The sequence below is a fragment of the Salvelinus sp. IW2-2015 genome, linkage group LG7 (assembly GCF_002910315.2).
Source record: "Salvelinus sp. IW2-2015 linkage group LG7, ASM291031v2, whole genome shotgun sequence".
In the NCBI taxonomy this organism is placed as follows: domain Eukaryota; kingdom Metazoa; phylum Chordata; class Actinopteri; order Salmoniformes; family Salmonidae; genus Salvelinus; species Salvelinus sp. IW2-2015.
The window spans coordinates 11,005,465-11,245,780 of NC_036847.1; the positions used below are offsets into that span (position 1 = coordinate 11,005,465).

Here is a 240,316-nt window from a genome sequence, read left to right on the forward strand (position 1 = left end):
GGAGCAGTGGCTTCTTCCTTGCCGAGTGGCCTTTCAGGTTATTTCGATATAGGACTTGTTTTACTGTGGACATAGATACTTTTGTACCTGTTTCCTTCAGCAGGTCCTTTGCTGTTGTTCAGGGATTGATTTGCACTTTTTGCACCAAAGTACGTTCATCTCTAGGAGACAGAACACGTCTGCTTCCTGAGCGGTATGATGGCTGTGTGGTCCCATGGTGTTTATACTTGCGTACTATTGTTTGTACAGATGAACGTGGCACCTTCAGGCGTGTGTAAATTGCTCCCAAGGATGAACCAGACTTGTGGAGGTCTACAATTTGTTTTCTGAGGTCTTGGCTGATTTCTTTTGATTTTCTCATGATGTCAAGCAAAGAGGCACTGAGTTTGAAGGTAGGCCTTGAAATACATCCACAGGTACACCTCCCATTGACTCAAATTATGTCAATTAGCCTATCAGAAGCTTCTAAAGCCATGACATCATTTTCTGGAATTTTCCAAGCTGTTTAAAGGCACAGTCAACTTAGTGTATGTAAACTTCTGACCCACTGGAATTGTGATACAGTGAATGATAAGTGAAATAATCTTTCTGTTAACAATTGTTGGAAAAATTACTTGTGTCATGCACAAAGTAGATGTCCTAACCGACTTGCCAAAATTATAGTTTGTTAACAAGAATTTTGTAGAGTGGTTGAAAAACTAGTTTTAATGACTCCAACCTAAGGGTATGTAAACTTCAGAATTTAACTGTATATGCCTCTATGTGACCTCTATCTGGCTACATTTTCTCTCATTGTCCAATAGCATCTGGTCGTCGCGGTGGTGGCACAGGGCTGCTCATTTCTCCTAAATATAGATTTTTTATTTTCTCTCTCACTCATCTGTCCATTTTCTCATTTGAATTTCATGGTGTCACTTTCACATGTCCACTAAAGCTTAACATTGTGGTCATCTATCGCCCACAAGGTGCCCTTAGAGAGATCCTCAATAACCTTGACACCTTAATAAGATCAGTTCCTGACAATGGCTCATCGCTCTTCGTACATCTCAACTTCAACCTCCCAATATCTACCTTCGATTCATTTCTTGCCAACTCTTTCTTTCCACTCCTTGCCTCTTCTGACCTAATCCTTTCCAAGTCCCCTCACCCTCACAAGGCAGGTAATATGTGTGACCTCAACTTTACTAGAGGCTGTTCATCTACTAATATCACGGCAACCCCCTCCAGGTCTTTGATCACTACTTTGTTTCCTATTCTGTCTCCCTCTCCTCCAACCCTAGCCATTCAGCCCCTACCCAGATGGTCATGCGCCATCTCAATCTTTGTTCTCTCTCTCCCACTACTCTCTCCTCTTCTATCCTATCATCTCTTCATTCTGCTAAATCCTTCTCCCTCCTGTCTCATGATTCTGCCTCTTTGACCCTACTATCCTCCCTTTCCGCATTCTATGACTCGCACTGTCCCCTTTCCTCCCGGCTGGCTCGAACCTCCCCTCCTGCTCTGTGGCTGAGTGACTCATTGCAAGCTTACAGAGCAGGGCTGCAGGCAGCTGAGCAAAAATGTATCCGCTGCTAAAGCCACTTTTTATCACTCTACATTTCAAGATTCTGCCCTAGGAAACTCTTTTCCACCTTCTCCTCCTTCCTTAATCCTCCACCCCCTCCCTCCTACTTCTCTGCGGATGACTTCATCAACCACTTTGAAAAGAAAGTTAACAATATCCGCTCCTCATTCACTCAGCCTATTGAATCCACTGGTCCCGCTCACAAATAACTACCCTACGCCTTGACCTCTTTCTCACCTCCCTCTCCAGGTGAAATCCTGCGACTAGTGAGGTCTGGCCGCCTGACTACATGCCCGCTCGACCCCATCCCCTCCTCCCTTCTCCAGACCAACTCTGGAGACCTTCTCCCATTCCTAACTTCCCTCATCAACTCATCCCTGACCATTGACTTCAAAATTGCCCGAGTCGCTCCCCTCTTCAAGAAAGCAACACTTGACCCTCTGTTGTCAAAAACTACAGACCGCTATCCCTTCTTTCTTTCTTTCCAAAACACTTGAGCGTGCTGTCTCGCTATCTCTCTCAGAACTCAGAATGATCTTCTTGACCCTAATCAGTCAGGCTTCAAGACGGGTCACTCAAACGAAGACTGCTCTTCTCTGTGTCATGGAGGCTCTCCGCACTGCCAAAGCTGACTCTCTCTCCTCTGTTCTCATCCTCCTAGATCTTTCCGCTGTATTTGACACCGTGAACCATCAGATCCTACTCTCCACCCATGGCTGGGTGTTTTAGGTTCTACACGCTCTCGGATTGCATGCTACCTGGCAGGCCGCTCCTACCAGGTGACGTGGAGAAGATCTGTGTCTGCATCACATACTCTCACTACTGGTGTCCCGCAGCGCTCGGTCCTAGGTCCTCTGCTCTTCTCTCTATACTAGGCTCTGTCATATCCTCACATGGTCTCTCCTATCATTGCTATGCGGATGAAACGCAAGTACTTTTCTCCTTCCCCCCTTCTTACACCCAGGTGGCGACACACATCTCTGCATGCCTGACAGATATCTCAGCTTGGATGTCGGTCCACCACCTCAAGCTCAACCTCGACAAGACAGAGCTGCTCTTCCTACCGGGGTAGGCCGACCCTACCTCACACAGGAAGCGGCACAGGTCTTAATCTAGCCACTTGTCATCTCCCGTCTGGACTACTGCAACAAACTGTTGCAACTTAACTAGAACGCTGCAGCCCGCCTCCCATATCTGAAACCCTACCTCTTAAAAGAGTATCTTCAATAAACCTGCACAACCCCCCCCCCCCAATAAAAAAAATGAAGCCGTTTCTGAACTAAGATTTGCACTTGACTCGTTTCTCGCACTTTACTCTTTCCCTCTTACTAGCTCTGACTTTGCTGAAAATTATGATGAAAAATGTATTTACTATGTATTTACTATGACTGTGATATGTGGTTGTCCCACATAGCTATCTTATGATGATTAATACTTTTTTTTACCCCCCGCTACAGATGGCTATATCGGTCTGCTAATAAAGGACTAGTAAAGGCCCAGTGCAATTATTATAACTTTTTTATATATCTTTTTTTTTTTTACAAAATCTGATTTTTTTCAGCACCACTATTGCTCGTGGCTATGCACATACACGCGCAAACATACTCTACTATTTCTTTGCAATATCACTATTTCTCTTCACTCCCATATGGTAAAAAATACATTTAAAATATATTTTTAGATACATTTTTTAGGATACATGTGAAGTATTTCAAATTGGCCAAATAATGTATATATATACAGCAGCAGTCAAAAGTTTGGACACACCTACTCATTCAAGGGTTTTTCCTTATTTGTACTATTTTCTGCATTGTAGAATAAAAGTGAAGACATCAAAACTTTGAAATAACATATGGAATCATGTGGTAACCAAAAAAGTGTTAAACAAATCAAAATATATTTTATATTTACAGTTCCTCAAAGTAGCCACACTTTACCTTGATGACAGCTTTGCACACTCTTGGCATTCTCTCAACCAGCTTCATGAGGTAGTCACCTGGAATGCATTTCAATTAACAAGTGTGCCTTGTTAACCTCTTGACGCTAGGGGTCAGATTTTTTTATTTTATTTTAAATAACGTTCCCAAGGTAAACGGACTATTTCTCAGGTCCAGATCGTAGAATATGCATATAATTTACAGATTAGGATAGGAAACACTCCAAAGTTTCCAAAACGGTCAAAATATTGTCTGTGAGTATAACAAAACTGATTCTGCAGGCAAAAACCTGAGAAAATCTAACCCGGAAGTGATTTTTTATATTTTTTATCTGTGTATCCTGGCCCGTCTTCCTTCCATTTAAAGGGGTATCAACCAGATTCCTTTTCCAATGGCTTCCCCAGGCTGTGACCAGGCTTTAGACATAGTTTCAGGCTTTTATTTTGAAAAATGAGCGAGATCTTTCAAAAGTAGTCAGGTATCCTCGGATTAGTTCCTGCGCGCGAGAGGGTAGCTCTCCATTTTCCTTTTCTCTCTTATTGAGTAGGTTACGGTCCGGTTGAAATATTATCGATTATGTTTGTTAAAAACAACCTGAGGATTGATTATAAAAAAACATTTGACATGTTTCTACGACCATTACGGATACTTTTTGGAATTTTCGTCGAACGGAACGAGGCTTTGGTTTTCTGAACATAACGCGCAACCCAAATAGCGTTTTTTTGTTATAAAAGTAATATTTATCGAACAAAAATAACATTTGTTGTGTAACTGGGAGTCTCGTGAGTGCAAACATCCGAAGATTATCAAAGGTAAGCGATTCATTTGATTGCTTTTCTGACTTTCGTGACCAAGCTATCCAAGCTAATATAAGGCTAACTGTTCTAGCATTGATTGATACACTCACAAAAGCTTAGATTGCTTTCGTTGCAAAGCATATTTTCGAAATCTGACACGATAGGTGGATTAACAACAAGCTAAGCTGTGTTTTGGTATATTTCACTTGTGATTGCATGATTATAAATATTTTTTGAAATATTTGGCGCCCTGCAATTCAGCGGTTGTTTAGGAAAATGATCCCCTAAAAGGGATCCGTAGCGCAGAGAAGTTAAAAATTCATTTGTGGAATTTCTTTCCTTCTTAATGTGTTTGAGCCAATCAGTTGTGTTGTGACAAGGTAGGGGTGGGAAGACCCAGAGTTACCTCTGCTGCAGAGGGTAAGTTCATTAGAGTTACCAGCCTCAGAAATTGCAGCCCAAATAAATGCTTCACAGAGTTCAAGTAACATTGCGGAAAAGTGTGAGTTCCATCACTCCACCATTCCCTTTCTGGGCTACATCATCTCTGCTGGGAGTGTCCAGATGGATCCCGAGAAAGTGAGAGTGGTGGTGGATTGGCCTCAGCCTACGTCCAGGGTGCAGCTGCAACACTTCCTGGGGTTCGACAACTTTTATCGGCACTTTATCCGGGGTTACAGCACCCTGGCCTCCCCCCTGTCTGCACTCACATCTACCAAGGATCCGTTCACGTGGTCCTCTGCCTCTGACTGGGCTGCATCCCTGCGCCTTCTTCTCCCACCGCCACAACGTCACGGAGAGGAACTACAATGTGGATAATTGGGAGCTTCTCGCTGTGAAGATAGCGTTGGAGGAATGGAGGCACTGGCTAGAAGGGGCAGAACATCCGTTCATTGTGTGGGCCAACCACAAAACCTGGAGTCTCTGCACTGTCAAGCGCCTCAACTCCAGGCAAGCGAGATGGGCCCTGCTGTTTACCCGGTTCAACTTTTCCCTCTCCTACCAGCCGGGGTCCAAGAACGTCAAGCCGGATGCCCTGTCTCGCAGCTATAACCCCACGGTTACCACCCTGGAGCCCGAGACCATCCTTCCCACCTTGTGGCTGATGCAGAGGACCCAGCCGAACCCTGGGGGGAGGCCCAGATAACCGGATGTTTGTGCATGGCCAGATGTTTTTGCCTGGCGCTGTTTGCTCCGCGGTCCTGTTGTGGGCCCATTCCTCCAGGCTTGCCTGTCACCCGGGCTCTAGTTGGACCCTGGCCTTCGTGCGACAACGTTTTTGGTGACCTACTATGGTTCCTGATGTTGCCGCGTTTGTTGCCGCCAGCACGGTCTGCACACAGAACAAGAGTCCTTGGCAAGCTCCGGCTGGTCTTCTCCAACCACTGCCTGTCCCTCATCGTCCCTGGTCCCATATATCCCTGGATTTAGTCACGTGTCTCCCCCCGTCTGAGGGCAACACTGCCATCCTGACTGTGGTCGACCCGTTTTCCAAAGCCGCCCACTTCATTCCTCTCCCCAAACTACCCTCGGCCAAGGAGACGGCCCAGCTTATGGTGCAGCACGTCTTCTGAATCCACGGACTCCCGGTGGACATGGTGTCCGACCGGGGTCTGCAATTCTTGTCCCGGTTCTGGAAGGCTTTCTGCATGCTCATTGAGTCATCAGCCAACCTGTCCTCTGGATTCCACCCCCAGTCCAACGGCCAGTCGGAGCGAGCCAACCAGGACTTAGAGATGACTCTTCGCTGCCTAGTCTCCGCCAACCCTACCACCTGGAGTCAGCAACTGGTATGGGTTGAGTATGCACGCAACACCCTTCCTTGCTCTGCCAGGTGTCTCTCGCCCTTCGAGTGTTCCTTGGGGTATCAGCCTCTGCTCTTCCCTGAGCAAGAGGAGGAAGTCAGCAATCCCTCTGCCCAGATGTCCATCCACCGCTGTCGCCGTACCTGGAAGAGAGCCTGGGCCGCTCTGTTGAAGACCACTTCCAGGTATAGGCGACAAGCGGATCGCCACCGGACCCCTGCTCCATGCTATCAGCTCGGGCAGGGTAAGGCTCTCCACCCGGGACCTGCCCCTCCGGGTGGAGTCCCGAAAACTTTCCCCCCTGTTTCAATGGCCTGTTCCCCATCTCTAGAGTCATTAGCCCCACTGCTGTTCGTCTTTTGTTACCACATACCCTCCATATTCACTCTACTTTCCATGTGTCTAGAATTAAGCCCGTATCTCACTGCCCTTTGTCTTCTGTTTCCAGGCCCACACCTCCCCCGCCGTGTCATTAATGGCCATCCGGCATACACGGTGAGACTCCTCACCTGGGTTTCCAGTACCTGGTTGACTGGGAGGGTTATGGCCTGGAGGAGAGGTGCTCGGTCCCCGCTAAAGACATCCTGGACCCAGCCCTCATCGCCGACTTCCACCACTGGCACCCCGGTCAACCAGGTATGCGCCCAGGTAGGAAGCCAGGTGGTGCCCCTAGAAGGGGGGTGGGGTACTGTCACACCCTGATTTGTTTCACCTGTCTTTGTGATTGTTTCACCCCCCTCCAGGTGTTGCCCATCTTCCCCATTATCCCCTGAGTATTTATACCTGTGTTCTCTGTTTGTCTGTTGCCAGTTCATCTTGTTTGTCAAGTCAGCCAGCGATTTTGCCTCAGCTCCTGCTTTCCCAGTCTAACTTTTTCTCCCCCTCCTGCTTTTGACCCTTACCTTTCCTGACTCTGAGCCCACCTGCCTGAATTCTCTGCCTGCCCCTGACCCTGAGCCTGCCTGCCGACCTGTACCTTTGCCCCACCTCTGGATTATAACTGACCCCTGCCTGCCTTGATCTGTCTATTGTCTGCCGCTGTTGGATTATTAAACCATTGTTAATTCGATGTTGTCTGCATCTGGGTCTTACCTTCATACCTGATACACATCTCACCATCAACTGTTCAGAGGAGACTGCGTGAATCAGGCCTTCGTGGTCGAATTTCTGCAAAGAAACCACTACTAAAGGACACCAATAAGAAGAAGATACTTGCTTTGGCCAGGAAACATGAGCAATGGACATTAGACCGGTGGAAATCTGTCCTTTGGTCTGATGAGTCCAAATTTTGATTTTTGGTTCCAACCGCAGTGTCTTTGTGAGACGCAGAGTAAGTGAAAGGATGATCTCTGCATGTCATTTACATTAACATTAACAATGTCTACACTGTATTTCTGATCAATTTGATGTTATTTTAATGGACCAAAAATTTGCTTTTCTTTCAAAAACAAGGACATTTCTAAGTGACCCCAAACTTTTGAACGGTAGTGTATATTTATAATCATCACTGTAGAATGCAATGGCTATAGTTCAATCTTATATGTTCTATGTTTGAGCTGCTTTTGAATGGAAAAGTGTAATTGGTTAGAGAAACGAGCAAGTCTGTTTGTTTGGTTACCTAGGCAACTACTGTAACTATCTAGTAAACACATTTAACTGCTCACGAACACATTGCTCGCGGCAATTGTGTTAATTTATAGCCATGGTATAAAAGGGATAATCAACTCGGGGCTCTGCATTCTCTGGGAAAATAGTGCAACTCAGTGAAGGGTTATAGTTCCACTTCTCTAGCGCATCATGGAACACACCTTCCATGTCGTTCATTATTTTCTATGGAACGCATAGCCCCTCACTAAATATCCCTTACAGAACTAGTATGTTAATAACATAGTTATTACTGTGTTTGTTACATAGTAATAGGGGCAATTTAAATGTAAAGTGTTAACCAGTTGGCTACTGTAAAAACGTAGCACAGTGTTGTATTCCATGTCTGCCTAATGCAACATTGTACAAGATTACCTTTTCTGAAACAGTATCGCCTGTCTCTCTGCTTGAAATTGATCAGCTTAAAGTGTATCAATGAAATTCAGATAATGGGTGGAATATATTGTTATATACAACCCAGGTATTTCACCACTGCATTGTACACTACACCATAATTTCAAATAGTAGCACACACTGACTCTTTCCACTTTGTCCTATTGAAGCACACTGGCTGATGGAGAATGATGTGTATTTACTGCCACATCCACATAGTATTTGGTATAGTTGTTAACCTTCCAAAGTAAACTGATGTCAGTAGTTTTATGCATGATTTAAAAATATTGAATTTACAGTATTCAGCATTTTTCAAACTTTATACAGTACGTAAACTAAACACAATACAATTTTGGTTCAGTAGTCATCAGTTTTGAGCAGTTTTATTAAGGGATAGTTAAATGTATTGTTAACAAATAGCAAGAAAGTCATATTAAAAGTAATGTGAATATTTCATTTTGAAAAGCAGATACTTACTTCTTATGGCTGCAATCCCGTTAACGGGATGATATGACAACAGCCAGTGAAAGTGCAGGGCGCCAAATTCAAACAACAGAAATCTCATAATTAAAATTCCTCAAACATACATGTATCTTATACCATTTTAAAGGTAATCTTGTTGTTAATCCCACCAAAGTGTCCGATTTCAAATAGGCTTTTCAGCGAAAGCACCACAAATGATTATGTTAGGTCACCGCAAAATCACAGACTAACACAGTCATTTTTCCAGCCAAAGACAGGAGTCACAAAAAGCAGAAATAGAGATAAAATTAATCACTAACCTTTGATGATCTTCATCAGATGACACTCATAGGACTTCATGTTAGACAATACATATATGTTTTGTTCGGTAAAGTTAATATTTATATCCAAAAACCTCAGTTTACATTGGCGCCATGTTCAGAAATGCCTCCAAAATATCCGGAGAAATTGTAGAGAGCTACGTCAAATAACATAAATACTCATCATAAACTTTGATGAAAGATACATGTTTTACATAGAATTAAAGATAAACTTGTTCTTAATGCAACCGCTGTGTCAGATTTCAAAAAGCTTTACGGCAAAAGCACAATATTCAATAATCTGAGAACAGCATTCAGCCACCAAAGCAAGCCATACAGTTACCCGCCAAAATGTGCAGTCAACAAAACTCATAAAAAGCATTATAAATCTTCACTTACCTTTGCTGATCTCCTCGTCAGAATGGACTCCCAGGACTCCCACTTCCACAAGAAATGTTTGTTTTGTTCGGTAATGTCCATAATTTATGTCCAAATAGCTATTTTTGTTAGCGTGTTTGGTAAACAAATCCAACGTCAGGAAGCGCATTCACTAAAAGCAGACGAAATGTCCAAAAGTTCCGTAACAGTCAGTAGAAACATGTCAAACGATGTATTGAATCAATCTTTAGAATGTTTTTAACATAAATCTTGAATAACGTTCCAACCGGAGAATTACATTGACTTCAGATGTGCGATGGAACATAGCTCCCTCTCATGTGAACGCACATGGTCAGAGCATGGCCAGGTCATGGTAGACCTGACTATTTCCTGTCTCCTTCAGCCCCACTTCACAGTAGAGGCATCAGATAAGGTTCTACAGACTGTTGACATCTAGTGGAAGCCGTAGGAAGTGCAAACTCATCCATATCCCACTGTTTGTTCAATAGGGGCTTGGTTGAAAATCTACCAACCTCAGAATTCCCACTTCCTGTTTGGATTTTTTCTCAGGTTTTTGCCTGCAATATGAGTTCTGTTATACTCACAGACATCATTCAAACCGTTTTAGAAACTTCAGAGTGTTTTCTATCCAATACGAATAATATGCATATATTAGCAACTGGGACAGAGGAGTAGGCAGTTTACTATGGGCACCTTTCATCCAAGCTACTCAATACTGCCCCTGCAGCCATTAGCAGTTCAAATGAAAATGTATGCAAATTGAAAGAGTGATTTGGTGCAGTGAACAAGTGACTTTGTTTGTTGTACTCAGTCAATTGAAAATGTACTTAGCTTGATTATAGAAAATATTTGTACTACCAGTTCTAAAAATGTACCACATACTAGTGAAAAATGCACCAAAGAGATAAAATAAATAAATAATGTAACTAATGCTATCTGGCGTGTTAACCTACCTAAGGTTAATCCACTCTATGCCTCATTAACACTGACATCTGAGTACAAATCTCGGGCCAACCTGAAACCACAGAGCAAGGGAATCACAACACGAGTCCTTTGCCCTACAGTGACGTGTCCATTCACACTTTATCTGATGGCGAGTCAAAAAACCCCGGTGTGACGTTCGTCTGTCACCAAAAAGGTCCTGCATGGAGAGAAGAAAGGGGAGTAGATTGTTTGTAAGAAGGATTAGCACAATTTAATTAACTGGCTTGTGTTATGAGTAAAATAAAAAAAATATTGATGTTTTATCGTCACATACAGCTACAGATGTAGGATCTTTATTTGAGCCAGTTTTCTACAGCAGGAAAATAATCCTGCAGCAATAGGAAATGTGAATTATTATGTGGATTATAATTAATGAAGAATTTTTTATGGGTTGAAATATTTTTCGTAAGGGAAAATCAATTCTGACATTTCAAAGTGGAAATTACAAACTTCAGAAGCCTTTTCAAACCTCAAATACACTACAACTTGTAAATGTCCTGCATTGCAGGAAAGATCTGCAAAAGGGTGATCAAATTAAAATCCTACATCTGAAGCTCCTCCTAATCCTTAGCCCAGAGGACGCTAATCGCCTGGCCAATGTAGACCAGAGGAGGTAGACCAGTCAGCGCCTTAGTCAAGATAAGATACTATAGGATAGGGCCTGTCCAGTGCACTGGACTCTCACCATTGGAAGAAATGAGAACACTGAAAGGGATCAGGGCTCTATAATTGGGGTCAAGGGAAGGAGAGCACATTTCATTTCAATGACTTGAATGGTTTAAAGAACATAACTTTAGTGAGCGAAACAGAAAAATAGGAGTCTTAAACTCAAGGCCTGGGAACCATATCAGGTCCAAAAGCAGTTTTTTTGTGGCCCCTAGACTGATTTTTATACTATTTGGAATCAAGCCATGTACACAAACAGGTTTATTTAGTACTATGGCATATTACAGGCCATATTTAAGCAACCACAAACCACATTGTCACGTGTGCTCCCTCTCCAGCCTCTAGGTCACCAGGCTACTCGTTATAGCGCACACCTGTCACCATCTTTACGCGCACCTGCGCGTCATCAGACTCATCTGGACACCATCACTTCCCTGATTACCTTCCCTATATATGTCACTCCCTTTGGTTCCTTCCCCAGGCATTATTGTTTCTGTTTCAGTTCCATGTCTGTGCATTGTTCCTGTTTCGTATTATGTTTTCATTTATTTATTCAAACACTCACTCCCTGAACTTGCTTCCCGACTCTCAGCGCACATCGTTAAAGAATAACGCCTCACCTAAGAGAAGCATCAGGGAGTTTTTTTTTGTTTCAGTGGGAATGACGTTGGGTCCGGGAGCCGCTATAGGCTCTCATGCCTCAGCCAGATCGCCAGGCTTCCCTGCCTCAGCCGGCGACAGGTTCCCGTGCATCAGCAGGGGTGACCGGTCCGCTCCTGATCCCCGGGATCGTCCCTTTGGTTGGTGTCCTGCAGCTGGAGCCGAACACGCCGGAGAGGGGGTACCGTCACGTATGCTTCTTTCTCCAGCGCTCTAGGTCTCCATGCTCCTGCGTCTCAGCCGGATTGACAGGTTTCCCGTGTATTGTCACGTGTGCTCCCTCTCCGGCTTCTAGGTCACCAGGCTGCTCATTATGGCGCACACCTGTCACCATCGTTACGCGCACCTGCACGTCATCAGACTCACCTGGACTTCATCACTTCCCTGATTACCTTCCCTATGTATGTCACTCCCTTTGGTTCCTTCCCCAGGTGTCATTGTTTCTGTTCCTGGGTCATGTCTGTGCGTTGTTCTTGTTTTGTATTACGATTTCATTTATTAAAACACTCACTCCCTGAACTTGCTTCCCAACTCTCAGCGCACATCGTTACACACGTAAACCGGCACAACAATCACAATAACTTGTGCAACAACTCCAATCACTAACAGGGAATGTTAATGAGCCCCCGACATCACAGTATATGATACGATTTTGCGCAATGCTGGCGATACTGGAAATGGCCCCTATGCGAACAGTAAATAGAACTATCACATTGGCCACCAAGTAATTTGAGTTTGAGACCCCTGCAGTAAAAACAGGAAGAGGGATTGGCAGCACCTTCAAACATGCCTGCAAAAAGAAGGCCTGACCTTTTAGTTTCTAATTGCCGGACCACTAATTACAGCCCCTGTGTGTCCTCCAATCAATTCACCGGCTGCCCCTTAGAGCAATTAACTTCAAGGGCTATGTTAGATTACTGGAGTCTAAAATGAATATGCCTAGTGCCAAAATAAAAGTGCAATTATCTCCCAGTTATCGTTAACCTGTCTACTTAATAAGAGACCTGGAGGTTTGAGCATCGCCGTGTACTGTTCAATAGGTTTGTTATATAACCTAACCCCCACCCTGGACCGCAAACAGGGTTTATTCACAACAGACAAAGACAGGGATGACCTTGCCATGTAAATACAGTTGAGTGGGCGTCTTTTAGTCTGCCTTCCCTTACAGCTCCAGTTGGTCTATCTAATCTCTGAGTTAGCTGCCAGTGGCTCAAAAGACAAGGACTCTCCAAACACATCGCCCACATCGAAGCCGACGGACAGATGCGTAATAGAGAACCAAAGTGTGTTTTGTCCTTGTTTTCTCATGACTCGGACCTTGGCATGGATTATCACTGTAAGGTTGCTGCTCCATGGTGTAGGAGGATGGACAAAACATAGTTTTGTGGCATCAAAGGAGGACTATGGTGAAGAATAGGCCTATGCAGCAGCTATATTGCCAAAAGATAAACCATCTGTCTCTCAAGTGGACTACAAAGAGAGTGTCCTTCAGCTGATTTAATGAGTGCTAGCCAGCATTGTTTTTTTTCAATCGTTTTTTTTACACAATCTTTTCTTAGGAAAGTGCATGGATCATTCGTCAACATAAATAATAGTGCCTCCTATTGTTGAAATGAGAAGCTATTCATTGAAACATAGCTTCCTGAATCAGTGTCAGCTTAGAAGTGGAGTTTGGCACTGTTTGTGTATTTCATGCCGTCCCTATAGCATTTTGACAATTGTGTTATTTACATTTTTTATTAAAGAGCAACATCTTCAGAAAACGATTGAAAATGTTCTCCTGTCACCAAGTTCTTCGCATTAGAACTTGCATATGTACTGTATGCATAGGGAACTTCACACCTTGAACATTTTATTTCATTCCACAGGTTGAAGGGTGATGATCAAACCTCGCTCACACATAATTGACTTAGGTTGTGACAAATATAATTAAATTGTCTCATAATGTGTTGCAATCGCATAGAAACAAGAGACCACATTCATTATGTTCAATAGCAATATGGGGTATTGAAATCTAAGGAGTGTGAAATGTAGATTAATAGTGAGCCCTGATTTGAATGTTAGATACTATGACAGTATTATCACCTTCTTGTCAGGTAGGAACACATACAGATCCATTACCTACAAACTGCCAAATCAAGCATGGCCCCCAATGCAGTGGAATTCAATTCTATGTCCCCCCAAAAAAGAGGAAAAAATGACATGTAATATGTAGAGATGACATAGTGTCTTATTTATACATGACTGAGAATCGGGTTCTGACTTTCTGAATACAGCAACCCCTGAGTGCCAGGAATACAGTTCAAGACTTTATGAAAGGCTGGAACCTCTACACCAGGGATCATAAACTAGATTCAGCCATGAGCCGATTTTTTTCTTGAGCGGACGGTCAGGGGGATGGAACATAATTACAAAACATTTTAGACTGCAAATTGACCACAAAAAGGCCAAACAGATATAATATTTGACTAAATATAATCATTTCAAACCTTGATTACATTTATATACGATAATGTGTCTCTCTATTATGCGTGGGAATACTTGGGAATGTATATATATTTTTTCTCAGAAAACTTGGGAGACCAAATAAAACCACCCGTGGCCAAAATTCGGACTGTGGGCCGCCAGTTGGGGAACCATGCTCTACACTACCCACTGCTGTACAAGGTTATTGGGTTTGCCATATAATTAGATAAATAGTTCCCCCTAGTGGCTATCAGATGATCCTAAGCTCGACTTTCTTTTTAACACTGACCAAGCTGTATGTTTATAATATAGTTATTGTTGTATTATTTATAAGTGTCTGGTAATCTCTATAGGCTATTCTATAACCTACTAATATATCATCTTCACCCAAACTGCACCAACCTAAAGAACTAATTATATTATTTGAAGTTCTTTTACATGTGTGAGACAGAGACAGACCGAGACTGAGACCAAGCTTTCACAGAGCAGCACCATGAATAGGTCATTATATAAATTCACAGATATGTCATATTGGCTCAGACATTAGTATTAATGTTTTATGAGACCATTCATTCATGAGATCTTGAGTCTGGAAGGGTTCTGCACAACACAACACTTTATAGGCTGTATTTATAGAGACTAGATGGAGTTGTCGAATCGAGAGGCTTATTTTTATAGTTGTGTATAAATATGCCGGAGCTGAGTTTGCCTTAATCCTGTAGGAGTATTGTCTTTCCTCTCCAGTGCAAATGAAAAGCCTGTTTAGGTTTGTCTAGAGAAATTATGAGCCTGTTTGATTTAGTATATGGCAGGTTCCTCCAAAGCCATACTGATGCTTGCTACTGGACCGGATCTCCATTAATCCTGGGGGTCCGGGGATTAATACCACCAAATAATATTGTATAAACTGAAGTTGTTTGGTTCAGAGTTTAGAAATTACCCACAGCAAATTGCTTCATGTTGAGTTCACAATTCGGCCCAAAACAACTCTGACATTCAACAAAACAATGCAACAAATTGAGCGATGATTGGGGGATACTTTTTGGGGTGGATACACATTTGTTTTCAGTGACAGCTTGCAGTGTTCAGAATCAATCTTATTTTTACAACCATGCTTTACCCATGTTCTATGTCTTGCACTCAATACACAATTTTTCGAGTTGCATTAATGGATTCCCCATGGGACAATGGCTCTCTATATGATCCCATACCCCTGATTCTATCACTAACTTCAGCATCTAAATGTCAACACTGTGTGTATCTATATCAGACCTGGGTTCAAACACTATTTGAAATAATTTTAGATACTCTAGCTGGGATTAGTTGAGTCTGCCTAGCGCAATGAACCAATAGAATAGCAGCAAAACTGCAAATCCTGCCCACCTGGCACTCCAGGCAGGCTAAAACAAATGCTAAAAGTATTTGAAAGATTTTAAATAATATTTGAACTCAGGTCTGGCCTGTATTCCTCTCTTTGGGAAAGGGTGGAGGGTGGAGTATTTTTTAGTGCTGGACACAAAGGAGTAGAAGAGGCTAGCAGAGACTAATAACACAGCCTTTACAGATCAATGCCGCAACAACAGCAATCTGGCTGGCTTATAAACCAGAGAGCCCTTTAAGCTTTTCAACTATAAGTTTTTGTGTAAATTATGTCAGTGGCCTGTATTGCTCCGTATGATATTAATTGCACACACACCCAGCCTGCCACATTTTGTGACAGTTGTTTTTCAGTGCATTAACTGTTGTGACAGTTTAATTCACATGGAAGGCAACTATTGGTCCCTGCGGTCCCGTCCCTGGCGTCGAGTTCTCAATTATGACCACGGACTGACAACACGACACAATTCTTTGTTCCTAATGAGTTCCTCACCCAAAGATACGGGTGTCTTTGCTAATTAACGCATGCAAAGTTATCAATGGCATTGAGGGCTGCAACCCCATGGGCCATTGGCTGATGGCTACTGTACATGAGAGGGTTCTGTTGATCGCTAGATGAGAAAAGGAGACCAAGTGTTGCAACGTTGAAAGGATGTTTGAAAGACGTTGAGCAAGACGTTGACGTCACCAATGACTGTTCATGAGTAGGCTTCGTATGTTGAGGAGAAAAACATAGGTCACAAGGCAACAATTCTAACCATTCATAAAAGTTTTACTTGACTGAAATGACCATATAAACATATAAAAACTCAAGCACAGTTATGACCATGGCACACACTTGACTGAGGCTGAAGTTAATGTGTTCCTGTACCAATGGCGCATACACTTTTATAGGCCTAACTCAACATTAGTGCCCATGACATTTGCCATCTCAGCAGGCATTCAATATAACATTCAGTTTAATATCCAAGATAAACTAACCCTATCATTTATTCAGCGAGACCTGTGGAGACTATGCATTAGATGTTCCAAAACATTGATGGTCACAGGCTCGCTAGACTATGCTGTACTTGTTCAAGCACGCAATCACTGGGATTTTATGACCCTACTCAATAGAATGGGGCGCCCCTGACACATCATTTCATGGTAGGAAATCCTCTGCATTTTGGCCTCTATTGAAAATTACTTCATATTTTATTAATGGTAGCTCCGAAGATCTAGTAATGAAGTTGAATGACAAATCGGTATAATTACATACATACATTCAAGTGTGTACCCACTGGGCACAGATGTCAATTCAACATCTATTCCACGTTGGTCCAACGTAATTTTATTGAAATGACGTGGAAACAACATTGATTCATCCAGTGTGTGCCCAGTGGGAAGAGAGCGATAAACCTTTGAATAATGTGCTTTCAGACACTCAACAGAAAAAGCCAATGGAGAACGTAGAGTACTTCTTTCAAGCTGCACTCTAAAAAGAAAAGGTTCCTGGTGGCACCTTTCGCGGATTCTCAGATGGCAACACTGGTGGAGCGCCTAAAGTTACTTCCAGAAACCTTTTCCTTGAGGAACCTTTTAAAAAGGTCCCTCAAAGAACCTTTCAGGGTGTTAATTAAGGTAGGAACCTTTTATGTCCCATTTTGTAAAGCGTCTGTGTGTAGCTGGTGAGATGAGTCAGGCGCAGGACAGCAGATATGAGTAATGAAAGCAATTTTACTCAAATATATCACAATACACGTCGTATAAATACAAGGCCACAAATACAGACCGCAWTACAATAAACAATTACTCACAAACAAACATGGGGGAACAGAGGGTTAAATAATGAACAAGTAATTGGGGGATTGAAACCAGGTGTGTAAGACAAAGACAAAACAAATGGTCCCTCTCCCGAACAAGGAGAGGGACCGACTTCGGTGGAAGTCGTGACACATTTATTCTATTCTGAATAATAATAAAATTAACAATAAGAGAAATTACATTGAGTGGCAAACTTGTAAATTCACAAATTAATTTTATTGACTTTAAACGTCACAGAAATCTCTGTTCTCCCTTATCCCTCTCTACAGCAAAAACTTTGTCATTCGTACAACAGTTGTTGGTAATTTGCCCCCGTCATCAATGCCCAGAACACGTTTCTGAATGAACAACATAGTGCTTTTCACTGATGCTCCATACTAAATATTTTTGAGTGTCATCTATTGCCACTCCCAATCCCATGGAGATGTCCTCCGGCTCTTCAATGAGTAGCTCCTCTCCATCCAGGAAGAGTTGGATGTGGCTCTCATCCGCAAAGGGATTCCCCTCTATTCTTATGGTCGGTGATTGGAACTTTACACACTAAATAAAAAAATGTCAAAGGAAGGTTACTCAAGACATATTTCAAACAGTAAGTTGACAACTGAGCACAGTACACCTTACACAGTACTACTAACTTTACATTTATTTATTTTTCTACTGGGAAATATATACCCTGTGTGTGACGTACAGATAGGGGAGGAGCAAAATGGCTGCAGCTATCTTCAGACCTTAAATTGGAGGGTGTGTAATAAAAAGGCTGGATTAGAATGAATAGATTTAGAACGGCTCCATTCTGTTAAAGGTACATTTTACATGCAGTGCAGTAACATAGATTTTTTTTTTTTTACTTTGTGAGCCTCCTCCGTGTGTGAGAGAAGTGCTGTCTTGTAGAGCTTAGCAACTCCACGGCCACACCCCTCCTCTCCGTTTCTGCAATGATTTTGCCAGCCATTGTGCCAAATTAGGACAGAATATTTCTGTCCACATCCATACAGAATTTGCTTCTCATCTCTGAGAAAATCTGAATGTCAATTTGTTTATAATGGATCATCAATATATCTTGGATATACTGTCAAATGACAGTACTTGGCTATGTTACATTAGTTGTGCTTTTTTGTCACGATCGTCGTTAGGAGAAAGAGAGGAGGACCAAGATGCAGCGTGGTGAGTATTCATTTTAATCAAATACTTGAACAAAACAAAAACAAAAAACCAACAACAACGAAACAGTCGCGTAACGTGAACACAGAAACACAGTAACAGGAACAATCACCCACAACCCCACAATACAAAACAGGCTACCTAAATATGGTTCCCAATCAGAGACAACGACTAACACCTGCCTCTGATTGAGAACCATATCAGGCCAACACATAGAAATAGACAAACTAGACATACAACATAAAATGCCCACTCAGATCACACCCTGACCAAACAAAACATATAAACATACAAAGCAAACTATGGTCAGGGCGTGACATTTTTACCATTTCTTTCTATCAGACTTTTTGTCTACTTACAATGGCTGACAAACGGAGTGCTGGGTACTGTTTTAATATGTCATTGGTGCCTTGTTGTTTCATAAAAAGTTATATTTTTCAGTCCTTTTCATTTGGTCTTGTAGAGAACTTACGTTCGGCCTCTTCTTTTGGCACTTTTCAACATGCAACCTCTGACTGAAGGAATCCTCACAAGTCTCAATCTGAAAATGAAATATAAATATAATCAAATATTGATACATACAGCATCAAACAAGATCAAAGTATAGAAAAAGGCTAAATGTCCCGTATTCACAAAACATCTCAGAGTGCTGATCTAGGACCAGGTCCTCACCGTTACATACAATCTTATTTATGATCTTAAAAACTAATCCGGGATCAGCGGTTCGACTTTGAAACACTGAATATCGGTCATTATTTGTATGCAGTTACCTTGGCTATTTTAGTCGGGTCTTCAGTTTTGGGTGTCATCTGGGTTTATTTCGTTCCCTTGCCTCCCAAGGCTCTGCATTTCCTGCACTTGTGCAACGTGAGCAAGTGGCTGCCTTTCTTATTTGTATTTATTGCTTATCATGCCTTGCCATGACTCCTTAAAAAATGTTATATGGAGAGGAGAAATGTCATGACGGATTATTGGGACTGAGGTCAGAGGAGCAGACTAGAGATGGTCTTCTTATGATGCTGGAAATGTGATGGTTTAACAATGTGAGAAGAAAATATTCAAGTCAGCAAATGATGGTTTGGGTAGGCACAATGGTGTAAAAAGGTTATTAGTGTGAATTAATATGAGTAGGAAAACGGAAGAATCTCCTACATTGTATTGCGCGTTGTTTACTGCAATGCACTTTGTCTTGGTGACACATTTTGCTCTGATGGCTTCTTCAAATCTGGCACTTAATACTGCACGGGCAGAGTTTGCATGCAGTGGAATGTCTTGTGTCCACACTGTGTTGCTGTGTTGCCAAGGCAGCTGTTGTTGGTTTGCTCCCAGAATTGTCTGTGCTGATGTCTTTTTGTTATATATTTTTTAAAGTTTCCAACAACTGCTGAGAGCCTTTTGAAATATTGATGTTTCGCTTCAAATCGCATGGTGGACTGGTGGATCAAAGGTCCATAGGCAAATAGCAGGCTAGGGTAGTAGACGAGGTAGTGCATCTTTGGGATTGTCTTCCCTGGAAACAGCTCCTGGAAGAGAGCTTGAAATTCAGTGTTTTTTTCTGTCATATATGGGATCCAGGATCTTCTTTAAACTGGGGCCAAAATGATGTCAGATATCTCTCAAAGCAGGAGGTAGAGATCCCAAGCACTGCCATTTTGTATTTGACTACCAATCATTCCGGGGAGTAAATGGAAAAGTCAAAATGTTTCTGATGCACTTCCGGATAGATGGCCATTCTTCCTTAGGACTGTCGGATAGTGGCACAGGTTTAGAAGACACATCTCGTTTGCTGTAGACAAGTTCTCAATCGCATAGGCAAGAGTAATTTGCCTCTCTTGAACCAGTTGTTACAGTACTAGTCTAAGCACTGTGGGTATGATGCCCTCATGAAGGTCATGCATGACATCTGGTGGAAACAGACAGGTAATTGGAGACGGCACATGATTCAGCTGAGAGAAGCAACAGGCTTTTTTGATGCTATACGTCGATGCATTGTCCGGATTGTCTTCCACAGCCTGCAGATGGTACTTGTAGTTTTCTGGGTCACACATGGGGAATTCCTCTTCAGTGATTTGAGAAAATGTCCCCCTTGGTCCCTTGGTAGCCAAGCAGAAGTGACAAATGCGACCAGAGAAAAAGTTTTTGCTCAACCCTGCAAATGCATGTGCAGAGAGATTATCTGCTGAGATCGTTGTGATTGTGCCTCAGAAGGTTTTGTTTTCACCATTGCATGATAACTTCACACCCTGTGTTTCCAATTCTCGGATGTCACGTATCAAAGGCTTGAATACTTTTTCGTAAGTGGTGACTTGTTTTTGAACGAGGCAGTGATGAACCAGTGTGGAGAGGTATATATTTTGGAGTTGGGAAGTATCCTTGTGGTCAAGATTTCCTAATCTAAAGTACACTGTGGTCAATTTGTGTTTGCCTTTTTTAGAACTCAGTGGATAGACAACTTCAAATGAATCTATATAGAACTGCAGACGGATGCTCTCCTTTGTTAGGTTGGGATTTGATTTGAACAATTCATCGTCAGTAAAGTCTTCTAGAATGTCATCATTACGTGGCTTTTGGTCTTGATTCAAGGTGGCCCAGACCTCTTCATTACTTGCTATTTTTTGCAGTATGCTGACCAATGGGATGTACTGAAATGACCTTGTTTTATAACCTTCTTTGTTGCTCAGGGGTACTTCAATTGGCCTGACCATGCCCAATTCCTTCATACAGTAACGCTCCAGCATCCACTCAGAGCTTATGCATCTAATGTATTCCTCAAATACTGCAGAGTTGTTAAGAAAGTCCCTGAGATCATTGTCTTCATCCACATTTATTTGCTTATTTTTAAGGTGAAACCTGAGGGCACCACTGTAGCGTGTCATAAATGCATAAAAAATGGTTCTGAGGTCCTCAAAAATTCTATTCTCTACCGTACCTGGGATGCAGTGTTCTTCCCTGATTTTGAAAATAAAAACACATTCTTTTTGAGACCTTCAATTAGCTGCTCAGTGTTGATCTCTGTGGCTTGAACATGTTCAGGCTCTGGCAGACTCTACATCACTCACGTCATCGTCAGTGGGATCAGTCCCGGTCTCAAATTCATCATGAGGGCAATTTTCATCGAAGTTGGAGCTTAAAAGCTCTCTGTGGTTTCAGTAGATGTGTGACCAATAGGAGCTGAAACATATACGTATTTGTTTTCCCACAACCATTAAGTCCACAGGTAATTAGAAAATGTGGTTTATGCTGGTGATAGAGGCCAATATGTATGAGTCGTCTGGACACATAGAATGTATGTTTGTTGCAAAGTGGACAACTGAATAGAGTTGGCATTCTTCAGACAGATTGTGAACTTTGGAATGATGGGATGGAATCATGGAGATCATTGGTACTCAGCCACTTGCAGACATCAATGGACCAGTCTTCCACACCCACACTCAAATTCAAGTTGACACTAAAGGCAAAAGTGAAATTTATTAGTGTTGAGGATAAAACAAAACCTATAACACTCCTTCCAGACAACCACCTGTCCTCCTGTTTTGTATTCATGGTTGTTCCACAAAGAAGCAGAGCTTGTCAGGAAAGATGTTATTTATCTGACGCCATATTTCTTAGCATGGGACATTATGAGATTCTGCAGTCCCACATTTAAGTGCTGACTCAGATAATATGATGCTCCAAATGGGGCATTAAGTTCTTCTTCCAAGTCAACCCAAATTGGCCTATTAGCGTTCTCAATTAAGAGAGCCTATTTGGGCAGTTATAAAGGCTTCTTGTTATAATTACATGTTAGGGAGCTTTAATCCTCCCTTCTAAGTCTTTGCCTGTAATCTAGCTAGGTTAGTCCTTGCCATTTTAGTACTCCAAATAAACGGAGTAATAATTTTGTCTATGGTGTGTGGTGGTTAATTTCTTTACTATCAAATGAGGAGAGAAACTATTCACACAAGTCAGAGTTATACTTAAACTAAATCTTTATTCACTTATTAATAAGGGAGCAGGTCAATACAACACACACATATAAAGTGAATCGACTGAGTGCTGTACGATAATGATGGCTGGTCTACGAATCACCCTCAGATGATTCATTGAGAGCTACGAGACAAAGGTACAAAAGGTCTTTTATAGCCAAGATACACCCCCTTCAGTCTACATGACAAACAACAGATGTATGGAATGGGTCACAAGGTTAAGATTTGTATGAAAGATACTTATAATTCACAGCAGACAGTATCTGCTGTAAAAACTGTTCTCATTGTGTAGAAACCAGGGTCTGGCCCCGAGCCATCTCTCCCTGGTACCTTATAGAATAGAAACATTAACTCATGCTCTGGAATGCGATCTTGTCAGGCTTATCACCCAAAGACATCGTAAATATCCTGTCAATGTTAAATCTCCCAGAGGCCCACTTTCAGTTCACACAGACACAATAGAGTTATAAGAACACTCTATTCTGTTGAATAAAACAACCATTTGATACAATTACAGTATTATAACATAATCTTGCAATTTTGCTCTTACAGGTGTAGGCAGGTATGGACAGTGGAAACATGCTGATGACATAATTCAGTTTAAGAGCTTTAACCATCTTTATAACATGTGGCCTACCCCACAATGGGATGTGTAGCTTATCTCAGTTCTTAAACTGGAGTTGAATTTTTTCAAATATACAGAATCAAAAAGAAACATTTCCCTTACCCTAAGAAACAACTTCTCTTCTCACATACAAAAAGACACCAGACATTCACCATTCAGTTAGTATTGGAAAAGACAAAGGAATTACACAAAACACACAATCACACTGTATTTGATTGATTGATTGTAAATACATTAATTCACTATTCAGTTGGTATTTTAAAAGACAAAGACAACGGACTTACAGAACAAACAATAATCACACTGTAAATACATTCATTTACCATTCAGTTCATATTGAAAAAGACAAAGAAATAACAGAGAACACACTATAACCACACAGCAAATACATCCGAAGACTTTATAGAAGCTTACCTGGTTGTCGATCCATAGTGAGCTTTAAACATTGTCTTGCTTTGAACAGGCCGCCCCAATACACCAACCCGAAAGACATCAATTAGACACAAGCACAACATAAACAACATGAATATTCAATATCAAATGCATCTAACTAATATGATCAGTTTTATGTTTTCTTCTTTTTGTCAAGTTTAACATAACCTACATTGGGTTGTGTGTGTGTCTTACCTGTTAGTAGAGGTTGATACATTTCTCTATCAGAGCTCACAAACTCTCCACCACTTAACTGGACAGGGAGGGGCTGGATGAACCAGGTACTAAAGGGAGGGACTAAAGGGAGGAGCATGGAAGGAGATGGGGAGAGAGTGTATCATGGGTATAAATGAGGACAAAAATGTCTCAATATTTAATCTAACGTTACAGTAACTTTAACTAGGTAATTTACTGTAACGCTAACTGGCTAATGTTAGCTAAAACGTATCAACACTTATACAACAATTACCAACTAACATTACAGGTTATGTAGCTTGACTAGCTGATGAAAAATGAAGAGTACATTACATTATGTATTGTTTATTCGTTATTTGACAGTAGTTTGATAAATTAAATTATTAAGGTTCACTCACCTTTCACGTCGATCCGTTGCAAGTCATCTCTTATCTGTCCCGTCTCTTTCCAGTCGTATTTAGACCATATTTCTCAATTTGAATTATACGCACGAGAGCCCTTTACACACGAGCGCACTGCTGGTTCCAAAACGAACCCCTCTTTTGAAAAGGGTTCTTCAAAGCATCCCTTAAGTCTACAAAGGTTGAAAAACGAATTGATGGCAGATCATACAGTGGCAAGAAAAAGTATGTGAACCTGTCACGTGTGCTCCCTCTCCGGCCTCTAGGTCACCAGGTTGCTCGTTATAGCACACACCTGTCACCAGCGGTACGCGCATAATGACATTCACCTGGACTCCATCACCTCCTTGATTACCTGCCCTTTATATGTCACTCCCTTTGGTGTCTTTCCCAGTCGTCATTGTTCCTGTTTCATGTCGGTGCGCTGTTCGTGGTTTGTTCTTTTATTAATTAAATGTATTCACTCTATGAACTTGCTTCCCGACTCTCAGCGTACATCGTTACAGTACCCTTCGGAATTACCTGGATTTCTGCATGAATTTGATCTGATCTTCATCTAAATCACAACAATAGACAAACACAGTGTCCTTAAACTAATAACACACAAATTAACAAATTATTGTATTTTTCTTGTCTATATTGAATACACCATTAAAACATTCACAGTGTAGGTTGGAAAAAGTATGTACCCCTAGGCTAATGACTTCTCCAAAAGCAATTTGGAGTCAGGAGTCTAAGATTAAGAATTGTTGCCTTGCATAAAGCTGAAAATGGTTACAAAAGTATCTCTAAAAGTCAGTCCACGGTAAGACAAATTGTCTATAAATGGACAAATTTCAGCACTGCTGCTACTCTCCCTAGGAGTGGCTGTCCTGTAAAGATGACTGCAAGAGCACAGCTCAGAATGCTCAATGAGGTTAAGAAGAATCCTAGAGTGTCAGCTAAAAACTTACAGAAATGTCAATGCTAACATCTCTGTTGACGAGTCTACAATACGTAAAACACTAAACAAGAATGGTGTTCATGGGAGGACACCATGGTAGAAGCCACTGCTGTCCAAAAAAAACATTGCGCGTCTGAAGTTTGAAAAAGAGCACCTGGATGTTCGACAGCGCTACTGACAAAATATTCTGTGGACAGATGAAACTAAAGTTGTGGTGTTTGGAAGGAACACACAACACTATGTGTGGAGAAAAAAAGGCACAGCACACCAACATCAAAATCTCATCCCAACTGGAAAGTATGATGAAGGGAGAATCATGGTTTCAATTTATGATAAGGCTGTGTGCGAGGATGGCTAAATCGTAATGAAGTCGATGTGGTACTACATCTGATGTTATTTCTACCTTTTGAATGCTCTATATGTATGCGGATGACTCAACACTACAAGTCAGCTACTACAGCGACTGAAACGACTGCAACACTCAACAAAGAGCTGCAGTTAGTTTCAGATTGGGTGGCAAGGAATAAGTTAGTCCTAAATATTTCTAAAACAAACATTTGGGACAAATCATTCACTAAACCCTAAACCTCAATTAAATCTTGTAATAAATAATGTGGAAATTGAGCAAGTTGAGGTGACTAAACTGCTTGGAGTTACCCTGGATTGTAAACTGTCATGGTCAAAACATATTGATACAACAGTAGCTGATGGGGGGAAGTATGTCCATGATAAGGCGCTGCTCTACCTTCTAGACAGCACTGTCAACAAGGCAGGTCCTACAGGCCCTAGTTTTGTTGCACCTGGACTACTGTTCAGTCGTGTGATCAGGTGCAACAAAAAAGGACTTAGGAAAATTGCAATTGGTTCAGAACAGGGCAGCACGGCTGGCCCTTGGATGTACACAGAGCGCTAATCAATAATATGCATGTCAATCTTTCCTGGCTCAGAATGAGGGAGAGATTGACTTCATCACTGCTTGTATTTATGAGAGGTATTGACATGTTGAAGGCACTGAGCTGTCTGTTTGAACTAATTGTGCACAGCTCGGACACGCATGCATACCCCACAAGACATGCCACAAGAGGCAGAACAGACTATGGAAGGTGCACAGTACTAAATAGAGCCATGACTACATGGAACTCTATTCCACATCAAGTAACTAATGCAAGCAGTAAAATTGTATTTTAAAAAACAGATACAAAAAACACCTTATGGAACAGTGGGCACTGTGAAGCAACACAAACATAGGCACAGACACATGCACACACACACACACACGATAGCATACGCACTATACACACACATACACATGGATTGTGTACTGTATATATGTGGTAGTGGTGGAGGAGGGGCCTGAGGGCACACTGTCTGTGAATGTATTGTAATGTTTTTAAAATTGCATAAACTGCCTTAATTTTGCTGGACCCCAGGAAGAGTAGCCTTGGCAGCAGCTAATGGGGATCCATAATAAATACAAATATATTTGAGGATGTTTTTGTGTATTTCAATCACTGAAATATACCTTTACAATGTGTTTTGTAATGTGCTCGTGGTAGGCCAGGGGTGGGCAATCCTTATTTATTTCGGTTTACATCATATTTAAAGGGACATTACACCTTCAAACCAAAGTTTGTCATAAGTTTTCAGACCTCAAAAGTAGGCTAATGTCAAGATGAATTCATGTCCCATGACATTAGTTGTGTAGATCCTGCTCATATGCCTCAATCCTAAATTAACTGAAAAGATAAACTCAGAATAAAACCAGGAAATCAAACGGTGCTCATCTTTTCCATTCATTTGGGTTGGAGGAATAGCTGAATCTACACAACAGAGATGGCCTGGGATGTGGACATATCTCAACATTATTCTACTTTTGAAATCTGAAAACATCTGACAAACTTGTATTTTATTTCTCCTAAAATGGAGATAACATATTGATGTAGAACTGTAGTAGTAGTAGTAGTAGTGGTGGTGGTGGCTGCCTGGTTTCAACAGCTGTGCATCAGCAGACAGCTTAAATGATGGATGTGTCGATAAGTGAACAGCAGCAGCTTGCCTCTGTCCAGTCAAATGGAACTAGCCGGTGGGTTATGACGAGATGAGCGCAAGCCATGATGATTGTAAATCAACGCTCTGCTCACCCCCAATGCGGCCTGCAGACAAACACCCACCAGCCATAGTCTGGTTGTTATAGCACAAACCTCCTCGCTCTCATAAGGGATAGATTTGTGCGTGTGTGTATGAGCAACTGGGCTACAAATAATTGCAGTCCAGAGGTTTTACTTTCATCCTATAATGTCCTAACTGATTTGTGTATCTTAGCAAGCACAGTTTAAGTGTCATTCCCTTTGTCATGGCAATCAGCTTGTTTATTCTCACTTGTACATGAACAATGTGGAATTCAGCTTTAAAACCCAGAACAATCATTGTTTTTAACTAAGAGGTCAGTGGGAGGATGATTCAGCATTAATTGCTGAATAAGTGCTAACGTTTAAGAGTATTGCATGAATTCTGTGTTGATTGTGTAATACTTGAATATTGGTTTGAACAGATTGGTTGATTGCTCAATTGGCTTGTTGACATTTACACTTTTGTTTAGAGTAGCTATATTCCCTATATCTCCCATAACTTTTCATGTGGAACATGGAGACTTTCTCATGGTCTGGGATTTAATTTACTAATCATTTGGTGTTATGTGTATGCCACTTAGTACTAGGTTAAGGCCATACAAACTGGCTTATCAGATTTTTTTTACAATGTGACGTGAGGGAGCAAGTAAAATAGAGAAATACAAGTGGACCACCTTGTTAAAAATACTATATCGACCTAAGGGACCTTAATACTATAGCGAACTTATAGTTTACAGTTTTTCCAAGGTGCAGGACTTTCTTCAACGGTTTCAATTATGCTTAAAATATATTGATCTCTTTTTCCTTAAGTCAGATCACCACAAATGGTAGTTGGCTGAGGAACGCTCAACTGCATTCTCTTATATCGAGGTGGAGTTGAGTTTTGATAACTAACTGGTCGTGGTATTTGCTAGCGCCAAAATGTAGTTTAAAAAAAAAATCTTATTTTAAAGTTAGGGTAAGGTAGATAGGGTTAGCAGTGTGGTTTGGGTTAGGTAAAGAAATCAGATTTTATGACTTTATTGCGATGCCAGCTACTGTCCACTCTGCAGAGCTTTCTCATGAGTCATCGCAATAAATGCCAACCTGCGTATGGCACTGTCAATTGTCTTTGACAAACACTGCCACCTGCTGGATAGAAAAGTGCATGCAGCTCATTCCCTCTCCACATGGATGAAAAGTAGTCCCGCCTCCTGTGTTTTGGTGCGCCAAGGAATCACGTGACATGCCTATATTCTTGTTTTGCTCATCTCATTTCCTACACGATCTCCGAAATTCTCAATATCGCCGTAAATATGGTGACACCGGAGAACTTGTCCGGTGAGACAGGTGCTCAAAGGGAGCCCAAATTTGACCGGGATGCGTCCACGACGGCCGTGGACACAGCAATCGTGCTTCTCGGAGCCGGGGTGACAGCGATCACACACCCGCTGCTGTACGTCAAACTGCTAATTCAGGTAGCTAGCTAAACTTGCAAACTCAATTTATCTAACTAAATCCACATAATTCGTTTGCGTTATAAATTATTTAGCTAGCAAGCGCGAAAGCTATCACTTTGAAGTGCCACCTCATTGGGGCGTTTGAGTTTGCTTGACGCCGGTGTTGTGCCGAAAATCCTCTCCCCCTTCTACGACTTGTTTGCTAGTTGAGATTTCTGCTCTTCACTCCGTTGTCAGTTTAGCATACATTTCACTGATCTTAGTAGCAGAAAGCATTTTTGTCTGCAGTTTTCGGTTTGGCTATTTGTTTCAAATGTATGTGGCGGTTCTAGCTTGTATGTCGCCCCGCCCATGTGTCCCGTACCTAAATCCTCTACTGATTTGTATTAGTCTATAAATACATCTCTGCCAAAATTCGTAATCTGTCCCATATCTTATTCGACTGTTATTTTTGAAAGTGTAAGGATAATAATTCAGCCATAGTTGTTCTGAAATGTTTATTGCTTGCCAACATTTTACTCCCTCTTCTATGTTTAATATAACACACATACATTACTTATTAATTTCGGTTGCCTATCCTGACGTGAAGTTTGGTCTATAGAAAGTATTTGACTCTAATGTGTGCCACAGAAAGTATTGGACTCTAGCCACAAAATTTAAGAAAATTAGAAGGGGGGGGGGGGGGGGGGTCTGGCGGGGGGGAGATTTTCGGCATAACACCGGCTAGCTGGGTGTCATAGGGCATCATCTCTCCTTTGCCTAACCTCAAATAAACCGCAATGCTATCTCACATAAGTAAGTGTGTCTGGGAAAGACAGAAAGCAATATTTTCATATATTATTTACATTAAATGTTAATGTTAATCATCATCCCTTCAAGTTCCTGTCACAATTAGATGTATTTGTTAGTTTGTTTATTGGTATACACAATTCAGCTTTTAGCTGCCATGTATACACAAAATAAAATGAAAAAATGAAAAAAATTGGGGCGTGGATCAGAAATCTAGTCATTATCTGGTGTGACCACCATTTGCCTCATGCAGCGTGACACATCTCATTCGCATAGAATTGATCAGGCTGTTGCTTGTGAAATGTTGTCCCACTCCTCTTCAATGGCTGTGCGAAGTTGCTGGATAGTGGTGGAAACTGGAACACGCTGTCATAAACATAGATCCAGAGCATCCCAAACATGTCTGGTGAGTATGCAGGCCATGGAAGAACTGGAACATTTTCAGCTTCCAGGAATTGTGTACAGATCCTTGCAACATGCATTATAATGCTGAAACATGGGGTGATGGCTGTGGATGAATGGTACAACAATGGGCCTCAGGATCTCGTCACGATATCTCTGTGCATTCAAATTGTCATTGATAAAATGCTATTGTGTTCGTTGTCTGTAGTTTATGCCTGTTCATACCATAACCCCACCGCCACCATGGGACACTCTGTTCACAATGTTGACATGAGCAAACCGCTCACCCACACAAAGCCATACATATGGTCTGTGGTTGTGAAGCCAGTTGGACGTACTGCCAAATTCTCTAAAATGACGCTGGAGGCGGCTTATGGTAGAGAAATGAACATTCAATTATCTGGCAACAGCTCTTGTAGACATTCCTCCACTCAGCATGCCAATTGTATGCTCCCTCAACTTGAGACATCAGTGGCAATGTGTTGTGTGACAAAACTGCACATTTTAGAGTGGCCTTTTATTGTCCCCAGCACAAGGTGCACCTGGGTAATGATCATGCTGTTTAATCAGCTTCTTGATATGGCATACCTGTCAGGTGGATGGATTATCTTGGCAAAGGAGAAATGCTCACTAACAGTGATGTAAACACATTTCTAGGATCTTTTCATTCAGTATGCCAGCTTGATTGCAGTAAGTTGTATGCTTTAAAAAGAAAATACACCCTTGCCTTTCGTGAACTAACACTCGCACTTTTTTCTTCTTACTAGCAGTGACTTTGCTGATGTACTTACTATGACTGAGATACTGTATGTGGTTGTCCCACCAACCTATCTTAAGATGAATGCACTAACTGTAAGTGGCTCTGGATAAGAGCGTCTGCTAAAAATGACTCAAATGTAAATGTAGATTGGACATGAGCCCCTCATCCCAACTGTCGGAACCACCATGTTTGGGAGGAAAGTGTTGTACCTCCCTGGATTCTTCTCCTATGGTGAGTGGGTCTTAATGGCTTATCATCCTAATGCATCACCCTGAATGGGGAAGAAGAGGTGACAGGAATCTGATGTCTATCTGTCCACAGCACAGCACATCATAAGGGTGGATGGAAAGAGGGGACTCTTCCGAGGTCTGTCCCCTCGTATTATGTCCAGTGCCATCTCTACCATGGTCCGGAGTAAAGTCAAACAGGTAAGGGGATCCTAGACCCAGAGGAGAGGTAGTTCATACTCAGTAGTAACATATTGCAACTGCTCTCAATCGGTCTTTGAAATGCGCAACTCTGGCCACAAAAGCTTATAATCCGACCAATCATTGGCGCTTGCTAACGTACAGTCAGAGTATCCTTATCAAATGAGAGAGACGGATGTAATTAAATAATACCTTTGTGACAGAATGCTGGAAGTACTTAATTTATGTCGTTATTGAAGGCCTGACATCTTTTTTCTCTACAGGCCATTCCAGCAGAGCAGGTAGAGAATGTATCAAACAGAGATGACTTGAAGACCTCCCTCAGGAAAGTGGTCAAAGAGGTGAGAGGTCAAAGTGCGATAGAGCACATAAAATGAATGTATCAAATGTCAGGTGGGTCTATGTAAAGCCAGTTGAGTTTAGTAAATTGGGAGGAATAGTTTTGTGAATCATTCCATTCTCCCAAATTCTTAATTTGCTGGTCTTATCTTCATCTTTGTGTTTGCACTAGCTTCCAGTATAGCCTACATTGGTGATTTCTGAACAGATTAGATGTAGCAGTTTTGCATAACTATGCCCACTGCACTGTTTGATTTTCTCTCAAGACCTCACATGAGATGGTCATCCAGTGCCTGTCCAGGATAGCCACTCATCCCTTCCATGGTAAGTCCTAAGGCTATTGCTGTTTTTTTTCTCTGTTGGCAAGGAGTTCATAGCTTTGTATTTTAATGGACACTGCAGATTGGCCTTATTTATTTGTTAGCTCTAAGGTTTCGTTTCCTTGTGATGTTCTGCAGATCCAGTCACTAGTGAAAGCCTACACACCCCTTGCAAAGTCTTCACATTTTGCTGCCTTAAAATTGGATCTAAAAAGGAGTATATTCGTTTTTTTCCTCCTACCGATCTACACAACCTACTCCACATTTTCAAAGTGAAAGAAAAATGTCAAACTTTTGAAATTGATAATAATAATAAAAAATAAAAATATATATATATATTTGTCTTGATTGTGTCTGTCTTCAAGCCCAGAGTTAATACTTGGTGGAAGCACCTTTGGCAGCCATTACAGCTGTGAATAAGATTTTACCAACTTTGCACAGCTCAAGCTCAGTAAATTTGGTTGGGAATCATTGATGGACAACAATATAAAAATATTGTCTCTGATTTTCAAGTAATGATTGAGACTGGACCACTCAATACCTCTTGGAGAGCCTTTCTGGTGTGTCTTTGGCGTTAACATTTGTGTAACTGTCTAGCTGAAAAAATGAAACTATTGTAGGTTAGGTTTTCAGAAGACAGGGGTGTTTTCCTCTAATCTTTTACCTGGGCTTTGTCCATGTTATATTTATTTTGATCCTGGCAAACTCCCAAGTCCCTGCAGGTGACAAGAATACCCATAACTTGATGCTGCCATCACAATATTTTAAAATACAAAGGATCAACAACATTGCATTCACGCCACATTACTGGCCTGTATGACAAAGTGAAAAGATGAAAGCCTGTGTTAAAGAAATCCACTCCAAATCATCCATTCTGTTTTTTTTATTGTATATATTTTTTATTTAACCTTTACTCAACAAGACCGTTAAAGCCAGACTCAGTAAGTCTCAATTACATCATTTGTGATTATGAAATATCAAACTTTAGGGGCGACAAAACAAACCCAGGCAAGACGTCATAACGTGCTCTATCTGAGAGTTTTCAAGCGGCCGCTGGGCCAGCCACCCTTTGATCGGTCAGTATCAGACAACTGGTGTTCTCGTTTGCTTGTAGCCTACAAAAGTTATATTTTGCAGCGGGACAATTACACAAATGATAATGCCAAAGACACACCAGAATGGCTTTCCAATAGGTGTTGAGTGTTCCTGAATGGGCCAGTCCCCCCCCCCCCCCCCCCCCCCCCCAAAATACAAATTTACTGAACTTGAGCAATTTTTATAAAAACAATGGATATACTGTACACTACCGGTCAAAATCAAATGGTTTTTTTGTTTAATTTTAAGGCAGCAAAATGGGAAGACTGTGTAAGGGGTGTGTAGACTTTCACTAGGCACTGTAACAATGTTTGCTCCCCTGATGTTCAGTTGTCCTGTTTTTAGTGATCTCAGTGCGCTGCATGGCCCAGTTTGTGGGGAGAGAGATCAAGTACAGGTAAGGTGTGACACATGCAGCATACCTCAGATATTGTATGCAAATTTACAAAAGGAGTAGTTGACTCATACAGCGAGGAGGTGAGGGCTCTGGGAGTGTGGTGCCTGGAAAACAACCTCTCACTCAGTCAACAAAACAAAGGAGATGATCGTGGACTTCAGGAAACAGCAGAGGGTGCACTCCCCCGATCTACATCGGCGGGACCGCGGTGGACAAGGTGGAAAGCTTCAAGTTCCTTGGGGTACACATCACTGACAAACTGAAATGGACCACCCACACAGACAGTGTGGTGAAGAAGGCACAACAGAGCCTCTTCAACCTCAGGAGGCTAAAGAAATTTGGCTTGTCACCTAAAACCCTCACAAACTTTTACAGATGCAGGCTCTCCAGAGGGTGGTGCGGTCTGCCCAACGCATTACCGGGGGCAAACTACCCGCCCTCCAGGACACCTACAGCACCCGATGTCACAGGAAGGCCAAACAGATCAAGGACATCAACCATCCGAGCCACTGCCTCTATCATCCAGAAGGCGAGGTGCATCAAAGCTGGGACCGAGAGACTTAAAAACAGCTTCTATCTCAAGGCCATCAGACTGTTAAACAGCCATCACTAGCACATTAGAGGCCGCTGCCTATAGGCATAGACTGGAAATCACTGGCCACTTTAAGGAATGGAACACTAGTCATTTTAATAATGTTTACATATCTGGCATTACTCATCTCATATGTATATACTGTATTCTATACTATTCTACGGTATCTTAGTCACTTAATGTTTACATATCTTGCATTACTCACCTCATATGTATATACTGTATTCTATACTATTCTACTGTATCTTAGTCCGTTCCGCTCTGACATCGCTCGTCCAAATGTATATAGTCTTCATTCATTCCTACTTAGATTTGTGTGTATTGCGTATATGTAGTGTATTTTTTTTATATTACTGCACTGTCGGAGCTAGAAGTACAAGAATTTCCCTACACCCGCAATAACATCTGCTAATCACGTGTATGTGACAAATAAAATTTGAATTTGACTTATCTGAATTCATCAAACATTTGGGAAGAATGTCATTACTGCAACTTAATGATTCCACTGACAGTGACATGGTGCAATACAGAATGTTTACTTATTATGCAAAAATGCTATATTAGAGGTCTACATAGGTTGAAGTAGTAGAATTGATAGCTTAGTTGCATTAGAGGCACTCAGAGGTTTTAAACGCGTTGTAAATTATTAACACTTGGCTGAAACTTTTCATCTTTATTTCCTCTGGGATTGACTCTGGAAGGGGGTTGTTCAGCTGCATAGCCAACATCTTCAAGGAGGAGGGCGTTGGGGGATTCTTTGCGTAAGTCATGCTTTTTCATACCACTTTGTAAAGTAATTTCATTTCTTAGCAGTCAGACAAGTGGGAGAAGTGAGACACATTTACTCTTTGGAATTAACCATCATTCTCACTGACTACATGACCGCAATGTTTGTGTGGGTGTTCTAGTTTGTGTAGCACTATAGGTTAAAGGACATCATTATCCTTTATGTATACTACCTCAGCGAACCAAATTCAAATCATGGTATGACTCAATATTACTGGTTCAAAACCTTTGAAATTGTTTTGGCCTGTACTATATTTACGGCCTTGTCTATTATTGGTGTGTTTGCAGGGGGGTTGTGCCCCATGTCCTGGGTGAGGTCATCTTCCTGTGGTGTTGTAACCTCCTGGCCCATTTCATCAACACCTACGCAGTGGACAACAATGTAAGCACAGTACAGACACCTCTAAGCACTGGTCTAAGATCAGCTGTCACTAAAATAACCTGTTGTAAACCCCAGTGAGAAATTGTTGAAATTGTAGATACTTTACGAGGCCATAAGGGTAGGAAGAAGACAATAACCTACTTGACTTGTTACCCACTCTTGAATAACATAAAGAGAATTTTAAAAACATATTCTACTTCATACTTTGTCCAGTAACGGACATGAGTTTTCATCAGATGCAATCAGGGGTTGGAACCAAATGTATTTTATAGGCTTTTTATTCTGAACAGAAACACTTTTTTTTTTGTTCCGTTCCACTGTTCCGACCAGCAAAATACAGTTCTGAACCGGTTCGAACCAAAGAAAAGTACTGGTTTATATCATTCCTTCCTGTAGCTTTTTAACCTGTGAAGTCAACAGTTTTTAGCTCATTTAATTACTTTACCAATCAGTGTGGATAGAGCAGGCAAACTAGTTGTTTACATGCGTGATGGACAGACAAGTGTAGCCTATGGCGCAAGATGCGACTGAAATTTTGCAGGTGGTGAGAGAGGGTTGATGAGGGGTCTTGACCTGCTGGACATGTTGTTATGGCATGCATTATCTGAATTAGGTCCACAGAATTATACCTAGGAGGAGCGGCTTCAATTAAGTAACTTAAGTAGCAAGCTAGCTAAAAAGCTTGTGTGTATGCACAGTGGCACCAGAATTAAAAACGCGTCCTACCTTTTTTGTAGTTAATAAATCCAACGTGAAACGTTCATCCATTAATCTCAAACTAATAAAAAATCTCTCCCTATCTGCTGAATCACACTCGTAACGTCAGTATAGTAGCCTATGCTTCGGATGGGGGAGGGACAGGTAGACTAAACACGCACACACACACAGGCAAATATTTTCAGCTGGCACTGGAATAGTGACAGAGTAAGGGCTTTGCATAGGCGCTTTGTGTTTTTTTGTGGGACAAAAAAAATGTCTGAAACGTAAATTAACGTTATTAACTTGTTCTCATGGTTTTAAAATAAAGTTTCTGTTCCGGACCAGTATGGATCACTTTTGTTCCGTTTCTATTCCTTTAAAAAGTATGTTGTTTTCGGGTTCTGTTCCTGAATCAGTTCCATCCCCTGTCTGGATGCAATGTATTCTTTCTACTTTTTAATGATATCAAATGGATAGGAATAGTAAAATATCATCATCATGCTATTCTGTTTAAAGTGAATGTGCACAGAGGGTGATGGTCCAGGGTTCAAGGCCTTCCTTGAATCTGTCTGTGGCAGGGTCTGGTAATCCAGTGACAATGGGGTACAGGGTAGGGGTTGATACCTTGCAGCTGAACATTGGGCTGGAGGGTCTGATCAATCCAGCAATGACTGGGTAGCCAGTTGACATCTGGCCCGCTCAACACTGGTTCAAGATCTCAGATGCCCCAGAGTCAGGGATGATAAAAGAGATCATGACATCATGTGTTGGAATACAGTATGTTCATGACGGCGCACAGTAGAAAACCAACATGATGAAGATAAAGAGGAACATTTTCTGTCCACAAAATATCCCTTGCATCATGCAAAAGGTGACGACAAGAGTATGGAATACTGCATCTAGTGATTGCATCGCATGCAATACATTTTCACTGAGTTTAAATCCTCTTAAATAATCACAGCTTGCTCGTGGACACCGTAAAATAAACAACAAGATACATTCTCACTAGAAATGTGAATAATACAGTATTGTTTTGCATATTTCCAAGCTGTTTTGTGCGCAGAAAATGCCTAACACCATTATTTTATAAATGCTTCCCTCTCACACCTTTTTGCAGTTCAGCCAAGCCCCAGCAGTGAGAAGCTACACTAAGTTTGTGATGGGGGTAAGTTCAGCTGCACAACCTCTGCATGTCATTGTACTATATTTGTATGAATGAACTGTGGCGGTGGGGCTATTTTGAGTATCTGTTTCCCTTGTTTATCTCAGTTCTAAAAGCCTCCTTGTTTTACAATGCTAATCAGATGGTGTAGCACCTATGACAGATGTGTTCACCTTGTTGTCCCATGTTTGATCTCCCTACCTTTGTCTCCAGATTGCAGTGAGTGTGTTGACATACCCATTTATGCTGGTGGCAGACCTGATGGCAGTCAACAACTGTGGGTAAGTGATTAGTAAGGCTGGGAATCACACCTCAGTTTTTCTGTCTGTTTAAAAAAGTTGAAACGTTTTTAACTCAAGATGGCCAGAGCACTCACAATACAGTGCAAAAACGTGCACGCTTCTCGTTGAAAAAATAGAGCTTTGATTGTCTGCTTAAAATATTCTGTTGGTAGGTATGATGAAGATCAAAATGCTGCTGCTCTTGTTGAAAAGATTGTGCTGAAATGTTGATTTGGGGTGTTTTCATGGTCATCAAGATTAGTTGTGATGAAGCACAGTTGAGATCGAAATGATGCTCCTGTTGGGAAGTGCTTGCGATCTCATCGAAAAGAGAACTTTGTCTGGCTCAGTAAAGCCTCTTCTTCCTTTTGTTTAGTTTACTTATGTGAATTCTCAATTTACTGTATGTTTGCCAGTCTACTGTGTTGTCAGACTTCTTTGCTATTCCCTTTGCCTTATGCCGCTCAGCAATTCATCATCTATCAATGGGGATTTGGCAGTTCTAACAGTCTGTTTCGTGATGGGCGCAGTTTCATACATGATACAGACCAACAAATATTTTCTCACATCTTCAACATACAAGAGGTTTTGCAATGACTTCTATGATTGCTTATACACAATTTTAGGCCGTCTTTGGAACTTTGTTTTTTCTAGATATGACTGTTATACTATGATCACTACATCGAATGGGTGTAGATACTGTTTTAGAACAGATTTCAGAAGCATTAGTAAAGATGTAATCAATACACGTGGATGATTTTGTTCCTGTTTTGTTTGTAAATACCTTGATAGGTTGACTGATAACCTGAACCAGATTGCAGGCGTCGGTTACAGTTTAAAGCTTATTTTTGAGTGGGAAGCTTGATGACAACGAGTCAATATTTAGGTTACCCAGAAAATATACCTCTCTGTTGATATCACATAGTGCTTTCGGAAAGTATTCAGACCCCTTGACTTTTTCCACATTTTGATACATTACAGCCTTATTCTAAAATAGATTAAATTGTTTTTTCCCATCAATCTACACTCAATACCTCATAATGACAAAGCAAAAACAGGTTTTTAGAAAACGTATTCAGACCCTTTACTCAGTACTTTATTGAAGAACCTTTGGTAGCGATTACAGCCTCGAGTCTTCTTGAGTATGATGCTGCAAGCTTGGCACACCTGTATTTGGGGAGTTTCTTCCATTCTTCTCTGCAAATCCTCTCAAGCTCTGTCCGAAGCGCTTCTGCACAGCTATTTTCAGGTCTCTCCAGAGATGTTCATGTCTGCGTTCTGGCTGGGCCACTCAAGGACATTCATAGACTTGCCCCGAAGCCACTCCGGCATTGTCTTGGCTGTGTGCTTAGGGTCGTTGTCCTGAGCGCTCTGGAGTAGTTTTACATCTAGGTATGGTACTTTGAATAGTATAGTCAGGAAAGGACTAAGGTACTTCAACGAGCGTATAAGTATAAAACGAACTAAGGTTTCCAATTGGTAACAGTGGTAGTTTTAAACAAGACAAATAGTCTATGAGTTCAGAACTCCAGGTTGTGACCCTCTTCTCTCCTTTTAGCACAGTATATATACCCTTTCTCAGTAGTTAGACCTTGAGTACTCAGCTCTTTGTGGTCACTACTTAGACAACTCTAACTCCCTCATCAGAGTCATCCACACTTCCTCTTCGTTAGATTGTTGTGTTTCTAACAGAGGTGTCACTAACGGAAGCAGTTTCACCAAAGCCATTTTTGGTGCTATTGCGTCAACCCCCAAGCCATAAGACTGCTGAACAATTAATAAAATCACCACCGGACAATTTACATCGACCCCCACCCCCCCCTCCCTCTCTTTTGCTGCTACTCGCTGTTTATTATCTATGCGTAGTCACTTCACCCCTACCTACATGTACAAATGACCTCAACTAACCTATATCCCCGCACACTGACTCAGTACCGGTGCCCCCTGTATATAGCCTCATTATTGTTATTGTGTTACTTTTTATTTTAGTCTACTTGGTAAATATTTTCTTAACCAACAGTGCACTTCAAGAAGAGTTCAGGGCTTGTAAGTAAACATTTCACAGTAAAGTCTACACTTGTATTCGGCGCATGTGACAAATGAAGTTTGATTTGATTTTAAGTTTAGTCACAATTTCTGAGCAGCCGGAATTGTTTGCCACCTTTTTTGCATAATTTATTTTAACCATACGATTTTTCAATTCCTCATCGATCCAATGGGCTCTAACAGTTCTCACAGTTAGTTTCTTAACAGGTGCACGCTTGTCAAAAATTGGCAAGAATAATTTTACAAATACTCTCAGGTGCTGCATCTGGATTATCCTCCTTATACACATCAGACCAACATAAATGTTTTACACCTTCAACAAAAGAGTCCTGAGAAAACATTTTATATGATCTCTTAAAAACTTTAGGCCCTGCCTTTGTTACTTTGGCTCTCCTTGTTATTGCTACACTGTTATGGTCAATACAGCCAATGAGGACTGATATTGCTTTGTAGCAAAGCTCTGCAGCATTAGTGAAAATATGGATATCACAGAACCAACACTATTGGTATACACTGTAGTTGGTTGAGTGATAACCTGTCATGTTACAGGCATTAGTCACAGTAAAAAGTTTCCTCTTGAGAGGTCACCAAGAAAATACATTTCTCTGTTAGCATCAGAGACCGTATCTAACATCACACACACATTCACCAGATTTTGACAGTTTGCACTTGGTGGCCTATAGCAGCACCCTAAAAGAAGACGCTTCAGATGAGGCAGGTGAACCTGCAGCCACAGCCCTTCTACTTCATTTGTCATGAGATCCTCTGAGCTTAACAGGAATGTCTCTGAATATATACAGCAACCCATCCCCCGTTGACATTCCTGTCTTCTCTATAGATGTTATATCCTTGTATTCCTACTGCTGTTTCATTAAAGGTGCTGTCTAAATGAGTCTCAGAAATGGCTGATATATTCATATCTGAAATGAGCAAATTTCTAATCATGAACTTTGTTTCTGAAGCTACATATATTTATATGAGAAAATGTGAAACCTTTCCTGGGTAGCTTATCTAAAACTGAACCCGTAATAATATTATAGGTTGTGTTTCTAATTCTATTTCTGATAATAACAGATGGAATTAATGGATTTTTGGCAGATTCTTCAGCAGATGCCTTATCTGGTTTAGCTCGGCTGCAGCAGGGTTCTCTATTCTTCGTGCCACTTCAGCATAGCTGTCTTGCTGGAAAGTTATTCAAAATCGTGCAGGGGGGTACTGTCCTGTCGGCATGGGGCGGTAGTGGCGGGGGTGTATGAGGTGCTCTCCTGTCGGCATGAGGGGTAGTGGTGTGAGGGGCTGCTGTCATGTAAGCATGGGAGGTAATGGGGTGTGGCGATGCTGTCATGTCAGCATGAGGGGTAGTGGGGTGGGGTATTGAGTGGGGGCCAATGGAGTGGGGGGTTTCTGGCCTCTCTGGCCGAATTAGTGTCTGGGTTTTATCATATAGTTCATTGGTTGGGGTTGGTAAAACTCAACCATTGCTCGAGTGGATATATTTAGCTGAACATTTTTAAATGCAGGCAATAAGAATAATAAATTGATTAGTTATCACTGTTCAATTCCCAACTGTCTGTGTACAACATCTGTCACAAAGTGTCCTAGTATTATTTGCTGGAGGACAAGATTACTGTACATCATACATCATTTGTTATTACATAGGTAATTATTCAATTCAGTTTGTAAGGGTTCCAAGCATGCCCGAGTCAGTGATCTCTCACTGAAGCAAGCCCATCTTCTTTAAGTCAAGAGCACAACAACAGTAGAAAGTACCACTGATTATGCCCTTGTTACGGTCCGTTTCCTGTACTTAACTGTACTATAGCTGGTGCCAGTTGAAAATAGTAATAATGTTGTATCTGTCTCAACTTTCATATGAAGTCAATACATAGACTTGATGGGATATGGTTTCTATTGATTTGTTTGACGTCCATTAGATCAATCCTTTAGCTTGTGGGTTCAGCTTTTAATGGATCTCTGCCTTGTGTGTTCACAGCTTAGTGGCTGGTGTTCCCCCTAACTCTCCCATCTTCAAGTCCTGGGTGCGCTGTTGGGCTCACCTGAGCCATGAGGTACAGTCCACTTATGTGGAGCAAATGGAACCCACTCATACTGGTTGTATTTGTGTGTGAGTATATTTTTGTTTTCTCTGGTAGCGCATGTCTGAAACCTGTCTTTTTGTGCCTCACCGATCAGGGCCATCTCTTCCGAGGATCCAGCTTCTTCTTCCGCCGCGTACCTGTGAAAGCAATGGCCTTGACTGAGGAGTGATGTCATCAACCACCGCACAACCTGTGCCACTGTTCTCCCTCCTAACTGGTACCTCAGTGAGACCAACGTGCAGCCCACCAAGTCAAACCTTCCCCTCACCGTAAACACGTAAACACCCTGGTGGGTACAGCAAGATATCAATGGGCTTGGTGATCTACTGATCTTTTTTTGCTGAATCAAAGTTACTTACAAAAGACGTTGTTTTGTTAATTTTGTTTTTAATCTTAAGTATTAGTGTAGCCACTCAAAAGTAAGAGGTTGGAGAATTAATGTGAGCAAATCAAAATGCTATCCAATAGATGTCCTCTTGGTTGAATGCTGAGAGTATAATCTCCTTTTACTATCCCAGCCTAAAGTTGCAAATGTTTTATTTCTTTATTCAAATCTATCTTCATTTTGCAATTTATTTATTTTTATATACAGTTTAATTAAGTTCTATATAGGCTTTGGAATTGGATAGTTGATAACGTCATCTATTGAAATATGCCAAATGTTTATTTTTCAAATGATCTTCCCAGTAGCATGATAAGTGTGGTTGCATTCAAAGGGGATCCTTTGCCTCGCCAATTCAAAGGGGATCCTTTGTCTCGCCAATTCTTACAAATTGCAGCTCCAGTGTTCGCCTGCCATGAGAGGAGTAAGAAACGGGAGGAATTCAGAGCGCAACCAGTGGTTTTCAGTGATGTCTAAAAACTTAGCCTGCCATCCAAAAAAGGTTTTCTCTGTGGCCATAACTGTCCTTGATGTATAATATATCAAATAAGTGATATATCTAACTAGTGCAAAATAATGGGTATGTTTGTGTTACCAATGACAAAGAAATGCTAAATTATGTGATGACAATGGCTGAGCATTTTATGCATATTATGATACATTTTGCATTCAGGCTAAGGGTGTGTGCCTGATCTTTGAACCAACCATTTCTTTGAGTTCCTTTTTGACTGCAGTTGAAGATCCCAATTAACCTGATAGTTTACAGTTAACCACTTGTAGTAGCATATAAATAAAAGGAATCACCTTACCTCCTCGTTAACATTATCATATTGTGTCTCCCCCTGCCCCCGTGATCAGTGTTAACCACAAAATGATCTTGACCGGGTTTGGTATGGGCTGTTTGTGTCCTTATTTATTCCAGATTTTTTTGCAATGGATTGCTCTAATCATGTCTACTTGAAATAATGTGTGGGGAAAAGCTTGCAGAAGAGACATGCTTTGCCAAGTGTGTGAGTGGGTTTATTATGTGTGCATCTTTATACCATGTAATTGAGAATATGGTGTCCAATGCTGTAATCTTTCTGTATGTTTTTTTTCTCTCAAAATGTCATGAGTATTCACTCTCGTGTGTGTGTGTTCCAGTCAAACATTCCCTGTAAACTGTGATCCCCCGAAAGAGGGAGAAGCAATGGCGAGGCAGTTGCTTTGCAACCTTGCATTTCCGATGTCTTATTTTCCTGAAATAATATGAAACCTGGCATTCTTGTCTATTCCACAGTATCTGTGTTTGTTTTTAACCTATCCTTTGATCTGGTTTTATATTTAAAAAATGAAATGACATGGATGATGTGATGGTCTACAAGTAGTCATTTCTCTGGGACCAACTGGGCAGACACACACACACACACACACACACATTATTTTTGTGCCAGGCAGCAGCTTGAATGAGAGGGTCAGAGTGGTCATTTCCTGTAAATGTATTAGTTGGGACACACACATACTTTTTGTTCCCTGTATAGTTAATCATTCATCAGCTTTTCATTAAACCCATTTGTAATATAACATCTATCTGACCAGTTAAAATCCATTGTGCATGCCAGGAGATGTTTTACATGTCCAGTCTGCACAAAGCAGTCTTTCTTTTACCCAGTGGGTCACAGAGGTGACCTGTCTTGCCATGAATGAAAACCCCAAAAGAACTGGTTGTCCCTGTTGATGAAATAACATAACTTGAACAAGGCACTCACCTTGCAACAAATCTAAAAAGGTTGCGTGTTTCTGATCCTAGCACAGAAAAAAAGTAAAATGAGCATGTTGAACTTACAATTTATAGCCAGACCAACAGAGCTCTTGCAAGGATTTAATAGAAGATGGATTGAAGACCCCCTGGGCAACATGTTAGCAACCTGCCAGACTGTTGGCCTAATGATGACACTAGGGCGAAATCTCTGGGCAGCTCCATCTCTAGGATTTTGTATATTTTACATGAGTAACAACTATAATATAGTTGATACATACTATATATCATTTAACAATGTGTTTATCCAAGCAGTTATCCAAAATTCGTATATGTACAAATTTGAAAGGGTAGAGGGACTATACTTTATTGTTACACTGGGGTTATTAATAATTGTTTATAACTTGTGTTTATTCCTGGATTAGGAAAAAATATATAAACTCAAATACATTGATATGAACCTATGGCAATATAGATACAAATGTATTGACAAACACGTTCAATGCCGCATTCAGGTTCTTGCGCAGCTGAGGCTAGAAGACTTCCCCTTATGACAGGCGCAGTATTCTGGCCATCATTGGTTCAGTTTGTACAGTACAAGGAAAGAACCTAAATGGAGCATATTTGAGTCATTACTTGAAACCTCATGAGGTGGCACCATGGCACATTTGAAATACTGAACCGAAGACCGGAGCACCGAGGGCATGAAACTGGCGTAAGTTTTTATATTTTAGATACAGTAGTCTATGCAACATGTAGCAACTTGTCGCGGTAGTCCAAGTGACTATGCAATATTTGTATTTTCTCAGAGTAAGCAACGAAGCTAATGTATCAATGATTTGACTAACGAATGTCTGGACGAAGAGACGAAAGCAGAAAGATAGCTGACTGACCGTTTTTAAACTAGTTATCTGAATTAGGGCTTTCCTTCAGGACAATTATGTGCCTATCGACTAATGTAGACCTATTTATGAATGATGACCAGGGACAATGCGACTATTTTACAAGACTTCAATGTAAAAGTCACATGGTGTTCTCACAATAAAGGTTCCACATCACGTTCTAGAACTCCGGCGATACTGTAGATTGTAACACACATAGATATCCTATTTAATTACTAGAGCGGTCTTGTCATAAACCCTAAACGTTCCAGAATGGTCCAAAAATGGCAGCCATTGTGGTCAGGGAGAAATCCAACCCAGTCTAGTTGCAATGAATGGCAGTAGAGTCATAGGTGATTCATTTCCTGATTTTACTTATGCAGGAAAATAAAAGTAAGGCAGACATCAGAAATTGTGTAATATTATTGTCAACGTAAAATATTGTCATATAAATCTATTTTTTTGGTACACATTTTCTGTATAAATAGCCTCTAAAATATATGTAAACTGACCATACATTTCGGTGGATTCCAGCCAGTGTATGGCTATGGATTGACTGCATTGCTTGAATGGAATGTTGGAATATTGGCAGTTATTTTGCAAATTTATGGAATCATTCCTCTAAAACTGTTAGGCTACCTAGCTAACAAACATACAGTGCAGATAATCTTCTTTACACTATCTTATCACAGCAATGGCTGACCACGGTTGACCAACTCCCTTACCAAAATGGCTGACTTTTTATACCACCATAAGAAGGTTTATGTTCATTCTAGTATTCTAATTCGTAATTCTATGGTAACACATTTGATATGACATATATATTTATGGTAATTATTAAACAAATAATTATTTTATGAGAGTCTAGGCTATTTAACTTTCAATTATATTTTAGACAGCTAGACTCCTTTGATGATTCAGAGGACAGTAATGTAGACTTGTCTAGCAGAACAGGAATGTACAAGTTGGTTCTGGTTGGTAAAGGGGCCGGGACAAACTCAATATTTATGCTGTTCACAAAATATGTTTCATAATTGTAATGGGCATGTTTCATTTTTACAGTGCCTTTAAAAAGTATTCACACCCTTTGACTTAAAAAAAATGGTGTTACAGCCTGAACTACAAATGGATTACATTTATATTTTTGGGTCACTGCCATACCCCATAATGTCAAAGTGGAATTATGTTTTTCAAAATGTTAAAAAAATTAAAGCTGAAATGTCTTAAGTCAGTAAGTATTCAACCCCTTTGTTATGGCAAGCCTAAATATGTTCAGCAGTAAAAATGTGCTTAACAAGTCACAATAAGTTGCATGGACTCTGTGTGCAATAATAGTGTTTAACATGATTTTTGAATGACTACCTCATCTCTGTAACCTACACATACAGATAATTGTACGGTCCCTCAGTCGAGCAGTGAATTTCAAACACAGATGCCCAGGGCGGTTTTCCAATGAATTGCAAAGAGGGGGGGGGGGGGGCATTAACTTCACCATGCTCAAAGGGATAGTCATTAATTACACTTTGGATGGTGTATCAAAACACCCAGTAACTACAAAAATACAGGAGTCCTTCCTAACTCAGTTGCCATAGAGCATTTCACTACACCCGTACAAGCATTTCGCTACACCCGCAATATCATCTGTTAAAACATGTGTGTAACCAATATAATTTGATTTGATTTAGAGTAAGGAAATAGCTCCGGAATTTCACCATGAGGCCAACGGTGACTTTAAAACAGTTACAGAGCTGAATGGTATTGATTTGACAAAACTGAGGATTGATCAACAACATTGTATTTACTCCACAATAATAACCTAATTTACAGAGGGAATTACAGAATGTCCATATTTTCAAGCATAGTGGTGGCTGCATCATGTTATGGGTATGCTTGTTATCGTTAAGGACTAGGGAGTTTTTCAGAATAAAAACATTTATGGAATGGAGCTAAGCACAGGCAAAATCCTAGAACAAAACCTGTCTCAGTCTGCTTTCCACCAGACACTGGGAGATTAATTCATTTTTCAGCAGGAAAATAACCTAAAACACAAGGGCAAATCTACACTGGATTTGCTTACCAAGAAGACAGTGAATGTTCCTGAGTGGCCGAGTTACAGTTTTGACTTAAATATACTTGAAAATCTATGGCAAGACCTGAAAATGGTTGTCTAGCAATGATCAACAACCAATTTGACAGAGCTTGAAGAATTTTGTAAAGAATAATGGGCAAATGTTGCACAATCCAGACATACAGACTTACTCAGAAAGACTCACAGCTGTAATCGCTGGCAAAGGTGCTTCAACAAAGTATTGACTCAGGGGTGTTAATACTTATGTAAATTAGATATTTCTGTATTTGATTTTCAAAATGTTTTCTAAAATGTTTAAAAACATGTTCACTTTGTCATTATGGGGTATTGTGTGTAGACGGGTGAGAAAAATCTATATAATCCATTTTTAATTCAGGCTGTAGCACAACAAAATGTGGAATAAGTCAAGGCGGTATGAATACTTTCTGAAGGCACTGTATGCTGCTCATTGTAACAGCAGTGCCATGTGAATAGGCTACTGTAATGTAGCCTTGATTAACTCATTCTTGAAATCACATACAGTCAATAGGCCTAAAGTCAATTTAAATGTAGAATAGCTAGTTTCTCGTACAACAGAACTTTGTCTAATGTTGGTTTAAACTCTAGGGATTTAGTGAACGATGTATTACATTTTATAAGGTTTTTTGGGTGATGACTACCACTGTCATTATTTTTAAGGGGAATCTTGACAGTCAGGTGAATTTTGACAGTCTGGATTCTAAAGCATTTTCATGCTAATATCGTTGCAGCCCATCTTATATTCTCTCGAAATCATCAGAATCCTGTTGATTTTGGAACAGACCTCAGAGCAGCTCCCAATTGCATCCTCCACAGTAATTTTATTTTTACAGATCTTAAAAACAGCCAATCCTACAGTGATCTATCTCCAAGTGGCCAGGTCCACCCACAGTAGAGGGAGAGACGGCTAGAGGTAAAGAGACGCAGAAAGATGAGTGGATTGAAAGAGGGAAGAACGGACCCGGGTACCGTTCACCGTGAGAGGGTCACTCTGGTTGTGGATGGAAGCCATTTTGTGGTGGACCCCACCACCTTCACTGCACACCCCAACACCATGCTAGGAAGGTACAGTGGGAAATTAACTTAAATAATTATATATTTTTTCACTTACTTATGAATGTACAGTACATACAGACATGAAAATGTTACTTAGAGAAAACATAGTTGGTTAAGGTATCAGGGTTTGGGATTACATTTTTTCACGTTGTCATTGCAGAATGTTTGGCCCAGCGCGACAGCACAACTTCACCAGGCCCAATGGGAAGGGCGAGTATGAACTGACAGAGGGCATCAGTGCCAGCATCTTTCAGGTCATACTGGTGAGTTGGCACAACTTGAATATAAGAACACTGTCCTAATGTTGAGTGGAACCCAACCTTTTGCAGGACACTGTTGAGCATGAAAACCCCAGCAGCGCTGCGGTACTTGACACAGACCTGTGCACCTGGCACCTACTACGTACCCTGTTCAAAGGCACTTAAATATATTGTCTTGCCCATTCATTCACTGAATGGCACACATACACAATCCATGTCTCAATTTTCTCAAGGCTTAAAAATCATTTTTTAACCCGTCTCTTCCCCTTCATCTAAACTGATTGAAGTGGATTTAACAAGTGACATCAATAAGGGATCATAGCTTTCACCCGGATTCAACCTGGTCAGTCTATGTCATGGAAAGAGCAAGTGTTGTTATAGTTTTGTATACTCAGTGTATACTTTATAGCCTCGACTCAACTAACTTCTGGAGACCTTAAGTGCAAAACTTAAAAGCTCTCTTCCAGTACTTGTGATGGGGCTGGCATTTTTAAGGCCGGTCTCTCATCTCAGTGAAATGACAGATATTGCCACAGCTGTAGAGGTACCAAAAACAGTCAGTTCATTCATTCCACTGTGTATTTTTCTGTTAGAACTTTTATCAGACAGGTGTTATGAGGTGTCCCGATGGCATATCAGTGTCGGAGCTGAGAGAGGCTTGTGATTACCTCTGTATCAACTTCAGTGCCAGCACAGTCAAGTGTCGGGACCTCAGTGAGTATAACCACCCATTATGTGTACTCTATGTGTAAACTGACCAGATTAGGGGATTGCCCAAGTTGGGGTAGTGGCAGGCAAAAGAAATGGGATATGCAGTACAGCAGCCATTACAAATATATATTTACCAGTATGAGCAACTCTTATGACAGCACAACATGTCACAAGGATACCCATATCTATGAATCTTAACAAGAACAAGTTGAGGTACTAAATGTTTTTGGAGTGAATATTTTGTTTGAGAATGATTGCGAAATGACTTCATAGCATTCAAACCTCCTTGCAGTCTCAACAAATACATATCCTTCACTTGATTATCATGATAGCCACTTGGCCAAATTCACTGTCTCTTTCTGTTCCCAGGTGCCCTGCTTCATGAGCTGTCCAACGATGGGGCACGGAGGCAGTTTGAGGGCTTCCTGGAGGAGCTGGTGGTGCCTGCCATGGTGTCATGTGCCCAGGGAGGGGAGAGGGAGTGCCACATCGTGGTTTTGGCCGACGATGACATTGTGGACTGGGATGAGGAACACCCTCCACCCATGGGAGAGGAGTATTCCCAAAGTAAGGCACCAGTCACAACACACACATCACAAATCCTAAAGTACTCTGAAAAATTACCAACTTCCAAAATCCATGCCAATTCAAAATTGGTCACATTTAAAAGGTTACGCAACAGGAGACACCTCGTCATTTTTGGAAGCATGTTTTTGACGCAGCAGTGTTAGGGTTTCTATCAAGAGTGTATGTAGGAGTGGTTGCTTATTAACTTTTAACTTTAGGTAGCTAGCTAACCATCTCGCCTAACTGTGCGCCGGAACAACTTCAATGTTGAGTGAATGAATATGTTTCTCTCTCTTCTGTCCAGTTTTGTACAGCTCCAAACTCTACCGCTTCTTCAAGTACATCGAGAACAGAGACGTTGCCAAAACCCTGCTGAAGGAGAGAGGTTTGAAGAACATCCGGATAGGCATTGAGGGTGAGTTGGGCTTGTTCTACCCAAGCTACCCCCGGTAAAATTTGAATTGATATACATTACACATGGATTTCCACTGATCTGTTACTGTGTCCCAGGGTACCCAACCTATAAGGAGAAAGTGAAGCGGCGCCCGGGAGGAAGGTCAGAGGTCATCTACAACTACGTGCAGCGGCCCTTCATTCAGCTGTCCTGGGAGAAGGAGGAAGGGAAGAGCCGCCACGTGGACTTCCAGTGCGTCCGCAGCAAGAGCGTGCCCAACCTTGCGGTGCCAGGGGAGGGGGGCGGAGGTGGGGCGGCCTGGGGGGGCACCATGCCCTCCCCGCAGGTGGATGAGCTGGACAGGCTCAACGGGCCAGCGTTCTCTCAACTCCCCCAACTCTCCCAGACTGCAACCAATGAAAGCTGAGACTCTCGAACCACACCCCCACCTCCAATCTGCTGCTACCCATCTCATCCCGAGGCTCTTGGACTATTTCCTTCAAACCAGTGGAAGTCGTTATTCCCTTGGAAGCAAGCATATTGGCAAGAGCACAGTGCTTGTCTTCAACAGGGTGCACATTAAAAGTTAAGGTATTGTTGGCTATGTTGGATATATTGCACCTCTGATAACTGCAAGACTGTCCCCCCATACAGAGGGCTATGTTACTGTTCTAACTAGGCACTTTTATTGTTTGGAATGCGAAATCGTCATTTTGGTGGATAGCTTTGAATGTCAGACTATTTCAGAGATAGCTTTTATACACATACATGTGCAATATATGCACATTTTATGACGTTATGTGTCGTCTGTGATGGTATGCATTTAAAATACCTGCTGTTTTAGTCACTGTTGTAGGCATGCAAATGAGATGTAGGCCTTTGAATGAAGCCAATTTGTTTTACATTCCATTCCAAATTACATGTTCCCATGGCAACATGACCTTATGAATATGTGCCACGTTCAACATGTTGATGCGTCTGCCATGTTACACTGTCTCCCTGAGCCTGTAGATCCTATAATCAGTTGTAGGCTAGATGAATGTGTGCCTTGAGTAATTAAAGAGCATTATACATATTTTTCATGACAAGCGTGATGTGACATGGGAAGTAGCTATGCTGCAGTTCTTTCTTTAGCCCCTTTTATACCTGGTGCTAACATGTGTCCTGATCTTGTCCACATATTTAAACAGGTGGTGTAGATCTGAATGTGATCAGATCTTCATGACCATCACCAGAGGTAGTCTGGGATTAATTGATTGGTTGCATGAAAGCTCAGTGGGCAGAGCTTAGTGACAGGTTAGTGGGTGGAGTTTCCAAGTGAGAGTCAAATAAAGAAATTGGCTCGCAGGGAGGTAGGTTGGAAATGGATGAAGGGTGTTAAAAAGAGTGTTGTGAGGTTGCCAGTTCAAATCCCAATGCAGCTTTTATTTTCCAACCTTTGTCAGTAGATTAGAATATTGGCTTTCTAAATGACGGACTGACTGAACAGCTTTATATACACAGCGTCTTCGGAAAGAATTCAAACCCCTTGACTTTTTCCACATTTTGTTGTTACAGCTGTATTCTAAAACAGATTAAATAAAACAAAATCCTCAGCAATACACACACAAACTACCCCATAATGACAAAGTGAATACAGGTTTAGATGTTTTTGCAAATGTATAAAACCTTATTTACATAAGTATTCAGACCCTTTGCTATGAGACTCAAAATTGAGCTCAGGTGCATCCTGTTTCCATTGATCATCCTTGAGATATTTCTACAACTTGGAGTCCACCTGTGGTAAACTCAATTGATTAGATATGATTTGGAAAGACACACACACACACAGGTGTGTGTGTAAGGTCCCGCAGTTGACAGTGCATGTCAGAGCAAAAAACCAAGCCATTAGGTAGAAGGAATTGTCCGTAGAGCTCAGAGACAGGATTGTGTCGAGGCACAGATCTGGGCAAGGGTACCAAAAGAAAAAATGGTCTACAGCATTGAAGGCCACCAAGAACACAGTGGCCTCAATCATTCTTAAATGGAAGAAGTTTAGGAAGAGTCTTGGTGGTTCCAGAGCTGGCCACCCAGCCAAACTGAGCAATCGGGGGAGAAGGGCCTGGGTCAGAGAGGTGACCAAGAACCCGATGGTCACTCTGACAGAGCTCTAGAGTTCCTATGTGGAGAAACTTCCAGAAGGTCAACCATCTCTACAGCACTCAACCAATCAGGCCTTTATGGTAGAGTGGCCAGACGGAAGATACTCCTCAGTAAAATAAACATAACAGCCCGCTTGGAGTTTGCCAAAAGGCACCTGAAGACTCTCAAACCATGAGAAACAATATTCTCTGGTCTGATGAAACTAAGATTGAACTCTTTGGCCTGAATGCCAAGTGTCATGTCTGGAGGAAACCTTGCACCATCCCTACGGTGAAGAATGGTGGCGGTAGCATCATGCTGTGGGGATGTTTTTCAGCGGCAGGGACTGGGAGACTAGTCAGGATCGAGGGAAAGATGAACGGTGCAAAGTACAGAGAGATCCTTGATGAAAACCTGCTCCAGAGCACTCAGGACCTCAGACTGTGGCGAATGTTCACCTTCCAACAGGACAATGACCCTAAGCACACAGCCAAGACAACGCAGGAGTGGCTTTGGAACAAGTCTCTGAATGTCCTTGAGTGGACCAGCCAGAGCCTAGATTTGAACCCGATCGAACATCTCTGGAGAGACCTGAAAAATAGTTGTGCCAGCAATGCACCCCATCCAACCTGACAGAGCTTGAGAGGATCTGCAGAGAGGAATGGGAGCAACTTCCCTAATACAGGTGTGCGAAGCTTGTAGCTTCTTACCCAAGAAGACTCGAGGCTATAGTCACTGCCAAAGGTGCTTCAACAAAGTATAGTAAAGGGTCTGAATACTTATGTAAAATGTGATCTTTTTTTCCCATTTCTAATACATTTGCAAGCATTTCTAAAAACCTGTCTTTGCTTTGTCATTATGGGGTATTGAGTCGATTGATGAGGTTAAAAACAATTTAATCAATTTTAGAATAAGGCTGTAATGTAACAATGTTGAAAAAGTGAAGGGGCCTGAATACTTTCCGAATGCACATCACCCCCTCCCTTTTGAAACCTTCAGAGGGACGGAAACTAGGAGAGGAAATGTGGGAACAAATGCACTTGTTTCTTACAACTCCTTCTCCATAGTGTATCAGACAAATTACAGTTAGACGGGTGGAATCCAAAAATACATGGGTAAAGTCGTAACAATACATTTAACTAGATGTGTTAGACATTCTATAGAGAAAAGGTGGCACAATTTTTATTTTTTAATGTGTACATACTTTGATGAATACGAGCTGTTTCAGAGAAGTTATGGCTGATTTCAAAACGGTAGGATACACCGGAGCATCCTTCGCGAGGAAAGGAGGAATCTCTTTACACTGCAGTTATTCTGCAATTACTGCATCAAATACCAGTCGACTGCAGTTACAAAACTGCAATCTAGGGGGAAACCCTAAAACTGAAATTTCTTCACTAATCTAAACCAACTGTACCCCTACAGACAAGGAATGAAAAAAAATAAGTTCAACATAGGGGTTTTATTTAATGCTGTTCAAATCTACCACCATAGTGCAGGTCAGTATTGCTACCATCAGTGAAACAAGCGGACTGCCATTGACTGGCTAAATGTGCTCTTTGAAGGGAGAAACAATACAACTAAAAGCCAATTTAAGCCTGATTCGAAAACGTGGTCGGAGGCGCGGTATGGATGGTGTGACGCAATTGCGGATCCTCCGGAGGCATGCAGAGGCCAAATTGAGCGCCGTACTGCATCGCCTTGTGCCTCCCAAATTTTGTAACAATGCAGAGGGCTCCGTATAGCTCCACATTTACATGATTGGTTGACGGTAGGTGAGGGCGGGAGGTTCTGTATAAACAAACTCACTTCCTTAACAAAAGCTTTGCATTGCTCGGCGAAGTATGAATTCCCTGACTTCTGCAGAGACCATATCCCCGTAAATGCTGCACGGCCAATGCAGACGTCAGATTGGGTTAAAAGTTGCTGTATGATCAATGTTAAGTGGCTACCATATTCAAAAGGCTGCATGGTGTGTGAATCAAATTAACAGAACACCCTGCACATCTCGAACATGTAGCGTTGTCGGTTCCTCAGCCTCTATGGTACAAGTAGGCTATTACTAGCTTAGGGATACTGCCTAGTGCCTTTGTGGAACATTGGTAAGGAATTCTCTGAAAACCCTGGTGGAATTGAGGACTACAGTTTCCACAGCTGGAAGGTAAATTCTATTACAAGACTAGTTTCTGCTGTTTAAACTAGCATACATGACAACTCAGCCCTGTAAGAAATTCTTCAGAATATTGAGTGATGACAGAGCAATGACTGGGTGACTTCATGATGGGGCTTGAGAAACTGGTTGGTCCTGCTAACTTTCCCCCTAGCCTCCTTTGTTGTGGAGGTTAGCCTTGCACAAAAGCCAAAAATGGATAACCTCACCCTTCTGTTTGGATGGGGAAAAAATTAAAATGCTTCCACTTAAGAGTCTGAATCGGTTGAGTAGCAAAATGTGAAATCCAAATTAGGAATAATTCATATTCAAGCCTTTTGTTCACAGCGTTTCCATTATTCCACCTCATAGAACTACAGAAAAGTGCCAATTTAAGTTGTGGTTATTTTGTAGTCAAAACAATTTCCAGAAGAAAATGTATAAGTCCTGCACATGGCTAGCTTGCTTGTTCAACCAGTGAAATTGCATTAATTCCACTGGTCCATCAAAACAAACACTGTAGAAATGCTCACTACAAAACTCTAAAGACGAAAGATTTAAGAGGTGCCCATTCCTTTGCTGTACAAATCAGACAGGCATTAAGTGCAGGGTTAGTTATTCATTGTCAAATATACACACACATTAAATACAACCCCCTACTTTTGATTAAATGGTCACACACACCAAAAGTTGACACCTACTCATTCAAGAGTTTACTTTGACTATTTTCTACATTGTAGCATAATAGTGAAGACATCAAAACTATGAAATAACACATATGGAATCATGTAGTATTCAAAAGAAAGTGGTAAACAAATCAAAACATTTTAAATCCTTCAAAAGTAGCCACCCTTTGCCTTGATGACAGCTTTGCGCACTCTTGGCATTCTCTCAAACAGCTTCACCTGGAATGCTTTTCAATTAACAGGTGTGCCTTGTTAAGTTAATTTGTGGGATTTCTTTCCTTAATGTGTTTGAACCAATCAGTTGTTGTGACAAGGTAGGGGTGGTATTGAGAAGATAGCCCTATTTGGTCTTTAACCAAGTCCATATTATGGCAAGAACAGCTCAAATAAGCAAGGAGAAATTACAGTCCATCCTTACTTTAAGACATGAAAGTCAGTGAATACGGAACACCAAGAACTTTGAAAGTTTCTTCAAGTGCAGCCGAGAAAAAAACAAAACAAGCGCTGTGATGAAACTGGCTCTGAGGTCCGCCACAGGAAAGGAAGACCCAGAGTTACCCCTGCTGCAGAGGATACGTTCATTAGTTACCAGCTTCACCACTCACTGATTGCAGCCCAAATAAATGCTTCAGATTAAGTAACAGACATCTCAACGTCAACTGCGTGAATCAGGCCTTCATGGTCAAATTACTGTAAAGAAACCACTACTAAAAGGACACCAAAAAGAAGACTTGCTTGGGACAAGAAACACGAGCAATAGACATTAGACCGGTGGAAGTCTGTCCTTCAGTCTGAGTCCAAATGTGAGATTTTTGGTTCCAACCGCAGTGTCTTTGTGAGACGCAGAGTAGGTGAACGGATGATCTCCACGTGTGGTTCCCACCGTGAAGCATGGAGGTGTGATGGTGCTTTGCTGGTGATACTAATTTATTTAGAATTCAAGGCACACTTAACCAGCATGACTACCACAGCATTCTGCAGCAATACACCATCCCATCTGGTTTGGGCTTAGTGGAACTATAATTGTTTTTTTTCAACAGGACAATGGACCTCCAGGCTGTGTAAGGGCTATTTGACCAAGGAGTGTGATGAGTGCTGTGTCAGATGACCTGGCCTCCACAATCAGCTGAATTCAACCCAATTGAGATGGTTTGGGATGAGTTGGAACGCAGTGAAGGAAAAGCAGCTCAGCATGTGGGAACTCCTTCAAGACTGTTGGAAAAGCATTACCGTTGAAGCTGGTTGAGAATGCCAAGCTGTCGTCAAGGCAAAGAATGTCTACTTTTAAGAATCTCAAATATTTTTTGGTTACTACATAATTCCATGTGTTATTTCATAGTTTTGATGCCGTCACTACTATTCTACAATGTAGAAAATTGTAAAAAATAAAGAAACCCTTGAATGAGTAGGTGTGTCCAAACTTTTGACTGGCACGCACACACAATGTATGCCTTCGAGAAAAAGAACAGCATACACACCGTTGGGTGACATCTACAAAATAACTTGAGGTTAGCAGTGTGGGATAATCAAACATCATTTTTACTGAGCATATCAACCATTCCTCTGAAGACAAGCAAATCACACACACACACCAAGCAGCATAAATTAATACAATTATTTAAAAACTCATATGCACTTTCCCACCTCATCCGCCCAAATAGTTTTTAAACCCGGCATTACAGAATCATTTGGACATCAAGCATCAGTAAAATGTTAGAGACCAGTCTCAAACCAGCTGTCGCTCAGTTGTAAAAAATAAATTATCTGGCTATTCAATTTCAGCAAGTACTCTAAACTACCCAGAACACCATACAGGGATTTAAGAAAAGACCAGATGACATCTTCCCTGTGTGACAGAAACCTACCACTAATGGTAGCTTTGGCTACATTCCATTCAGCATTTTGGAATTAACATGGCATGAAATTAATCTGCCACTACACCTTGGGATTACATTCAATTCAAAATGACACAGCATTTGGGATTTTGTTTTAAGGACAGTCACATATAGCCCTGGGTAGAGTTAAGGTCAGAGTTTCTCCCTCACACCTCTTGAAAAGTAAGGAACTTCCAGGTGACATATCCTTGACAACACTTCAGACAAATGCAATGTTTAAAATGTTACTCAAAGCTCAGTTGCTAAGAAAAAAAAACAAGCGACAGCAAGAGGAAACTATAGACAAGACAGGAAGTGAAAGGTGACGTGAATGATCTGAACCTGGGGTCAGAGTACACAGACCCTGAGTGTCACTCAATCTAAAAAGGTGCTCCTTTTCTATTCCCCGTTCCTTCCAGCTCCACTGAACCAACTTGCGCTGCCTGCCACCTCACCTACCAAGCCCCTACAGACCAATGGTCAGGAAGTAAAAAAATATATTTAAAAAATGAAAGAGAGAACAAACAGAAGCACTATACTGATTGTCTTGGCCTTACTTCTAGCTCCCCTACCACAAAAGGTCCATTGAAAAGTAAACCAAAGAAATGGTCGGTAGGCGCAAATTTTTGCATTTGACTGTGCGCTCTAGCTAAAGGACATGCAATTCCAGAAAAAGTTAGAGCTATAACAGATTATTGGCAAATAATAAACTCAGGACAGCATGAATGCTACCCTTCAAAAGTGGATGATTGTCAAATCAAGAATGAATCTAAACAAGTGGGCTTCTGGGAGGTGTAGTTCCATTTCAAATGGAATCATATTCCAGAGGTGATTCTATTGCTATAAACACTTGCATAAATCCATGTATAAAAACAGCTCTACCATTGATGGTATTGAAGTGACAATTACATGGGGACAAAGCAATTACATTGAAACCCTAAAATAATAATCTCAGTGTCTTTGGTTAAGAGTTGTCTTGTTGCAACAGGCAGCCTGTCGGAAGCACAAGCACCCAAGATGCTTCAGAGAGCTCACTAAAAAGTCATTAGTTCCCATCAAATGACACTCCATTTCTAATGATTTTAATAGGGGGAACTCATTTCTAAAGATGGAGAATTCAATTGTGTGTGGAGCAACATTTTTCTCTTGTTGAAAAAGGACTGAAGAGAGTAAAGCTAGCCCTTTGACAGAAAAGCGAGACATATTGGATCCCAGTCCCTTGATAATTGGCCGCTCCGCTAAGACTTCAAAGCCCGTTTATGACGGGGGGAGGGGGTGAAGGAATGCGGGTATAGCCAGTTGAGTGTGGTCCGCTGGTGTGACAACGGGCTCTGGCCCCTAGGGTGACCGGTTATGCTGGTATCTTGGTTCGTTCCTGTGGAATAATGAAGCATAGAGAATCAGTCTTGGCCGAGTTGGACCGATGCTAGTGGAGATCTATGAGAGATGTTCCCCAAACTAAGGCAATAACATCTCCAAGACTGCTCTTCGGTGGATCCCACTTTTAAGAAAGCTATGGGAAATTAAATACTGGGGTGGAACAGCATTTGAGTTTCCATGTAGAAAAACAATTATTCCATGAAGAATTGAGCCTGCAGACAGTGTAATGGGAACACCATCCATATCTTCCAGCACTATACTGGCAATTTTTTTTTGATCGACACAGACTAGAGTTGGAGTAGGCCACACTTCTCTACACAGAGCCCTTCAACAAGTCCCATGCAAGGGAAGGAGGAACGTCCCTTCAGCAGGAAGGGCCCAAAACAAGGCTAATTTAGTTTCTTTTGGAGTTTGGAGCTAGAGGAGTGGTCGCTGGGCTCCATGGTGTATTCCTTTTGAATGCCAGTCTGAGGGGCAGGTAGAGTGAGTGAACAAAGAAATTATTCATCTCTTCCCTGTCTTCATGTAGGAGGGGATGGTCCCTCGGGCTGTGAGGCCCTCGAAGCGCTTGTAGGTGTAGTTGATGAAGACCCAGTCCTTGTTCTTCAGGTCTGCCTCAGAATGGTTAGACACCACAGGGGCAGCTGAGGAGGAAAAGTAAAGGGATTATTTCACACAGGGCAATGGAGGAAAACAAAAGGATACATTTTTTTTTTTAAAGACAGCCTTGTTTCAAGGTGGTTGACCAGGGCTGTGTTTATTAGGTACCAAATGAAAGAAAACTGACAACCTGGGAGGGACTACCAGGGGTGTATTCATTAGTCGCAGACTATTGCAAAACATTTTGCAAGGGAAAATGTTTACCGTTTACTCTAGGAACCAAACAGAACAGAAGGAACCAAAAAACGGGGAGGGACCTAATGAACATGATACTGTCGATCTATGACTACTGACAGCCACTGGTGTTGTGACAATAAGCAACGTACCTGTTGGCTGGAGGATATCGGAGTCTGGGAACTCGTCAAAGTTGGACGTGTCGTCGATGCTTTTGATCTGGATGGGAATGGCAGCGGGCCTCTCTCTGTAGGGACAACACGGGACTCTGGTTTTACAACGGGACTGTTCTCACCAGTTTTTAAAAGTTTTTTTTATGCACCGCTACATTGTCAGAAAATGCTAGCCAGGAGATTATGGAGGTTGGTAAATAACCAGCTAATAAACTTTTTTTTATTTTTAAAAAAAAATGGTTTGGATGAAAATACACAGACCTGCCAACCTTGAATCATTTTTAAGAGTACCACTTCACAGCACACGCAACTACAATGCTCAAATAATAGGAGCAGGCTAATTCATGTTTTGCCTAATAATGATGTTGGCAGAAGACTGTCTCCATAGGAATAGTAGGCTATACAGATAGACTTATGGGTACTTGGCTGCTCTTCAGTAGCTAGCTAGATATACTTTTTTACATACAATCAGGGCTTTTTTTTGACGGGATATGGGGGAGGTCCGGAGGGGGGCAGTCAACTTAAAGTTGGAGAATTTTGCATTTGAAAAACATGTAACTGCCATTTCCTGAAACATACAGTCTTAAATGATATCAAAAACTGTAGCCAACACAGAAGTTTTGGGTTTGATCCTAAATTAAAATTGAGGTGGTCTTAATGACACTTTCATATTTTTCTAGGTAACATTTAGGGGTAATGATTATTCTAATTAAATAGGTGTCTTTGTGGTTAGCCTCTAGACATTTAATTACTGGATGCAATGTAGTAGTCTAGTTTACAGTAGGCTATTTGGAATATGAAACAACTGAACTAGACCTATATGAGCTTGTTTCAGATCTCCATGTTCTCGCCCAAGTCCTGACTCCACTACAACTTCAGACGGTTGAGTCAAAAAACACAACATGCCAATTGCTACATAATATAGAGTAGTTTTTTGTACCATGGTACTTTGACCTCAAATTGCATGCATGGTATACAAAATGCATGCACTTTGGCAGATCTGCACACACCAACAAAAAAAAAAAAGTAGTGAACTATTCTTTTAAGCCCTCCTACCTGATGTGGTCGTAGTCCACCCCTTCGAAGAATGCGTTGCCCTTGATGTCCTCCACCCCCGTCGCTCCAATCCTGTGCTCCTCTTCGCAGCAAAACCTGAGGATGAGGTCCTTGGCCTTCTCGGAGATGGGCACTTCCGGGGGAAAGGTCAGTGTTTCCCGCCAGTTCATCACCTTCCTGTAGGTCTCCTGGGGGGTCTCCGAGCAGAACGGGGGATAGCCTGGAGCATAATACACACAAGGAATCAACACATTAGCCAGGCATGGCCAAATGCATAGGAATGGCATCATTTTGTGATGGCACTATATTAGACACACAAAAGTATGTGGACACCCCTTCGGCTGTTTCAGCCACACCTGTTGCTGACAGGTGTATAAAATCAAGCACACAGCCATGCAATCTCCATAGACAATCATTGGCAGTAGAATGGAATTACTGAAGTGCTCAGTGACTTTCAACGTGGCATCGTCATAGGATGCCACCTTTCCAACAAGTCAGTTGGTCAAATTTCTGCTGCGCTAGAGCTGCTCCGGGTTAACTGTAAGTGCTGTTATTGTGAAGTAGAAACATCAAGGAGCAACAACAGCTCAGCCGCAAAGTGGTAGGCCACACAAGCCCACAGAACGGGACCGCCAAGTGCTGAAGCGTGCGAAAATAGCCTGTCCTCGGTTGCAACACTCACTACTGAGTTCCAAACTGCCTCGAAGCAACGTCAGCACAATAAGTGTTCGTCGGGAGCATCATGAAGTGGCTTTCCATGGCCGAGTAACCGAACACAAGCCTAAGCTCATCACGCGCAATGCCAAGCGGCAGCTGGAGTAGTGTAACGCTCGCCGCCACTGGACTCTGGAGCAGTGAAAACACATGTTCAGGAGTGATGAATCAAACTTCACCATCTGGCAGTCTGACGGACGAATCGGGGTTTGGCGGATGTGAGGAGAACGCTACCTGCCACAATGGAGAGTGCCAACTGTAAAGTTTGGTGGAGGAATAATGGTCTGGAGCAGTTTTTCATGGTTCAGGCTAGGCCCCTTAGTTTCAGTGAAGGGAAATCTTAATGCTACAATTACATTCTGTGCTTCCAACTTTGTGGCAACAGTTTGGGGAAGGCCCTTTCCTGTTACAGCATGACAATGCACCCGTTCAGCAAGCGAGGTCCATATAGAAATTATAGCAGCAAAGGGGGGGGACCGACTCCATATGAATGCCCATGATTTTGGAATGAGATGTTCGACGAGCAGGTGTACACAGATTTTTGGTCATGTAGTGTATGTTTGAAAGAATTTCCAAAAACTACCATCAATGGCTTTGAGGAGGCTCCAAGTAGAACATGTCAATGAGATCTCACCTATCAGCATCTCATACATGATGACTCCCAGGCTCCACCAATCACAGAGCTTGTTGTATCCGTTCTGCATGAAGACTTCTGGGGCGATGTAGTCAGGGGTGCCCACAGTAGAGAAGGCCTAAAGGGAGAGCAAAGACAGTATCAATTTATTTATTTATTTTTTAAACTTGATTCAAGGCTTCATAGTATTGTATAAATGTGACTACAAGACCACGCCAATACAAGTGTGAGTGTGTAGAATATGCTGCCTTCCTATCTAGCTTTATTTTCTCACCAGCTGTCTCCTGTTCCTCTTCCATGTCTCTGCTTTCCTCTTTGAGTTCATGTTATTGAATGCTGTAAAGAAGAATGAACAGTTCTATAAAATGATGCAACTTACATACTGGTTAAACCGGTTTAACTCACCTGCAGGTTAAGATACAGTGCATACGGAAAGTATTCAGACGCCTACACTTTACGCATTTCGTTACGTTAGTCTTTTTCTAAAATGGATAACTTTTTTTTTTTTTTTATAAACATTCTCAATCTACACAATACCCCATAATGACACAGCGAACAGTTTTTTTATATATAAAAAATTCAAAACAGAAATACCTTATGTAAATAAGTATTCAGACCCTTTTCCTTGAGACTTGAAATTAAGCTCAGGTGCATCCTGTTTCCATTGATCATCCAAAACTGAGCAATCAAGGGAGAAGGGCATTAGTCAGGGAGGTGACCAAGAACCCAATGGTCACTGACCGAGCTCCAGAGTTTGTCTGTGGTAGAGTGGCCAAACGGTAGCCATGACAGCCCGCTTGGAGTTTGCCAAAAAGCACCAAAAGGATTCTCAGACCATGAAAAACAAGATTCTCTGGTCTGATGAAACCAAGATTGAACTCTTTGGCTTGAATGCCAGGTGTCATGTCTGGAGGAAACCTGGTGCTAGCATCATGCTGAGGGGATATTTTTCAGCGGCAGGGACTGGGAGACTAGTCAGGATCGAAGCAAAGATGAACGGAGCAAAGTACAGAGCGATCCATGATGAAAACCTACTTCAGAGCGCTCAGGACCTTAGACTGGGGTGAAGGGTCACCTTCCAACAGGACGACAACCCGAAGCACAGCCAAGACAAAGTAGGAGTGGCTTCGGGACAAGTCTCTGAATGGCCTTGAGTGGCCCAGCCAGAGACTGGACTTGAACCCGATTGAACATCTCTGGAGAGACCTGAAAATAGCTGTGCATTAACACTCCCCATCCAACCTGAAAGATCTTGAGAGGCTCTGCAAAGAGGAATGGGAGAAACTCCCCAAATACAGGTGCCAAGCTTGTAGCGCAATTCCAAAGTCTCGAGGTTGTAATCGCTGCAAAAGGTGCTTCAACAAAATACTGAGTAAAGGGTCTGAATACTTACGTAAAATGTGATATTTAAGATTTTTTTATACATTTGCAAACATTTCTAAAAACCTGTTTTTGCCTTGTCATTTATCAGCTCTAATCCAGTGATTTACAGTCAGGATATATTCAATGAATTTGTTAGTAAGGATTGTAACATGCAACAACAAAAATATGTACACACTGGTAAAACACCTTTATATAATATAAAACATACCTAAAAACAAATCTAAGTTCTTACCTTAAAAAAAAAAAAGCACATTTGAAATCAGAACCAGGTTTGTAGAGAATCATTAAAAAGGCTCAATCTGGGACATTTCCTACTGTTCAAATACATTTCCAATTAATAGAATTTATAAATTCCTTTTGAGCTTAGTGCATCCGTTTTACTCTATCATAACCCAAATATTACGTCATTGTCATTTGAATGTTTGCAAACAAAGTGTAGCTCCAAAATATGCTTCCAAATATCATGTCAATCTCAACAACTATAAGGGCTCAGACACAAACTCCAGATTGTGGCTTTAACATTGATACAGGGTGTTAGTATGTAAAGTAATGGATTGATTGGAGATGCCTGACTTTGCTTACTGAAGTCACTGGGGAGGCTGTGGTTGAGGTTCTTGTAGAACTCCGTACGATGGGCCCTCTTCAGACCCGTGCATAAACCAAAGTCAGACAGCTTCACATGGCCCTGGAACAATCAAAAAGCACAACAATCAAGGCACCTTCAGTACAGGATCATATTCATTACTGCACACCAAAGCAAAACCTTCTGCACCACAAAATGAAAACAAGCATTTCTTATTGGACAAGTTCAGTCCGTTTTCTTCAGTTTGTTCCCTTGTGAATTCGACCCAGTTGTGCACTTTAACCAAACCACCAATCTGAGCTCATATTTATGTGTCTCCAAGTCTGCTCAAACGCACCCTGGAGTCTAGTAGCAGGTTGTCAGGTTTGATGTCTCTGTGGATGAAGCCTAGTTGGTGGATGGAGTCGATGGCTATCACTGTCTCAGCGATGTAGAACTGAGTGGCCTCCTCAGTCAGAGTATCCTTCTTCATGAGCAGGGTCATCATGTCACCTGTAGGGGGCAGCGGCATGTTAAAAATTACCACATTGCAACTGGACTTTGAGGCGTATTCAGTGAGGCAGTTTGTTTTGGTGGAATTACAGATAAATGTGCTGCACAGAATTGTTTATTTTGGACGATGGCAGGTTGCTTGTTCTATACAAAACGGGTTTTTCTGCAACATTGCTTCTCATTACTGGGATCGTATTCACAAAGTGTCTCAGATTAGGAGTGCCGAGTTTGGATCAGTTTTGGCTGAGTCGAGTGGAGTAGGCACTCCTACTCTGAAACACTATGAATACAAGCCCCAAGGTCTTACACATGCAAGACTCGCATGGGGGGGGGGTCGTACCGCCAGGCAGGAACTCCATGATGAGGTAGAGGTTCATCTTGTCCTGGAAGCTATAGAACATCTTGACCACCCACAGGCTGTCTGCCTCCACCAGAATGTCTCGCTCGGCACGGATGTGACCCACCTAAGAATACACGCACGGCACCATACATTTTCTTTCTCAATTGCATGACAGGCACTCATGTTTGTATCAAAGACACTGCTTTGGACATTTGAGAGAAATTACTGGCCATCAATGTATACCTCCCCTACTCCTTCCTCCTCACCTGTTCCTTCTCCAGCATGTCAGCCTTACGGAGGATCTTCATAGCGTACACATGGCCTGTGTCCTTTTTCTGCACCAGACGCACCTGGGGACAAAGAGGACCAGAACGTGCGAATAATGTAATGAATAATAAGCTGAAACTCTGAAAGGCTACATAAAAGACGTTTATACTAAAGGGATGATGCCTACCTCTCCAAAAGCTCCTCGGCCAATCACCTTGAGGGACTCAAAGTCTTCCAGGCCCAGGCGGGTTCGTTTGAGACGCAGGAAGTCTGTCTCTTTCCTGGCGTGCTGAGAACGCCGGATACACTTCTGCACAGGTAGAGGGGGAAATGGTTAGTGTGAACATGTCAAAAGTTTGTGTGTGTCTGTCAGGGTTTCCGTTAGCCGGTAATAGCTGGCTTTTGTCAGAAAAATATATTGAAAAGCAGATAAATAAAATTGGCACCGGCCAATTGCCCAGGAGAAGGAAAAGAAATCCCATTGTGAAATAATGCTTTTTAGCCTATTCATTGATGGAAATACATTTGACTGGTGATGCTTAAAAGTCTATAGGTTATTTGCATAATGTAGTGGAATTAAACTGGCGCGTGTACAGCATATTCGTTACCTTATCACATGCGTACAGAATAGAGAGCCTTTGAGTGGGAAATCTGTCAGACAGCGTAAGCGCAGCATCTTGTGGTGCTTTCAAGACAACTGGGAACTCAAAAACACGTGGTCAAATCATGATGTCAGTGATCTTCAGGTCGGAAAATCTGAGCGCTAGAAAGAGGCCCGATTCCAGAGTTGGAATTACGAGTTGAAGACTATTCATAACGATTTCCACCCCAGTCGGAACTTGTTTTATTCCCAGTTGTCTTGAATGCACTGAAGCCTGAGATTTGAGTTGTTTTGAACGCTGCATCAAATGGCAATGGAAGGCAGGCTTCATCAGCACGTCACACACCACTTTGCAATGAGATGGAGGCAGTATGCATTTTGAAAACATATACTTCATTGTTTTCCCGCTAATTGCATTATGGAACTACCATTAGACTGGAGTCTACTGCCTTGTCCACATTGCTGCGCTTATGTGAAGAAATAGTTATTCAACATTAAGCTAAATGTTCTGATCTGTTGCATCAGACTCATAGCTTTTTAAGTTATTTATTTTTTATGTAGCCTAGGTCTACTTGTTGTATGAATTTAGGATCCATCGTCCCAGTGTTTTTGGAATAAACCATTTCTCGATAAGCTGACCAATACAATAGGTAGCTTAAACTTTTCTACTATAGTAGATTAACAGCAAAATCGCTAGCCAATGTCAGTTACTCATCTTGTTGGCTGAGGAAAAGTAAATTCTAACATGTTCAAAGTGCACATCAGAATTCAGTAAGGACAGCTCACCGTTCCAATCTAGACTTGCATGTTCTGTTAATATGAATTCCCACATGCTAAATATGATTTGTCATTCAGGGCACTGTGGGTGGACGCCCTAATAAAATTATGCACTCAATGCATAAGGGTCCAGGAAATGTTTTAAATGTACGGTAAATTTTTAAATGTTGCCGGTCAAATCTCCAGCAAAACATTTTCATTACGGAAACCCGGGTGTGTGCCCGAGTACACAACCTCACCTCTTCATCAACCAAGCCCTCTTGGTCCATCACCTTTTCCAACTTCTGCTGCCTGGAACAGAAATGCAAAAATAATTCACTTTCATTCAACTAATGTGTATGGTGTTGTGTCTGTTCTTGAACAAAGTATCAACCCTGCTTTGAGTGGCGAATGGTTCCAGCTGAGCCACATACGTATTCTCCTTTAACACCAATTAAGTGCACCATATAAACACAGCCACACATCTCTACCTTGAGAGAAAGAGTAACCTTCACTGGCTTATCGAGCAAAATGTGTAAGGGACTAAGAGTTTTATTGCGTCATTGAGCAGTATCCTTCCAGAAAAACACAGACCGGTGTCGTTCGGTCCTTATGCCCACATGCTTTCTATGGATCAACACCATCACCACAACATCAGGGTCGTATTCACTAGGAACAACACAGAACATAAGAATTGCTTGTTTTCGTGTTCCGTTGCAAAATTATTTGCTACAGTGTGCACTAATGAATGCGACCCAGGGACTTACATATTAGTAGTGTCATTTCCTTCTCTGCTCTGAAGCCGCTGAGATAAGAGACCACCGAGTAACCTTTGGTTGCCAGTGATATTAATAGGGCTATCTGCTAGTAGGGGTTGGATTGGTGCCACTGTGTGTCATGTTCACTGTTTATCAGTTTCCTCTTGAAGTCGACACAAACAAGGTCCTCCTGTGGCCATGAGGGCGAAACCGACTCAGACCGCTACTTGACAATAGCCAACTGCCATGTCTTCACCATCAGCTGCTTGTTTGATCATTACTCAGGTAACAGTGTTTGAACAGAAATGGTCATTTACTAATTATATATATATATTCTTGACATGATTTCAAAGTATATGTGTGTGTGTGTATATATCTTGACATGAATATATATATTACACACACACATATACTTTGAAATCATGTCAAGAATTTGTGAAACATTCTGGTTTATTGCACTCAACCTCTGCCTACTTTTTCCAAGATCACAAGTTTTAAAAAAGCCCCCAGTCAGTGCCACACATTCTTCACACATCAGTTGTTTTTATCTCGAAACTGAAATGATCTCAGTGTGCTAGAGCGCACACAGACAGGGTGTGGTTTCCATCAAAGAGAGCCAGGGAGGTAACATGAAAGACCGCAGACAATTTGCATTTAGAAAGAGCAAAGAGGCCTACCAAGCAAGACAGACAAGTGTCATCAGCCCAATATAAAAAGAAAAACGGGAGGGAAAAGCTACTGTTAAAATGTAAATATCTTCTACAGAAATAATGCAGTGGCCACCATTTCTTAGTCTAAATCGTCAGCTAACACATTCATAAAGCACAAATACCAAAGTTAGCAACCGCCACCTTGAATGTCATAACGCATACGAAGAATGTAGCAATAGAGAAATTGGAAAAGATGGCTGTCGGTGGAAAGCATTGGTAGAACGCTGCCCATTGGCTCAGCCCAGACGGGTGCATGCGTGTGCAGTCGGAGGCCTACCTCATCTCTCTCTCCTCGTGTTGGGCGATAAGGTTGCTGTAGAAGTTCTCCAGGGTTACTTTGGCCATGGTCACACGCTCCTTGGTGTGGTTACTCATCGAGGAGCAGGAACTCTGGCCCATCATTGCCATGGTTACCTAAGGGATGCACAGGAAAGGAGGGACTTTACCCCTACCCACATGTATTACCTCAACTAACCTGTACCCCCGCACATTGACTCGGTACCGGTACCCCTTGTATATAGCCTCGTTATTGTATTGTTGCTCTTTTATTTTTTCCTTTAGTTTATTTAGTCAAAAAAAATTTTTAACTGCATTGTTGGTTAAGGGCTTGCAAGTAAGCATTTCACAGTAAGGTTTACACCTGTTGTATTCGGCGCATGTGACATAACTTGATTTGTTTTGCAATTAAGCAGCCTTTATCAATTAAGCAGCCTTTATCCTGCAGACCACTTGTTCTCAATCCTGGTCCTGGAGCCCCAAAGGGGTGCAAATGTTTGTTTTTGCGTTAACACTACACAGTTGATTCAAATGATCAACTCCTCGTCAAGCTTTGATGATTTTAGTGCAAAGGCAAAAACTGGTTCCCAGGACCAGGATTTAGAACCACTGTTCTAGACCAGGAGTAGGCAATTAGATTCAGCCACGGGCCTATTTTTGTCGAAATGGATGGTCAGGGGGCCAGAACATAATTATAATAATTAGTACATTGCAAATTGACCTAAAAGAGCTTAAAAAGAGACTATTTGATAGGGTTGGGAATTGCCAGGTACCTCACGATACGATATTGTCACAATACTAAATGTATCGCGATTCTATATCTATTGCGATTTGATACTGTGATTCGATATTCCAAACATATTGATCACCATATGTCTGCTGCAGAAGTATGAGAGAACATGAGAAAATGAATTTTGATCAGTCAGGGAAATAAGTGCTGAAAACAAAGTGGCTCCCTACTTAAAAAAAGATTGCGAACAAGCCATGAAGAAGAAAAAAAGACTGGAGTTTTAGTGCAGGTACAGTCAACTAACGCATAAACAATACTGTGATATTGTCAAAACTATATCTATATCTTCAAAAATAATATCCTGATGTCTTTTTTTGATTACATTTTACATTGAGACACTATTTTATTTGTGATAATATTTGGTGAAAGAAATGCTAAATTAGTAATTTTTGCTGAATTCCTGGTGATTTTACAGTGTTTTTTAACCAATAAGGCTCACTCGCAGGCCGGTTTTAGCCCGTCAGCCACCTGTTGCCAACCATGATAGACAGAAAGAACTGCAAATAGGCGTACACTGGCATGATTAACTTCAAGTCCAAAGGAAGTTGTATTCTTCATAGTCCTTGTAATTGTGCTGGTTTTCATTCACACATACCAGCCTATAGGCATACCCTTACAAACACTTTCACTGGGTCATAACTTTGCATTTAAACTTTCACTACAACATTTTCAAAGTGCTGAGATCAGCTCTTTCTAAAACAAGGTGCCAAAAAGAGTTAAAGACAATTGGTCTCTTTCAGTCGTTGTACTGTAACTCAATGTCCAATCAGCGCGTTCTACATGGCTGCGCTACAGGGACACTGTACCCTTGAGGTTGAGGTAGCATGAGGATGGGCACGTGGAAAGAGTCTGCCATTTGCCTATGAGCTCCAAGCATATACAAAGCCCTTGATTGGTGTCTTGCCGATGCTAGAAGGTCAGAGTAATTCAGTTATCTGTCAGACATTCTGTTGGCACTGAATAAGGTCATTAAAAGGATTAAAAGGAATGACTGGTGTCCTATAAAACGAGAATTAAAGTCGCCATGTGTATAGTCCTACAATAAAGCCTGGTCACTAATATTGTGACAGCAGTTAAAATGATGGTGTAAATCAACTTCGTGCACCCAATTCTGGTGCGCATTACTGTGAATCAGAGAGGGGTAGGCTGTGTGCACAATCATGGAGTGTAAACTGTGCAGAAAGGATACGTCACCTTGTCTGTCCAAGCTGTTTAGAAACCCCTACAACACATGCAAACAACTCAAGCATGCCTTACTCACAAATAGCTACTTAATATATACAAATAAAATAGGCTAGCTAGCTGCAAATCTGTCATGTAGTTAGCTAAGCCAGAAATGGCTATAGCTAGCTAGCACATTCAGTCTGGTTTAGGTTGACTGTCTGCGCTGAAGATGCATTCGTTAACTTCAGCTGCATGTAAATAGCTTGCTAGGTAACAGCAAGCCGCTTAGAGTTATTGGCTAGCTCACTGACAAGTACAAAGTGGAGAGCTTCATCACATATGAATGACAATTGGCTAAATAGCTAAAGTAAAATACCATCCAAGTTAACCAACACTATCAAACTTGTCACAACAAGGCAAGCGTGTCTAGCTAGGTAGCTAGCTAAGAGACCAGCCTACAACCAGTCCATCCGGCTAGCTATCAGTATCTTTGACCAAGCCATCAAATCCCATATATTTGACTTTGCACACGTTTGTATGTCTATTGATGTGATGTAGCCATCTACATCGTGGAGTTGAGGGAACACACTTGGATAGTTAGCGGTATATAACAACTAGTGTTGTTGTGGCATTAAAGACAGCTTGCTAACTAGCCTCGCTGTTTACTGCTGCCAGGTAATGTTAACTAGTTCCGCAAACCCAATCAGAACGTAACATACCTAGTAATGTTAGCTAGCAAGCAAACGTACTAAATTCAACAACAAAGTACATTGTATATGTATTTCAAAACTGTCTAACCACAGCCAGGTAGCTAGCTTAATCTAGCTAAGGTTAGATTGCATAGCTTCAACAAAGGTAGATAGCTAGCTAAAAATAGCACAGTTAGCTTAAAAGTGGGAAAATATCACTTAGCTAAATGGCTACACTACTACTGATAGTTAGTCATTGATGCCTGGCTGGCACTACTGTAACTAGCCCAAGAGACAACTAGAAGACGGGAGGGGGCATATTGACCATAACATTTCATGTCACAAAACTAGTAGACGTGTTATCGTATAAAAATTATAATCGGTTTCTCAGCAAGTTTGTCTTCTGTTATCTTACCTTCGCAGGAATGACTCTCTCTCTCTCTCTCTCTCTCTCTCTCTCTCTCTGCTTGGCTGTGTGTGGCTCAACCCTGTGTTTCCCTTTCGCTTTAAACTCATCATGACGCTTGGTGGCCAACAAGGCGAAGCGCAACGATTTGAGATTTGCCACACCGCTTCTTCTTCCGGTCACTCTCTCTTTTAGTCTCTGCCTACTCACAGTGAATCCTCACCCTGTACCCATCTTCCTCTACCTCTCTCTACACTGCTTCAGCATACGACACTTTCTGTACTACCTGACCCTAGCAACCTCAACATGCCTTTCTTTCACCGGACACCTTTGATCTCCAGCCCCATGGGCACCCCCACAACTAAGACACAACTTTCTCCACCGAAACTACACATTCCTTCGTATCATGCTCACATCTTGGACTCTTCCCCGTATACATACTGCTGCAAACATGCCGATAAACTTGACACCTACAACGCTGAAGTATTTTAGGAACAAACGATCTCAAGGGATAACTTACACACCTACTTAACCTTATATGACAAACACTATACATCAAAACTCAACAGAACAGACATCTTCGTTTCCCCAAGCACTCCAACTAATCTGCGTCGCACAAAACAGCGACTGTCACAGACAACGGGAATCTGTTAAACTGTTGCTGTGTGCGTCAACGTTGAAATGCCTGAGTTAGATGACCTGGTGAAAATATAATTTAGAATTTTCTTTATTAAGAAGGAAACTCGGTACTAATAACCATATTATTGTTTTGCCCCTACTTTTTAATAATATGGTTATTATGTTCTAAAAGAGAAGTATTTCCCATCAATATACTGATCTAATACACTCGTTCAAACAGGCGTTACTGCGCACTCACGTTTATCAATCGAATAATCTAATAACTGGCAATTTCAGACTATACGCATACACTATTCTAACCTTCATGGTGCGTTAAGAGAACAAACAAAAAACGTTCTTGGAACTGTCACTGAATGCTAAGAAAACGGGGGTTCGGTCCCTGTCAGTCTGCCCTCCGAATTCAAATTCAAATTCAAGCTGCTTTATTGGCATGAAAAACATTGTGTCAATATTGCCAAAGCAACAATGTATACAATATACATTGTAATACAATTAAAACAATGACAAATTCGCTACAACGTTCTGCTGTGTAGCCTAGGCCAACACCTTGCATAATGGCAACTATGAACGATCTTGTCCATGGTGCTTTACTGACATTAGTATTTCCCCCTTATGGAAACTATCCTTCTAACAACTATAGGCTAGTAGGCTACGTGAGCACACCAAATAAAACACGATCCTGGAAACCGTGTGTATGTTCCATGTCAAGCTGCTCTCCAAATTCGCTACAACACCACTATTTTGCAGCGCATTATAAAATTATAGTGGCCCACTAGATTCAGTACCTTAACCTGTAGGCTAATCGTAAATTACAGTGGGAAAGTGAAAGTAAATTATAGGCCTATCTAACGGCTGCAGGATAAATTAACAATTAAGCAGGGGTTTTACGCATGTGTCTGTGGGAGGAGAGGCAACTCAACGACCACTCCGTCATGCGCAAATCAGATAATACGAGGCGCTGTTTGAATGTTTCATTACAATATATTCATGGATGCATTCTCCCTTTTTTGAAATAATCATTGATCTAAATATACTGCAAATTACTGCCCTGTAAGAGCTGCCCTGCTCAACTGTAAGTGGTGTTATTGTGAAGTGGAAATGTCTAAGAGCAACAACGGCTCAGCCGCAAAGTAGTAGGCCACACAAGCTCACAGAAAATGAGCCACCAGGTGCTGAAGCACGTAGCACGTAAAAATTGTCTGTCCTCGGTTGCAACACTCACTACGAGTTCCAAACTGCCTCTGGAAGCAACGTCAGCAAAATAACTGTTCATTGGAAGCTTCATGAAATGGGTTTCCATGGCCGAGCAGCAGCACACAAGCCTAAGATCACTATGCACAATGCCAAGCATCGGCTGGAGTGGTGTAATGCTCGCTGCCATTGGACTCTGGAGCAGTGGAAACGCGTTCTCTGGAGTGATGAATCACGCTTCACCATCTGTCAGTCCAACTGACGAATCTGGGTTTGGCGGATGACAGGAGAACACTACCTGCACCAATGCATAGTGCCAACTGTAAAGTTTGGTGGATGAGGAATAATGGTCTGGGGCTGTTTTTCATGGTTCGTTTTTTTTCTATTATTATTATATATTTTTCACCTTTATTTAACCAGGTAGGCCAGTTCAGAACAAGTTCTCATTTACAACTGCAACCTGGCCAAGATAAAGCAAAGCTGTGCGACAAAAACAACAACACAGAGTAACACATAAACAAACGTACAGTCAATAACGGAATAGACAAATCTATGTACAGTGTGTGCAAATGTAGAAGAGTAGATAGGTAAGGAAATAAATAGGCCATAGAGGCGAAATAATTACTATTTAGTATTAACACTGGATGTGCAGATGATGTAGAGATACTGGGGTGCAAAAGAGCTAGAGGGTAAGTAATAATATGGGGATGAGGTAGTTGGGTGTGCTATTTACAAATTGTCTGTGTACAGTGATCAGTAAGCTGCTCTGACAGCTGATGCTTAAATTTAGAGAGGGAGATATAAGACTCCAGCTCCAGTGATTTTTGGAATTCGTTTCAGTCATTGGCAGCAGAGAACTGGAAGGAAAGGCAGCCAAAGGAAGTGTTGGCTTTGGGGATGACCAGTGAAATGCTGGAGCGCGTGCTACGGGTGGGTGTTTCTATGGTGACCAGTGAGCTGAGATAAGGCAGGGCTTTACCTAGCAAAGACTTATAGATGACCTGGAGCAAGTGGGTTTGGCGACAAATATGAAGTGAGGGCCAGCCAACGAGAGCATACAGGTCGCAGTGGTGGGTAGTATATGGGGCTTTGGTGACAAAACGGATGGCACTGTGATAGACTACATCCAGTTTGCTGAGTAGAGTGTTGGAGGCTATTTTGTAAATGACATCGCCAAAGTCAGGGATTGGTAGAATAGTCAGTTTTACAAGGGTATGTTTGGCAGCATGAGTGAAGGAGGCTTTGTTGCGAAATAGGAAGCTGATTCTAGATTTAATTTGGGATTGGAGATGCTTAATGTGAGTCTGGAAGGAGAGTTTACATTCTAATCAGACACCTAGGCATTTGTAGTTGTCCACATATTCTAAGTCAGAACTGTCCAGAGTAGTGATGCTTGTTGGGCGGGAGGGTGCGGGAAGCAATCGGTTGAAGAGCATGCATTTCGTTTTACTAGCATTTAAAAGCAGTTGGAGGCCACGGAAGGAGTGTTGTATGGCGTTGAAGTTTGTTTGGATGTTTGTTAGCACAGTGTCCAAAGAAGGGGTAGGCCCCTATGAAGGGAAATCTTAACGCTATAGCATAAAATTACATTCTAGACGATTCTGTGCTTCCAAATTTGTGGTAACAGTTTGGGGAAGGCCCTTTCCTGTTTTAGCATGACAATGCATCCGTGCAGCAAGCGAGGTCCATACAGAAATTATTTGTCGAGATCGGTGTGGAAGAACTTGACTGGCCTGCACAGAGCCCTGACCTCAACCCCATCGAACACCTTTGGGATTAATTGGAACGGCGACTGATAGCCAGGCCTAATCCCCCAACATCAGTGCCCGACCTCACTAATGCTTTTGTGGCTGAATGGAAGTAAGTCCCCGCAGCAATGTTCCAACATCTAGTGGAAAGCCTTCCCAGAAGAGTGGAGGCTGTTATAGCAGTAAAGGTGGGACCAACTCCATATTAATAACCATGATTTTGGAATGAGATGTTTGACAAGCAGGTGTCCACATACTTTTGGTCGTGTAGTGTATCTACACAAAGATGTTGTGTCTCAATCCAAAAGCAAAAGCAATTTAGATTATGGTACAAAGTAGTTGACTTTGGGTATTTCAAAATAAGAGTCCATATTACCACAAGGCCTTCATTTGTCATACCACTGTTCATTCCATTTACAGTTCATTTAAGTTATTTTGATATTAAACTAATGCACTGGTTTATTAATATATTATTTTAATATATTGTATGTCATAATAAATTATCATAAAAAGCTATTGAATGCAGTCAAGGAGCCGGTCTTTTTAAATTGTGCGACGGAAGTGGGAAATCCCTACGCCTGCCTGTCAAAAATCTTTCCGCTCTTTCTCAAAGCCGCGGTCGAGTTTCGCGATATTCACCTGCATCAGTTGATTCTAGTCTTCCCGAAAACGGTTCTAACTCGTTGGGAACTAGACTGCTGTCGCTGCTCGATGCACTTGTTTGCTTGTTAGCTACATATAAGCTGACAGAAGAGGCCGTAGTGTAGTAAGCACTAGCTGTTAGCCAGACAACGATAGAGGCCACCGCTTCCGTATAACGGAATCAAGCTAGGTAAGAGATTTCCGAAGGACAACTGCATGTCAACTCAGCTCTTCATAATCATGACATTATTGTGTTGAGAACCTATTTTACATTTTATACGTATGGTAATATGAAAAAAATATGTTGTGACAGTTACCTTTAGTTAGCTACAGCTGATATTGATAGATAGCTAGCTTAGCAAGGTAACGTTAGCTAGCTTAGCCAGTTGATTTTGTTGGTAGCTAACTAACGACGTTACCTAACAGGTACTGTAGGGCAACATGACATGAACCTTCTAACTAATTATTCAACATTGTTTTTTAAATGTATTTTTCGTAGACATGATTTGGTTATTATTCACTATGGGTAGGTATACAAATGTCTACCCAACGTATATACCCTTGTAATTCAATGCTTTAACTATGCAAGTCTTGCATTTATTTATTTATATTGTCTCACTGATTGCTGTTTGCAGTATTAGCAGAATGTATCAGGAAACATATGATAAGCATGTATGGTTGAAGAGTTCCTGTTTTACCAGCCCTCCCGCTGCAGCTTGTGCTCAGTGTACTGCCACAGTCAAATTATGCTTAACTTTACAGTCAAATAAAATATAAATCTTTCTTTCTCCTCATTAGGCTTCAACCAAGTAAAACGGTTGTGGCCCCACTGTGGATTCCCTGAATTGGACCGGGGCGGAGGCAGTCGTAGGCAGAGCAGGCGCCACGTGAAGTGCGGTTTCGACTTCCCCTATGAGTAGCAGCACCGGTCAGAGAGCACCACGGACCCGGGCGGCGAAGGCAGGCCAGGGGGCAGGGGGGACAACGACATGGACCCCTCAGGACCAGAGTGTGGACCCTTCATACAGGCCTACTACCACTGCAGGTCCAACTACAGCCTGCAGTGGTGGGGGGAGTTCCTGTGTCCTGAGTAAGCTAATCCAACTGCCGGCTCCGCCGCTGTCGCGCCACCAGCTGAAGAAGTTAGAGGAGCACAGATACAGCAGTGCAGGCCGCTCACTTCTGGAGCCCTTCATGCAGCACTACTGGGAGTGGCTAGTGGCATGTGTGCCGGCATGGATAGCCCCCAACCTCATCACTATTGTGGGCCTGGCCATCAACATTCTCACCACATTGGTGCTGGTGTACTACTGCCCCACTGCCACTGAACAGGTAGGTCCATGCAGGGGCATCACTGGGAATTCTAGGCCCTGGAAAGAATTTGATGTTGGATCCCTTTCACACACTGTCACTCATATGGCCCTCCCTCCCACTGAGTATGCATATTTAAATGAATTAATCAGCAGGTATTCCTACTAAGTAATAACCATGGATTATTAGGTCAATGTTTGTTTTAACGGCTGTAATAATATACACTACTGACAGGACATAGAGAGAAGATGAGGCTGTCAGTATTTCTTTCAGAATTTCTTGATTGAAAAGTATTGATTGGGTAATTGTCATATATAGCCTACCCTTTCCAAGTGAAGGTTTATCAAAATGTCTGTCTCTGTTTTGTCAATGTTGGATGCAATTTGTTGTAGGTAAGAATGCTACACTATACCTACTGTCCTTGTTGTCTCTGTGAGAATCAAGCTATTCTAAACCATCTTACAGTAACAGTATTTGATGAACATGGTGTTATGGTAAAACACCAGAATGCCACTAACAGTGACTTTTTACATTTACAGTTTAGTAATTTAGCAGATGCTCTTATCCAGATTGACTTACAGTAGTGAGTGCATACATTTTCTTACTGGCCCCCTGTGGGAATTGAAACAACAACCCTGGCATTGCAAGCGCCATGCTCCAACAGAGCTACACAGGACCAACTCACTGAATTTGAATGTCACTTCCGTGGCTATCTGAAAATGTTACCTGCTGTCAAATCTTCCCTCCCGCCATCCTAGTTTCCGCAATTCCTCTCAAAGCTCATTGGAGGAGGTCGACAGGAGGGACCCTGGATCCTCTCCTCTAAATGCGCTTTGAGAGGAATTGTAGAAACCAGGATGCAAGGATTTGACAGCAGCTAAGGTTTTCAGACACAGAGCAGTTGTAGGTGTTTTGGCCACCATGCAGTCTTTTACCTGTGACCTTCCATGTGGAGGTCTAATGTCAACAGTACCCATGTTGTATAACTAAGACGAAAGTGTGTGAGTTGGTACTGGTGACATGTTTTTGGAATCTGACCTGTCGAAGAGTTATGACTCTTTTTCTGGGGTTTTGCACGTTGTAATGCGGGCAATTGCACGGTATCAGAGTGATGCTAAGGCTATGATTTTTCACTTCATTTTTTTTTCTCAAACTCATGTACTTGAACAGTGCAGAGGCAAGTGTTGGTAACAGAATGATGGCACCAACAGCACAAACTGTCATTCTGTTACCAAACTTAGCATTTGCACTGTTCTTCAATAAATGTGTTTTTGTAAAATTTCTGTGGTTATTGTTCAAATTAGTCATTGTGCATAGAGTTATGGTTTGTTTAGCTTGCCAATCATTGGTTTTTGTTTGACATTTTCAAGTGAAAAATCTGAGTTTCAGCATCACTCTGTTACTGTGGAATTGCCCCTACGTAACATGTTGTTGTCATGAATGTCTAAAGATTGACATTTCAACTACGAGTGATTGTAGATTATCAATCGGTTCATGAAAGGATGTGTGTTTTATGAATGTACAAAAGCTGAAAAACAGGCACACATTCAGGTACTTTCCGTAGATGCTGGAGTTGTAGGCAAACTCAAGGAAAACAGAAAGGAAAGCGCCGAACACTGCTGCTCGTGCTCCCAGGTGATATTTATTTATGACAACGTTTCGACCCTAAGGTCTTCATCAGGCATCCATATCCCAGGTGGCGGTGGAAGGTCCTATATATAGGGGCAGTACTCCGTGACATCTCTTCCTGAAACAGGAGGTAAAAAATGTATAACATAAGTTCACAATATTAACATTCAATGTATCAAAATATATGATCATACACAAGGAATGTGATCAATATTTACAGTAATATACATACAATATTCAATTAGGATTAAAAAAACACAATCTAGACATATTGAAACTAGCAGCAGTGTGCTGCGTTTTCCTTTCTGTTTAGGAATGTTGCCTGTCAATGCGAAACCAGTTAGCTTGCCTTAATGCTTTTGCTTAGAAGATGTGATACAGCAGGATGTGTGTGTCACCACAAAAGTGTTGTGCTTAAAAATTATTTAAGCAACATTATAGAATAAAAACAATCAAGGGAATTTTAAGGCTGTCAATTTTAACAAAGTAGATATGACTAGGCTATGACTTTGAATGGAGAAAGGTTGACCAATTATTGTTAGTTTATCAATATTTAACATTAGACACGTTTTGCTTTTCCTTTCTCTTGGTCACTGGGGCCAGGCTTGCGCAATGCTCCATGTCATGTGTGCTTGTTTTGCTGAGGTGCGTGGGGGATGCCTTACAGGGCTCTTGGGGACAGGCACCCCATGTCCCCGTCCTCTCAGGTTACACATCTATCCTCAGGCCCCTTCTCCCACCTCCCGAGCCGTAGAGGGTAGGAATAGGCATTTAGAATGTTCTCCCTCAGACTACTTATTCAAGCTGGCTTAATTGTGAATCGATTAGAATCGGATGTGGGTTATGTATTTTTAGCTACACAGTCGCATGGTCTTTAGTATTTGAGTCCTCTTAAGTATGAGTCATATACATACATATAGTACATTCAGAAATTATTCAGACCCCTTGACCTTTTCCACATTATGTTACATTACAGCCTTATTCTAAAATGGATTCAATCTACACACAATACCCCATAATGACAAAGCAAAAACGGGTTAAAATACATTTTTGCTAATTTATAATAAACTGAAATATCACATTTTCGTAAGTATTCAGACCCTTTACTCAGTAATTTGTTGAAGCACCTTTGGCAGCGATTATAGCCTCGAGTCTTCTCGGGTATGATGCTACAAGCTTGGCACGTGTATTTTGGGAGTTTCTCCCATTCTTCTCTGCAGATCCTCTCAAGCTCTGTTATGCTGGATGGGGAGTGTTGCTGCACAGCTATTTTCAGGTCTCTCCAGAGATGTTAGATCAGGTTCAAGTCCAGGCTCTGGCTGGGCCACTCAAGGACATTCAGACACTTGTCCCGAAGTCACTCCTGCGTTGTCTTGGCTGTGTGCTTAGGGTCGTTGAACCTTCCTCAGTCCCGCTCTGGAGCAGGTTTTCATCAAAGATCTCTGTACTTTGCTCCATTCATCTTTCCCTCGATCCTGACTAGTCTCCCAGTCCCTGCCACTGAAAAACATCCCCTCAGCATGATGCTAGCACCACCATGCTAGAGATAGTGCCACGTCCGACGTGACGCTTGGCATTCAGGCCAAAGAGTTCAATCTTGGTTTCATCAGACCAGAGAATATTGTTTCTCATGGTCTGAGAGTCCTTTAGGTGCCTGTTGGCAAACTCCAAGTGGGCTGTCATGTGCTCTTTACTGAGGAGTTGCTTCCGTCTAGCCACTCTACCATAAAGGCCTGATTGGTTGAGTGCTGCAGAGATGGTTGTCCTTCTGGAAGATTCTCCACAGAGGAACTCTAGAGCTCTGTCAGAGTGACCATCGGGTTCTTGACCACTTTCCTGACCAAGGCCCTTCTCCCCCAATTGCTGTTTGGCTGGGCGGCCAGCTCTAGGAAGAGTCTTGGTGGTTCTAAACTTCTTCCATTTAAGAATGATGGAGGCCACCGTGTTCTTGGGGACCTTCAATGCTGCAGAAATATTTTGGTAGCCTTCCCCAGATCTGTGCCTCAACACAATCCTGTCTCGGCGCTCTACAGACAATTCCTTCGACTTCATGGCTTGTTTTTAGTTCTGACACACACTGTCAACTGTGGGACCATTTATATAGACAGGTATGTGCCTTTCCAAATCATGTCCAATAAATTGAATTTACCACAGGTGGACTCCAAGTTGTAGAAACATCTCAAGGATGATCAATGGAAACAGGATGCACCTGAGCTCAATTTTGAGTCTCATAGCAAAGGGTCTGAATACTTACATAAATAAGGTATTTGTTTTTTATTAATGTGAAACATTTCTAAAAACCTGTTTTTGCTTTGTCATTATGGGGTATTGTGTGTAGATTGCTGAGGATACATTATTTATTTTTTTTAGAATAGAGCTGTAACAAAATGTGTGAAAAAGTCAAGGGGTCTGAATACTTTCAGAAGGCACTGTATGCCATTTATCAGACACTTTCATCCAAAGCGACTTAGTCATGAGTGGACATTTTTCATATGGGTGGCCCCATTGGGAATCGAACCCAAAACACTTTCTCTACTGACTGAGCCACACAGGATCAGTGGAGAAATCAAGTTCATGGGTTTGTTTTGATCGTCTAAAGCTTTGGAGCTGGAGGCTTGACTGTAATATAGGCAAGGTTGTTAAGTTATCTTGTGTCTGAAAATGAGATCACTTGAGGATATTGTTTAATCTGCAATTGACCCAACCTCCCTTCCATAGTGTTACATTTCTTAGTCTACTGTATGTTGCGTTCAAATATTATTTGTTATCAGGGAAGCTTGCACAACGGTAACTAGATCCCACCATGTATTCCTCCTCCCACGGCTAGTTTAAGGGGCAGCTGTTCAAACAAACTGGCCCTCTTAATCTGATATTAAACGCACTTTAGATCAATACTGTATGCTGACACATGGGAAGGTTTCGGTTACTTTCAACCCAATCAGTTGAAATATAATCTGTTGTTGCCCGGGATTTAATTGGGCCGGGTCAAATGAAAGCCTAGTGGCTTTCAAATTGTTGTCATCTAATTTTCCTCAGCCAACACAAATATGCAACAGCAAAATCAGACGACCCCATATTAGAATAGTTTACCTATTCAATTGGCCAGCTTGTCACATTCTATGCGAGGAGTTTCTCTCCGGTGCTTTCAAACAGTGAGAGCTGCACAGCGCATAGGGAGAGAAACATGCATGCCCAGTCATTGCACAACATTGTTAATGCAGTCATAAGAGAACACACCTTCTGATAGCAGTTTTGATGGCCACTGTAGGACCTGAGAGCTTTCTAGTGTTACTACACTTTTCTTTCTCAAATCCCCAACATTTGTGAACTGCAGCTTTTCAGAACTAGAGTTTTAACAGCGTTAGCGCTTGCCAATGTCATTTTAACGCGTAGGGTAGACCGGGGCTAAATGTAACACGAGTCAGGTGCAACTGGTAGGCCTAGATTAAATTAACTGTCCAGGAAAAATGTCATTCTGTTAACTCCTACCCAGGTAATGTTGTTAACTCATCCTATACTTGTATTTGTGGCCAAAGCATACATTGGAGAAAAAACACACAAAAAACCCCAACTCAAACAGACCGGGACACACTCTTCACAGCATTTCACCTGGTTGGAGGTACTATACATCACGGTGGGCTTAGATTTCAGTGCGCGTACGGGTGCACACAGTATTGAGTCCGAACAGAGTACTCGCTCATGTCCAGATCGTGGAATTTATTCACAACATTGCGCTTAGTCAAATATTTTCACTGAAGATTTACCTCAGTGTTTTGGCTTCTTGCGGTCAATTTGCAGTCTAAAAATGATTTGTAATTATGTTCTATATCGTGGAGCTTCGCCCCATAGGGGAGCTCTGCTCCTAGTGGTTTACCCCACTGCCTAGGCAGCGAATAGCCTGAGAGAACTATGCACACACCTGCAGCCAATGGGAGTACAGGTGTCCCTATATAAGGGGATGCTTCCCCTCAGTCAGCCTCCCATTATTTTCAGCGACTTGGACTAGACTGAAGAAGCCGAGAAGGGAAGATAAGTCTCAGGACGAACCTGCTGTCGATATCCAAGTCTCGACATCGTCCCTCTAGAATGAGCACTCCAGGTTTTCCACCTAACTCAAAAGCTCTTAAGAGCTCAGTGTCGCTGCTCCACCATGGCGGCTGTGGACTCACACGACTTATGTTTCATGTGTCTAGGATCACAGCACTCTAGGGGCGGCCTCACAGACCCCCGGAATGCCCAAGCTGCGCCCTCCTATCTTTAAAGGAGAGGAAACGGTGATGGGCGTTCTTTAGGGAGGATATCCCTCGAGGACGCCATGTCTGTGCTAGCCTCAGGTTCTGAGGCATCATATGATGATGCCGCCTCTAGAGAAGACGAGGATATTGGGAAGTGTGTGGATGTTTCTCCGGAACAGTCTTAACCCACTGACCGATTTAGATTTTTAAAAACTCCCTATAGAGAGTGCAAGGATGAGACGGGCTCTGAATTTTCAGCAGCCCCCTCCTATGCAACCGCCTCTTTGCGCTCTGATTTTCCAGGGCTTGTTGAGCGGGCTGCGAGTCAGCTTGAGATCATGCTGCCCCCCATTGCCTCCAACCCGGAAGTGGACATGATGGAGGGCGGCCCCTACTCTCGACCAAGAAGGGCGGCGGTGCCACTGGCACCAGCCATGCACTCGCTCTGAAAATATGTGGAAGGTTCATGGGGGTCACCTTTGAGGGAGAGAGTGCCGGTAAAAGCTTACACCCCATTCACCAGAGGAACTGCAGACGGCCCCAGGGGATCCCCAGGCTCGAGCATGCCATGGCTGCGTACCTCATCCAGGTTTGAGCTCCTGGCAGTCACCCAAAAAGCCCACTCTACCTATGACAAAGGACAGGCTCACAGCTCAGCTGGTAGAGAAGTCCTTTGCATTAGGTGTCCAGGCTGTAGCAGCAGTGAACAATATTGCCAACAATATCCTGGCAGCCTCTCTATCCCGTCTCACCACGGGCAAGACTGAGCTGCCGTGAGAGGCGATAGAAAAGGCGTCGAATTTCTGGCGCCGTACTTCATCTCACCCAGGAGTCGGCTGTGTGCGGGGAGGTCGTGGAACGACATTTTTGGATGTCTCTGACGGCCATGAAGGAATCCGACAAAGCCACCCTGTTGAACGCCCCCATCTGTCAGCGGCCTCTTTGGAGTCGCCGTCAGAGGCAACGGCGCGTTTCGAAAAGCTGGAGGAGGGGAGGAAACAACTATCTAGACACCTGCCATTGGCAGGAGGATCTAGATCGCTTTCAAGAGCCACCCAGTTTCACCGTCTCCAGTAGACCCGGGTCTACGGCCAGACGGATAGCCCGAGGAACGGCAGCATCCAGCTCACTCCCGCAGTGCCAGAGAGAGCAGCCACTCCACCGGCGAGAGAGGTGGTCATGACGTCACCCTGGCGACAACCTAAGGGCAGCCAGAAGCGACGATGACAGGACGAGGGGGAGAGGAGAGGGAAGAGCGCAACGCCCTGTGCAACAGTGCCTACTATTCCCCCCGCTCCCCTACGAAGAGATGGGGGAGCCAACATGATGTTTGTTGAATAAAGACTGGATTCCAATTGTATTTGTCACGAGAACCTCTTTTCCATAACAAACCAGAGATCGTTCAGGTTCTCTCTGTAGCTGAACACACACATGAGGATGCTATATATGGCAATGATAAGAGGGCAGCAAAGCGGACGCTTTTGATGAGCCGCCATGCTATACCTCATAAACACCCTACACCCCAGACTCCTAGGAGTAATGTGGCTCAGGGTTTAAAGAACAGCCTGCGTACACAACCCCATGTTGGGTCGATGACGCAATCGCTGTTGGGAGACTGCGCACTAACTCAGGCAATAGCCTCAGTGCAGTTCAGACCTGTGCTGCGTTCAGGTTACGAGTATGACCGTGTTGTCGCCCCCGTTTCTCACAGAACGTGCTAATATTTCCTCCCCCTTTCGAGGGGGGCCCACCCTGGGCTGTGCCACCACTGCTATGTCGGAGGACAGCGGTGGCATGGGCCATAGAGGAATACAGGTCCTTCCTACTGAATGCACCACAACTTCACGCTCTCCCGCTCTCAGAGCATTATTGGGAGTGGCAGTGAAGTTGCACCCTCTCCCACTGGCTAAGCCGGATGCTGGAGAAGGGTTACCGGACTCCTCCCCCGTTTTCGACCGTGGTAGAAACGTGATGAAATCGCCAGAGAAAGTAGCCGCTCTTGTGAAAGAGATTACAGAACTTTTGGCGAAGGATGCGGTCACAGTATTTCCCCGAGAGCAACGGAACAGCAGGCTATATTCGCCCTAACTAGTGCCAAAAAAGACGGGGTGTATGAGGCCATTATTGGATCTACGCATTCTCAACGAGAGCGTAGCCAAACGGCCCTTTCGAATGCTTACGAATGTGGAATGTGTCCACAACAAAGACTTTTGTATAAGCAAAGACCTAAAGGACGCGTTCTTCCATGTGCCGGTTCATCCGCGTCACAGGAAGTCTCTGCATTTTGCCTTCCAAGGGGTGGCGTACGAGTATGCGAGAATACCATTCGGGTACACCCTGGCACCTCGCACCTTTTCCAAATGCGTGGAGGCGGCAATGGAACCGTTGCGTCGTCAAGGGATAAGGGTCTTGGCCTACCTAGACGACCTACTGGTTCTCGCTGGCAATTGCACACACAACACAGACAGTGATTAATCTCAGGCTTCTGTGAATAGGGAAAAGAGCGGACCCTGGCCCAGTCATCGGATTGTCTACATGGGACTGCAGCTAGACACTGACTATGAAGGCTTGAATTTCGGATCCTCGACGGGCTGCCCTGTTGCTAGCCCTACGAAGGTTTCATCCGAATTACACGTTGACGGCGCATTCCTTCATGACACTCTTGGGTCTCATGTCGTCTGCCCACTCTGTGGTTCCGCTGCACATGCGCAGAACACTGCGATGGTTCGCCCAACTACGACTAGACCCAGTGCGGCATCGTAAACGGTTGTTGGTGGTTCCCCTCTCGCTCAGAGCGGACTTGAACTATTGGAGAGGCCCGTGCATTCAGATGCAAGGTGTCCCAATAGGCAGTGTCCTCCTATATTCCAGTGTTTACGCTTGTCTGACTGGATGGGGAGGGAAATGTCAGGCTCAAGCGATCGGAGGTGTGTGGCCTCCCTCGGGACACCACATCAACCTCCTGGAGTTGGAGACAGTTCTACTGGTTCTGACCCACTTTGTGTCTACCCTACGGGGTCGCGACGTGTTGGTCTGGTAAAACAACCGAACCACAGTAGCCTACTTAAATCGCCAAGGAGGAGTTAGGTCTCCTGCACTCCACCGGCTAGCAGAGGAATTGTGGCTGTGGGCTCACGAGCACCTTCGCTCGTTGACAGCAGCACACATTCCAGGCTATCAGAACGTCAGAGCAGACCTCATGTCTCGAGGGGGTCCCCGAGACAACGAGTGGCATCTGCACCCCGACATTGTTCTCCAAATATGGGAACGGTTTGGGAGAGCCGAGGTAGACCTGTTCGCGTCACGTATGAACGCACAGTGTACCCTATGGTTCTCTCTACGAGCCCAGGACGAACTGCCACTAGGGATAGACACTTTTGCACACCAGTCATGGCCGGATGTCTCCTGTACGCATTTCCACCGCTGTTCTGCATTCTCTCACTGTTAGCCCGCGTGAGAACAGGAGGTCTGTCAATCATATTGATAACCCCTGATCGCCCAGGGTCTTCATGGTTCGCGGGGATGACTCAGATGCTGGTTGCGCCACCCTGGCCCGTTCCACATCGAGAGGACGCAATGTCTCAGGCGGGAGGCATGATAAGGCAATTGCCTTTTAATCGGCCAACCACTGATGGTCTGGCTCCTGAAAGGGACAGGTTAGAGCGCCATGGGTTATCTGATTTAGTAATCAGAACCATACAAGGCTCACGTGCCAGTTCCACATCCAGGACGTATGCCAGCAGATGGAATGTGTTTTCACAATGGTGTGCCACAGAGAATGTGGACCCTGTGTGCTGTCAGGTTGAGAGTATGCTTTCATTCCTACAATTCATGTTTGATAAGCAGCGCTCACCCGCCACCATCAAGGTGTTTGCGGCAGCGATCTCCGCTTGTCATGAGGGGTTTGGCAGAGACAGTCTTCAGCCACCCTCTGATGAAACGGTTCCTATTGGGAACGCGGCGGCTTAAATTATATTTAAATTAATATTTTTTTAACTAGGCATGTCAGTCGGCTTAGGCAGATGCCTAGAGCCACGCTTCCTCGGTGGGATTTGGCCTTGGTACTCGAGGCACTCTGCAAGACGCCGTTCGAACCATTGAATCAATACCCCTCAAGATATTATCTCTGAAGACGGCAATGTTGCTCGCTTTGACTACGGCTAAGTGTGTCAGTGATTTGAGTGCTCTTTCGACGAGACCCGACTGCCTGGCCATTAATGGCGATCTGAGCAGGGCGGTGTTACGTCCTAACCTGGCATTTATGCCAAAGGTTATTAAGAGCTCATATAGGTCACAGACCATTGAGCTGTGGGCCTTCTCCCCCCTTCCCATGCGGAGAGGCTTCATCGCCTGTGCCCGGTGCGCGCTTTGGCGTGCTACTTGGAGCGCACGGCGATGATTAGGTCAGTTGATTGTGTATCACAGTGCTAGTACACTTGGTAGAACACTATATAAGCAGCGGCTGTCTCACTGGCTTTGTGACGGCATTGATGATGAGGCGGCAGGGAGGCCACTGCCTCTGGGTGTAAGAGCCCACTCCACTCGTGGAGTAGTGGCGTCTACGGCCCTTTTCAGAGGAACAGTGGTAGAGGATATTTGTGCAGCGGCGTCGTGGTCGTCACAGTCTCCTTTTATCCGGTTCTACCTTCTAGACATGTCTTCTAGCTCGTTCTGTACTCAGCGTGGCTGATGGGAGAACTTGAGTTAAAGGGAAAGAGGTGTAGGACTGTTGGGCTTGGTTCCCATTAGATCCACTCTTTTTCCAAGAGAGAGACGTGTGATATGACTCCTGTCTGATATTGTTAGTACAGTAGAGAACATGTCCTTTGACTGCCCACCAGTGTATCACTGTGTTTCGCATTAACATATGCTAACCATGTGTATGTGACAAATACAATTTGATTTGATTAGGGCGGGGTGATGAGGGAAAGCGTTCTGTAACTGGTAGTACATAACTATTAGACCGGTCACAAAATGTTTATGGAATATTGAGGTATCATCTATCTGCTGAGCCAGGTTAGTATGGCCCATATTCTGTTATCTGCCCACGAATCATTGGCTTTGGCTAATGGATTGAGTGTGGCGGGTTATACTGAGGAATCAGCGAGTATGTCTTCTAACTTGGTTCAGCCTGCACTCAGCCTGATGGGAGGACTAGAACTAAAGGGAGAGGACCAATGGACGGGGTTCCATCAGGTCTGCTTTTTCCTGTTAGAATGACTACATAGTATGACTCCTGGCTGAAGGTGTAGTACAGTAGAGTCATGTATTCTAACCTGCCCACAAGTCTATGACTGTGTTTGGGCGGAAGGATGAGGGATAGTTTCTGTAACTGGTATTACAGTACTATTAGACCAATTGTTTAATATTGACAGAATATTGAAGTATCATCTATCTGCTTGTACAGATTAGTATGGCTCATATTGTGTTTTATCTGCCCACTAGTCATTGAAAAAAACTCATACTTTTCTGTGGAAGTCGAGGAGCACTAGTAGACCCGTCTATTGTAAATGTCGAATGTTTGTTCCCTTTACCTTTCAGGCACCGCTGTGGGTGTACCTGTCTTGTGCAGTGGGCCTCTTCATCTACCAATCACTGGACGCCATCGATGGGAAACAGGCACGGCGCACCAATAGCAGCACCCCACTGGGAGAGCTCTTTGACCATGGCTGTGACTCCCTTTCAACAGGTGTGTGTGCTGGAGCGTGTGTATACCGTCTCAAACTACCATAAACAACACACTCACAGACTACAAATTACATGGAAGATGGACACAACAAATATGCACTTAAAGACAGACACAATATACCCATAAATGTACACAACACACTTACAGATGTAAACAACATAATGATTTAAGACTGAGAAACATCATGTTGTGTAATTCTCTCTATCACTCTCTGTCGCCCTCTCTCTCCCTCTCTCTGCATGCATTGATGTCACTGGTACTAATATTTTTTTCATTTCAAATGTATTTATTTAAATGTATTTATTTATATAGCCCTTCTTACATCAGCTGATATATCAAAGTGCTGTACAGAAACCCAGCCTAAAACCCCAAACAGCAAGCAATGCAGGTGTAGAAGCGCGGTGGCTAGGAAAAACTCCCTAGAAAGGCCAAAACCTAGGAAGAAATCTAGAGAGGAACCAGGCTATGAGGGGTGGCCAGTCCTCTTCTGGCTGTGCCGGGTGGAGATTATAACAGAACATGGCCAAGATGTTCATAAATGACCAGCATGGTCAAATAATAGTAATTTCCACACACAATTAAGACAAAGTGAGGAATCAGAATATACCTGCCTCTTTGACTCTTACTTTCTATCACCCACCCTTGCTCTCTATCTCTCTCTCTCTCTCTCTCTCTCATTCTCTGTCTCTGACTACTTTCTCTCCCCTCTCTTAGTGTTTGTGGTCTTGGGGACCTGTATCGCCGTCCAACTTGGAACTAACCCAGACTGGATGTTCTTCTGCTGCTTCGCCGGCATGTTCATGTTCTACTGTGCTCACTGGCAGACCTACGTGTCAGGAACCCTGCGCTTTGGCATGTGAGTGGGTGGGCACCCCGTCTGAGGTTTCCTTTAAACTACAGTCTAGTCAAGAGTTTGGACACACCTACTCATTCAAGGGTTTTTCTTTATTTTTTAAAAACTTTTTTCTACATTGTAGAATAATAGTGAAGACATCAAAACTATGAAATAACACATGGAATCATGTAGTAACCAATTTTGTTTTTAACAAATCAAAATATATTTTAGATTCTTCAAAGTAGGCCTTTGCCTTGATGACAGCTTTGCACACTCTTGGTATTCTCTCAACCGGCTTCACCTGGAATGTTTTTCCAACAGTCTTGAAGGACTTCCCACATATGCTGAGCACTTGTTGGCTGCCTTTCCTTCACTCTGTGGTTCAACTCATCCCATTCCATCTCAATTGGGTTGAGGTCGGGTGATTGTGGAGGCCAGGTCATCTGATGCAGCACTCCATCACTCTCCTTCTTGGTCAAATAGCCCTTACACAGCCTGGAGGTCATTGTCCTGTTGAAAAACAAATGATAGTCCCACTAAGCGCAAACCAGATGGGATTGCATATCGCTGCAGAGTGCTGGTTAAGTGTGCCTTGAATTATAAATAAATCAGACCGTGTCACCAGCAAAGCACCCCCACACCATCACTCCTCCTCCATGCTTCACGGTGGGAACCACACATGCAGAGATCATCCATCCGTTCACCTGTTCTGCATCTCACATAGACATGCCGGTTGGAACCAAAAATCTCACATTTGGAGTCATCAGACCAAAGGACAGATTTCCCCCGGTCTAATGTCCATTGCTTGTGTTTCTTGGCCCAAGCAAGTCTCTTCTTATAATTGGTGTCCTTTTAGTAGGTGTTTCTTTGTAGCAATTCAACCATGAAGGCCTGATTCACGCAGTCTCCTCTGAACAGTTGATGTTGAGATGTCTGTTGCTTGAAGAATTTATTTGAGCTGCAATTTCTGAGGCTGGTAACTAATAAACGTATCCTCTGCAGCAGAGGTAACTCTGGGTCTTCCTTTCCTGTGGCGGTCATCATGAGAGCCTGTTTCGTCATAGCGCTTGATGGTTTTTGCGACTGCACTTGAAGAAACTTTCAAGACAAGTTCTTGACATTTTCTCGATTGACTGACTTCATGTCTTAAAGTAAGGATGGACTGTCATTTCTCTTTGCTTATTTGAGCTGTTCTTGTTATAATATGGACTTGGTCTTTTACCAAATAGGGCTATCTTCTGTATATCACCCCTACCTTGTCACAACAACTGATTGGCTCAAACGCATTAAGAAGGAAAGAAATTCCACAAATTAACTTTTAACAAGGACACCTGTTAATTGAAATGCATTCCAGATGACTACCTCATGAAGCTGGTTGAGAGGATTCCATGAGTGTGCAATGCTGTCATCAAGGCAAAGGGTGGCTACTTTGAAGAGTCTCAAATATGAAATATATATATTTTTTGGGGTTACTACATTTTGTTTTGATGTCTTCACAATTATTCTACAATGTAAAAAAATAAAGAAAGAAAAACCCTTGAATGAGTAGGTGTTCTAAAACTTTTGACCGGTAGTGTATCAACATTTGCTTATCTGTTTGGCTTTCGGGAACAGCCACAACAAGGACAAGGGACGAATGTCCTGGGAGTATGGTTGATTTGATTTATCAATATGATTTGATATGATGTAAGCCCTTGACAGAGTAAGTAAGAGTTAAATAGGTTGTCCGCCAGAAAAAATTGAACCTTATCAGATCAGGTTCCTCTCAGCCTTTCGAGGGACATGTTCTCTACATCCCCCCACACACTCACAACTAACCCACAACCCAGAGGAATGGATGGCGTTTGTGCAGGACCTGCTAGGGGGTGCTATGTGCATGTTGATTTTGATAATACTGTGTGAAATGTGAAATCACTTAACCGTTTGCATATGATTCCTCTGTCTCTCTGCCTGTGCAGCATTGATGTGACTGAAGTGCAATTCTTCATTATAATCATGTATTTGCTGGCTGCCATCGGAGGACCAGCTTTTTGGCAGTTCTTGGTAATTCATTTAACCCATTTGATTCAGCAAATTATGGCCTGTTCCTACTGCTTGGAAATGAAAGAAATTACCTTAATGCTAATTGTTACATGCATTGTAGTTGTAGTTTGATGCATTTTCTATCCTTTTTTTGTCCTTGTATTGAATCTAGTGTAATACACTGTTATACATGCAATTAAACATCTATAGCCTCAAGAATGTCAAGACTTATGAAAGTAATGTAGGGAATGTAGGGAAGTTATGGCATGTTGGCGATTTTGCTGAGTGCATCCTTTCCTTGTTTCCTGGAGGTAAGCACAGATCTATAAGGTATTGGATAGGTGAAAGCCCAGTTGCCGCCCTATTACTTCCACCAATCCAACCAATTCAGATCTGTGTTTACTTTAAGGAAGGTAGGAAAGATGGATGTGTTTCTAAAATATTGAAACAGGGCTCTGCTATTACTAATCCCCCAAACACACAGATCCCTGTGGTGAACATCCAGATTAAGCTCATTCCAGCCATCCTCACTGTGGCGGGAGCCATCTTCTCCTGCACCAACTACTTCCGGGTCATATTCACGGGAGGAGTGGGAAAGAACGGATCCACCATAGCGGTAAGGATGACGTGATCCGTCCTGGCTAACGAGGATCCAATTGAATTGTATGGCTGACAAAAGATGACTTGGTGTGTGGAAGTATACGGTGTGTGGGAATTTGACGCAAACCGTACGATTTACTGCGGCTCGTTGCATTGGTTATTTCAACTTTGGTAGTAATATGATCCATATTACAATTACTATATATAGCTATGATACAGAGTATATCAAGCTTAATTTAAAAACGTCAACAGAATTTGTTTTGGGTGAAGTAGCCAGTTTTTTCTAATGCTTAAATACCACAACACTTGGCATGCTTCATTTCTAGGCCTCCATAAAATAGTGACATGGATGACTATCATGCCCTTTTCATTGATATCAGCCAAGCTACTAGTCAGAACTTTATCTTGCGGTTTATTTATCACTTTAGAGACGGATAAGGATAGTGGAATTTTCAGCTGTACAGTGATTGTGACAGCCATGTCCCTTCTTCCTCAGGGAACGAGTGTCCTGTCGCCGTTCTTCCACATAGGGTCGGTCATCATTCTGGCCGTCATGATCTACAAGAAGTCTGCGTCCCAGCTGTTTGAGAAGCACCCCTGTCTCTATGTCCTGGCCTTTGGGTTTGTGTCGGCCAAGATCACCAACAAGCTAGTGGTGAGGAACCAGGTGACCTGGATCGTGTCCGTTAGGGCACACTGTAGCGAAGTGTTGTGTAACGGAACACAAGCGTTTTTTGATTGGACAAGTTCAGATAGTACCTCTGTTTCGCATAGATTTCTTCCATTCTGTACCTACTGAACATGACCGTGAAACATGAAATGCTGAAAAAGCCAGTCTACATTCCAATATCCACACCCGCCACTAGTTTTGGTATAACTGTCGGCTCAAGGGTAAATTACTTTTAAGTCTGTTATAGTGCGCTGCGCTATAACGTACCTTGCATTGAATTTCAGCCCTAGTCCAAGTTTTTAATTAGACTCAATATAGTTATTTGGTCTTTACTCTATTTACTCTATTATACGTTGCCGAATCTCTTGTTTTTTGTTTGTTTGTTTTACAGGTAGCTCATATGACAAAAAGTGAGATGTATCTCCATGACTTGGCTTACCTGGGGCCAGGGCTGCTCTTCTTGGACCAGTATTTTAACAGCTTCATAGACGAGTACTTGGTCCTCTGGGTGGCACTGGTAAGTCACCATAGCCCTTCATAGCTTCATCCATGTGCATGTATAGTACCAGTCAAAGGTTTGGACACCTACTCATTCAATGTTTTTTTTATTTATTTGTACTATTTTCTACATTGTAGAATAATAGTGAAGACTACCTCGTGAAGCTGGTTGAGAGAATGCCAAGAGTGTGCAAAGCTGTCATCAAGGCAAAGGGTGGCTGCTTTGAAGAATCTCAAATATTTTGTTTAACTTTTTTTGGTTACTACACGATTCCATATGTGTAATTTCATAGTTTTGATGTCTTCACTATTATTCTACAATGTAGAAAATAGTAAAAAATAAAGAAAAACCCTTGAATGAGTAGGCGTGTCCAAACTTTTGACTGGCACTGTACGTTCCAAGTAGGGGTGTGAATGTTTAAACGTTTAAACAACATTTTATTGTTAATGTTAAGGAAAAAAACTCTAACCTTAAAACTGTTTTCGCCACAGAATTTAAACCACAGTGCAGTTATCACAAAACTAACACTAACAGGTCCCGATCATCATCAAGGGAAAAATTTAACAAATAGGCCTACCTAACGCATCAATGCTGTAACTTTATTAAGGGGGATATGCATCTTTCAAATTATTTGTCACGGATATGAAGTTCTCCGCACGTCATCGTTGTTAACAGTTAGGGTATAGAAAACACAAAATACAGAAATTGCTGCAGTTGATATGCAGTCATTGTCAATGGCCTACTTGAGTTGTGAGGTAATTTCCTAAATGAAAGACTGCAAGCGCCAGTTGAGCCGCGACTCGTGCTACTGAACATGTTGCGTCATTCTCGTCAATATCACTGTTCACCATTTACTCCATTTTCTAAATGGGACACTATAGCAGTTCGCAAAAAAAAACTGAAAATAAACGAGACAAATATATTATTCCTAAACTGTAGCTCATAGTTGGAACACGTTTCCCTACTTTAATCAACCAGTCCGTTTTTAATTTGTGATGAGGCTGTCATGATTTAGCAAGAAATGTAGCTTGTCTACAGTGTTGGTTGTGTAGCCCATCAGTTGGGTATGTTTTTATAGGCACTAATTTCTATAGGTCTAATGGGAGCTTGGGTTCGCAGCACCCGTGTGTGTGAGTGTAGAGGGAGCGGTTGGATCGGAATTGAGGTGAGAAACGCGTAACGAAGAGAAAGAAGAACTGTGATAACTTGGCTAGGTTGATTTTTTTGTTGTGAGTCGCTAATGTACATAACAAATGGAAAGAACACGAGAGTCAAAGTGAATTAAACACTTGTCTTCGGGACAAAATTTCACCTGCCTGGAGGACGGGTGCAATTGTGGCCCATAATTCGGCGCGTACCTGCATGTTGGCATTCCTGCATCTGCAGGAGCCCTTCTTCATACTTTTATTGGTCCATTTTTAAGCCGGTACACAGGCGGGAGGCAGGGGTGCTCCTGTACAGTAGGTGGCGGTAATGCACCATAACGTTGGATGTCAACCGACAGAAGAAGAGGCAGGGGTGACAACGGTAGCTAGCTTGCTAGGACAACAGTCGGGTACTGTTTTCCCACAGTTCTGTTAACGAGGGCAGTTGTAAGGCATGCGTTTAATACACTGGGTGCTAGCTAGTTAGCAAGCTAGGACTCCAGTACACAGTGGGTGGGATAGGTAGCTAGCTATTTTACACATTTTGCCATGAGGCTGAGTGAAAATGTTGCTGTTTTTAGAGCTCAGAGATTCTTGAAAGACGGGACAATCTCAACTTTTTTCCCACAAATATTTGTCTTACTAACTAGTATGACCACTCTATGGAAAGATGAGACTCGCAACATGTAAAGTGTTGGTCCTATGTTTTATGAGCTGAAATAAAAGATCCCAGAAACTTTCCATACGCACAAAATGCTTTTTTCTCAAGTTTTGTGCACATATTTTTTTTACATCCCTGTTAGTGAGCATTTATGTTTATTTTTTATTTTTTTGTCACACAACACAATGCCACAGATGTTTTGAGAGACAGTGCAATTGAGATGCTGGCTGCAGGAATGTCCACCAGAGCTGTTGCCAGAGAATTTCATGTTAATTTCTCTACCATAAGCCCAGGACCTCCACATCTGGCTTTTTCACCTGTGGGTCTGAGACCAGCCACCCTGACAGCTGATGAAACTATGGGTTTGCACAACTGAAGAATTTCTGCACAAACTGTCAGAAACCGTCTTAGAGGAGCTCAACTGTGTGCTCGTTGTCCTCAGCAGGGTCTTGACCTTGCAGTTTGGCGTCGTAACAGACTTCAGTGTGCAAATGCTCTTCAATGGCCACTGGCATCTTAAAGAAGTGTGCTCTTCATGGATTAATTCCGGTTTCAACTGTACCGGGCAGATGGCAGACATCGTTTATGGCGTTGTGTGTGCGAGTGGTTTGCTGATGTCAAAGTTATGAACAGAGTGCCCAATGGTGGGGTTATGGTATGGGCAAACATAAGCTATGGACAATGAACACAATTGCCTTTTATCGATGGAAATTTGAATGCACAGAGATACCGATTGTCATGCCATTCATCCGACGCCATCGGTTGTCATGGCCACATGTCGCAAAGATCTGTACACAATTTCTGGAAGCTGAACATTTCCCAGTTCTTCCATGGCCTGCATAGTCACCAGACATGTCACCCATTGAGCGTGTTTGGGATGCTCTGGATCGACGTGTACGACAGCGCGTTCCAGTTCCCGCCAATATCCAGCAACTTCGCACAGCCATTGAAGAGGAGTGGAACAACATTCCACAGGCCATATCAACAGCCTGATCAACTCTATGTGAAGGAGATGTCGTACTGCATGAGGCAAATAGTTGTCACACCAGATACTGACAGGTTTCCTGATCCACGCCCCTACTTTTTTTTTTTAAGGTATCTAAAGATACAAATCTGTATTCCCGGCCATGTGAAATCCATAGATTAGGGCCTAATGAATTTCTGTCAATTGACTGATTTTCTTATATGAACTTTAACTCAGCAAAATCATTTAAATTGTTGCATGTTGTGTTCATATTTTTGTTTAGTGTAGATATAGGTACAGACACATCAACCTTATTCCTTATTATTTATTTTTGACTGTCTGTTTCACCATGTATGAATGTGTTATTCAATGTGTTTCTATGGGCTATAGTAGTAAAGGCCAAATTAAATATTTGATCAAATAATATAAAACATGTTTGGGGGGAATACCTACAGGGGTCCTAAAAATCAAATAGCTAAATGATCCATGGTATGAACATCTTAAAATTAGTATAATATTAGCTTAGTATAATATTTCATTATTCAAATATGTTATGCAAATCTCCAAACTTATTTTAGTTTTGTCGTGCTCTATAGCACTATTAAATGTTCCAGGGCTAAGTTCTTTAGACTTTCACTTCACTGGAAACAACTTTGATGGACATTCCTGTAGTCAGTATTTCAATTGCATGCTCCATCAACTAGAGACATCTGTGGCATTGTGTTGGGTGACACAACTGCACATTTTAGTGGCCTTTTATTGTCCCCAACACAAGGTGCACCTGTGTAATGATCATGCTGTTTAATCAGCTTCTTGATATGCCACACCTGTCAGGTGGATGGATTATCTTGGCAAAGGAGAAATGCTCACTAACAGAGATAAACAAGAGAACGCTTGTTGTGCATATGGAACATTTCTGGGATCTTTTATTTCAGCTCATGAAACATGGGACCAATACTTTACATGGTGCGTTTATATTTTTGTTCAGTAGCTAGGAAGACTCCGGTACATAGCAGGGGAGGCGGGAGTGACACCGGTAGACTGTGTCCTTCGCCCCTGAAAAACACTGATAATGCTTTTATTTCCCTTTTGACCCACATTTTCAATTGCATAGACAATCAGGGGTGCGTTCCTGCAGATTCAGGAATAGCCTCATGCAGGAACGCCCCGCAATCACACTGTGATTGGTTGGCAGGTTCAAAGCAGATTCCAGAAGCCTAAGCCTACTGTAGGACTGCGAGAGAACTTCATTGCCCCCTATCGGTCATACCACACAATAGAATTTCATATGGAATTTTATGAACGTGACAAGGAAATTGTCATATTGCAGATAAACATTTGACTTCACAGACTGATTCTAGCCAACGTAAGATGTCAAAACCCCTTAGTTGAGTGGTAAAGTAGTATACCAAAATCCATCACTGTTGTGTATTTTGCAGTGCAATGTAGATTGCCTAGCGTATATTCATGCAATTCTTTTCAGTGGCAAAAGATGATTGACATAAAACAAAAAACGCAACAAATTCTGTAAATAAAGAGCCTTAAATGTACTTTATTTGACATCCATCCTGTCTGTCTTGTTTTATCTCCAGTTCCTGTCCATCTTTGATCTAGTGCGCTACTGCGTTAGCGTCTGCAACCAGATCGCCTCTCACCTGCACATCTTCGTGTTCAAGATCAAACCCCCCAACCTGCGGTCCGCCTCTGCCTCCCGGTCAGGCAAAGACGTGTGGTGTAACTGGTCTGGTGACACTACTGACAGGTGGTGACACCGTCCGGCTGGAGCTGGTGGGATTACCTCAACCGCCTCCCCCTTGTCTCCACAGGGTTCCCATTGGATGAGACTAATTGGAGGTAGTCTTTCTATGAATGTATAATGCTGCGTTCACAACATCTCGTCATTTAAAAAATACCAGCATACAACTGGGGAAAATCCACTTGAACGCCCCTCTAACTGGTAATTACTAGTGGGAAACTATCAGCCCTGTGCTCAGTTTCCCACTTGCACCTCTCTGACGTCATTTGTCAACAAACAAGACAGCAAGCTTGGCGGTATTTTCAGCAGTTGTTTATGGTAAGAACAAAATACAAATTGTTAATACAAAATTGATTCTGTTAATCTTCCTTTAGATTTAGAAAGTGAAAGGAGGTCTGGATATACTTTTTATGGGCAAAAAATAGCGAAACAATCACAAGCCTTCTAATGACCTCCATGTTTGATAATATTTCCCAGTTCAAAACGTGAATACACCCAACTGATAATTACTACCTTCCCACTTGGTTATGAACGCAGTATTAGCCAATTAAATTATGAATACATTGAGGGTGGGGAAAATTAGATTTTTTTTAATGAAGATAATTTATTTCAGTCTGGTGTGCAATAGTGATCCGTTTTTGCAAATGTGTGGTGTAAAAGGTTTCTAGCCGAAGAGGAGAATGAGGAATACGTTTTCTGTTGAGGTTTAGTTGTCATAAAAGAAGAACCTGGTTATTTGGTAACAAACTATTTGAGATTTAGAAGTTATCTAACCAAAGGTTATAGATCGGGGTTAATGTTGCTTACTATAACCATGCTACCACTATCCAAATGCACTGAAAATAAAATGTTATCCATAGGAAGGAGCAGGTTATACCTAACCAAATGATATACTTAGCTATGAGAAAAACGCCTACAGTGTATTCACGTGTTTCTGTCCGAGCAATATGAATTACTTAAATGCCTGTCTGTTTCAGTAATGGTACTTGTTCAGCACATCTACATACAATTTCCACCTGTATTCCACTCCAGAGAAAAATGCTAGTTCTCTGTTTAACGTATAGCGCAGAGTATTTCTTTATAGTATTTCTGCATTCTGTTTGAACCATCTGAAAAGCTGTCATCAGAGATTGCGGATTGCATTCAGTGGAAGAACACATGGTCATGAGGGAAGACTGCCTAGCATTTCTGTTATTGATCCTATGTATAGCCTACATCAGGGTTATTCAACTCTTACCCTGTGAGGTCTAGAGCCTGCTGGTTTTCTGTTCTACCTGATAATGAATTGCACACACCTGGTGTCCCAGGTCTAAATTAGTCCCTGATTAGAGGGGAACAATGGAAAAAAAGCAGTGGAACTGGCTGCAAGGTCCAGGGTTAAGTTTGAGGGGCCTGCATGATCTATGACACTGAATTGTATTATGTTCAATAAGCCCCAAACAAGGGGACCATTGTCTCATCATGTTTACATGATATGCCTATGTACTTCATTTTGTCCCATGTGATTGCAGTACAAATGGACCTGCATTATACTACTGTTTCTGAGAGATGGAACACAGTTCCTGCTGTATGCTTCCAGTTAACTTGTGCCATATGTGATGCAAGTCAATGGAGCACTTCTCGTTATCTGTTACATGCGTTCAGACTCTTAACAGTTAGGAATCTAGCTCATCATTATGATATTCAAGCAACAGTTATGAGTATGTGTTCTGTCCACCGCAAGTCATTTTTGTCACCATGGATGACAAAAAAATATGTTTGGAATGTTTTAGTGATAGGTGTTACTCCAACTTCCTCACACTCCTTTTACAATATTCATCTGTTTTTTCTCTTTAAAATGTATTTTATTTTATATATATATTTTTTAAATCATTAAACTGTTTTGCTTTTTAGTTGAGCTTTGGTTATACTGTAGCGTTGTTGAAATAGGAGTCGGTCAGGCTGGCACCAGTGTTACACTCAGTTACTCCAAATGGGGATGTATGTGAAAAATGCAATACAGTCGGTATGCAGCAGTTGCCTTAAATGGGAAGGTTTCAAAATGATGGCCTGAAAAGGCTAGTGTAAGACCTAAGTGTTGTGCTATAAATGCTTGATTAGTAACTGATGAATACAATGAAGGGTATGTTTAGATGTTCTCATCCACTTCACTCCCTGATGTTACCCCTACAGCCACTCCAACTCCCCCACAGCAACACTGGTGTCATGGCAGCTGCATCCCCATTTAGGTTTCTCTCTCTGTTCATAGTTAGTGAACTTTGGTCAGTTACACAGCCCATCAGTTATCTCTCTGTGTGGAACAGTTCAATCCACCCATTTTGTATGTATCATTAACCAAGTATAACTATATCCGTAGGGACGCAGTACCATCCCTGGTCAAACATAAGGAATGGGTTTTTTTAAAGCAAAAATTAAGGAATGTCTACCCTACCAATTTAGCTAATATCAAACAGTGATGCACAGAGTATTAAAATGTCTACCGTTTAATGTCTCTTCATAACAAGAGAAGAGCTTGTCAATGTTTGTATCCAATGCATGGGATGGGCATTACAACCCACTGTAATGGTCCGTCAATAGCCACATGGATATATGTAACTGATAGTGTTCAACCAATTGAAACACCGCCTCAAGCGTAACTCATTTTTCCTTGGATTGTTTCTTTTCTGTGCACTGCAGAGATTTAAGATGACTTGCAAAGGGTGCATCATTGGTCGGTGTAAAAAAATAAATAAATGCTTTTTAGTGTTTAATGATGTTCAATGGTTTTTAATTTGTTGTTTGGTCAAAATTGTTACCTTTCTGTTAAAGAAAATCATTCATTTTTGAATAAACAAGCTTATGTAAAATAAAGATTGCTATATTTATAACAGGGGATCATGTCTATTGCTAGCAGCCTTTTGTGTGTATCGTGACCTCTTCTTTTAGTATTCTGCAATATTGTTCTCCAGTACAAATGTATTAGTGTGATGAAGATGGGACAAAGTGACTAATGATCTTAAGCAGTCCTTTTACCTTTTTGGCAGACTCCGCAAAATTGGAAACAGACTTGGGGTTTGATGTGTAGCTTACACAGATTAAGCCAAGTCCTGGACTAAAAAGCACTTTAAATGAGATGCTACGCTTAATCTGGTTCTGGGAAACTACCCCAATATTTTAACTCTTATTAGGGATAATTGTTATGTGTATGCCTCTTTGGCACATGTGTGGGGTCAGCCAGCACTAAGTTAAATGAAAGTCAGCTGGTTTTAGGCTGCGCAAAGAACAGCAGACTAGTCACAAGTCCTGTTTGAGGGGAGGGGTGTGTCTGAGTTCTTAGACTGTCTGTATGGAACAGACAAACACACATTCTCTCACACACACAGTTCTGTTCTCTTCATCTCCCATCAAAGCAGTTTCCCAACTGACTAATAAAAGCAGGGTTTCAGAGACCGACCAACTTTTCTCACGTTTGAAACCCGTGTCTATCTAGAGCTGTACTGCTCTTGCTGCGTTGAATGGCGTCCTGAGTCTTTCGCTCTGCCTACTACTGTGAGTGATACCACCATTGAGATTATGTGCTGTGATTGTATGAAAACAGTGGGACTAAGATTGTGAATGGTTGTATGGTGTCAGTAATGGGTTAGTGCGTGTAGTAGGATGTAGAAATCTGTTTGGTTGAGAAAGCGTGGGTTTTTAAGACAATGTGATTTGTATAGCGGTTGTGATTGTTTGTGTGTGGCATTTTGAACAGGAGGTTGACTTAGTGATAGTGGAATTTGCACATGATTATGTGATCTGTGTATGTGTTAGGGACTGCTCTGACAGGACCCCTTCCTCCCCCTGTCCCAGGGAGTATGTGGTGGTTCCAGAGGGGGGTATGTGTACTCCCTGCAGCCCTGGTCACCTGGTCCTTGGCCACCTTTGTCGTCAGCTATGTCACCGCTGTGCTGCTGGGCCACGTCGACCTACTAGTGCCCTACATCAGGTAATGGACCAGGGTCTGCCAACCTGTGTGTGTGTAGGGCAAATCCTAACTTCCACTTAGTCATGCATTGATGTCAATTGAAGTTGGGATTCGCTCCTATGAGAGGAAGATGATGCTTTTGGACAGTGCACCACAGTCGAGACAACTTCTGGTTTGTGCTATAAATAATTACAGGATTCCAATAGCTTTCGATACCAAAAGGTTTGAAGAACGCAAAAAAACGTTTGCCCAGTAACGGAAAGGTTGCTGGTTCTAATCCCCGAGCCGACCTAAGTTATAATTCTGACAATGTGCTCTTGAACAAGGCACTTGACCCTAGTTGCTCTAGTAAATCGCTCTGGATAAGAGCCTCTGCTAAATGACTAAAATGTAAAAAATGTTGCCCTTTTGGTCCTGTGTATAACAGAGATGATTGTGGTGTGTTTCCTTACAGTGATGCCAGCGCTGTGGTTCCCGAACGCTGTGTCTTTGGGTTCATGCTGAGCATCTCTTCCTTTTTAGGTAAAACAAGATGGACACACCATATCAGGTATAATAGTTAAGTGGTCCCAAAATCAAAGGGGAATGCAAACTCCTTTCACTAGAATTTAGTGGCTGAAAATATTAAAGTGGGTGACCTTTTGCAGGACGAATACATCTCCTTTGTGACCTAGTTCAACACGCCGCTCAAACACTGACTTGATTGTATTCCAGGTTCAACATTTCCAGGGAATTGTCATGGTGGAGAAAGTGTGCCTTTGAATGTCAGCCAATCAAATGACTGCTACATACAAATCTAGTTTCATGGATGTTATTTGTGAAGCATAAAGTATGTGTTGGCCCTGTCAGACCTAGCAGGGGATTGTGGACAAATTAGTGTGATCTATGTGGCTTCGTTGTTAAGTGGGGATTTTTGTCAGTGGTTCACACATGAAAGACCAAGTAAGAATCACTTAAGTTCATATTCTGTTAACTCCTACCCAAATAATGTTGAATCATCCTCTGGTCGTAATTGTGGTCAAAATTAAATTGTAAAAAAAATAAAACTCCACCTCAAACAGACAGTTTAAAAAACGCTTGCCATTTCCTCATGAGCTGGCCAATCAGTGGACTACTCGCATACATTTTATTCATGACTCTTATACGCCCACACCATTCCAACACAAAACCTGCTTTTGAACATACTTAGATGACGGTGTTGAAATCGCTCCGCTATTTCCTGGTTGCAAAAAATGTAGTTTGTGACAAAGCAAGCAAGTAGAGTGTAGAAATCATTGTACCATCTAAAACGCTGGTGTACAAAGCCGAAAGTAAATTACGCAAAAACGAAACTTAAGAACGGGAAATAGCACACACAACATATCTATTGCTTCTTAGACTTGCTTTCAATTAATGAGATCTATAACACGTGAATTTGGTCAGGTCACCCAAAAAGTTACTTATTTCAGCTTTAATTGCCATTTTTGGGAAGGAAAACTTTCACTCATTGTAATTGGTAATATTTTATCAATCTGGAAACACTGGACAGTTACTTTAAAACACACACTTCCCATTAATCTTGTGTCCATCCCTCTATATGTGGTTGACCCTGCAGGTGTAGCCACTGTCTATGTGCGATACAAGCAGGTCCAGGCTCTGGCACTAGGGGGAGAGCTTAAACTGCATCGACTTAACTGTGCTGGCATGGTCCTGGGTATCATGAGCTCAGTGGGCATGTGCGTCGTCGCCAACTTCCAGGTACATACAGCATTGCCTACCCCACTTTTCCATTATAACTATATTCTTATATAAATACCCAATTCCAAATCAACCCCTACAAGCAATAATTTTGCCATATTGCTTACACCTATCAAACCCTCTCAGATCTAGCATAGGGGGTAAGGACTGGGTCGATTTGGAATTGGACGAAAGATCCAGCTGTCAGTGTTGAGAAGGAACACACACACATTTCAGTGTTCTCAACTCTTCACTGTTCTCCGAATGATGATGGGCATATCACCTTTGCCCCCCCCCCCCCTTCCTCACCTCTTGAGTCAAAGACCCTGGATTTTCTTCCTTCTGGAAAGTGTGAAAGCTTGGGTCGGGTTTGAAATCCATTACCACCTCTGCCCTTTTGCAGAAAACTACCATCATGTCAGTGCACCTGCTGGGGGCGGGGCTGACCTTTGGCTGTGGGGCGCTCTACATCCTGGTTCAGACGGGGGTGTCATACCACATGCAGCCTCGCTTCCACGGCCGAGACATCCTGTGGGCGCGCACTGCCGTGGCGCTGTGGACAATGGCCAGCGTCATCATCTGTATCCTTCACCATACTAGTCTGACTCTGGAGCACACACAGAGCAGTGTACAAAGGAAAGTTGCAAACATTGACACATTAGAAGGGGATACAACAGTGGAGAACTGAATGGATTTCTGTCTAAAACAACCGTGAGAAAGCATTGCATTTTGGGGACACTTGGACTACCTGTAGGACCAGTTTCCTGAGCTCAAATTAAGTCTACTCCTGGACTAAAAAGCATGCTCATTGGTTTGGGGAAACCGACTCAGTCCTAGTTTAAAATCTGATACTGTATTGAAGTGTTATGTCGGTCCCTCAATAATATGACTACATCTTCCACTGCTGCAGTTCTAGCCCTTGACCCTTTTGCCCTCTCTCAGCGTTTGTGTCGTCAGCCATTCTGTATGATGACCTACCAGGCGTGGACGTGGACAGAAAAATACGCTGGAGACCAGAAGAAACGGTGGGCAAACATCAGGGTCCTCTACACTGTGATCCTACTAAATATTATACGATTGGAAATAGTGGCTACTAGTTTGTTCTATGTAGAGATTGTACTTGGGTGCTGCTAGTGTAACGGATGTAAAATGGCTAGCGGGTACGCGCTACTAGCGTTTCAATCAGTTACGTCACTTGCTCTGAAACCTAGAAGTAGTGTTGCACCTTGCTCTGCAAGGGCCGTGGCCTTTGTGGAGCGATGGGTAACGATGCTTCGTGGGCGACCGTTGTTGATGTGTGCAGAGGGTCCCTGGTTCGCGCCCGTGTCGGGGCAAGGGGACGTACTAAAGTTATACTGTTACACTGGACAACAATGTGAAGTATGTACAAATACATATGAAGCACGTAGGAATGGTACTTCCTACTAAAATACTAGAACATGGAGATCCTTTCCTTGTTAATATATTGGCTAATATGGCTCAGCAAGAGACCATAATATCCCTTTGTCCCATATCATTTCCATAACGCTACTATATTGGTTGGTATTTTACTAATTGAACTTAAATCATAGTCTCTCATATTACCTTTATGTCAACTGTTTGAGTTTGTTTCTAATGGTTTCCTCTGGGGTCAATGGTACCATACATTTCAGGGTTACACAGCCCATCTGGTCAGTGCTGTGGCTGAGTGGTGTCTGGCCTTCTCCTTTATCTGCTTCTTCCTCACTTACATCCGAGATTTCCAGGTATGGTCTTCCTGCTATCCCTTCTCTCTCTGCTCACAACCAATGGCAAAGCAAAATAAACACTACCATTGCAAGACTTCATTCTCAGATCTGTTTTGTATAACAAATTACATTTGTATGAGTAGAGCTGAATGTGATACATTTAATGTTACAGCTCATTCTCAGTTGTTTCATCAACTAAGGAAGATGGGTTGAATGGCCTCTCACCATAGAAGTCTCAGGTGTATTCATGTTCTTTGCTCCCCAGAAAATCCAGTTGCGGGTACAAGTTGTCATGCAGAGTAATCACCTGTACGACTACGCCCATTACGACGTGAGAGAGCATGCCCACCATGGAGAGCACTCGCCACTGCTGGCTGGGAGCATCTGACTACACTGCCTCCTTCTGTGTCCACACTGCAGTCCCACCCCAGGAAAAGCATCTCTGTGCCCCGAAATTACTTCCCTTCTTCATCTCTTGCTAAATGGAAGGATTGAATAGGTTGGAACAATAATGCATTTGCCCACGTGATTTGGGGTCTGTGATTTAAGGAAAGGAGGCAAGAGGATGCCATTGGAGACTCAGCACTTCATTGACTCAGCACTTCATTGACCGAACAACTGTGTTGTGTTCATTAGGTCACTCAATGGAAAATTTGTTTCCTTATTGGACCAGTCCAGGCAGTCCCTCCCTGCTTCAGTTTGGTGCGTAATGAACGCGAGTAAAGATATTTAGTGGGTCAAAATGTTAATTAAAAGTGTGATGCATCAGCTTTAACTTACGGTCCATGAGTTCGCTTTTTCTATATCTGTATTGTACAGTTTGCTGAAAACATTTCTGGTATTTTACTTTTCTACAAATAAATCTGTTTTTAATGACTTGTCAATTTCCCTGTCTGACCTCATGTGCATGTATGCACACACGTGCTTATTTGGCAACATCATTCTTGAACCTGACTGAAAAAAACAGGAAAGTTGGCGTAAAGGTTCACATAAAGATTCAAAGTCTTTATTAGATGTTTTTCTGCTTAATCATAGCAGGTTCAGACGGTGACAGATTTTTGAACCCAACACTCATTCTAACCAGTGGTCTTGTCAACCGTCTATCATATACAGTAGCAACACATAAAATACCCACTGTTACCCCAACACAAAAAACTATAAATACAAATTATTCACTTCCAATATTTACATCTCAAATCTATTTTATTATCACATCTACAGTAAATCCCTTATATACATAATCGTAGCCTCGTTTACAGTGTATTCACAAGATACTAACTATCTCTTCTTTGCCTTCTCTCTTTTCTTCTTTTCCTGGTATTCAACAATCTTTTTGTGGAAAATCCCTGAAAAGATGAGGGGGTGATGATAAATGAGTAAATGAATGATAAGCGAACAAGAGGCATGTTATCCCCCAAGAACAACCCGGCTTCAATATCATCTTAAACATTAGATATGTTTTCTAACATGTTATATAGCTTTCAAATTCTCATGTTATGCAAGTATGTATTAAAGCTCTCTCGCCTAGAGGCGAGTGGGCCTTCTCCTCACCTTGCTGGGGGCTCGCTGGCTGCTGCTGCTCCAACTCTTGGATAAACAGGTCAAACATCTGGGTCTGGAGGAACTTCTTGACAAAGTGCCGCGTGGTCTTGGACTCGATGGCCTTGTAGAAGGCCCTGCTCTGAAACACCCCTGGCTGCCCGCTTCCTTTCCGCGTCACGTATGAGGCAAAATGGCCGACAGTCTTCACGAAGAAGGGCAGGAAGGCTTCCGAGACCACCTTGTTCAGCTCCTCCACAGCTGCGTGGGAAATGGTACACACACGTTTAGCCACAGTCCAGGTGGTTTCAACCAAAGTGTGTTATTTGGCCGTGCTCGAGAGCCATAACGTCGACCTTTCATCTTGTGTGCGAACAACCAGTCTCTTATGACATGCTAATTTTCCTAAACCTCACATTACTTTGAAAGGATCAAAGAGAGCATAAAACAATCTATATTCAAAGGTTACAGTTAATTCATCAGTATGGCCATCTGCACACCTGATGTGGTACTGTAGGTGAAAAAGAGCAATGCAATCTCTAGAATAAATCAAATACCCCTTTTGCACACATTGTATATAGATTCTCTTTTTTTCTTTTTTTTTCTACTATGTTATTGACTTGTTTATTGTTTACTCCATGAGTAACTCTGTGTTGTTGTCTGTTCAAACTGCTATGCTTTATCTTGGCCAGGTCGCAGTTGCAAATGAGAACTTGTTCTCAACTAGCCTACCTGGTTAAATAAAGGTGAAATAAAAAAATATTTAAAAAAACAGCTATTTTTCCTCTTGCAAAAACATCTGATGGAAAACCTATTTTCCAATTGTGAAAACAAAACTAAAATGCACTACATCTTATAAAGCTGTTTTCCCTTTCACATTTGTTCCGGCATTTGTTTCAAAGGCTGATATCAAAATATACTCACTGGCTTTTTCTTTCCTATTTCTTAGTGCCTGCAGTATTTCATCTTGGAGCTTAGGGGGCAGAATAGACTTCTCATCTCCGCTCTATAAAACAGTTACAATATTCAATGGTATGACAAAGCAAAACTCCAGTTTCCCTCATAGTATTAAGTGCAAAACAGTACAAATAATAAACTGAATTAATTCAAAAGAGCATAAATGTGTTGTGTTTTTTTTAAACGCACATTTAGGCCATTGCTCCACTCTCGAGACTACACACTTACTCGAACTAGGAAAGTGTCCCCCTTATCCTCTGACAAGTCCACAACAAGCAGCTGTGTTGGGGAAAACAAAGCCTACAATCATTATTCCAACACCAATCCATCACTATTACTACCAATACTCCCAAACTTCCCATCCAGTCATTCAGGTGCTTTTTCTCAATCTTTCCTTGATTCCTCACCTCCTCCTCAAAATGCATTGGAGGTCTGAGGCTAGGGACCTTGGGCCATCTCCTCCAATACATTGTGAAGGAGGCAAGGAATCAAGGAAATAAATTGAGATAGCGCCATGGTCTGATCCAGGAACAACCCCTTTGCCCCTACCCCTTCCTGTGCTTTCAGTCAAATAGGATAGCAGACTTCTATCCAGTCTTTTCAGATATATACATGGGGTTTAGGTGTTGTTTCTGGACAGGGCCCATGTCATTAGTTCTACGTTTGACATTTAACTGGTAATGTGCTAACTTTGTTGTAGTCTCACTATTTATTTTCAAAGCCTGGGGGAGAAGAATTGTATTGTTTGTGTAGTGTGACAAGGTGAAAGCCGTATTTTGTTATGATTGTTAAGTATGCATTTAACTCTTAGGAAATGAACTAAATCAAATCAAAAATAATCACAGGGCCATCCTTCCAAATCTCGTCTCGTTGACGCTACTATTAGAAGTCACTATTGGATTTTTGTGTTTTGATTTGATTGGCTCTGAGAGGACATGCCATATAACCTCAGTAGAGGCATTTCACTTTTATTGTTTTGTCCGCGCCTCTTTTCCTACCATCTTGGGCAAACGTTTTAGTAGCCTATGCAATGTTATTGTGCCCCACGATGAAATGGGGGAGGGGACTGTGAATCTGTCTCCGTCCGTTCGTATCTTAGTCACACGCGATATCTCTAGACAGCACTGGGACGATTTTAACGAAACTTTGGTGAATGATGCCATAGAGATCCGGCATTAACAAAATGACACGGATTGGCCTAGGGTAGGGGCTTTGGTAATGAACTGAAATGTGTTAGTCACATAACTCAATTGGCCTAAGGGGGGAGGGGGGCTGCATCATTCGTGGGGGACGACATGTTTACTGGTGTTTTTTTTTTTTTGTATCTTATGTTAGGCATCTTGTTGCAAGTCAGTCAAATGTTCAGAAACCACCTGTTTGGAGTTTGACCAATGCAAAAATATGTGATTGGTTTGAGAAGTGGGAATTCATCATTAGAGTTCATCTAGATTCTACCATATTCCACCCCTTTTTTTGTGTTTTCCTGCCGACAACTTCCCCAGGCTTTTGTAACGAACGTGAGCGAAGCTGGTGTGTCGAAGCCAACATTTCTGTAACATTATCACAGGTGGGGGTGACTCACGTCGCTCTGGTCCGTGACCTGTTCCAAGAGCCGCTTCTGCACTCCCAGCAGGTAGGGGGTGGGGGCCATGACCACGTCAATGAGGATCTCGGGGACGATGGAGATGAAGGTGTGCTGCCAGGTGAAGGGGTAGAGCAGGGCGACCACGGCGTGGATCACCTGGGACAGGGTGCTGAGGAGAGACAGAAGTTAGACTTATTCAGTGCGTGTGTGTATGTGTAAGGGGAACCAGTTCAAAGAACAGAACCGAAAACAAAAGTGACCCATACTGTTCCAGAACAGAACTGTTATTTTAAAAGCATGAGAACCGGTTAACAACGTTATTTTAAAGTTCCAAGCATTTTTTCTAGTCCCACAAAAAAAACACAACAAAGCACCTATGCAAAGCCCTCTCTCTGTCACTCAGAAATGTATTCCAGTGTCTGCCTGCCAGCTGAAAATCTTTGATAGTGTACGCTTAGGCTACCTGCCCCTCCCCATCCAAAGCATAGGCTACTATACTGACGTTACGAGCGTGATTCAGAAGATAGATTTTTTGATTAGCTTGAGATGAATGGATTAACTTTTTCAAAAGCTAGTTAAGGATACCATAGGCCTCGATATCGCGTTTCACGTTGGGAACTAAAAAAAAGGTAAGACAAGCACGCTTGTTAGCTAGCTAGCTCAAAGGACATTCAAAGTTCCTCCATAAAAGCCGCTCCTCCTAGGTATAATTCACTGATTGGTTAAGTAATTTAATGAGCTAAATGTAAATTTAAAAAACTTTATCACAGGTTAAAAAAGGAACGATATAAACCAGTACTTTGAGGGTTTTAACCGGTTCACTACTTTATTTCGCTGATCTGAACAGTGCAACGGAACTACAAAAATAGAGGTTCTGTTCAAAATGAAACGATTGAAAAATAGTTTTGGTTCCAACCCCTGGTATGTGTGCCACTGTGTGAACAATGTGAACTTCTGATACCCCCTTGAAGCTTCTCATTGTGATTTTAGGTTTTTATTTCTGAGTGTAAGGAGCATCTCGTTTCATATTCAATGACGTTTTTAATAATAGGCTCCCATTGACAGAGTTGATGCATTCGTCTCAGACGACTATGTTGATTTGACTACTAAGTAATAGCGTGTGTCTGTGCGTGCAGTACCTGAGCTCCTCCGCTATGAAGACGATGCGTCGCTCCATAACGGCGGCAGCGAACACGAGCAGAACCTCCTCGTCGGTCAAGCAGCGAAAGAGTGTGCGGAAGTCCACATGCTCTAGCCACGAGTCCAACGGCCGCGTCAGACTGATGATCTGGATGGGAGAGAGTCAATTCTTATCTACACGTCACCATTGTTACCAAGATGTTATGTACATGTCACCAACATGTCAAGAACATGTTATGTACAGTAAATGTTACCACCGTCACCAACTTGTTATATACACCAAAGCAATACAAAGTTGATTTACTAACGGAATTAATTTCATGAAAATTGAGGCAAGCGAGCAGGGGAAATAATTGACCACATGGAGATTTTAGCCTCTTAATAATGTTGGCTTAACTCTTGGTATAATGGCTAAGGTTTTGGAATGGCAGACACAGGGACCAGGGTTTGAGTCCCGGTCGGCATTGCACCCTAATTAACTACAACGGTATCAGAAGTGGGATAGCACCATTGAAAGTATGTCCCGGCGGAGTTTGAGACAGTTTATTTTTCAGAGGCATAGTTCAGCCTATATTTTTCAAAATGAGTGTGCTTGCTAAAATATATATCAGTTTAACTAAAGTAATCAGACCTAAACATACAGATAATATACAGCAACCACTAAACAAATAGTGTGTGTGGGGGTTAACTGGGGGGAAAAAAGGGCCTGAAAAATGGAATGTTGCAGGATAGAATTGGAACATCTCACCTCAGTAATACCTCTCCTATTTCAATGCAGTGTGTGTGTGTGTGTGTAATTATGACAACTTCCGGAGGACGTCCTTCAACCTATCAGAGCTCTTGCAACATGAACAGAGAGCGAGACATAATGGGCATGGCATTCACCACACTATAAATAATCTCAAGTGAAAACCCAAAGTTGGGGGAACCCTGCTCTATGAAGACGCTTGTCTTCCCGGCTTAACATTGATGTTCCTCTTTCATGTTCGCTGTGTGTGTGTGTCACCAGCATTATTCCAGGAAAATAGGATGTTTCCTTTTCATTTTAGTAAATACATCTTCAACTGATGACATTGTCTTCTTTTTCACAAGCTGTGTGTGTTCCTTGTCTTGCTCTGTGTCCAACTAGCTTTGTGCATCTTGTTAGTGTTGTCTCCTCCCTTTAATGTCTCCCTCCCTCTCTAGCGGTGTGCTTATCGTTACTTTCTGTAGCTTGGAAGGTGAGTACCCTTCACCCAGGGGTGTATTCATTAGTCACACACCATAGCAAAACCTTTTACTTTTTGCAACAAAAACAATTTTTGGTAGGATCCTTCCCGTTCCGCTTGGTTCCTACTGAATACACCCAGCCCTTCTCTTCTCCTGGCCTGGATGATCACATTAGTGACAGGGCCTGGGTAGGTTTCCACCATAGTGCTTTTCACCTGTCAAGTTGCTTTTTTCCCCCCCACCTGTCATGGTCGGGCACCATCCTCAGTGAATTTCATAAAAATGATGAATCATTTCATAAGTTATCCTTTTGAGACAAATCTATTCACGTCACCAAATAATTTATTATAAAAACACACTGTTTTGCAATGAAGGTCTACAGTAGCACCAAGGTGTAGCAGGAGGACAACTAGCTTCCGTCCTCTTCTGGGTACATTGACTTCAATACAAAACCTAGGAGGCTCATAGTTCTCACCCCCTTCCATAGACTTACACAGTAATTATGACAACTTCCGGAGGCCATCCTCCAACCTATCAGAGCTCTTGCAGCATGAACTGACATGTTGTCTACTCAATCAAAGGGTCAGAGAATGAATCTAGTACTGAAAGCATAAGCTGCAGCTAGGTAGCACTGCAGTGCATAAAATGTGGTGAGTAGTTGACTCAGAGAGAGAGAAAAACAATAGTTGAACAACTTAATTTCTTCAAACATAAGAAGCAAGAGAGCTATATTTTTTCACTTTCACTTAGCTAGCAAATGCAGCTAGCTAGTTTAGCCTACTCAAAACAACCGTCTCAAACAGAGGGATGCCATGTTAGCTAGCTGGCTATAACTATCCAACACGAACTCTTCCAAGTCAAGGTTAGCTTTTGGTTTTACAAATGTATTGCCACTGGGGCCCACCGGTCTAACGCTTCGAACACACCGACTGCGTCATTGCGTTTCGATACACCAGAAGTACATTCATTTCCAATGGAACGCTGCATTTGCCTTGCAGCATTGCGTTGCAGAGGCAGTTGCAGTGCGTTCTGTGTGGTGCATACGTTCGATAAATCGAACGTATGCATCAAATTGTATGAGTGGACTTGACAGAAAGTAGCAAAATATGAATGTAGATTTTTTTTTGCACACACATTCAGTAAAAATGTGTGATTACATAAAAACAGTTTGATTGCATAATTTCTTTACATTTTTTATAAATTTATTTGCCAAGTATATTATTTATTCGATGACATCCTCAAATTAATTGTGAGAGCCTATAATATAATTTCCCTCCAAAATGCAGTTTTGGAGCGAAATGCAATAATAAATAGTAAAGATAGGCAGAGTAGGCTCTTTCAACAATGAGACCAACGACCACCTCATTGGCTAGGTTAGCAAGCTAGGTTAGCTAGCTAGCTAACGCTAACTAGCCACATCTAGCACAAGCTCACTACTAAACTGACCTGGCAATCCTACTATCGTGGACACTTGTCTCCAAGCAGCATTTTTTTGTGTTTATGTCCCTGTAGCTGTCAGCAGTTGTGTCAAAAAGACACGGTTTTGAGGATACTGCGAAAATTATTCTCTCTTCCATGTGTCCAACCGCATGCGACCATTTGCAAAAGGTACCTGCATCAGTATAGTTGCCTAGCTGCGCAAAATGTTATGCAGCAGTGATGCAATGACGCAGCCGGTGTGTTCGAAGCGTAACTGCTAAACTGCTTACTGACTCACTATAATGAATGATTGTACCGGGTTTACTAACATGTTAGTTCTATTACCTATGTTGAGTATGACGTTATATTAGCTAATATGGTGACAACGATGTAGTCTGTGTGTAGCGGATATGATATGGTTTGTAAAGGTTTTTTCCGCCTGGTCAGCTGATGTGTTGTGCATTGAAGTCCACAAGCGAAGGGATAAGGTGAGGAGGAGAGCGTGTAGATGCGAGAAGGAATACAACGTGGCTGCTATGAAAGTGAACTGTGTTTACATGTAATCAGAGGTGTATTCATTCTGTCGATTTTGTTATAACATTTCTTAAACGTAAGCAAACGGAATGAAACTGGGATAAACATACCCAAATTTGTCCAATATAAACTCTTGTTTGCAACTGTTGGACTAATGATTACACCCTAGAGCAGCTAGATGCAGGCAAGAGTGTGGAAGGCGGTATTGAATGTGTCACTGTCTGTCCATGTGTCACTGTCGGTCACCTCAAATCTCTCTCTGGACTTGTGTGCACCTACTGTACGTTGTAAACTTTCATTCATAGGCTAGGTTGTAGCAACCTCATGATGGGTATAGGAAAAATTAGAGTATCATGTAGTTGCCTAAACCTATCGATGTTACATTGAAGTGGGTGAATGGAATATGAATAACAGTCATCCAATATGCTGTAACAGAAATAAGGCCATGCTCATAATAAAAGAATGATCGTCCTCCCTCATCTTAAGTGAAACCGACCGCTACTGCTATCAATGTGGATGTTTCTCAACTCTTGGAACTGTGTGTGCTGGTTTTCATGACATCTAATTACAACCAATTATTCCAATCCTAACATTTTGCTACAGTGTTCCCAAATGAATATGACCCAGGTCTCAAGGAACAGCATGTCATTGTGCTATGCCAACTTAGCCATGTGGCTACATCAGACACATCAGGGTGCTAACCTCAGTGCCTTTGTCGGGGATGAAGCTCTTGATCTTGACTGTGTTGCCTGGGGCGGGGAACGCCGCCTCCCTCAGGCTTTGCATGAACGGATAGATCATCGCCATGGAGATCTGGCGCCGCTTCTCCACCTCGTCAAAGATCTGCGTTAGAGAAAGACAGGAATAATCCAACTCTGATATCATGTGATTTTGCACCACTGGAATAAAATAATTAGCCTACACAATTTCCTGGGTGACCTTTTTCAAGACAGAGACTGACAAACCACAATAAATGGTGTGGCAGTAATAAGTATATAGTAATAAGTATATGGTGAACTGTGGGGCTTAGTATTTCCAGTAGCCTAAGGGACAGTTTGGTGGTGGTGGTGATGATGTGTGTCAATATTCACTTCACAAGACTTGGGGCACCACTGAAAGGCAGCAAATGATGAACAAAACAAATACAGTGACTTGGATCACAGACGGGCTAATGATAAAGGGCCACTAAGGGAGAGAAGGTATGAGCTGTGCGGCAAATAGGGCATTTCAAAACCCAAAGACCAGTCTAAGAGGCTCATACTCGATGCAGAGTAATTTGCTAGTACCATAACACACTGTTACATAAACACAGTAGTTACGAGAAATTCAATCCAATTTCACACCGATTAGCGTTATGAACGGCTGTCAGATTTACAAGAGGTCCCCATCACTTTCAGTTCAACGTTAGTGGAGGAGTGTCTTCTTGTCGTTTTTTTTCCGATAGGGGAGATTGTAGAGAAGTTATGTGCTGTTGACATTTTCAAGGGAGAACTGGGATAAGTGAGGACTACCTTTTCTCTTTAAAGAGAAAGTACACTTCATGAAAGACAAGAGTTGCCATTTCATCTAGAATGTTTTTAAGTTTATTAGCTGGTTAATTAAGAATGGCCAGAAGATCCTGGCTTGCATTTTTGAAGCATGTAGCAATGCTAGTGGAAATGGCTTGTATCCCTTTAAAATCTGAGCACGTGTGGTGTTATCCAATGTTGGCTTAATTCCTTTTTTACCACGTGCACAATGTTGTCAGCATGATTCCTAACTGAAGGCCCAGGGAGAGATTTACTCAGAAGTATGAAGCATCGTTACAGCCTGGGATCCTCCCAGTTCAACTCATCCAGGCTTACGTCTCTGGGTAAAACACTTATTTCTGACAGCCGAAAGCCAATGACCTTTGAGGCGTGTTACCTTGGAGAACAGTCCGAAACAAGCCAACTTGCTAATGATGCAGTAGGCCTCAGGTGGGCGAGCGCCGTTGCCGTGGGGCTAGACGAGAACAATGGAGAAACAAGAGAGAGAGAGACAGATAATGGGCATGGCATTCACCGCACTATAAATAATCTCAAGTGAAAACCCAAAGTGAAACATACCAGTAGCCTCCTACAGTATCCGTTCCTTCTGCTGCCGTCGATCTCAGTCAAGACAAATGAGAATGTCTCACTAGAGGGAGCGAGTGAGAGAGAAAGTAAGTCTATTGGTAGCTTTAAGACATCAACATTGGAATGACTCAACAATACACCCATCTTTCCAAATTGATGGTGATCCTTCATATTAGATGCAGTGTTACCTGTGGTACTCTGTTAGGGGGGCCCAGTTGATGCCCTCAGGGAAACAAAAGAGTGTGATGGCCTTCAGGGTCTTTTCCTCCTCCTCTCTTTGGAATCTCACCATCCCATCCCTCTGAGAAAGAGTGCGAGAAAGCAAGAGAGAGAGATTAACAGAGGGAGAGAGGGAAAGAGAGGGCAACAGAGAAATGGAGAGAAAGACCAATATATTTGTCAGATGGATGTAACCTGGGCTCTTTCTCAATTAATCTTTATTCAATTCCTCTCTCCTTGCCTCAAAAAGCAAGAAGGTCCTAGGGGAGAGACCTTAGACCTTCTCCTCCAATACAGTTGAGGAGGAGGCGAGGAGATGGGAAGCGAGGAATCGCGTAAAGGCACATTTAAATAGAGCCCAATTACATCCCTCTGACAAAGATCTCTCCATTTACAGGAAGACGTCATGTGATGTTGAAACGTCAGTATATCTAATGGAATAAAGCCTGGAATTTAAAAAAATCTTAATAATCTTCCGTGCTGAAGGCCTACCTGAATTCTTCTCTCCTACCTCCCTCTGACTATTCAATGACTTCCCTTGCGCTTTTCATTTCTTATCCACATTTTTCTTCTTTATCCCTTTTGGGAGACATGCAGAGTTTCTACTAACTAGCGGACTCACTTTGGGGAACTGGTAGGTGATCTGTGGCTCGTAGGCCCCCTCTTTGGATTTCTTGAGGCTGACCACAACCAAGTACTCAAAGAAGTACTGCCCACTCATGTAGCGCTGCTCCCTGGCTGGGGTGTCCACCGGAGCTGGCTCCAAAGACTCCTGAAGGGGTGGCTCCTTCATCACCCCTGTCGGGACAACAGAGTGTTGAGGCAGAGGCTTCCTAATAACATATAGTAAAATCAAAGGCTTATGGTCTGGGTAGCTCAGCTGATTAGACCATGGTGCCAGCAGCGACAAGGCAGCAGGTCCTACCCCGTACCGGACACATTACATCTTACTGATCATTTGATTTGAGTACTTTTCAATAAATCTCGGTTGAAAGAAATATTTGAAAATACAATATCCACTTGAGGGTGAAAACAAACAATCCTTTTGAATATCTCTCCCTTCCCCCCTTGCTTTCTATCTCTTCCACTGTGCTTCCTAGGCAGCAGCAGATATACAGTATCAGTTACAATAGGAAAAGTATTGCTGCTCATTGCCTGAGGGAGAATCCCAGGAATGTGGCCAATAAGAATGCTATCTGGTTTGTTTGTTACTTTTCCAACACGGAATATTGAATGGAACTCAAGTCATGTGCTGGTGCTGACAACCTCAAATCAAAAAACACAATGGCTGAGATTTGCAAAACTCAATACAGGTCGACTGACAAATACCTGTGCTGCCGTTGCACCATACAATGTGATTCCAGCCATAAGGATTTGTGTGAATATAACAACAGCTATGATAGGTGTATGTTTTTCCAACAACGTATACAATTATATTAAAAATGTATATTACATGTATTACCACTATGAATTGAAAATACTTATCATTACTAGCCAGAAGACACTTATTATTCTGAGATGCATAAATAACACGCATGTATTATAAGTATTATTGAGAACAACCACATACCAGCAGAGTGAAAACAGGCGCAACAGACACCATGCTAAAATTAAAAAAATGGAATGTTTCTAAGTATATGAGCAGCAACCTGTTTTAAAAGATTCTTGTCAAGTGGTTTCTGAGATGTGAAATGATGACGCATTTAGTTCTTAATCTACTTATTCGTGTCTAGAAACTAAGGACAAGCCCATCCCCCACCAACCTCTGCCACATGGTGTGTTTACAGTTGGGTAAACCCTACAGCAGTTTGACAGAGGACCTGCTGAACAGCAAACACCAAAGATAAATATTGGCTAATCTTTTCTCTCCTCAGGGTTGTATGAAAATGTCTCTTGTTTTTTTTCCATTGCTCCTTAGAAATAATAGTAGAGCCGGGCTGCCCAGACAAGTTCTTTATGCTGCACTGCCGCACACACTCACAAACTCAGTCTCTCTCTCACACGGACACACACACACAAAAGAATCGTTCTGTGACTCAGCCTACTGTGACAGGTTTTTACCTCCAACTGCTTTTACCATGGCAACAGTCCCTGTGTAAGGCATGACTAACCCATTACACTCCACATTTAATGTACAGTACCAGTCAAAAGTTGACACCTACTCATTCAAGGGTTTCTCTTTATTTGTACTATTTTCTACATTGTAGAATAATAGTGAAGCCATCCAAACTATGAAATACACATATGGAATCATATAGTAACCAAAAAAGTATTAAACAAATCAAAATATATTTTACATTTTTCAAAGTAGCCACCCTTTGCCTTGATGACAGCTTTGCGCATTCTCTCAATCAGCTTCATGAGGAATGCTTTTCCAACAGTCTTGAAGAAGTTCCCACATATGCTGAGCACTTGTTGGCTGCTTTTCCTTCACTCTGCAGTCCAGTGATAAAGCTAAGCTAAACAAATGCATTACTGGGTCTGCAATAACTTACAGGTAATTGGCACAACTGGAAAACCAAATCAATCATAACTAGGGCTGTGGCAGTTATGAAATTGTCAGCCGGTGATTGTCAAGCAAATAACTGCCAGTCTCATGGTAATTGACCGTTAATTAACAAACACATTTAGCATCTCTTGGCCTCCACGCATAGTCTACTCGCCACTGACGCAGACCTTAAAAAGTTTAACAAATTCATTGAATATACTGTAGCCTACATCATCACAATGAACCCATTATTTTAGACAGGTCTAAAGAAACATGATGTGAAGAAAATGTAGTCTATTTCAGAAGAACAGAATAACATACTCTGAGTTGTCCTTATGTTAGGCCCTGATATGGTTATACCATTTGCCTGTGGGCTACATTAGTTCATTTAGCAGACAAGATTTGCTTAAAATTCTGTGGCATTATTTTAATTATTTTAGAGTATAAAGAATACAATTGAACATAGCTGAATAAAATCGAAAGGATATTTTCTCCAAACGATTTCCAAGGTAGTGCACGTGGCTACTCTGTGTTGAGCAGTTAACAAAGAAACAGGTTCTCCTATATGCTTCATTTAGAGTTATGTATGCAACTTTAGTTGATTTTTAATACAGTCTGCATGATGCGACTAATGATGATTTGAAAAAATGTGCATGACAGGCATGAGCTCTGATTTGTTTCTTGTGCAGGCTGCACACACTTCATCAGTCTCTCATTCACAATTTGACAAGCACTTGATAATATTCTCACCAGCCCTCGAATTTCCCAGCGGCATCCGCCTTGTGTGGCCGTAATGCCCCCAAAAGAATCCATGCCTTTTGCGGCCAAAGTGGCCGTTGTGCCCTTGGGCTGAATATAATAATTATAAATTCCCTTCTCCTGGCTGCCATGCACCAAAGAACCTCTCACTCACATGGCTCTCTCAGATATCTCAATTCTTATTAGCCAATGCCTGTCACGTGACCAGGTCCTTCTCACAGGCATCTCAGCTAAGAAGTAGGCTACAAGTGAAGACAAAGACATCGGGGACGCAACTGCGTGCATCCCTCTTATCAAATTCCGAGGTGCATATTGAAGATGTTAGATGGACTGTCCACATTTAGCCTACTTTTTGTCAGCCAACAAGATGAGTAGGCCTAATGAACAGCAAAAGCACTAGTCTGTGTCAATCTACTACCCCCCATAGTTAAAAAGTTTACCTATTCTATTGGTCAACTTGTCCTTCTGTGCAATAAATATATATTCCAAACCTACTCTGGGACAGTTGTGGGATGCGATAGATCCCAAATTAATACAACCACTCACATCAAAAACATTTTTTAAAGCAAATGAGGCTGATGTACTAGATCAGAACGTTTAGCTTAAAATGTTGATAAACTATTAGCCTATTTCTTCACATTATAAGTGCAGCAGTGCGCACACGGCTGTAGGCTATAAGCGCAAATGTTCCAAAATGGAATCAATTAGAGGGAATACACTGTTCTCAAAAGTGACCGCAAATGCGATTATGCATGTAATGCTTTATTATAAAAAAGGTGCCTTTTTTTTATTTTTTTTATCTTGCCCAAACTTAAAACTCACCTGCTGCCTATGTATGCCAATTAGGCTCTACACTGGTTGTAAAGCGGATTAATGTGCTTATTTTAAGAAGTTATTTGGACACTTTAGTTGTGAATGATGCCCAGCGTGTTTGTATCACAAGTGATAATACATCATTCACAAGTGATAGGCTAATATTGTCACCCATCAGACTACTCTTAAATTGAATGTATTTACATGTACTAAATAATATATGTGTGAAATTAGTTTTGATTAAGAATGGACCATTATCATGCACCTGTCTAGGAACAGGGGCATTGGGGGAAAAATCTATGCACTTAAATAGCGAATGGAGGACACTTTTCCCGTGGTTCATTTCCATGCCAGCCAGGTAGGCTATACTCCTGTTGTAAAGCGAAGCAATGTGCTTATTATTAGGAAAGTTGATAAAGTAGGCCTAGCCTATAGAAAGCTGATGGGATCCTCCTTTTTAATTTAGGTTTTCTCATGCAATTCTCATGAAGTGTTTGATTTGATTTTCCAAAACATTTGCATTGATGTCAGAGTGATCAGAGGGACAATAGAGTACAAGGCAATTAAGCAAGTTTGGTGGGCTACTAATGACCATCAGTAGCATCAGAGCTTGGAAAATCCTAGTTACCGTAACTAAACGGTCAAACGGAATTTGACTGCGGTCAAGCGGAATTTGACTGCGGTCAAGCGGAATTTGACTGCGGTCAAGCGGAATTTGACTGCGATCAACACCATTGACTTGCACCAGCCTATCCATTATCATTCAGTGTCACACTTGTCAAATATCTAATTTGCTTTGGAGTTAGGCAAACCTGTTGGTCCGGTCTAAAAAAAATGACACCTAGCTAGACAGAGTGTAAGGTGAGGCCATTACCTCTGCTAATACTACATCCATCCAATCATTTCAGATCTACTGTACACAAATGCCTATGCCCTAGGTGGGTAGAGGTTATTTCTGGACAGGGCCTTGGTTTTGGTAAATTAGGAAGTATTGTGTGTGAAATAGGAAGTACTTAATGAAAAAACAAGAAGTGTTTCTAAGTAACAAAGCGTTTCTGTGGAGCCTTATATAGGGATGTTAATGGTTAACCGTGAATTGGTTACTGGAAATACATTTGACCAGTCATGCTTATCAGTCTGTAGGTTCATTTGCATAATTTTGTGGAATTAAATTGGCGCGTGTGTATTAGTCATTAGTCCTCATGGATTTTATTTATCACACTCGCACAGCATACACAGCCTAGTTTGAGGAGCGGAATATGCTACCACCTGTCAGACAGCGTGAGAGCAGTTCCTCAAAAAGATGGTACTGTAGTGAAACGTGCTTTTGTTAACCTAGACATTGCACAACAAATAACCTAAATGCAATTGTGTGTTAAACTGTTTTGATGGCCATGATTAAAAAGTGCTACTATTTTTATTTCTCAATCTCAACTCGTAATTAAAGCGTGCTTCCCATTCGCCATTCGAGTGAATAGGCTATAGTCAACCGTAGGCAGGCGATCAGCGCGCCACCCACCACTTTGCAATGTGAGTTTGAGGCAGTATAATTGTCTGAAACCTGAACCTTTTACCTTCCATCAAATAATGAAGCATGTCTTACCTTGCTTCAAAGTAGCCTAGCCAAAATCCAACCATAGAAACATGGTGGCAATTATTTTCAATTAACTTCCTCATGCCACTAAGCAGCATTTCTCTATTGTTATATTGGTTTTCATATCAACTTTTTCGTTGTCTAGAAGCCAAAGGCACAGTCCTAGTCATATTAGCAACCCTTCCTAGTTGTTGCTATATGATCCCCCCTCTTTCTACATTTCAGAGATTTTTCTTCTCTGTCACATAGGAATCCGCTCGTATTAGGTGCGCTGTTTAGAACAGTGTTTCCCAATTGTATTTTGGCAAATGTTTGAAAATGACGTTTTATTAGCTGCTTCGTTACAGGAGTTTTATTTTCAATAATAAGATTGCTAATATGTGGCACGTCCAATTGTCTAGGGGCCCAAAAGTAAATAGAATTTGCCAAAATTATATAATTAAGCTACTCCCGTCTATACAGAAATAAATGAAATAATTCAAAATTAATTACACCAGAGAACATGATTTAGGCATAGAGGATCATTAGCTTCTTTTAAGAAATAGCTGTGGTTTGTTTTAAATCACAAGCCCATAGACTTCAGTTGGGAAGTGCGCAATATTGGAAGCAGAAAATATCAGAGCAGATTGTTGCGGCAGGCAGTGAAACGGATCTAAAATAGTGCTAGGCCTCAGTGGCGGTTCTAGACCATTTCAACTGGGGGTGGCCAAGCTGGGGCCAGTTGTACTGTTAGAGGGGCCAGTTACATTAGACGTTATTGTTGTCATCGTTTTCTTCACTGCATTGCAGGCATTAGCAGGCAAAATACCATGTTTATAATCATCATCGTTGCCACTGTCTAATAACGGATGTAAAAAAAGAACGATAGCAAAAATGTGTTATGTAAAAATTATTTCATACTCCACATTTAGGGGGGCCACAAGGGGGTCCAAAATTGTCACAGGGGCACTGCCCTCCCCAGAACCGCCACTGCTAGGCCTATCGAAATATTTCAAAATACAATCGCTGGAAAAATACATACGAGAAAAGACAAAGGAACAACTCTAATATGTATTTAGTTATCAAAATTCAACTCCCAAAGTGAACAATAGCGGCCTATTGCCTATGTTATTGGCACTATCGGAGAGCATTGCGCATATATATCCATGGTGAGTGCGCATACTCACTGTCTTTATCATTGGGTGAGTCAACGCCACTGGAAAGTTATTTTAGGACAATATAATTTGGACGTCATATTGAACAATGTGTATCTCACCTTTTCGTGGGCCTAGATTAGATGGTTGCATTCAAGACAAGGTCGTTTTTATTGATGTCAGTTTGTCATTGTCAGCAGAGTAGGCTACCTTGTCATGTAAAGTGTCGTAGAATTGCATGAAATGTGTTTTTTTTAAAGGCAGATCTTCCTAAAATATGTTCCTCTACCTGGGGCTGTGCAAAGGGGAAAAAACGCATTGTTCAGAACACATTTTTTGCGAACAGTGATTGAGTTATATTATAGGCTAATCCTAATTTATGACTATCCAATCTAGTTATCACGTTAGGAATATTAGTTGTTTTACATTAGTCTGCAAATGTGATGATAGATGCATCCAATGCTCATGGGCCAATCCTAATTTCTGATTATCCAATATATTTATCACTTTAGGAATATTTGTTTTTTTACATTAGTCTGCAAATGTGATGATAGATGCATCCAATGCTCATTGGCTAAAGGTGATGTTTTCAGTGAAAAGATAGCTTCCCTAAATTTAAAATGTTGTTCTATGGGCTTGCTATTGTTGCACGTTTCCATTAAGCTCCTAATGAAAAATGTCAATTCCTTGTATAGTATTTTCTGTTAGGCAGGTCATTTGACTGTAGATTTTTTTTGTTGCTATTTGTTGACCATTTAATAAGGGTCGGTTAGTCGGCAGCAAAATGTAACGCATTTTTTCATCCCTAGCCTTATACTCACGGTCTTTGTCATGTTTGCCCCGGAATGAGGACCACATGGTGCTTAGCCTCTTGATGGCACCTCCCTCACTCTTCTCATCCTCGCTGGGTTGGACGGTACCTAGAAGGGACCACAGGACCAACAGATCATTAGTACCTCCTACACAAGGATCCCGTTCATTAGGCAGCAAATGAAACGATATGGACTGTGCTCCTCTGACCTAATAGCTTAGTCATCAGCTAACTAATCTAGGCTCAAATAGCAAAAATCCTCATGGACAATAGGGTCTGAGCCCAGTGATTTGGCATTAACATTGCATCCAAAAATGTGCAAAACTAAATTTATCCTGAACACTAACTCTCCCAACTTTGGTCACTACAATACTAACGCACTAACATAATGCCCTGGACCAGAGCTAGGGCACAGACTGGTATGTTGAGTTCAGGCTGCACGCCCACATACCATATGAAATGCAAAGATACCATCTGAGACACACGAACATCCACTTTGAGATTCGCAGACCAGCCGGTAGAAACCCGCATAATCTGCAGCTAGATGCTTCTCTCCACAGGTTCCTCCAGAGTTATCATTACGTCATCTCTAATGTGTGTATTTTGCCCTGACGTCCCACTTTTGAACACACTGCTAGAGCTATAGGTAAAGTCACAATTAAAAAGGTGTACCGTGCCCAATGGGGCTACTCACTGAGGTCAAATGACAGGGCGTCTTTCTCTTTCCCATTGGCGGCGCTTTGAGGTTGCTCACCTGGACAGGAGAAAAGACACGCAGGTCAAAACACAACTCAAGCAGGTAGTTCTGTGAATGCTGTGAAACTGGGTTGCCATAATGTTTCCACAACATCAGATGTTCTACGTTATTTCAATACGGATCATAGATACTGATCCAACACCACTACCTTCGGAAGAAATAGACGTTGGCTTACTGCCAAAATTACCATATGGTTTGCCATTTCATGTGTCTAGTCACACAATAGGCATTAACTAGTGTATATGTGTGTGTAACAGCTAAACCAGTAATGGACACTAGTGCCACAGCCAGCCAACTGACTGAACAAGTGCCACATTTCACTTCCATGCTTGCTCATCATTATGGGTCGCAGATCAGCACTGTGGAAACACAAGGTCAAAAACATGCACACCTCAGCTAAATAACAAGTAGCTAAGTAGCTTTCAGTTATGCATTTGCTCTCGTCAGCGACTTGGGCTACTTTTCCACAGTAGTGGTGCTTGGGTAAAATCACTGGGGAAGCCAAGCCAGGAAAGAAAAGCCATACCCATTGACTTTTTTCACTTTACAGCCTTATTCTAAAATGTATTTAAAAAATCCTCAGCAATCTACACACAATAACCCATAATGAAAAACTGAACAGGTTTTTCTACATTTTTGCAATTTTACTACAAATAAAACAGAATAAAACAGAAAAAACGTATTTTACCATAAGTATTCAGACCCTTTGCCATGAGACTCAAAATTGAGCTCAGGTGCATCCTGTTTCCATTGATCATCATTGAGATGTTTCTACAACTTGATTGGAGTCCACTTGTGGTAAATTAATTTGATTGGACATGATTTGGAAAGGCACACACCTGTCTATATAAGGTCCTACAGTTGACAGTGCATGCAGAGCAAAAGTCTTGGAACCACCAAGACTCTTCCTAGAGCTGACCGCCTGGTCAAACTGAGAAATCGGGGGAGAAGGGCCTTGGTCAGGAAGGCGATCAAGAGCCTGATAGTCACTCTGACAGAGCTCCTCTGTGGAGATGGGAGAACCTTCCAGAAGGACAACCATCTCTGCAGCACTCCCCCAATTCAGCCTTTATGGTAGAGTGGCCAGACGGAAGCCACTCCTCAGTAAAAGGCACATGACAGCCAGCTTGGAGTTTGCTAAAGGGCACCAAAAGGACTCAGACCATGAGAAACAAGATTCTTTGGTCTGATGAAACCAAGATTGAACTCTTTGGCCTGAATGCCAAGGGTCACGTGTGGAGGAAACTTGTACAATCCCTACGGTGAAGTATGGTGGTGGCAGCATCATGCTGTGGTGATGTTTTTCAGTGGCTGGGACTGGGAGACTAGTCAGGATCGAGGTAAAGATACACAGAGCAAAGTACAGAGAGATCCTTCATGAAAACCTGCTCCAGAGCGCTTAGGACCTCAGACTGGGTTGAAGGTTCACCTTCCAACATGACAACGACCCTAAGCACACAGCCAAGACAACGCAGGAGTGGCTTCGGGACAAGTCTCTGAATGTCCATGAGCGGCTTAGCCAGAGCCTGGAAGTCCATAAAACATATTGCATGTAACAAACAGTCAAGCAAGTTAATTTGGTCAAGCAAAACATTTTTCGGACTATTGATTTAGAACCACGAGTTACCACAAGTCAAAGAAAATAGCCTCTGCCTCCACTATTCCAGCACCATTTCATCATCTAATCACCTATTCTTAGTCTAATACAGTGACAACTAAAAGATACCAAAAACGATTTAGTCAATTTAGCGTAAGCTAAATATGATGTGGCTGTCCATGGTACTGATTTAACTGTGTGTATGTGTGCGCAAGTATAAAAAACATGACTCACCCTATTTGTAGAGAAATGCCAATGTCAGCCTCCTCTTTCATGTTGCCTAAACGGTTTATGACTCTGTTATATATGCTTTAAATGTTTGTTGTCCTAGGCTACCTGGCTAAAATGCTTGATCGCTAGCCTAACTTCCTTTCAGTGGCAACAATGCGCCAGGCCAGCTAGTTAACATTAGCCTACTACATCTAACTACATGTTGAACTTTTAACCTCTCAGGCCATATAAATAAACTTCCAGTAATTTATTGGGTAAAACACCAACATTTTGGCATCACTGTGCCTTCTTCAGGGTGGTTGGATCAGAATAGCCATTATAATTATTGGCCAGTACGGAGAAGTAAAAACACAAGTCCAAATCCCTATCTCCATCCATGGCAAATTTAGGAAAAGGGCGATTTTAGCTAGCTAGCCACAGGAGGACAATGACACAACGAGATGTAACAATTAAAATTCTGTAAATTACGTTTGGCTTCAAATGTGATGTGATTGGTGTGACGCCAAATACGAACTGCCTTCCCGTGACACTTTTTTTGGTGCGCAAGGACCATTCACAGCTGAGCTCACTCAGTTGAGCTATTATTTTAGATTTTTTTTTTATCAAGGGAGGCCAAATGCTCACTGGCTTCCTTTGAATTCAATGCTACGGGCAACAGCAATGTCATACACTTTTTGACCAGACAGCATAGATGGGCTACACAAAGACAGAGGGGTGCTGTTTTGTTTGCTTGGATGCTTTCTCCGGTGAGATACATTCAGCCTATTGAAGGACATTTATGAAACACAGAGATGAAAGATAAGTTATTTTGCATGTTTTTTCCCTTGGTCATTTTTTGAGGGAAGCCTGGCTTCCCTTGGCATCCACGAATACATGCCACTGCTTTTCCAACCACCAAATGAATACCGTAACTATCTTTCCTAGTTCCTGAGCTGCCAAAAGAAAGATGTAAACAAACGCTGTCTTTTAGAGGCTCGTGCTCTAATTCCTAAACCTACCACAGCTCCTATGTTTATCCTTACTGATCTAAGTTCAACAGTCTCAGTATGATCACAAATGTTTTAACACGCAGAAAGAGTGTTACCTAACATTACCTAATCATTACCACATACCTACTCAACAGATTTTTACCAGAACACCAACCGTTTCTCGCCAACTTACACCTCTTCTCACAGTTATTCAAATGGCTCTCTTGCTAGCTGCACTGCAGAAACATTTACTAGGCACATCATTTGGACCTGACACAGTATGATAAGATCTGTGTGGATCTAAACAAAAATTGCTGGGAAACATGACAATTGGGAAATTACTTTTTACCTATATTTGCTTTTTTCTGTCCAGCAATTGGATGTGGTCCAACCACCTTTTTCTACATATTTATTTACCACCAATTTCAAAGTTCACTACAGGAAACACACTTGGACCTCCAAGGAGGTTTTTCATTCAGACCTAAACACTGAACAAATACTGACCTTAGTTTAAAAAAAACTAAAATTGCACACCAAACTCCATTAGTCAACTAATCACCAAGCCCTTCAGTATTTGAATCAGATGGGCTAGTTCAGGAATTCATAAAATAAGTGGAACTGGCTGGGTTACTTGAAAAGAGGGTTGGGAAACACTGCATTAGAAGAATATATGAACAGCAAGGCTTACATAGTGTGTAGGTGTAACAGCCATTCTCCATCACAGGGCGTGCTGCCTGCCCCTCAGGCTATATAACATGTCACAACAACATCTCTGGCAGCCAGCAAGCCTCAACTCCATCCAAAGAGGGATAGGTAACTTTATTCTGGCATGACTCTCACTCCCTCTTTCTCTCAAACTCACTCTCTGCTTCCCTAAACCTTTACCTGAATGTAATCTATTAAAGTATTATTGCACTTGAGATATGACCAAAATAGTTCGCTAAAGTCCATGCTTCATGGTTTTGGTCCTGCGGGTTCAAAAATGTACACCAAAACAGTCTTCTCGTCTCTAATTTATTTGTGTGTCAACAGCCACATTCCAGTCCCTAATGTGTGCAGTCAGCTGTTAAAGGTCCCCGTAAAGCCATACTAGTCGACCAACTGCAATTTATTTGAAAGGTGCAATGGCCTTCAAAGGGAGGGATCATCTGTAGCATGGGCAGTGGTGGAAGAAGTACCCAATTGTCACCCAGTAACATACTACTTGAGTAAAAGTCTAAAAGTATTTGGTTTTAAATATACTTAAGTATCAAAAGTAAATGTAATTGCTAAAATATACTCAAGTATCAAAAGAAAAAGTATATCCTTTCACATTCCTTATATTAAGCAAACCAGATGGCACCATTTTCTTGTTTTTTAAATGTATAGATAGCCAGGGGCACACTCCAACATAATTTACAAACGAAGCATTTGTGTTTAGTGAGTCAGTCAGATCAGGCAGTACGGATGAGCAGGGATGTTCGCTTGATAAGTGTGTGAATTGGACCATTTTCCTGTCCTGCTATGCATTCGAAATGTAACGAGTACTTTTTGGTATCAGGGAAAATGTATGGGGTAAAAAGTACCTTCTTTTCTTTAGGAATGTAGTGGAGTAAAAGTTGTCAAAAATATAAATTGTAAAGTGCAGATACCCCAAAAATCAACCTTATTAGTACTTTCAAGTATTTTTACTTAAGTACTTTACACCACTGAGCATGGGTTACTAAATCAAGATAAAAAACTAGCAGGGCTACAAATAGAACAATATAGTTGAGACATATCACAAGTGAGGTGGAAACATATGGAATGCATGTTTCAACAAGGAAGTGATTTACAATGTTAGAAAGAAGAACCCCGTAAATGTATTTCTTCACTCTAGTCTGAACAGTTTTAGGCTATACCAAAATGTGGACAGCCAGAGCCTGGCGCGGAAAACATGCCTTAATCCAGGGATGGAATATGTCGCTGTACTCCTAATTATTCCGAAATGATGAAGGGTAAATCGAGATGATTGGAATACTGATAGTTTTTTTAATTAAACTGGACGTTTCCATCAGCATGCTAGGCTAGCTAATGCTATTACAGCCCATTTGATTCCAAGCGACGCCTAATGTTGGGGTGAGTAGCTACAGGAAGTGTTGTTGAATCCAATGGGTTGCTTTAACATTAGCTAGCCTAATGACAAAAACAGCAGTTTAATTAAAAATGTGCAGTATTTCAATCTTCTCCATGTATAATTTTGGATAATGGTATAATTAGAGGAGTACAGGCCCCTCACACATCGATGGATAGAGGTACATTTCCCAAGGCCTTCTCATGCCAGATCTTGCAGTGTCCTGATCATGTGGGAAGGTGCAATAATGGTGCTTTCAATCCATTTGGGAACTCAGCTCGGGAAAATCATGACGTCAAGTCAAATCATGACGTCAGTGATGTTCAGGTTGGAAAGTCGAAACTCTAGAAAGATGACCGAGTTCCCGACTTGAAATTCATAGTTGGATGGCCGTTCAAAGCGATTTTCCCAGTCAGTGCTCGTTTTTTCCCAAGTTCCCAGTTGTCTTGAACGCACTGAAGTCGAAGATTTCCGAGGTCCCAGTTGTTTTGAACGCGGCATTATAGGCTACTCAGCCCAGTTTCATGCGTAGTGGCCACACCATGTTAAGTCAACAGAAAAGCTGTTCAGGTTATTTGCCTCGCTTAACAAGAGTATTGTCATTGAAAAGCATTTTCCCACGGCAAATAAACTTTTAGGCCGAAAATGACACAGCTACAATGTTGCGTTAGCCTATCACTTGTTGGCACCCGTGGAGTCGGACCGCGAGTTGTGACTTCATTGAAACAGCTTTTACAGTTGATGTAAACTACTTACATTTTTAAGACTATACATTAGGTTGATGTAATGATAGTCTACTCACTCCATCTCTGCTTCATATGTTTTAGTTCATGTGTTTTTCGAATCCTCCTCTTCACCGCATCTCCACTCATAGCTCTCACAGGCTTAACACTCAATGTTATCTTATTTCCCTGGATCGTTTCCTCAGACTATTTGTTTTATCGACCTCATTCGGTTTGTAGCGTAAGGAGAGTACACAACGCATGCTGTTCACGGGTTGGCTTCGCTGGAAGTCGAGCTGCACTGTAACTGTGCGCATGCGCGCGCCTATGTTTTAGCAATTGTCACCCTTTTCCCTTCACGTGGATGTGCTTCATCGGATACAATTACGCGCTACCAATGTGTATAACTATTCATTTGATAGTAACTGTAGAATTACAGGTCATTGCATCTCGTGAGTCAAGAAGACAATAGTAAAAATATAGCTGCGAGCAGCAATGAACGGGGTTCACAGGATGACAGGAAGGACACAAGATCAGTTGGATAACAAAGCAAGCACTCTATCATGTAAGAACTATCTTACATTATGTGCAATCAGTGATGGCATTATTAGAATATTAAAGTATTTTTAGCATTAGCATATGTACAGTGTCGCCATATTTGAATGCTGCAACAATCTTTTCTCAAAACCATGAAAGACGATGTAATGAGTCTAAATACAAATTCTGAAGTGAATCTGACTTATGGTTCAAGAGGAGAAGATGATTGCAGATGAAGAATGAGTTATTTATAGTTTCCTTGTTTTTTGACACAATACCAAATGTACCTTAAGGACATCCATGATAGCGATGACAAGTTTCAAGTTGATAGGCCACTCTTTAGTGGATTTACAGTGGTTTAAATGGACACATAAAATCAGACTTTGGATTTGTCAATAACTCAGCCAACACAAACTAAGTTAAAACTTCTTTGGGATAGGGGGGCGGTATTTTCACGTCCGGATGAAAAGCGTGCCCAAAGTAAACTGCCTGTTTCTCAGGCCCAGAAGCTAGGATATGCATATAATTGGTAGATTTAGATAGAAAACACTCTAAAGTTTCTAAAACTGTTAAAATCATGTCTGTGAGTATAACAGAACGTATTTGGCAGGCGAAACCCCGAGGACAAACCATCCAGGAATTTATTTTTTGAGATGACTGTGTTTTCAATTGGGTTTCTATGGGATACTAGATTTATGAGGCCTCTGTTTGCAGTTCCTATGGCTTCCACTAGATGTCAACAGTCTTTAGAAATTGGTTGATGTTTTTCCTTTGAGAAATTAAGAAGTAGCCCTTTCCTTTCTGRGWGTMRAGCCWAGTGKACTKTTTTGTTTGGGGYGCGCGACCTGGAACTCGCTCCACTTTCATTTTATCCGCTATTGAACGCAGTATAATCTGTCTTAAATTTTATCGATTATTTACGTTTTAAAATACCTAAAGTTGGATTAGGAAAGTTGTTTGAAATGTTTGGACAAAGTTTACAGGTAACTTATTAGATAATTTGTAGTCATGTTGGGCGAGTTGGAACCGGTGTTTTTCTGAATCAAACGCGCCAAATAAATTGACATTTTGGGGATATAACGAAGGAATTAATCGAACAAAAGGACCATTTGTGATGTTTCTGGGACATATTGGAGTGCCAACAGAAGAAGATCTTGAAAGGTAAGGCATGAATTATTTGAGTTATTTCTGAGTTTTGTGTCGCGCCTGGCTGGTTGAAAAATGTTTGTCATGCATTTGTATGATGGGTCGCTGTCCAGATAATCGCATGGTTTGCTTTCGCCGTAAAGCCTTTTTAAAATCTGACACGCTGACTGGATTAACAAGAAGTTAAGCTTCATTTTGGTGTATGGTACTTGTGATTTTATGAAAGTTAAATATTTCTAACAATTTTATTTGAATTTGGCGCTCTGCCATTTCACCGAATGTTGTCGAATCGATCCCGCTAACGGGATTTGATCCATAAGAAGTTTTTAAGACATGTACCATGCTGTAATTTGGTCCTATGGTTCATGAGAAGAAGATTTTTTAAGTATTTTTTTTCTTCATATTAGTATATGTGCTAATATGAATCTACTGATATAGTGTGGCCATCTTTGAATGCAGTAACACTATTTTCTCAAACTCTTTAGGGACTATTGTGATGATACAACATTTGGACTGAATCTGACTTTTAGTCCATGAGAATAATATTTTTTATGATTATTTTAAGCATTAGCATTACATAATCCAAAAAGTGAATTGTTAATAGTTTCCTTATTTTATAAGACATCAAATGCCAAACCTAACATGGTTCATCATGGTAATGTCTTTGATGACCCTAAACAGTTTGAAATTGATAGGCCATTATGCAGTGGAATTACAAAGGACTTACATGGACACGTAAAATCTGATTTCCTGATTTATAAGTAACTCAGCCATCTCTTAACCAATCCACTTGGAGATATTTGGACATATGGTTCATGAGAAGACGTTTTTCAAAAAGTTAAATACAGACGAAAATCAATACAGACGAAAATCTATCCTGACAGACCTTATTAAGTCCCATTAAGGCAAATTTGGCCAGCATGAGGAAAGATATCTACAAACATAGTTTGAGTCTCTAGGTCAAACGGGGCGCGGATATGAGGGTTTAAGTGAGACTGCTTATAACAGCGCCACCTATAGGACGATCAGTGACATTATTTTTGACCAAGTTACGCATGGCCTCTAGTTTTTGTGTGCCAAATTAGAACAAAAGTTACCAATATATGCGTGAGTTTGTATTTGGACCTGCTGCCAAAGCAGCAGCTACTCTTCCTGGGGTCCAGCAAAATTAAGGCAGTTTATTCAATTTTAAAACATTACAGTACATTCACAGATTTCACAACACACTGTGTGCCCTCAGGCCCCTACTCCACCACTACCACATATATACAGTACACAATCCGTGTGTGTGTGTGTGTGTGTGTGTGTGTGTGTGTGTGTGTGTGTGTGTGTGTGTGTGTGTCGTGTGTGTGTTGTGTGTGTGTGTGTGTGTGTGTGTGTGTGTGTGTGTGTGTGTGTGTGTGTGTGTGTGTGTTGTGTGCGTGTGTGTGTGCGCATGTTGTGCCATTTGTGTTGCTTCACAGTCCCCGCTGTTCCATAAGGTGTTTTTTAATCTGTTTTTTAAATCAAATTTTACTGCTTGCGTCAGTTACTTGATGTGGAATAGAGTTCCATGTAGTCATGGCTCTATGTAGTACTGTGTGCCTCCCATAGTCTGTTCTTGGGGACTGTGAAGAGACCTCTTGTGGCATGTCTTGTGGGGAATGCATGGGTGTCCGAGCTGTGTGCCAGTAGTTCAAACAGACAGCTCGGTGCATTCAATATGTCAATACCTCTCATAAATAAAAGTAGTGATGAAGTCAATCTCTCCTCCACTTTCAGCCAGGAGAGATTGACATGCATATTATTAATATTAGCTCTCTGTGTACATCCAAGGGCCAGCCGTGCTGCCCTGTTCTGAGCCAATTGCAAAGTCCTTTTTTGTTGCACCTGATCACACGACTGAACAGTAGTCCAGGTGCAACAAAACTAGGGCCTGTAGGACCTGCCTTGTTGATAATGTTGTTAAGAAGGCAGAACATCGCTTTATTATAGACAGACTTCTCCCCATCTTAGCTACTACTGCATCAATATATTTTGACCATGACAGTTTACAATCTAGTGTTACTCCAAGCAGTGTTGTCACCTCAACTTGCTTAATTTCCACATTATTTATTACAAGATTTAGTTGAGGTTTAGGGTTTTGTTCCAAATACAATGCTTGTAGTTTTAGAAATATTTAGGGCTAACTTATTCCTTGCCACCCACTCTGAAACTAACTGCAGCTCTTTGTTGAGTGTTGCAGTCATTTCAGTCGCTGTAGTAGCTGACGTGTATAGTGTTGAGTCATTCGCATACATAGAAACTCTGGCTCTACTCAGTCAGTGGCATGTCGTTAGTAAAAATTGAAAAAAGCAATGGGCCTAAACAGCTAACCTGGGGAATTCCCGATTCTAACTGGATTATATTTGACAGGGTTCCATTAAAGAACACCCTCTGTGTTTTGTTAGACAAGTAACTCTTTATCCACATTATAGCAGGGGGTGTAAAGCCATAACACATACGTTTTTCCAGCAGTAGACTATGATCAATAATGTGAAAAGGTGCACTGAAGTCTAAAAAGACAGCCCCCACAATCATTTTATCATCAATTTCTCTCAGCCAATCATCAGTCATTTGGGTAAGTGCTGTGCTTGTTGAGTGTCCTTCCCTATAAGCATGCTGAAATTCTGTTGTCAATTTGTTTACTGTAAAATAGCATTGTATCTGGTCAAACACAATTTTTTTCCAGAAGTTTACTAAGGGTTGTTAACAGGCTGACTAGTCGGCTATTTGAGCCAGTAAAGGGGGCTTTACTATTCTTGGGTAGCGGAATGAGTTAGTTGACATTGTCAAGAAAAAAAATATTCTAAGAATAAAAATAGGTTTCATGTGAAGCCCTAATAAAATGGGTATATGTGCGGAGCCTCATGCTGGGATGTTATCTAAGATTTCGGGCGCGTTTCTCTTTCCAGGCATTGCTGAAACATGCCAAATCTTACAACGCCTGGATAGGTATTTTACATATCAGCTAACCACATGTTGGTCACGTTCCCCTGCTTAGATGTGGAATGCATCAACCAATGGTTGACGTTGGGCACCAGATTGCTATAACATATGTGGTTAGCTGTTAAGTAAAATACTTATCCAGACGTTGTAAGATATGGTATGAGTCAGCAAAGTCTGAGCAGGGGAGCACGACCCATATGTTATAGCAATCTGGTGCTCGATGGCACAGTCGATGACGTGGCATTGGTTGATGCATGCAACGTCTGAATAGGGGAACGTGACCCTCATCATGTTAGCTGTTTGTCTTGCACATGCCTTTTTATGAGGGGATTCACTATTTTGAAAATTCGAACATATATTTTATGGAAAACTGTTCTGGATTACTGTTCGATTTGAGCAGGGCGCACCTCCCTCACCGGTTTGGCCCCAGTCATGTGATGGGCCAAAACCCAGTGCAACCCGGGCCAGTTTAATCAAATCCCCTCTATGCATTTACAGGTGTGCTTCTCCTACTCAGGTAAACAATGATTAATCATCAAGCATATGACCTTAAGTGCGAATTATTCATAATTCAAGAAATTACACTGTTGTTTTCTTTTAAAGAAAAGTAGACAAAACATATTTCATCCCTATTCTTTAAGTTTTCTTCCTTGAATAGCCTAATATTACTGGTTCACAGCCATAAATAAAGTGACACTTCTTGTTTTCAGTACAGTTATGTAGGCCTACTAGTGCACATAAAAACAGTGAATTATGACTGAATTGCAAGTGAGAGGAAGTTGAGGAACACACCAACATGAGGTCTCCAAACTCATTCTTAGATGTTACCAACTTGTATTTTGAACTTTTATTTTGGTAGTAGCTTGTATTTTGGTAGCAGCCTACATGATCAAATGCCACAAATAGTTCCATAATGATGGTACTCACCATGAATTGCCCTCTCTCCATCTCCTCTTTTTAACGCAAGATCCTACATGCACAAGCTATCCTATACACATGTCCTATACACTTATTCTATACAGATTAGCGATGTGACATTATTCAACACATACAGTGAAGCATCATCCTGGACTTCCTGCACAGCAAGCGGTACCGATGCAGTCTGGAACCAACAGGACCCTGACCAGCTTCTACCCCCAAGCCATAAGACTGCTAAATAGTTTGCCCCCGTAGCTATTGGTAAACTATTTAACTATTTGCATTGACCCTTTAAGCACTAACTCTTTTGACTCATCACATACTCTGCTGTTACCGTTTGTTATCTGTCCGGTTGCCTATCACGTTATCCCTACCTATATGTCCATATCTACATCAATTACCTCGTACCCCTACAGATCAACTCGGTACTGGTACCCTGTGTATATAGCCAAGTTATCGTTACTCATGGTGTATTTATTCCTTGTGTTATTATGTTTTTCTATTATTTCTTTTTTTCTCTCTCTGCATTGTTGGGAAGGGCCAGTAAGTAAGCATTTCACTGTCAGTCTATACCTGTTGTTTATGAAGCATGTGACAGATAACATTTGCTTTGATTTGATCATAGCATCCATGATGTTGAGAATAGTTAGGTGAATAGTAAGGTATGTTTACTCTTTAACCGGTCAGCCATTGGCCTCAGCTGGACCAGATGGGTGGGTCCTCCTGAGGCGCCCGTCACAGGAGCATCAACCTCCTCCCTCTCCTCTAGAACCCTCTCTAGAAGAAGAAGAACCACAACAACAACAATTCATCCTTTACTTGCATGTTCGGTATAACACTGTTCATGTTCAGAGAGAGAAGGAGAAAGAGAGAGCGATGGTAGATGTTTAGTTGACGGCCACTCACCGTTTCTTGAGGCCTCGCGCACCGAGGAGTAGAACTGCAGCCCTCTCCGTCTAAATCCAGTCTCTTGGCCATCTGTTAGCGGTTTACCTTGGATTGACATTAAGCATCAAGAAGTTTTACTTCAACCTCTTTTGGAATTACACCAAACTTCTGTGATGTACATGTATATGAAGGAATGTTTAATCACAGTTTCGAAAAATGGACAGTAATGATGAATGTTTATACAAGTACTGTATGTATCAACTTAGCTAAAATAATATTATAATAAATTAATAAATATTATTTAATAAATTATTACACTGACACACCGTCAAGACAGTTAAAAATTATTTTTGTCAAGGCAAGTGCCATCTGCCTGTTGAACACCTGGGCCAGTGAATAGCAGAATGACATGGATGCTCACGTTTGGAATAAAAAGAGGAAAAGCTCCAGCTTCTTCTCTGAGGCCTCTCTCCCTCCATCCTAGCTCTCTTTGTCTGGAAGAGAGGGGGAGAAATAGTTTAGATTTTTTTTTTAAGGAATAAAATTAATTGAAAGGAATGACTCAAATGTCAACATCCAAACTTTAACTACTTAAGATTGTTTGCATTTATAATTTTTTGGTTGTTGATTTTAGTCTGAGATACCGTCCCTGAATGTCATAGCAGCATCACACCTGGACCTCAAGCACCTGATTCCCTGTCTCGTGAAGGTCATCCCTGTGTCACTACTATCCAGTATTCATGCTCTCCCATCCGTCTGCCTGTCAGTTTCCGTAATGTACCAGAGACACAGGCTGTATGTGCACATCATGGGTCTGGATGGGAATGCATCTAGCTAGACTATTTATAGCTGACCAAAATGACAGGACATGGAATGCCCCATGGGAAATCTCCCTGATGATACAACCCCACAGTGTTGGGAGGGGACGCTAACGTTATGGCCTTGTTGTAGTCTCTAGACAGACGGGTTGCCTCCCCCGATGTTCCGGCTTACATGTCTTTTTATGTTCCGGGGTCAGTTGGGACAGAGAGGATGAGTCGGAAATGTGATGTGCGTTACCGGTGACGTCACTGCCGTATCCGCTTGTTCCCCTAGCTAAACATGAGCACCGCATTTTAAACCCGTTTCAACCAAACTCGTGATTTGTTGAGAGTTGTCTGCAAAATGTTTTCTCCTTTTGAAATGAGAATCTGACATCGTCCCAAGACCTTGTGCCATTGTCTAGCTTACGTTGGTCCAAGGTCTGGGATTTCCAAAACTAGCGTGGTTGTGGAAACATTGTAGGAATGTTGTGTGCTGTAGCTTAAGAATGACAGTTTGGGTTCCACTACCACTTTTTTCATTGAACATGGTGTAGTATGCCCTGTGATGGTAATGGATTATTTAGTGGCCCAGTAGGCCTATATAACATCATAAACAAGTGGACAGAGTCTTCAGTGTCTTTTCCTAATCTTTGTCATAATGTGATAATTTCAAGATTCTGAATTGAGGGCTAAATCGGAGGCTAATAGAGTGTGAATTCCAACACACAAACCCTTCACTTCAATGATAGATCCAGGTCTATTTTTACTGACACCTAAGTCAAAACAATAACTATACTGAACAAAAATATAAACTCAAAAAGGTCACATTTTTTACTGAGTTACAGTTTATATAAGGAAATCAGTCAATTGAAATATTTGAATTAGCCCCTAATCTATGGATTTCACATGACTGGGAGGGCATATGCCCACCTACTGGGGAGCTAGGCTCGGCCAATCAGAATGAGTTTTTCCCCACAAACTGGCTTCATTACAGACAGAAATGCTCCTCAGTTTCATCGGCTGTCTGGGTGGTTGGTCTCAGACGATCCCGTAGGTGAAAAGCCAGATGTGGAGTTTCTGGGCTGGCAGGGTTACACGTGGTCTGCGTTTGTGAGGCCGGTAGGACGTACTGCCAAATTCACAAACATTATGTTGGAGGTGGCTTACGGTAGAGAAATTCTATTCAATTTTCTGGCAACAGCTCTGGTGCACATTCCTGCAGTCAGCATGGTAATTGAACGCTCCCTCACAACTTGAGACATCTGTGGCATTGTGTTGTGCGACAAAACTGCACATTTTAGAGTGGCCTTTATTGTCTCCAGCACAAGGTGCACATGTGTAATGATCATGCTGTTTAATCAGCTTCTTGATATGTCACACCTGTCAAGTGGATGGATTAGCTTGGCAAAGGACAAACAGGGATGTAAACAAATTTGTGCACACAATTTGAGAGAAATAAGCTTTTTGTGCATATTTCAGTTCATAAAACATGGGACCAAAACTTTACATGTTGCGTTTTCATTTTTGTTCAGTATGGAATCTGCATCCGTGTTCTTCTGAGTTATAGAGAGAATTGCTCCTAACAGTCCATTCTAGATTTGGGTCATGCCGTCCTCTTGGGATCCCCTGTCCAGTGAAATGTGACTGTGTGTACGACAAGGACCACCCCTCTTCGCAAGAGCAAACACTAAGGGGGTATTTTAAGCCTCTGGGAACTCGGGGGCTGGGCATTGTGTGTCTGAACTGTCAGTGACTGGATTGGCCTGTACACATTCGCCCACCCTGGGGCTCTCTGTCCACTGTTCACTTTGAATCTAACCAGTAGCCTACTGTAGGTACTGCACCTATTCCCAGACTCAATATTTGGGTCGATTCCAGATTGTGTGAAATTAACTTTGGTCAGATTCTGTGTCCTGTTCTCATACACACTACCCTCCTTCTAAAAGCAGAGTTAACCAGAGTTCACCAACTGACAAGCCCCTACTAGTCCCAGTGTCGATGTCATTCATTATCCCAATAACAGGTTACTAAGTAACCTGCTTTTTCACCCACTGAAGTGTATTAGGGCAAATAAAATATCTGACTTGGTGTTAACTCTCTCTCTCTCTTTTACATAATCTCCTAAGTAATGGTAGTTGCTGGTAATCTGACTGAAGATTAGGTTCGAAAGCTTATCTAAACAAACCTGACATATTGTGCGCTTACCGTATGCTGCAGCTTGTGGTTGTGTAATGTTAGGACACTAGGAAAGAAGACACACATCTAACATAATATTGTTCTGTCATGTATTATTTTATTATTACCTACCTTTTTATTGTATTATTTGATCGTATGTGTTCATAAAATGCTTACATGCAACAAGCTAACTCAGTTGAGCTAACAATGAATTAAGTCTATATATTGGCTTTTACAGTGGCTGCAATGTAGTACAGTATTGCTCTTTGCTGTATATAGTGAGTTGTTCACTGCGCCGAAGACGTGGTAGTTGATTAAGGCAGCCCTCCGCACCTCTCTAATTCAGAGGGATTGGGTTAAATGCGGAAGACACATTTCAGTTGAATGCATTCAGTTGTACAACTGACTAGGTATCCCCCTTTCCCTTTCCCATCAGCATTGCAGAGTGTGACCCAAACCTATGGAGGGCACTGAAACACAAGCACAGCCTTGTGTTTCAGTCACAACCACCTGTGGCACAAATAGTCCTTTTTGAATAAAGCATATGGATAAAATGTACTCAAATAAGAGTGTATTTATGGCAAGTCTGATGTCTTGATTTCGTTTTGACAAGAGGAAGTCACCAAACACAGTGGTTGTGCTGTTACCACTAACCACAGGAAGTAAAAGTAAAATTGTTTTTGTTTGATAGCACCAGCATCCTGTCAAGTAGATCACACATTTCTCCTCCCTTACCATCATGTGATGTTTATTGACGGGAAATTGTGAGATATCAAAATATTTTAAATGTGCCTCTTACACAACTATTGAGATGATTCTAAAGAAATCTGCTATGGCAAAAATGATCTAGGTTTGATAAAAACAGAATACACAATACACTTTCTCTTGATCTAATAACCCCCCGCAAACTGTGCAATAGTTTACACACTTAGTGATTATTTTCAGGTTTTTGTTCTCTTTCTCTATCAGGTATTTATCTTACATTTACAGTGTATTTACCAATATCCATTTAGCTTTACTTTGCCTGGTGCAACATTATTTCCGTGCCTCTAATCATAGGCCTAGGCCAGAATCCCACAGGTAACGCTGCGTAGTGCAACCTTGAACTCAACACACGTAGAACACAGTTGAAATGGGTCAGACCGACTAACATACCAGTACTCACCAAGGTGCAATCTCTTGCCCAATCAGAATCAACCTGTAGGTAAATCCACTGATCGTGTCCTCAAATTGTGGTTGATAGAACAATCCACTGCGTGGTTCGGTTTGTAGGTATAACTAAGCAGTTCACCTCTAACCAGGCAGACACCACTGCTAGAGGAAATGGCAGCGGACCATTCTGTCAAGTTGAAGTCCCCATAACTTTCTCTCACTCTCTCTCAATTCTGTCCTTCCTTACCTCTTTACTTTCAACCTATATTTTTTATTTCCTTTATTTTTATTTCACTTTGAAGTCTTTTGTTCGTACTCTCCTTGTCTCTGTATGTTTAGCAGTTCCAAAGGTTGCTGGTGCACTACACTATGAGGAAGTGTGCATGTTGACAGTGTGTACAATGCACGCCTCAGTTAGCAGAAACAGACTTTACACTTTAACCCAGGCCCAGGGGAATTTCCTCTTTCGATATTAGTTGTGATTATTGCACATGCATCTGTATGCATTAATACATAGACAGGTGTGTATCATGTATCACCAATCTCTCAGTTTCACCCCTTATCCTCCCTTCGCAGGATATTGTCGACAACCAAGTAATGGTGCTGAATGTTGCTATCCCTTTCTCTAACCTAATCATTTCTGACACACCTTTGCCTATCCATTTGACACATAGCACTCTACTGTATGGGACGTTATGTCGGCCAGCTAAATAGGGTTACTTTATTTTTGCAAAATGGGCAACAACATGAATGTGAAATGGATTACAACATGAATGCAGAATGTCCTTCATGAACATTTAGGTCAATGGTAAGCTACAGGAAGTAGCTGTAGACAAACTAAACTGCACCGCGTACTGGTTCTCTTCTATATGAGAGTGTTACGATTTGTTATCTCAGCATGTTGTTGTTGTGTTCCTTCTACTGTATATGACAAGATCAATGTCCACCAACTCCCAAGAAGCAGTTTCCTGGCACCAATCTAACCCAAAGGGGTGTGGGGAGGAGGAGAGCGGCCCTACAATATTGGTCTGTGACCAGGTGCAAACTGGCCCGAAGTACTCCAAGCAAAGTATGCTTCACTATGCATAAACAATGCATCCTTTTCGCCCAAGTGTCTTCATATTACATAACCCGTGCCAACATCGACTAAGCATCTCAGCTAAGCACAGCTCTTAACATTCAGCTGTTGTATGTTGGAATGACACATGACAATTCTAATAGAGTATCAAACAGGTGTGTGTGTGTGCAATAACTATACTGTAGGCAGGTCTGGGCTTCATGCATTGAATGATACACCCTATGACTGCTTCTGGTGTATTGACGGGGTGGGATCTTAAAGAAATGTAGTCCTTCTTTCTGGCATTTCGCAAAGGCTGTATGTGATCGCACGACACATTTTTTGGTGCGTGTCGATATGGCTGTTGTTGTTCGATAGAGCCATTGAATGTCTTTCAGTGATGTTCCTATCAGCGGATTAATTTCTAAATATACAAGCTGACACATTTTTTACAGTCTCTGAAAAACTACAACTCGCGCGGGGCGGTGCTTCGTGCTCTAGCCCCGTCCCTACCCAAAGGCAGGCTTTTTTGAAAACGAGGCGGACACTAATAACAATCCTTTGCTGTATGAAAAATATGGTGGCTAGCTAAGTTGTTTTTCCTGCAAGCCACCTAGCTAGCTAGCTGACTTTAGTTTATTTACTGAACCCCACATTGTGTATTGCTGGCTAACATACTACTGTGTTACAGTGGGGGGGAAATCTAATAATTTTCTTCTGTTTGCAACTTAGGTAGCTAACTTGTAGCTAAGTTAGCTAAACAACTACAGGTAGCCATATCTATGACTAAAATAGAAGAGGTTTTACAATCTGAGATCTATTGAATGTTGATTTATTTTTTAGATATGACTACTAAACAGCAAGCTACAACATTACAACCAGCCATCTAAAGCTAGGTTTACCAGCAAACATTAGCACGTGACTGGAGTTGGCTAGCTAGTTAGCAGCCGCCAGGGTAACTTGTTATGCGCCACGCCTTGTGTTTGTAACTTGTTAGAAAATGTGTAACATAATTGACGAGGGTTGACATTGGTTATGATTATGACCGTGAATGAATTTCAATCTCACATAATTATAGGCATTACGCAAGCTAGGATTCCAAACAGATGTAAATAACAATTATTGGCTTACTAGGTAACAGTGATGAGAAACAATAATACAACAATTTACTGTTGTAAATCTGAAACTGATAAGCTGGTTTAACTATAAAAATATTTGCCTAAGCATGCCTGATAGACATGGCTGTAGCTAGATAGTCTGGCTACCTTTAAAAAGACAAAACATTTTAACCTTTATTTATACAGAGATAACATCTCTTTTCCAAGAGAGACCTGGTCCAATAGCAGCAGGGGGAACAACGTTTCAGACAAAACAACTTACATACACTAACACAACATTAAACAAAACTATAAACACACAAAAACATTTTACCTTAAAAACACGAAAGACTTGACTAAATACAGCTGGCCTAAAGACAATTACACTCTTCGATGATATACAGTATACATCGATCAAGTGTTTAAACTCCACCAACAAATCTAGATCATTCAATTTTTAAATGTTCAGGAGAGAATTCCAGGACCACGGAGCTAAGTAACTAAAACTATTTCTACCATGACCTGTTCTAATTTTTGGTACTGTTAGAAGCAAATGAGAATGGGACCGTAATTGATATTAATTTACCGACCTGACTAAAAAATAACAGAGATTCAATGACGACCAGCCAACAGCGCTGTAGAGATCCCAATGATGTGTTAGATGTTTTTGAGGGCTGCATGATACACTGAATCAAGTGCTCTCATGGTAGTGGCTGAGGCCTACATATATATAACATCACTAAATTTAAAACCGCCAGTAATGTACATCGTACCAGCTCCTTCCTGGCCTCAAAAGAAAAACAAGTCTTATGCCAGTAATAAAAACCTATTCTCAGCTTGAGCTTCCTTATCAAGTTCTCTACATGCACAGTGAAGCTCAGCTTATCATCAACATACACACCCAAATATTTGTACACTTTAACTTGCTCTATAGTATGTCCAGCCAATGTAGCAATGACATGATTAGTAACATGCCTGGCATTTCAAAATACCATGCATTTTGTTTGACCTGAATTTAGAACCAGCTTTAAATCATACAGATTCTGTTGTATGATGTTAAATGCTCTTTGGGCATTTTCAAAAGCTGAAGATAAACTACTACCACTTGAATAAAGAACAGTATCATCTGCATAAGAATTAACATCCGCTGTTTCAATAAGATCCCCAATGTTGTTGATATACAAAATGAACAACAGTGGGCCCAAAATAGAACCTTGCGGAACACTTGAGCACACCTCTATGGACCTAAAGTATATATACAAAAGTATGTGGATACTCCTTCAAATGAGTGGATTCAGCTATTTCAGCCACACACGTTGCTGACAGGTGTATAAAATCACACAGTCATGCAATCTCCATAGACAAACATTGGCAGTAGAATGGCCTTACTGAAGAGCTCAGTTACTTTCAACATGGCATCCTATGCCACCTTTCCAACAAGTCAATTTGTCAAATTTCTGCACCGGTCAACTGTAAGTGCTGTTATTGTGAAGTGGAAACATATAGGAGCAACAACGGCTCAGCCGCAAAGTGGTAGGCCACACAATCTCACAGAACAGGACTGCTGAGTGCTAAAGCGCATAAAAATAGTCTGTCTTAGGTTGCAACACTCATTACCAAGTTCCAAACTGCCTCTGGAAGCAATGTCAGCACAAGAACTGTTCGTTGGGAGCTTCATGAAATGGGTTTCCATGGCTGAGCAGACTAAGATCACCATGCGCAATGCCAAGCGTCGGCTAGAGTGGTGTAAAGCTCACCGCAATTGGACTCTGGAGCAGTGGAAATGCGTTCTCTGGAGTGATGAATCATGCTTCACCATCTGGCAGTCCGACGGACGAATCTCAGTGTCTCCTGACCGCTCCTGTCTCAGCCTCCAGTATTTATGCTGCAGTAGTTTATGTGTCGGGGGGCTAGGGTCAGTTGGTTACCTGGAGTACTTCTCCTGTCTTATCCAGTGTCCTGTGTGAATTTAAGTATGCTCTCTCTAATTCTCTCGTTCTCTCTTTCTCTCTGAGAACCTGAGCCCTAGGACCATACGTCAGGACTACCGGGCATGATGACACCTTGCTGTCCCCAGTCCGCCTGGCCTTGCTGCTTAATTCCCGTTTCAACTGTTCTGCCTGCGGTTACGGAACCCTACCTGTCCCAGACCTGCTGTTTTCAACTCTTAATGATCGGCTATGAAAAGCCAACTGAGATTTATTCCTGATTATTATTGACCATGCTTGTCATTTATGAACATTTTGAAAATCTTGGCGCTCTCTAATTTTCTCCTTCTCTCTTTCTTTCTCTCGGAGGACCTGAGCCCTAGGACCATACGTCGGGACTACGGCCGTGGTGACTCCTTGCTGTCCCCAGTCCGCCTGGCCTTGCTGCTATTCCAGTTTCAACTGTTCTGCCTGCGGTTATGGAACCCCTACCTGTCCCAGACCTGCTGTTTTCAACTCTTAATGATCGGCTATGAAAAGCCAACTGAGATTTATTCCTGATTATTATTTGACCATGCTTGTCATTTATGAACATTTTGAAAATCTTGGCTCTCTCTAATTTTCTCCTTCTCTCTTTCTTTCTCTCGGAGGACCTGGGCCCTGACCATGCGTCGGGACTGCCGCCCGTGGTGACTCCTTGCTGTCCCCAGTCCGCCTGGCCTTGCTGCTATTCCAGTTTCAGCTGTTTGCCTGCGGTTATGGAACCGCCACCTGTCCCAGACCTGTTGTTTTTCAACTCTTGATGATCGGCTATGAAAGCAAACTGAAAATTATTCATGATTATTATTTGACCATGCTTGTCACTTATGAACATTTTTGAACATCTTGGCATAGTTCTGTTATAATCTCCACCCGGCACAGCCAGAAGAGGACTGGCCACCCTCATAGCCTGGTTCCTCTCTAGGTTTCTTCCTAGGTTTTGGCCTTTCTAGGAGTTTTTCCTAGCCACCGTGCTTCTACACCTGCATTACTAGCTGTTTGGGGTTTTAGGCTGGGTGTCTGTACAGCACTTCGAGATATTAGCTGATGTACGAAGGGCTATATAAAATAAAATTGATTGATTGATTGATCTGAGTTTGGCAGATGCCAAGAGAACACTACCTGCTCCAATGCATAGTGCAACTGTAAAGTTTGGTGGAGGAGGAATAGGAGGATCATTCATGGTTCGGACAAGGCCCCTTAGTTCCAGTGAAGGGAAATCTTAACGCTACAATGACATTCTTGAAGAATCTGTGCTTCCAACTTTGTGGCAACAGTTTGGGGAAGGCCTTTTCCTGTTTCAGCACGACATTGCCCCATGCACAAAGCGAGGTCCATACAGAAAGGTTTGTCAAGATCGGTGTGGAGGAACTTGACTGGCCTGCACAGAGCCTTTACCTTGACTGAAGGGCTTTGTAAATAAATTAATACATTTGACCTCAACCCCATCGAACACCTTTGGGGTGTATTGAAACACTGACTTCAAGCCAGGCCTAATCATCTAACATCAGTGCCCAACCTCACTAATGCTCTTGTGGCTGAATGGAAGCAACTACACTCAGCAAACTACACTCAACACTCCAACATCTTGTGGAAAGCCTTCCCATAAGAGTGGAGGCTGTTATAGCGGCAAAGGGGTGACCAATTCCATATTAATGCCCATGATTTTGGAATGAGATGTTCAACGAGCTTTTGGTCATGTAGTGTACCTAGGTACATTTGTACGGTCTGGTCACTGTGCAAAGGTTGAGGGTTACACCATATTTCTTTCTATTAGGCTAGATATTGTTCTACCCTAATGTTGATGTTATGCTGGCACAGTTCCACTGTTGTTCAAACTGTACAGTAGAGTATAATTTATTATATTTTTTTGTCTTGCAGACAATACTGTTTGGTGCCTGGGTTTTTTCCTGGAGTGGGTTCCAGATGGAGAGAAACAGAATTCCTTTGCCTGCGTGTGTCATTTTAGCTGTATTCCATGAACTGTATCCCTCTCGATGGATTGGACATTATTCTGGATTTCAGGCAGAAGAGTACTCGAGGAGCTGAATGACAGTTTGATCATGACACCACTCCTGCCACAGCTGTACAAGCATTCCCTGAACTTTACTACACTGATCATACTGTATTTTCTTACTCTGTTTTCTTTGTGAATGGCAATTTCATCATGACCACCTCTCCCATCATCTGCTGATCACCAGTTCTCATAGCTACAGATTATTACACCAGATAATGTGATTTAACCAAAGATTTTTGGTAACCATTAACTGAGAGTTATAGGATAGGTACTGTTTGATGTAGCACAGAGAATTTTCGACCAACAGCTTGGCGATGCTGTCTTCATCATATGTTGTTGTGTATGGGAGATTGAGGAGAAATGGCACATTTCAATCATTCTCAGACACAACAATACATTTACTGTCTCTATGCACAACCCTGCACAATCAAAACCCCACTCCTCATTTCAAATGCCTATCTGAAATCCTTCCCAGCCCATTGACTATTGACAGGTCATTCCTGTCAATAGTTGCCCTTAGCAGGGGATTTTTGTAAACATATTACATTTTGAGAATCTGCAGAGAGAAGAATGAGGTGGTTGTGTCATTACTGTTGTAGTATTGATTATATACCTTTCTTTCAGTGTCCCTTGCTGATTTTTGTTCCACAATCTTGTGGTGCTCCATAACCACAAGGTTTGTATCCCCTCCCTCATGCTCTTGTACCCCAAATTTCGCTGCGCTGGGGTATTTTTCAGCAGGGCACTGTGGAAGGACTCCAGATAACCTGAGTTTTACAAAGAGAAAAGGTAAACTAAATGTATTACATGGTCTGGAAAGTACTCTGTGTTTCCTCAGGCTACATCTAGCCACCTGTAACTCCATAACACAAACCCATACAAACACTACCCAATTCATGTTTATGCCATGCTTACTGTAAATGTTGCTATCTTAGCCGTCAGCTTGTAAATATTTTTGCCAACTTACCTTCACCTTGTGCAGAGCCAAGAGTTGTAAGCACATGCTGGTGTAATCAGATGCTGTACCACCTACAACAAAACTCACAACAATACACAATTTAACCATCCCACTAATTGTATCGATCTCTATTAGACTGGCTAGCTTAGCACACCTAACATGGACATTTCAATATTTTCAGCTTGCTGTTAGCTAGCGTCACTAAATTGACAGCAAGATTGCTAGCCAGCTGAGAACCAATATAGACAATTTATACAAATGCATCATTGCTACCAACACATAAACAGAGAGTGAGTTAGCTAGTGACAATTCAATTTTTAGGAACAGGGTGTTTTGCATTTAAGGGTGGAATAGATTGTTACCAGATTGAGCTACTCTAATGTTAGCTAGCATACGTTAGCTAACATTAGTCAAAGATAGAATGAACAAACAAAAATGGACATTGATTGACAGTGTGTATCCAAAAGATAGCTAGCTAGCTATATGATTTAGCTGATGGCTTTCAGAGCTCAATACAGGACTTTAACGTTAGCTAGCTAGCTAACTTACCTAGTCCAGCTAGGTTAGCATGCTAGCTAACATTACCGCTAATTGAGAATCTTATGTTTTGTTGTGAAGGGAAAAAACAATGGTATCCCATCACTTCTCAGGTGCTGTCTAAATGTTCAGCCTGAAAATCCCTCTGATAATCTTTGGTCACCATAAGCATCCTTCTTGATAGCTGCAAGCCACTGGCAGCATCGGGATAAATCTCTGGTAACTCATTTTTGCTCTTGTTTGTAATTAACACAGCCAGACACAGAACACCACATGGGCATGATGACAAACATTTGTAAAAAACAAACATAAAAAAAAAAAAAATTGCCTAGAGAAGTTCTGAGATTACTGTGTTTGTGGGCACGCACCATCCACCTAGCGGGTGGCATCTGCATTCGCTATGAATGCTGGACTTTGTGGTTCACTATGAGCAGCCGAATACACAGGTCGAAACTTCCAGATTCTACCAGTGAAATGAAAATGGGCTCATTCTAGCTTGTGGTTTAGATAATTTTGATGTTTATGAAAAAAGCATAATGTTTTTAATATAGTAATGACTATATGTCATGGCAGAGCCAGGGTGAAATGTCCCTTTTTAATATAGCTAAGTGACACAACCACATCAAAGTCGCAGTAAGTACATTTTTAAGACTGAGATGTCTTTATTTAAGATACTCTTTGAAGAGGTAGGGTTTCAGTTTTTTTTGGAAGATGGGCAGGGACTACGCTATCCTGACATTGGGGAGAAGCTCGTTCCACCATTTGGGTGCCAGGACAGAGAAGAGTTTTGACTGGGCTGAGCGGAAGCTGACCCCTGTAGGGGTAAGAGGGCAAAGAGACCAGAAGTGGCAGAACAGAGTACTCGGGTTGGGGTGTAGGGATTGAGCATCGCCTGGATGTTGGGAGGGGCAGTTCCCCTTGCTGCTCCATAGACAATCACCAGGGACTTGAAGTGGATGTGAGCTGGAAGCCAGTGGAAAGTCTGGAGGTGCGGGGTGACATGGGAGAACCTGGGGAGGTTGAACACCAGATGGCGTGCGGCGTTCTGGATAAGTTGCAGGGGATTGATGGCACAAGCTGGGAGCCTAGCCAACAGACAGTTGCAGTAGTCCAGACAGAAGATGACAAGTGCCTGGTATACGACATGCACCACTTCCTGTGTGAGGAAAGGTCATACTCTACGGATGTTGTAGAGCATGAACCTGTAGGAGCAAGTCACTGCTTTGCTGTTTGCAGAGAACAACAGGGTGTTGTCCAGGGCCATGCCAAGGTTCTTTACACTTTGGGAGGGGGAAACTGTGGAGTTGTCAACCATGATGGAGAGGTCTTGGCACAGGCAAGTCTTCCCCTGGAGGAAGAGCAGCTCCATCTTGTCAAAGTTGAGGTTGTGGGCCAACATCCATGCTGACATGTCCACCAGATACGCAGAGATGCGTGTCGCCAGCTGGGTGTCAGAAGGGGGGAAGGAGAAAAGTAGTTCAGTGTCATAGCAATGATAGGAGAGACCATGTGATGATATGAGGGAGCTGAGCGACTGGGTGTATAGAGAAAAGAGGAGAGGGCCTAGAACCGAGCCCTGGGGAACACCAGTAGTGAGAGCACGTGGTGCAGACACAGAGACTTTCCACATCACCTAATAGGAGCGACCTGTGCAGAGCTCTTAGATGCCCAGCCCTGGAAGAAGCCCTTGGTTCTGTTTAAGAAAAGTTTTTCAACAGAATCGGCAGAATGAATACACCCCTGATTACACATAAACACTGTTCACTTTCATAGCAGCCACGTTGTATTCCTTCTCGCATCTGCGCACTCTCCTCCTCTCACCTTTTCCCTTCACTTGTGGACTTCAATGCATAACACACCAGCTGTATATGACCAGATGAAAAACCTTTTCCAAGCCAAACCATATCATAACCGCTACACACAGCCTACATCGTTGTCACAATATTAGCTAATAGAACAAATGCATTAGTAAACTCGCTACCATCATGCAGTACAGTGTACAGTCAGTAAGTAGTTTAGCAGTTACACCAACGGTCCCTGGGGACAATACATTTGTAAAACCAAAAGCTTACCTTGGAAGAGTTCCAGTGTTGTGTTGGATAGTCATAGCCAGCTAGCTAACATAGTATCCCTCTGTTTGAGCCAGGTATTTGAGCAGGCTAAACTAGCTAGCTGTATTTGCTAGCTAAGTAAGTGAAAGTGAAAATAAATGACAAAATGTCTCACTGTCTCTTGCTTCTCCTTAATTTTAAATTAATTTGTTCAAAACTGTTAAACTATTGTCTTTCTCTCTCTTTGAGTCAACTACTCACAACATGTTATGCACTGCAGTGCTATCTAGCTGTAGCTTAAGCTTTCAGTGCTAGATTCATTCTCTGATCCTTTGATTGGGTGGACAACATGTCAGTTGATGCTGCAAGAGCTCTGATAGGCTGGAGGACATCCTCCGGAAGTCATAATTACTGTGTAAGTCTATGGAAGGGGGTGAGAACGATGAGCGTCCTAGGTTTTGTATTGAAGTCAATGTACCCAGAGGGCGGAAGCTAGCTGAAAAATTAAATGTTTTAGATGCATGCCAGCAAAGCCACAACACATCACTAAACAATACATTAATTGCACTATAACGGTGACAAATGGTGCCCACAAACTGGCCTACATAAAGCTGTCCCAACAGCAGAGTCCCAACACCTTACCACTGCTACACCTGGCTATCAGCGAAAAAGTTAATTCAGTTTAATTTGCTGCTTTTAAAAAAAGCATAGCTGATATGGCTGACTTGCTTAAATAAATGTGGTTTCTACTGATAATTGAGATGTACAAACTATGGCATAAGGGGATGATGAGCAGATAAGAGGCAATCCGTAATTTCGATTAAGACATTAATGAGCGAGCTAGGAAGGACGTAGTCAATATAACTATTTGTTCAGCACTTTTGAAATGTACAGCGACAGAATTCAGAACATGGGCCGTTCTTACAGTATTCTCCCTGTACACCAAGTCAGAACCGTAGGATAAACAAAGGGGGCATATAAGCAGACAATGAAAGCTCTTATATTGTAAGAGCTTGTTGAATTTGTGATTTCCAACTTGTTGTATATTGTATATGTCCAATGGCCGATGAGCACCAATTTGTTTTATCTATAATTTCTCTTCATATGACAAGGATTGAAAAGGATTTGTCAGTAGAATGTTGACTTGATTCATGATGATGACTGCTAGCTTGCTAGCTAAGATTTTGAAAGTATGATGTTGACATGATCAGTCCAATCAAAGCTACTGTAGCTATAACGTGATTTGACGTAATTTTATCTGTGGCCAATGACCTTGAGCCTTCTTGGATGGGCACTTGTAATGTAACTCTATGGCAGCACACAAGGGGCTTGAATTTTTGAGCTCTACCCAAAGATTTTGCAGTGATGTAGTGTCCCCATGAGTGACAGAACACTGAGCCAATCACGGCGCAACTAAAGAACATTACTAACCCCTCCGCTCCGTATTTTCCGGTGGCTGCCACACCACCATTGAAGAGCACTGAGCTAGGCTGAAACACCTGCATTTTGGAGCTGCCTTACTCAAGAAAGCAAAAGAGAGATCATGTTTGTATGCGGCTTTATTAACTCAATATATATATTTTTTAATTACATTGTTTGCAAACTGCCAAAATAACCTGCAAAACAGGTAGGGCTCAAGACTGAATGACGGGTCACCACTGAAGTAGTGTAGTAAACCACCAAAGATTTCAAAACTAAAAGTGGTGAAAGTAGTAGCAAAAAGTTGTCGTAAAAATACACTTTATCTAGGATTTGGTCTATATCCTAATCTGACTTTGGTGCAGGTCATGTTGTTCATCACATTACCGTCTCTGGTAAACACACACTGTATCAAGTAAAATCTAAGTTTATTTGTCACATGCACAGGATACAGAAAGTGTAAAAAGTACAGCGAAATGGTTACTTGCATAGTGGAGTCTTTTGTTTAGACATGTAGCTAGCTGGCTAAACAATTAACCATAATCCCAATTTATACTACCATGCACCTTGCAGAGGTGGGCATCTTTGAGAAGCATTTGATAGCTTTCGATAGTGGCTGTACTAGAGAATTTAAAACCTTTTTTGTAAGAACATAGTATACTGATTTTAAGAAATTTTGCTTAATAAATTTGATTTATATTACGGTGTTTCTATTCCAATAAAAACGAAAAACCCTCTGGGTTTCCGTTAGGATGGAACGGAAAATATAGCGCTGTACAACGTGACGGTCGGGAATAGGCTACAGTACTGGGCTATTTAGCTAAAGAATCCCCGTGTTGTGCGGGCACGCGGGATACCAGGGTTCAATTCCCCGACGGGGAGGAAGGAGTAGGCTGTCCATGTAAATAAGAATTTGTTCTTAACTGACTTGCCTAGTTAAATAAAGGTTACACTAAGAGCGTAACATTTCTACACCCTAATTGTATAATTGTAGTCTAATCAATACCCAAACGGAGATTCAGTGAAAATAACAATCTTATTGATTTATCAAGACCAGTCCCCATGCTTGTCTTAGAGCAGCGCGAAACGGTGCTGAAAGAGTTGTAGGCTATTGCTTAAAATCCTATTGCTTCTAACTTCAATATGCTCTTTAAATAAATAAGACCTACACAACTTAAGACCTACACAACAGCACATTACTCAACACTAGTGAGACTCATGTGTCAGCCATTGTTGCCAGAATTGCGCAATTTGCCACAATCTACCACCATCTAACACGAACGGTCTCGGCATAAGCTCAAAACTTTTAAAGAATAACCACTGTATGTAACAGCTAGGACTGTGAAGAGTCTCACACACACAGGTACAAAAACACACAACATACACACTATACACACATGGATTGTGTGTTGTAGTAGAGTAGTGGCTGGAAGGCACACAATCTATTGGGAAATCTGTTGTAAAATGTTTTGTTTTATTATAATGTATATTACTGCCTTCATTTTTGCTGGACCCCAGGAAGAGTACGTGCTGCCTTAGCAGCAGCTAATGGGGACCCAATACAAATGAATATGCCTTCTGTTCTCTTTTCGACTCTCTACACATTTGGCAATCATATCTCTGCTTCCACCGGGTATTCCACTGATTTCAAAACTCAGTCAACTTCTTCTGTGACAACAACACTGTTGATTGCCATTTCTTCCCCATCATTGTCAACAGAAGACTCTACAATGTCTGGTTCAATTATAATGTTTTGACCTAAACCAGGGATTTCCTCATCGTCTGATTTATTTTCATGCAAGATCATCCTCCAGAAAGTAGTCCATCACAACTTTTCCCCACTGATCTTTGTCGATAGTGCCTGTTAAATTCAGCGCAGCAATGTTGAGAGCAGTTGCAACCATTTTTCAGTTCTTCATGATATCTTTCAAAAAAAGCTGCGGTAGAAAGGATTACAGTGCCTTAGTAAAGTATTCAGACTCCTTGACTTTTCACACATTTTGCTACGTTACAGCTTTATTCTAAATAATTTCCCCCCCTCATCAATTTACACACAATAGCCCATAATGACAAAGTGAAAATAGTTTAAATTTTTTTTTTGCACATTTATAAAAAATTTAAAACAGAAATACCTTATTTACATAAGTATTCAGACCCTTTCCTATGAGACTCGAAATTTAGCTCAGGTGCATCCTGTTTCCATTTCTACAACTTGATTGGAGTCCACCTGTGGTAAATTCTATTGATTGGACATGATTTGGAATGGCACACACTTATCTATATAAGGTCCCACTGCTGACAGTGCGTGTCAGCAAAAACCAAGCCATGAGGTCGAAGGAATTGTCTGTAGAAATCCGAGACAGGATTGTGTCGAGGCACAGATCTGGGGAAGGGTACCAAAAAATGTCTGCAGCATTGAAGGTCTCCAAGAACATAGTGGCCTCCATCATTCTTCTTAGACCTTTTTTATTTTATTCATATTTACAGACAGCATACAAGTTTGTTATTAAGGCACATGAAAGTTCACATGTTCCAGAAGGAATTTCTGCCAAAAGACGCATTTGATTTTTTTTTTCTTTTTCTCAAATGTCTTCAAATGTCTCTCCTGTGAGGTAGTGACGTGCGACATAGGCCTAGTTTCCTGAAACCGGTCACATATTTTGGGTTCTGATGGGGTACGACAGTTCAACTAAGGTCATGAGGCATTTATAAGTTATACTTTTCAAGAATCAATAGGTACATATCATTAATTTATAAGTCCAAAAATGGCTGTAGCAACTATTGATTGCGCCTTTCTTACCATTATGAAAACATCGTGCCACCAGTAGGAATAGTAACACCAATGATGGTAACACTAATGAGACATTTTAGTTTGTTGATGATTTTCTTAAACGGAGGTTACAGATGCTCAAATATAAGGTCATTAACCCTTTAAAAATAATTTACTAAAGTGATATGATTGTAAGGACCGACGCCGGACAGGAGAAGCAGGTACGGGGAGTCAGACATTTATTCGGGAACAGACAAGGAAACAAGACAGGAACAGCGTCGGAACACGGGTAACACAGACATGAGACAATTAATCCTGAAGCAGGGAACAGACTTTGGGAACAGACAGATATAGGGAAGGTAATGACACAAGTAATTGAGTCCACTTGAGTCCAATGATCGCTGATGCGCATGACAGGGCGAAGGCAGGTGTGCGTACTGATGATGGCTTGAGTGCATAATGCTGGGGATCCTAGCGCCCCCGAGCGCCGGGGGTGGAAGAGCGGGAGCAGGCGTGACAATGATTTATAATTTTGCTCACAATATAACTTCCCTTCATTTAAATTGAGTAACAGCAAATTATCAATGGAATCCTCAAATTTATGACAGGTGTGATTAGCTAATAATACAATTTTCTTTAATATAGACCTCTTCCCAGATTTGCCACTGGAGGAAATGCTCAAGGTCGTTGTATATGTTTGTAGTGAGTGGTTTTCAATGAGTGACATACCAGTATTTTTATTTTATTTTAATAGTCTTTGTTTTTGTTGAACTATGCAATATATCAAATATTTTGTTCACTTTCTAGCATTCAAAATAATAGATATCTCTAAATGTCTCTACAACTAGTACTTTAAACCATGCATAAACAAAGTTTTGCAGTATAAATGACTTGTTTGTTTTATCATTGAAAAACAGTTCAATATAAACAAAAGCATGGACATTTTTGTTATTTTAAAGTGTTTTTCATGGTTGCAAAGGCAAAATATGCAAATGCAACCACAATTCATGAACCACGATGTAGTATGAACAGGAGTTAATGGCCAAGGACCCCCATCTAGTGGACATGTGTGGCACGTTCTCTAACGGGAAAAGCTACAGTAAATGATGCATAGTCTCAGTCTAGCCTATCAATGTGTCTTTCATGGTATCATCTGATAACTGAAGCAACCAGGCCATTATTAAGCAACCAGGCCGTTCATTTCATTCTAGTTCATCAGTAGATTAGAACAGAATAGAATATAACTTACATCCTGTTAGAGGTAAAGAAACGTTAAAACATTACATTTTCTTTTCAACTGCAGCATAAATCCATAAAATCCATACAGAGAAAAAAAACATCCATAAACCCTTTACCTGTTCCATATATCCTGAACAAAAATATAAACGCAACATGTGAAGTGGGTGGACCTGGCTCCCAAGTGGGTGGGCTTATGCCCTCCCAGGCCCACCCATGGCTGTGCCCCTGCCCAGTCATGTGAAATCCATAGATTAGGACCTAATTAATCAATTTCAATTGACTGATTCGCTTCTATGAACTGTAACTCAGTAAAATCTTAGACCAATGTAAAGGGAAACAGCCCCCACTCTGTAAAAATGAAATATACTGAACAAAAATATAAACGCAACATGCAACAATTTCAAAGTGCATCACTCGGATGCCCAGGGTAAATCTTTTGCAGCATGAATGTTTTGAAATAATCAGAAATGTAGATATACAATGACATCAACATCCAACATCAACACACACACACACACACACACACATACCTAGTCCATGTCTGATAATACCTCAGACATGTTTGTCTTTTCTACTTGTTCAAGGAGATCGAGATTGCTCTTCATAAACAAGCTTTAATCATACATCCCGCAAAAACTAGTGGCACCAAGATTGCCTAAAACGCACTAAATGAGACAAGATTGACTGGTGAAAACACATATAGGACCAGTCATGTCTGTCCTGTCCTTAGGATCTTCATGTCATTCACTCTCCTTTAATTCATCTCAATGGTCTTGCTCATCATGTCACTCATATCATTCTTACCCTTCAGGCCCTGTTTGAGATAACAGAGATATTTATTTACCACGTCAGTCACTTTGCGTTCTGCAAGTGCCACTAAGTCTGGTCACTCCCCCCAGAAAAGGTCAATGTCTAGACTTGGAATTTCACCGCCATCTAATCAACAGCGAATGGTCCTTGTCCTTCTTTAAAGCGTTTCGTCATGTTTCTCCGGTAAACCAACCAAGACGTTTTGTTTTGGACTTGATGCTAAACAAACATATTGTCACTGACAGAAAAACAAACAAATATGTTTAAATCAGATGCCCCTGAAGAATTCCTACAGTATGTTCCTATTCAGGACATTTAGTGGTTTTGCCCTGTCACTCTATACAAAGATGATTAGGGGCTCTACTCAATCCGCAAAGTGGAAGTTCAACTTTACAGCATGATTGGAATTTAAAGGCAATGTTTCAGCTTTAGCAGAGACTGCATTCACGGTAAATGCTGCATATGTCGGCTCAATCGGAAATTACCTTTAAATGTTTATAGCAGAATCTGTAACACTTTACAGATTGAATAGAGCCCTTGGTCTGTGGTTTTGAATGGACAGCTTTTCCCACTGTCCTGGCTCAATTAGAAAGATGTTGACAAAAACTCCCATTGCAACAAGCACAGCTGTGTGACACTGCAGGTGCGTTTATCAGGACCAGGTGGGTTTCAGTTGACCATGGCTGTGTTCACACTCATGTTGTTCAAATCCAATTTCAGACTCATGTTATTTTGTGCCTGTGTGGACTCAAGTAAGCATTATTCATATGGGTAGAATTGAATTCCTCTGTGAAATAGTACCATCCTATAGCAAAAATAATGGTTTGTAGCATGTAAGCCTTTTTCCTTGAAGTCAGTAGAATGGTATGTCCCATCCCTCCCTAGTGTTATCCCCAGTTGGAGGCCAGACCTTTTTTGTTTGAATTTCAAATGTATTGAGAGTTTGCAGTGACTTTTCATTTAGAAATTGAGTACCTTGTTACTTTCCAAGGATTTACCTTGGTTTGCTGTGTTTCTCTTCATTGTTTTCTTAATTGATTTATTGTAGACTCCTGATGAGAATTGATTTGAATTGAACTAACGAGCTACCTGTGCTCCTTAAAATGGAGCTTCCAGTTTATTCTCGGTTTGCTGCTGGAGGGATAACACCAATGCAGAACCACAGCTGCCGATGACCTGCAGCCAGACGGGGACCAAACGTGTAGTTGAATACTTGTGTTCAGAGTAACTCCCTGCTCATGCATGTTTTTCTCTCCCATCTCTTTCGCCTGCATGGGACCGGCTCATGGTCTGAGTGCCATATACACTTGATGACAACGGATGATGTGTAACAACTGGCAACCGACTACCGATGAATGAATGAACCAACCAACCAATGGAGCGATCGTCGAGTGGTGGCAGTGGCCATATTGATGACCCACCAGCAGCATGGGCAGTATTCTCTGGGACTGCGTTTGATGTGCGCGTGAATGAGGTTTTTGAACGTGTCCTCTGCAGGAATTTCCAGATAAAGAAAATGTTTTTACCTTTACATCCTGATATCTCAGAACTTGCATATTGACAGATACATCACTAATACAATGGACGTTCCTTTTATGTGCACATCTTACAATAGGTGAAATACAGCGATATGTCAAAACAATAATTCATTATATTGAGAAAAAAAAACATGTTCAAAACATAACACAAAAGGCTTAGATAAATTATGTGTAGTACAGGAGCAGCACAGACAGCAGACACAGGACTTGTTGTACTTAAACGTGCCCATTGACTTTGAGGATTCTGACAGCTGGTCCCAAATCGCTCCCTAGCCCTTTCCATTGGCTCAAACCCTTAGATGTTGGCAGATCGAAGCACCATCTTTCTTCCACCTTAAAGATACTTTTGGTCATGTAGTGTATGTGGACACCCACTCGTCAAACATCTCCTTCCAAAATCATGGGTATTAATATGGAGTTGGTCCCCTCTTTGCTGATATAACAGCCTCCACTCTTCTGGAAAGGCTGTCCACTAGATATTAGAACATTACAGTAGGGACTTGCTTCCATTCAGCCACATGAGCATAGTGAGGATGGGCACTCATGTTGGGCGATTAGTCCTGGTTCACAGTTGGCGTTCCAATTCCTCCCAAAGGTGTTTGATGGAGTGGAGGTCAGGGCTCTGTGCAGACCAGTCAAGTTCTTCCACACCGTTTCAGTGTGGAAGAACGGGGGCATTGTCATGCTGAAACGGGAAAGGGCCTTCCCCAAACTGTAGTCACTAAGTTGGAAGCACAGAATCGTCTAGAATGTCATTGTATGCTGTAGCGTTGAGATTTCTTTTTACTGGAAGGGGCCTAGCCCAAACCATGAAAAACAGCCCCAAACCATTATTCCTCCTCCACCAAACTTTACAGTTGGCACTATGCATTTGGGCAGGTAGTGTTCTCCTGGCAGCCGCCAAACCCAGATTCGTCGCTCGGAGTGCCAGATGGTGAAGGGTGTTTCACCACTAAAGCCGAACCTTGGCATTGCGCATGGTGATCTTAGGCTTGTGTACGACTGCTCGGCCATGGAAACCCACTTCCTGAAGCTCCAGACGAACAGTTCTTGTGCTGACGTGGCTTCCAGAGGCAGTTTGGAACTCGATAGTGAGTGTTGCAACCTAAGAATAGACGATTTTTACGCGGTACGCGCTTCAGCAGTCGGTGGTCATGTTCTGTGAGGTTGTGGCCTACCACTTCGCGGATGAGCCATTGTTGCTCCTAGATGTTTCCACTTCACAATAACAGCACTTACAGTTGACCGGGGCAGCTCTAGCAGGGCAGAAATTTGATGAACTGACTTGTTGGAAAGGTGCCATGATGGTGCCACGTTGAAAGTCTCTGAGCTCTTCAGTAAGGTCATTCTACTGCCAATGTTTGTCTATGGAGATTGCATGGCGGTGTGCTCTATTTTATACACCTGTCAGAAAAGGGTGTGGCTGAAATAGCCGAATCCACTAATTTGAAGGGGTGTCCACATAGACTAATATATATATATATATATATACACACACACACACACACACACACACACACACACACACACACACACACAAGTATGTAAACATCAAATGGTTAGGACTAAGGGAGAGGGGTAAGGAACAAATTATCTGTTGAAGGCAGCACTGGCTGGCAGGGCCCATGGCCATTCGGACTGTGTGTGCACTGTGCAGCTGGTCTGCAGGTTGATAACTGAGGTGAGGCTGAGATTGTAGCAGGAAGGGGAGAGCGGCATGTCCTCAGTGCCTCTGTTTTTAATTTTTCCAAATGATTCTTTCCAACCACATTGAAAGACTCTTTGCAGCCCAACTGAGCTACAGTGGCTTGCGAAAGTATTCACCCTCCTAGGCATTTTTCCTATTTTGTTACCTTACAACCTGGAATTAAAATAGATTTTTGGGGGGTTTGTATCATTTGATTTACACAACATGCCTACCACTTTGAAAATGCAAAATATTTTTTGTGAAACATACAAGAAATAAGACAAAAAAACAACTTGGGCGTGCATAACTATGCACCTCCGTAAAGTCAATACTTTGTAGAGCCACCTTTTGCAGTAATTACAGCTGCACGTCTCTTGGGGTATGTCTCTATAAGCTTGGCACATCTAGCCACTGGGATTTTTGCCCATTCAAGGTAAAACTGCTCCAGCTCCTTCAAGTTGGATGGGTTCCGCTGGTGTACAGCAGTCTTTAAGTCATACCATAGATTCTCAATTGGATTGAGGTCTGGGCTTTGACTAGGCCATTCCAAGACATTTAAATGTTTCCCCTTAAACCACTCAAGTGTTGCGTTAGCAGTATGCTTAGGGTCATTGTCCTGCTGGAAGGTGAACCTCTGTCCCAGTCTCAAATCTCTGGAAGACTGAAACAGGTTTCCCTCAAGAATTTCCCTGTATTTAGCGCCCTCCATCATTCCTTCAATTCTGACCAGTTTCCCAGGTCCCTGCCGACTAAAAACATCCCCACAGCATGATGCTGCCACCACCATGCTTCACTGTGGGATGGTGTTCTCGGGTGATAAGAGGTGTTATGTTTGCGTCAGACATAGCTTTTCCATAATGGCCAAAAAGCTAAATTTTTGTCTCATCTGACCAGAGTGCCTTCTTCCATATGTTTGGGGAGTCTCCCACATGCCTTTGTTGAACACCAAACGTGTTTGCTTATTTTTTTCTTTAAGCAATGTTTTTTTTCTTCTGGCCACTCTTCCATAAAGCTCAGCTCTGTGGGTGTACAGCTTAAAGTGGTCCAATGGACAGATACTCCAAGCCTCCACTGTGGAGCTTTGCAGCTCCTTCAAGGTTATCTTGGTCTTCTTGTCGCCTCTCTGATTAATGCCCTCCTTGCCTCGTCCGTGAGTTTGATTGTGTGCCATATCTTTCCATATTTTCCATAATAATGGATTTAATGTACACTCCGTGGATGTTCAAAGTTAGGGTATTGATTTATAACTCAACCCTGATCTGTACTTCTCCACAACTTTGTCCTGACCTGTTTGAGAGCTCCTTGTTCTTCATGTGCTGCTTGCTTGGTGATGCCCTTGGCTTAGTGGTGTTGCAGACTCTGGGGCCTTTCAGAACAGGTGTATACAGTGGGGAGAACAAGTATTTGATACACTGCCGATTTTGCAGGTTTTCCTACTTACAAAGCATGTAAGGTCTGTAATTTTTATCATAGGTACACTTCAACTGTGAGAGACGGAATCTAAAACAAAAATCCAGAAAATCACATTGTATGATTTTTTAAGTATTCATTTGCATTTTATTGCATGACATAAGTATTTGATCACCTACCAACCAGTAAGAATTCCGGCTCTCACAGACCTGTTAGTTTTTCTTTAAGAAGCCTCCTGTTCTCCACTCATTACCTGTATTAACTGCACCTGTTTGAACTCGTTACTGTATAAAAGACACCTGTCCACACACTCAATCAAACAGACTCCAACCTCTCCACAATGGCCAAGACCAGAGAGCTGTGTAAGGACATCAGGGATAAAATTGTAGACCTGCACAAGGCTGGGATGGCTACAGGACAATAGGCAAGCAGCTTGGTGAGAAGGCAACAACTGTTGCGCAATTATTAGAAAATAGAAGAAAATAGAAGAAGTTCAAGATGATGGTCAATCACCCTCGGTCTGGGGCTCCATGCAAGATCTCACCTCGTGGGGCATCAATGATCATGAGAAGGTGAGGGATCAGCCCAGAACTACACGGCAGACCTGGTCAATGACTGAAGAGAAGCTGGGACACAGTCTAAAGAAAACCATTAGTAACACACTACGCGCGTCATGGATTAAAATCCTGCAGCGCACACAAGGTCCCCCTGCTCAAGCAGGCGCATGTCCAGGCCGTCTGAAGTTTGCCATGACCATCGTGGATGATCCAGAGGAGGAATGGGAGAAGGTCATTGGTCTGATGATTCAAAATAGAGCTTTTTGTGATCTAAACTCCACTCGCCGTGTTGGAGGAAGAAGAAGGATGAGTCAACCCAAAGACACCATCCCAACCGGTGAAGCATGGAGGTGGAAACATCATTCTTTGGGGATGCTTTTCTGCAAGGGACAGGACGACTGCACCGTATTGAGGGGTATGGTATGGGCCATGTATGCGAGATTTAGCCAACAACCTCCTTCCCTCAGTAAGAGCATTGATGATGGGTCGTGGCTGGTCTTCCAGCATGACAACGACCCGAAACACACAGCCAGGGCAACTAAGAGTGGCTCCGTAAGAAGTATCTCAAGGTCCTGGAGTGGCCTAGCCAGTCTCCAGACCTGAACCCAATAGAAAATCTTTGGAGGGAGCTGAAAGTCCGTATTGCCCAGCGACAGCCCGAAACCTGAAGGATCTGGGAGAAGGTCTGTATGGAGGAGTGGGCCAAAATCCCTGCTGCATGTTGTGGCAAACCTGGTCAAGAACTACAGGAAACGTATGATCTCTGTAATTGCAAACAAGGATTCTGTACCAAATATTAAAGTTCTGCTTTTCTGATGTATCAAATACTTATGTCATGCAATAAAATGCGAATTAATTACTTAAAAATCATACAATGTGATTTTCGGGATTTTTGTTTTAGATTCCGTCTCTCACAGTTGAAGTGTACCTATGATAAAAATTACAGACCTCTACATGCTTTGTAAGTAGGAAAACCTGCAAAATCGGCAGTGTATCAAATACTTGTTCTCCCCACTGTATATACTGAGTGACACTTAGATTGCACACAGGTGGACTTTATTTAACTAATTATGTGACCTCGGAAGGTAATTGGTTGCACCAGATCTTATTTAGGGGCTTCATAGCAAAGGGGCTGAATACACATGCACGCACCACTTTTCAGTTTTTTATTTTTTGAAACAAGTAATTTTTTTTCATTTCACTTCACCAATTTGGAATATTTTGTGTATGTCCATTACATGAAATCCAAATAAAAATCAATTTAAATTACAGGTTGTAATGCAACAAAATAGGAAAAACACCAAGGACGATGAATACTTTTGCAAGGCACTGTATGTCACCATCAAAGACATGCACTGACTTATTCCATTGCACAAGCCCACTGTCTCACAAACTCTGCCTCACTGCTAAATGTCAGATCTTAGATTTGCTGAGCTTGGCAAAACTCAACTGTCTGTTGTGCAACAGGTTACTGAGCGAGAGTTATTACTATGTAGCTGTCGGTGACAGTGCACACTTTCCCTTCTTATTTTTGCCCTGGGAACCTGGGTTCATTCCTGGCTATGGAGATCAAATATAACTGTGGGCATTATCAGAGAAGAGGACCGAAGTGAAATAGGGGAGTGAACGGCCCTATCTGGAATAGCCTAATGACGCAGGCAGGCGCAGGGAAACAGGCTCCTTACTTAGGCGGTTATCAGGTGCCTGAGCAGCTGTTACTCAGTCGCTAAATTTAAAAGGCCAGTTCCATCTCCTTGTGCTGGATAATGGATGTTTCAAACTGAATGAAAGGGTGAAGTCTGGTTTGGACCAGTCTTGTTGATGTGTCTTGTCGGCGTGAGGAGAGGGGGATTCAGTGAATATTATGTGAGACTACAGACAGTTTACGTTTGTGTTGGCGACAGCGTGTGAAATGTAGTAGTCACAACTATGTAAAAGAAGGAAGCTATACTTGGGTGCTCAACAATAAAGTAAACACTGTTGAATTGAACGTGTTTAACATATAATTTCAACTTGCTCTGCACCTGCAGTTCTGAAATAAACCAAGTATTTTGCAGGCTGCTGTTGTTGCTTTCAGCCTTTTAAGGTGCAATATGTTGCCCTCCAGCCCATACAATATTCCCATAAAATCCTACTAATACCCTGCAGAAAATCCACTCTCCACACTAGGCGCATCTCATAGAAGCACCATAAATTCTTAGAGAAAAGCTTCACTTCCCTTTGCACTCCTAACCGAAACTCAGAAACAACTGAGATTACCAACAACCTCCTGAGGAGAAAGGGCCGCAATGCTACCCAGCATGGTGCAGAGGTCTTATAAGCCCTGTTTATATCTGGTGCTGACATGCATCCTCTGATTTAGGCTTTTCATCCAGTAGGATTCGCTGCAGAGTATTGAGGAAGAGAATTGTCTTGTCACACTCACCTGTGTTTGACAACAGCTGTTAATAAGAATAGGGGACGAGCTCCACAAAAATGTATGAATGGCGAGGAACAAGCGGGATTGTGTATTGGATGACGCCTTCTCAGTATGGATGAGTAGTATGTTGATATTTGTTGCATACTTCCATATCCGCGGGAAGTAGGGGTGTTGCAGCACCCCTTGAAAAATCTGTAAAAAAATATATAATATAATTTAAAAATATTTTTTCTTCACAAATGTAGTGCACTGGGCCTTTACTAGTCCTGCATTAGTGGACTTATATAACCATCTTTAGAGCATGCAAAAAATAAAAAACCTCCCAACCCCTTCCTGTAGCTATGCATACTGCATATGTTTTTACTAAATAGTACGTTCTAAATAGTATGTAGTACTATTAGTACAGTATGTAGTTTTAGTAAGTAGTAGGCAAGACCGATATTGGACACAGCCGCTGTCATTGTTTAGTGGGGCGGCAGGTAGCCTAGTGGTTGGAGCGTTGGACTAGTAACCGAAAGGTTGCCAGATTGAATCCTCGAGCTGACAAGGTAAAAATCTGTCGTTCTGTCCCTGAACAAGGCATTTAACCCAGTGTTCCTAGGCCATCATTGAAAATAAGAATTTGTTCTTAACTGACTTGCCTAGTTAAATAAAGGTCAAATAAATAAAAATTGTTGTGACATTTGATCTATTCAAGTGTACATGGATCCCTTTTGGACTGCTGTAAGCATCCAAGTTAAACCATCTCTGCCTCATTTTAGGTCAATTTCCCACTGCCATCAAATTTGACCAGATTTGCCACAATGGACTGCCATGAAGCAGATAGCACCAAAAACTTTAGAGACACAATGATTTGTAACAGTTACACTACGTGACACATTTGTGTCATTCCGCTCTGCATCCTCTTCCTCTGGCTCTCTTTTTGCCACCAGTGATCAACCAATTTTGCTGTGGGAGGGAGGGAGGGAGGGAGAGGACCTAGTGTTTCGCTTATTCATATGTGAAACCCCAGATAGCACCCTATTTTTTATGGAAAATGATCAGGGTAAACCCTAAACCTTCCCAGCTCAAGGGCAGCTAAAGCCTTGTTCACCCTGGCGTAGTGACTCAAATCCTATTTTTTGCATATCTGATTCGAATCTGTTCTTTTTCTTGCAGTCTGAACACCAAACAGCACTTGGAATCAGATATTTTAAGCCACATTTCAAACCACCTTCAAACCACCTTCAAATGGTACAGTCTTTATTTATTTGCCCTCAAGTGTTTTTTAGACTTTGTCATATCTTGTTGCTTGATAGCTACTCTGTTGACAGCTTTGACAAGAACATGTGGTAGCTAACTAGCTTGTTAATTGTTTACGAACAATTGTGTGAATGTGCTCGAAAGTTAAACAGCTACAGTGCCCAGCTAGCTAGTTGCCTGATGTGGCTAGCCAAAAATGACTTGTTTTTGAAAATTGGATCATCTTATCCTTTGAGGCTTTAAAAGTGTACTTATACTATGATTTTTAACATTCAAAGCAACTGGGAAATGACCATGGCAGGCAATGTTGTCACCTTAACTTGCTACATAACTGCTGAGTGATAGGAAGCAGGAACACAACCACCAATCAGCCAACACCACTGTGCACACCTGTCGTTACTATGACAACTAGCGTAGACATGTCGGCAAATGACTGCTGTCTGAACACACACATCCGATTTGGTCACTTGTAACTTACTGTTTGGACAGTCAGTATTTTGAGTTTGCAGTGACCTTTTATTTAACATAGTTTGCATGCCTTATTCTAATTTGCATGAATTTCTATGGTTTGCTGTGTCGGTCCCTCCTTATGAACTTTCTAATTGATTTATTGTAGACTCCTCCCCCTTGGCTGGTCTCCTTGGAGACCGGAGTTGGCTCAGGCCTGCAACACCTGGGCCTGATCAACTAACTTCCAGTTCTGGGGCTGCTGCTGGAGGAGGTGTCAGTGGGCAAGATGGTGAGATGACACAAGGCAGAAAGAAGGGTGCAAGGTTCAAAGGTTATTCTGTGAAATACAAGCTGAGTATTTTCTCCTTTGAGTCAAGTACAGGAGAGATAATTACATGTTCCGCTCCTGAAAACCCTGAGTAGTTGACGGACAGTGAACTCTCAGAAATTGAACCTGACAGAAATGAAGATATAGAAGAACCTCCGCCAACAGGTGAGGTGAAGGCTTCCGAGCCTCACCCCAATTATCAGGAAAATGCCCGGGATGACTCTGGCCCAGTGGGAGTATGATTTGTGGAGAAAGTGGATCCATGTCTTTTGGTGATCCATTTGTGGTATTGGGCTAGGTGAAGAAGGATTTTGGTTCTGTCAATTTGGGCAAAGTATCCAGAAGTGGAGTTGTGTTTATTACATTTTTTGTGTGTATGCTGCCCAGAGGGAGAAGGTGCTACGTGACTCGGGATGAAAGCTGTGTTCTGCTCTCCAGAGCATAGCGCCGCTGAAAGGAGTGATAACTGGGGTGGCGCTGAGGTGGATTGACTGAAGTTGAGGATTCTGTGTCTGATGCATGCCGTTTGGTTCAATGCAGACCTGGTGGGGGCCTTGAGACTGACCTGGTCTGTCTTTCTGAGTTTTGATGCAGAGTGTTTGCCAGATAAAGTCATGCTAGGGTATAGAAGTTGTGTAGGTCGTCACTGTGAATAAGAATTTGTTCTTAACTGACTTGCCTAGTTAAAGAATGGTTAAATAAATAAAAGTTATCCTGTGGTAACCGAACCCATCATGGTGTTTCAGGTGCCAAGTTTCCAATTTTGTTGCAGCAGTATGTTAGAGGGAGATTCTGAGGTGTGAGAAGTGTGTAGGAGGGCATCGGACAAAATAGTGTGTAGTTTCAGTGGGGAAAGTGTTTCAATTGACCATGCTGCTGGGGACCAGAAATGTCCTGTGTGAGTGAGACCGGTTGAAATTTCCAGGCTGAAAGCAGTGCAAAAAGTGTTTTATGTTGAGGCAGTGAGGAAAGTAGAGGATCTGCCCGGAAAACCACACGAAGAGTATGAAAGGTGCCGCTTCCGCCACAAACTTCACTGGGACCATGTCACACCCAGCCGCCAATGACCTTGCAGCCAGAGGGGGACCAAACGTGTGAGCGTGGTCGAATACATCTGTTCAGAATGGCTCCCTTGTCATGCATGTTTTCCTCTCCCCCCTGCCATGTACCAGGCCATGAGCTGGGTCCCATAGACGCTTGATGAAAACAGATGACAGGGAGCGACTGCCAAACTACCAACAGTGAAACTAACCAACGGCAGACGAGCAACCGACGGGAGTTGGCTGTGGCCATCCTGGACACTCCTCCAGCAGCACAGACCTTTGATTTTGGTTTGTGATTGTGTACTTCTGAGATTTTTTTTTTTTTTGTGTACTTCTGAGACTATAAACATTTAAACCTTGTCTGTGTGGTGGCTTGTGATCCTTAGAAACCTGTTTTGTACATTTACTCTACATTCCACTCGACACCATTATTGATGCTTCTTGCAGAGATTATATTCTAATTGACTCAAAGTATCATTTGGAGTTGTTTATGGTACAATGGAGTTCTACTGGGGGTCGGGCTCTTGACTGTAGCAAATTACAGTTTGCTGCCCTGCGCAGCCTTCAGACAGGAGGAAGGTAATGGAAAGATTAATAATGAATGTAGTTATTGTGGCAACTTGTGAATTGTACTAGCCTATGGCAAATTATACCAAATAGGATTTAAATGACAAGACACAAATACAAAAATATGGTGGCATACATTGTATTATATCAAATATTATGAACACTTACAACGTAGTCAATGTACAAAACAAGAAGCGTTGAACAAATTGCAATCTACACTTTTTGTATACGTCAAGCACTCAAATGGGACTTGGACGGGTTGTTTCGGAGGACGCACGGCTCTCGACCTTCACCTCTCCCGAGTCCGTACGGGAGTTGCAGCGATGAGACAAGACTGACTACCAATTGGATACCACGGAATTGGGGCGAAAAAGGGGTGTAAAATAAGTAACAAAAAAAACAAGCATTCAAATACATAGCAGCATAATGGTTCTCTTCATTCATCCAATAAACACTTTGGCTTTAAAGCAGATACATTGTAATAAATAGTTTAAAAAAAGATTGTCTCCATTCATAAACATTAGCTCTGGCCTGAGGCATGGCAACAGTAAATAATTATAGTAAGTCATCAAGTCACAAAGGGGCCTGTACATAAGGCACATACGATTCATATTCAAAGAAAGACATGGTGAGACAAAATACAGGTAAAATGCAAATCAAGTGTACTGATGCTGTTTAAATTGGAACCCAGTGCTGCTATTTGCAGTGCTTGTGGTGATACTAGTATAAAGTGAGGTTATCAATACAAAATAAGTCATATGAATATGAAATATAATGGTGGTGCTTTAATTTATGATATATAGTGGGGTCTGAAATGATTGACACCCTTAAAAGATGAGCAAAAATGATTGTATAAAATAAATAATTTAAATACTGAGCTACTGTATATTGTACATTTACATAATTTTATAATACAATTGTTCAGAGAAAGACTTTGTTTAACAAGTAATACTTATTTTTCTCAAAGTTAGGGGTAAAAATTGACACCCGTTTTCAATACCGCACCTTGCGAGGATAACGACATTGAGCCTTATCTAAAATGTTTGAGATTGGAGAACACATTGGGAGGGATCTTGGACCATTTCTCCATACAAAATCCTTCCAGATCCTTGATATTCATCTGTGCTTATAGACTACCCTCTTCAATCCAAACCACACATTTTCAACTGGTTTCAAGTCCAGAGAATGAGATGGCCATTGTAAAATGTTGATTTTGCAGCCAATTAACCATTTCTCTGTGGATTTTGATGTGTGCTCGGGGTCATGGTCTTGCTGGAAGATCCATTTGCAGCCAAGTTTCAGCCTCCTGGCACAGGCAACCAAGTTTTTGGCAAAAATGTCCTGGGTAAAGTTCATGATACCGTTGAGCCCCAGGACCAGTGGAAGCAAAATAGCCCCAAAACATCAAAGATCCACCAACATATTTGACAGTAGGTATGGGGCAAATTTCTGCTCATGCGTTCTCATTTCGACGATAAACCCACCACTATTTTCATGTCATCTGACCAAAGCACTGGTTCCAATCCAAGTGCCGTTTAGCATGCTCCAGGCGTTTACATTTGTTGTATGATGTGAAAATAGAGCTATTTGGCCACACACACCAGTGGTGGGTTTGACATGTATGAGAATCAATGAGCATAAAATAACCCTATACCTACTGTCAAATATGGTGGTGGATCTTTGATGTTATGGGGCTATTTGGCTTACATGGTAAAATTGTCATTACAATAACCTGTGAATTACTTGCTTCTTTCATAAGGAACTATATACTGTAATTACCGATTGGGTTGAATTATTCTAGGTATGATACCACAACTTTATTGTAAATACCTTCTACTTCTGGAATGTAAATTATTTTTGATAACTTCTTCCCCTTTACTTATAATGCATTCACATAATTGTGCTATTGTTAGAATGCAAGAAGAATTGAAACAAATGTACACTATTTGGCATGCTGCTAAAGAATATCAGGGGTACAGAACAATCCCAGGACAAGTCCTGCAACTTACGCATAATTTATTATATATCCAAAATATCAATGTTTAATTTATAACATGACAAAGCAGAACTAGATCATTTTTCTCAGTTCCTCTGCCTAGTGTTTTAAAGTGCATTGGGTGTACTGGATTGACTTGTCAGTCTCACAGCCAAGAATAAAAAGATCTGAGAGATATTTTGTGCCCAGTTCAGACTGTTCATCTTAGTTTCTTGAAATGCTGGACTCAAAAAAGGTCAAAGATCACAATGGCCGTGTTGTTGTTGCTGCTGCTTTGAAGGGATTTCTTGAGTCTGAGGGAATCCTTGTCTGGTGTTTTTGCTGTGTTCCCCTCAGCACTAACCCTTTGAGGTCTCCGGTGTCCATAATGCACAGTATTTTGATGATGCACACTGTGGGTCTGCCTCTCTTCATGATGACTTGACTCAAGTTTCCAGTGGTTCATTATTCTCCTCCGAAAAACAGTCTGAAATTGCTCCTCCTAGAAATGACAAAGTAAATACAGGTTGTTTAACATTCAAGATTGAGGGAGCTACTGGTTTCAAATAGTAGCCACACCCTGTGGATGTGCTGTCCCCTCTAGTATGTGTGTGCATGTGTTCAACTTTATGGATGTGCTAGACGGATGGTTGGATGTGTTCAACTTTTCAAACACCAATTCCAAGGCTTTCCAAGTAAGAGCTTTAGAATGAGGTTGACTTTTAACATTTCTAAGGGAATGATACCATTGGCGGTTCTAGCTTGTATGGCACCCTGGGCGAACCCCCCCCCCCTTCAGCAAACCCTGCCAAAAAGAAGAGCACCATTCTGCACTAACTCCTTTTTATTCAGACATTTGGAACACCACAAATAAAAATCTATACAAAAATAAGACTCATAAATATCAAAAAGTAGTAACAAAGACAAATAGAAACAAATTTGTGATGATTTGGCACTGGAGCATCATTACATTACCCATCCCCCAAACACTGTCAACCAAGAGTCAAGACTAAACCAATTCACCTTGGTGGTGTGCAGACTGGTTTTATATTTTTCTTTTATAACGATTTCGCACAACAACAAAAAAGTCAACAATATGTCTGTGAAACTATATATTCACAGTATTATGAATGAATTGTGGTTTATTTGGTAGCATTTCGTAGTGTGACTGATTTTACTAATTGCATTAGTACTGTACAAAGTAAGACGTGTGCAATTTGATAGATTCCACCGCTTCCTCTACCTCTGTCTTCCAGTGGGGAGACCTGAGGTCAACCTACCCCGCCCCCCTCTCCATCACGTACTTCTGAGTGGGAGACCTTTCAGGCAGTAGCCTGCCTAGCTCACAAACTAGAATCAGGGCACCCACTCCGACAAGGTTAATTGATCCACAGTCCCACACGGTGACATGATATCATTGACGTGATGTGCAAATGAGCGATAGAAAACCGATCGCGCAAATGACACCATTACTACTTTTTTTGCCCCGGGCAAGATGCCGCCTATACCTAAATCCGCCACTGGTTGATACCCAAGTGAGGTCTCTTACCATAACTTGCTGAGGCGTGAGGGGAGCGTGTCGTCGGCTCCGCTTTGGCTTTGCGCAGTAGCTCTCCAAATGCTGCAGGTCGCAGGCCTTTAAGCAACACTGCTCCACAATTCCCTTCCCTCTCATCCGAGTCCCATTCCCTCTGAGGCGAGGACCATTCCCTCGGGTGGACCGAAGTCCGTTCGGTGCTGTAACAAGAGAAAGTATTTGGATCAGATCGTGAAACACTGCACTGTCTTGAAGAGTTGCATACACATCTAGCAGGTGGTGGGCTGAAGCTGAAAAATCAGGAAGTTGATCAATATACGTCGAGGGAGCAGCTGTTGTTTTGTACATGACAATTAAATATTATTATAATTACTTTAAGTTTTTTGGCACCTTCAACTCTTGCAAATTTCCCCAGAAAAAGTATATTTCAACTGTCTGCTCAGGCAAATGTGCAAACTGCTAAACTTGGAACCAATCAGAACTGCTAAACTTGGAACCAATCAGAACTCCCGTATATACCCCTCGTGATGAAGGCAGCCAATGGCCTGCTTCTATCTAAAATTTAAACAGCCTACCATGAAATCGTGATCTGCTGTCAGTGTGTTAAGAGGAACTAACATTAGCTCCCAAAGATAAATATATGTTTGAGTGCACTTGAAATATGTAGCATGCAATATGAATGGTCTAGATCATATGAAGTACTAACTCCTTTGACCAATTAGCAGTAGCATGAAGTACTTCAGTACAAATATTTTTTAAAGTACTTACAGTTGAAGTCAGAAGTTTACATACACCTGGGTTGGAGTCATCAAAACTCGTTTTTCAACCACTCCACAAATTTCTTGTTAACAAACTATAGTTTTAGAAAGTCGGTTAGGACATCTACTTTGAGCATGACAAGTAATTTTTCCAACAATTGTTTGACAGATTATTTAACGTATAATTCACTGTATCACAATTCCAGTGGGTCAGAAGTTTACATACACTAAGTTGACTGTGCATTTAAACAGCTTAGAAAATTCCAGAAAATTATGTCATGGCTTTAGAAACTTCTGATAAGCTAATTGACATCATTTGAGTCAATTGGAGGTGTACCTGTGGATGTATTTCAAGGCGTACCTTTAAAGTCAGCACCTCTTCGCTTGACATCATGGGAAAATCAAAAGAAATCAGCCAAGACCTCAGAAAAAAAATTGTAGACCTCCACAAGTCTAGTTCATCCTTGGGAGCAATTTCCAAACGCCTGAAGGTACCACGTTGATCTGTACAAACAATAGTACACAAGTAAATATCATGGGACCACGCAGCCGTCATACCGCTCAGGAAGGAGATGCGTTCTGTCTTCTAGAGATGAACGTACTTTGGTGCGAAAAGTGCAAATCAATCCCAGAACAACAGCAAAGGACCTTGTGAAGATGCTGGGTGAAACACGTACAAAAGTATCTATATCCACAGTAAAACGAGTCCTATATCGACATAACCTGAAAGGCCGCTCAGCAAGGAAGAAACCACTGCTCCAAAACCGACATAAAAAAGCCAGACAACGGTTTGCAACTGCACATGGGGACAAAGATCGTACTTTTTGGAGAAATGAAACAAAAATAGAACTGTTTGGCCATAATAACCATCGCAATGTTTGGAGGAAAAAGGGGGAGGCTTGCAAGCCGAAGAACACCATCCCAACCGTGAAGCACGGGGGTGGCAACATCATGTTGTGGGGGTGCTTTGCTGCAGGAGGGACTAGTGCACTTCACAAAATAAGATGGCATCATGAGGCAGGAAAATGATGTGGATATATTGAAGCAACATCTCAAGACATCAGTCAGGAAGTTAAAGCTTGGTCGCAAATGGGTCTTCCAAATGGACAATGACCCCAAGCATACTTCCAAAGTTGTGTCAAAATGGCTTAAGGACAACAAAGTCAAGGTATTGCAGTGGCCATCACAAAGCCCTGACCTCAATCCTATAGAAAATTTGTGGGCAGAACTGAAAATGCGTGTGGAGCAAGGAGGCCTACAAACCTGACTCAGTTACACCAGCTCTGTCAGGAGGAATGGGCCAAAATTCCTATAACTTATTTTGGGAAGCTTGTGGAAGGCTACCCGAAACGTTTGACCCAAGTTAAGCAATTTAAAAGGCAATGCTACTAAATACTAATTGAGTGTATGTAAACTTCTGACCCACTGGGAATGTGATAAATAAATCATTCTCTCAACTATTATTCTGACATTTCACATTCTTAAAATAAAGTGGTGATCCTAACTGACCTAAGACAGGGAATTTTTTACTAGGATTAAATGTCAGAAATTGTGAAAAATAGTTTAAATGTATTTGGCTAAGGTGTATGTAATCTTCCGACTTCAACTGTAAGTTGTTTTTTTTGGCCATCTATACTTTATATATTTGACAAAATCATAAAGAAAATGTACTCGTTACCAACGTAATTAGAACAGTAAAAAGTATGTTTTTGTATGTAATTGTATTTATAAGCAGTAAAAATAAATGTTTGTCATACCCGTGGTATACGGTCTGATATACCACGGCTGTCAGCCAATCAGCATTTAAGGCTCGAACCACCCAGTTTATAATTACATACTTGTTACTGTTCTAATTACATTGGTAGCCAGTTTATAATAGCAATAAGGCAACTCAGGGGCCAATATACCACAGCTAAGGGCTGTTCTTTGTGGCATATGGCCAATATACCATGACTAAGGGTTATGTGCTACAAATCCTATTGCTTAATCATTGCAGTCAAAACAAGTTAATTTTCTATCAATGGATGTCAATTTATCTGGAGAGTTTAATTAGGTTATTTATGTTTTCTTGCGACATTAAACTCGCAAGAATTGTTATTTTGATGGGAAAATGTATTTTTTTCTTAGCCTATGGCGTTAAAAATTACATCATTCCTTAATTCGCTCTATAACATTATGGAAAAAGGGTTTATTGGATAAATGTGGCAACTATTGCTGCAAACATTTTTTGGGGGGCTTGTTTTCAGGCCTTGTGTGCGGGTTTTCAGACGTCATTGGACTAGACATTTTAGCTATACCTGGCAACCCTGGTCTCAAAGTCTAAATAGTGACATCAGGGCTAGTTCAAACTTCAATAGGATGGGCCTCACATGTGAGTGAATCAACCCATGCTTGGTGAATAGCACTCGGTTAATCTCTGGGAGCAGGACACAGGAAAGCTGAACAGATCATGTGAGACAAAAATGAATAGAAGAAATGAGCTGAAATATAAGACCTTTTCCGTACGCACCAACAGCTTATTTCTCTAAAATGTTGAGCACAAATTTGTTTACATCCCTGTTAGTGAGCATTTTATCGTTTTTCAAGATAAATCTATCCATCTGACAGGTGTGGCATATCACAGCATGATCATTACACATGGGGACAATAATAGGCCACTAAAATGTGCAGTTGTCACAACGCCACAGATGTCTCAAGTTGAGGGAGCATACAATTGGCATGCTGACTGCAGGAATATCCACCAGAGCTGTTGCCAGAGAATTAAGTGTTAATTTATCATCTATTATAAGCAGCCTCCATCGTTTTAGAAAATTTGGCAGTACGTCCAACCGGCCTCACAACCACAGACCACGTGTAACCATGCCAGCCCAGGACATCCACATCCAGCTTCTTCACCTGCGGGATTGTCTGAGGGGAGTGGGGGAAAGCTGAAGAGTATTTCTGTCTGCAATAAAGAAAAACTCATTCTGATTGGCAGGGCCTAGCTGAGCCTGGCTCCCAAGTGGTGGGCTAATGCCTTCCCAGGCCCACCCATGGCTGCACCCTGCCCAGTGATGTGAAATCCATATGAATTTAAATTGACTGATTTCCTTATGAACTAACTCAGCAAACTCTTTGAAATTTTTGTTCAGTATACAGTAGAAGGATACACTTTCTTGCTAGGTGTAGGACCTCATATTGAAGCTTAGAGACCCCGTTTGATGTATAGAACAATCTTAAAATGATCTACTTTGGTGTAGATACAAGCAAGTCAATTAATTTGACTTGATAAAAATATGTTTTTTGGACCCAACTTGCTTACCACATTTTCCATGTGGTTTCTTCCTTCAGAGACTACATAAAATGATGACGCCTTCCTAAATATTTGGTCAAATGATACATTTTGTGTATGGTTTCCTAGAAACCAGCATGGCTCAACTTACCCCACTCTCCCCTACTGCAGTTCTCTATGCTTTTTCCCCTGTTTAATACACTTCCCTTTACATAAAATTGCACATAATCAGTTGTATTATTTATTGTTATAGCTACAGCTATCGCTCTAATGTTGGCGAAATGTTCTTCTAAGCACTCTGTCATCTTGTTGGATGAGAAAGAAACATGATATCAGGCTGTGAAAGTGGCCTTGGTGGAATAAGGGTAAAGGTGATTAGGTGAGAGGGCTTATGGATAGTATGTCTGGTCATACTGCTAAAGTCTCAGCATGGGATTCTTTTTCCCCCTTCAAATGAATGGCTATTTGCCTGTAAGAAATGTCCCAGTATACGTTTTCTTCTGAGCATTGAACATTGAGTTGTAACACTGGTGTCAGCAGTGGGATTCAGTGACCATGTGGTGTTTCTCTGACAGAAAGAGGGAGCATCTATCTAAACAGCGGGACATTAAATGGCAAGTAGCAGCACAAAAGGTGACAACAGGGAACCTTACCTCTGTAAAATCCACGGTCTCCGCACACAAACTCTAGGTGGGCAACAAGTTCAGATCCACAGCGTGCTCTTGACTCTGCATGGTCTGGTAGAGCTGCAAGGCACAAGATGGAGTACAGCACACCAACGCTCCGCCAACATAGCACCTAAGAAAGAATACACTTTAATAATCAATATCTAGCACCACTCATCTGACTGAGCACAACGGTCTTGTCCAAGCTGCCACTATATTATTAACACCAGCACATTAACACATACAAAAACATTAGGCTCTATTGAGTTGACGATAAAACATGTTTTAGCGTAGGCTTAAATCATACATTTCCACAACAATTGTGGCAAACAAAAGTTGGCATAAAACCTAAAAATAATAATTTATTTGCTGTTTATAAGTTTCACTGTAATAAAGCTTAACACTTGGGAGTCAGTAATTATAGACTACTATTTAGTTGATAAGCAAGGAAACTCATCATAAATATTCAAGACAAAGACATTCAACCCAACATAAAGTAGGGGGGAGAGTCTCCATGCACACTTTCAAAACAGCTATTACAAACCAACGCAGGGCAACAAACATTACAACAAAAAATCCTTATCAAGCAAAGAGCACATAGCGGTTACCCCGTATTAACCTTGATGCTTGTTTTAGTACAGCGAGTTACAAAATAAAGATTCATAATTCAGCTAGGATAGAATTATGGATGATAGCAGCCTTAAAATACAACCACCTCCTCCCACGCTCTTTCTGTCACTCTGGCAAGGCTACTCTGCCCTCCCCTCTAGAAAGATACCGTAGAAAGGAGAATGCTCCGTTTCTACTGAGGCCTACATTACACCTGTACACTTCATTCACATGTACATCTCAAGGACCCAAAAGTAGACATTGTATCCAATCCTCTGATGCTTTACAACTGAGGACATAATTGCTCCTTCAATACCAAGTTCTTCCTTGCAGAAAAAGCAGCAAATATGCATGTAGATTAGATATGGCATCATAATGAAGTGTATACAACGCTCATAGAAAGTACATTATTAAGGGTGACAAGAAGCACCTACTAATTTTGAGCTGCACTGATGTCAAAATTGTCCATGCAGGTTATATTATTGCAATACAACAACTGAATGAACCCACTGGGCAAATGAGAGTTGCAGTGCAGAACATAAATATATTATATTTCTATGGTGCAGTCTGCTGATAGGAATGTCATGAGCTGGAGGTGAAGGGCCTCCAGCTCATGACATTCAGACAAATACAACACTTTGCAGCCTCAAAAGCACTGGGTAGATAACATTTCACTGCATCCCACACAGCCAAAGATGCATCATGTGAACTTGCTAAACTGTGCATCCCTAAATTTGCCACCATGTAGGTGGATATTTAAATGCTATGCAGTGAAAATATCACATTTCAATTTCTGCAAAGCCACAACTCCACATAAGAGCATGCATATTACACTGTTGTTTGTAAACTAAAAACTGTTCTCAATATCTGTAAAGAAAAGTGGGTCACTAGGGACCAATAGCTTGATGCAACTTCTACTTTGGGCCGGTTTCCCGGACAGATTAGCATAAATCTATTCCTGGAATAAAGCATGCTCAATAGACTATCTCCAAATCCAACCTCCTGAAACCTGGTAAAACTTCACAGTACAAATAAATGTCAATAACCACTGTTCCAGAATTAGTTCAATGTTCTCCTGGGTGACCGTACATACCTTCAGTGTGCATCCTCTGGCAGACGACCAGTGTAGTGAGGGCTCAGAGGAGTGCATCTTGTCTGTCGGTCTGTCTGTCCAGGCGTAGAGGCAGTAAGGCCTTGGAGCTGCAGTCTTATACTCACAACCAGAGGGGGAAGGACCAGTAGCTCCCTCCCTCCATTCTAGGCATCCTCCCTGGCCGAAAGAGAAAGGCTGTAATCTATTGGATTGTGTACAAATCAAAAGTACTATCATGCCAACTTCCTGCCTCTCATTGTCATGCCAAACAAGATCAGATCAAATCTGGGACCAGGGTAATTGAAAAGGTTTTGCAGGTTGTAAAATACTGTAACCTAGGATGACCTCCAGTACTTACAATGACTGTTACACTGTATAGGCCAAGGTAAGCCTTTACTTTGCACACTATGATTGATTAGAGAAAAGTATAAGACACTAAGGGATGGCTCTATTCAATTTGCAGCGCTGAAGATCCACTATCCAGTTTTAAAAAGGCAATGTTCCCATGGTCGCGGAGACTGCATTCACGCCACATCGTTAATTACCTTCACATTTTAATGCAGATCTTTGGCGATATGGATTGAATCCAGCCCGTGTCTTATTTTACTCTATTAGTTAATTGGCCAGAGTCCACACATCTGGCCATGTTCAGTAGGAGAAAATGCTTTGAAAACGAGGTACTACCTAAAGTTCTATTTTCCCATTGCCAGACAGAATCGTTTGATTCAGTGGGCCATACCGAACATGACCCTGGTATCCCAAGTCTAAATTTGCTGATTAAAAGCCCAATAGAAGCGGCTGGCTTCAAGGGCCAAATTTGGTGTTACAAGAGAAAGAGATGGACTTACATTACATTGTATGTTCACCACTGCTATCATTTGAGTTGAACCAGGTCTTCCTTTTTACTGTCAAACTGTGCAACTCAGAGGATTGTCACATATAAATGTGGTTCCTGAGAAGTTCCAGGGATATTCTCCGTCACACAACAGCCCAAAAAATTACGACCCCATTGACTGCTGTCATGACTTTCGACCCATAGCCCTTATGGGCAAGCGTCCAAATAGTAAACTGACAACACTGTATGTTCGTCATTACAGCACACTGTCTGGGAGTAAGAGTGAACACATAGCACGTGGCGTTCAGGAGAGATGTTACTGGTGAGGAAATGCAGATCGTGTGTGATACACAAAACCAAAAAAATAACAAAATGCCTTCGTACAAACATTGGTTGCTTTATTGCACAAGGTCGATGTTATGAGACGACACAAAACAAAAGTTATTTGGCAGAACTCAAACTTCCCATTGACTAGTCTATCACAGTAAGACTTTGCTGCCACAGGTGGCGACCTGGGTGTTGTGCTTCCTGAATGATTCCTCCACTTATAAATGTAACAACTTGAGAGGGACTCATTTTCAGCATCTAGTAATAACTTATGTAGTATCATCTAACAAACATCTTGAAAACAAAAAATATTAAACCCGCAGTATAAATACTGTTCCAACTGGGGGGAGAATAGGATACAACTTGTACTTTTAACACAAGTGAGTGACAATGTTCAAAATGTAAAAAAAAAAAAAATGTTGTTTTTCTAAAGGGAGAATTCAGACCCGAGTTACACACGCGTGAATGGAACTTTATTCAGTTTTTAGGCACTTCTCTCTATGCGTATTCTGACCTTGAACTTGTGCTAGGGGAAATGCCAGTGCCAGCTAAGGTAAGCATTTGATGTGGAGATCAAAGAAATGAAGGTGAGGTGGAGGTGTGTCTTACAGGTACGCTGTATTCTGAACTTGACTGAATTCCCTCATAATTCCACCACCTTGACTCAAGAGGAAACTGTGATGGTCGAGCAACCTGTCAGTTCTAAGTGGAAAAGCTAATTATTCCCCCCCCCCCCCAATAAAAATAACACTAATCTCCATGCACTGTCATTTATACATTGATAAGAGCTAGGTAAATGAGTAATCCATTTGGATAAGGGGACTGTAAATATGATTTAATTGCTTAAATACATTTTACCTTATGATCACGGGAGACAAAATGTGAAACCAGTCATATTTCAGCAAACTGAAAAGCATGTCAACTTGTTAGGTATTTCCAAAATGAAGTATAAACAGCAGTGATGTTATTCAGAATTGTAATTGTAGGCCTATGGCTTCATCATTTGAGGGGCTGAAATTTGGAGATTCAAGCCGAGGCTGTAGCCTATGGTAACCTGTGCACACTGACAGTAACTCCGAACCTACCGAGATGATTTATGCACTCTAGAATGTTTCAATTATATGCCCTGACTTTTCAGTTGTTTGTTTTGACAATTGTTATTGGATTAAATATTAGCCACTGTTAGTAATACCCACATACATAACTATAACTTTGCAGACCCTTTGCTATGAGATTTGAAATTGTGCTCATTGATCATCCCTGAGATGTTTCTATAACTTGATTGGAGTCCACCTGTGGTAAGTTGGATTTGGAAAGGTACACACCTGTCTTTATAAAGGTCCCACCGTTGACAGTGCATTTCAGAGCAAAATCCATGCCATGAAGTCAAAGGAATTTTCCGTAGAGCTCCGAGACAGGATCGTGTCAAGGCACAGATCTGGGGAAGGATATCAAAAAATGTCTGCAACATTGAAGGGGACCTCCATCATTCTTAAATGGAAGAAGTTTGGAACCACCAAGACTCTTCGTAGAGTTGGTCGCCTGGCCAAACTGAGCAATCGGGGGAGAAGGGCCTTGCTCAGGTTGGTGACCAAGAACCCGATGGTCACTGACAGAGCTCCAGAGTTCCTCTGTGGAGATGGGAAGAGCCTTCCAGAAGGAGAGCCATCTATACAGCTCTCGACCAATCAGGCCTTTATGGTAGAGTGGCCAAACAGAAGCCACTCCTCAGTAAAAAAAGCACATGACAGCCCGCTTGGAGTTTGCCAAAAAGCACCTGAAGACTCTCAAACCATGAGAAACAAGATTCTCTGGTTTGATGAAACTAAGCTTGAACTATTTAGTCTGAATGCCAAGCGTCACGTCTGGAGGAAACCTGGCACCATCCCTACTGTGCAGAATGGTGGTGGCAGCATCATGATGTGGGGATGTTTTTCAGTGGCAGGAACTGGGAGACTAGTCAGGATCAAGTGAAAGATGAACAGAGCAAAGTACAGAAAGAACATTGATGAAAACCTGCTAAAGAGCGCTCAGGACCTCACACTGTGGCAAAGGTTCCCCTTCCAACAGCACAACAACCCTAAGCACACAGACAAGACAACGCAGTATTTGTGTCTTTCATTGATCCCTATTCTGATCTCGTTCTCTCAATATATTCTAATGAGTATGTCGAGAAAATTTGAATTAAAGGTGCAATATTCAGAAACTGCTCTGCCATTTTCTGGTTGCTAAAATTCGAAGTTTGCCTTATTTCAGATTGTGACAAAACAAGCAATGTTTGGTGTAGAGAATTATTGTACCATCTAAACCAGCTCTCAGCTGTTTGAATCTGGTGTACAAAACCGAAAGACGCAAAATCTAAACTTACGAACGGGAAGCATAGAAATGGCGCACAGAACTGCTTCTTAGACTTACTTTCAATGAGAATGACAGATCTATAAAACAAATTTCTATGAGAATTTGGTCTGGTCAAAAATGTACATATTGTAGCTTTAAAAAGGTACACAGTATTTAAATGAATCCTCAACAAGAAAATCTGTTGGCCAGCAAGTGGGAGGGTTTTCAGTATTTTAATTATATTTATTCAGTGAGTGCAAGGGAGCCACACCTGCAAAGCCCATCAATTCTGAACACCAACAACTGAGATGTGCGCAAAATCAAAACGTGTAAAAAAAAGTCTGAATCGTGCCCTAAAAGAATAACTGCAATTCTAATAACTAATCTTCAAATTCGATAGCTGGGCAAGTTTGATCAAACAAACGCTGTTTTCACATCAGATATAATCAAACGAAAAGTAAAAAGTCCTTCTGAATTTTCTAATAAAATTATAGAATTTAGATTTGAGTTATTTCTAACGTATTCTTTTTGTGCCCATCATAAGATTATGGATCACAGGTCTTGAAAGATAAGGAGTGGAGAAGTTTATGGGTTCCAAAAAAAATTCAAATAATAATAATACTTTACCAGTTACAGAATGGATGTTCTAGCAGCGCTTAAATGAAAGTGTGTGGAATAATCATTCATGCCATTCAACACCTGTGAGGGCCCTTAGAAATAACGGTTTCCCACTTTGGAGACAGTCAACTTGGAGAGCGTAGGTTGTTGAGGGCAGCCTCTCTCTCTCTCAGTTTGGCCCTGATACGGTTGATCCTCTCCTCACGGGCCGAATGCTCAAAGTCAAAACCATAGTGCTCTTTGGGGGTGGGGGCTAGAGCGGGTATGATTGGGCACTCCGCCGTCCAACTCTGAACACTGTCCCCCGTGAAGTCAACTTGCATAACCGTATCACTGCTTTGGTCTGCATTCAGGGCCTCTGGTGGAGGTGAGCTGTCACTCAAAGCAACAGCCGTAACAGAGAGATCTTCCACCTCAGACTCATCCCCATTGGTGGCTTGGCCCTCTGCCCCACTCTTACCTTTGTCTTCAACTCGTCGTTGTTTGACACTACCCAAATTGTGACATCCCTCTTCCTCAGGCTCCTCCTCCTCCTGAGCATCATCATCTGTCTCACTGGTAATCCCACCTCTGCCCTGAAAGCCTTCGCTTGAGCAAGGGTGCCGATTTGCTGTCTTTGATAATGATTCTTGGGTCTCCTCATTCAAAGGCTTGTCTTCCTCTTGAGTCACCAACTCCATCTCCTGTTCAGGACATCTGCCAGGTGTCTCCTTTAACAACCTGTTGGCGTTCAATAACTTCCGTAAGACTTGATCCTATGGTGGGGGAAAAAATTAATTAATAATAATAGGTAGAGACAGGATTAAAATGTTTGACTTAGACCAGTTTTCTTGTTCTCTATGAGAGGTGTGAGAATTGTATAATTGTACATGTGTTAAAGGACAGCTCCCTGGAAACTTTACTAACAGGCTAAAAAAGCAACAACAAAAATAGCTAAATAGCTGATAAGTGACTGACTACCTTTGAGGTTTATCATCAGCATATATTCATCTCAACCTAGCCTTTATTAACTACAGCACACATACCACAAGGTGGAAATAGGTTGTCCATTTTCAAATTATTTATCTGCCAAGTTATAAGATATTAATTGATCAGCAAAATAAATAATGCAGTGCCAAGGAGATTCATATCACATACACATCTGGTATTGACATGCTATGGCACAGCTGAGACAATAGTACCCACTTGCTCTGTGTTATGATCCTCTTCCACTGAGTGACCCTGTTCGGCAGTCTGCTGTGGCTCAATGTCCCCCTGGGGGATTCTGGACAACTTCACCTGGACTTGGTGGGTCAGGCCGAACCTCTGCAGCAATGACCACTTCCCCTGGGGCTTTTTAGGAGATGGCTTTGGAGATGCGGGGCAGGACTGAGGTGGTAAGACAAGGGGGTGGGGAAGAGGACAAAATACAGGAATTCAGCTTTCTGTAAAAATATACACCTCACAAGGACGTCTAGTTTCAAGCAAGTTGATCATGTTGATATCACAAACAGTTTCAAGTCTCATATTAACATACATAGACAGACATTTCTCAAGAGCATGGGGTACAGTCAGGAGGGAGCAACAGTAAGGATAGAAGGAGATGGCAGGGCCTTACCTTCTTCTGGCTCTTCCTGGCAGGTGAGAGGAAGATCAGTTTTTGCTGTGTGGTCTGAGGGGCCTCGGAAGACAACGAGTTATCCAGGTCAGGGCTGTGCTGCCTCTTTCCTCTGACAGTCTTTGCTTTCTTGATTGACAGGAAGATCCTCCCCTTGTGGATGATGATGGCATCCTGGTGGGGGACAGAGGGCAGGCCATGGGGGATGGGTTCAATCTGGGTGGCAGTACCCTGCTGGAAGTTCTGTCTGGAAGGCAAGAACTTCCTGAGGACATTGAAGGCCGTGCCGCTGGAGGAGACGAATGGCATCAAGAAGGGACCCTGAGCTGCCTTGGGTTCTGTGGTCACCAGTGAGGCCAGGTTAATCTTGGCAGTGTCCACTGTGGGGCTGGTCGGTGAACAGCCTCTTTCTCGGATGACCACTGGAGAGATCCACATGGCCAAAGGCGAGGACCCTCTCTTTGCACTCTCACCCTGAGAGCGGGGCACCCCCATCCTTCTCAAGATGGGGGTTGGCAGAGTCTGAATAGAGGTGATTTTCACCTCTGCCTCTTTGGGGATGTAGATCTCAAAGTTCTCCAGGATGTCTATGCCCTGCATCTTTCCACGTCTACAGCTGGCTGAAAGCTATAGCAAAGATGGTTTACACTTATGCCACATATAGTAGAACATTGCATACAGTTATTGGCAGTGCTCAACTTGGACTGAAATAGGTGCAAATATTATAACCCATAGTAGCCAAGTAGCCATGTGAAAATGTAATCAAGGGATTTGCTCCATTGTTTATGTTTTATGATCCACTATTTGATGGTATGCATATTTCTGGCTAGTTCCTGAGATTGACTTTACCATTAAAGGTGCAACATACAGAAACCACTCCTCCATTTCATGGTTGCTAAAATTCTAAGTCTGCCTAATTTCAGTATATGTGACAAAACAAGCAATAATTGTACTATTAAACCACTGTGAAATATATTCTCATTAACAAAAAATATTGTATTTTCAGCTGTTTGAAGTTGGTGTACAAAACCAAATGTAAAAGACACAAAAACTACAGTTTCGGGAAGCATAAGGACCTTTTCTTTCATATCAGCAAGAAATATATTTTTTAACAAAAGTTTAAATTGATACACGCCTTGATAGGGTTAGTGTTCCTACATGGCCATATCTCCATGTTCCAGAACTTGTTTACGGAAGACAAGGGGTCCACCTGTGCTAATTAGCTATCTAGCATGCTTCAAACAACTGAATGTAAGTGTAACTCGGGAAGTGTAAAGAAAGTGTAGTTTAGTCAGATGGAGGCACCTAGAAATCAAATGTAAGTTGTCAGATGCGCCGAATACAACAGGTGTAGTAGACCTTACAGTGAAATGCTTACTTACAAGCCCTTAACCAACAACATCGTTAAGAAAAATACCTAAAGAAAAATAAAAGTAACAAACAATTAAAGAGCAGCAATAAAATAACAATAGCGAGGCTATATATAGGTATGTATGCAGGGTATGCATATACTGTAGGTATGCAGGGGGCACCAGTTAGATTGATGAAGCTGTACCTCGACTATGTAAAACTGCTAGAGTAAGTAACTTTTTTATTTGAAGGATTCTTTCTTGCTGATGAAAGGGCCATATGTTTCGAAAGACGAATCACAGCGATGATTATTGACTTTTTATAAAACGTTAGAGTCGGGATTGTAGTTCACACAGTAATCGTGGGCGAAGTTAATGACTGAAAACTGTAGGGAGAAGGCAGATTGCCGCCTAGAGTTTGAGAGCTACACTTCCTGTAGCAGTTTTGCACAGATCTACATACTGTGTGCCTCCAACTGACGAACTACACTTTCTCACCAGTTATGTTTACACACAGGGGTTCAGGGGCACGTCAGATAACTAATTAGCACAGGTTGGCTGCCTATTTTTTTTTATGTAAACATGCGATGTAACATGGAGATATGGCCATGTGTGAACACTAACCCTATAAAAAGGTGTAGTAAATGTAACCTTTTGTTTTTTGAAAATGATTTCTCGCTGATATGAAAGACACGTTCCGTATGTTTCCAAAAACTTACAATAAGCGATGCGTGTTAATGTTTAGAGAAAGCGCGTCAATTAATATATGCCGCGTTCACATTAATTAGTAGTCGGACATTTCCGAGTTTCCTAGTTCAGACTAGCATGTGAACGTGGCATAAATGTACACGAATAAAAACGACTTGATAGTTGATGCACTACAGCCAGCTCAGCTGTAGCTAGTTGATTCATTACGTAGCTAACTGTTAGTTATGCAAACTATTTATAATGCGACGCACCTGCTAACTACAGTAGTTAGCTAGGTGACAATAAAATAGCCAGTAGTTTATAGTTGTTTTGCATATTACCTGAGCTTAGCGTGGACCCGATAAAAACAAATCAAATGGTTAGCTAAGCAGAAGCCTGACTAAACTTTAAAAAACGAACAAGAGGTACCTAAAATGTACACAGGCAAGGGTAACAATGTACTTCCGGGTCACAGATTTTTGCACTCCTTCACAGTCCCGTCCTGTGTACTTTGTAAATGAACAATTATGAAAAATGTGCACAGTGAATTATATATTGTGTATATCGAACTGTATAAATCAAATCGTTACAAACAAACCTGTGTGAAACTAGCGTCAGTAAAGAATCACTTCCGGGTCACGTTTTTTAAAGGTCTTCAAAAAAATAGTCACACATTGTATGGCAAACTGTAGGCCTACAGTATATTAATTATCAGTGGTGTGTATTCATGGATGCCAAGGGAAGAAGCCAGACTTCCCAAAAAATGTTTGCTTTAGTCTCTCTGTGTTTCAGAATGTTTCTTCAATTTGCAAGAGGCTGAATGTATCTCACTGGAGAAAGCATCCAAGCGAGCGAAACAGCACCCCTCTGTCTCAGTATGTGTGGTGTATCTATCTGATGCTGTCTGGTCAAAAAGAGTATGACATTGTTGCTGTCCATAACATTAAATACAAGGGAAGCCAGCAGAGAAGGTGCAATTGTGGCCCGCAATTCCTGCATGTGGGTGGAAGCCACTCCTCAGTAAAAAGCACATGACAGCTTGCTTGGAGTTTGCTAAAAGGCACCTAAAGACTCTCAGACCATGTGTAACAAGATTCTCTGGTCTGATGAAAATTGAACTCTTTGGCCTGAATGCCAAGCGTCACATCTGAAGGAACCCTGGCACCATCCCTACGGTGAAGCATGGTGGTGGCAGCATCATGCTGTGGGGATGTTTTTCAGCGGCAGGGACTGGGAGACTAGTCAGGGTCGAGGGAAAGATGAACGGAGCGAACTACAGAGAGATCCTTGATGAAAACCTGCTCTAGAGCGCTCAGGACCTCAGACTGGTGCACACAGTCAAGACAACGCAGGAGTGGCTTCGGGACAAGTCTCTGAATGTCCTTGAGTGGCCCACCAGAGCCCGGACTTGAACCCGATTGAACATCTCTTGAGAGGCCCGAAAATAGCCGTGCAGCAATGCTCCCCATCCAACATGCCAGAGCTTGAGAGGATCTGCAGAGAAGAATGGGAGAAACTCCCCAAATACAGGTGTGCCAAGCTTGTAGCATCATACACAAGAAGACTCGAGGCTGTAATCACTGCCAAAGGTGCTTCAAAGTACTGAGCAAAGGGTCTGAATACTTATGTAAATGTAATATTTCAGTTTTTTATTTTTAATAAAAGTGCTCAGCATATGTGGGAACTCCTTCAAGACTGTTGGAAAAGCATTACTCACGAAGCTGGTTGAGAGAATGCCAAGAGTGTGCAAAGCTGGCATCAAGGCAAAGGGTGGCTACTTTGAAGAATCTCAAATATAAAATATATTTTGATTTGTCTAACACTTTTTTGGTTACTACATGATTCCATATGTGTTATTTCATAGTTTTGATGTCTTCACCATTTTTCTACAATGTAGAAAATAGTGAAAATAAAGACAAAAACTTTTTACCAGTAGTATAGCTATAAAATTTGACTGTAGTTTTGACACAGCGAGATCAACAGTCGGGGAAATAGCATACATAATAGGATCATCCACATTTAGATGAAGTTCACTATTTTTTACTGATTGACCAATGGTGGTTATATAAATAGTGACGAGAACAGGTCCCAAAATCGACCTCATTGGTACACCTTTATGCACTTCAAGAAATTAAGATTTAACTCCATCCATCACGATAGCCTGAGTTCTGTTACTAAGATAATCATGAAAGCAAGAACAGGCTCAGAGCTCAGGCCTATCGAGGACAACTTATTCAATAAAATAGCATGATCAACAGTATCAAACGCTTTTGACATGTACACAAACAAAGCAGCACATTTTATATTAGTGTCTAAAGCATTGACAAGCTCATAAACAACTAAAGTGGTTGTTGTAATAATACTATGCCCAGGCTTAAACCCTGATTGATTTATATTCAAAATACATTTCTCAGATAAAAAAAGAGCAAAGCTGTACATTTACCAAGGATTCAAGAATCTTAGCTACACAAGGAAGTCTTGAAATGGGGTGATAAGATCACTACTATCCCCACCTTTATGGAGTGGCACCACAAAAGCCTATTTCCCTAATGTTGGATTATTTCCTGATAACAATGTTAAATAAAACATGTGAATTATTGAGCCAACAATGATGGGCGCTGCACACTTAAGCAGACCAGGATGCAATTGGTCGGCCCCTGTGGATTTCTTGTTGTCTATTGCTAGCAAAGCATCCAGGACTTATTTTTCTGTAAATATCCTAAAAGAAAAGCCTAAAACTCACTGATCAGTGACGTTTAAGATGAGGGACGCCAATATATATTTTTATGAGCATGGCCTCATTTCTATTTTAGCATATTGCATGACTGTCGTTCATATTCCATATTCATTCACCCAGCTCAATGTAACTGCGATAGGTTTAGGCTACTACATGATAGTCAAATTTTCCCGATACCTATCATGAGGTTGCTACAACCTAGCCTATAAATTAAAGTTTACAATGTAGGTGCACAGGTCGAGGAAAAATTACAGTAATCAAGGTGACAGTGACACATTCAATACTGCCTTGCACACTCTTGCCTGCAGCTAGCTGATCTAGGGTGTAATCATTAGTCCACCAGTTAAAAACGAGAGTTTCTATTGGACAAATTCAGGTAGTTTTATCCCAGTTTCGTTCCATTTAAGAAAATGTTTAACAGAATCGGCGGAATGAATTCCAACACCTGATCACATGCAAACACATTTCACTTGTAGCAACCCCAAGAAGTTCTGGAAAACGGTTAAAGACCTGGAGAATAAACCCTCCTCCTCACAGCTGCCCATGTCCCTTAAAGTTTATGATGTGGTTGTTACTGACACGAAGCACATGGCTGAGCTTTTTAATCACCACAAAAATTAAGTCAGGATTCCTATTTGACTCAGCCATGCCTCTTTGCCCGTCCAATATGTTCTCATCTCCCACCAAACTTACCCTGATACAGATGACCACCCTACCCATGGTAGATTATGGAGACGTAGTTTATAGATCGGTAGGTAAGGGTGCTCTCGAATGGCTAGATGTTCTTTACCATTCGGCCATCAGATTTGCCACCAATGCTCCTTATAGGACACATCACTGCACTCTATACTCTTCTGTAAACTGGTCATCTCTGTATACTCGTCGCAAGACCCACTGGTTGACGCTTATTTATAAAACTCTCTTAAGGCCTCACTCCCCCCATCTGAGATATCTACTGCAGCCCTCATCCTCCACATACAACACTTGTTCTGCCAGTCACATTCTGTTAAAGGTCCCCAAAGCACACACATCCCTGGGTCGCTAGTCTTTTCAGTTCGCTGCAGCTAGCAGCTGGAACGAGCTGCAATAAACACTCAAACTGGATAGTTTTATCTCAATCTCTTCATTCAAAGACTCAATCATGGACACTCTTACTGACAGTTGTGGCTGCTTTACGTGATGTATTGTTGTCTCTACCTTCTTGCCCTTTGTGCTGTTCTGTGCCCAATAATGTTTGTACCCTGTTTTGTGCTGCTGCCATGTTGTGTTGTTACCATGTAGTTGTCATGTTGTGTTGCTACCATGCTGTGTTGTCATGTGTTGCTGCTTTCTTAGGTCTCTCTTTATGTAGTGTTGTCTCTCATGTCGTGATGTATGTTTTGTCCTATATTTATTATTTGAATCCCAGCCCCCATCCCCGCAGGAGGCCTTTTGCCTTTTGGTAGGCCGTCATTGTAAATAAGAATTTGTTCTTAACTGACTTGGCTAGTTAAATAAACGTTAAATAAAAAATAAACTTTCATAGCAGTCACATACAAACAGCATGATCATTTTACTTGTTGTAGAATTCCTTCTCGCAGCTACGTGCTCTTCTCCTCTCACCTTTTCCCTTCACGTGTGGACTTCAGTGCACAACACATGAGCTATCTGTGACCAGGCAAAAAAAACTTTACAAGCCAAACCTTCATATCATAACCGCTACACACAGACTACATCATTGTCACCATATTAACTAACATCATAGCTAGTCAACATAGCTACTAGAACTAACACGTTAGTAAACCTGCTACAATCATACAGTACAGTGTACAGTCAGCAAACAGTTTAGCAGTTATATTGGCAGGCCACGGTAGCAATAAATTAAGCTTACCTTGACTTGGAAGAGTTCCAGTGTTGGATAGCCATAGCCAGCTAGCTAACATAGCATCCCTCTGTTTGAGCTGAGTGTTTGAGTAGGCTAATCTAGCTAGCTGCAAGTGCAAGTAAAGAAAAAAAATCTCTCTGGCTTCTCCTTTATTTTTAAAGAACTGACTTTGTTCAAAACCGTTCAACTATTGTCTTTCTCTCTCAACTACTCACATTTTATGCACTGCAGTGCTAGCTAGCTGTAGCTTATGCTTTCAGTACAATATAAATTATCTGATGCAGTGTGTTTTAATCAATTATTTGGTGACGTGAATATATTTAGTATAGTTTTATCTAAAAATTATAACTTTTTTAATGTTTCACTCTTTTTTTCCTGAAATTTACTGAGGAGGATATTTCTCCCTTTCCTCTTCTGAGGAGCCTCCACTGCTACAGACAGGAAACCATGAATAAGGTCTTGTGCACCTACCGGTTCCAAGTGGAAAAAGCACCTACTTCATTTTTTTCGGTAGAAATAACACCATTCTCAATGCACTGTAATTTCCAACTTGATAAGAGCTATCGATAAGAGCTAGGTAAATGAGTAATCCGTTTGGATAAGGAAATTGTAAATATAAATGACTCTTGTTCTAGATATACTGTACTTTACCTCATAATCGCCGGAGACAAATGTGAAACCAGTCTTTTGGCAGCAAAATGAAGCATATCAACATATCAACTTTCCCACAGTAAAGTTTAAGAAATAATGTGCCATTATGCAGAAATTAAATTGTACAGCCTTTTAACATGCAGGGATGGGCCCTCTCGAATGACTTAATTATAGGCTACCCCGGCTTTCTTTGTTTCCTATTTCTATCATGTTAAATATTAGCCACTATCAGTTTCGACCTTCAGTAGGCCTAATAACCACACATATTCAACTGCCAATTTAGTGTTGATTCCCTTCGGGTTGGTATAGCCTACATTATCATTCCATTAAATTACATTGTTTAATTGACATTTATTTGCTTCCTCTGTAAAAGCTGTCACGGCCATGTGGTTGTTGCTGAGGATCATTAGTAACAGTTGATAATATAAAAATGTAGGCTAATTAAATCGTTATGGAGTAGCAGACCAAGCCATAACAGTTTTAAAGAGACGCATGGCGCAATACTTGGCTGTCATCACACAGTTCCATGGTTAGTGCAGGCAATAGACGAGGGTATAGCCTACTATTGTACACTATTCTCCCTATTATAATTATATGTACACTAACCTTCCAACATTACCATGGGTTAAAGAAATGAATGTGGCAATTTTCAGAATGAATCAAACCACCGTTTTCTTTCCTGGTCTTTGTGGTTGAATCTGTGTTTGTAATTCACTGTTCGACTGAGGGACCTTACAGACAATTTTATGTGTGGGGTAGAGATGAGGTAGTCATTCAAAAATCATGTTAAACACTATTATTCAAACAGACTGTGTCCTTGCAACTTATGTTAAGCAAATGTTTACTCCTGAACTTATTTAGGCTTGCCATAACAAAGGGGTTGAATACTTATTGACTCAAGACATTTCAGCTTTTCATTTATTTGTAAAAATTTTGAAAAACACTGCTGTTTAACTACCCCTCCTCCCCCTTTCAATTGGTTGAAATGTAAAAGGTTAAGGGTTATTGTTAAAGGGTGTGGGTGTATTACTGACTTTTCACTGCAGTCACTGTGGCGGTAACTTCCCGTGTCCACTAGGAGGGCTGTTTTCAGAGCCAGTGAAAATGTACAGTATAGTCACGAGACAACATTTATTCATCTGGTGAAATATCTAAGTATCCGGTTGGAGTTTCCATACACTATCAAATATAGAGGTGAGAAGCCCAGTGGCCGGCATGATGGAGCGAAATGGATTCTGGCCGAGAATCTACTTTTCTTATCGATGAAACATTTGATCTCAATAAAGTTTTGTTTCCAAAACTAGAATCTGTTATGAACAGAGTGGACGTAGTTTTGTAGACTTTACCCTTTGCCAATGTTTCAAAAAAGCATTGTTTAGAAGGAGTACAAGGGCTTATTGAGTTACTGCATTGTAGGCGTTCCCTAACGAAAATATGCAAATACTTGTAGTTAGGCTCTCGCTAGCTCGTGCTTGGCTCTGCCCACCTCTTTGCTTGTTTTGTCCATTGTGACAGGCTGTTGTCTATCTTGGGTTAGTTATAAAACATATTTGGTATAGTCTACTCTAGCCCTACACTAGGGTGTATCACTTATTTCATTTTAGCAAGCTCTGTACATTATTTTGATAGTGTACAAGTTCTTACAAATGCAGTCATTACAAAAAGCCAAATACACAGATTTTATACTAAGTTGTCATTATACAAGTCCCATTGCACAAAATCGTTGGATATATTCAACTAAATAATGCATTTGTAATAACATGTAAACATGTTATTTAATACAAAACAAATATAAAGCAAAAAAGTATTTTATGTTAAACTGAGGATTTTCAGAATATCTATGTGCACCAGGTTCTGTACAATATACTCAAGTCTTTCAAAACAGTCCTTGAGTCTAAATGTAGAAAACTTCAATAAAATAGTAATTCTCCAACCACCCTTCTGTTCCATGTTCCCTTGAGTCCAGGCCTACACATTTTAGTCATTTAGCAGATGCCCTTATCCAGAACGACTTACAGTTAGTGCATTCATCTTAAGATAGCTAGTTGGGACAACCACATAATCACAGTAAGTACATTTTTACTCATAGCTATCAGCAAAGTCAAAGCTAGTTTCTGTACACCACTTTGAGATATCAGCTGATATAAGGGCTATATAAATACATTTGATTAGTAAGAGTGCGAGTCTTAGGTCATGAAAGGCTTTTCTTGGATGGAGGGTACAGGGGGCTGCAGTGGGATTATTTAAAATATTATTTGAAGAGTTCATTTTCAAAACATGGGCAGGGACTCTGCTGTCCTAGCTTCAGGGGGAAGCTGGTTCTACCATTGGGGTGCCAGGACAGAGAAGAGCTTGGACTGGGCTGAGCAGGAGCTGCCATCCTGTAGGGGTGGGATGGCCAAGAGACCAGAAGTGGCAGATCAAAGTACTTGGGTTGGGGTGTAGAGAGGAGAGCAGAGCCTGAAGGTAAAGAGGGGCAGTTCCTCTTGCAGCTCCATAGAATCCAACAACACTGCCATCTACTGACAATATTATTTATTACATCTTTTTTAGTTACAATATTTTTTATTCGTAGACAGAAAAACACTTATGCCTACCTAACCAAATGTTAACATTACATTAGTACATTATAAAATAAATTACTCTAAAGGGAGCCAACAAGTATCTGCAAGCATTTTGTGGATAGAATTGTGATCAATCTTTGCAGAACAAATAGAAAACCTAGGTGCAAAAGCTGATAAGGCAGAAATACAAACATTGTAAAAATGCTAATCAGTAAAATTGAAATATTTTCAGAAAACATATCTTAAGATGCTTAGTCAATGCATCAACATACTCAATACCTACCCCTCTAGGACAAAACAGGAAAACCTAGGAACATTGTCATAAAAATTTAAATGACATGTTATCACTGGAATTATTGTATTTTGGAATTAAACATTCAATACAGAAAAGAAATGCATTTCCTGCAGGTAATAAAACATTACATTCATTGCATTTGGAAACTATACAGACACCTTGACTTTTTCCACATTTTGATACGTTACAGCCTTATTCTAAAATGTATTAAATAGATTTGTTACCCTCATCAATCTACACACAATACCCCATAATGACAAAGCAAAAACAGACTTAGAAATGTTAGCAAATGTATTATACCTAAAAAAACATAATTACATTTACATAAGCATTCAGACTAGGGCTGCCAAAGTTAACGTGTTAACGCGTACCGTTACTAGTACTTGACTTAATTATTTTGATAGCGTACAAAGTGCTTACAAATGCAGTCATCACAAAAAGCCAAATACAAATTGTATACTAAGTTGTCATTATACAAGTCCTATTGCACAAAATCGTTGGATATATTCAACTAAATAATGCATTTGTAGTAACATCAATGTAAACCTCCCTTCTACCCAGTTTGGCCAGCTCTAGGAAGAGTCTTGGTGGTTCCAAACTCCTTCCATTTAAGAATGATGGAGGCCACTATGTTCTTGGGGACCTTCAATGCTGCCGACATTTTTGGTACCCTTCCCCAGATCTGACATGCACTGATAACTGTGGGACCTTATAGACAGGTGTGTGCCTTTCCAAATCATGTCCAATCAATTGAATTTACCACAGGTGGACTCCAATCAAGTTGTAGAAATATCTAAAGGATGATCAATGGAAACAGGATGTATCTGAACTCAATTTCGAGTCTCATAGCAAAGAGTCTGAATACTTTTCATTTTTCTACATTTGCAAACATTTCTAAAAACCTGTTTTCGCTTTGTCATTATTGGGTACTGTGTGTAGATTGATGAGGATTTATATTTATTTAAATCAACTTTAGAATAAGGCTGTAACGTAACAAAATGTGGAAAAAGTAAACGGGTCTGAATACTTTCTGAATGAACTGTAAATATGACAATTCAAATAAGAGTTCTACAAGCTGAAGTTATGCAATGCAATACATTGGGATTTGGAAAGCAATTCAGTCCAACTCAGCCCATGTTCTTTCTAATCATTGCAAGAGCAGCCTCCTTCTCCTTCAAGAGTTCTTTCAGTCGTTTGATTCTCTCATGACGCTTGATTTCTTCAGGGTCCATGAGTGCTGTAGAGCAGAGATAACTGGTTGGGATCTCTCCAGCTGTACTACTTCCCTGCTCACTCACAGTTGAAGGACATTGGATCTCCACAGATGTTAGCTCTTTATCATCCATTTGAGCCTTTGTGGACTTTCTACCCTTTCGTTTAGCTGATTTTGCAATTGCACTGGTACTGCACCCTGAGTACCTGGTGTTTGGTGGTTTAGATGAACTAGGCTCCTCTTGTGAAGTGGATGATGAGCTCATTGCTTTCTCTTGTACTAGTTTTCCAGTCACCCCACATGGACATGCTGTGCATCTTTTCCCTTTTCCCCTTCTTCTTCTAGAGTTCGGCTTTATGTTGCTTGCTGTGCCACAGAGGGGCCCAGGAGCGCAATTCATAGCTTCAGCATTTGTTTGTGGGTGGACAGATGGAACGGGTGAGTTTGAGCTTCTTTTTGAAATATGTACTGGATTGATTTCTGGCAGAGGATGGGAAGGGAACCCTGTTTCAACTGCGGTGGAAATTAGATCATTGACAGTCGGTTCCTCATAGCCAAATATATGTTCAGCATCAGATAAGATGTCTAGCTGAGGACTTGGATTGGTGAGGGGCTGCATTTCCAGCTGAGGAGTTGGGCTGGTGAGGGGCTGCATTTCCAGCTGAGGAGTTGGGCTGGTGAGGGGCTGCATTTTCAACTGAGGACTTGGGCTGGTGAGGGGCTGCATTTTCAACTGAGGACTTGGGCTGGTGAGGGGCTGCATTTCCAACTGAGGACTTGGGCTGTGAGGGGCTGCATTTTCCACTGAGAGTTGGCTGGTGAGGGCTGCGCATTTCAACTGAGGAGTTGACTGTGGAGGCTGCATTTTCAACTGAGGAGTTGGGCTGGTGAGGGCTGCATTTCCAGTCTAGAGTTGACTGGGTGAGGGCTGCATTTTCAACTGAGGAGTTGACTGGTAGAGGCTGCATTTTCAACTGAGGACTTGGACTGGTGAGGGGCTGCATTTCCAGCTGAGGAGTTGGGCTGGTGAGGGGCTGCATTTCCAGCTGAGGAGTTGGGCTGGTGAGGGGCTGCATTTCCAGCTGAGGAGTTGGGCTGGTGAGGGTCTCTGTGTTTTCTGAACTTTCAGATGCATTTTTTACTTTTTCTATTTTCAGTCTTTTAGCATCTATTGGGCAACTACCATCCTTCCTAGTTGCAGAGACCTGTGAAACAACAAGGTGCTTCATTTTTAGAGTGGGGAAATACAGTAAGTAATACATCTTGAAAATGCTGTTCAAATTAATGGTACAACAATATACATTTTATCTCGAAATTCAACCATGACAATCTAATAGGCTAAGGTAGACCAACAGTACCTCATGCATTAGTACGCTTTAGAAAAGTAGAAAATCATCAGTTACCTCTGTTTCCTTGTGTTCCCTCTTTTTTATCAAAATGTTTGATCCCTGTAACAATTTGCGAATAGCCTCTATGGTACGTTTGTTTGTGGTCCCAATCCGAGGAAACACCTTAGGGATAGCCTTGGGTTTAGCGTCAATCCTCTCCAAACATATTTTCACATCAGATGTGATCCCAAACATCTGTTTCAGCAGGCGATCACAACTTTCCAAGGATTCCATGTCCAACACAGAAGTCCGCTGCTCAGGGATGGGATCGGATGAGCTCTAAAATTGGGGAATGATCAAGATTAAAAGCCTTTGTGAGTTTACTTTATTATACTGAACAAAAATATAAACGCAATGTGCAACAATTTCAAAGATAGTACTGAGTTACAGTTTATATAAGGAAATCAGTCTATTGAAATAAATGTATTAGGCCCCAATCTATGGATTTCACATGACTGGGCAGAGGTTCATCCACTTGGGAGCCAGGCCCAGCAAATCAGAATGCGTTTTTGCCCACAAAAGGGCTTTATTGCAAACAGAAATACTCCTTGCTCCATAAAACTCCCTAAAAACTTGAGACATCTATGGCATTGTGTTGTGTGACAAAACTGCATATTTTAGAGTGGCCTTTTATTGTCCCCAGCACAAGGTGCACCTGTATAATGATCATGGTGTTTAATCAGCTTCTTGATATTCCACACCTGTGAGGTGGATGGATCATTTTGGCAAATGAGAAATGTTCACTAACAGGATGTAAACAAATTTGTGCACATGGAACATTTCTGGGAAACATGGGACCAACACTTTACATGTTGCGTTYATATTTTTGTTCAGTGTAGCTATCCTACCGATCATGTAGTAATCTGAGTAGTGGGTTGTCTTACCTTTTCCTTGTGAGTCTCCATTTCTGTTTGGAGAGAGGTACTTCCAGTTATGTTGTCCATTTCTTGCGTGGCAGGATGGTGCTGGCTGTTTCCGATTCCCTGGTCAGTGGCATCATCCTGGACATTCCCCATTTCTTGGGTTGAGGCACTGGGATGACTGCTTCCCATTTCCTTGCTAGTGGCATTACCCTGAATGTTCTCTATTCGGATTCCAGTTGCACGGCCATGAAATCTTTGAAGAATTTTCCTATACTGACCAGTGATGTTATGCTGGCGGGAGTTCAACTCTTGGCCTGTTGCACTACCTTGACAGCCTGCCATGTCTTGGGCAGTGGCAACGCTCTGACACTTTTCTATTGACAGGCCAGATACTTTGTTCTGACTATCCACTATCTGGCCATTCAAATGATCTTGACTGCATAACACTTCTTGTTCAGCTTCCAAGTCATTCAGCATATGAGCCATTTCTTTGTCTTCTTCAGCTACTTTAGACACTGTTTTGGGTGGAAGGTATGAGACAAATATTACATTGGAGTCTTCGTCCTCATCGACTTCAGACTGTCTTAAAGGTTGCCTTGTTACGTCCCTTGTTGATATTGCCTGGTATGTAAGGTCATCTTGGGGATCATCGTCACAGAGGTCAATGATGTCATCTGGTATAACAATGTGTTTAGGATCTGGTCTGGTTTTATTTGACAATTGTGATCCAAGTGAGGAGCTTAAGGGTAGGGAGGGCGGTAAGCTGATTCTCTGATTGAATCTAACACTTTCTGCTGCCTGTGTGGTGGAGTCACCCATGTTCCTACTGGCCTCCAAGGGCTTTGATGGTCGGTTACAAAGCTCAGGAGTTTTCTTGGCCACAAAATACACCTTCCCATTGTACATCACTAAGGCATTGTCCTTCTCTTGGCCAATTTTTGTCTGACTCTCTTGGGAAGGTGAACACTTTTTTGATGTGTTTTCACAGGGTTTGGTGGCTTTTTCCATCTCTGCCAGAGTTTTCAAAATATCTGAGGTCATAGAAGAGGAATTCACAGGAACAAGGCATGGAGCAGGTGAGCCATCTGTCTCCTCAATCACCCACTTAAGAGGAGTGACCGGTCTTTTAATATCCTTAGCAGTAGTAGAACATGGTGTTGAGCCTGATGAAGAACATGTAGAATGTGTCTGGCCAGATGACCTTGGAAGTCGGCTGAGGGAGAGGGGTGCCTTCTGAGATGTTGGACATAATGGAGTACCACCCGGTTTCATGGTTTGGACAGGGGACACATAAAGAACCATTGGCAAATTCGAATTTGAGGCACAGCTCGTTGATGAAGTAAATATCTGTCTCTTTATGGCTGGGGGGAGTGCGGATGCTGGAAGGGTTTTCACTTGAGCATTAGGAGGAATTTGAAGGTATTGTCCATTTGGAAGCACTGGAGATTTCACAGTGACTGGCAGCTGATCCTTATTCAAAAGTGTTAGCTCAGGTGATGTCAAGGATAACGCACTTTGGGGCTGACGCATTTTTGTTGTTACTATAGGAGTCTGGATGCTCACCGATTTATATATTCCTGTCAGATTGGTTGGATTTTGAGAGGTACTCATGTAAAATTGCCTTTTATTCACCGATTGTCCTTTAGCTGTGGGTCCCAAAGTACACATGTTAATCTTTGAAATTGATGGCACGTCCAAGGTAAGATCTCGTTGAGGTTCAGCGATGTCCTTCATAGTGCTTGTTGGTGATCGAACAAACTGTCCGTTTACTTTTTGAACAGGGATCAGTTTCATAACATTTCTCCCATCAGTTCCCACAGCTGGCATCGCTTGGTAAAAGACACCTGTCCCACTGAAAAGGAAAAATGTAATACATAAGCATTTCACAGCAAGACAGTTCAGGCAATTAAAATCAATTTCTTGAGCGTTTTGATCATCTGTCCCTATACATTTTTTAAAATAAATAGGCCTTTGTGTTCGATACAATACACAAACAATACAGGCCACCTCTTAATTGAGATTAAATCAATGCAGTTAGATTTGCTTGTATAGAACAGCTGCTCGCTTAATCATGCACTGACAGATCACACTTTCCTTTTATTGAATCTTACTTCCTACTTATTCGTTATATTTTTCCTTTGTCTGACGTTTTTGTATAGGTTTTTGTTTGTGTTTCTTTAATACCCTCTAAAGCATCTTTGGATCTTTGAAAAGCGTATTATTATTATTTATAGTGGTGGCTGGAAGCTTGCCTGATGACACATCCTGAATTTAATGCCGCTGCTCTATAGATTCTTACATACATTTAGTCTGAAACTTCCATCTTTGAAGTCATTTGTGTGAGGGGTGTTCATTAGCGATTGGATCGTCTCTAATAAATCTAACCAGAGTATCAAAGAATCATCATGTACGCCAGCTCTGGCCCAACCCATCGGTTTCTGGGACCAATTAGAATGTGTTCTCATTCTAGAAATCGTAAGGGGAGGGAGGAAAATCCAGAATAATCGTGGAGAAGAAACTTCAGTTGGCCGGGGCGATGTTGATGGGTAGCCAGGCAAGCGGTTAGCCTTTTTGTTTTTGTGGGATTCTCCTTGCATGGGGCCAATATCCATATGGTTCCATGGTTGCCATATGGAATGTACATATGGTTCTGTGGTTGCCATGGCTTCGTATGGCAGCGTTGACTGTTTACTCCTGCTAATTTAATCTATAATGAATAGTTAGAATTGGTTTCTATGTACACATTTTACGTCAACTTTTATTTTATGGTAGCTTTAGATGGTAAATATATAGAAATTCTATCCCAAAATGCTAAACTGGATGATTAATCAGACTTTATAAACCTGCTCAGCATCCCAGAGCTACTCATTGACATTCTTAAGAAGTTTTCAAAAGAAGCAGACACCCATTACTTTGGACTTCAAGGATTTCCTCAATACTTCGCCAGAGAAGGAAGAGAGCAGGTCATAACTCCGGCTATATTCAAACTGTTGGATATAGACCCTCCTCTGATCTGATCCTAAATACCAGTAAATCAAACCTTTGGACCACTCAACAAGTTTTGCAAAAGCACATGCCCAAGGAAAGTAAATACTGCCAACACTCAGTGCTTTTATCAAACGCACAGTCTCTCTTAAACAAGTTGGGAAATTTTGAGTGGAGAATGAGTGAATCAAAATCTGACATTGAAATTATTTCTGAGACGTGGTTTAGTGGCAACTCACCCACTGAAATGTTTGACATTTAGGGCTTTACAACTTTCTCCCGAGCTCCTGAGTAAAGGAATGAGAGGGAGTGGCCATTATGTAAACAACAGCATCCCTGCATCTTCAGTGCCACCTGAGTTAGTGCATAAGGATTCATACTGTGGGTGGGAAGTATCCAGATGTTCATAATGTTCCTGTACCATACCAGCACTATTTCTTTTCAAATGTAAAAATGATAAATAAATATTTATTATTTTTGGAGCGTTAGGGTCCCAACAAATTACTATCAAATTCCCATAGCAGTCGCTAGCTAAATGCTAACAAGCGCAAGCGAACAAACTAATTGCAAGAATAGACTGCCATCTCAAATACTGGAGCCCTGAGACAGATATAATTTATTTGGCACATCTTAGATGGTTAACTTGAGTTATAAGCAGTGAGGTTGCATGCAACACAAAAGCCCCTCGACACGGGGGGAATAGAGCTTTAGGGGGCCCAGGGACGGTATTGACAATCATACAGTCTATATTTAAGAATACCCCGGTATACGGTATATCGCTAAAGCCTAATTCATACAAGACCATACAGACTGCCCAGGTCTTCACACGTGTTGCAGTATGTGCAGTGTACTCTCCACCTGACTCACCCTATGCTGAACAACTCATTGCCCAGCTGGTAGCCTGTTGACTCCCTGCGGGTAAAACACCCTGCTATTGAAGTTATCATTGGTGGTGACGTCAATCAAGTGAGCATGGACAAGCTGTGTAGAAGCCACAATCTTGAGCAGATCCATAAAACCATAAGGGGGCAAAATATTCTTGAACTGATGATCATCCACCTATCATCCGTCTACTCTGAACCTGCCATTTCTGACCCACAAGTGACCACAGTGTTGTTACAATAACTTAAACTGAAGAGGTCCAAAAATCATACTGTCAGAAAGGTATTCAGGCCACTGCGAAACTCAAGCACGTGTTCATTTGGGCAGTGGATCACCTCCCACCACTAAGTCCCACCACCTCGAAGTCCGCTGCCATGTATGCTTTATATTTCCGTGATAAGCCATGGATAACCCCAGAGATAAAGGCAATGGTCAGAGACCGCCAGAGAGCATTCCATAACCAAACCACAACCCTATGGAAGGAATTAAGGGATAAGGTGCGAGGGAAAATGTTAACTGCAACAGCAAGATCCCGCCCAGTGGCATAAGAACATCAAAGACTTAACCTCTCCCAAACTGAGGCAACCTGACAATAGACATGGTACAGCAAATTAAATTAATAAAGCACTATCGAAAGCAGGGATAGTAACCGGTTCAGGGAACAGAACCAAAAACCAGAAAAATACGTTTTTTTCCCCAAGGAATGGAACCTGGAATGAAAGTGCTCCATACTGTTTCGGAACAAAATGTATTTTAAAAGCATGGGAACCAGTTAATAATATTATTTTACAGTCCAGGCATTTTTTTCTAGTCCCACAACAAAATGCAACAAAGCAACCTATGCAAAGCCCTTACTCGGTCACTCAGAAACGTATGTCTACCTGCATGCTGAAAAACTTCAGGCTACATGTGTTTCGGCTACCTGACCCTCAATGCTAGTTAAGGATTCTATAGGCCTAGTTATTACGTTTCACATTGGATTTATTAACTACAAAAAAGGTAAGACATGTTTTTAATTCTGGTGCCGCTCTGCACATACAAGCTTGTTAGCTAGCTAGCCCAGCATGTCAAGCCTCCTCCTCAACCCTTTCTTGCTCTCCCCACCTGCAAAATGTCAGTCGCATCTTGCGCCACAGGCTACATTTGTCTGTCCCTCTTGCATGTAAACAACTAGCTTGCCTGCTCTACCCGCACTGATTGGTGAAGTAATTTAATGAGCTAAATGTAAAAAACGGTTGATTTCACAGGTTAAAAAAGGAACAATATAAACCGGTACTTTTTTTTGGTTCAAACTGGTTAAAAACTCTTGCTGGTCAGAACAGTGGAACGAAACGAAAAAAAGGGGTTCTTTTCAGGACAAAATTATTGGAAAATAATTCTGGTTCCAACCCCTGATCAAAAGTAACAGTCCCTACCACCCATCAACCCAGCACTGCTGCCCTCCATTTTACCAGCACGCCCTGCTCCAACAGTCCAAACCTGGGAAGTCTACAGAAAGCTACAGAAGGTGAAAACCTATAAAGGCAGCGGACCCAGATGAAATCCCAGGCAGACTAATAAAGGAGTTTGCATATGAACTGAGCAGAACACTGGCTGACATTCTTAACCTCTGTCTACAAGAAGGCATCATACCTGACTAATGGCAAGAAGCTATAGTGGTCCCCATTCCTAAAACCAAACGACCCTCCATCAGTGAAATACAGCTCACTATCTCACTACGCAAAGTAGCTGAGAGCTTTATCACAGAATGGGCTCTGACCAACATCCTACCCCAGATAGACACCCAGCAGTACAGATGTCTACAAGGCTGATCAACAGCACACTGTCGGATGGGTCTAACCAACAAGCTCTTCAAGTCCCAGGATTCCACCTGTTCCCTGGTGACCACTGACTTTGGCAAAGCCTTTAGCCGTGTCTGCCACAACCTCGCCATCACCAGGATGTTAGAGCTCGGGCTTCGACAATTGCTCGCCAGATGGATATGCAACTTCCTCTCTAATAGACACCAGGTGGTGAGGTATTATTGTATGCTGTCTGAGTGTCAGTAATCTCGTGGCCTACCTCAAGGAACTCTGCTTGGTCCGCTGAATGTTATTGCATACATCAGTGCAGCCGGGCAATCAGCAGTCAAGCAATGGAAATTTGTGGATTACCTTAATTTATTAGAAACAAGAACACCAAAATCCACTTCCACCATCCAAGAAGACCTGGCTGACCTGGAGAAGTGGTCAGTGGGGAGACACATGCTCCATGCGCACTTCACTAAGTCACCACCCACAATACCACCTGTCAATCAACAACACAGAACTCCAGAAGGTAGAGGTTATCAAGATCCTAGGAATCTTCATTCAAGGCAATCTAAGATGGACAACACAGGTAGAGCACATCTGTGAAAAGGCCAGCCGGCGTCTGTTCCTCTTCCGACGCCTTAAACACTTCCACATCCCTAAGAAGGACTTGGTAATGGTATTCACCACCTACGTCCGACAAGCGGTGGGATATGCTGCCCCAGTGTGGCATGCAGGGCTAACCAAGAGTCTGACACCATCGAGAAGGTCCAGAGAAGAGCAGTATGCATCATCATGGGCACAGACTACACCTCCTACTCAGATGCACGCACCAATCTGGACCTTCCATCACTCCACAAACGCAGGGAAAGATCTTTCGCAAGAGCTAATCTAAAATCCTTTCCCTACCACCACAGTTTAGTTGAGACCCACTCCTCAACTAAACTGGAACGGAATCATTGCAGCACTGAGCGTTTACGTTTTAGTGCCATCCCAGCCATGGTTCGCCTCAACGATTGACAATAAAACTATTTTTTCAATTTCCATGTTCTATTGTCCACAGCCGTTGTATATCGTTTTAATATTCAAATGTTCGTTGTACTCACAATTCACAATGTTGCTGCCACTTGTACACTGTTCTGTTGAAAAACACCCTCTCAATATGTCAAGCCCAGATTGTCAAAAAGTTATCCCTTGCCAGGCAGTGTTACTTTGCGAGGTGGGATATAGGTTTCCTATTTCTTTGTGCGATTAGCAGCTATGAAACAAAATAGCAGAAATACCTTAAACAGCTACTGCAGCATTTTTCTAACCCTAACTCACACGTACTCATACTTGACTTTTGACTATTTATTTGCAAATTTAATGCTCACACTGTAAAGCCCTGAAAATTGACCACCTGCCAACGTGGCTGGTGAAATAGACAATCTTACCCACCAATATCTAAGTCTACCCGCATTTGGCAGGTGTTCATTTTATGCCCTGCTATTATTCCCTACCACGTTTGTGAAGGAATAGTGGCAACGTCAAACATAGCTACTCCAAACCAGTTGATGGCGCTATAAAACCTTTACCAGTAAATTTACTGAACAGATTAATTTGAATTGTTATGCGTGCACTAAGGAAGGATTGTAGCTAGTATTAATGATAGAATAAATTCACATGGTGGCGCTGTTGCAAACATCTTTGCTATTGTGCTAAAATTTGAACACTGCCAGTAAAATGTTCCCTGAATCAAGTGTGTGTGTGGTATTCAAATAAAATAAAACAGTTGTGTCTAGGAACCTTCGTTGCTACTTGCAGCTATATTAACAACTTGAATTTGTAGCACGATGATTGATTTTATAAACTCATTGCTTCAATCAGTAGTAGAAGAGCAATATTGTTATAGAGCAGTAGTCCATTGTTATAGTCTCTGTTATAGTTCAATACATGTGTGCAATATGATGGATAGCCTTGTATAGCCTAATATTTCCTTTCATTGTTGGGGAGTAACTTCAGTTCAGTCTACTTTCAGTGTAGTTCAAACTCCTGATGTAGGCAAACCCTTGTGGGACATTGATTACAGTATGTTGCCCTAATCCTGTAGAAAACATATTGGTAGCCAAAAAATTATAAATTGCCAATGTATTATTTCAATTAAAATAATTAAGTTGTCCAGTAAAGCCAAATATAAACTGGGCGGTGTGGAATAAAGCTGAAAGTGTTCTAAATGCCAAGGACTGACAGTCCATTACATCCAAGAGATAGGCCACATTTTTACCATATGTTGAAACTGTATATTGTTTCCATTCTTGCTGTTTGTAAACAATGGAGTAACAAAACCTTGTATATTTTGGGTTATGATTTTTAAAAAAGAGGGATAGAGGTTAGTCTTTCAGAATCAATGGCTTAATATCAAGAACTTAAATTAACATCAAACAGCTTCCCAAATTCCAGACTGTACATTTGTTTATTTTGATTGCACAGGACTGGGTCTTTAAAACTTCTTCGGGATTGGTGGCCCCTGCACGGGACGGTTGAGCTAACGTAGGCTAATGCGATTAGCATGAGGTTGTAAGTAACAAGAACATTTTCCAGTACATAGACATATCTGATATTGGCAGAAAGCTTAAATTCTTGTTAATCTAACTGCACTGTCCAATTTACAGTAGCTATTACAGTGAAAGAATACCATGCTATTGTTTGAGGAGAGTGCACAATTTTGAACATAAAAAGTTATAAACAAATTAGGCATATTTGGGCAGTCTTGATACAGTTTGAACATAAATGCAATGGTTCATTGGATCAGTCTAAAACGGCACATACATTGCTGCCATCTAGTGACCAAAATGTATATTGCACCTGGGCTGGAATAATACATTATGGCCTTTCTCTTGCATTTCAAAGATGGTACAAAAAAAAATACAAAAGAGCAGTTTTTTTCCTTGTATTATCTTTTACCAGATCTATTGTGTTATTCTCCTACATTCCTTTTACATTTCCAAACTTCAAAGTGTTTCCTTTCAAATGGTACCAAGAATATGCATATCCTTGGTTCAGTACCTGAGCTACAGGCAGATAGAAAAAAGGGGCGGATCCTTAACAATAGCTAGGCCTAATCTCATTGTTTTAAATCTGTCTAAATTTTAAAGCAGCAATCAGCATTTGAAACAATAACAAACCACTCTCAAATTCATAGAGTTATAGATACAAAGACTGACCATGATATTAACATTCTAGTTTTAACCATGTTTTGAGGCTTTATTCGTGTTTGTTACATTTACTTGAGTAAAACAAGGTTATATTTTGGGTTCTGGTGGGATAGTTGAACTAAACTCATGAGGTATTTAAATTATACAAGTTATATTCAAGAATCATTGGGTACATATTCATTTATAAATCCAAAAATGGATGTAGCTGTCAGATTGTCCCTTAAATTAAATGTATTGCATTTGAATAGTTTAGGCAGGGCTAGGCTACTTCCTTAAATTCCAATGTAATCCTTTCTTAAATTCAATTCACCCATTTCAAAAAAGATTGAGACCCCAATCCTCAAATGACATGTTTTGATACACAGATTAACTGTTTAATCTTACCTGCGACACGCGCCTTGAGATGCCATCGTTTTGCCTTGATTACTGTATGAGATATTCAAGTTACTCATGCTATCCAAGGAAGCTAGCTAGGTAGCTAGCTAACTTGTCTATCGAACCAGACAAAGTCGGCAGTGTGAAGCGCCAAAAAGCAGCGGGAACCCCTTCTTGTAGTTTATATCAAGTTACATGCATGCCTAACAGAAAAATCTGGTAACGTCGTAGGCTATCTAATGTCTGGTAACGTCGTTTGTTGACGGCTGCGCCATCTAACGTTAGCTAGCTAGCCTAGAGCTGTCGGTCTCAGTGATTGAACAGCTCAGGCCAGGGTAACGCTCGTTACGTTGCTTTTGTATAAAGGACTGTCTAAATAGCTAACTCATCTAACTTACATTAGTGCCTACCAGTGATGTACTTTCTCCTGGAAAATAATGTCACTTTCCAAAACTAACGTTATCCAGCTGACTAAATAACATATAGCTATCGTCAATCAATTTCCGTAGATATCCTTTTTTTTGCGTTACACTTCCGTGAAACGTTACCAGGGTGCACGTTCAAGAAATTGAATAATTCAAATTCATCAACATCATCAGAATTCCGCGTATAAAAGGCTGTTTGCAAGACTCAATTGAGACCAGTATTTGTATCAAACTGTAGAAATCAATACATCAGTATATTTCTCTCATCTCCATTCAACCCAGAGGGCGAACAGAACAGACCAAAACAACGTTCATAAAACATCGACGATCTTGAATCCCCACTTGAGACGGCTACAATAATATAACATAACTTCCGGGGACAATATACAATTTCCGGTGTGATTTGGAGACATCTTCGGGCCGTTTGAAGAAGCAACTGCTCATGTTATGTTCAGTTATTTAATTGTACCCCTCCCCCTCCCCTATAAGCTTGCAGGGCTGGGTTTTCATTGTTTGCAGGAAGCAAATAGCCTACAAGGTAGCACTAGCAGTGTGTTAGCGACATATATAGTTATTTTATTAGGCTATAGGATGTCTGATAGGGTGAATCGATCAACACATTTTCTGTATTTCGGGGGCATTAATTATGTGGGATCTTTGAATTTTCCAGGGCAAATTCCTCAATTTTAAAGAGGTGGCCTATTTTTATTCAATTTATGTGACATGCAGCAGAACAATATTCCTCAAATATATTGAAACACTAGCCATTTTATAAACCAAACATTTTGTTGAAATGAACCAAAACGTTTTAGCCTTGTGTCCTAGTCATGGGGACAGGTTTCCGGTCTGGAAGCATGCTTTCCACTGTGCTTAGAAGGCACTTTCGGTACTGCAGTTTAGTCAGGGGCGCCACCTTGATTTTCGAAGTGGGGGGGCATAATCAGGTCAGGGTCCTCCCCCAGAAGTTTTCGGGATATCTAAAGCTAATTTCCTGCATTTTTACACAATCTAATATGCCAACTCTATTTAGAACAAAAAGTAAGCAAAAATGTCCACAGTCATCAAACTGGGTAAGAGATCAATATTAAATATGCTAACTTAGGGATAGGCGTCCCGTCAATGGGGCAGTTGCAGCGTCGTGTGTCACGATCGCAGATTTTAGAGAAACAACAAATGTTGGGACATATAAGTGTCTTATATCGGCTGAAAGCCTAAATTATTGTTAATATAACTGCACTGTCCAATTTACAGTAGCTATTACTGAGAAAAAATGCCATGCTATTATTTGAGGAGAGCTCCTAACAACAAAACACCTTTTTCACCGCGATAGGTTTGATAAATTCCCCTCTGAAGGTGAAATGTGTACTTACATTCTGAAATCTTGCTCTGATTTATTATCCCAAGGGTCCCAGAGATAACATGAAGTGTCGTTTTGTTAAGATAAAATCATTTTTCATATCCTAAAAAGGTCCATATAGCATGCACGATCGATTTTGTATTTCCACTCGTTCAATTTGCAAAGAAATAAATCTGTGAAGATCTAACTCTAAACGTTGTTTCAACCAGTCAAATTACATGTGTATTTATTCCTCAGAGATCCTAGAACGTAACCAGACTTCACTGTATCATTAGGAGTGTAGTATATCCTAAAGGACACCAAATGTAGGCAGAGAGCGATGCCTTCATGGCGTGCCGATGACACGGGCATTCTTCACTTGAGTGACTGTAACTTTGTAAAATAAGCACCAATCAGGGTCAAACAAAGCTAACTAGATAGCCAATGATCTGGGCTTAACGGCTGTATGCGGAACCCCGTATCTGTCGCACAATTTTGCTGCTAACCTTGTGCAACAGCACGCCTTTTCCTTCTGAACAAAAATTGCAAGAACGTGGAGAGTTTTGAAGTTATGAAAACTGGGTGTTTTGCAAATGTTGAACTTACAATATGGCTACTAATACTGGAAAAGCTAAATCAAAGTCCAAGTATACAGATTTGACGATATTCTTCTCCTTCACGATTTTCCCAAATGTACCTGGGTGACTTCACACTAAATGTCATGTAGCTTGCTCATACTTTCAAGTTATCATTCTGAAACTTTGCACATACACTGCTGCCCTCTTGTGGACACACATCGGAATTACAGCAAGAGTGATGGCTAGATTTTGGAACCTTTCTGTTGCATTTCAAAGATGTGGTAGAAAAAAACAGTTGTTCTTTTCTTTGTATTTTCTTCTACCAGTTCTATTGTGTTATATTGTCCTACATTGAATTCACATTTCCACAAACTTCAAAGTGTTTCCTTTCAAATGGTACCAAGAATATGCATATCCTTGCTTCAGGGCCTGAGCTACAGGCAGTTAGATGTGGCTATGTCATTTTAGGCGAAATTATTAAAGGCTAGAATTTTTTTTTTACTAAACATAGACCTCAATTATACATTAACACACAGAAACAGCAAATCCTCCAATATAATTAATCTCATAGGACTAATAGTATTGTAGAGCTCTTTTTACTTGCACACAATATAGCTGGGTCGCACCATCCTGTCCCTAGGAGTTCACCACCCTGCAGTGCCCCAACCCAACACACCCCACTCAGCTTTAGGATCTTAGTGAAAATTCATTATTGGTTTCGGGTGTATTAGGCCAAGGCTAGAGTTGAAACCCACAGGACGGCAGACCAGTTTCACTGGCATATAGTACATTCTATAGATTGTTTATAACTCCAGTAATTTCTGTCTGAGATGATATTGATATGAACATAACTGGGCATTCAAACATATCATAGTGGTGTGGGGGCTGTGCTTTGGCAAAGTGGGTGGGGTTAATATCCTTCCTGTTTGGCCCTGTGCGTGGGTATCATCGGATGGGGCCACAGTGTCTCCTGACCCCTCCTGTCCAGCCTCCAGTATTTATGCTGCGTAGTTTATGTGTCGGGGGGCTAGGGTCAGTCTGTTATATCTGGAGTACTTCTCCTGTCTTATCCGGTGTCCTGTGTGAATTTAAGTATGCTCTCTCTCTAATTCTCTCTTTATCTCTTTCTCTCTCTCGGAGGACCTGAGCCCTAGGACCATGTCTCAGGACTACCTGGCATGATGACTCCTTGCTGTCCCCAGTCCACCTGGCCGTGCTGTGCTCCAGTTTCAACTGTTCTGCCTGTGGCTATGGAACCCTGACCTGTTCACCGGACGTGCTACCTTTCCCAGACCTGCTGTTTTCAACTCTCTAGAGACAGCAGAAGCGGTAGAGATACTCTTAATGATCGGCTATGAAAAGCCAACTGACATTTACTCCTGAGGTGCTGACCTGTTGCACCCTCGACAATACTGTGATTATTATTATTTGACCATGCTGGTCATTTATGAACATTTGAACATCTTGGCCATGTTCTGGTTTATAATCTCCACCCGGCACAGCCAGAAGAGGACTGGCCACCCCTCATAGCCTGGTTCCTCTCTCGGTTTCTTCCTAGGTTTTGGCCTTTCTAGGGAGTTTTTCCTAGCCACCGTGCTTCTATACCTGCATCGCTTGCTGTTTGGGGTTTTAGGCTGGGTTTCTGTACAGCACTTTGAGATATCAGCTGATGTAAGAAGGGCTATATAAATAAATGTGATTTGATTTGATCTGTTTCCACTCATCATCATCAAGAGCTTCTACCAAGTCTTCCTCACATTTTTGTTTGACATGTTTTGTGTCTTCGGGGAAAGCCTCTTTCAACCCTTGATACAGTTTGGAAGTTAACTTTGGAGGTTTGTCAGACTGCCTTAAAATAGCATCTGGCTTGTCCAGTATTTTCCGTGCAGAGATAATAAATTGTTGTATCTGCAAAAATTCACTTCACCTCCATCATAGACTGGTCTTCCCTGACTGCCTGACCCTGCTGAGACCCCTGTCACCATCTGATCCTCCTAAAATGAGGCATGACAAATAATTACCTTGGTGTACAGATATACATTATATTATCCAAGGATAGAATTAATGGTTCAATAATTGAAATGACCCTTATTCCCAGATCCCAGACTGTAGCTTTAAGCTGCTGTCCTGTAGCTACTGTAGGTGTATCCATCTATTCAAGATGGAACATTGCATCATTCACTGATATTGCTAATATACTGCAAAATTCACCTGAGCTCCATAGACTGGTCTTCCCTGGCTGTCTGACCCTGCTGGGACCCCTGTCACCATCTGATCCTTCTAAAACACGATGATAGTATAGTATAGTGTTGTGTACTGACTGCACTAGAGGGCTGCATTCCCGTGGGATGCCTGCGGGACCTGCAGGTCCCGACAGAGATCATTTTTCATGATGCGGGAGCGGGTGGTCAGACAGATGACTTTGGGTTGAAAATATTTTTGTTGTCCCACAGACTATTTTGAAACGGTCCTCTTTCTGCTTTGTATGCGTTAGCCTACCTATTGTATTAAAAGCACATATTTTTTTGCATTATTCACACACAGAATTCGCTGCTTCAACTACAGTAGCCTACCTCTCCTAGTTGGGCGTTATCAGCTCTCTAAAGCAGATGACAGCTACCAAGAAACCACAGAGAACAATGACTGCAGTCCAAACACTTAAAAGACACACCCTATCCCCTCAGCCCTCAAATTAAGTGGACACTTCTGATGACGTATCATTACGTCTGACGAGTAAACACTTGTAGGGCAAGAGGCGAGGGAGGGAGGAGGGAGGACAAGATCCCTGTAACACTGAAAGATTTTGCAATTGTTCCAGATGCCATTCCCTCATGTGTTGCTTTATTATTCAGGAACGTGTCAAGACTTCACCCTCAGAGCCTACCTTCCGTTGACCCTGTTGACTCATCAGTAGGATAGATTTGTTTCTCTTTTGGTCCATTCAACAACAGAGCGATTACAAACCTTTTTTCAGCAGGATGTTGTATCTTTACCTTATGGCATGCCTTATTGGAATGGATTTATTGATAATATTTGTTGGAAAAAAGTTTGGATGTTGCCACACACATACCTATTTGTTAACAAAATTAAGGAAGTTTCCATTAAAATTATTCATAAATATTATCCTGCCAACCACTATATGAAGAAGTTTAAGGAAAACACCAACTCAAATTGCTCCTTTTGTAATGACCACCCGGAAACAGTGTTGCATCTTTTTTGGCATTGTATTCATGTAAGAAAACTGTGGCAAGACATCAGTAGATTTATAACTGAACACATTTATGAAGATCTTACAATATTGTGGAGAGCTGTACTGCTTGGATTCTTTACCTACGATAGAAATAAGTTGAATGTCACGACTCCCACCGAAGGTGGCTCCCCTGCCTGTTCGGGCAGCGCTCGGCGGTCGTCGTCGCCGGTCTACTAGCCGCCACCGATCCCCTTTTCCTTTTCTGTTTGTTTGGTCTTATTGGTTGCACCTGTCTCTTATTTTGTTTCTTGATTCATGTCTATTTTTCATGTCTATTTCATGTCTATTTTTGTGCGGGATTGTTTTTCTGTTCGTCAGGTTGTGTGTGTTTGTGTTCCTGTCCGTTTGTGCCCTGTGTTGGGTTGGACTATTTTCTGTCGATTTTCGCCTGTTCGCTGCCTCCAACTCTGCCCTGGGACGGTGATATTCCCCTGGCTGAGTTCAGGGTCCTTTGCCGTCCAGAATCTCTTCCCAAGTCCATGAATCCTGTGTCTTTTGCCGCTGCTGCTGCTGTTCTTTACCACGCTGCTTGGTCCTTGGTTGGTGGGTGGTTCTGTAACGGCAGATTTCCTCCTCTTCGTCTGAAGAGGAGGTGTAGCAGGGATCGGACCAAGACGCAGCGTAGTTAGTGTTCATCATGTTTAATAACGACAAAACCGTGAACACTACAAAATACAAAATAACAAATGTGGCAAAACTGAAACAGTCCTATCTGGTGCATAGACACAAAGACAGAAGACAACCACCCACAAACCCCAACACAAAACAGGCTACCTAAATATGGTTCCCAATCAGAGACAACGCAAAACACCTGTCTCTGATTGAGAACCATATCAGGCCAAACAAGAAGCCCCACATAGAAACAGACAACATAGAATGCCCACTCAGCTCACGTCCTGACCAACACTAAAACAACAAAAACACAAAAGAACAATGGTCAGAACGTGACACACCCACCACTCCTGGCGTTTGTGACACTGAACATTTTTTATGTAATTAATTTCATTATTCTTTTGGCCAAATTTCATATTCACAAATGTAAATTTACAAACAAAAAAAAACACATTTTCTTACCTTACAAAAAGAAATTGAACTGTATTTTAAGACAATTAAATACTCTACTAACAAAAAAGCTGTTAGAATTATAAGTGTATGTATGTCCCTTAAGGTCCTTATGTAATGTGATATTGTACCCCTAGTCCAATTGTCCATTGTATATTATTCATATATACTTGTGTTCCCACATGTACTTCCTGTATTGATTTGTTGTTTAATTTTTTTTTTTTATTAAATAAAAAGGGGTGAGGGAGGAAGGAATGATTTTAAATGGACCACCCTTGCCCGGAAATTCATCACTTGCTCATCCCTCGATGATTGTGTTTTCAGCCACCGGTAGCTTGTGGGTGCTTTATATGCGCTACAGTCAATTATGATTGCATGTCTACTTATATTAAATATAGAATTATTAATATACACCTACTGTATGATAGCTAGCAAATGAATTAGCTAAATAACGTTAGCCTACCTAGCTGGAACTTCTGAAGAAGGAAAATGTTTTATTTCTAAAATTTCCAAAAGCTAACCAAACAAAAACACCATGACTTTTATGATACGTGTTTGCGCCGTCATGTGCATTAGTAGCACAGTTTCTAACTTATTTACATTTGTTTTTACTTACACTTGTATGTTCACTCCATATATTGATGTTGGGGTTTTAATTTTTGGCTGACTTTTCTTAGTCACGAATTGAATTATGGGGACTTTTAGGCCCCAGAGTGAACTGGGGCTGCGGTTCAAACTCATAAAAGACACACCCTCATCCACTTACCCTCGCCTTATGCCCTTGGGGGAATCCCCGTCGCCATCTTGGAGGGCGGATGTACACGACGATTGTACATCCGCAAAGAAAAGTCTGCGAAAACTTAAAAACAACATCAATGGAGAAGTCAACATAGAAGTGTAAGTAAAAACGAATGCAATTAAGTTAGAAAATGTGCTACTAATGCATGTCTCGTAAAAGGTAAATATGTTTTTGTTTGGTTAGCTTTTGGAAATTGTAGAAATAAAACATTAACCTTCTTCAGAAGTTCCAGCTAGGCAGGCTAACGTTAGTAAGCTAATTAATTTGCTAGCTATCACAGTAGGCATATATTAATAATGATATATTTAATATGAGTAGACCCTCATAATTGACTGTAGCGCATATGAAGCACCCACAAGCTACCGGTGGCTGAAAACACAATCATCGTGGGATGAACTTGTGACAAATTTCTGGCAAGGTCCATTTAATAATCATTCCTTCCTCCCTCGCCCCTTGCCCTGCAAGTGTATACTCGTCAGATGTCATGATACGTTAATTTGAGGGCTGAGGAATAGGGTGGTGTCCTTTAGAGTTTGGACTGCAGCCAAAATTGTACACTCGCAAACTCGACTAAAAACGAGGGCTGAGGGGCTTTGTTGTAAACTTCCCTTGCTTGGCTAATCATTTGGACGCCCCGCCAAGATGGTGACAGGGATTCCCCTAAGGGCATAAGGCGAGGGTAAATGGACGAGGGTGTGTCTTTTAAGTGTTTGGCCCGTAACCAATGAGCCAGATATTTCACGCGGATGTGAATCATTCGTTTGGCTTTTCCACTAACCAGGGTTGCCATGTCTGTTAGTTTCTGGCCAAATTGGGCAACTTTATAAACGATGTCCGTGGGTGAAGATGTATTAGTAGCATGTTGCTGTTTTTTGGGCAACTTCTAAATTACACTGTGGCCGCCATGACATTTCTCAATACAAACATATATTTCACTGTGACCTGCTGCTGACTACTGAGTGAGTGAGTGAGTGTCACGACTTCTGCCGAAGTCGGTCCCTCTCCTTGTTCGGGCGGCGTTTGGCAGTCGACGTCACCGGTCTTCTAGCCATCGCCGCTCCACCTTTCATTTTCCATTTGTTTTGTCTTGTTTTCCTGCACACTGGTTTTCATTTCATCATCATTACTATGTGCATTTACCCTCTGTTCCCTCTATGTCTGTGTGGGGTATTGTTTATTGTCGAGGTTGGCACGCTTCCGGCTGGTTTTGCGCCGGGTTTTGTGTTATACCCGTGCTTTGTGGCAGCCGGTCCTTTGTTCTTGGGTTTTGTATTTTGTGCTGCCTTACTTCCTTCCTCCCTCGCCCCTTGCCCTGCAAGTGTATACTCGTCAGATGTCATGATACGTTAATTTGAGGGCTGAGGAATAGGGTGTGTCTTTTAAGAGTTTGGACTGCAGCCAAAATTGTACACTCGCAAACTCGACTAAAAACGAGGGCTGAGGGGCTTGTTGTAAACTTCCCTTGCTTGGCTAATCATTTGGACGCGCCGCCAAGATGGTGACAGGGATTCCCTAAGGGCATAAGGCGAGGGTAAGTGGACGAGGGTGTGTCTTTTAAGTGTTTGGCCCGTAACCAATGAGCCAGATATTTCACCGGATGTGAATCATTCGTTTGGCTTTTCCACTAACCAGGGTTGCCATGTCTGTTATTTTCTGGCCAAATTGGGCAACTTTATAAACGATGTCGCGGGTGAAGATGTATTAGTAGCATGTTGCTGTTTTTTGGGCAACTTCTAAATTACACTGTGGCCGCGCATGACATTTCTCATAACAACATACTATTTTCACTGTGACCTGCTGCTGACTACTGAGTGAGTGAGTGAGTGTCTGATAGAACTGATATAACGGCGACAAAGCAGAGGAAACGGACTTCAGGTACACTAGAGGCTTTAGATAAATGTGGTTTAAAGTAAACTGCATTCTAATGTCGACTTTTCTTATGGAAAACCATATCAAGGGAAGGGTTTTAAGCATGCTCCGTTTTTGGGTCTCCAGCGCTGCTGCTGTGCGAGTGGAAATTTGAAATGGAAGTTAAGGAACTCCCTCGTGTGCTTGTCTTATGGGAAAAAGTCTACAACAAAACTGACATTAAATGTGGAGAATGATACATTTGCATCGGTTGGCCATCAAGTAGGCTATTACATTCTATGCCATTGTAGGCTACTGTATAGGCTACCATTTGATACAATAAATATGTAAAAATTATACCACTGGAGTCATTGCAAATCAATTTGTGCCACTTGTGTAGCCTACCTGGAGCTGGCAAACGGATTTAATAAATAGCCTATAACTTCAGTTTGTTGTAGCCTTGTGTTATTATGCCATTATTAATGGCCATGTTCAGTTAATTCAATTGTAAGTTATCAATTGTGATCAAGGTCACCGCTCTATCGGAAATGTATCATTCTCTGCATTTAATGTCAGTTTCATTGTGGACTTTTCCCTGAAATTAGATGTTGGCCTATCAGGGTCTATAGGCTACCTGCATCTATACTGAACAAAAATATAAACGCAACATGTAAAGTGCTGTTCCCATGTTTCATGAGCTGAAGTAAAAGGTCCCAGAAATGTTCGATATGCACAAAAAGCTTATTTCTCTAAAATTTTGTGCACACATTTGTTTACATCCCTGTTAGTGAGCCTTTCTCCTTTGCCAAGATAATCCATCCACGTGACTGGTGTGGCATATCAAGAAGCTGATTAAAAACTTCTTATGGCTGCAATCCTGCTAACTGGATCGATATGACCACAGCCAGTGAAAGTGCAGGGCGCCAAATTCAAACAACAGAAATCTCATAATTAAAATTCCTCAAACATACATGTGTCTTATATCATTTTAAAGGTAATCTTGTTGTTAATCCCACCAAAGTGTCCGATTTCAAATAGGATTTTCAGCGAAAGCACCACAAACGATTATGTTAGGTCACCGCCAAATCGCAGACAAACACAGTCATTTTTCCAGCCAAAGATAGGAGTCACAAAAAGCACAAATAGAGATAAAAAATAATCACTAACCTTTGATGATCTCCATCAGATGACACTCATAGGACTTCAAGTTACACAATACATGTATGTTTTGTTTGAACAAGTTCATATTTATGTAAAAAAATCTGAGTTTACATTGGCGTGTTACGTTCACTAGTTCCAAAAACTTTCGGTGATTTTGCATAGCCACATCGATTCAACAGAAAAACTCATTGTCACGTTCCTGACCTATTTTATGTTATTTTTTGTATATGTTTAGTTGGTCAGGGCGTGAGTTGGGGTGGGCATTGTATGTTTTGTGTTTAGATCACTGTTAATCAGCCTTATATGGTTCTCAATCAGAGACAGGTGGTTTACGTTTTCCTCTGATTGGGAACCATATATAGGCTGGCTGTTCACACTGTTTGTTKGTGGGTGATTGTCTCCTGTGTTTGTGTCTGCGCACCACACGGGATTGTTTCGGCGTGTTATTTCGTTTATGTAGTCTGTTTCCTGCTCGTGAGTTCTTCGTGTCTTTTATGTAAGTTCTATGTTCAGGTTTCGTCTACGTTGTCCKTTTGTTATTTTGTATTTCTGAAGTATAGTTCGTGTCAGTGTTCGTCTGTCTTTTTTCAATAAATCATTATGTCATCACACCTCGCTGCGCATTGGTCTACCGATCCTTCTCTCCTCTCCTCGTCCGAGGAAGAGGAAGACGACACCCGTTACACTCATCATAAATGTAGATGATAATACAAGTTATACACATGGAGTTATAGATATACCTCTCCTTAATGCAACCGCTGTGTGAGATTTCAAAAAAACTTTACGGAAAAAGCAAACCATGCAATAATCTGAGACGGCGCTCAGAACAATAGTCAAATTAGCCGCCATGTTGGAGTCAACAGAAACCAGAAATTACATGATACATATTCCCTTACCTTTGATGATCTTCATCAGAATGCACTCCCAGGAATCCCAGGTCCACAATAAATGCTTAATTTGTTCGATAATGTCCGTTATTTATGTCCAATTAGCTACTTTTGTTAGCGCGTTTGGTAAACAATTCCAAAGTCACGAAGCGCGTTCACTAAAACCTGACGAAATATCCAAAAGTTCCGTAACAGTCAGTAGAAACATGTCAAACGATGTTTTGAATCAATCTTTAGAATGTTGTTAACATAAATCTTGAATAACATTCCAACCGGAGAATTACATTGACTTCAGATGAGCGATGGAACGGAGCTCCCTCTCATGTGAACGTGCATGGTCAAATAATGGTCACCTCATGGCAGACGTGACTAATTCTCCTCTCATTCGGCCCCCCATCACAGTAGAGTCATCAGACAAAGTTCTACAGACTGTTGACATCTAGTGGAAGCCGTAGGAAGTGCAAACTCATTCATATCTCACTGTGATTTCAATGGGATCTTGGTTGAAAATCCACCAGCCTCAGAATTTCCACTTCCTGTTTTGATTTTTTCTCAGGTTTTTGCCTGCCATATGAGTTCTGTTATACTCACAGACATAATTCAAACAGTTTTAGAAACTTCAGAGTGTTTTCTATTCAATACTAATAATAATATGCATATATTAGTAACTATGACTGAGGAGTTGGCCGTTTACTCTGGGCACCTCTGTGCACCTTTCATCCAAGCTACTCAATACTTCCCCTGCAGCCATAAGAAGTTAAACAGCATGATCATTACACAGGTGCACCTTGTGCTGAGGACAATAAAAGGCCCCTCTAAAATGTGCAGTTTTGTCACATAACACAATGCCACAGAGGTCTCAAGTTTTGAGGGAACATGCAGTTGGCATGCTGACTGCAGGAATGTCCACCAGAGCTGTTGCCAGATAATTTAATGATAATTGCTGTACCATAAGCTGGCCTCCAAAGTAAATTTAGAGTATTTGGCAGTACGTCCAACCAGCCTCACATCCACAGACCACATGTATGGCGTTGTGTGGGCGAGCGGTTTGCTGATGTCAACGTTGTGAACAGAGTGCCCCATGGTGGCGGTGGGGTTATGGTATGGGAATTTGGCAGTACATCCAACCGGCCTCATAACCGCAGATCAAATCACATTTTATTTGTCACATGCACGAAATACAACAGGTGTAGACATTACAGTGAAATGCTTACTTACAATCCCTTAAACCAACAATGCAGTTTTAAGAAAAATAAGTGTTAAGTAAAAAATAGAAAAGTAAAAAATAAATAATTAAAGAGCAGCAGTAAAATAACAGTAGCATGGCTATATACAGGGGGTACCGGTACAGAGTCAATGTGCGGGGGCACAGGTTAGTCGAGGTATTTGAGGTAATACATACATGTAAGTAGAGTTAAAGTGACTATGCATAGAAAATAAACAGAGTAGCAACAATGCCAATAGTCTGGGTACCCATTTGATTAGCTGTTCAGGAGTCTTATGGCTTGGGGGTAGAAGCTGTTAAGAAGCCTTTTGGACCTAGACATGGCGCTCCGGTACAGCTTGCCCGTGCGGTAGCAGAGAGAACAGTCTATGACTAGGGTGGCTGGAGTCCTTGACAATTTTTTGGGCCTTCCTCTGACACTGCCTGGTATAGAGGTCCTGGATGGTAGGAAGCTTGGCCCCAGTAATGTACTGGGCCATACACACTACCTGTAACGAGTGCGCTGAGAGTCGGGAAGCAAGTTCAGGGAGTGAGTGTTTTAATAAATAAAAGAAACAATGAACACAAACACAAACAACGCATCGACATGAAAACAGAGTCAATAACACCTGAGGAAAGAACCAAGGGGAGTGACAGATATAGGGAAGATAATCAAGGAGGTGATGGAGTTCAGGCGAGGGTCATGAGGCGCAGATGTACGAGACGATGGAGACAGGTGTGTGGGATAATCAGCAGCCTGTTGACCTAGAGGCCGGAGAGGGAGTATACGTGACAGTACCCCCTCCCCGACGCGCGGCCCCTGCCGCAGGATGCCGTCAAAGGGGACGAACCCGGGGATCAGGAGCGGACCGGTCACTCCTGCTGATGTGCGAGAACCTGTCACGCCAGCTGAGGCACGGGATTCTGTCGAGTCAGCTGGGGCCGCGGGAACCTGACAGATCGGTTGAGGCAGGGGAGCCTGGCAATCCGGCGGAGGCATGGGAGCCTGGCAATCAGGCTGAGGCATGAGAACCTGACGGCTGGTGGAAGCAGGGGAGCCTGGCGATCCGGCGGAGGCATGAAAGCCCGACTAGCCGGCTGAGGCAGGGGAGCCTGGCGATCCGGCTGAAGCGTGAGAGCCTAACGAGCCGGCTGAGGCAGGGAAGCCTGGCGATCTGGTTGAGGCATGAGAGCCTGTAGCAGTTGCCGGACCCGACGTCATTACTCTGACACGAATAAAAGAAACTCCCTGATGCTTCCCTTAGGTGAGGTTTTATTCTGTAACGAGTGCGCTGAGAGTTGGGATGCAAGTTCAGGCAGTGAGTGTTTTAATAAATAAAAGAAACAATGAACACAAAATACAAACAACGCACCGACAGGAAACTGAAACCGAAACCATGACGCCTGGGGAAGGAATCAAAGGGAGTGACATACTGTATATAGGGAAGATAATCAAGAAGGCGAGTCCATGTGAGTGTCATGAGGTGCAGATGCGCGAGACGATGGTGACAGGTGTGCAGGATAATCAGCAGCCTGATAACCTAGAGGCCGGAGAGGGAGTATACATGACACTACCTTCCGTAGTGCCTTGTGGTCGGAGGCTGAGCAGTTGCCATACCAGGCAGTGATGCAACTAGTCAGGATGCTCTCGATGGTGCAACTGTATATAAAAAAAATTATATAGTTTTTAAATAATGTGCAAGCTATGAGAGGGGGTGGTCACCACTCCCCAGACCCCTCTAATTAGTGAACCCTCACCCATTAAAAGGATTGATCGCTGACCTCGGCAGCGATAGATCCCTAACTATGCCATTAGCGTAAAAACAGCAGAAATTGCCATCGGGCACAGGCCTTGTTAAGGTTCTCTCCAGTTTAGCCCTGATGTATCGCCATCAGAGATTGGCATTGGTCCAGTACCGCAGTGCACAGCTGAAGCACGAGCAAGAAATGGCTGATATGAAGGGACAGGTTGAGGGAACCGGGAAACGAATTAAACAAACAGAAATGGAAAACATTCTTCTAGCCAAGGAACAGCAGTTGAAAATGTAACAATTAAAAGTAACTGCAAAAATGGGCATTAAATAGTACCCACAAAACACCAGGCTCAACGTTAACAGTGAAGAGGCAACTCTGGGATGCTGGCCTTCTAGGCAGAGTTCCTCTGTCTGTGTTCTTTTGCACATCTTAATGATGAACGTTACTCAAAGCAATAATGTTCTAGTCCAAATGCTGCAGACCAAAGAAGATCAGATAAAGAACACAATGACCAAGTTGGATGACAGATCAGTGGAACTCATTAAAGTTGCTGACCAAATGAATGATGAGAGAACTCAGGTGATAAAGATGTACATTTTGATTTCTAAGTAAACTGAGGAAATCTCATCACTGAATCTCTCACTCCGTACTCAATACCTCTACCTGCAAACCATGACAGATAAGTATGAGGCCGAACAGAGCAAGTGCGACACTCACGTGTCTGAAATACAGTTGAAGTCGGAAGTTTACATAAACTGTTGCCAAATACATTTAAACTCAGTTTTTCACAATTCATGACATTTAATCCAAGTAAAAATTACCTGTCTAGGTCAGTTAGGATCACCACTTTATTTTAAGAATGTGAAATGTCAGAATAATAGTAGAGAGAATGATTTATTTCAGCTTTTATTTCTTTCATCACATTCCTATTGGATCAGAAGTTTACATACACTCAATTAGTATTTGGTAGCATTGCCTTTAAAATGTTTATCTTTGGTCAAACGTTTCGGGTAGCCTTCCACAAGCTTCCCACAATAAGTTGGGTGAATTTTGGCCCATTCCTCCTGACGGAGCTGGTGTTACCTGTCAGGACCCGGTTACGAACTCGGGTCTCCGGTGTGAGAAACAGTCACTTAGCAAACTGAGCCCCTAATAGTCGGCAGAACCCAGAAGATGAGGCAGACACAGCAGTACTTGAGACGGTGTTTTAATAAAGTAAAAAGGAAAGTGTAGTGTCTTAGCTCTTATTACTTATTTATATAATAAGAAAGACTCTGAATACAAGAAATGGAACTGGAGCTCCACATTTACTGAAATGAGTTAGTACCAGAATAACATAGAACAACACTGCGCATGACCAAGGGTGCTCCATTCTTAAAGGGGACATCAGTAATTTAACAGAACATAACAGAAAGTACTTCAGGCAAAAATATAAATCCACAACGTCAAAAGTAATTCCAAGAGAAAAAAGGTATATCCTCCAAGTCACAAGGTAAATCCACAAAGTGGTAAGTACAGCAGGGAAAAAAACTTTAAAAAACTTTTTAAAAAAAAGAAAAAGAAAATGAGAACAAAAACAGAGAACCTCAAGAGAATCCAACTGGCGTAACAAAAGTTCACAGCATGGCTGGGGCTGGGTGCTAACATTCAAACACAGAGCAAAGAACTGAGGAAAACTAAGGGTTTAAATACATACAAGGGAAACGAGGCACAGGTGAAAATAATAACTGGAAATAAGGGAAAACAAAAGGGTCAAAAAAGCCCAATGGGGGCATCTAGTGACCAAAACCGGAACAATCCTGGCCAAATCCTGACAAAGATAACATCAATGCTAAGCCTGCAAGACAAAAGTGTCGTCATAGAGCAGGGTTCCCCAACTGGAGGCGCGCGTGTGGTTTTATTTGGCCACCCCAAGTTTTCTGAGCAAAAAAAAACCACACTTACATTTATTTTATTTTATTGTTGGACATAAAAGACTGTTAAAACACCAAGAAATCAGCTCCAAGTGATTTTCATTCAGGAAATCTGTTCCCAAGTATTCTCACGCATAATAGACACATCTGACCATTTATAAATGTAAGCAAGGTTTGAAATGATGATGTTTTAGTCAAATATTTTATCTGTTTGGGCTTCTTGCGGTTATTTTGCAGTCTACAAATTATTTGCAATTCTGTTCCGAATAGTGGACATGTGTGTAGACATACCACAGTGTGTATGTGTAGTCATTTGCACTCCTTCAGGAAAACTATGGTGTAGGACTGGTTAAACAAAAACATCTGAGTGTGTGCTCTCTCTCTCTCTCTCTCTCTCTCTCTCTCTCTCTCTCTCTCNAATTAATTTGAGGATGTCATCGAATAAATAATATACTTGGCAAATAAATTTATAAAAAATGTAAAGAAATTATGCAATCAAACTGTTTTTATGTAATCACACATTTTTACTGAATGTGTGTGCAAAAAAAAATCTACATTCATATTTTGCTACTTTCTGTCAAGTCCACTCATACAATTTGATGCATACGTTCGATTTATCGAACGTATGCACCACACAGAACGCACTGCAACTGCCTCTGCAACGCAATGCTGCAAGGCAAATGCAGCGTTCCATTGGAAATGAATGTACTTCTGGTGTATCGAAACGCAATGACGCAGTCGGTGTGTTCGAAGCGTTAGACCGGTGGGCCCCAGTGGCAATACATTTGTAAAACCAAAAGCTAACCTTGACTTGGAAGAGTTCGTGTTGGATAGTTATAGCCAGCTAGCTAACATGGCATCCCTCTGTTTGAGACGGTTGTTTTGAGTAGGCTAAACTAGCTAGCTGCATTTGCTAGCTAAGTGAAAGTGAAAAAATATAGCTCTCTTGCTTCTTATGTTTGAAGAAATTAAGTTGTTCAACTATTGTTTTTCTCTCTCTCTGAGTCAACTACTCACCACATTTTATGCACTGCAGTGCTACCTAGCTGCAGCTTATGCTTTCAGTACTAGATTCATTCTCTGACCCTTTGATTGAGTAGACAACATGTCAGTTCATGCTGCAAGAGCTCTGATAGGTTGGAGGATGGCCTCCGGAAGTTGTCATAATTACTGTGTAAGTCTATGGAAGGGGGTGAGAACTATGAGCCTCCTAGGTTTTGTATTGAAGTCAATGTACCCAGAAGAGGACGGAAGCTAGTTGTCCTCCTGCTACACCTTGGTGCTACTGTAGACCTTCATTGCAAAACAGTGTGTTTTTATAATAAATTATTTGGTGACGTGAATAGATTTGTCTCAAAAGGATAACTTATGAAATGATTCATCATTTTTATGAAATTCACTGAGGATGGTGCCCGACCATGACAGGTGGGGGGGAAAAAAGCAACTTGACAGGTGAAAAGCACTATGGTGGAAACCTACCCAGGCCCTGTCACTAATGTGATCATCCAGGCCAGGAGAAGAGAAGGGCTGGGTGTATTCAGTAGGAACCAAGCGGAACGGGAAGGATCCTACCAAAAATTGTTTTTGTTGCAAAAAGTAAAAGGTTTTGCTATGGTGTGTGACTAATGAATACACCCCTGGGTGAAGGGTACTCACCTTCCAAGCTACAGAAAGTAACGATAAGCACACCGCTAGAGAGGGAGGGAGACATTAAAGGGAGGAGACAACACTAACAAGATGCACAAAGCTAGTTGGACACAGAGCAAGACAAGGAACACACACAGCTTGTGAAAAAGAAGACAATGTCATCAGTTGAAGATGTATTTACTAAAATGAAAAGGAAACATCCTATTTTCCTGGAATAATGCTGGTGACACACACACACAGCGAACATGAAAGAGGAACATCAATGTTAAGCCGGGAAGACAAGCGTCTTCATAGAGCAGGGTTCCCCCAACTTTGGGTTTTCACTTGAGATTATTTATAGTGTGGTGAATGCCATGCCCATTATGTCTCGCTCTCTGTTCATGTTGCAAGAGCTCTGATAGGTTGAAGGACGTCCTCCGGAAGTTGTCATAATTACACACACACACACACACTGCATTGAAATAGGAGAGGTATTACTGAGGTGAGATGTTCCAATTCTATCCTGCAACATTCCATTTTTCAGGCCCTTTTTTCCCCCCAGTTAACCCCCACACACACTATTTGTTTAGTGGTTGCTGTATATTATCTTTATGTTTTATCAAATCAAATGTATTTATAAAGCCCTTCTTACATCAGCTGATATCTCAAAGTGCTGTACAGAAACCCAGCCTAAAACCCCAAACAAGGCAGGTGTAGAAGCACGGTGGCTAGGAAAAACTCCCTAGAAAGGCCAGCACCTAGGAAGACACCTAGAGAGGAACCAGGCAATGAGGGGTGGCTCAAACCCTGGTCCCTGTGTCCTCTTCTGGCTGTGCCGGGTGGAGATTATAACAGAACATGGCCAAGATGTTCAAATGTTCATAGATGACCAGCGGGGTCAAATAATATTAATCACAGTGGATGTCGAGGGTGCAACAGGTCAGCACCTCAGGAGTAAATGTCAGTTGGCTTTTCATGGCCGATCATTCAGAGTATCTCTACCACTCCTGCTGTCTCTAGAGGGTTGAAAACAGCAGGTCTGGGATAGGTAGCACGTCCGGTGAACAGGTCAGGGTTCCATAGCCACAGGCAGAACAGTTGAAACTGGAGCAGCAGCACGGCCAGGTGGACTGGGGACAGCAAGGAGTCATCAGGCCAGGTAGTCCTGAGGCATGGTCCAAGGGCTCAGGTCCTCCGAGAGAGAGAAAGAAAGAAAGAAAGAGAGAGAGAAAGAAAGAAAGAAAGAAATAAAGAAAGAAAGAGAGAGAGAGAGAGAGAGAAAGAAAGAAAGAAAGAGAGAATTATAGAGAGCATACATAAATTCACACAGGACACCGGATAAGACAGGAGAAATACTCCAGATATAACAGACTGACTCTAGCCCCCCGACACAAACTACTGCAGCATAAATATTGGAGGCTGAGACAGGAGGGGTCGGGAGACCTCCTGTGTTTAGGTCTGATTGCTTTAGTAAACTGCTATACATTTTCAATGGTGCTATCCCCCTTCTGATATTGTTGTAGTTAATTAGGGTGCAATGCCGACCGGCACTCAAACTCTGGTCCCTGTGTCTGCCATTCCAAAACCTTAGCCATTATACCAAGAGTTAAGCCAACATTATTAAGAGGCTAAAATCTCCATGGGGTCAATTATTTTCCCTGCTCGCTTGCCTCAATTTTCAGTTAGTAAATCAACTTTGTATTGCTTTAGTGTATATAACAAGTTGGTGACGGTGGTAACATTTACTGTATATAACATGTTTTTGACATGGTGGTGACATGTATATAACATCTTGGTCACAGTTGAGACGCGTAGACCAGTGGCGGTCAGTGCCGTTGAAGATGAGGAAGGACGATTTATGACCAGTCGAAAAAAACGTTCCAAGCCAAACCGCTACACACAGCCTACATAGTTGTCACCATATTAGCTAAAGTAACGTCATAATCAACATAGTTAATATAACTAATGTGTTAGTAAACCCGCTACAATCATGGAGTAACGTTACAGTGTACAGTCAGTAAGCAGTTACACTGGTGGGCCCCGGTGGCAACAAATTATTAAAACCAAAAGCTTACCTTAACTTGGAAGAGTTCCAGTGTTGTGTTGGAAAGTCATAGTCAGCTAGCTAACATAACATCCCTCTGTTTGAGCAGGGTGTTTCAGTAGGCTAAACTAACTAGCTGCATTTGCTAGTTAATAAGTAAGTGAAACTGAAAGGGAGAAAAAAATGACAATCTCTCTCTTCTTCTCTCTTGCTTCTCCTTCATTTTGGAAGAAATTAATTTGTTAAACTGTTCAACTATTGTCTTTCTCTCTCTTTGAGTCAACTAATCACCACATTTTATGCACTGCAGTGCTAGCTAGCTGTAGCTTATTCGTCCAGTGCTACATACATTTTCTGATCCTTAGATTGAGTGGACAAAATGTCAGTTTAGGCTGCAAGAGCTCTGATAGGTTGGAGTACGTCCTCCGGAAGTTGTCATAATTTCTGTGTAAGTCTATGGAAGGGGATGAGAACCATGAGCCTTCTAGGTTTTGTATAGAAGTCAATGTGCCCAGAGGAGGACGGAAGCTAGCTTTCCTCCAGCTACACCATGGTGCTACCCTACAGAGTGTTGTTGAGGCTACTGTAGACCTTCTTTGCAAAATAGTATGTTTTAATCAATTATTTGGTGACGTGATTTTATTTAGTATAGTTTTATATAAAAAAATGTTTTACAATTAAAATTTGTATGAAATTCATTGAGGAGGATGGTCCTCCCCTATCTCCTCTGAGGAGCCTGCACTGAGTGAGAGAGAGTACAACACTTCCAGAAGATCTCCTTGCTGAGGGTGGCGATAATGCACTGCGTCTCGTGGGGTGTCGAAAACATCGGGAAAAGGGGACATAAAGAAAAAGTGTCAATGCAGCTACAAATTCAATGTTTTACACTGTATTGTATCATATTTGATGAGTTACTAACCTGTCAGTCCACAGACTGTAGTCTCCACAACTGGATGCTCATATCACACTGGTACAGGTTGTCCATGCACCTGATGGCCTGAGGGATGCCCTCCTGTTGGACTGGAAAACAATGAGACATTTGGTCGGTGGTAGGTATTTTTCAATGCTGTATCACCATCTTTATCTGGACAGAAAACACCTTGGACAATGTGACAAGTGGTCCCTCAACACCCAATCCTCACGCCTCATTGTTTGTTCTTGTTTCCCAATCAACAATCTGGATCTTCCTCTTTTGCCATGGTGGACCTTTTCTGGTAAATACAGGGCCATTTCTCTTTCCCACCGGAAAATGGCAGCTGCAGAGCCGAGTGTTGTCACTGGGTTTCTGGTCTGCCCATCTGAAAGACAAAAAAAAGTTACTTTTACTAGCTAGCTAAGTTGATTACTAAAATGGTAACATTTATATTCAAATACCCTTTAGTCATAGACTTGACTGTAGTAACGGTAAAATAGACTGGGCTTTGGTCTATCTGCACATCTAAAATCCTACTATGTGGATGGGACATTTCTGGAATGCTCAACTAGATGATCAAGACAGTCTAGGGTACTATTTGCCCAAAGAGGTGAAGTATTGCTATGAGCTATACGACTGTACTTCTGATTCTAATTCTCAAGAGGAAAGTTAAAATACTCAGCCGTGAGGTCACTGAGGAGGACCAACAGTGGTAGGAGAATCGTCTGAAAGGGACTGACATGCAGGGATGTAACATAAGGATTTGGGGCACTGGCCAGCAGACCAGGATTTCTACTAGCCCGGGTAACATTCAGGTCCTAAATCAGCGGCATACAATGTTTGTAAAGGCAAAATTTCACTAGTGTGTCAGGCTAGTTTGGCATATTGTCTACTAGCCCAGTCTGAAAAGTACTAGCCTCGGGCTAGCTTAATTTCCATCCCTGCGGACATCGACAGTATGTATAGGTGTAAGGTCACAAGGTATCAGCATGTATGATAAACAGAGTAGCAGCACCGTAAATTAAGATTGTATGTGTGTGAGTGTATATAGACTCACTATAAATGTGTGTTCATGTTATGTGTGTGTTGGAGTGTCAGTGAGTGTGTAGAGTCCTGTGTGTGTGCATAAAAAAAGGGTCAACTCAGTCCATGTAGCCGTTTTGTTAGCTATTTAGCAGTCTTATGGCTTCAGGGTGGAAACAATTCAGGAGGCTGCTGATGTCAGACTTTATGCACTGGTACAGCTTGCCGTGCAGAGGCAGAGGGAGCGGTCTATGGCGTAGGTGGCTGGAGTCTTTCATGATTTCCCGGGGTTACAACACTGCCTGATATAGAGATACTGGATTTCAGGGCGCTCGGCCCCAGTAATGTACTGAAATGTCCGCACCACCCTATGTAGCGCCATGCGATAGAGGGCAGTGCTGTTGCCATACCAAGCAGTGATGCAGTCAGTCAAGATGCTCTCAATAGCGCAGCTGTAGAACTTTTTGAGGATTTGAGGGCCCATGCCAAACTTTTTCAACTATTTTAAGTCCTTAGTGATATTGACCCCGAGGAAGCTTTCGACCCCCTCCACTGCAGCCCCGTCGATGTGGACGTGCCTGCGCCCTGGAATACCGTCCGGCCCCGTGGCCTTGCGAGTGTTGACCTGATTAAATACCTTACTTACGTTGGCCTTGGAGAGGGAGATTGATCACCCGGTCCTCTAGTTCAGTGGGGGCCCTCACGCATGGTATGGTGTTGTTATTGTCGAAACGTGCATAAAATACGTTGAGTTCGTCTGACAGAGGCATCGTTAGGCAGATCACGGCTGTGTCTTCCTTTGTAATCCGTAATGGACTGTAGCCCCTGCCACATGCAACGGGCATTGGAGCCTGTTTAATAGGATTGCACTTTATTCCTATTGTCCAGTTGTTTGTTTGATGACTCTGCTGAGGCCGTAGCGGGACTTCTTGTACTTGTTCCTGTCCTCAGCCGTAGCCTCAGGGTTGTCTGCCCTGTAATAACATGTTCAGTTACTATAGACATTGGCTCGAACCTAGGTTGTGCCTTTAGCTTTCGAGAAAATGAAAGCTGCAATATGTAACATTTTCGGCGCCCAACCAAATTCTCATAGAAATGTGAGTTGTAGATCTGTCATTCGCCTTGAAAGCAAATCTAAGAAGCCGTAGATATGTTCTATATGTGTTTTTTCACTGCTTCCCATTCTTAAGTTTGATTTGTGCGTTTTTTACTTTCGGTTTGGTACACCAGCTTCAGCTGAAAATACTATATTTTTTGTTATGGAAGAGATATATCACAAAGGGTTAGATGGTACAATGATTATTTAAGCTATACTTGCTTGTTTTGTCACATAAATTAAAATTAGTCGAACTACTAGAATTTTTGCAACCAGGAAAAGCAATTTCTGCATAGTGCATCTTTAAGGAAGAATTTTTCACCTCTCTCCTTGGGTGCGTTCAAACGGATCACTTTTGTCAAGGTGACCATCATTGGCCACTTAAAACTGCAATATTTAACGTTGGGTCAAATTGACATAGATAGGCTACTCAATGCATCAAGGAGCTTAGTTCCCATAGGCTACATTTCAATGACTTATAACTAATACAAACTTGTATCTTTATTTATTTAGCTTACAAGGTATGTCTATTGTCTACAGTGTCAAATGCCAACACACTGTATACTGTAAGTGCAATGCTTCAGAAACATCAGATGCGTAACTACAGGGCCGTTCAAAAGCATTAAAAATACCGTTAGGTACTGTAGAATAAGTGAACACAGTAAATTATTCATGGGAATAAAGAAACACAAAATATACCATTATTTAGAGTTAGATTAAACATTTTAGGAACGTAAGTTACTTCATTAATTGACATGCATGATATAGCACCTGCCGTTCTCTACAACAATATGTTAAAAATGAATATTTAATTTGTCAAGTTTTTCAAACCCAATATTTTCATTTGTCTGACATGGGAAAAAGTAACAACCCAAGTTTTACCCCCATCTGACTGAAAGAAACTGATGGAAACACGTGCCTAAACTCACAATACTGACATTGGCTAATTTGAGCTCCACAGCAAAAAGACAAGAAAAAGGTACTGTATACATGATCAAACTCAAAGGACAACATCTACAAGTGTCTTTTTTATACTGCATTTTCCTCCATTCTAAAGTACCGTTTTATATCCGCAATTGACTGAATACTGTCTTGAGTCCTAACATCACAACCATAGATCCACACCCTTTTGACTGATCCATTGAACAGCAATATTGTTTTTTTATTCCCCCACAACTAGTTCAAATGAGAACATTTGTCGATGTTTCTCCTTGGTTTAAAATATTTCCATGTTCAAGGTATCCTTATGCCTTCAAATCGTACCAGTGATATTGTTTGAGTTTCTGACTCTGCACACAAACGCATTATTGTCAATGTGTGGGACAGTGTAAGGAAGCCATTTTGGAGAAGTTGGGAGAGAGTCAATGCTGATTTATGTCCTTTCCCAGGCAACATACAGTACAACAGTCTACTCTGTCTCAGTCAGTCTATTCCAAGCCCATCCACGCAACCAACTCAAGAGTTTGTGGCCTTGTGGAAAGCCTGGATCTTTTTCAGGTTCTGTCGGACTCGGACAAACTCCAACAGCTGGGCCTCCTCCTGCACTTTCTCCCCTTCGTGCTTCTCCCTCTGTCAGACAGGATAAATGGAGACAACACCGCTATAGCATATCAATTCAAACTTTAAAGTTGTCCATAGCATTTTACCGAACGATAGAGACAATATGCATTTTGTGTCAGTTTTGTTGAATGAAATCTGTTAGACATGAGTTGGGAGCTGTGTCAGGGTCGTGTTCATCAGGGCACACAACGGAAAACATTTTACAAACCAATAACCAATAACTAGCCTACTGATTTAGCTGCACTAGTTATGTCTAGGGGTCTTAGGCATGGTCTGTAACCTGATTTGATGTATGCATAAAGGTGAGAAGCAAGCATATGCTACCAGGTGTTGAATGCAGTGGAGGCTGCTGAGGGAAGGACGGCTCATAAGAATGGCTGGAACGGAGTAAATGGAATGGCATCAAACAACATGGAAACTTATTTAGCTCCAGCCAATACCATGAGCCTGTCCTCCCCAATTAAGGTGCCACCAATCTCCTGTGGCTGAATGCATGTACCCGGTTGACAGCAACCTTACCTTAGGTCCAGGGCCAGCTCAGTCATGACTCCCATGGTCGGCCAGTCCAAGCAGAGTATTATGTGTTCAGATGGTGACAAAACATAAATATGTATAAAAAGTAAAAAATACTAGAGGCATGCCGAAAATGAAAGGTAATGCAAAACAAATAGAGAAAGGCTGAGAGGCATCCTGCCACCTCTCTTACACTGAGTCACAATCCCCTTGATTGGCCCAACCTGTTGTGTTTATGAAGGCTTCCTGGCAGAGCACAGCCCTTGACCTGGTTGGTGCTGGGATGGAGTGTGGCAGTGTATCCTGGTAGTGTATTGCCTGCCTGTGTGCTAACACTAAACTACCCCCCGCCCATACGATAACAAATGGAACATTCGGGTTTCTTATTGGACAAGTACACATAGTCCCTCCCTGTTTCAGTCTGCTTTCTTCCGTTTGTTGCTCAATGAACATGACCCAGGTGTGGGCTGTGTGAGATGGGATAGGCTACCGTAGTGTTCCCCACTCACCTCAGTGTTTTTCTGCTGGCGTTTCAGAAGCACCTCCTCCAGGGGAGTCCTGGCCTGGTCTCCCTCCTCTTTCTGAGTTTGCTCCTTCTTACGCCTCTCAAGCACCTGCTGCAGCTCAGGCTTACTGCACAGGGCCTTACCCCTGGGCCCATAGACGGAGAGAGGGGGAGGGAGAGAGGAGGAGGGGGAGAGGGAGTGAAGGAGGTGGGGAGAGGGAAAAGGAGAGCATGAAGGACATGCTGTAGCTACAGTAGGACATAGTAATAATAACCGTGTAAATCTCTCTAGGACAAGGTGACTTTTTTAGCAAAATATTCACCTGTATTTACCCCCCAAAACTGAAATGCTAATTAGATGCTAATGTGGCTATCATACTGTAAATAACTGAAAATGCCATGATGATCTGGACGAGATTGCTGAATCGAGGTAAAAAACAACAACTCTGGATTAACTACCTAATGTTAGCTAAATTTACAAATTGGCAAGATTTCTTTAAATTGACAATTCTGTGAACTGTCTTGTGCAAGTTTTAATTAGCACAATACCTCTTAGCAAAGGTGTCAGCTAGAGTTGACGTGCAGGAGCTTGCAGGGATTTGTAGTCTTGCATGATATCTACTTTGATGCTAATTAGCATTTTCGAATCTAAGAGTATATAGAGTCAAACATATTGATAAAGTCAACTTGTCCAAAAGAGATTTACATGGTTATCAAAACATCATGCCAGGGTAAGCTTACATGAAACAAAGCCCTTATTTTAAGTGTTTCTAAAATTCCCTATGGAAAAAAATGAATGGTGGAAAAATAATTGGAACCATTTCCCTGTTTGAACGCTAGGTTTTATGGGTATTATGACACCGCCACTGTCAGGCACTATTGGTCCTTTTCAGTCAAAACAGGTAACCTAGGAAGAACTATGTGGGTGTACCCAGACTCCTTAATACACATAATGTATATAAAAGTGGGTGTACCCAGAGTCCTTAATACACATAATGTATATAAAAGTGGGTGTACCCAGAGTCCTTAATAAACATAATGTATATAAAAGTGGGTGTACCCAGAGTCCTTAATACACATAATGTATATTAGTGGCTCTGTGTGCACCTTATGGGTTCATTTTGGGATGTTAAATACAGAAGTATGTGGCTAGGTACATCATCAAGTGCTTGACTTGAGGATTCGCTAGGTCTGTTGGCAATGGTGGAAAAAGTATCCAATGGTCATACAGTGCGGTGAACAAGTATTTGTCCCCGTTCTGATTTTCTCTATTTTTGGATATTTCTTACACTGAATGTTATCAGATCTTCAACTTAATATTAGATCAAGGGAACCAGAGTGAACACATATCAAAACATTTGCATACTTATTCCATTTATTGAATAAAGTTATGCAACACCGAATGCCCTTTGTAATTGCCCCCTTACACTCAATAACTGATTGTGTCACCTTTAGCTGCAAAGACTGCAGCCAAACGCTTCCTGTAGTTGTTGATCAGGCAGGACATGGGTCCCGTTATGTCTGACGAAAACCAAACACTGAATTCCGCAGTAAAAATCTAATACCAATGGTCAAGCATGGTGGTGATAGTGTGATGGTTTAGGGATGATTTGCTGCCTCGGGACCTGGATGACTTGCAATCATTGAAGAACTATGAATTCTGCTCTGTATCAGGAGAATGTCAGGCCATCCATGTGTGAGCTGAAGCTGAAGTGCAGCTGGGACATGCAGCAAGAAGATCATCCAAAACACACAAGCAAGTCTATATCAGAATGGCTGAAAAGCAACCCATTTTAAATTTTGGAATGGCCTAGTCAAAGTCCAGACCTAAACCCGATTGAGATCTTGTGGCAGGACCTGAAATGAGCAGTTCATGCTTGAAAACCCTCAAATGTCGCTGAATTAAAGTAGTTCTGCATGGAATAATAATTCCTCCACAGCGATGTGAGAGACTGATCAACAACTACAGGAAGTGTTTGGTTGCAGTCATTGCAGCTAAAGGTGGCACAACCAGTTGAGTGTAAGGGGGCAATTACTTTTTTCACACAGGAGCATTGGTTTTGCATAACTTTGTTTATAAAATAAATAAATAAATGATCAAAATGTGTTATTTGTTCACTCAGGTTCCCTTTATCAAATATTAGGTATTGGTTGAATATTTAAAAACATTCAGTGTAAAAAATATGCAAAAATAGAGACAATCAGAAAGGGGGCAAATACTTTTTACATCACTGCACTTGAGTAAAAGTAAAGATACCTTAATAGAACATGTAAAAGTGAAAGTCACCCAGTAAAATACTACTTGAGTAAAAGTCTAAAAGTATTTTGTTTTAAATATACTTAAAGATGCACTATGCAGAAATCGCTCCGCCATATCCAGGTTGCTAAAATTCGAATAGTTCACCTAATTTCATTTTATGTGACAAAACAAGCAAGCATAGTGAGTGAAAATATATTTTCCATAACCAAAAATATTGTATTTCCAGCTGTTTGAAGCTAGAGTACAAAACTGAAAGTAAAAGACACAAAATGAAACTTAAGAACGGAAAGCATAGAAATAGTGCACATAGAACAGATATACCTCTTCTTAGACTTGCTGTCAATGAGAATGACAGCTCTATAACATACATATATATGTGAATGTGTTTGAGTCACCCAAAAACATATTGCAGCTTTAAGTATCAAAACTTAAAGTAAGTGCTATAAATAATTTCAAATTCCTTATATTAAGCGAACCAGACGGCACGATTTTGTAGTTTTCTTTTTTAATTTACGGATAGCCAAAGGCACACTCCAACATAATTTACAAACGAAGCATTTGTGTTTAGTGGGTCCGCCAGATCGGAAGCAGTAGGGATAAGTGAATGAATTGGACCATTTTGCTGTTCTGCTAAGCACACGAAATGTAACTAGTACTTTTGGGTGTCAGGAAAAATGTATGGGAGTAAAAAGTACATAATTTCTTTAGGAATGTACTGGATTGAAAGTCATGGTTGTAAAAAATATAAATAAAGTAAAGTACCGATGTCCCCAAAAACATAGTGATACTTCAAAGTATTTTTACTAAGTTACTTTACACCACTGCCTATTGATGATGGAAAGACAGTGAAGAGGTTTGAGGTACACTCAGAAATAGGAACGAGAGTTTTCATGACCAAATAACCTAAACTTTTAATTCTTCAAATGTATGTAGCAAACAATTGTTTCTCATGGCGATTTAAGGTTTCACTTTCACAAATCATTCGCACCAATGGCACAGTGACTGATTCAAGCTTTACAGTATTTGATATCAAGATGTTCGCGGTGGGTGGGGTCAGGTCAGCCATTGTTTAAGACAATATCACTTTACTCTGGTTTGGGCTCCCCGTGGCCTAGAAAGAAACAGAGCACCATAGATAAAGGGTATACTATTGCAGTCTGTGAGATTCCGTCATTCATATTTGATGAATCAACCATGGGAGAAGGGATACTCAGGTGAAAGGTAGTTTAGCTCTGCTTTCCAGAGGTTACCAAATAAGGCACCAAATGGAAGAAAATAGGGAGGGACTATTACCTGAACTTGTCCAATAAGAAACACTTGTTTTCATTTTCTGTTCCAAAGCTTTTTGTTGCGTTTTGCTACAGTGTGCCCTAATGAGAGTTTGTATGTAAAAGGAAGGAGCTTATGCACTCCCCTCATCTCTATGGTGGTCCCTACTTTTTGTGGGCTAACAGCAGTTCCTTATGCAGCTCATGATGGGTCCTGGAGGCTTTGATAGGGTTGGCCTGTGGCCCCGATGGGCCCTCGGCCGAGCAGTTGCGGTTGAACTCTGCTTTGATGCCATTATCTGGAAAATACAGTACAGACAGTGTCAACATCCATTTCTGACTAAACTATGACCATCATGTGCCTGCTGAAGAGGCTGATGGAATGGAATTAATGGAATGGAATCAAACACGTGGTTTCCATATGTTTGATGTGTTTGATACCGTTCCATTGAATCCATTCCAGCCATTACAATGAGCCCGTCTTCCTATAGCCCTGTTATAGTATACCTGATGAAATGTAAATGTTCAATAGAAATACATGCAAATGTATTGTGTGAAGCAGAAACATTTCACTGATGTGTGATGTACAACCTGAGTATACCCGATACAGCTATGAGTTTATAGAATCCAAATGGGACAGTGTAAAGTCCATGGAGAATAAGAGCACCTCCTCCCAGCTGCCCACTGCACTGAGGCTAGGAAACACTGTCATCACCGATAAATCTACGATAATCGATCATTTCAATAAGCATTTTTCTACGGCTGGCCATGCTTTCCACCTGGCTACCCCTACCCCGGCCAACAGCTCTGCACCCACTGCAGCAACTTGCCCAAGCCCCCACCACTTCTCCTTCACCCAAATCCAGACAGCTGATGTTCTGAAAGAGCTGCAAAATGTGGATCCCTACAAATCAGCTGGACTAGACAATCTGGACCCTCTCTTTCTAAAATTGTCCGCCAAAATTGTTGCAACCCCTATTACTAGCCTTTTCAACCTCTTTCGTATTGTCTGAGATCCCCAAAGATTGGAAAGCTGTCGCGGTCACCCCCCTCTTCAAAGGGGGAGACACTCTAGACCCAAACTGTTATAGACCTATATACATCCTGCCGTGCTCTTCTAAAATATTCGAAAGCCAAGTTAACAAACAGATCACCGACCATTTCGAATCTCACCGTGCCTTCTCCACTATGCAATCTGGTTTCCGAGCTGGTCATGGGTGCACCTCAGCTACGCTCAAGGCCGTAAGCGATATCATAACCGCCATCGATAAAAGACAGTACTGTGCAGTCGTCTTCATCGCCCTGGCCAAGGCTTTCGACTCTGTCAATCACCGCATTTTTATCGGCAGACTCATTAGCCTTGGTTTCTCAAATAACTGCCTCGCCTGGTTCACCAACTACTTCTCAGATAGAGTTCAGTGTGTCAAATCGGAGGGCCTGTTGTCCAGACCTCTGGCAGTCTCTATGGGGGTGCCACAGGGTTCAATTCTCGGGCTGACTCTTTTCTCTGTATATATCAATGATGTCGCTCTTGCTGCTGGTGATTCTCTGATCCACCTCTACGCAGACGACACCATTCTGTATACATCTGGCCCTTCTTTGGACACTTGGTTAGACAACACAAACGCCAAGGCGCATTGCAATACCATACAACACTCCTTCCGTGTCCTCCAACTGCTTTTAAATGCTAATAAAACTAAATGCATGCTCTTCAACCGATTGCTGCCCGCACCCGCCAGCCCGTCTAGCATCACTACTCTGGACGGTTCTGACTTAGAATATGTGGACAACTACAAATACCTACAGTGGGGAGAACGAAGTATTTGATACACTGCCGATTTGCAGCGTTTCCTACTTACAAAGCATGTAGAGGTCTGTAATTTTTATCATAGGTACACTTCAACTATGAGAGACGGAATCTAACAAAACAATCCAGAAAATCACATTGTATGATTTTAAGTAATTAATTTGCATTTTATTGCATGACATAAGTATTTTGATACATCAGAAAAGCAGAACTTAATATTTGGTACAGAAACCTTTGTTTGCAATTACAGAGATCATACGTTTCCTGTAGTTCTGACTAGGTTTGCACCACACTGCAGCAGGGATTTTGGCCCACTCCTCCCTACAATCTTCTCCAGATCCTTCAGGTTTCGGGGCTGTCGCTGGGCAATACGGACTTTCAGCTCCCTCCAAAGATTTTCTATGGGTTCAGGTCTGGAGACTGGCTAGGCCACTCCAGGACCTTGAGATGCTTCTTACGAGCCACTCCTTAGTTGCCATGGCTGTGTGTTTCGTGTCGTTGTCATGCTGGAAGACCCAGCCACGACCCATCTTCAATGCCTTACTGAGGAAGGAGGTTGTTGGCCAAGATCTCGCGATACATGGCCCCATCCATCCTCCCCTCAATACGGTGCAGGCGTCCTGTCCCCTTTGCGAGAAAGCATCCCCAAAGAATGATGTTTCCACCTCCATGCTTCACGGTTGGATGGTGTTCTTGGGGTTGTACTCATACTTCTTCTTCCTCCAAACACGGCGAGTGGAGTTAGACCAAAAAGCTCTATTTTTGTCTCATCAGACCACAGACCTTTCCCATTCCTCCTCTGGATCATCCAGATGGTCATTGGCAAACTTCAGACAGGCCTGGACATGCACTGGCTTAAGCAGGGGGACCTTGCGTGCGCTGCAGAGATTTTAATCCATGACGGCGTAGTGTGTTACTAATGGTTTTCTTTGAGACTGTGGCCCAGCTCTCTTCAGGTCATTGACCAGGTCCTGCGTGTAGTTCTGGGCTGATCCTTCACCTTCCTCATGATCATTGATGCCCCACGAGTGTGAAATCTTGCATGGAGCCCCAGACCGAGGGTGATTGACCGTCATCTTGAACTTCTTCCATTTTCTAATAATTGCGCCAACAGTTGTTTCCTTCTCACCAAGCTGCTTGCCTATTGTCCTGTAGCCCATCCCAGCCTTGTGCAGGTCTACAATTTTATCCCTGATGTCCTTACACAGCTCTCTGGTCTTGGCCATTGTGAGAGTTGGAATCTGTTTGATTGAGTGTGTGGACAGGTGTCTTTTATACAGGTAACGAGTTCAAACAGGTGCAGTTATACAGGTAATGAGTGGAGAACAGGAGGGCTTCTAAAAGAAAAACTAACAGGTCTGTGAGAGCCGGAATTCTTACTGGTTGGTAGGTGATCAAATACTTATGTCACAAATAAAATGCAAAATTAATTATTAAAAATCATACAATGTGATTTTCTGGAATTTTTGTTTTAGATTCCGTCTCTCCACAGTTGAAGTGTACCTAATGATAAAAAATTACAGACCTCTACATGCTTTGTAAGTAGGAAAACCTGCAAAATCGGCAGTGTATCAAATACTTGTTCTCCCACTGTTAGGTGTCTGGTTAGACTGTAAGCTCTCCTTCCAGACTTACATTAAGCATCTCAATCCAAAATTAAATCTAGAATCGGCTTCCTATTTCGCAACAAAGCCTCCTTCATTCATCATGCTGCAAAATATACCCTTGTATAACTGACTATCCCCGATCCTTGACTTCGGCGATGTCATTTACAAAATAGCCTCCACACTCTACTCAGTAAATTGGATGTAGTCTATCACAGTGCCATTAGTTTGGTCACAAAAGCCCCATGTACTACCCACCACTGCGACCTGTATGCTCTCGTTGGCTGGCCCTCACTTCATATTCGTCGCCAAACCCACTGGCTCCAGGTCATCTATAAGTCTTTGCTTGGTAAAGCCCCGCCTTCTCAGCTCACTGTCTCACCATAGCAACACCCACCCGTAGCACACGCCTCCAGCAGGTATATTTCACTGGCCATCCCCAAGCCAACACTTCCTTTGGCGCCTTTCCTTACAGTTCTCTGCTGCCAATGACTGGAACGAATTCCAAAAATCACTGAAGCTGGAGACTTATAATCTCCCAGCTGGAGACATACATCTCCTGTATACACCAATCTGTAAATAGCACACCCAAACTACCTCATCCCCATATTGATTATTTATCTTATTGCTGTTTTGCACCCCAGTATCTCTACTTGCACATCATCATCTGCACATCTATCACTCCAGTGTTAATGCTAAATTGTAATTATTTTGCACTGTTTATTTCCCTTACCTCCCTACTCTTCTACATTTGCACACACTGTACATAGATTTTTTCTATTGTGTTATTGACTATGTTTGTTTATTGTGTAACTCTGTGTTGTTGTTTTTGTCGCACTGCTTTGCTTTATCTTGGCCAGGTCACAGTTGTAAATGAGAACTTGTTCTCAACTGGCCTACCTGGTTAAATAAAGGTGAAATCAAAAATCAAAACTCAAAAAAAAATGTAGAAATAGTATCGGGAAAAACTGACCTCTGTTGTTGTGGTAGTGGGTGTGTGAATGGGCGTTGTGGTTAAGCGTTCTGGTCCTGAGGCCAAGGTTGGGCGTTCTCGGGAGGGCCGGGGGGTGGGGGGGCACGTTGGGGCTATTGCGGGGAGACGGGGCGCTGTTGGACATCTTGGCCAGGGGGCTGTGGGTCAGGTCAGCGGCTCTGGCGTAGCAGTGGGGGTCGGAACTTGCAGGGTGGGGTGGGTCTCTGGACACGGCTCTCAGGGCGCACACAGGCTTGAGGGAGGACAGCACCTGAGATTTTGCTCGCAGCCACAGCTCCTGCTGCATGCTGGGACCCTGCGGGAGGTCCGTTTGGGGGAGGGATGATGATAGGTGGGTGCAGAGAGGAGAGACAGATTGAAATGATAGAGGGGGAGAGGAGATAGGGTAACCCTAAAGCGGAAATCAATAATTCATTCAATCTAGTGGGCAAATGCATTACCCATTCAAATGGATGGTTAGGAAAGAAGGACAACATTGACACTGAGATGACTGTGATGAATGAGATATGACAATATTGGCATCAACTTGTTGAATCAACGTTGTTTCCACGTCATAAAAAATACAATAATAATCTATGTGATGACGTTGAATCAACGTGTAAAACTGATTGGATTCGCAAAAAGTCATGAAATAATGGAATTTCGTATTTTTTTTACCCAACTTTTGACCTAAATCCAGTGACATGGTGACATTTTCTCATAGCCGCAGGAAGTAGTTTGGGGGAGGGAGGTGGACTTTTTTTTGTTGCCTCGCTGAAGACATTTATATCGGGTCTGCTAATACAGGACTAGTAAAGGCCCAGTGAACTACTTTTGTGTTGTTTTTGTTACTAAATGTATTTGAGTGTTTACCAGATTTGTAACTTCAGTCAGATAATTATCTGTACAAAACAGTTAATCTGATAATACTTGTGGAATATAAAAATACTTGAAATATGTTTTCCAGTTTATTTTAATATTTTGCAAATGGAACTTATTTCTATGTGAAAACTGAAATGGTCTTTTCATTCCTTTTCCATTTTAGTAGATACTCTTATCCAGAGCAACTAACAGTAGTGAGTGCATACATTTTCATACTTTTACATACTGGTCCCCCATGGGAATCAAACTCACAACCCTAGCATTGCAAGTGCCATGCTCTACCAACTGAGCCACATCATCACATCAGATCATCACAAACCACTGGATGTACTCAATTACTGTATTGTGCATATTTTCTTCTTCATGGTGATGGAAAGTCTACAGGTACAAACCTAGATGACCAGTCTATGTCCAGTACAGTAATGTACATTTACATTGGTTTGTAAGGAGGGTAAATTAATATCGCACATAAAGTGGTTGTTTTCCATGTTATTTGATCAAGAAAAATATTTTATTTGATGTGGATGTTGTGTATTTGCCCATAACTGCACCTTTTGATGTAAATGTTTGAGCAGGGGTGCAACTTTGGTTTTAGAAGTAGGGGGGACATAATATATTTTTTTATCCAGTCAGATAAACACTCCAAACAGCCTACCCGACCGCTCGGAGGCGTCCACATGGTCCTAAAGCACACCGTTGCCTAGTTTTGTATCACATTCCAATTATACAATTGGGGGGGATAAAAAGCAATTTCAGAATGTGGTCCCCAGTGAAAGTTGCAGCCCTGTGTTTGAGGACAGGGTTTTGTTCTTTCTGGATTCCGTTAATGACAATAACAGAGAAAGGGACAGGGCAAAAGCTCATACAATTCCAAATACTGAATCCTGCAAGATACTGTTCTTAATTATACAACTACCTTTTTTGCCAAAGCAGATGCAGAATAGTTGTTGTTGTTGCCCGCCCTACAGATGTCTATATCGGCCACTAATACATAGTAAAGGCCCAGTGCACTACTTTGATTTTTTAGGGGGTGCCTTACTTCCAGCAGATATGCATTTTCTGCTGATTTCACTTTTGTGAATCTAAACTAGATGTTGAAATGACATCTGTGCCAAGTGGGAGAAATCAAATCTATTGAGTCAGTGAGTGAGGATTTAGATCCATTTACACAACTATTTTAAATCAATTGTGAAAATACATTAAAAAATAGATATATTCTAAGCCTGATCACAACTGGCTGCCAACATCACATCTCAATTCAAACAAGGACAGTTGACTATAGTACAACGCATACACAAACGTACACATACCTCAGACCTGAGGTCTTTGTTGTATAGATCTAACAATTGTAGCTATTTTGGTAAACATTCTGAACATAGCAACAGAGTAATCACTCAGTATGTAAATTATTTATTTTGTATACAAAAGGTAAAGTAATGGGTTATGACAAAATACTAT

At 41.8% G+C, this 240,316-nt stretch overlaps 10 protein-coding genes across 14 annotated transcripts; 4 read left to right on the forward strand and 6 right to left on the reverse strand.

Moving 5' to 3' along the window:
- Positions 1-28,317: 28,317 nt before the first annotated feature.
- On the forward strand, positions 28,318-43,095 carry LOC111966375 (mitochondrial carrier homolog 1-like). Of its 2 annotated transcripts, none has more exons than XM_023990961.1 (12): positions 28,318-28,585; positions 30,665-30,749; positions 30,840-30,946; positions 31,210-31,287; positions 31,552-31,609; positions 33,046-33,097; positions 34,391-34,450; positions 34,764-34,857; positions 36,674-36,721; positions 36,932-36,999; positions 41,039-41,114; positions 41,239-43,095. In XM_023990961.1, the coding sequence occupies exons 1-12, from the start codon at positions 28,424-28,426 to the stop codon at positions 41,311-41,313; spliced, it is 963 nt and encodes a 320-aa protein (XP_023846729.1). In that variant the 5' UTR covers positions 28,318-28,423; the 3' UTR covers positions 41,314-43,095. The 2 variants fall into 2 exon arrangements, with proteins under 2 accessions (XP_023846729.1, XP_070300523.1); XM_070444422.1 differs by lacking the exon at positions 28,318-28,585 and adding an exon at positions 28,595-29,762.
- A 701-nt stretch (positions 43,096-43,796) lies between these two features.
- Positions 43,797-50,315, forward strand: LOC111966376 (BTB/POZ domain-containing protein KCTD20). The gene is made up of 7 exons (XM_023990962.2): positions 43,797-43,979; positions 47,086-47,317; positions 47,469-47,571; positions 48,162-48,282; positions 48,649-48,846; positions 49,151-49,261; positions 49,357-50,315. Exons 2-7 carry the CDS (start codon positions 47,184-47,186, stop codon positions 49,665-49,667), a joined length of 978 nt encoding a protein of 325 aa, XP_023846730.1. The 5' UTR covers positions 43,797-43,979; positions 47,086-47,183; the 3' UTR covers positions 49,668-50,315.
- Positions 50,316-52,808: 2,493 nt separating this feature from the next.
- Positions 52,809-70,657, reverse strand: stk38a (serine/threonine kinase 38a). 2 transcript variants are annotated; one of them, XM_023990964.2, is made up of 13 exons: positions 70,086-70,657; positions 67,029-67,165; positions 65,544-65,595; positions 64,114-64,236; positions 63,926-64,009; positions 63,660-63,783; positions 63,165-63,319; positions 62,827-62,929; positions 61,136-61,197; positions 60,862-60,979; positions 59,514-59,733; positions 58,437-58,531; positions 52,809-58,094 (listed from the first exon to the last, which is right to left on the reverse strand). In XM_023990964.2, exons 2-13 carry the CDS (start codon positions 67,157-67,159, stop codon positions 57,955-57,957), a joined length of 1,407 nt encoding a protein of 468 aa, XP_023846732.1. In that variant the 5' UTR covers positions 67,160-67,165; positions 70,086-70,657; the 3' UTR covers positions 52,809-57,954. The 2 variants fall into 2 exon arrangements, with proteins under 2 accessions (XP_023846732.1, XP_023846731.1); XM_023990963.2 differs by having other exon boundaries at positions 62,818-62,929; positions 70,086-70,656.
- Positions 70,658-75,107: 4,450 nt separating this feature from the next.
- On the forward strand, positions 75,108-97,047 carry LOC111966379 (choline/ethanolaminephosphotransferase 1). Its single transcript, XM_023990967.2, has 8 exons — positions 75,108-75,628; positions 87,013-87,160; positions 87,875-88,016; positions 89,954-90,038; positions 90,502-90,633; positions 91,114-91,272; positions 91,679-91,804; positions 96,149-97,047. Exons 1-8 carry the CDS (start codon positions 75,209-75,211, stop codon positions 96,323-96,325), a joined length of 1,389 nt encoding a protein of 462 aa, XP_023846735.1. The 5' UTR covers positions 75,108-75,208; the 3' UTR covers positions 96,326-97,047.
- A 2,703-nt stretch (positions 97,048-99,750) lies between these two features.
- On the forward strand, positions 99,751-104,577 carry LOC111966380 (DNA damage-regulated autophagy modulator protein 2). Of its 2 annotated transcripts, none has more exons than XM_023990970.2 (8): positions 99,751-99,840; positions 100,102-100,276; positions 100,710-100,777; positions 101,850-101,992; positions 102,375-102,552; positions 102,914-102,996; positions 103,624-103,716; positions 103,964-104,577. In XM_023990970.2, the coding sequence occupies exons 2-8, from the start codon at positions 100,146-100,148 to the stop codon at positions 104,084-104,086; spliced, it is 819 nt and encodes a 272-aa protein (XP_023846738.1). In that variant the 5' UTR covers positions 99,751-99,840; positions 100,102-100,145; the 3' UTR covers positions 104,087-104,577. The 2 variants fall into 2 exon arrangements, with proteins under 2 accessions (XP_023846738.1, XP_023846737.1); XM_023990969.2 differs by having other exon boundaries at positions 99,752-99,840; positions 100,141-100,276.
- Positions 104,578-104,882: 305 nt separating this feature from the next.
- LOC111966378 (DENN domain-containing protein 2D) lies at positions 104,883-139,331 on the reverse strand. Of its 2 annotated transcripts, XM_023990965.3 has the most exons (17): positions 138,961-139,331; positions 135,239-135,311; positions 134,836-134,922; positions 134,602-134,706; positions 122,689-122,748; positions 122,005-122,103; positions 115,019-115,194; positions 114,366-114,478; positions 114,169-114,238; positions 113,987-114,064; positions 112,784-112,924; positions 108,919-109,067; positions 107,777-107,948; positions 106,423-106,473; positions 106,162-106,243; positions 105,250-105,498; positions 104,883-105,044 (listed from the first exon to the last, which is right to left on the reverse strand). In XM_023990965.3, the coding sequence occupies exons 2-17, from the start codon at positions 135,294-135,296 to the stop codon at positions 104,977-104,979; spliced, it is 1,758 nt and encodes a 585-aa protein (XP_023846733.1). In that variant the 5' UTR covers positions 135,297-135,311; positions 138,961-139,331; the 3' UTR covers positions 104,883-104,976. The 2 variants fall into 2 exon arrangements, with proteins under 2 accessions (XP_023846733.1, XP_023846734.1); XM_023990966.2 differs by lacking the exons at positions 134,602-134,706; positions 134,836-134,922; positions 135,239-135,311; positions 138,961-139,331 and adding an exon at positions 128,442-128,624.
- A 26,902-nt stretch (positions 139,332-166,233) lies between these two features.
- LOC111966381 (insulin-like growth factor 1) lies at positions 166,234-177,140 on the reverse strand. The gene is made up of 4 exons (XM_023990971.3): positions 176,019-177,140; positions 174,305-174,449; positions 169,635-169,822; positions 166,234-168,587 (listed from the first exon to the last, which is right to left on the reverse strand). The coding sequence occupies exons 1-4, from the start codon at positions 176,253-176,255 to the stop codon at positions 168,333-168,335; spliced, it is 825 nt and encodes a 274-aa protein (XP_023846739.1). The 5' UTR covers positions 176,256-177,140; the 3' UTR covers positions 166,234-168,332.
- A 94-nt stretch (positions 177,141-177,234) lies between these two features.
- si:dkeyp-110g5.4 (uncharacterized) lies at positions 177,235-184,225 on the reverse strand. The gene is made up of 4 exons (XM_023990972.2): positions 184,110-184,225; positions 181,733-182,359; positions 181,321-181,503; positions 177,235-180,890 (listed from the first exon to the last, which is right to left on the reverse strand). Exons 2-4 carry the CDS (start codon positions 182,330-182,332, stop codon positions 180,261-180,263), a joined length of 1,413 nt encoding a protein of 470 aa, XP_023846740.1. The 5' UTR covers positions 182,333-182,359; positions 184,110-184,225; the 3' UTR covers positions 177,235-180,260.
- Positions 184,226-191,540: 7,315 nt separating this feature from the next.
- On the reverse strand, positions 191,541-205,323 carry LOC111966914 (uncharacterized). Its single transcript, XM_070444625.1, has 5 exons — positions 204,576-205,323; positions 195,365-197,195; positions 194,496-194,759; positions 194,011-194,297; positions 191,541-193,907 (listed from the first exon to the last, which is right to left on the reverse strand). Exons 1-5 carry the CDS (start codon positions 204,641-204,643, stop codon positions 193,007-193,009), a joined length of 3,351 nt encoding a protein of 1,116 aa, XP_070300726.1. The 5' UTR covers positions 204,644-205,323; the 3' UTR covers positions 191,541-193,006.
- A 22,705-nt stretch (positions 205,324-228,028) lies between these two features.
- On the reverse strand, positions 228,029-233,922 carry LOC139028003 (protein FAM107B). The gene is made up of 3 exons (XM_070444319.1): positions 233,762-233,922; positions 230,069-230,210; positions 228,029-229,055 (listed from the first exon to the last, which is right to left on the reverse strand). Exons 1-3 carry the CDS (start codon positions 233,920-233,922, stop codon positions 228,942-228,944), a joined length of 417 nt encoding a protein of 138 aa, XP_070300420.1. The 3' UTR covers positions 228,029-228,941.
- Between the last annotated feature and the right edge of the window lie 6,394 nt (positions 233,923-240,316).

What these genes read in the sequence shown, in the direction of transcription:
- LOC111966375 (XM_023990961.1), top strand. Translation starts at nt 28,424, where the DNA reads ATGGTGACACCGGAGAACTTGTCCGGTGAGACAGGTGCTCAAAGGGAG. An exon ending in AGCCACTCATCCCTTCCATG is followed by an intron (nt 31,610 to 33,045) that starts GTAAGTCCTAAG and finishes TCCTGTTTTTAG; the next exon opens with TGATCTCAGTGCGCTGCATG. An exon ending in ACACTAAGTTTGTGATGGGG is followed by an intron (nt 36,722 to 36,931) that starts GTAAGTTCAGCT and finishes CTTTGTCTCCAG; the next exon opens with ATTGCAGTGAGTGTGTTGAC.
- LOC111966376 (XM_023990962.2), top strand. Translation starts at nt 47,184, where the DNA reads ATGAGTGGATTGAAAGAGGGAAGAACGGACCCGGGTACCGTTCACCGT. An exon ending in CCCAACACCATGCTAGGAAG is followed by an intron (nt 47,318 to 47,468) that starts GTACAGTGGGAA and finishes TTGTCATTGCAG; the next exon opens with AATGTTTGGCCCAGCGCGAC. An exon ending in AGTCAAGTGTCGGGACCTCA is followed by an intron (nt 48,283 to 48,648) that starts GTGAGTATAACC and finishes TTCTGTTCCCAG; the next exon opens with GTGCCCTGCTTCATGAGCTG.
- stk38a (XM_023990963.2), bottom strand. Translation starts at nt 67,159, where the DNA reads ATGGCAATGATGGGCCAGAGTTCCTGCTCCTCGATGAGTAACCACACC. An exon ending in CATGGAGTTCCTGCCTGGCG is followed by an intron (nt 63,320 to 63,659) that starts GTACGACCCCCC and finishes TGCCCCCTACAG; the next exon opens with GTGACATGATGACCCTGCTC. An exon ending in GTGGACTACGACCACATCAG is followed by an intron (nt 58,532 to 59,513) that starts GTAGGAGGGCTT and finishes TTGTCCCTACAG; the next exon opens with AGAGAGGCCCGCTGCCATTC.
- LOC111966379 (XM_023990967.2), top strand. Translation starts at nt 75,209, where the DNA reads ATGAGTAGCAGCACCGGTCAGAGAGCACCACGGACCCGGGCGGCGAAG. An exon ending in CTGTGACTCCCTTTCAACAG is followed by an intron (nt 87,161 to 87,874) that starts GTGTGTGTGCTG and finishes CCCCTCTCTTAG; the next exon opens with TGTTTGTGGTCTTGGGGACC. An exon ending in AGAACGGATCCACCATAGCG is followed by an intron (nt 90,634 to 91,113) that starts GTAAGGATGACG and finishes CTTCTTCCTCAG; the next exon opens with GGAACGAGTGTCCTGTCGCC.
- LOC111966380 (XM_023990970.2), top strand. Translation starts at nt 100,146, where the DNA reads ATGTGGTGGTTCCAGAGGGGGGTATGTGTACTCCCTGCAGCCCTGGTC. An exon ending in CTACTAGTGCCCTACATCAG is followed by an intron (nt 100,277 to 100,709) that starts GTAATGGACCAG and finishes GTTTCCTTACAG; the next exon opens with TGATGCCAGCGCTGTGGTTC. An exon ending in AATGGCCAGCGTCATCATCT is followed by an intron (nt 102,553 to 102,913) that starts GTATCCTTCACC and finishes GCCCTCTCTCAG; the next exon opens with CGTTTGTGTCGTCAGCCATT.
- LOC111966378 (XM_023990965.3), bottom strand. Translation starts at nt 135,296, where the DNA reads ATGGAGGGAGAGAGGCCTCAGAGAAGAAGCTGGAGCTTTTCCTCTTTT. An exon ending in GCGCGAGGCCTCAAGAAACG is followed by an intron (nt 134,707 to 134,835) that starts GTGAGTGGCCGT and finishes TTCTTCTTCTAG; the next exon opens with AGAGGGTTCTAGAGGAGAGG. An exon ending in TCACCTACCAGTTCCCCAAA is followed by an intron (nt 114,479 to 115,018) that starts GTGAGTCCGCTA and finishes ACTCTTTCTCAG; the next exon opens with AGGGATGGGATGGTGAGATT.
- LOC111966381 (XM_023990971.3), bottom strand. Translation starts at nt 176,255, where the DNA reads ATGATAGTACTTTTGATTTGTACACAATCCAATAGATTACAGCCTTTC. An exon ending in AGACCGTGGATTTTACAGAG is followed by an intron (nt 169,823 to 174,304) that starts GTAAGGTTCCCT and finishes CTCTTGTTACAG; the next exon opens with CACCGAACGGACTTCGGTCC. An exon ending in TCACGCCTCAGCAAGTTATG is followed by an intron (nt 168,588 to 169,634) that starts GTAAGAGACCTC and finishes TGTCATTTCTAG; the next exon opens with GAGGAGCAATTTCAGACTGT.
- si:dkeyp-110g5.4 (XM_023990972.2), bottom strand. Translation starts at nt 182,332, where the DNA reads ATGCAGGGCATAGACATCCTGGAGAACTTTGAGATCTACATCCCCAAA. An exon ending in CCAGGAAGAGCCAGAAGAAG is followed by an intron (nt 181,504 to 181,732) that starts GTAAGGCCCTGC and finishes TTACCACCTCAG; the next exon opens with TCCTGCCCCGCATCTCCAAA. An exon ending in AGGATCATAACACAGAGCAA is followed by an intron (nt 180,891 to 181,320) that starts GTGGGTACTATT and finishes CCCCCACCATAG; the next exon opens with GATCAAGTCTTACGGAAGTT.
- LOC111966914 (XM_070444625.1), bottom strand. Translation starts at nt 204,643, where the DNA reads ATGAGTAACTTGAATATCTCATACAGTAATCAAGGCAAAACGATGGCA. An exon ending in TCTCAAGGCGCGTGTCGCAG is followed by an intron (nt 197,196 to 204,575) that starts GTAAGATTAAAC and finishes TTTCCTTTTCAG; the next exon opens with TGGGACAGGTGTCTTTTACC. An exon ending in GAAAATGCAGCCCTCACCCA is followed by an intron (nt 193,908 to 194,010) that starts GTCAACTCTAGA and finishes AGCCCTCACCAG; the next exon opens with CCAACTCTCAGTGGAAAATG.
- LOC139028003 (XM_070444319.1), bottom strand. Translation starts at nt 233,922, where the DNA reads ATGTTGACACTGTCTGTACTGTATTTTCCAGATAATGGCATCAAAGCA. An exon ending in CTGCTGTTAGCCCACAAAAA is followed by an intron (nt 230,211 to 233,761) that starts GTAGGGACCACC and finishes CTATGGGCCCAG; the next exon opens with GGGTAAGGCCCTGTGCAGTA. An exon ending in GCCAGCAGAAAAACACTGAG is followed by an intron (nt 229,056 to 230,068) that starts GTGAGTGGGGAA and finishes CCTGTCTGACAG; the next exon opens with AGGGAGAAGCACGAAGGGGA.